Genomic DNA, 288358 nt, shown 5'->3' with positions numbered 1-288358 from the left:
TTCAGTCAGCAAAACTGAAAACATGAAAGTAAGGCATTGCTCTGGGGATGAGGAAGTACTTAAACATTTAAAGAAAGACGGCCTCTCATTCTTCCTTCCTATTTTAAGATGGTCTCCAAAAATACACACATTAACATTTATAGGGTTAACAAAATTACATACCCCCAACAAAAGTGGTAGGTAGCCTACTGTGAATTCTTAAAATGCAAGGGATTATTCTGCGTTGAAATGCAAATTGTTTTGTTAGTGAATTGCTAAGTTCAGTAGCACCACTGGTTTTTGCATTCTGTGGGGATAATATGGTGGTGGCAATGCAGCACAATCCTGCACAACTGAAACTATCAGGGGCAAGACATCAGTTGGCGCTATTATGGAACTAAATGCATCTGGTATCAAAGCTTCAACAAGCCTTTGAAATTAGGAGTTGTGATGGGAGGAAGTTTGCTTGGAAGAACAGACAGCCCTACTGGAATATGCCTGGACTCCAACACTTGTTAAGGCTGTAACTGATCCATATTTAGTTTCCATGAAATATTGTCACAGTAGTAAAACAAATGGAACAAGTCCCATTTTACAAGTTCTCCCCATAGCTACTTCGCTCCACAACTATAGTTGCGACTCCACACTAAAGCTATGTCTATACTATAGCCAGATTGATGCACTGGTGATCACTTTGCAATTCTATTGAGACTCACCAAATTGACTGCAGATAGCTCTCTAGTTGGCCCGTCTACTCCACCCCGAGAGAGACGAGTAAGGTCAATTGATGGGAGACTGTGTTCCATTGACCCAGCACAGTGTAGATCCCACAGTATTGGCTGCTACCTGTGGGCTGGTGAATTCAATGCATTTGAATAAAGTTGATTTAAATCATTGAGTACAGTAGAATTTCAGCATTATGAGCACCTCAGGAGTGGAGTTTGTTCCTAATGCTGAAATGTTCATAATGCTGAATATATTGGTTCTTTTAAAAGCTTAGAACATTGATTGAATACAACTTTGAAACATCACTGTGCAGAAGAAAAATGCTGCATTTGACCCTTTTAAGTAAATTGAAACAAACAAGCCAAGGGACAGTTTCCTTAGCTTGTCAAAATGGCCCCTTTATTTTTAAGAGTACTGTACAGGATTTTCTTATTTGACGCTGGAGCCTGTTTCTCTTTCCAAATGAGGTATTTGGCTGACCAGTGAGTTGCTAACTCTGAAGTTCTCCTGTATATCATTTTGCTATATGTTTTGTGTCAGCCCTATGGAGCAGGATCCCATTGTGGTAGCCACTATACAAACACAGGGAAGCAACACAATCTCGGGGGTTCCTCACCCCCCAAAATTGCTTACAATCTCAGTATAAAACAAGAGTCAATCAATGGAGACAAAAAGATCATTACATTATTTATCTGATATTTTGTATAGCTTGGTTATATGTGAGATACAACCCTTCTATTTTGAGTACTTAAAATGCACTTTGTCATTATGTAAAAGAGGGCCATGGTTAGAGCTAAAAGTGGGTATTATACCTTAAAAGCTGAACTTAGGGCATGTCTATACTACGTGGAAGATCAACACTGCCCCAGTCAATCTTCCCGCTACATCAAACTCAGAGGGTGCCCCCATCAGCGCCTGTATTCCTACTCCTCACGAGAAATAAGGGAAGCTAATGGGAGCATTTGCTCCTGCTGGCCTTCCAGTGTGTGGATGGCACAAAAACAATGTAAGATACATCAATTCCAGGTATGCAATTTACATAACTGGAGTTGCATAGCTTACTTTTGCCTTCCATTGTAGTGTAGACCAGGCCTTAGTATGGTAGCATGTGAAAAGGTGCACAAGAGATCAGCACGTATAGGATATTCCAGCTCTGAGGAAGAGCAGCTGCTAGAATAAGGCCCAGCTGTCTAAACAAAAGAAAGCTAAATGTATGAGTTTGTGCATATCTTTCTGCTACACCAGATATCCAAACTCAAAATCAAATACTTGGTGATAACTGGTTTTTTTACATTCCCAAAGTATTACATCACTAACATTGCTTCAGCAGCACCTGAATTTTCTTTGGAGATCTCCTATCAAGGCTTGCTGCTCATTAGTTTATAAATTCTCTCAAGACTACAGGTTGGGACAGTATCGCTGCAGACAGAATTCCTACACATCTGTCTACCAAAACTTCAGCACTGGGCCCTAAACAAATAGTGGGTTCCTCCAAAGCCTACTGTGGAAAGATGACCACTGATTTCAATGGATTTAGATAAGGCCAAACATTTTACAAATTAGGCATGACAATTATGTCTGATACTTTCCTGGGTTCCTTTGTAGAATATTGCTCATACTCTTTAGAAACATAAAAATAATAAAAAATACATTGCACTTACCTAGCACGGAACCAAAGATCTCAAAGCAATTTTAAAATACAAATTCAGCTTCAACTCTCATGTGAGGGAGCCATTAAGATGTCTTTTATACCATAGCTATTATTGGTAAATGCAGATTCATTGAGTCAGTGGCAAGATTCAAAAGTCCCTGAGTGCTGGCTGGCCTGTAAGTGAAAGGTCCATGCATGTTAAAAAGATGTATGTATATATTTCTATTATTGTATACTTAGTTTAGACCACTGTGGCCATACACAATTTGTATTTGGATAAACGGAAATTAATATACTGTTCCATAAATGCTGTTCATGTTCAGTTATTACATCCAACATGTGGTATCTGAATGCCTTCCAATAGTGCATTAAGCAATATAACTAACATAGTATGCTTGATTCTCTTTCTTCTATCTATAGGAAAAATTGCATGTGGATTTTAAAAATATGTAGTGCTACGTTTTTAAGGGCAGGCTGGATCAACGAAGTGTGCATTGTACTTGAAATGCGAAGTAGTGAGACTTGTGATGGTTGTTAGATCCTGCTGAAATTGGTTCTGCTCTTGAACTCCCTCCCTCAGCTTCATCCCTCATAAAGCACCTGAATAGACAAACATTACCTGCATAACAGACGGTTCCATTCTGCCACAGCTGTCAACCATGGTCCCCATCCCAGAGCTTTAGGACAGCTTTCAGTATGTCATGCAAAGACCATAAAGATTCATGAAAGACAAGAACTGGGATCTTGTCTGTGACAGTGTTCAGCAAGGGGGCAAATTCCAGTCTCCTTCCTGTTCAAGGCCTCTCTTGTTCCTCACCCCATTCCCTCACTGCTGCAGTAATCCTGAGTCTATCATGGCCAAAGGGTCTCCCCTCTCTCTTACCCACATATGCATGACCCAGTGCCACCAGAAGTCAAGTTCTTTGCAGTGAGAGGTAAAAAGGCATCCTTTAAACAGCGGACGTTAAATCCAATTGAGGAAAATAGAAAGGAGCAGAAGCTTTGGCTAGTACAGTGTAAAAATATTATTAGGATGTCCAAAAGAGAATTTGAAGAACAGCTAGCCAAAGACTCAAAAAATAATAGCAAAAAAAAAATGTTTCAAAAACAGGAAGCCATTGGACGATCGAGATTCTAAAGGAGCACTCAGGGATGATAAAGCCATTGCAGAGAAAAGAAATGATTTTTTTTTTGCATTGGTCTTAGCTGAGGATGTAAGGGGTCTTCCCAAACCTGAGCCATTCTTTGTAGGTGACAAATCTGAGGGACTATACCAGATCTAGGTGTTAGTAGAGGAGGTTTGGGAACAAATTGCTAAATTAAAAGTAATGTCACCAGGATCAGATGATAGCACCCAAAGTTCTGAAGGAACCCAAATGTGAAACTAGAACTACTAATGTGGCTTGTAACCGATCATTTAAATTAGCTTCTGTACAAATTATAGGAGGATAGATAATGTGATGCCAATTTTTTGAAAAGGGCTACAGGTAGGGTTGCCAGGTGTCCGGTATCGACCCAGACAGTCTGGTATTTTCTCCTCCTTTCTGGTAAAAAAAAATTCAGAAAATACCGGACACCTAAAATGTCTGGTATTTTCTGGGGGGGGGTTCCCCTGCCAGGAGGCGAAAATACCGGACACACTCAGCAACAGGGATCAAAAAAGAACTAGCTAAATTCATGACAGATAGGTCCATCAGTGGCTATTGGCAAGGATGGAAGGGATGATGTCTCTAGCTTCTGTCTGCCAGAAGCTGGGAATTGGCGACAAGTTCCCATGAGTGTTGCTCAGGGGAGGGGGATAGAGTGGAACCCCAGGAGAGGGACACAATGGGGGGCACCAGTCACATAACTGACCCCCATGTGACTCCTCACATCACCCAGAGAAGGGTCCTGCCCCTACTTCACCCCAGGCCTGCCTCTTCCCACCTTCACCCTACCCCTGCTCCGTCCCTTCCCCCAAACCGCCACCCTTTCTCTGTCCTCTTCCCGCCCCTTCTCTGCCCTGCCCTGTCCCTACTCCATGCCTTTCCCCCTACCTTCTCCCCCTAACGATTAGAGGAATCCTTGCCTTAAGATTTGATATAAAAGGCAAAATTCAGAGGTGATGTGTAAGGATAGGGAAACTATGCTCACTGAGGCTGGCTCATGCCTCAATTTACATGTCTGTATAGAAGCATAATGTGGTATAAGGTGCCCCTTTCTCCTCTCTGCAGACTGCACATAGTGCAGGTTACAATGTGGGTGTGGAAAGGTGCGTTTTTTTTCTCCCTTTGTCCATCCCAATTTGGCCAGCACAGCAGAACCAGCATGGCCACCAGTAAGTTCCACTGTTGGTGTTTGCAATTTACTACAAGTTTTCTCAAAGATTTGTTTCCAAACATGGCATTTTGCAGGATTGCGCCCTGTGTGCACATCCCACAAATGAAATCAGCCAAGACTGCAACCAGCTTCTGTTGTGAATTAGGGTACGGCTACTCAGTGATAAAAGAGCTGTGGCCTGGCGGCAGCTGTCGCCATCGGCTAAGTGAGGATTGTGGGGCTACAAATGACTGTGTAACTGTTTGGGCTCGGGCTGCAACCCATCACTGGGAACCAAACATAAGGTCCTGTAACACAACCTCCAACCTATGCTGAACACCTACGCAATGATTTTTCAGCCCCAGAGCCCTGAGTCAGCTGATACAGGCCAACCCTGTGTTATTTATTGTCATGTAAAGAAATGCTTAATGGCAACACTTCTGCAATGCCACTCAAAAGACGTCTCCTTTAATATTATTTATATATAGGGCGGAGGTGTTTATGAACCCAAGCCATGGAGCAGGGCCCCATTGTACTAGGTGCTGTACAAACACAGCAACAAGCTATTCCCTGCCCCATCATCTCTGACAAGCTAGCAGGATCTGCTGTAAGATAATTTCAGCCTCTGTGCCAGTCTTACACAAAGGCTATGTCTACACTGCGCATTGTTGCACAATAAGATATGCAAATGAGGCACTGGATTTAATATCCTTCTTGCGCAAAAAAACCTCTCTTGCACAGAGCCGTTCTGCCACTTATTTTCAGGACGAATGGCACTGCGCAAGAGGGGTTTTGTTGTGCTGTATAGACAGTTCCTTCTTGTGCAAAAGCCCGTGCCACAAAATGACAGCTCATTAGGTATGCAATGAGGCATGGCGATATTCATCCCCGTGCCTCATTTGCATATCTTATCGTGCAACAATGCACAGTGTAGACATAGCCAAGGTGAATTGGCGAATTTAAACAGAGCATTTACAGCCAGAGATCATTAGTGTTCAAACAGGAGACCAAACTCAAATGAATCCTGAGGCCTTGGTACTTGCATTCGTAATGGTTTCACAGAATGGCCCTGAGAAATTCACAACTTTTATTTCATGGACTTTTACACAAAACTTTAATACATATACCCATATCTCCCTTATTCCTCTCTCTCCCCCAAAAAGAACAATATTTCATATTATTCCAGTTGCAATACATTTTCTATTTTCACATCAGAAACATATGAAAATGGAATTTTTGCATTTCTGTGAGCTACTAACACACAAGGATATAGTCGCGGTTATGCTAAAAACTATGTGGAAATAGGTTAATTTTTGAGACTTTTTAATGCATTTTAATGAATAGTGTTACACACGTGTCAGAGTTCTGCTCCTCAATTTTCCAAGATCACCTGAAATTGTAAATAATATTTAAAAGCATTACGTGAGAAAAAAGATAGTGATTTCTTAATGTTAGTTCAGGAATTAGCCTGCTGATTCCAGCAGAACAGTCTACAGTGGGTACAGCTAGAAAACACACATCTGCTGAGCTACCGAAATAGTTATTGTATATTGCATATGATCAGGGCTTGACAAACTATGCAATCTACTCGCCCGTGATGAGTAGATTACAACCCGGAAGACCCGGGTTCGGGCGTTCTGTGCATGCACAGAACGATCCGCACATGCGCAGATTGCCGGACAGCGCGGTTTGGCGCGTCCTGCATATGATTATGAATAATAAGGCAGGTCCAAAGCAAATCTATTTGTGGTTTTATGAGATGCTTATCACCATGGTATTTAATTTGAAACCTACTGTATTGTAGCTATGTGTTGAGTCTATGTTAACATTGATTCTTATTATATTCACGTTTCATTTCATCATTGCTCCCCCAATAGAATAAATTTCTGGATCTATTACTTGCCTTTGGCAGCAATGGAGGCATGCATTTGTTAGCCATACCTGCCACAGTATGTTCTATAACAGCTAGCAAATAAATAGCTGTTGTGTTGCACCCCACAGTCTTTGTGGAATTATATTTATAAATATGCATAACTTGTGGATACTTTATGCAAAATACATCTTGTAGCATTTAGTTAGAAAAGTGATAATCCACTGAATGCATGAATTCCATTTGTGTGCATGTATCATTCTTGTATTTGAAGTTAGAAATATGAAATATAAACCAATTTACTAATCTAGACATGCTAAGTGTGGGGCCTTATTAGTAGTCAAGGAACCTCACGGCCCAGAACTCAGGACAATGATCAGTAATAGTCTTGCTTCTCCTGTAAGCCTGGACTATAGTTGGTCCTTCCAAGACCATTTGATAGGATAACGAGCCTTGTGGATAAGGGAGAAGAGGTGGATGTCATATACCTAGACTTTAGTAAGGCATTTGATACGGTCTCGCATGATATTCTTATTGATAAACTAGGCAAATATAACTTAGAGAGGGCCACAATAAAGTGGGTGCATAATTGGCTGGATAACCGTAGTCAGAGAGTTGTTGTTAATGGTGCTAAATCCTGCTGGAAAGGGATAACAAGTGGAGTTCCTCAAGGGTCTGTTTTGGGACCCGTACTGTTCAATATCTTCGTCAATGATGTAGATATTGGGATAGAGAGTACGCTTATTAAGTTTGCAGATGATACCAAACAGGGTGGGGTTGCAACTTCTTTGGAGGATAGGGACATAATTTAAAATGACCTTAGCAAGTTAGAGAAATGGTCAGAGGTAAACAGGATGAAGTTTAATAAAGAGAAATGAAAAGTGCTCCACTTAGGAAGGAACAATCAGTTCCATACATACAAGATGGAAAGCGACTGTCTAGGAAGGAGCATGGCGGAAAGGGATCTAGGGGTCATAGTGAATATGACCCCTAGAATATGAATATGAAGTTGAATATGAGTCAACAGTGTGATGCTGTTGCAAAAAAAGCAAATATGATTCTAGGTTGTATCAACAGGTGTGTTGTGAGCAAAACTCGTGAAGTCATTCTGCCGCTCTACTCTGCACTAGTTAGGCCTCAGCTGGAGTACTGTGTCCAGTTCTGGGTGCCACATTTCAAGAAAGATGTGGAGAAATTGGAAAGGGTACAGAGAAGAGTGACAAGAATGATTAAAGGTTTAGAGAACATGACCTATAAAGCCAGGCTTCATGAACTGGGCTTGTTTAGTTTGGAAAAAAGAAAATTAAGGAGGGACATGATAGGGGTTTTCAAATATCTAAAAGGGTGTCAGAAGGAGGAAGGAGAAAATTTGTTCCTCTTGGTTTCTGAGGACAGGACAAGGAGTAATGGGCTTAAAGTGCAGCAGGGGAGGTTTAGATTGGACATTAGGAAAAAATTCCTAACTGTCAGGGTGGTCAAACATTGGAATAAATTGCCCAGGGAGGTGGTGGAATCTCCCTCTCTGGAGATATTTAAGAACAGGTTAGATAGACATCTGTCAGGGATGGTGTAGACGGAGCTTGGTCCTGCCTTGAGGGCGGGGGGATGGACTCGATGACCTCTCGAGGTCCCTTCCAGTCCTATGATTCTATGATTCTAAGACACATGGCTAGGTCACCTGACATTGGAACCCATTTTGGATGCCATACTTTTCCATTGTAAGTGTGAAAAGTGTAAAGTGAACACAAATGATTCTCATCTTTGGCAACAAAGATATAAAGATGAGAAACCAAACAATAGAGCTGCTCCCAGACACCAGGACACCCCTGTTTACCTCTCAGATGTCCGCTGCAAACACCTGGAGCTGCACAGGGGAAGAACCAGGCCCAAATTGGGAAAATTCCCAGCTTGTGAGAAAGGATTATTAGAATTACTTTTAGGGTAAGTATCAAAGGGGTAGCCGTGTTAGTCTGAATCTGCAAGAACAATGAGAAGTCCTGTGGCACCTTATAGACTAAGGGTATGTCTACACTTGCAGCCTATTTCAGAATAGAGCTGCAAATGTAGGAATTCGGAACTGCAAATCAAGCCCGGGATTTAAATATCCCACACTTGATTTGCATCTTCCCAGCTGGGCGCCTTTTTCATTATTTATTTATTTTATTTATTGTTTGAAATTTACAAGCCCGGAATAACTGCCCACCTCTACATGCGGCAGTGAAAGAGGCATTCAAAATAAAGCCCTATTTCGAACTACCTGTTAAACCTCATTGCAGAAGGAATAACAGGTAGTTCGAAATAGGGCTTTATTTCGAACGCCCGTTTCACTGCCGCATGTAGAGGCGGGCAGTTATTCCGGGCTTGTAAATTTCAAAAAATGGCGCCCGGCTAAGAAGATACAAATCAAGCACGGGATATTTAAATCCCGGGCTTGATTTGCAATTCCGAATGCCTACATTTGCAGCCCTATTCTGAAATAGGCTATAAGTGTAGACATACCCTCACAGATTTATAGGAGCATACACTTATGCTCCTATAAATCTGTTAGTCTAGAACGTGCCACATGACTTCTCATTGTTAGGGAAAGAAATTGCATGTAACAAGTTTCTTAGAGTATTAGGCTTAGCTGGCATGTTTTATTTTATTTTTCATAGTAACTTATTTTGATCTGTCTGCTATTACTTGCAACCACTTAAATCATACATTTTATACTTAATAAAAATCTCTTTTTGTTTATTAATAAACCTAGTGTAAAAAACTCGATCAGGAAGCCATCTGTTCAGGAATGTGGTGTGGTATCTTTTCTATACAGGGTTATGCTACCCCTGAAAGAACAGGTATGCAGCTTGAGAGTCCTTGTGGACTCTTTTTTAACGTTTGAGAACCAAAGTTTTTTGGTGGCCAAGAGTGCTTTTGGGCAGTTTCGGCTGATCTGCCCTTCCTGAACAAGCATGACTTGGCCACAGTGATCTATGCTCTTGTTACAGCTTGATTGGTTTATTGCAATGTGCTTTATGTGGGGCTGCCTCTGAAGAGCCTTTGACAACTTCAACTGGTCTGGAATGCATCTGCTTGAGTTTTAACTAATACTCATTATACAGAATACATTATGCCGGTGCTCCGGCAGCTGCACAGGCTTCTGATATGTTTCCGGGCACAATTTAAGTTGGTTCTGACCTATAAAGCCCTAAATGGGTTGGGACTGGAGCATCTGAAGGACCGTCTTCTCCCATATGAACCTGCCCGGGGATTGAGGTCAGCTGGGGAGGCTTTGCTCCATGTTCCTTCACTTGTGGAGATAAGATTAACATCTACGTGGAGCAGGACCTTCTCAGCTTTTGCTCCCAAGCTGTGGAATTCTTTCCCCTGGGATATTTTCCTGGTGCCAACACTAGCATTGTTTTCAGTGCCAAGCCTCAGCTACCCTTTTTATTCATGCTTTTATTGGTATTTGAGTCTGTGTGCACGTGTGTGTGTGTGTGTCCCTCCTCTTGAGATGTCTTAGAAGATTTTATGTCCCCTAGAGTCTCATATTTTAATTGTTGAAATATATATTTATATTGTGTTTTAAAAACATTTGTAAGTCGCCTTGAATATTTTAAATAGAGAGATGGGGTAAAAATATTTTAAACAAACAAACAAACAAACTGTTCCCTGTGGGGGGAAAGAGCTGTGCTTACCTCTCCTTCATTGACAAAGGGGGTGAACTTTATGAGCTTGCTCTCTATAAAACTTTCTGCAGAGTAAGACAGATTTTTCTAGGATTCTGGTCCTACTGGGGCTGTGCACCTTGGTGCTGAGTCAGATCCCTTTAACTGAGGCTAGGTCTACATTACAAAGAAAAGTCGGAAAAAGCTACGCAAATTATGAACCACCACATTTTAGAAAAACCTTCTCTTTCGAGCCATCCCTTCCTTGTGAAACAAGGTTTACAGGGATGGCGAAAGAACACATCCGCTTTTCTGAAAGCATCTACGCATCTAGATGTAGCCTTAGCCTTCTCAGAGCTGAACTGAGCTCAGTGTCTGTATTGCTCTGCTGTGAGCCATGACCCCAACTCCATGCCAGTGCTGGGGCAGACTGGAGGGTCTGGCTCAGTAGGACAGCAAGGTGGGGCACCCCAGAGGGCTACTAGTTGGGCTCAGTAGTATTTCAGTACATCAAGTGACAGTCTCAAAGGGACTGCTGTGACTGAACCCATCACAATAGGTTATTTTCTATTAATGATACATTTTAGATGGACCAAAATACTTACAATTTGATGAAGAAAACTGCTGATCAAATGGGCTTGATTCATTTCCAGTTTTAGTTAACCCTTTACACAAAGCAAAAAACTACTTTTTGAAATGCTCATCTAGTGGTCCCCAACTCTTATTTCATGGGACCTGATTAAAAATACTAGTTGGCCCATTAGGGCCTGGGTTTTAACCACAGCTGTATTCCAAGACTGCTGTTCTTCCAGATGATCCTGTTACAGTATGTGCCATGCCTGCGGCAGGATGAGATTAGGAATCCAAACATATTTATGCGCCCCAGCCACAAAGATCATATTGCCTTTGCCATTTTGTAACAAAACCACAATTACCACAGGCTGATTTTGACAGAAATTCAAGACTGCTCAATAAAAACGATGGAAGAACGAGCTGAAAGCTTATATAGACTGGCTGCCAGATGCAACAGGACTATGAATAGCACAGGCTATTTCAGGAGAAATAGTCATTTTCAGATTAGGCTTGCTTGCCTATCTAATCAGATTTTCTGCTTTTTTGTTATCCATATTATTAGGTTCTTTTTTACCTGTTCATCTCAGGTTTTAGATGAATCTTAGGCTTTAGGTTTCAGCAGCTAACATTATCTAGCTACCTAGGTGACTACTTTGCATAGGAAACTGTTAGGCATCTTCTAAGTGATGGATCCCAGCTTTTTCAGAAAACTATGACACTTCATGAGAAAAAGATCACCACTGTACCAGCTACAACTGTCTGCTATGGCCTTATCCTTTCCCATCCCTGGCCTCTAGTGTCTGCTTCATACCTTTCCCAGTTAGTAATCAATTTGTCTCCCTTTTGTTGACCATTGACTCTTTGATCTCTCTTTCCATTTGGTCAGAATTGCTTCTCCCTTTCTCTCTGACTACCAGTCTCCTTTCTGACTCCATCCTCGTGATGATTTTGAAGTCCAGCTGCTTTTCTGGGCCTCATTGAGACACCTACCTGCCTCTTACACAAAATCTTTGCAGTTTTGCTTGTAAAAATACATCATGGAACGTGACTTGCTCCCTACGTGTTAATTATAACTACCATCAAATGGCAGCGTATTCAGAGGAAGCAGTGCTGTCGGGGGGGGGGGGGGGGGAGAAGGGCTCAGAGCAATAAGGAGATGCAAGATTATGTGAATATTTTAGACCTCACACTAGATTTCCCTGTGGCCCTTTAGGAACTTTGAGACTGGATGGCCTTTCCCCTTCTCCTCTGCTACGAGCAAACACCAGCTTTGAGGACAATGGCTAGAAAACACCATAAGTCAAGAAAGAAACAAATCACACTCTGGAAAGTCAATATCTAAATTGGAAGGTGCAAATCTACCTCTGTATATTAAAAAATGAAAAACATGTGTTAACCAGAGCTGGATGAGAAGCAGTTTTCCCTTCCTTTGAGAATCTTTGAGACATCAAAAATAATTCCCAACCCAAATCAGGACAAAAAAGCAAAGATGTCCAAAATGTTCATAAACTAAAAATCTGAAAAAATTCAGATTGAGTAACTCAAAATGTTTATTTTTCCGAATTTGTATGGATGTCCATCTTTTGTTTATATTTATTTTTTGATACATTAACTTATATTTCTAAATAAAACATCATTTGAAAAAAGGAAAAGGAAATTTTCATTTAAAAAACATTGGAGTGGAGCATTACACAAGTCTAAAAAACTTTTAAAAAATTGAAATGGCAAATACATTGCAAAATCAGCATTTTCCAAGAAAAACATTTCACAGAAAATTAGCTGTAGTATTACCAAAGTTCTTTTATTAATGAGTCAGGCCCTTCCCCTTGATAATCACAGAGGGGGCAGGAAATGCCCCAGTGGTGTCATTAACTCTGCAAGGTTTCTGTTTCAGAGGTTATGACATCACATGGAAGAAACCCTGGGTCTGACCTTCAGATCTCTGGCATGTAGGTATTGCAGGTTGCCTGGAACACATGGCCATGTTCAACAACAGTTGCAAGATGGTGGGGTCCATTAACTTCAAAGAATTGCTGCAGTTCCCTTAAAACAACGGTACTTCAGTTGCAAGTCTTTGCTTTTTTCAGTAAAACTTAAAATGTCATTTCAAGAGGTGCATGACTAGAATGGTCTAATCACAGCAAATTCTTACTATGACAATCTAACAGGATTATAAGACTGAAATTTCATGCGAAGAGATGTCACGCTTCACCAAGAAGGTAATCTCTCTCAACCTGCAGAGCCCAACAGGCAGGAAAAGCTTTTAGGAAAAGTAATATGTTTAACTTTGGAGAAAAGTATTTCAGAAAATAATGCCCTATTGTTTCATTTTATAAGGAAATTTGTACAAAGCTACAGAGAGAATTTACTATGTAAAGCTATGCAAGAAGGGCGACATCACCTTCTAGAGAATAGGACTAATTTTGGTCATGCTTTCAGAAAGATGTGAACTTGAAAAAGGCCCCAGCTCCCCAAGTTCATGTACAAGTAGTCATATTGACGCCAATGAGTTCAAAGTTAAGCATGTGCTGAATTGGAGTGCATAGCAAGAGCAAGTCCCTTTGTTATATTATTCTTCATATGAACACCCTCCAAATAATTAATATTTTAATTTCCAGTTCTTTTTCATGTCAACTGTTATTTGGTGGAGTTTCTGTTCGTTCTACGTATAATAATGCTTTAAATGAAAGTCTATATTTAGGATGTGACTAACACTGTATGTGAACACTAAAGGCTAGTAGGCGCACATACTACAACAAAGTATTAGCGATGAACAGTAAGTGGAAACTGGAGCTTCTATGGAACATGATGCAAAGAAGAATCTTCACAGGAAAGAGGGAATGCCATTGAAAGGAGATAATACTTTATCATTGTACTTGATTACCTAGAATTTCACAGCTTTTGGGGTGGAGATAATGAAAGATTCATCATGGGGCTCCCTACTTTAGATTTCACTTTACTAGGTTGAAACGCTATTTAATGTAGGTGTAAATATCATGTTAGAAATTAGGAAAGTGACCTGTTGCTCAGGAATTTGGCCCAATATTACTAACATGTTATAGCTCTGTAGAACTTTCCACTCAAAGATCTCAAATCTTGCCCAACAGACAGCTAAATCTCACAATAGACACCTTCTACAAAAATAGTCATGTAGTCAAAAACCCAATTTTCTGTTGGAAAAAAATAATGAACTATTTTGGACCACCCCTGAGCCCAATTGATGGCTACAACTGACAATAAAGAATTAGGTAAAGTTACAAATACCAACCCCACATGGTCTGTGGGTAGAATTTCTTTTCCCTAAAAGATAAACAGCAGAGCTTTAAAAGTTCCTAAAGCTGAGATTCTAGTTGAGAGGAACATTCTGAGGCATTTTCTGCTTTTCTATCTGCTGTAGCAAAATACAGGTCTGTTCTCGGGGGAGGGGGAAGGGTGTGAATGCACCCCCCCTCGCCCCCAATGAGCCTCCAAATAAGCGTGAAGCTCATTGTCCCAGCCTCCCTCCCCCATGCTCTGGCCTGCTGGGGGAAGGCTGGGGCTGATTTCCCCCCTCCAGGAGCGAGGCTAAGGGCAGGGCTGTGCTGTAGGGGTAGGGCAGCCGCCCCTCCTCCCCCCAGAAATTCTTGTGTACAGGCCTGGTATGTGATGCTTTATAGCAGTATCCATTTTAGGCAACTACAAGATTCAACAACTGACAACATTCACATGCACAGTGCAAGGATATTTGTTTTAAAGTCAAACCCCTAGAAGTATATGATTTAGAGATGAAGCTGCCCACTCAGAGTGGGAGACTCAACCCAATCCATATTACCTGCCCCAAACCTACAGGGCTAACCTCTCTGTTGTCATAAATCAGTATAGTTCCGAGTGTGCATGCAAAAAACGTTGCCTGCCTAGCTGAGACTGAACAGAAGCCTTTGACTGTTTTAATAAACAGATCTCTTTCTAAAATGCACAGTCATAACCTAATCCATTCAGCAGGGAAATTTCTGCTACTATTTATGGGTCTAAGGAACTATTCCTACAATATGGGAAAGGTCTCAGTCAAGACAATGATGGTGGAATTCTTATATCTCACTGTTCACAATTTTTAAATTACTATTGCACTGGTGAATTGTGCAGTGACAGGCTTCCCTCTGTTGTGCTTTATGAGGAAATGTATTGCAAATGTCTCCAGAGGTGAATGGGGTGAGGGAAATGTCTGGTGCCTCAAATCCCCCAAAAACAACAGGCTCACAACATACACATGGCCTATGTCTAGGTTATTTTGAAATCCCAAAATAGTTATTTTGAAGTAAGCTTATTCCTCCTCACAAGCAGAAGTTATTATTTCAAAATAGTAGCTTTGCTAGTGTGGGCACTCGCCTTGTTATTTCAAAATAAGGGGAGTTACTTGGAAATAACTCCCGGGTGTAGACATGCCCGTGGTGTGCTACTATGGTGTATTATGGATGGGATTGCCCGAAAGACAGGCATAGGTTTGTGGCGTATTCATTGGTTCTGTTAGTCTACATGACTTCTTGTTACCCCACTTGCTGTTCAGCTATGGACATGCCACAACGTGATTTTGCTTTGTATGTTTTGGCATCTCTAGCCACCTACCGCACTGTTCTGTGTGGGAGGATACCAAGCATCTTGTAAGACCAACAACCACCACACAAGAAAAAGTACTTGACTCACCATTGTTATGAGTTCTCCAAGTCATTGTTTCATGGAATAAGTTTTTAGTTTTTGAATAATAGTATGATAACAGCACTCCTCCAGCTGGTGTAGCTCTCCTGGCATACAGTAAATTCACCCCATATTTTACCCTTCTCCAACCCAGAACACAACAATCAGCCTAAATTAAACTGGTAAAAGTAGCTTGAATAAATGTGCTTATTTAACTTTGCTGTTTGCAAATTTTGTGTAACTCACAAAGCTAATCAATCAGATTTTAATTAGGCCCTTGTTTATTCTTCATGGGCCCAGGCCCACCAACACAGAAGGGGAGGAAGGGACAAAGGAGGGAATTGCCCTAGGGCCTAGCACTTTGAAAGTGCATAGAGCTCCCAGCTTCAGCTGCTGCTACTGCAGCAGCAGTAACAGTGGCTGGAGCCCTGGGCCCTGAAGAATCATTGCCGGAGTGGTGCGCTGTACACTCCAGAGTAAGGATGTTAAATTATGGTTAATTGACTAGTTGAGTAGTAGTCAATTGAATTTCCATCGACTACTCAACTAGTCGCTAGGCACTTCCGCATTCCTCCTTTGAAATGTACAAGAGCCGCTGCTGAGGCTCTGCGTGCTCCGCGTACAGCCCATGTATACCCCAGCGGGGGCTCTTGTGCATTTCAAAGCCATGGAGCCCAGGGTACGCAGGGCACTCAAAGTTCCCTGCTGAACCCAGGCTCCATGCTGTGCTGCATGCCATGTGGAGCCCGGGTCATCTGGGGACTACCCAGTTCTGGGGGAATACTGCACTGACCCTGGGTTCCACGGCTGCCCCTTTGAAATGTAGAGGCAGCATTTCAAAGGGAAAGCCACCGCACAGCTGATCCTGGGCTCAGCTGTGTGGTGCCACCCCTTTGAAACGTCTCCTCTGCATTTCAAAGGGGCAGCCGTAGAGCCTGGGGTCACCTGGGGAATCCCCAGCTGACACTGGGTTCTGCGCAGCATTTCCCCAGAACCCAGAAGTCCCCAGCTGACCCTGGGTTCTGAGGAAATGCCTCATGGAACTCAGGGTTAGCTGGGGAGTGCCCGGCTGACTCCGGGCTTCATGGGCTCTTTTGCATTTTAAAGGGGCAGCACTGCACAGCTGAGCCCTCATGGTCAAAGGCTCATTCATATTTCAACAGGTGCTTCCAGCAACATTCAGGGACAGATTAATTACACTAAACTAAGCCTGCACCAGGCTTCATGCTTACAGAATTTATTCTGGCCCCCGCCTCAAGAATCCCTTCTGGGTTCTTTGAAATGCCCCTTTGTGGCAGAAAGGGGGGGGGGATCAATTAGGCGACTAGTCGACAGACTATCCAATAAGCAAATGTTTATTGGCTAGTCGACTAGTCTTTAACATCCTTACTCCACCACATGCTCCACACCACATGCTCCAGCCATCTCTGAGGGCCAGGGGTAGGGGGAGGTGGCTGGCTGTGTCCCCCCACGCCCATTGCTCAGGGGCTCAGGAATCCTGTCAGTTCCCCTGTTTGGGCTACTTACTATCCTTAAGAAAGAAACCCATGGCTTTTACATTAAGGCCAAAGGTGGTGGTGGTGGTGGTGATTTTAAAAACAAAACAAAAAAATGAGTTATAAATTATATAGCTTGACTGGTAGGACTGTCAGTGAATGTAAACACCTTGCAGAAGTAAAACATTTGTGAACTTTAACATCTGCTCACAGACACTCTCCTGTGTTAGAGTATCTCTGCTTGAGGAGGGGGCCAGAATAAATTCTGTAAGCCTGAAGCCTGGTGCAGGTTTAGTTTAGTGTAATTAATCTGTCCCTGAGTGTTGCTGGAGGCACCTGTTGAAATATGAATGAGTCTTTGACCATGAGGCATAATTATAAACAGGAACACATAAAGGAGCTCTGAGAACTGAGCGCGGAGCATATTTTATAATTAAGGTGAGAGTGAGGAAATGTAGGTTAATGTGCTAGAAGGCAGGGACTGATATACAGAGTAGAAACGTGTGGTGAGCTTGGGAGCAATAATTCATGAGAGAGAGTCTGGTGGGGGGTTAGCTTCGAGGCAGGGAATGTGTTTTCCCTTGTGTTGGAACAGTGCCTAGCACATTGCAGACCCTGCTAGCATACAAATACATAAGAATTGAAGGAGCTGAACACTGATTTAAATGGCACCATCTCTGCTGATCTGGTAACTGGTACATTTTGAAACTATGCAGGGGATAAATCTATATGTGACTGCAAAGCATCATAGTCCTTGTAGATAAATATTTCACATTGATAGTGAATCCTATTCTTTCTTGCTATGCTTCATAGAATTGCAAACATCTAAAGAACTGTTCTGTCTATTCATTGTAAATTGCTGCTAAGCCTTGACCAATGCCATTATTCTCTCCCCGAAGCAAACAGCAATCTAATGAACAGTCCAGTAAAATTGGTTTATAAATTGTTAATGAACTCAGAAGTCAACTCCACAGAGAGAATGCTATCAATGTGAACACTCTGAAATGTTCTTCCTGATGCTTTAACCGTTTAGCATTAATTACACTTTACAATGGGATCTATTTTCATTTTTGCTCTCTGAGAATGTGTTATATCCTTCCTCTGTAAAGTTTGTTTAGTCTTTTTTTCTTTGCCTCAGCATCACCTTCTGCTGCCAGAAGACCCTCAGATCAGCCTTTCCCACCACTAAAGCAGTCAGTGATCTGTAATGACCTTTATTATAACTTTCTACAACAGACTTATGCAAGCTTCTTTCCATTTCTGACAGGTTCACTAACTCCCCTCCAGTCCAGTAGGGATAATGAATGCATGGAGAAGCACAGACACACACATAGCATTTGGAAACCATGCCAACAGCAACCTTGAACTCCTAGTGTCCTATTATTGTTGCAAGATATACTAGAAAAGAATGGGACTCTCCCTCTATCCCCCCCCCCCCCCCCCATTAAAACTACTTATAGGAAATGATATAGATAGATATAGATATATAGAGAGAGAGCTTGGTATTTGTCATATGATCACTCTCTGGAGGGGATTTCTGGAAACTCTTCATTTATATAATATGATTCCTAATTGACTCTCACTGCTCTGTTTCTTCAGGAATTTCACATTTAATCAGACTCACTGAATTGCAAACAGAACATTTATTTATTTGGATTTGGTAGTCAGTTTTGGGTAGGCTTAGTATTTCTTTCTCCAGGCCTTAAATACATGTTACACATGGAGACAATATGTTTAAGTGGGTAAGAGAGACCAGTAAAAAAATCCCTAATCTCAGATTGCTTTCAGCTACATAGACGAGGCAGTTTATTTTTTTAAGTGGTCTATGCATCTCCCTGGACACATCTAACGAATACCATTGCTGATAAGAACACTCATAAATGTCTGAGAGATTTTGTTTATATTTCATGTCCATGTTAAAGTAGTGCTTTCTCAAAGTAATTTCAGGATCCTATCAAGATATTTAACAGAGTTACTGAATGACTGGTCACTCCACAGCCTGAACAAAAATCTATTGAAATATCTTGTATTTCCAGTTTCCAAGACCAAAATGCTTCTTTTATGTTATACAAATGAGACTAGGAAAACCAGCTAAAATTACTTCTGTAAACTGAAACCTTTTTGAAAAAGCCCAGAATGTAAAAGTATATCAGTTTGCTCAGAAGATAACTGTCTAAAAATGGACTTCTATGAAACTGCATCATCTTCACGTGACATTTAAATCTGAATTAGCTCTTTAGTTGTCTGAAGTGTTTGCAACTGAATTATACCTCATCTACTATATATTTGAGAGAGTGTGTCTGTGAGGCTACGTCTAGACTGCAAGCTTCTTTTGAAAGAGGCTTTTTCGAAAGATACTTTCGAAAAAGCTTCTTTCGAAAAAAAGCATCTAGACTGCAATCTCTTCTTTCGAAAAAGTGAGCCGCTTTTTCGAAAAAGAGAAACCAGGCAGTCTGGATGCTCTCTTTTGAAAAAGCCCTGTTTGCATTCAAGAACACCTTTTTTCGAAAGAGCACTTTCGAGAAAAGGAGTTCTTCCTCGTGAAATGAGGAGTACTGCCGTTGAAAGAAAAGCCGCGTTCTTTCGATTTAATTTCGAAAGAACGCGGCTGTAGTCTAGACGCAGAAGAAGTTTTTTCAAAAAAAGGCTACTTTTTTCGAAAAAACCCTGCAGTCTAGACACAGCCTGAGTGAGTTTCTTGGTCTGTTCAAGAATTCCTCCTAAATAATAAGAGCTAGGACCACCAAATTTGGTATGCAGTTTTGTTTTATCATAACTTAAAGCAAGGTCAGGTTTTGGTTGTGCGATTGGGGGGGGGGGGGAGAAGGGGTCTGAAGTTTCTCTCCCTATCCCTCACCAATGAAACTAAAAATGCATAAAACCATACAGAAGAGGGACAGAATCACCAGGCAGGTGAAAGGCGCTGGCTGGGGGCTGCTCCCCAACACAGCCAGGACTGTCCCAGCCCTGAGCCTCTCACGCCCAAGGCACCCATTAGGGAGGGCAGGGGGAAGATGATGCTCCCCCCAATTCATACAGAAATATTGCTGGCTGTTCCCCTTTGTCAGGAAGCAAGGGGAAAGTGCACAGTTGGATCCATTCCTCACTCTGGTGGGGAATGCAGGGTACGGACAAACCTGTCCCTGGGGGACATGCAACCCTCCCCCAGCAGTACCCATTGGAGAAGCAGGGTCTCTGGAAGGCTGCTTTTTACCTGGCCCTAAGCTGCTGCAGTGAGAAAGGGCTGGGGTTGTTCTCGCTCCCTGGGGGAGCCTGCACACTGAACCCCCTCGTCTCCAGCCCCACCCCAGAGCAATGATTTAAATGGTGCATGTACATTTTCATATTATTATTCAAAACACAAAAATTAATTGCGTTAAGGACCCAAGCAACACTTGGGTAAATCTTCTTGTAACTGTATAAATCAGGAGTAAATATATGAAACCAACAGAAAGGTATAATAGTGAGTGAAGAATTAGGCCCTTTTGATTAGAAAATTAAATTTTTTTCAAGAAAGGAAACAGACACATGCCAATTACAGATTGGCCTAATCTTAGGCATGGAAGATTTCAATTTTTTAATAATTTCAAAAGATAGTATCAGTTTATTTTTAAGTATTTTCCCCTATTTATACAAATTTAAAATATTAATAGTTGTGTGAAATTGAAGGGAGTTCAGATATTGGGGAAATCCAACATTTATTTAATGGCAGAAGAGGAGAGGGGGGAACCTTTTTTTGGGTTGGGAGTAGGGTTACCAGATGGTTAAACCAAAAATACTGAACACCCCCCTCTCCCCCCCCCCCCCCCCCAAAAAAAGACTCCGGGGGAAAAAAATCTGTTGAGGAAAAAAAGGGGGGAGACCAAAGTTGAGGAAAAAAAGGCATGGTCCCTTTAAGAAATGCTTTTGAGGCTTTTTGGCCCTAACAGACTGCCAGCGGTTGTCTTCCATCTTGTCTTCCTCTGGGCCAGACAGCTCCCCTGCAGAACCAGGTAAGCACCCGGTATTTTCAGCTCCTGGCCGGAAAAAATCCGAAAATACTGGACTTTTCAGGTGTTCTGTATTTTCTGAATTTTTTTTACTGGACAGGAGCCGAAAATACTGGACTGTCCAGGTCAATAGCGGACACCTGGCAACCCTAGTTGGGAGCCTCTGATCCACAGAAAAATCAGTTAGTGGCCTGACTGAGGAGAAAGACAATCCCACATTCCCCTTGCACACCAGAGCCTAGAGCAGGCATGTCCAAAGTCCGGCCCGCGGGCCCATTGCGGCCCGTGTTCCGGTTTACTACGGCCCCACAGGTAATTTGGCAATATCTATCTTTTATGGCCCCCAACGAATCCATATGTATTGAGATGAATACATTGTAAAATCTCAGTTAATGTCAGTTGGTCTAAATCAGTTATAAATATATTTGGACACAACATGTATACTTGGTGTTATGTTCCTTTCATATTTTTTGAACTTAAAAGTTGACAGACAACCTTTATTACCAATAATATGTAATGTACTTTACAATGTTCCTGACATATATTTCAGCTTCCTGGATTTTTTTTTTCATCTGGCCTTCAGATATGAAAGGCAGAGTGATTTAACACCTGTTTAGATTTGTCGTCCATGTGACGAAATGAAAAGTATGCCGTTTGCAATAAACTTTGCATAAAATAGTTAATTTGTGTTTAATTTTAATGGTTCAAAGAATGTCAGGCAAAATGGTCGGCCCTCACGCATGTTCACTTCATAAAATCTGGCCCTCTTTGAAAAAAGTTTGGACACCCCTGGCCTAGAGGGTCCCTGGCTAGTAGATTTCGTGTGTTCCAGTGCCATAGGGAGAAGATGGGGAGAGGGGCTAGGGCCCTACTGCAGGCTCCCCAGTGCTGGGGGGGGGGAGGAGGTCCAAGCCTCAGGGGCCACATCCAGGCAAGCTAGGGACTGCATCCAGCCACTGGGCCTTAGGCTCCCCACCCCGACCGTAGCTGTGGAGATTTAAAAAGCTAAAGCTTTATAAAGGTTAAAATACAAACTGTCAATATTGCATGTCGAAATACACAAAGAAAACACCCTTAAAACAAGCTCTAATAAGATCTCATGCAGCATTTTTCTTAGTCTGTTATCTTCAATGGATATATTTTTCTAATGGTGTATAAGTACATGTGCACACGTGCAGAGAAATGGATGTTTACTGACATTTACTAATAGAAATCTAACTGTTTTAAATCACCTCAAATTCACTTTTGAGTATATGCTGAATTTTAATTAACGTCAACAGCATTAAGAAAACAAGCTGCCCACTGCTGTATTGTTGGAAAACTGGCATAGTTGCACATCCTCCTAAACCTACAAGTAACAAAAGTTACCTAGGACTGGGAGGAATAACTGAGAGGGTACATCCTGCCGCTATTTTCATGAGAAGGAAGATCAGTAAACCTGCTGACCTCAACTGAATATAAATATATACTGGAATACTTGTCCCAAGCCTGCAGGCACTCTGTTCATAGAATTACCATGAACTTCTCTTAACTCCTTAGTGTACACCAGAGTTATTTCGGAATAGCTCTCCCCACCTTATTTCAAAATAACAAGTGGAGCATCCACGCTACCAAGCCTGTTATTTTGAAATAACTGGCTGGTTATTTCGAAATCCGTACTCCTGCTATTCCTCAAGGAACAATGCTTATTTCAAAATTATGTCAAAATAGCATTAGTGTGGATGCTCTGCTGCTGCTGATTTTAAATAATTGGCCTCCAGAGGGCTCTCAGAGCTGTGCTTGCGATCAGTCTGGCCACACCTGCCAGCTCCATTGCTCCCCTTCTCTTGCAGAACTTTTAAAGTAGCAAGCTACAGGAAAAGGCTTGTGGCACAAGGAGAGCTTTGCCAGCCCTGTGTCACACCACACCATCTCAAGAGCCATGCCAGACCTCAGTGGTCCCTGAGCCCCGCACAGCTGCCAGAACTCTTGCAGCACCCTCAGCTGCCACTAGTCAAGAGAGCACCAGCCTGGACTGGTGCAGAGATCCTGGTTCTCACTGAGGTCTAAAGTAAGGAGACCAACCTCCAGGAACTCCACACCAGAAAAAGGAATGTTGAGGTCTATGAATGGAGGCCTCCAGCCTGGTCAAAAAAGGACACGCGTGGACCCTTGACCAGATGCGCATAAAAATAAAGGAGCTGGGACCATGTGCAGGACAGGCAGCACTCCGGGATCTGCATGCACCCGGGCCTGCCCCGCTCCCCGCCAGCCGGTTCCCTCCTCTGCTCCCCCCCACCAACCCTGCTCCCCTCCAGCCAGTTCCTCCCTATACTCCTCCCCCCCACCAGCCCTGCTCCCCCCCCACCAGCCCTGCTCCCCCCCGACCCCTTCTCAGTCAGCCCCACTCCCCGTCGGCCAGTTTCCCCGCAGCCAGCCCAGCTCACCTCAACCCCCTCCCAGCCAGCCTTGCTTCCTGCCAGCCGTTCCCGCCCGCCCCCATGTCCTCTGGACAGCCCCGCTCCCCCCAACCTCCTCCCGCTCAACCCCACTCCCCTCCCGGCCAGTCCCCCCTGACATCTGAGATCAAGTGTGTCCAGTATTTTTTTGAAATCATCTGGTAACCCTACCCTCACCTGCACTCACTGGTAGCACCGTGGCGGTGAAAGTGTAGCAAGGTGGCCCCAGTTTGCACTGCTTCGGGGGAGCACAACCGTGAAGAGGCTGCATTACTGCGCTTTCCCTGTTATAGTGCTGCTGGTGAGTACAGGGGCAGGTGCGGACCCCTGCTACCGGCTCTAGCCCTCCAGCCTCACTAGTCTTCCCACCGGCTGCTGGCCAGTGCTTCCTGCCTTGCGGGCATGTGACCCCTCATCCCTTACCCCTCCCTACCCCAGTTGCCACTGCAGCCAAGAACTCCCAATCCTAAAAGGGGCAGGGTGGCCACTGTGAAATTCTCTGTGGGAGCAATGAATGTCGTTCTGGTCTTCAGGAGGTTCTTCCTTTGCTAACAGGACCAAAAAGAAGCAAACGAAAGACAAAACAAAGTTTGCAATTATTTTCTAAGAGGATGAGGTGTGGTGAAAACCTAGTGAAAGAGCTAAAATAATCTAAACATTTTAAAATACATACATATCAGGCAAATAGAGCCCACTTTCATATTTAAAAACCTCATTTATTTACACAGTGTACAAAATTTACAACATTTAAAACTCAGATATTTAAAAAAGAATGCATGTTATCCAGAGCTCAAAAATAAATATGTTGAATCTCCATATTTATATGCTATTAAAATATCATATGCCACAGGCTGGCTGGTTCACTGGGAGTTTGGAGAAAGAAGAGAATTATGCAGATTCTCAGTAAACATTGTTTTCAGATAATTTAAACTTAAAATGCTATTATAAATACATGTATTGTCCACACTGCACATTTCCAGTAACACTGACTTGTGCTGGCCAACCCCACTCTTATCTATATATAAACAGAACTGGTGGCAACTTCATTTGACAGTTCCAGCTTCTCCTTGTAAGGACAAGACTGTGCTCCTTGCACACCTGCAAGTGCAGTGATGGGGATTGGGTTAGAGGAGCTGGAGCTACAAGACAGAAATAGCCTGACTCACGCTATCTAGGCAATAATGAAGCCATCAGAATAATATGGGTTAGTGTTGGAGAATATGATTAGCTGTATCTGTTACTCATCTTTCCAAAGCATGTACCTAACACAGCCTTGTAACTGCTCTGGCTGGAGAGCATTACGTGGTTCACAAGCCATGTCTCTCAGCCTAGCACTCCCTTGATATGAGATCTGCAAAGTGGCTGAGCTGCATGTGCCACTGGGAAGAGGCTCCCAGGGCCCACTTGCATATGCAGGTAGAAGTACCATGCCATCTTTACTTCTGCACTGGTGCTGGTGTTTGCAGAGTTGGAATCCCAGCCAGCAGCAGCTGCTCCCCAGCTGCCCAACTCTGAAGGCAGCACTGCCACCAGCAATGGTTCAGAAGTAAGGGTAGCAGTACCATCCCCCCCTATAACAGACCTGAGAAACCCCTCAATAACCTCTTTTTGAGTGAGTACCCCATCAATTATAGCACTGACTTTTCAAACTTAAATAGCTGAAATCATGAAATATAGGATTTTTAAAATAATACGACTGTGAAATTGACCAAAATGGACTATGAATTTGATAGGGTCATACTTATGTCTGTACCTGCACAGACACACTTGACTTTGACCATGTGTCATTTAACTGTACAAAAAGCAAATACAAAGCCTTTTATTCAATGCTATTACTAATAAAATAGAATCCTTCCCCAGTAAAAAAAGGTTAGCCACTATCACAGCATAGTCAAGGGGGCTCTATTTATCTAGCTTATCAAAAATGTTGATTATATTTAGTGAGGCTTCAGCAGTAACCTAAAAATATAACCCTGCTAATCAACCATCGAAAACAAAGTCTACAGAATAAAGTATTAAATATAGAGATACTCCCTACCTATAAAAACACTAACCTTGCAATCTCAGTAGCCAACCTATACAGCCCTAATTCCAATGAGAGTTGAGAATGCAAAGCAGTTTACAGGACTGGGCCTTAACAGCCTCAGAAAATCTACTCAAGAGGGGACCAATTTGTGTAAATGAGGGCCACACCATTAAATAGCCAGGAGCATGCCTCCACTGCATTAAAATAGCAGATTACAACCACCCTTGTAATTAATGCCAGGAATGGGAGAGATGGTCGCTGGAATTAGAGATCCACATATTTTACTCTACCATAAAAATGATGCAATTGGATGGAAACTCTGAAATTCCATGGCTTTTGATCAAAAACCATGACCATTTGTGAATGAAAATTGGCCAACTATGACTCAATTTTATTTGTAAGTAAAAATACATTTAAAAAAAATAAAGCTCAATTTTCACACTGAAAAATGTCTAAAAATATCTGAATTTTCACAAAAAAGTGTGGGGCCTAAAGAAGGAGAGTTCAGCAGAATAGTGAGGTTTGCAAATTTTCCCATAACAAAACTTCTCATATAATCCTAATAGTACAGATGTGTAGCGCAAAAGAATCTATTGGTCACTACAACTAAGACAAAAGCTTTGTTCACTGGGATCAGTAATGTTTAGCCATTACTGACATTTCAAAGAAAATCTACTGAGTTAGTGTTTGTTGACAATTTTATGCCCTCAGAAAGCACTTTCTTCTCAAATATTTCTTTTTTAAAGAGATCACTTGTATTCCAGCAATATTTCCTCCCTCTATAAAATACATTTTATCACATAATCCTTAGAGCATAAACCTGTATTATAATTTGATAAAGTGCAAATTATCAGTTGATTCTTGCTAACCCAAAATAATTCAAAATGTATCATTACATGGTTGTACAATCTATCAAAGTTCCACCCAGAGTTTGGTTTTTTTTATAAGTTTTAAGTAAAATTAGTGATGGAAACCTTAATTTACTATTGACCTTATAAAGCAAGTTAATCTTTTTTCAACACAGGTGCAAAATATTATAAATTATCATAGTATATATTACAGTATTTCCCAATCTTAAAACAACTACCCTATTAGGATGAATTGGTTTTAAGAATGTTTTTTTTTTTTTTTTTAAACAATACATTACACTCTAAACATACCATACAAAAATAAATATTGTATAAATGATTTACATGTGATATACACAACAATTGGTGCAAAAAATATAGCTAAGACTAGTAAAAGATTCACTCTATATTCTGGTAGTGAACAGAAATAAATGATGTTTTCTTAGCCTTTCAGCATATAATCATGCACTACGATGTGTTTTTTGTCATGTAGCTATTCAAATAGTATTTTTATTACCGTTTATACACTTTGACATATACTCCAATTTAAAGATCTCAGGTGTAGTCCAGCAGTTTTTTGGTATATATAATTGTCACTGAAGTCAACAGGAATTTGGAGAGTGGGAACATTGCTGCATCAGTCCTTAATTTTGTAGGATAGGTCGAACCTCTCTAAACTGGGACTCTGGTCCAGCAACAGCTTACAAGTCTAAGGGTATGTCTACACTAGCCCCCTAGTTTGAACTAGGGAGGCTAATGTAGGCATTTGAAGTTGCAAATCAAGCCCGGGATTTAAATATCCCACGCTTGATTTGCATCTTCCCGGCGGGGTGCCATTTTTGAAATTTAGAAGTCCGGACTAACTGCCCGCGTCTACATGCGGCATTAACCCGGTAGTTTGAAATAAAGCCCTAAATCAAACTACCTGTTAAACCTCATTCCAGGAGGAATAACAGATAGTTTGATTTAGGGCTTTATTTCAAACTACCGGGTCCCTGCCGCATGTAGACGCGGGCAGTTAGTCCGGACTTCTAAATTTCAAAAATGGCGACCGGCCGAGAAGATTGAAATCAAGCCCGGGATATTTAAATCCCGGGCTTGATTTGCAACTTCAAATGCCTAAATTAGCCTCCCTAGTTCGAACTAGGGGGCTAGTGTAGACATACCCTAAGGTCTTTAGAATATCTGAGGTTTGATTTACAAAATGGGGTATGATGTCATTCTCTACAGAATGGAGGAGTTTTGATAAATAGTAACAGCATGCTCAGCATCATATCCAAACATTTTCAAGTCAGATGTAGAGGTTTCTTCCCCCACCAAGGTTCTCATGCAGAAAAAAAATATTTTCACTATTGACGGACTGCTTCATAAAAGGTATCTGTGAACAGCTGAAACTTGTTCAATCTTGCATTGGACCAGTTCTCCTCCAATGATACTCTTTTATACTGGTAGAACGCCATTGACCTCATTTATATCATGTAAGTGAGAAAAGCAGCAAACCCACTGGAAGTTTGTAGTGTGTAAAAAAAAAATGGCAGGGCAGGCATCTAAAGTGGAAAGGTTAGATTAGCTATTGTGAGGTTTCCAAACCAATCAGGAAAGTGCTAATGAGTGATATGATAATCAAATTATTCTGTTTCACATCAGTAAATAAATACCCCTCATGAGAGAGCTTCAAATAAGCAAATTATATGATTCCATAGCTGCATTTTTTTAAAACAAATATTACCACTTCATAGAGGATGAATTTCAAGGATATTCCATGTAGTAGTATATATGGGTGACCCACTAGCTTTGAAGAGATTTCAGATGTATTTCTATTCAAAAGAAAAAGTGAAAACAACTGGGATTTTTCTTCCCTTCAGGAGACTACACTTCAACAATATTTAGGTGCAGTGACAACCAAAATCAGCAAAAAATAATTAAGAAGAAATGAAATTTTGGGAATGTAACTGAAATATCATGATTTTGAAAATACATTAAGATAACATCACATATTGACACTAAAGTTTTCATCCCATTATGCTTTTCCAATAACATGAATGGCATCACTATGAAGTGAATACCAACAGGAGACATGATGTTATTATAGATATATGTTGGGAAAGTCTTTTTGTCTGATTTATAGGGGACGTTGTTGCAAATATTGCATCAGTTGCATTTCTGGGTAATGGCAAGTTGCAGATATTTCCTTCACAGCAGGAAGTACAGATCTGAAAGAAAATTAAAAAATCTCGTTCCGTAACTAGGTTATTCCACTTTTGAAGATACTCAATATCTCAGTATAATTAATGAGTGGATTTATCATGGTATTGCCAAACCACCACATTGGTCATTCGGCTTGTATGTTATACCCCGCCCCCAACTCCTTGTCTGTCCATGTACATTGTGAGCTCTTAGGTTTGGGGTCTGCCTGGCACAATGATGTCGCAATCTCTGGAGGGGCTCCTAGGGATTACTAGTATACAAATAACAGTATGGTTACACAGTCACCCCTCCTTATTCTGAAAAGGCCTGGAGATGCTGAATTTGTCTGGGCTGGTATTAAGAATAGCAAATTTGGAGTCTGACACAAAATGGTGTGGTCATGAGAGCTATCTAGGACAGGTGCATGGACTGGACAGTGACGTCTGGCATTGGGAAGGCTGTAGCATTCAGTTTGAAACAAAATACGCTTTGCTCAGATCAGGTCATTTAATACTCCTGTTTTGACTATATACTTACAGAAGAGTCCATGCAATATGTAGCATAACTTTCAGAAAATAATCATGTATTTATCTAGGCCTTTCTAGGTGCCCATCACCTGTTATCTAGGGCTAATATAATACTGGAGAATTAAATACACCAAGGTACATGTTCTATGTAGACAGCTGATTGTGAACAAATACTATTCAAAGGCCTGAATTCTGAATTACATTAAGACCCCTTTACATTATTCTTACATCATTCACAAAGGAAGCAGAGAATTTCTTCCTGGGGCTACTGCCCGATGCATCAATATTTTATGTCATTTGGGAAAACGTATCCAGTCAATACTAACACGCTCATCTACCTCTCCCCCTGCCCTTTGGGCACTGGAGGGATGAGTTCTTAGTCACCAGCATGTCAGCATGGTTCCTGAAGAAACTGTAATGGTATGGACCAAAAGAAAGGCGGGAGGCCAGAAACAAGTCAGATGGAACATGGTTTCCACACTGGTGGCCCAAGCCCCTGTGAATAGTAGGAGAGCTGCTTGTTTGTCCCTGCTTCTTTTGTCCCTCACCATCACATAATAATGTACAGGAGAACTTCACAGAGCTTCATGTGACCTCAGGCAGGAAGCAACGCTATAGCTGTAAATGGGCTAGACTACCACAGGAAACAAGAATTTGAATAGGAATATACTACTGGGACCTAACTGTGTCAGGAGTTTGAAATCTGATTCCCCTGCCCCCAATAAGACAGCTTTTTAAAATAACCCATTACTGATCAAATTAGAGGATGCAGTTCAAGCATGGAATGTCTGTTCCAAATATTTTATCCAGTGTAGCATAAAGAAGTCACCACATGATTATAGATTGGTGGGTACCCTGACTATGCCTTACATTGGTGGAGTCACAAACAAACAAAAAAACAACCCATCACTTCACAAGAGTATGTCCCCACTCATTAAAAAGCACAGGGCTGGAAAAAGCATAATTGTATACTCAACATTGGTTTTGCGTTCATTAGAATGGTTCTCTTCCCTGTGGCACCAGTGGGTCTTTACCATATCATCAAAAATGTCTAGCCATCTCTGTCTTTCATCATGCAGATCCATGATTTTAAATCCTTCATAGGGTGAGAAGATGTTGCTTTTTCTTGTGTTCATTTTTTTTTTGCACCTTTCAATCTGTGTATTTACTTACTGCTCCAAATCTTTTCTCGGTTATTATCACTTTTTACTCAGGCTAAGTTTCTTTTGACTTTACAGGGAGTTTTGTCACAGAGTAAAACTGGATTAAGGACTTCAGGGCTTGCTCCTATATTTGTAAAGGCAATGTTTATAGATCTTGCCTAGCTCTGCAGAATTCATGCAAATTATATGCACTCATTATTTAACACAGACCAAAATTCACTCAAATCACTAACTTCAGTGGGAGCAGGAGTTAACCCATAATCCTCTTTACCTCATAGTTCAATGGACACTTTTGTTTTAAAGAACGAAGCAACACAAACATAGCAAAGGACATGAATGTTACAATCCTGGGAATATTGTTCCACCTGTTATAGGTGTCAGACTTCTGGCTGACAGCAAAAGATTTCTGTACAGGTTGTACCAAAGCAGATTGTTTGTGCTTCTAACCTTGTATCCTTCATATTTTGAATCTATGCATCCAGTAGACAAACAGTCCTCTAGTGGCACACAGCGCTTGGTGACAGATATACTTTCTCCATTGGCTGCCAGTGTGTGTTGAGTGTAGCAGTATCTTGTCCCTAGAGAGAGAAAAAGAATTTTGGGTTTTAGCCAAATTCCATTTATAACTCAGACTTCATGGAGCTGCTCTGATCACATTCTGAAAATATGGACACAATCACTGAGTAAAGAAAATCATGGCAAAGATTAAAAAAAAAAAAAAAAAAGGAAGAAATATATCAAATTCCTATCCCAAATCAAATGGTAAATATATGAACACTAGTGTTGTAAGCTCTTATAAAGAGCCTCAGATCTCAAATCTCTGAAATTTTTCTAAGTTTTGATTCCTATCATGGATGAACTAAAGAGACCTCCAGACTTTGAATACCCCAATATGTATCCAAGTTGGGAAAAAAAAATCAATAGTTCAGGACTATCCCTAGTTTATAGCCCTGCTAACTAACAAAACTTGTTAAATTCACACCAATTGCAGGAATTCACCACATACATTTTATCCCTGGTGATGATATTTTATACTCCTTAATCAAAGTGGATTATCTGCCAGTAACTTGGTATAGAGGCTTTTCTTCCTCAGAACTCAAGTCACTGCAAATAGGAGTCATCCTTCCCATAGTCCATATTCTAGACAAATAATTTGAATGCCTGCTTTCTGTTACTGGCTCTGCCACTGGTTAGCTGTATACCCTTGGGCAAGTTCCTATACCTCCATTTCCCTCACCTATGAATTGGCGATTAAAGCACTTCCCTAGTTGTGAAGATTAACTAGCTCAATGTTTCCCTAACTTTAGAAAGCTAAGCCCCCTTGCCAAGGACATGCTTCACTATTCCTACAGGTAGAGGACAGAGGGGAGGGTTAAACACCTTCACATCTTAAAGATGTATCCATCTGCAGCACCGTCCTTTCTCCTAGCCAGTCCTTTACACCCAGCTCCCCAAGGTTTATGCTACATAGCAAGGCAAAAGTTGAATTAAGCTATTCAACTTCAGCTAAGTCAAATGCATAGCTGAAGTTGAAATAGCCATATTTTCAAAATAATGTCAACATGGAGGACTTCTTACTCTGATTCCACTCTTCCTTCGACTTCCTATTGTGTAAACAGTGCCAAAAGCCAAATTAAGCTTTCTGTGCAGATGCACATTTTGTTATTCTGAAATAACGCTGTGTAGACATACCCCCAGGAAGTTGTGCCCCACACGTTAGTAAATGTTTCCTCAATTTTATGCTCTGCTTGGTAAGTGGAGATGGAGAAAAATGTCTAATTAAATTAAAGTGGATGCTCTTCTGCAACGGTTATCTTTAACTGGAAATGAGTCTTACAAACTTTTCACTTTTTAGGCATTCATCAACTACAAAAAAAAGCATTATTGAACTAACGTGTTATTAATTAACATGGGCAATAAAAACACCAGATGTTTGTCAAAAGTTTGGCCAGCTCTGAACATGAGTGGTGATACCCAGCCATGACAAACAGACTTGAACACTTCAGACATCTCATGGTGATGTACAGAATGCCTTTGCTTAAATTTACAGTCCCTACAAATGCAAGACTTTTAATACATTTTCCAGATCCTATCTTACTAAGAGGTCAGAGCTTAATTTTAACAGATGTGGAGAGCGCTCTACTCCAATTGAAAGTGACTGGACTGGAAAGAGACTCAGGCCCAGATCCTCATGCATTCACACCTAAATCTTATTGAAATCAATGGGAGTTCAATGCCATTTCGTACCTTTAAGGATCTTGGACTCAGCGCTTCACAGGATTGGACCACTAGAGTAGAATCCATCACCAATAAAGTGACAGAATAAGCCCTATCCATGTACAATTTAAGCTTCACATAAACCTTATCAGTTGCACAGAGCCTGTGCTGCCCCCCCTCTGCACAGGAGTGAAGTTCACCTTTCACATATATCAGCTGAAACCCCTTAATCTCATGTTTCTAGCAGATACCATATATAGTGCTCCCAATGGATCTCTTAATGGGGGTTTCATTGTGTTTCACAGAATTACTTGGGGCTGAAGAAGTTCGATAAGTGACAATATTTTACATTTTTTTGTTGGATAACATTCTAGGCAATAGCCAGTGAGTTACATGCATTTTTAGGTCATGTGAGACCTACCCTCCTCTCTTTCACAGGTCAGGAGCATCCCCTACAAGGCCTGATAGCCTGCTGAAAATCAGTTGGAGTTCAGGGGCTCTGTGGCTTGCAGAATTGGCTCCTTCGTAAGCAACAACTTGTGTTTCAGTATTTCAAGATACTGAAGATCAGATCCTTCAAAGCATTTAGGCACCTAACTCCCATTAAAATCAATGGAAGTTAGGTGCCTATGCCTTTGAGGATCTGGGCAAGAGTGACAGCTGAGAACACTTGGCACTTCCCAAGAGATGCTCAGAACCTTGCAAGACTTTCTTAGGGGGAAATCACTGCATTGCTTTCATTCACCAGCTTCCATCTGAACTTCCATTTCAAGGGGCGGCAGTAAAGTAATTTTCTTTTTGCATTCTAGCCCAGTGGTTCCCAACCTTTTCAAGCATACAAACCCCTTTTCAATCTATTAACATTTCATAGACCCCCCTCCCCAAACAATATAGCTGTTTTCAAACATTCCATTACTTGATAATCATTTGAAATGTATAGTAGTTCATGAAGTTCCAGGGCAGGAGGGTGGGGGGGGGGGGAAGGAAGAGGGGGAGGCGGAAGGCAGCAGCCATGCACACGCTGGGATGCAGCTTACTTTTGATCCCGTTCTCTGGATGCTAAGGGAGCACGGGGAAAGTACTTGCATGCCTCTCACACTTGGCTGATGTATAAGAGGCATGCACGGCATACAAGCACTTTCCCCTCGCTCCCTTACCATTCGGGGAATGAGATCAAAAGTAATTAAGCCATGTCCCAGAGCACAGGGGGACATCAGCCAGGTGTGAGGGGCATGCACAGCACTTGCATGTCATAGCAGGCACAGCTGAAGGGGTGGGGGAAAAGAAGAAAAGGAAAAGAAAGGATCCTATCCTTACTTTTACATTTCTGCAGACCCCCTGCAGTGCCCCCAGAGGTCCACAGACCACAGGTTGGGAACCATTGTTCTAGCTTTTTGTTATAGATTGCCTGCTTTCCCAAGCAGGATAAGTGCAGTCATCACAGCTGATACGATAAATGCATATCTTGGGTTTATATAGACAAGAGGCAACCCTTCTGATGAAGGTAAAAGTGGAATAGAAAAAAAAATCTACATTACAGTTAATTACATGGGGAGGAGAGAGCTTGGTATGCTGAAGCTGATAGTGTCACAAGTAAGCAAATGCGCTAATTGGCCTGTGTGATACATAAAGTTAAACCAAAGCATTGAAAAATACACAATGAAATTAATGTCCTTTATCTTTGCATCATCTCTTGATTGCAAAGGTATCCAAAATCATATGGAAATTGTTACATAACCAAGATCAAAACACACACCTCCTTTTCTTCAGATATGTGGCTTAGTTATAAGATCATCCCTAACCCCAGGAGGAAAGTATCAGATAAATTTATTACAAATTTTAAATTGTTCAACAATATTTTTTTTAAAAAATGTGATTTTTAAATTAAAATGGTCTCTTTACAATTTCAATTACTGAAGATGGAGATAGTAGAGCCACTTATAGTTATGGGTCCCAACCACTTTTCATGACAAGACCCCGTTTTCAGTGACTTATAATTTTGCCTACTTAAATAATTTAGGCTACAATTTCTGAACCTAAATGTTTGCCTCAGACAGGTGGTTTTGTTTGTTTGTTTTGTTTTTGATGTTTCACAAATGATGGTCCAGCCTCAATCATTTCCGAGAATTACGATTAGGGAAAGTATGTGTCTTTCTCCATGTTAAAAGAACGTCTTTCAATCATTCTGTCAGCAGGCTCTGGCACCTCTATGCTGTGCCATTTGCCATAGCCATGAAAATTCACCTAAATTTGATCAAGTTATCCTCTGGAAAATCTCAGTTTGCACATGCTCAGTAGATACTTGTTAGCATTTGATAGCAAGTTCTCCAAAGGCTCTATCTCCACTGAGAAGGCTCAGTCACTTTGCAGCTAGCTCTGCGCAACTAGAATGCACATGTCTATCCCCACGCAGAGACTGAGCACCCTGGAGTCTCGTGTGCTGTGCAAACATTTCCTTCCAATTGCTCCTCCCAACTGCTAAGAGCTGTGGTGGCGATGGCGATGGGGAAGTATCTTGGGAGAGAGGGAAAGGACCTAAGTGGGGATGGGCTAGGAGAAGAGAGGGGCAGAGGGACAAGAGCCAGAACAAATAGGAGTTGAACAGGCCTAGAAGAGAAGGGGTAGGGGAAACAGGTGGGGCATTGGAGGGGCATTGCATGGGAACAGAAGAAGGAGCAGGAACTGGGACTTTAGTGTGTTGGCCTCGGTCTACACTATTCCAGGCAGGTCAGGTTAATATATGCCATCCAGTGACAAAATGCATAGCTGGAATCAGCTTAACTTAAGCCGAGCCACCACAGCATCTACACTGAAGCTGATGGGAGCACATACTCCCATCAGCTTCCTTTATTCCTCACAGATTGAGGAGTACAGGATGCTGGGAGGGAGGGGCATTCAGTTTGGGCATCTACACTAGACCCACTAAAGGCAACACTAGAAGATCGACCTACGGAGGGTTGATCTTCTCCATAGTGTAAACAAGCCCTTGGACAGTAGCAGAAGAGGAGGGAAGTAGGAGCTTTAGAAGGTTGGATAGGAGCAGGGGACACCAAACTGCAAGTCAACCTTAATATGACATTTCTTAACTTTCCAGTGCATGACTTTCAATTTTACCATGCTTCCAATACACGTTTTTAACTGTAATATGTATATACAGTGTGACAGTCATACCCATGATGCTGCTTCAGAGGACACCTATCAACTTAACAATTTGATTCAGTTGTCAGGTTCTGCTCAGTATTCATTCAGGAACTGAAGTCAGGAATACTTCACGTGCAGGGTCATAACAGAACTGGATAACTAATGGACTGTGCTTGAGATGGGCCTTTCCCGAAAGGAGGACTGGTTAATGTACAATGGCAAATGCTGTCAGTCACTCATATTCATTCCAGGCGTTAGTTCATGTTTTAATAATCTACTGACTAAATTTTAATTTTGCACAAGTGTGCTAACTTCATTCTAACTCTTGAATTTTTGCTTCTATGAAGAAGTGACTTCATTTTTAAAATATCCATTTAACTAAAACAAAACTCTTATTTGTTTTTTAATGGAATACTGGGATTTTTCTTATCTTTCAATATAATTTAACACACACAATCCAGAAAAGGTTCAGATAAATGCGGAGCAGGAGATGATACAACTTTACTCCTTTAATTTCCAAAGATAAAAATTACTACCTGCAGAATGAGTCAATAACTTCAGGTCTTCACAACTACCCCAGGAGTTAATTTTCAGGTCTGTTTACTAGAACTATGACATGATTACTTTTTCTTCTTTCAGTTTGATTAAAAACCTGATACATTTACTTTAAAATGTATTTGACTGGAAAGTTGAAGATAAAAAACAGACATCGATTTTGCATCCAGAGGGAACAAATACAGATCACATCTGACTCTCCTTACAATATGAACTGATCAAGTTACCAGCCTGATTCTGCTATAATTCCAGGATAGCCCATTTAAGCCAATGGTGCTGATTCTTTTAGGTACACGATTAACTCGAATGACTGTAGTGGAGTTATCCCTAAATTATAACAATGTGAGAAGCGAATCAATAGATTTATACTGGTTTAAAATTAATATTAAGTGATAGCAGAATTAATACTTCTCTCTAAACAATGCAAGACAATCTACCTTTGTTTTTTCATTTATCAGCTGAGAATTGTCTCGTTTTGTTTCAAAATCCATGGTCAAATACAGAAAGTGACCATACAAATTATACTTGTCATTTCTGCTACCAACAGCCCAGGAATATTTTTTTCGGGGGGAGGGGAAGGAGGGAAAAAGAGAAACTCTGGTCCTGGTCCTTTAAAATTCTGCTTGTTCTGCAGAATAGGAAAGCCATTTCTTACAAGAATGCAGGGGGAAATCACCTACAACACCATGCTATGTTGTTATTTTGCATTCATTCTGAAGAATGCCACTACAGGGAGGTGGCACACAAGGACTTTGTTTCAGTCTGAGGATAAATAAAGCAGGGCACACAGTGAATCTAAGCTTGGTTCAGGTTAACATCCAGCTACAAAGTACACTGTTCCCAACGTACCTTGATAGCATGGAGCATTTAGTCCAAAAACAATGTGAGCAAAATGCTATCTGATAACTCCATTCTAAGGAGATTTTGGATTCTTTGTTCTAAACATGAAAAGATGGATTAGAATTTCCATCTGGTCGATTCCAGGTTCTTTAAAATCCCATATTTTGAAAATACACCGTGATGCTGCTGTGGTGAAGTGTAAAAGAAACCTAGCATTTTTACAGGTAGATAAAACAAACAAACTTAATACAAGGTAGAAGGCAATCATAGTTTACAGACATACCATCAAAACTTGTCTGCATAAGCCTTATTCATGAAAGAGAGTCACTGGAAACATGATTACAAAAAAGACAAAAAGAAAGCAATTGGCATTGCCTCACACTTGGCTTCCCTTTAATGTCTAAATCAGTAAGTCTTTGAAGCTAGGAAACATTTTTGTTAAAAGCTTTGCAGTCTCTCTTTTGTGTCTTATGGACTAGTCTGCAGACTGTTTTTAGCCACTGTCATCATTGTCAATTATTTAAAATAATGTTTATTCTTGCCAAAACAAGGCAGGAACTGCTACTATAACCATCATTTGACACAAGCTGTTCTGACCTTTCACTATTTTGAAACTACATTAATTTAAATTCTTAAGAAAACAAATTAAATTCAAAAGGATTTCCTGTAGCTCTTTGGCTTAGTCTAGAAATACAGGATGGCTGGTCTTTGCTATTGGGACTATTGTCTTTTGTTTTCTAGGCTGCATGAGCAGTACTGACTATGGAAGTCATTTGCAATAGGCCAATCACTACCATATCTAGGTACAAAGTTCAGAGAGGTGCTGGATGAAAACACTAAAGGTCATTATTAAATATATATTAAGCACCTATTGAAAAGAACTGGCTAGGTGAAAGCTGCTTTCCAAAAATATCACCTGCTTACATCCTGAGTTCTGTAGATTCAGTTGTAAAGGGTCAGTCAGCAATATTTCCTGAGCAGTGTCAACTTCTCTCTTCTGCTTCTTTATTTCAAACAGTTTTAGGAGTAACTCTGATAGAGCCAAATTTGGATCCCTTGTGACTGGTTCATGAAAATGTACTTTGTGAAGGGGCCTTAATCAGGTTTTCTAGGAAGATGTACACCAGTGTGGGTACCCAGTAGCAAAGGGGAGGATACTCATTCACCTTTCTGCTGTGGCTGGACTATTATAGTTTATACCCTTGAGCTTCCCCTATATATGGGCAGAATATACTTGGCCAATGGGGAGAGAGACAGGATGGAGTGTTGCTTATAGTACATGGTTCCCTTGAATCTTTTCACAGCCCACTCTCTGCTCCCAATTCTAAGCAGACTATCTGTGACTAGAGCAGGGGTGGTCAAAGGAGCCTCTGTGGGCCGGATCTGGCCCACAGCCACCCTGCTGCTCCCCCATCTTCCGACCAATCGAGGATGAGGCATCCTTCCCTCCAGGGGTGTGTGGCATCAAAGGGAACAGCTGGTGTTTTAACACAGCTGGCGGTTCTCTCTAGCTGCTGCACACCCCTGGCAGAGTGTGGGTAAGGGGTGAGAGACTTTGCACACTGCCTGGTGTCCCCAGGCACTGGTTGGCCTGGGAGCAGGAGGGCTGTGCACGGTCTCCTCCCGCTGCAGCACCTAAAGGGAACAACCAAGTGATTTAAAACAGCTGGTGATTCTCTCTAGGCGCCAGGGGTGGGAAAGACTTCACGTGCTCCCCTACCCCCAGGCCAATCAGGGTCTGTGAGAAGGGAAGCATGAGAAGTCTCCTAGTACTGTCTCTTTTGCCTGAGGCCCTGCTCCTTCCAGGGTGGCCCAGGACAACTTCAAATTTCTCAAGTGGACCCCTTTTAAAAATTATTGCCCACCTCTGGGCTAGAGGGATTTCTCCCAACACACAAAAAGGTAAAACAAAACGAGAAAGAGAGCAACAGAGAGAAATGGAGCATGAAGGCGACATTATATAAAGGATGTCAGGATGAGCAAGAAATGAAAAATGAAAGCAGGAAGCAATTGAGAAAATTAGGAGGTATATTCAGAGCATGGAAGAGAAAAATAAATTAAAAGAAGGTAAAAAGCAAAGAAGGATATCCACAGAATTTGGATCCCTGTCATGATTTCAAACACTTCAAAATTTCAGAGGTATTCAGATCTGAGATTCTGAGCTTTGCTCAGTGCTAAGTCAGTAGGGAAAGTTAGAAAAAGGAGAGAGATTTTTAAATAAATAGCTTTCCAAAAGGTGAAGTATATCTTTGATTCAAAGAGTCTCACAACTGTCTCTAAGAAATTTCTACTGCCTGGCCAAAACTGGTTTCCAGATTTGAACTGCTTTGTTTGAGTCAAATTTATATTAGTTGATTTTTAGATGGGAGTTTAGCCATTATGGGTAGAATTCTGCACAATGCTCTCTCATTCTATGCAATATAGTGAATGACAACAACCACCATCCCAAAAATTCAAGGATTGATTCTTTTTCCTTGTATAAAACCAATCTTTTCCTCCCAATGCTTTGTGGGTTTTTTAACGTTACTCCCAGGTGTTTTCTGTATTCTGCTGCATTCCTTTAAGTCGGATTTGCAAATTAATAAAATAGTTTCCATACTCTCCGAACAGAATTCTGTTACATTTTGTGCAATTCCAGAAAATCTTCTGGTCCAAGACCAGGTCCTGTGCCACTTCCCTGGCATTCAGGCCCACCCACTACTTCAGGTTTCTGCTTTGGTCTGCACAATCTCTAACAATGCTGCTCTTTCCCTGGGTTGCTTACTATTCTACCTCCCACAAGCTCTCTCATCCACCTTTGTAGGTGGACCCTTCACTCACAGCCAGGTTTCTAGGACTTCTCACCCAGAGGGCTTCATCTGCACTAGCACTTACACTGAAAAGCCAGTCAGGCAGGGGTGTGAAAAAAACTGAAGAAAGTACCCCTGGGCACAGTGCTATGTTGGTGAGAGATATTCTCTTGCCAACATAGCTGCTGCGGCTTGTTGGGGTAGTTTAATTACGCCAGCAGGAGAGCTCTCTCTCACTGGCATACAGCAGCTACACCAAAGACCTTACAGCAGCCAGATGCTGCAGTGGTAAGGTTCAGAGTATAGATATAGCTTCCTCCTTCCTCTCTCTTCCCAAGCCCAGAGAACAACTGGCAGCTTTCACATTGCAGCCCTTTTCTGCTAGGAATTTCCTGAATTTATAGCTGAACCAGCTTCACCCCAATCTGGGCTTTATCAGCCATTAGTCATTTCCACACATGCCAGACTCTCCACCAGGTGTGCCCTATAAGGTTAATTGTCCCCATCTGCTCCAACATACCTCCCTTCAGGTATGGTGAGGGGTGAACACCTCATCACAGTCTCATTTTTAAAATTGACTTACATACTTGGCAACCTGATGCTACAGCTATGAGTTTTCTCAGCAAAAAATATGCTAATGAGGGACTCATTTGCATGAGTCAATCTTATTTGCATATTTTCTACCGATCCGTTTTTGCAGTAGGGGGTTTTGTGCAAAAACAAGCAGTGTGGAAGTTTTCCTTTTGAACAAAAACCCCCTTTTCTGCAAGATTCTTATGCCCCGGAAAAAGGTATACCGATCTTGTGGAAAAAGGGTTTTTTGTGCAAAAAGAAAACGTCCACACTGCTTGTTTTTGCACAAAAACCCCTAGCACAAAAATGGATCGGCAGAAAATATGCAAATGAGATCGCGACTCATGCAAATGAGTCCTTTTTAAGCATATTTTTTGCCGAGAAAACTCGTAGTGCAGACGTAGCCTAAGTCCCATTGACACTTACTTTCTGTTTCAGCTGCGAGAGAATATGGGGATAGATAAAGCTCTAAACCTATCTACTGCAAAAGGGAAGTATGAGACTTAAATGAATAATTGTATCATCCACCACTCTTATGTACAGTAACTGAGGCTTAAGGTGTGATCACCTGAATTCAAATACTCTGTGAATAATGAAAATCATAGGAGCATTGAAATGTAAGGCTGGAAGGGACCTCAAGAGGTCATCTATACCTGACATGTATTTGTCCAACCTGTTTTTAAAAACCTCTAGTATCAGGTTTTGGATACCTGTGCAAGTTATCATTTAAATGGGAATACTGAGGTATTTTCGTAAGAGATTTAATTTAAACAGATAGCATAGAGCTAATTTACCTTGTGGACAATAGATATCTGGAGCCCAGCGATTGCATTCATAATTGTCTGCTGCCTTTTCACAGGTGAAACATTTAAATCCACCAGGATATGGTGTGGCTGAAAAATGTAAACAAAATTCATTAAAACTAATTGTCATTGAGCCAATCTGTACCAGGCTTTTAAAAGGCTTTGTGGTACAACTGTTTTTCAAAAATATACTTATTACTATGTAGATGCGTGTCAACCCCATCGTATTTTGTCCTGAATTTTAAAATTCTCTAATATAGGAAAAGCATTTACATAGAAGTACAAGTGTCCAGCAAAACAGTCATTACCAAGGAAAATTGTGTACACATGATTCAAAAGGCATTTCATCTGAAAAAGAGGTAAGGGATCCAGACACATAATTCTACTTGCTCATTCTTTGTAGCACATATTATTTAACTGCAACACCCAATACTTTTACTCCATCACCGCTGTTAACAAATGTCAGCTGGACTAAATACTTCTGAAATCTGTCTCATGGAGGAAATAAATTCACACTTTTGAATGCTGACTGAGATCCCAAATGGAAATAAAACATCAATTTGCTGAATCTCCAACTATCAATAACATGCTTGAGTACAACTTATTTAGCCAAATGTGAAACAAAGGTTTACAGTGATCTCTTGACAAGACTTCTGCAATACATTCTAAACAAATCAAACTAAATGGATTTTTCCAAATGGTGCCATCTTTTAGTACAAAGCCCAGAAACTAACCAACTAACAACAGGTGAAATTTACAACTGGCACAAATCCAAGGTATTGTGAGAGGGCAATAAAATGGGGATAGTAGAAATTATCTTCATTCTAGCTCATTTCCAGCAAACAGCACAAGATTCAGTACACCACCTCTACAATCAGTTCCAAGTCCAAAGTTCAGAGTACCAGCCATTGCACACCATACGCAAAGGTATTTGGTGCCTCTGAATCAACAATCTCAAAATGTCCTCTCAATACCAGCCTGCATGGAATTGGTATGCCTCTCTGAAGATTGGTCTCTCCCAAAGGTTATGTCTACACTACAGAGAAGACTAAAGCTGCCGCTGTCAATCTTCCAGGGTTTGAATTAGCCAACCTGTTGATTACTGTAATCCTGCTTCCACAAGGAGTAAGGAAAGTTGAAGGGAAAGCATGTTCTCTCTTCAACTTCCTGCAGTGTGGACAGTGCCAAAAGTTAAGGTACTTCAACGTCAGCTATGCAATTAACGTAGCTGAAGTTGCTTATGTTGATTTAACCTTATCCTGTAGTGTAGACATACCCAAAGTGTTTATGTGGTTTAGAAAGCCTTGTACTAGACCGGAGTGGGCAAAAATTTTTAAAAGGGGGCCACTTCAGAAATTTCCGAAGTAGCCCTAGACCATCCCAGAAGGGACAGGGTCTCAGGGACCAGGAGACTTCTTGTCCCCACCCCCTCCCCCCAATATCCTGATTGGCCTGGGATGGGGGGAGTGGGAGAAGTCTTCCCCTTCCCTCTCCTACCGCCTAGAGAAAAATGCCAGCTGTCTGAAAACAACTGGTGGTTCCCTCTAGGCACTCAGTGGGAGGGGACCTCACATGATCCTCCTGCCCCCAGGCCAATCAGGGCCTGGGGATAGGGGAGTGTGTGAAGTCTCCTTGTCTCTGTAAGAGCGCATGGCATCTAGAGAGATATGCCAGCTTCTTTCAAACAGCCAGCGTGTGTCTTTAGCCACTGCATGCCCCTGGCAGGGCAGAGACAGGACACAAGAGACTTTGCGCGCTCCCTGCCCCCAGACCCTGATTGGCCTGGGGGCAGGAAATGCACAAATCTTCCCCTCCCCGCTTCCCCTGCCAAAGGCATGCGGCAGCTAGAGATAAACACCAGCTATTTTAAAACAGCCAGTGTGTCTCTAGCCACTGCATACTCTTGCGGGGGCGAGGAGACTTCACACACTCCCCTGCCCCCAGAACCTAATTGGCCTGGGGAGTGGTAGGGCGGCTGCGGGCTGGATCCACCAGCTTGGCAGATTGGATCCAGCCCATGGAGGGCCCTTCGCCTACCTCTGTACTAGACCCTTTGCTACATGGGTGAATTTCACCAGCTATGCCAACCGTGCAAAATTTTATTTGCCTGCTCAAGAAGGGACACTTCTTATAGAGGGCGAATAAAACATTATTCTCTTCATCCTTAACTCTATAATCATTAGAAAAGCTGTTGAACAGATTTTGTCCGTGAACTGAAAAAAAATTGTTGGTAATTCTGTATGGCTCAGCTATACATATGTTGAAAGTAGAGTGTTAAGAACCATGTTTAAAAATCTGTATCTCACAGATTTGCAAAGATCTTGGTAAGGCCCGTGTTAAACTTCTATTTTGTTGGACACAAAACAATACAAAGCACCTGACCAGATGTAATCTGAAATTAAAACATAAGACAATTTCTAATAGCAAAGATGGTCACAAAACAGATTTTCCCCCCTCTATACACACACAAAAAATCTGCATATGAAATTATTATTAATTTCATATTGGCAAGCAACCTAAATTAGAGCACAAAAAATATGCAAAACTGTTCTTCATGGCTCTTCAGGCCAGGATCCTAAAATATATTCATCTCATAATAAGTGTCCAGGGATTAGGTGTTTTACTTTAAATAGTAAAAAGGAAATGGTTCTTTTGGATATCAAAAAGCAGGAAAGGCTCTCTGAAAATAGCTTCTGAACATGTGTGGCCAGATGAATGTGTGCGAACACTGCTTCTTGTAACAGACCATTAGCTAATACTATAGCTGATAAAAACAGGTGTACAAAAAGGAGAGATTGTGGAAGTTCCTGAGATGCATGGTATTTTCCTTTATCTTCAAAGTGCTACTGGAGTAAAATAAAGTTTCAAAACAGTTGTTGCCACAGCTGTGAATAAATTCATTTGGCTCTTGATCACAGAAGTTAATAAGCTCAGTAGACTGTGTTTCGAGACATAAGGCCTTAGTCCCTCAGGAAAGGGTGATTCTAAAGAAAAAAAATAACTTCACAGTGGCCTGTAACTGCTTGTAACATTATCTATCCATTAACTTCTTTGGTCAGCAATGGTTCACTTTGTACCAGCCTTCTTTGCTAGACTACTGTGGTGATTTAGTCTTTGTTCACCATACATTTTAAAAAAGGCTAAATTTCCCAAACAGAGACGTTTGTTTTAGGGATGTGCAAACACATTTTGCTTAATTTCAAACCCACTAGAACACAGGTGGGTTCAAAAGTTTGAGTCAAAGTTAAACATAGTCAGATTCTATTTAGCAGAGTGTGAAAAAAAACAAGGGCAGAGAGGTAGAAAGGCGAAAAAGAAACAGAGTAGGCAAAATGAAAATGATACAATGAGACTGTGATGCCAATGAAAAAAATACATGCAGCATTTTAGATTGGTAATTAAATTAATTGCCTTACGGACTTGGTTATGCAACCTTTGTTCATGTCAGTGAGCACTTAAATTAATAATCACAGTGATTAAATAATTGCTCATCATAATAAATAAGATCTGTACAACTCAGCCCTAAATGGGCAGCCTCTAGTGCCAGGCTAGCTCCCTTCTAGCCCTAAACAGACCTGCTTGAAAAAACTGTCAATAAAAATTTCTATTCAGAATTCAACTTTCGATTTAAAAAAAAAACCTGAAAATGTTCAACCACCTCTTGTTCCTAATAAAGGATTCCCTATAGCTAGATAGATATTGAAAGAGATCATTAGCTGGTGTAAATTAGGGTTGTAAAACCCTGTTTAATTGGTAATGGGTAAATGCAGTGATGACACTGTGTTTAACTGTTTTAAAGGGGTAGGTGGAGAGGCCACTCCAGCAGGTCACTGGGATCAGGCTAGAGCAGCCCTCGACATGGCTCCTGGCCCCCCCGAGGGGACTGCTGCCACTACCGCTATAACTCCTGGCGCCCATTCAGAGGCTGCTCCTACCACCTCTGCTGGCCCCCACATGGGAGCTTCAGGCTCCCAGCTCGCATGGGCTGAGCGCCACCAGTCCTGCTTGGGGGACCTGGCAGACTAGAGTAGCTCTCCACCTGCCGCTGGGCCAAGGGCAGGGGCCTGCTCCTGGGTAGTAGTAAACCATTACTAGGTAACCATTAAGGGTGATGGTAACTGTTTAACTGACGACTTGTCAACATCCCTAGTGTAAACTGGCCTAGCTCCACTGAATCTATGCCATTGACACGATCTGGCTCATTCTTTTTAATGACTGGTCCTTGGGAAAAATCGATTTAAATTATGTGGGCAGAAGAACAGCAGCTTCAAATTAGTGCCAGAACCCAAGAAAGAAGTTTGCAAAAATCTCAAGCCCTATGAGCTTCACCCCCTTTAATCAATCAAAACATCAGAAGCTCAGAAAATTACTGAATCATTGGCTGGGGATTTTGCAGGGGTAACAGCCTTTTAGCTCTAGCTGAATACTTTCAGGGTGTGGCTTGGCCAGTGGTAACAAAGTCATTGCCATCTGACAGCTCTTCTCTGCCCTTGTGAAATGAGAAGAGCTCTTAATAGACTACTCAGACTCAGGGCCTGATCCAAAGCCACTGAGTGTTTCCATTGATTTACATAAGAATTAAAGCAAGCCCTGATGAAGGCGGAGTCTTCATAAGGTTGAGGTGTATAGACAGGGCCACATTAACAGGAATCTACTGCTGCTGGATGGGTTATACTTCTTCTGTGATCAACAGTCAACTTCAGTTTTCTGTAAGAATTTAAATCTCCAAGACTGTCAATGTGGCACTTTTCCTGAGCACCCAGAGCTGTGTTTTTGTGTCAGCAAATCTATCACAAAGGACACAGTTGCTTATAAAAAAGTGAACTATGCTTACCTCTGCTCTGTGCCTTTTACATTAATCAAAGGAAACCATGGTCCTAACGGTCTGTAGAATTGAAACATGAGTGCATTGGCAGAGTGGAAAATGAGATATGCAGTAAGCATTGAGGATAGTTTCACATTAAAAGCAAACTTCCCCATTAATCCTCTTTCCAAATCCTGGGTACTTATGGCCTAGACCTTGCAGCCTGTTGAACACTGCTGAAAGAAATCTAGAGAAGCAAGGACTAGCACCTGACACTCACATTTACTCCACTTCTTGGTAGAGAGAAGCTTCCACATATCTCTGCATTATTATGAGGACTATGTTCAGTAACGTATGCAAACCTCCATTGCCATACTGAATGGAGACATGGTGAGCAGGAGATAAAATGGGTGTGTCCTGGCCAGAGAGAGTGTGGAACCGCAACTTGGACAGTGAAAGCCAGAGATGAGTGCAGCAGCTATTAGGGATGTGATTGGTTAACTGGTTAATCAGTTAACGGGCAAGTACCACCCTTATTGGTTGATGCTTACTGGTTATAAATAACTGGTGACCTCACTGGGCCCACTGTGTCATGGGTGGAGGATGCTCCAGCCAAGCCACCCTGACCAAAGTGTGGTGCTGTGGGCCCAGGCCAGCCAGAGCAGTCCCTGATCATGGACAGAGGGGCACTCCAGCCCAGCCTCCTGCCCACCCCCATTTAAATATTTAACCAGTTAAGCCAGGGGTTCTCAAACTTTGTGATACCGCAACCTCCCTCTAAGTTGCTCATGACCCCCTGGGGGGTCAGGACCCACGGTTTGAGAAACGTGGAGTTAACCGATTAAATGGGATTTTACATCCCTAGCAACCATTATTACTACTAAGAGTAGTGAGTTACTTGAATGTGCTAAAGAGCTGCCCTTAAATGTAACTGAGAGGTTACTAGAAAAAAAATGTCCCCCGGGTTTAGAGGAAAACAGTATCTCAAAGCCAACTGCTCAATGTCTCATGACATGTACTAGCCAACATGGTTTTGACATCCTATTAGCTAATCCCAGCAGCTCACTTCACTTTATTAGACCGTCAGTTAGAAAATACAAGGTTTACCCATACTTCCAGTTGTTCACTGCTGCTATTGCAGAACTTTCATCCAAACCCCAGAGCAGGATCAGGCTGTAAGATCTGGCTGACCTAGAAAATCTCTGAAGATATGTGGCAAGTCTGGTCAGCTTTATTATAGCATTTCAATAGCACAGATGGTTTGGCTTTTAATTATTTGTTGTTATATAAACAGATAAATATGCTTCTGACAAATATTCTTTGGCATGTATGTATGTAATATCAAGGCGGAATCAAACCTGAGACCTCTGGAGCTTACTACAGGTGACCGTACAGCTTGAGCTAAAAGCCAACTACTGCTTAGCTAAGGCTGTAGAGGAGATGCATTCTTTTTTTCTATAAGGGCATGGCTACACTGAGGACTAAAGTCGAGTTAAAATACACAACTTCATCTATGTTAATTGCGTAACTGAAGTCCAAGTACTTTAACTTGACTTTTGGTGCTGTCTACGCAGCAGGAAGTCAAAGGAAGAATATTCTTCCTTTTCTTCTCTTACTCCTCATCAAATGAGGGTTTCGGAAGTTGGAGTAAGAAGCACGTTATTTCGAAATTATTTTGAAATAACGGGCTTACTGTGTAGATGCACACTGTTATTTCAAAATAAGCGAGCAGTGTAGACATAGCCTAAGTGGTCTAAGCGCAACACCCAGTAGGTGTGTGGGTTACATATACATATAAAATACACTTCCATACTTTTTTAATAACTTCCTTTCCTTAGTACAGAGGCTAACTTTAGAAAAAGCTGCATACTTCTTAGACAGCAGAAACATTGGGTAGTTTGAGCTGATTCAGGTTTTTTTTTCCCTCCTCTCTCTCTCTCTCTCTGCACAGTAATATCCTGTTTTAAGCACATGAAATGACTTACTTGAAGGATGAAGGTAGATAATATCTTTCACTGTAAAGTCTCTAGGTTGAACTGCTTTCAGACAGTCAGCGATCAGACTAAGTAGCAAAACCCAGGCCAGGGTAGGCCAGGATTCCATTGCAGAGTGGGGCCTCACTCATGGGTTTCTAGGGAGCCTTCTCTTTATAACCAGAAGAAAAATGCGCCTATAAAACAAAGAAGAGAAAGAAAGAAAAGTGAGAATATTTCAATTGCTATCTTGATAAACCATCCAAGGGTGGATCCTCATCTCAGCACAGACCAAGTAACCAAGCTAGGCATAGGGTTGCCAGGTGGCTTAACCAAAAATACTGAACAATCCCTCCCTCCACCACCCCAAAAAAAGAAAAAAACAAAACAGGGAAAACATTCTGTTGAGGGGAAAAAAAGGGGGGGGGGGCAGACCAAAGTTGTTGGGGAAAAAAAAGGACCCCAAGAGTTAAGCAAAAACAAACAAACAAACAATAAATAAATTAATTAATAAAAAAAACCCAGCATGGCCCCTTTAAGAAATGCCTTTGAGGCTTTTTGCCAGTGGCCATCATGTTTTCCTGCTCCAAACCAGAAGACAGCTCCCCTGCGGAACCAGGTAAGGGGTGTAGACCTGGAGCGGCCTGGGGGTTGGGCCCGGTTGCTGAGTGTGTGTAGGGTTGCCAGGTGTCTGATATTTTCACCTCCTGGCAGGGAGAAAAAAAATCAGAAAATACTACACATTGTAGGTGTCCGGTATTTTCTGAATTTTTTTACCGGACATGAGATGAAAATACCAGACTGTCCTGGTCAATAGCGGACACCTGGCAACCCTAGCTAGACATGGGAATTCTGCAGGGCAGGAAGGAATTCTATTTGAACTCTAAGACCAGAGTTGCAGTAATCCTCCTCCCCTTCCTTCAATCTATCCTACCCTCTACACCCACCCTTCTCTCAGCTGAGGCACAGATATCTCTTCAGAGCTGTACTCTGCTACAGGCAGCTGTGGAGTTGAGTCCTGACTGCAACAGAACCTGTCTATCTGAAGTGCACAGATTTTTGAGCCGAGATCTGAGAATTTCAACTGCAATGATTCTAGTGGTGTCAGCAAACTTGAAAGATCAGATGGGAGAGAATTTTGCCTGAGTAAACAGGACAGCTGTCCAAGTCTCTGGCTTCTGCAATACTACAATAAGGTAAGTTTAGGTTTCTTGGTAAAATTCCATGTGGCCTTTATTTTTTGAACAGGATTACTACCATCTCATGAGAAGCAGTCGCCTGAAAAAATCCTAGTGTGATTTTTATCGCATCTGAGTTATAATGAAATCTAACTAGTTCTGTCTTGGAGACCATTGGAAAAGTGCCAGAGTTAGACAATAAGAAATCCAGTGAGGAAATTCAATACAAGATTCTTGTTAACAGTGTGTGGTCTAAGGCACATGGGAGCAGCTTCTCTTCATACACCTGTTCTTGGGAAACAGAAGTGCTTTAGGGCTCAGTGTAAAGAGACTGACTGTAGTCACCAATAATATATTATCAAATACAACACAGCTCTTCTCATATCCTATCCTCTCACTAAAAACGCAGACACGAGTCATTGGTTCTTCTCTCCCTATGGAGTCATGTTAAAAACTAAGCATCTTTGTCTCAAAAGTGGCTTCTCATGATTCTAGCCACAATTCAGCAGAGCAACTAAACAAGTGATCAAATCCTTTGGACATGCTTCAGTGCATTGTTGACTCAAAGCCTCCAGCCCCATCTTGCCTTTGCAGTGGCCTGGGACCACAGGCAGTCTCTGAAAATGACCTCCTTTTCAGGCAGGAAAACAGCTCGGTCTCTTTTGGCAATAGACTCACTTTCAGAATCTGCTAATAATCAACCACTGGAAAAGCTACACATATATTTCCAGGTTTGATAATACTACAAGTAGTACTGCTGTTCAAAACATAACAGACTAGATTCCCAGGTGTGCCCAGAAATGTCCTTGGTACATCTGTAGAAGGGACAGTGTTGATTTTACATCACTGTTGCACTACCTCCCATTCCCCAATCCTGAAGGTCTTGGGGGGACAAAAAAGCACAGTGCAAGTTAGAGCAGACTCAGGGTTATTCCAATTTGTACTAATGGATAGTGGCTCCCAATGGAATAAAAAAAAGTCACACTGCACACAGAATTCTGCTGGAGAGAGGTTGAGAGAGAGAATGAACTACGAGACAGATGTTAGTCCCATCATTTAATGCTCTCCTGGAAGCACTCAGATACCCCACAGTGATTTAAGAATCAGAACAGCAGAGGAGCCAAGATGTTGACCAGGACAAAAAGACACATATCATCATCTCTCCTTTTCCTGGCATGAACAGAGGTTGGAAGAGGGCAGAGGATGGCAGCGGGGTAGGCCAAGAAGGCCTGAGGGCTAAAAGGGAACTGGGCATGGACTAGACGCAGCCAGCATGACTGATGAGAATTCCCCTGTGACAGGAGAATCCTTAGCTAATGTTCATTCCTCTCTGCACTACTGACTTTTGGGCCTAAGATGGGAGCCAAAATTCCTTCTTGTTTTGAGAAGTTTCATATAGTGCAAGACACGGGTGTTTATTTTTATAATCACCCTTAATCCACTCAGAGCCCACAACACTTCTCAATTTTTAATTATCATAGGCCTGACCCTTCAACCTTTACTCTAGAAAAGTTCCAACTGCAGGGTTTGGACATTCTATATATATATCATGAAGCTCCTTCAGAAGGGTGGGGGGAAGTGCTCAGAGAACTCTGCGAGACAAAACACACCGTTTCTGAGTAATGATCTCCTCAAGCGAGGGATGTTTCATATCTCAGAGAGATGGCCTAGAAATCTCAGTTATACTGGCTGTGCAGAAAATGCAGGGCTTAATCCCATGGATTTTACAGCATCGGCTAGGAGAGAAGCACACTCCACGTTGTACTTTGGCAGCACAGCTATGTTAGAACCTATAGTACCATTAAATCCCTCTGCCAGGCCTGCACCTCCTCAGCCATGCCCTGGAGTGGGAAGTTATGAAAGAACTGCTGGGTGCACAGGGGAACATCTTAAGTAGACAGGCTGCTCCCTAGCTCCCCTCCTACTCCGTTTCTACACACCTCACCATAGGCCCCTAGCTGAGCGGTGCCCAAGTGGAAGTGTTCTCTGAGCATCAAGTGAGGAAACAGAAGGTGGGCAACATTAGTTGCCTTTTCACTCTTTAGTTCTTATCTGGGCAGTCTTACTCTTTTGCTCCTGTCCATGGTGCAGAAGGAAGGGGAGTATAGAGCCCATAGAGGTACCTACATACACTTTAGCACAGAGTCTGTATCCAGCACAGATCCTAATCAGAGAGGCAGGGGACAGCAAAACTTTGTGCTGAAGTAAATCCAAAGCCTGCTCTCATTTGGAGGTCACAAAGCAAGTCAGTGGTAAAGAGGGTATTAAAGCTCAGCCTCTCTGGCTTGTGGTCACACTGTGTTCACCTAAATTCCCTCTGTGTTGTGTCAATGTTAGCCAACTGAGAGGAGGAGTTTAGGTGGTTGGATTTTTTTAGGGCACCCCAGATGGTATCAACACTGGCCTCCTGAATAGGAGATCTATAGCTCTTCTCACAAGTGTCAGGATTTTGGCTTTAGATCTAAATTATACACATTTAATGGTCATCACAATATATTTGCTGCACCATATTTATAGTGAATTGTCTACTGCATGGCATTCCACTAACCACAATCCAAATACCTTCCATATGAATGACAAAACAGTTTTACCTTAATAGTGTCTTTGAACATTATGCCCATGTGATAAGCAATATCTCTAATAGAACACTGTATGAACATGACATGATTCTCATCTCGCCCCAGTTTTACTCCAGATTTATGCTAGGGTAAGCAAGAGATTCACTAGATTTATTTTCATGTCAATGATTCTGCATAAAATGGACTGAAAAATCTCACACCTTTCAACTCGATTGAGTTTTCCATTGCGTTATCTCTCCTAGCTAACTTTTTATGGAGGAAACAGGATGGGTGAAGCTGTTTGTTTATTCAGACTGCTGCACAGTTGACGGCATAATGCAATGATTTGGTATTTTGATCTAAGGGCATATCAGCAAATGCAGTGCATGTGTTAAGAGCAATGTGATAAGGATTAATGGGTGGTCTAAACTATGATCCCAAAAGACACATTTCAGTATTGAGATTCCTTCTCTACTGCCTCATTTTTCTTATTGTACACAGATCATGGAGCAGAGTGAAGCAATTTTAGATTCAAGTTTCTTCTCACTCCTCTATTTGGTTACCACATCTTTGGTGATGCTTAGATACTATGAAGTTGACTTAAAATACTCCTCTCCGGAGCATTCCGAGGCCTTATTACTGTTCTATAGTAATGAGTATATCTATATTTATATTACATTTAAAAGACAGTATAATTACCCTTTGGAGGGGAGGGGAAGTGTCCCTAAAGGAAGGACACTGATTTCTGCAGCTTCAAGAGCACTTGTTTCTGTTCTTTAGGAGGTAGCCCAATGCAGTAGTACTCTGGCATATTTAAACTAGCATGGGGCCAGAAAGGAGAGGTTCAGATGTGAGAAGGGGCTTGAGGCTGGGTTTGGAATGTAGGTGAGGGGGAGGGCTGGGGGTTAGATCTGGTTCAAAGTGCTAGGGCACAGGCTTACCTTGGGTAGCTCTCAGACAGCAGTGCTAAACCTGGCTCATACTATAGCACCACTTCTGGCTCATACTACAGCACCACTGACAGGACTTTTAATGGCCCAGTCAGCAGGGCTGACCGAAGCCACTAGGGTCCCTTTTCAAACAGGGGTTCCAGTTGAAAACTGGCCACTTGGCAACCCTTATGTGGCTATGGACGTTTCTCCTTGCTCAGGACCCTCCACTCCAGCAAAGTTCATTACCTGTATCTGTACAGCGTTTATTACCATTCATGACAAACCTAATGCTAGTGATAGGGTTGCCAGATGGTTTCAACAAAAATACCGGACACACTTGATATTACATCACAATCTACATTACATCTTATTTAGAAAATACCGGTCATTTACATTTTCCTCAATTTGTTTCCCGAACAGAAAGCACAAATACTGGACTGTCCAGTTCAAATCCAGACACCTAGAAACTCTAGCTAGTGAGGAGGGAAAACTTGTACTTAAACATTCAGAAGGACAAAGGAAACCTCTGTTTTAGTTTCACTTTGCTTGATATGTTTCCCTTACAGAGAGACTCAAAATACAATATAAAGGAGGAAGAAGAGAATCTTTTAAATAAAGTTAACCCTATTGTGTTAGTTTCACAGTTCCCTGCAATCAGATTGGTTTAAAGAGGGGGGTGGGAATCCGGGGTGTACAATAAGTAATTTCTGTTAGTGAAGGAAAGAGAACCTCTCTAAAAAAAGCAAAGGAAAGGCAATATTAAGATAGTGGGGGTGGCTGGGTGAGGAAGGGACAGAAGTTGAGGCTGCCATGTTTGCTATGGACAGACAGATGGACCCACCTAAGGCCTAGGCTGGCAAACCAAGAGCAGCATATTGATGTTTAACCACACTCATCAGCCCCAGAGTTAATAAGCAACAGAGATATTGTGAACATTGATTAAACAGAAGCACTCAACTTACCATTCACCACTGTTTTTTCTAAAAGGAAAAATAAATGTATCTATGAAACCCCTTTAAATATGTACAGGCAGTCCCCGGGCTACGTACAAGATAGGGACTGTAGGTTTGTTCTTAAGTTGAATTTGTATGTAAGTCGGAACTGGTACATATTGTAGGGGAAACTCTAGCCAAACATTTCTCCAGAGCTCAGTTTTATTCTCCCACACCTCACTTCTCTCAGGGTATGTCTACACTACCCCGCTAGTTCGAACTAGCGGGGTAATGTATGCATACCGCACTTGCTAATGAAGCCCGGGATTTGAATTTCCCGGGCTTCATTAGCATAAGCGGGGAGCCGCCATTTTTAAATCCCCGCTGCTTCGAACCCCGTGTAGCGCGGCTACACGGGGCTCGAACTAGGTAGTTCGGACTAGGGTCCTATTCCAAACTACCATTACTCCTCGTGAAACGAGGTGTACCGGTAGTTCGGAATAGGCACCCTAGTCCGAACTACCTAGTTCGAGCCCCGTGTAGCCGCGCTACATGGGGTTCGAAGCAGCGGGGATTTAAAAATGGCGGCTCCCCGCTTATGCTAATGAAGCCCGGGAAATTCAAATCCCAGGCTTCATTAGCAAGTGCGGTATGCATACATTACCCTCCTAATTCGAACTAGGAGGGTAGTGTAGACATACCCTCAGTCCTTTATTCTCAAGCTGAGGTGTCTGCTGAGAAAAGCCGCTCCGCGTCTCCCTGGTCTGCTGGGGGGGGGGGGGGGGGGGCGGCGCTAGCTTCGCGTCTCCCTGGTCTGCTGGGGGGAAGCAACTAGTGCGGGGTTGCCTCACCCCGTTTGTAAGTAGGGATCCGATGTAAGTCGGATCCATGTAACCCGGGGACTGCCTGTATTTCTCCAAAAGATACATTGTATACACTTCATATTGTATGCAGATATTTTCCCTAAACAATTTACAAATTTTGATAAAGATTTTTTTAATTGATTGAACATCCTTGTTTGCCATGATGATGTTCCAGAGGTCACTATATAACTTTCATGTCTTTCTCTTTAACTCACTGTGCGAGTCACCAGGGGTGTGCACAGGATAGGCATTCAGATGAATATCAGAGGGTTTGACGTTCAGTTATACTCAGATTTGGAAACGGCCTTTTCATTAAAATGGCATGAAAACCATAACAATGAGGAAAGCAGACAACAGGCCTATATGGTGCATTAAGCTTTGTTCCTGTAACCCTGAGAAGGAGGAAATGCCAATTTCCATTTATTTTAGTCCACAAATGCATATAATCCAAGTCACAACTAGTAAAAGAAAGGAAATAAAAATGAGCCCCCTTGATTACATGAAAGAGAAGAGGGGAAAAAAAAATCAAACAGTTATACTTGGTGTTGTTTGGGATAGTATAGCCTCTTGCCCTGCAAGCTAAGCCCTGATTCAGCAAGGTACTCAAGCACATGCATAACTTTCACATACTTAAGGTTACTCACATGCTTATGATTCATGTGGAATCAAGGCCTAACTGACTAGCTGCTGGCATTGATACACTGATCTGAGACAAAGGAAATCAAAGAAAAGAGAATGTGTAACTGCATAATAATATAAGCTGGGTAAGAAAAAGACAAAACAGCTTGACCATGCAAGATACATTAGGGGAAAGGAGAGGAAATAGGGTGAACGTATTCTGAGGCAGAGCTGTGCTAATGTATTCCCCAACATACCCCAAAGCCAGCACCCAGACAGACAAGCCAAACAAATACCAAGTACAAACAAAAGTATAATGGAAACTCAGAGGAATATTTATGTGCTTTTTGCAAGTGCACTGACAAACACACCCCAGTAGAGGTGCTAGCCACATATTTAAGCCACTTGACCTCACTCTACGCTCTGCTACACTTCTAATTGGCTGTCCATTATTTCCCACTTTCTCTCTCTTACACACCTTACTATAGTTTGGGCAAAGACATTCTTTTGCATCTCCAGATTGGTCTATTGCCTACCCCTAAAGCCATTGATCAAATTCTTCACTTTTTAAAAAAGGTGTATTTAAGGGTTAAGAAAAAAAAACACATTTGTTTTAAGAAACTGTGATACAATGAAATATAGTTGATTCATATGTACAAGCAGAAACTGGTTTTCCAGGACAAAAAGTAAAAACTCAAAAAAGAAATAGAAAAGGGCTATACATGTTCTAACTTGCCTCCCTAATAGCAGTTTATGTACATTTAATATCAGCTGTACAACAAAGATGCATAAGTAACAGTTTCTTTGTAGTTAAACGAATGTAGAAAAACAGAGGTATGGGGGATGTTCCTGGTATGTAAAAAGAAAAAAAATAGATACAGAGATGGAGTTTTTAGTATCTGAGATGCTTGCTGGTCTCTTTCAGCATAATCCAGAAAGGGCTTACCGCTTTTAGGCACTGATCAAAGTGTCTGGAGTTTAACATGCCAATCTTCCCCATAACAAGTATGTTCCAGATTTTTCTAGAACTGCTCATTTTAAGCCAATGCTTAGACATCCAGTTAGCTGCTAGTAACTAAGGCTACATCTAAACTACACCCCTCTGACGGCAGAGGGAGGTAAAAAAGGAGGAGTACAGGATCTTTCAAAACAGGGCATTTCTGTCGAAAATGCCTTGTCTAAACTGCCATTTTTTTCGAAAAGGGCCATTTCAAAAAAAAGTGGCAGTCGCCATTATGCAAATGGAGCATGAGATATTTAAATCCCCACTTCATTTGTGCTTTCAATACATCTAATTTACATCCCTCTGCCAACAGAGGGGTGTAGTTTAGACATAGCATAACTGATTGACAGTATCAAAAACTCAGTGACTGTCAAGACTTCATGATAATTTTCTACTGAATATCCAGGATACTCAAGTTCTGGAAACTATGCCAATTGTGTAGTTGTAATTCATTATTTATTTGTCAATGTTCCTTTTAATCTGTAGATGAGAAACAAAAATGATGTGTTGAAATGAATATGCAAATGGCAGTATCCACTTCTGTTTGAGAGGGATTTTGTTACAATAGAGGAGAGTTAGAAGGAAACTCCACGTTTCATAGTCAAATGCAAGAATTCCCAAACAGAACGGTGGGGAGGGGGACACTCAGTTATTATCAGTGTGTTGAATCAGGATATTTTCTGAATTAGTAAGTGCGTATAAATCAAAATATTATACACTTTATATAATTACTCCTATTTACAATGCGTATATTAAGAATACTCTTGTTACTCTCAGTTGACCTAATAATTAGAGTAAAATGCACAGTAATGCAATGCTTACTGCACTGGTTCTCAAACTTTCTTTTTTTGGCACAGATCCTTGTAATTGCTGAGGGTCTCAGCAGACACAGCATCCACAGAGCTGAGGCTGGGAAGGAGGAGCGTCTCTCCCTGGCAGCCAGGGCCCTGAATCTGGGGAGTCACCTCTTTCTGTGGCCACCTGAGCCCTGCACATCCCTAATTCCCCCCACCCAGGGCTGACCTTACCATGAGGAGAACTGAGGTGGCTGCTTCAGGTGCCAGACTGTGGGGGGGGCACCACTAGGACCCATTAGTGTAGAAAATTGTGTCTGCTGCTGGTGCATATGTATTCTCGCTGCTCTAGATGCACAGAGATGGTGGGCATGGGGGCGTCATTTGAGCTCCCCGCCTCAGGTGCCAAAATGTTGTGAGCCGGCCCTGCCCAACCCCTCTTTATACCCCACTGCCCACCTCAGTTACTTCCTATTCCAAGGCCACAGCCTCACCTTACATGTGCAGGTCCAGGCATCTAATCAGTAGAACCATGCTTCCTATCCATCAATTAGGCTGGCAGCCCTTCATTCTCTCGTTTGCGGCTGCCCAGGTGTGCACCATAGCGTGAATTATGCATGGACCACTTGAATGTTGCTCGTGGACTGCTCTTTGAGAATCCCTGGCCTACTGTAACAACTTAGGGAGTATGTGTACACACACATCCATAAGTAAAGATGCTCTTCTTATTTTCATGGCAAGGGATTTGTAAACCTATTGACTATTCCTAAATAAATAGTTTAAAAAATGTTCTCCCTTTCATATAGTTACAATATATGCACATAGATGTTTGATGTGAAATTTGTTGAAAGATATTTTAGCAAATACTTTTTTCTGCCAGAACAGTGAAATATTGCAAAAGTATTTTAAATAAATTATTGAGTTCAAGCTACAATTCATTAAATACGGGGTCCTTACTAGAATACCAAGATACATTCCAAAAAATGTGGACTTATAGCGAAACAACTTAAAGTAGGGATTTTTTTTCTTGCAGCTGACTTCTATTTAAGCAAATTGGGGGGAGTGTTTCGCACGACTTATAGTGGGGAACGAGAGGACTTTTAACACATCATTTCCTACAAACATCAACGACTTTAGTGTGGAACAGATGTATACCAGGGTGACATAGTGGGGACCCCCCTATATTTAAATACTATTCAACCTGCTCTCTGTTCTACCTTATATTATGTATAGATATAGATGAACATTTATGTAGAAAATGTATGAACTATACTGTATATTATACATTCTTAATAGTACTGGTTGAGAGTTTAACATCAAAACTACTTTTCATGGCTTTTCACTAAATTTTTGAAAAAAAAAAATTGCCCCTTTCCAGGGAAAAACATTTGACTTTTCAATGAAAAAACCCCAAAAAGCAAAAGTTCAGGCAAAGTTTTCAGTTTTTTGGCCAAAAACTTTTCAGGTTTATAATTTGTCAACAACAATCAAAATGTTTGGCAAAAGAGAAATGTTTTCCAAAATGACTTCTTCACTTAGAGGCCACGGTTGTTGTAGACTATTAAATACAACAGTCTTACTCTTTGGAACACAGCACTATATTTTTACTTTTAAATGAACACCCTTCCTTGAAAAGTTTCAGTAGCCTCTTGTGAGTAATAAAATTTGTGCATTTAACTGATGTAATAGAAAAAGGCACTGACCAGCCTGAATGTGTTATCTGATTGTAGTCAGAAGAGAGACAAGGGGGTGAGGTAATAACTTTTATTGGCCCAACTTCCGTTGGAGATAGGGAGAGAGAGAGAGAGAGACAAGCTTTCAAGTTTACAAAGAGCTCTTCTTCTGTTCAATAATTAGGGGAAACAGTTCTATGGTATTTAGATCATACAGTCTGTTCTGTTTATAAAAAGGCTTGGGACACTGACACAGAAATCCTAGCTAACTCTTAATCCTTCTAGCCTTAAACAGCAGCACCTTTCATAGAGAAATGTATCTTCACTAATGTTATATGGATTTCTCCACCCCCACAATCCTTTTGCCATGACACACAGCTGCTGAAATGCACCAAGCAGCAATCCAACTGCTCATTTGTCAGATTTGATTAAGGTGGTGTCATGTTGTCTTCACTGTCACCAGCTCTGGAGACAATAGAATGTAGATGTACTTAAAAGAAATAGTGTTACAGACATTTTTATGTAGAGCCGGTGCCAATAATTAAACATGTAATTTTCAGAAACTGCAAACCTCTTAGAGAAGAGGATTACTGCACTGACTCTCACCATTCAGTCTGTCCTGAGCCTGACTCTAATTGTCAGTCATATATACACTAGCCGGCCTTTGCTGGAAATTGTAAAACTGTTCAAATAGCAGTACTGAATGAATTACTGCTGGTAGAAAATCAATTATGTCACAGTTTTAACAGTTTCCCCAATAGCCTGAACAATTCAGAATTAAACAGATGACTGTTTTCCTACTCAATATGCTCTTTCAATTTCTAGCCTTTCTTCTAATCCAAATAGAAACTCTCAGTAGGAGAGTCCCAAAAATGTTCAAATCTTTATCCAACAGTGTCTGAAAAAAAAAAAATCTAAATTCTTCATCAGCACTACCATAAGCTAAATAAAATTAGGATTTCCCATTTAGGCTACCAGAAAACAAAGAATCTATTCATCAACATTAGAGCATTTTGAGAAGATACAGGCAGTCCCCGGGTTACGTACAAGATATGGACTGTAGGTTTGTTCTTAAGTTGAATTTGTATGTAAGTCGGAACTGGTACATATTGTAGGGGAAACTCTAGCCAAACATTTCTCCAGAGCTCAGTTTTATTCTCCCACACCTCACTTCCCTCAGTCCTTTATTCTCAAGCTGAGGTGTCTGCTGAGAAAAGCCGCTCCATGTCTCCTTGGTCTGCTGGGGGTGGGGGGTGGGGCGCTAGCTTCGCGTCTCCCTGGTCTGCTGGGGGGAAGCAGCTAGTGCGGGGTTGCCTCACCCCGTTTGTAAGTAGGGATCCGATATAAGTCGGATCCATGTAACCCTGGGACTGCCTGTATACACAAACACCAGTAATAATGACCTGGGGGAGTGTTGTATTCATGTAGATGGAATAAATGGGCCCAAAGATTCAAAGGTATTACTGTAATAAGCCCATTACTGTCCAACAGTAAACAGTGTTAAATAAGTTTTGGGTTTGGTATACAGAGATCTCAGACTTCTTTATACGATGGCAAACAATTAAAAATCTTCTTTACCTTTAATAAAAGGTTCAGAAAAAAGGGGGGAGGGATAGCTCAGAGTTTTGAGCATTGGCCTGCTAAATCCAGGGTTATGAGTTCAGTCCTTGAGGGGGCCATGTAGGGAGCTGGGGCAAATCTGTCAGAGATGGTACTTGGTCCTACCCTGAGGGCAGGGGACTGGACTCAATGACCTATCAAGGTCCCTTCCAGTTCTATGAGATAGGTACAAGAATTAAAAGCACTTAAAATACTAAAAGTTTTAACAATATCCTTTGTTTCCTTTCCATTAATCTATAGGAAGAAACATCCAGTATGGTAGTTTCTGAGATGGTAATAACTTTTCTTTGCAAGGAGGGAAAGTTAGTTGACATTGGTTGGACCGGTGGTAATTGTTCTTGTGGTGGTGGTCAAAATCGGATCCCATTTTTCAAAAAACATAAAAAAGGGGAAGAGAAAATAACAGCACAGAGAGAAAATGTTCTGATGTTGACTTTTGCTTGCAAACTTACTACTGAAAAACCCAAGCCAAGCACATGTCTTACCAGTCACTTTGAGATATGACAAACTTGTACCAGCATTGGCTTTTCAGAGCACTGAATTCAGCTGATTTTTCAGACAGAGCCTTTACAGCAAGGCTTCAAACCATGCAGTCTTGACCAGCTAATCCTCACCTTTATTAGAAGGCAAAAGTGGGTGGGAGAGACTGGAAAGAGAAGAAGTAAGGTGAGGAAGGAAAAGGACACACTTGGGGAGTGTGATTCAGGTCAGGTCTACACTGGGGGAGAAGTTGGACTTAGATACGCAACTCCAGCTATAAAAATTGTGTAGCTGGAGTCAACATCCCTTAAATAGAATTTCTGCACCAGCCCTACTGTGGGAAGTCTATGGGAGAAATTCTCCCTTTGACTTAGCTTGCTCTTTACAACCCCATGGAGTACATAAAAATATGACATAAGAATATAAGAACAGCCATACTGGGTCCGACCAAAGGTCCATCTAGCCCAGTTTCCTGTCTTCCGATACCGGCCAATGCTAGGTGCTCCCACAAGGAATAAACAGAACAGGTAATCATCACCCATTCCCAGCTTCTGACACTAGGGACCCTAGGGACACCATTCCTACCCATCCTGGCTAATAGCCATTGATAGCTATCCTCCATGACTTTAACAGGACTCAAAAAAGAACTAGATAAAGTCCTAGCCTTCACAACACCCTTTGGCAAGGAGTCCCATGGGTTAATTGTGTGTTGCTTGAAGAAATACGTTTTTTGGGCGGGGAGGGGGGTTAAACTTGCTACCTAATAAGAAGTCTGGTGCTCTACTGACTGAGCTAGCCAGGCTCTACCAACTGAGCTATCCGGATGACTCACCTGAGGTGAGTACTGGGGTTGAAGAGGTGCTATCAGCATTCCGTTTAGCTGGTTCTTGCTAGACCTGTTAAATCGAATCACAGAAGATTGATCTCCGAAGCATCTATCTCCAGGTAAGTACAGACAAGGCCTAAGTCTCAAATCCCAGGTAAATGTTTGGGATTTAGCTGCCACTGGTGGAAGTGGTGATGTCATTTGGGTCCCTCTCTCTGGCCAGTCTGGTGTCAGGACTTCTCTTAGGATCAATACAAAGGTCCAGGTGCCCAGGAAACCAAGGCCTTGTCAGCCAGGATATTGAACCTCATGCCTTCCTCTTCTTTTCATTAGCCACTGTAGTAGTAACATCCATCCGTATTTGCCTCTCAAAGGTGGTTTGTTTGGTTTTGGTAAAGACCCCCAAAAGGCCTCATTTCCAATACACCAAAGTTGATTAATTGATTTTTAGTCTCACAACTGGCATGATTTTAACACACTGCTTGAGATAGATTAGCAGGTTCTCTTTGTTTGGACTAATTCAGGTTTTTTCTTAAATCTTTTGCACCTTTCCCCAAGTATTTGTTATTGCAGGGTACTGGGACATATCATGAACTTTTAATTGTAGCATCACAGAATACTAGAACTGGAAGGGACCGCAAAAGGTCATCAAGTCTATTCCCTTGCCCTCCTGGCAAGACCAAGTACCATCTAGATCATCCCTGATAGATGTCTATCCAACCCACTCTTAAATATCTCCAGTGATGGAGATTTCACAACCTCCCTAGGCAATTTATTCCAGTGTTTAACCACCCTAACAGGAGATTTTCCCTAGGCTGTGTCCAGACTCAGGGGTTTTTTCGGGAAAAGTAGCCTTTTTCCGAAAAAACTTCACCTGCGTCTAGACTGCAGCCGCGTTCTTTCGAAATTAAAATCGAAAGAACGCGGTTTTTCTTTCGAAGGCGGTAAACCTCATTTCACGAGAAAGAACGCCTTCTTTTGAAAGTGCTTCTTTCGAAAGAAGGCGTTCTTGAATGTAAATAGGGCTTCTTCGAAAGAGAGCATCCAGACTCACTGGGTGCTTTCTTTCGAAAAAGCGGCTTGCTCTTTCGAAAGTTCCGCGTGCAGTCTAGACGCTCTCTTTCGAAAGAGGCTCTTTCGAAAGTATCTTTCGAAAGAGCCTCTTTCGAAAGAGGCTTGCAGTCTAGACATAGCCCTAATGTCCAACCTAAATCTCCCTTGCTGCAGTTTAAACCCATTGCTTCTTGTCCTGTCATCACTGGGCAAGGAGAACAATTTTTCCTCCCTCCTCCTTGTGACACCCTTTTAGATACTTGAACACTGTTATATCCTTTTAGTCTTCGCTTTTCTAAACTAAACAAGCCCAATACTTTCAGTCTTCCCTGTTAGGTCAAGTTTTCTAGACCTTTCATTATTTTTGTTAATTACAGTTTCTAATTTAGTTTACAATTTGAGTAAATTTGCAGGCCCCTGTTACTAAAGCAGTAAGTGTTGCCAACTTTCTAATTCCAAAAAAGTCCTTGCCCTTCGCCCCAACCCTTGCACACTGGTCTGCCCATTGCTGAGGCTTCACTCCTCCCAAAACCTAATCCCCCTCCCTTCATCCCCTCTCTATATCATTTGCTCTTCCACACTTTTGCTCACATGCTCATTTTCATTGCAAGACCCAAACAAAAATATTTATTGTTTGGACAGATGTATTAAGCTAAGTTCAGTTTTATTTGTTACAGGACAATAGAGCTGACATCAAAAAAAACCAAAAAGGATAATTTTTAAAATGTGAAATTTTACAAAAGATTTTCATGATTCTTTCCCTCCCCTCTTCCCATTTTTTGTAACCAGGTCTGTATTTGTTGTTCACTAAAGTTGTAATTTTGTGCGTGGAATCAGGACCACACAGTATCACAGCTCCAATAGATTCATTAAGTACCCATTACTGAAGCCCAAAACAAATCCATACAGCACAGCCACAACAATGCACCTGTTCAGATATCTATATAAACTATAAATCTATAAAAACTGACTCCCACACCTACATGCAGATACATACATGTATTTGTGCATACACATCTTGTGTGCACTAATACATATACTTGCACATTATTTATCATTACAATTGTTGTTTAGTGCCCAGACACTAAGCTCAGTAGTAGGAGCTGAACATGCACATTCTTCTGTGTGTAAGAAAGAGTTTATAATATAGCTAGACAATGGTGGCGATAAATGTATGCTACATTGGCTCTTCTATAATTATCAATCAATAACATTCACTTTTTAAGAAATAATTTATTTTAAGTTCCCTTTTCTTTTAAAAACCTATTATGAAATAAATACATATATTTTAGGTCAGAATTTTCATGCATAATCCAATAAAAGGAATAAAATGTCAGAGCTGGGCTGCAAATTTTATTCACGCGCACACAGAGCAAATGCATGCCTACACAAAGACACTTTTTCATACACTTTTTCAGGGGCTGCCTGAATCATCCAGCTGGGAGGAGGAAGGACTAGAGGGGAAAAGATGGGGGAGGTGGGAGTGGGAAGAAGATGGAGAGTGAAAGAGGCCAAGGACATGAGCAGGATGGGTGCAAGAGGCAGCAGTGAAAGAGAGAGGAGGGAGTGGGAGGAGTATGTGGGGCAGATGGGGATGAAGGGGAAGGCTGAAGGCTACAGGCGCAGAAAGACGTGGAGGGGGTACAGGAGTATATAGGGACATAACATGAGTGCAGCAGTGTTCAGAGGTGAATAGGATGCAATGGTGTGGAGGTGAGGGACATGGGGATGGTGGCTCTGGGAGGTGGAGGGGATGGATGGGAGAGAGCTGTAAGGGGTACAAGGTTGGGATGGGTAAGTGTGGGAGGCAGAGCAGGACATGGAAGGGATGTAGGATGAGGGTTGTGGGGGTGGGACAGGGAGGGATTAGTGTGGCTAGGTTTTGGACTAGAACACCCATTCAAAAGGAATCCCGGAGGCTCTGATCAGCACTGCTGACTGGGTTGTTCAATATCCATTTTCCTGAACTGCAGCAGGGCTAACAGGCTCCCTGTTATCTGCTGGGCAGCGCATGGGGAAGCTGGCAAACAATGTCACATTGCTAGCCTTAGGGGCTGATGGGAGAGAGAGAGGCACAGCTCCCATTGGCTGGCTCAGGGCAGAGGAGGAATTATTCTTGGGAAGAGCGGCGAGCAGGGGAAGCCAGTGATCTGACCACCCAGGGACTAGCTCTGATCCCTCTCCTTCTGCCCTCTCTCCCTCAGTCAGCTCCCACTTTGCCTTCCCATAGCAAACCCCCAATGCTCTGGATGGCGCAGTCAAAGGGCAGGGAGTGGGAGGGATTTGGGAATGGGGAACAGGGGGGTTGGTTAGGGGGTGAGGAGGCCCAGGAGGCTCAGGGGTGGTGGCAGGAACATGGGGGGAGACAGTTTCCCCCAGCCTTCCCTATCTAAATTTCAGAATACAATACAAATACAATTTCTGCACTCACTGTGGCCCTCGGGGGGGGGGGGGGAGGAGAAGTTTGCCCACCCCTGAATTGGTCAACCTTAAAGCAGCATGGTTCAGTTGGCATGGGCCTGAGACTCACGTAACCTGGATTCTCTCACAGAGCTTTTAAGTGATTTGGCCACTTCCTCCACCCTTTCTCGACTAGTTAGATTTAACATTCTTTGGGGAAGCAGACAGCCTCTGTACAGTGCCTAGCTCTGATCTTGTATTCCAGCAGCCTCAGAAGCTTTGTACAACAGTGCAGACGTATTGTATTTATTCGCACCAACTTCTCTCTTCTGTGTCCCGGACAGAATGCTGTGAATTCCTTTCTGACCTGACAATTCTTCACACTTTTCCACCTTCCAGAGACCACACCTAATTACAAACTGTTCTATAATCCACTTGAAATGCAAACTCATTAAAGCTTCATAACAGCTGTCACAAGGGCTTGACTCACAATGCTGGATTTCTCTTGTCACTGGAGTATTTGGAAAGGCCTTTTTTAAAAATTGTGACTGAAGTAAAAAGATACACAATACAATCCCAGGTGTAAGCTGTGTCAACATCCTCATAACCTCACACAGTGTGTTGTGCAGCTTCACAGTACTTCACCAGAATTGTGTGCACCCGGCTGCTAAATTGCTGTGGCCACATGTGCCCCAGTTTTTTTTTTTTTTAAACATCTCCATTACTCGCATTCTCTCATTCTTTTGTTTTTATCTCTTTGTGTTTCTGCTACTATTATGGTCTCCCATCCCCCATCCACTAGTAGACATCTTTTTACCCTGTCACTTATAGGACTCTCTCCTTTGAGCCACCTAAAAATCCTACTTTTTTGTTCCTTTTGTTCAGTCTCGGTCTTCCTGGATTTTCTTTCCTTCTTCCTATTTGTTTTTGTCATGTTTTCTGCTGATCATCCCCTTTCTTCTTTCCCTCCAACCTAGCACTGGTGGTAAAGGCTTCAATGGCAGCTTATATTCATTCCACTTCTCTTCCTCCTCAACTCAAGCTTCCTTTCTTCTTCTAGATTTCTTCTGCACTCCTAGCTTTGGGAAAAGGAAAACATTCTAGCCTCTTGAGAGTACGTACTGCATCACACCAATAGGGCATGCAGCAGCTATTGTAACAGGGTCACCATCCCGCCTCAATTACAGTAAGCAAGTGTAATTAAGCAGTCAAACACAATTAGCGTACAAATTATGCTCCTAAATGTGGAAAATCAAGTCTTCCTGCTACTAATTACAAAGCCGTTCATTGAGCTAAAAGCCTATATGTCTTTGAAAAAAACCTGTACAATAAACTTCTCTCCATTTCAATGTAATAATTACTTTAATAGACTGCATTATAAAGGACATTTTTAACTTAGGCCCTAAAACGTGAGTTTCTTAGATCTTCAGAATAAGTTCAACAATCTTTAATTTTTTTAAGATGTGTATAAAAGCATTTATAGGCCCTAGTTTTCCATATCTGCAAAAATGAGCGGCAGGTACCTGCATCCACACCTGTGGTTGCATATCCCCACGGCTGTGAAGAGGATAGCTGTGGATTTGCAGGGCTCTAGATACAGACACCAAAGAATGGGATTCACAAAAGCCTGCATGCTAGGCAAGGAGCTGCCTAAGCTAACCAGTGGCAGATACACCAAGGCCCTTGGCATCATAAGCCTGACCCCTCATCTAAAGTTTAAATACCAAGCAGAGTTGGTTGCTTAAACAAGGAACTCTGTCCTAGAATCAAACAACTAAACCATTTCTTTTGAGAACAGCAACAGCAAACATGTAACTGCATAGAAAATAGCTGGGAGGTGGACTCCCTTATAATCTTTAACCCATTGGTCAGTGCATTCATGTAGGAAATACGGGTCCACTTTCCTGCTCCTCCTGATGCAGAGAAGGAATTTGATCATAGGTTTCCCACCTCTTAGGTGAGAGCCATCGCCACTCAATTATAGTATCACACACCATCTTCTTTGGCTCAATGCACATTTAATCATTCAATAGGAGATGAACAGATTCAATAGGAGAGAGTGAGAGAAACCCACATGAGAACAGCCCAGAGGTTAGAGCAGCCACTTATCAGTCTCAAAGCTGGGATAAGAACTCCATTTTTAGAGCTAAAAGAAAATGTATACCTTTTCCTTAAAACGTTTATCTTTACTACTCCTTCTTTTGCCTCTCAAAGCATTAACAGATCCTGGGAAGAAGCCTGTTTTTAGTATTTTCCGTAATTAACCATGTTATCTTTCAAACCCGTGGTGGGGAACCTGCAGCTCATTGGGGTTCTGTGGGTGGCCCATGGGACTAGTTTACTGTTGCCCGGGCACAGGGTTGCCAGATTCTGCTGGTTTCCATCTGCATCAGGTTTTTCCCTTACCGGTATTGCTAAACTGACACCCATGTAAAGCAAAGGCACATGAAGTGAGGTGCATGCTGATCTGTCACACTATTGACTGTGAGCTGTGCACTCCTCCTGCATTCAGTCAAAGCATGCTGTGGTTCAATTGGCACATGCCACAAAATCTAGGTACACAAGCAAACAGTTAGCAAAACTACCCTATTCTGAGAAACTGTCTTGTTTACGACAATTTTGTGACCCACTGAAATGGAGGGTCACTCATGCAGCCCACTCACTCACTCACTATCTTAGGTTGCCCATCATGGTTCCAAATGGTAGAGGATTCATCCAATTCGATATAGCGTATCCATTATATGCTCTGGAAAGTTCAAATCCTAACAGTAATAGAGCTCTGCCCCTCCATCAGAGACAGCCCAAGTAATAACTGAGTAGTTGTTAGTGCTTTAGGTGTCCAGTTAATGGAACATGTAAACTTCACTAGTTAGTACATGTACAATTTCAACAACTTTTCTGCAAAAAGAAAATGTTACCCAGAATTTCAATTTTTGCCGAACAGAGCAATTTGAGGGTGTGCATACACTGCATTTGGGAGTCGGCCTGCCTGCCCGCCCAGGTGAAAAACTTGGGCTAGCACACTAAAAATATCTGTGTAGATGCTGCAGCTCAGGATGTAAACCCTGGGATGGGCGAGAGGAGGCTTGTGAACTCAAGCATCTACATAGTTATTTTGAGTGCTAGCATGAGCCCTGCCAGCAGAGACCTGTAGGAGGCTCACTGCCAGATATGGTATAGACATGCCCCAAGCGTAATTCATTTTCACTAATACAGCCCCGAGGAAAAGGATAATCTCCACAGTTATGCAAAGTTACGAAATAACCTCACAACTAGCCACCTTCAGCAAGTTTTGACTGAGCTGCTCTTCATTCTGGAAGCATAGGAAAATGTGCAGCAGCTGACATTTCTTTAAGCTAGATCACTCTGGTGAGTACACAGTGGCACCTCTCTGAACAAACTATTTAGTAAAACAGAATAGCTACATGTGTGTATCTTCCTAAAAAACCAGATTACCCTTATTGCACAACGCCTCTCGGCTACAGTCATCCCCTTAGTACTTTGCTGAGATGCCCATAGCTGATACTTTCTTTACTAGCATACACTACAGAAGCAGCTCTTGGAAATAGGGTTGCTAGGTGTCCGGTATTGGCCCGGACAGTCTGGTATTTGCAGCCTCTGTCTGATTAAAAACAATTTTTTTCCCCATGTCTGGTATTTTCTGTTTTTCCTCAGATGGAAGGGCACTTGGGACATTCTTCCCCTGCAGTGTCTGGCAGGAGGAGCGAGGGGATTTAAAGGTGCAGTGACTTTTTGGGGGGGGTACAAATGTTTTTGGGGGTTTTTTTGCTCAACAACTTTGGTCTCCCTTTTTTGTTTGTTTGTTCTTTTGCTCAACCAATTTTTTCCACCATGTTCGGTATTTTTTGTGAAAGTATCTAGCAACCCTAAATGGCACACTTGCTTTGAGACAGTAAAAAGATACATTTTGAAGACTGGGTCAAGCTATGAGCTTGCATATTAACAAAGGCCAGCATGCCCCCAAAGAACTTTTGGAAACCAAAGCAAACAGACAGAACCCAGACATGAAAGATGTAGCAGGTACCTCTTCTCATGGAACAGTTGGTGTCTTATGCTTCCATTTGCTGCCAGAATCCATGATGAAATAAAATATACAGGCAGTCCCCGAGTTACGCGGATCCGACTTACGTCGGATCTACAGTTACAAACGGGGCTTTTCTCGCCCCGGAGGACTGGAGCGGCGGGACGCCCAGATGCGCTGCAGTCCCACCACCCCCGTCCTCCAGGGCGAGAAAAGCTGCTCCACGTCTCCCTGGTCTGCTGGGGGGGGAAGCCCCCCCAGCAGACCAGGGAGACGCGGAGCAAAGCCTTGGAGCACGCCCGCAGCGGGACAGCCCGGGCACGCCTGGGCTGTCCCGCTGCGGGCGTCCTCCATTGCTTTGCTCCGTCTCCCTGGTCTGCTGACCAGGGAGACGGAGCAAAGCCGTGGAGGACGCGGGCGGTCCCGCCACCCGCGTCTCCCTGGTCTGCTGGGGGGGGGGGGGGTGCAGCTAGTGCTCCCCCTCCCCCCCAGCAGACCAGGCTTTTCGTGCCTACGCCTGGGATAGAGCAGCTGGGGCGCTGCCGGGTTGGTCCCGCAGCGCCGCTCCTCGGTACTCCTGTACCAACCCGGCAGCACCCCAGCTGCTCTGCCCCAGGCGTCTGAAACTGACCAGGGGCTGACTACAGGAAGCCCGAGGCAGAGTTGCTCTGCCCCAGACTTCCTGGAATCAGCCGTTGATCAGTTTCAGCAGCAGCTGACTTGGGGACGCCTGGGTTTCTTAAGTTGAATCCATATGTAAGTCAGAACTGGCGTCCAGATTCAGCCGCTGTTGAAACTGATCAGTTTCAGCAGCAGCTGACGCCAGTTCCGACTTACATATGGATTCAACTTAAGAACAAACCTACAGTCCCTATCTTGTACGTAACCCGGGGACTGCCTGTAATGAGAAATCTACAGAACTTGCCTCCAAGCCACCAACAGCTGGTTTGATGCTCAACAATATTTTAATCAATGCACTCCACAATCCAGGCTGCTGGACATGCTGTTGCCAGATACTGGAAAGTGATTGCTTTGGGGGATTATTCGGTTTATAATGCATGTGTGATGAATATTCATTAAGTGCAGTATGCACAGGCTGCTTATTGTGTAATACACCAAACAATCAAAACCAGAGTCAAATTCATCCTTGCTATAATTCCTCCCATACCCGAGTCTTTTGATTGTTCTGAATTCAGATTGTATGGAAGATAGCTGATTTACAGCAGTAATGAAATCAAAATATTAAACAGACTTGCTTCAAACTTCACGACTGATCTGGCTTCAGTTCAATTCTGCACACCCCCACTATCAATGAGCTCTGGGATCTCAACACAGCTCTAAGTGGCTGATCGAGACATGCTGTGGGCTTCTGGAGCAATGCTGCAACAGTGTCAATACAGGCAGTCCCCGGGTTAGGTCAACCTGACTTAAGTCGGACCCCTAGTTACAAACGGGGGTGGGGGGCACCCCTAGTACGGGGTGCCTTCCCCACTGTCGCCGCCTCTGGTGGTGTGGGGGGCACTTCCCCCCAGCAGACCAGGGAGACGCGGAGCTAGCACCCCCCCCCCCCAGCAGACCAGGGGAGACGCGGAACGGCTTTTCTCGCCGCGGAGGACGCTGGCGGCGGGACCGCCGAGACGCACCGCCATCCTGCCGCCCGCGTCCTCCGCGGCGAGAAAAGCCACTCCTCGTCTCCCTGGTCTGCTGGGGGGGGGGGGGGGGCGCTCAGCTAGTGCGCGCCCCCCCCCCCCCCAGCAGACCAGGCTTTTCTCACCGCGGAGGATGTGGGCGGCGGGACCGCCAAGACGTGCCACAGTCCCGCCGCCCGCATCCTCCGTGGCGAGAAAAGCCGCTCCGCGTCTCCCTGGTCTGCTGGGGGGGGGGGGGCACAGCTAGTGCGCCCTCCCCCCCCCCTCCCACCAGCAGACCAGGCTTTTCTCGCCGACACCTGGGGTAGAGCAGCTGGGGGGCTTCCGGGTTGGTCCCACAGCGCCAAGGTGCGGCGCTACTGGACCAACCCAGCAGCACCCCAGTTGCTCTGCCCCAGGCGTGTCCGATTCAGCCGCTGCTGGTCAGTTTCAACAGCAGCTGAATCTGGACGCCTGGGACAGAGCAGCTGGGACGTTGCCGGGTTGGTCCCCGCAGCCAGGACCAACCTGGGGTGCACCCCAACTGCTCTACCCCAGGTGTCCCCAAGTCAGCTGCTGCTGAAACTGATCAGCTGCTGATTCCAGGAAGCCCAGGGCAAAGCAGCTCTGCCTCGGGCTTCCTGTAGTCAGCCGCTGGTCAGTTTCAGCAGAGGCTGAATCGGGGACACCTGGGGTACAATATGTACCAGTTCCGACTTACCTACAAATTAAACTTAAGAACAAACCTACAGTCCCTATCTTGTACGTAACCCAGGGACTGCCTGTATATCTGAATCCAAGAGCAATTTTAATGAGGGGAACGTCAGGTCAACCTAACCCCAGAGCAGTGGGAGGTACACAGGTAAATAAGATAGGACAGTAACAGACATCCACAAAACAGAGTAGAACAGCATCTAGAGGACTGCCAAAGTAATGTATGGTAGCACTGCATGCACAATACTCTGCACTAGCTCAATCATAATACACTTTACAAGAGGACTCCAGAGTTGATAGCAAATGTGGAGTTCCTGTACTCTAATCACATTATGTCCCCCAAGGCGTTTTCACACCAAACTCAAGTTACTGTGGATTAAACCTCCCGGGCTGACAAGCCCTTGGCGTAATTTATTTTATTTACACTATATTCACCAGTCCTTGATCAGAGGTGGCTTCAAATGGCATGCACACAATCCCTTTTTTCAGAGATCTCACCCCAAACACTGCAAAGTTTCCAGAAAGCAATATTATGGAGATTAAGAGAGAAAGTAAACTCTTGATGTCTGGCAGTTTCCTCACAAGAAACTCCATCCCAAAACTAATAACATAGCGTTTCTTCAATGGCTATCCCTTGTTCACACTTGGGGTACCTCTATTCTGCAGTTGTGTGCGACTGTAGCTCACACACACAAGCTAGCTTTGTTCTAGTTAGCTGTGGTACTGCAGCTACATGGGTTTGCACTCAGAACCCTGTGTAATTTCGCACACTTCTGCAGCCTAACTCCTCTGGTAACTGAGCTACCTAGATTAAAGCTAACTCATATGTGCCTACATGAGTTGCAATCACACTCTGTGATTGCAGTGTAGACATAGTCCTATAATTTTTTTATAGGGTATGTGTGACAGAGCCTTCTAGTGACTCCTGTTATAACTATATATCCTCATTTGTACTAAAAACTAGGCATAATTGTTTCTCTCTCTCCTGCTTCCAATCCAAGAAAAGGTAAAAAGGAAAAAAAGAAGGTAACCAGACCTTGTCACTTCTTTCAGGGAGGCTGCTCCAGTGCCCTTGTCAAGAGCCTTAACAGTAGACCTGCCCTCCCCTCCCCTCCCCTCCCTTCTCCCTTCTGAGCAGTGTTGTTACCTTTTCAACCCTTTCTCCAGTTGTAACATTCTGTGCAGGGTGGAACTACCTGAGCCCAGCACTGGCATTTATCTCCATCAGACCCAACGTCAAATTTGTATACACCATCATGACCTTCCAACTCACACGCTGGGATGTGGCATCCAGGGGTCAATTTGTTTACCCATGCTCTTGTGAAAAATAAGTCTGCATTTTTATTTTCCAGGGTTACATGGTATGGCACTTGAAACCTTTATAGAGACAGATACCACTGCATAATGAAGGACCATAACCCACTCATTGAGTTCAGCCAGTAGAATAGTGCATGGTCAGTTACCAGGACAAACAGTTTCCCCCACAAGCAACTGCACAGTGCATCAACGTCTCACTTGAGCACCAGGACACTCTCTCAGTAACAGAGTTAATCTGGTGTGGAAACAATGTCCTACAGAGACAGGGGGAAAAAAAGTGTTCTCCTCCTCCAGATTCTTAAACCAGTAATACGCTGAGTTCAACATCAGACACATTTATTTGGAAAATAAAAGTGTTAAGTCTGGGTTTAATAGTACACCAGTTCCTAGGTCAACTGTTCTTGGAGTGTTCCCAATGTCTTCCTGTAGATTTTGGCTCAACAGTCCCTTTTGGATGTGGTATCTTTTACCAAATCAATTAAAGAGGCAGTGAGGGTAGCAAAGGGTGATGTTTGGGATGAACCTTTGATAATCTCTCTCTAATCCCAAAAATCTTTAGAAATGGGTTTTTTTTTTGTGAAATAGTCCACCAAGCATTGGACTTCAGGGGAGGGCAATTATGACCCCCCAGTGGACAACCATCAGCGGTATACCCTAGATAGGTGACTTCATAGGTGGCAAGTCAACAGTTGGTTGAGTTGTCCATCAGATTTGACTCCTTAAAAGCCTGTAAAATGACTTCCACATGCTTCATATTCTCCACCCAGCTCTCATTTATAGATTACAATATCATCAGTGTATATGTTCACGTACGCCCCATCTACCTCTAGGACTCTATCGATCAGCTGCTGGAAAGTAGTAATAGCCCCATGAAGTCCCAAGGGCATTGTTTTAAACTGGCATAGCCTCCATGGCATGCAGTGTCAAGGGGATCTGCCAATATCCCTCCATCAAGATGAGCGAGAAGTACATATGGTTCCAGCCCTTCCAATGGTGGAGGCAATGGTAGGCAAACCTGGCCAGCCTACTTCACTGGACTCCAAGACCCAGGACCCTAGGAGTGTCAACACCATCAGATGCCTCTGAATTACATTCCATGGGTAACTTCCTACTTTCCTCTCCCTGCTTTCAGTCCCAGATAAAGGTAAAAACAAAAAGGGAAAGAACTAAATTGCCAGCCCCAACTGGGCTCAGCATATAGTCTCACTTCCCTCAAGGAGGCTTCTCTGGTGCCCTTGTCAGGAGCCTTTAGAGTAGGTCTGTCCTCCTCCCCAGCTGTCTCCCTTCAGAGCTGGGCTCAGGCTCATTCCCTTTTCCAGCCGGAGCATCCTGTGCAGGGCTAGAGAGGCAGGCTACCGAGGCTCAGTATTGGCCTTTAACCCAATCCTGGGGCAGGTGGGCTAGTATTCCCCACCACAGATTCCCTGATCTAAAAGAAGCTTATTTATCAGCTTAGAACCTTCCTGCAGACCAGGAGCCAACCACCCATGATGACAAAACAGATGCAGGAACATGATGAGGATAGGGAGTCTGGGAGGGAGGGTGCAGGAACAGGTTGGGGGTGGGAGGTTGGGAGAGAAGGCGGATGCAGGAGTGCGATGGGTGGGTGGTGTATGTGAGGAGAATAGGGGTGCAAGGTCTAGCCATGAAAGGGATGGGAGGGCTTACCTGGTTTTGTGCCTCCCACTGCTCCCAGGCACCGCCCCTCACTGCTTTCATTGGCTGCGATTCCAACCAATGGGAGCAATGTGAAAAGCCTGCAGGTGAGTGGTTTGCTGTGCTGCCATTCCTCCAGCCAAGGGGACGGAGAGTGGCAACAAGCAGTCGCTTCCTTGCCCCCACAAGCTGGATCTGGCCCATGAGATTCACCCCCCAGCCCCAGCACTCCAACCTTGCAGAGGGGGGGAGCAGTGCTGAAGCTCCAGTACAGGCTCCCCAATGTAAGGCAGGGGGGCGGGAAGAGAGACCTGAGCCCACAACCCACCTTCAAGATGCACTTTGAGAACCATTGGCCTAGAAGAAAGTATTCTAAACTTACTAAAATTCAGCAAATTAGTACAATTTCTATACTACACAGTGAGTTGGACCTTGGCTATCAGATATTTTAATAACCACAGAAGGCCACTTCAGATCATATGTTAATATGAGAAACTTTTAATGGACTCCCAAAGAACTGTTCTGGATCTCATTCTAGATAATGAAATAGATAAATAATTTAATTTAATCTAAGATGACCTTATACACAATTAAATCATAACCAAGAAGATGAAGGCAGTTAAATCTCAGGGCTACTGCAGGCTTCCTGAGAATGAACATGTGTCCAAGACAATGAAATATAATAATGACATACTCAAGGAAATGAAAAAAAATCATTATTTTAACATTAACAAAAATACAGTATTTCAGAAAGATTTATTTGGGGCCTTGAATAGAAGCCAGACCACTTTTGGCCAACCTACACTATCAATTCCTATTAATAAAGATTAATTTAATTTCATAAACCTGAAATTCTATCACAATTCATTTACTCAATAAAGGCCACACATTTAATTATTACTTCATGTTTGGGACGAACTGAATCAAAATGCTAGAATGAATGTTTGATACCTCTTTCATTAACAAAAAGGGAAGCACTAATAATCTCTCATATCTCAAACATTGTACAATACTTTAGGTAGAAATTATTTTTAAAAGTTTAAAATTTAAGAGCTGTTTAAACCCTGGATGGGGAGAGACACACATTATGGATAAAACTAAAAATAGGTAGCAAAAAAAATTATTATTATTATTATTAGGTAATACTGGATACTACAACGTAGAACAAATAGATAATTTATATCAAGATGTAAACATTGGGCAGCATTTCAAGGAATTTACAATATAACGTGGGGACCGATTTCTGCAAAACACCCCAGACAAAGATCTCCCCCTGAAGTCAAAGTAATAAAAGCAGTAATAAAAACTTGGTATATTCAGAATTGAGGAATACCATTCAGACAACCAATTGGAAGAATGGCCTAGAACTATCATAAGTAACATTCTGTTCAGAAATTCTGACCCAAAAAAAGGCAATGCTACATTAATAGATGAATAAACTAGTTCCAGAGAATGAGGCACAATGTGTTACCAAGTTTAAGTTATCAGTTATCTCAATGAGGAATTCTGCTTAGAAACACTCAGCACAATATGAGCTATGGAAAATGAGAAATATTTCAAACAAATTGCTGAGACTACTATCATTTATTAGATGTAGGTGCAAAGTGACAGTACGATTATGGTGTCTGCTCTCTTTTTCCACCTTTTCTTGGTTACCTCCATTCATTATCTCCACCCATTGTTCTCATTTTAACAAGGTTCTGTTCTGTAATCTTCACTACTCTAGATCTTCATTACTCTTGGACTGGAAGCTCTTCTGGGCAAGGAATCCATCTTTACTCCTTCAGCAAAGCACATCATGCCATCTATGTTCTTTATTTATAACAATTTGTGAAGTTCCACTTCCTCTTCTTTCCATTTATCCTATCTCACCCTTCCCTCCTTCCCCTACTAAATACACATGCCAATGCACACTAGTTGCCAGAGTCATTTTTATTCGGTTACTTAAAAGCTGAAGTGATCAAGGAAAGTACGTGGCTCCCACCAACAAGCACTGAAAACTGAGAAGTAGGAAAATGGGAAACTTTTAAAAATATGCTTAATTAATTTTAAAAAGTTACTCTTTTTTTGCAGAAGGTCTTGAAGTTTGAGAGTTGTAAGGGCAGGAGCCAGAGATGAATGATTAGTAGTTAGATAAATAATCATACAACCATTATGCAAATGAGGCCTTTTCATTCAGGGTTCAGGGATTTTCATACTTGAGAAAGAACCATACAGCTTTGAGTCAGCACCAGCACAAGTATGCTGTGCTATGACTGACAGAAATAATTCAGTGTTGATGTAATTCACTTTATTAGGTTGAATTAAATAAACCAATAAAACCTTTTAAATACAAGATTTTCCTGTACAGCATAGTTTAGGTTCTGTACCAAATGTTTATAGAGGGTGCAAAGTGCTCTACTGAGGCCCAGTGGAAGAATTTGGGTCTGATTTATCTGTGTTTGTTATTCCAGTTTTACAGTGGTGCAAGTCAGGCTCTGTGCTCTAACGCTGACATGCATAAAACTAGTAAGTAGGCTAGAGACCTAGTGCACAACACAGCCAGATGTTATGCAGAGAGAGGTACAGTCTGGGCATGGACCAAGAGCCAAGTATTTTTTAATTCTAGTCCTGATTTAAACATTGATTCATAAAGGGCCTAGTTGCCAGAGTCAAAGTAAGTGAAGTTTAATGGCTCTAGGAGGAGGGGGATGAGCTCCCCACCCCCCGCCTCAGAAGGGGTGGTGGCAACAATGGCAGGAGGACCCGAACCCTTTCTATTCCATCAGGTCCCAGATTAGGGCCCTGTCAGCAAGGATCCTACTGAAACATGTTGATTTATTGCTTGGTTCTACAACTGGATCAATGCAGTCCCCAGGGCTACTTCCTACCCTGTCTCCCAACGTGGAGCTCCAGGCATCTCCATGGTCTCACCCTCAAAAATGAGCAGTAACCTCGCATTAAATCTATTTGTTACCAGTAGCCAAATAAGCTCCATGTGTGCCTATGAATAAAGAGTCACATGTGTTTAACCCTTGAGAAATCATCTACATACTTCTTATCTGACCATTGGATCCATCATCATTTCCCACGTATTGAAAAGAGCACTCAAATATAAAAACACTGCCGAGCAATTAATTCTGTGTTATAACGGGGGGAAATAAAATGAGAAAGTATTGCAACTGCCAGTAAAGTCGGTCAGAATCCTGCATGCTCAGTACTTCCTAGGAGTTGACCTGTAAGATTTTAGACTTTTCTATAGCTGGTGTGAGGAATGAGGGAATGCAAAACTGTCCCATCATAGAGCAGATGAAAGCAGCAGCAAATGACAAACAGAAGAGGAAGAGACTAGTTCTGGGGCAATACTGGCATGGGAAACATATAATGAAGTAAATAAAATGTATATCATGATTTACTATTTACAGAAAGACAGAACAGTCTGAAATAGACTGAGCGCAACTCTGCTCTGTATGGCTCAGTGCCACATCCCAGACTGTTGAGCACTGAAGGCATTCCCAGTGCACAGTGAAAAAGCATTATGTTCTGTATTTGAATCCCAGTGCTGTGTTTGTTCAGTGATGTTCACGCTCTGCAGTGCGGACATTAGCACTGATCCCAAGTATAACCCTTGGTTAAAGCACAGTGGAAGTTTTGTTGTGTCATTTTCTTTCAGTTGGCTTGAACATGGATTGCTCTCCTAAGAGCATTCCAACAGGCTTTTCAAAAAGATTTTCTTGTATAACTTAACTAAGAATATTGTCAGGGACCTTTTATTACCATGGGAACAGAATCTGTCCTTGCTTAGGCTGCTGTAATTCCAATTCCACTGACTTCTCTGGAGTTACTCCAAATTTAAAGTAGTATGAGGGCAGAAACTGTCCCTTTATTTCTAGGTTTTCCATGTGATTTGTGAGGTTCTCTTAATATTATTATTTATTTTTATTATTTTTCTTTTATTTTAGGGAACCTACCTCAGCAGTGCAAGCTTCAGTACTAAAAGAGATAATGAAGAAAATATTTAAACAATCCATTTGCAAACACCCAGACAATAACAGTCAATAAAGATATGTCAAGAACAAATCATGTCAAACCAATCTAATGGTTTTATTTGACAGTGTAACAAGTCTTGCGGATTGGGTAAAGTGGTAGATGCGGTATATCTTATCGTTAGTAAAGTTTCTGATATGGTCACACATGACCTTGTCATAAACAAACTAGGGAAATACAACCTAGACAGAGCTACCATAAAGTAAGTGCAAAACTAGTTGGGTATCCATTCGTAGAGAGTGATTACCAATGGTTCACAATCATGCTGGAAGGGCATAACAAGTGGGGTTTTCAGGGATCTGTTATGAGACATCTTCGGCAATGATTTAGAATAATGGCACAGAAAGTTCACTTATAGTTTGCAATGATACCAAGCTGGGAGGCATTGCAATTACTTTGGAGAACAGAATTAAAATTCCAAATGATCTGGACAAACTGGATAAATGGTCTAAGTAAATAGGATGAAATTCAGTAAAGGAGAAAAGCAAAGCACTCAGCTTAGGAAGGAGCAATCAGCTGCATACATAGAAAATGTGAAAGGATGGCTTAGGAAAGAAAACCACAGTAAGGGATCTGGAGATCATAGTGGATCACTGGCTAAATGATAGAATAGTGATAGAAATGTAGCCGTGTTAGTCTGGACATAGTCCTGTATTTTGTTTTGGCTAAATTACAGTCTTCTACAATGTAACACTGTTGCATTAAAAGCAAACATTTTTCTGGAATGTATTAGCACCAGTGTTGTAAGCAAGACAAGTAGTAATTCTGCTCTGCTCAATGCTACTTAGGGTCAACTACAGTATTGTGGAGGCAACACATTTCAGGAAAGATATAGACGACTTGGACAAAATCCAAAGAACAATAAAAATGATTAAAGGTCTAGAAAACATGATCTGTGAGGGAAAATTGAAAAAACTAGGTTTGTTTAGTCTGGGGAAAAGAAAATGGAGATGGGTCATGGTAACAGTTTTCAAGTATCTAAAATGCTTTTAAAAAAAGAAGGGAGAAAAAAATTCTCCTTAACCTCTGATGCAATAAAACTTAAACCGCAGCAAGGCCAGTTTAGGTTGGACGTGACGAAAAACTTCCTAGGGAGGCTGTAGAATCTCCATCATGGAAATATTTTTCAGGGTAAGTTAGACAACATACCTGTCAGGGAGAGTCTAAATCACTGGTCGTCAACCCACCCATTGCTGTCAGCTGGTTGACCCTGGGCAGTCTAGTGGTGGAAAGGAGCTGCTGCATAGGCAGGCTCCCTGCCTGCCTTGGCCCCATTCTGCCAGATTGTTCCCAGCAGTGGCTAGTGTAGCCCCACATGTGTGGAGGCAGGCAAAAGTCTCCATACACTGCTCCTGCCTGCAAGCCGGGACAGGCTGCAATTAAAGCCAGTGATGGGGTTTCTTGCTGTGGAACAGGGAACTGTGGCCAATGGGAGCTGAGGGGGCAGGGACAGCAGACAGGGGCAGCACATGGAACCACATGCCCCTCACCCCCAGAGCCACAGCAGTACACTGGCCCCTTCTGGGAGCAGCATGGAGCCAGGGCAGGCAGGAAGCTTGCCTCAGTCTTCCTGCACTGCTGCCTGGGAGATGCCTGTGGTAAGTGCCACCCAGTGAGAGGCCACACAGCAACTCTCATCTCCCTCCAATAGTCAGCACCCCATTACCTTCCCCCCCCCCAACATCTCAAGCCCCATCCTTGAATCCCCTCCCAAAGTCACCACCCCAAATTCCCTCCCGCACCTGACCCCCCTCCCAGAACCAGCACCTCAGATCCCTCCTGAGCCTGGGGTGCTGGAACCATTTGTATAGAGGGAGTGCTGAGCCATTTAACCAGAGCAGTGATTCCCAACCTTTTTCCCCATGGAGGAACCCCCTAAAATAATTTTTCATATCCCGAGGAACCCCTACCTATGAAAACATTTGCTTGGCCAGAAAAACTTGATGGCGGGGAGTGCAATTCAATTACTGTCAAGAACATTTATTTGTAAAGAGCTGTTTATATATGTCAGCTTACATTGTAAGAAAAAAAAAGGAGCATTTTTCCTGTTTTTTTTGTATTATCTAATCTTTCTTTTCAAATATCAAAATATCAAATCAAAATAAAGTTTACTTAAACATCAAAATACAGTTCACATCCAAAGTCAATATAAAGTTTACTTTCAGTGTGACACTTGGGCTTGTTTCTTTTTGCACAAATGTTGAATTCTTGGCTGAGTTTTTGACAAACACACTTGCAGTTCTTCCTCAACAGGCAGCAGACGATTTCTTTCTTTGCTTTTAATATTTGTAAGAGATGAGAAAGCTTGTTCACAGAGGTAAGAAGTTGAAAACTGGAGTAAGGTGTTCACTGTTTTTGCTGAGATCACAGGATACTCTCTTATTGAAATCCAAAACACATCAAGTGACACTTCATTGAATTTTATCTTTAAAGTTCGATCGCACTGTACTTCAGTCAGTTCTTCTTCTTGCAGACTGAGTAAATTTTATGAGAACTCAACAAAAGGGTTCCTAACCCAGTCTCATATTTCTGATGACAAAGAAGGAAAGTATTGGTCAAGCTTTTCTGTCAGTGATTCCAAATGACTGGTAATTAATGGGATGACTTCTTTATAATCTGTCTGACTCTGAAACTGAAGTAGGAGCGGAAACATTTCAATATTTCCACTTGAAAGGTGTCTTTTCCAAACCTTGAGTTTATTCTTGAATGCAAGAAGTTTGTCTGTGGAAGTTAGAATGTTTTCTTTTGGGCCCTGCATGGTGGTGTTCAAGGTATTTAAGTGCTGATAAATATCTGCTGAGTAGGCTAGTTTCAGCAGCCATTTTGTATCTTCAAGGAAGTCAGAAAAACTGACTATCATGTTTGAAGAAAAGCAGTAGTTCCTCTCGCAGCTCAAATACCCTTGTTAAAACTTTCCCTCTTGAAAGCCATCTAACATCGGTGTGTAGAAGCAAAGTCTTTTTGCATATTTTTACATAACTTTGCAAACATGCGTGACTTAGTAGGGCGCTGCTTTATAAAACTGACCATGTTCACAGCTACATCAAGGACTTGTTTTAAATCCTCCCCAATAGTTTTTTTAAAAAGAACTTCCCAGTGGGTTGTTATGACATCAGGGTTTTTTTCTTTGACGAGTGTAACAAAGCCTTTTATTGAGACGATCATTGAGGGGGCACCATCAGTGCAAATTAAAATACACTGGCTCCATAACAAACTACAGGATTCCAAATAAGAAGACAAGATGTTGAAAATGTCTTGACCTTTGGTAGTTTCTGGCAGCTCTTTACAACAACAAAAATTTTCCATTATTTCACCTTTGTTTTCAAATCATACGAATGCCAACAGCTGAGCTTTACTTGTTATGTCTGTTGACTCGTAGACTTGGAGAGCAAAGTTAGTATTTTGTAGTATTTCAGACAAGACATCTTCAGTGTCATATGACAGGTCATCCACAGGCCTACTAATAGACTCATAGACTTTAAGGTCAGGAGGGACCATTATGATCATCTAGTCTGACCCCCTGCACAGTGCAGGCCACAGAATCTCCCCCCCCTCCCCCCCGAATAATCCTCTCACCTGTATCTCAGATATTGAAGCCTTCAAATACTTTGAAGACCCCAAGATGCAGAGAATCCTATAGCTGTGATCTGTACCCCATGCTACAGAGGAAGGCGAAAAACCTCCAGGGCCTCTGCCAATCTACCCTGGAGGAAAATTCCTTCACGACCCCAAATATGGCGATCAGCTAAACCCTGAGCATGTGGGCAAGACTCATCAGCCAGACACCCAGAAAGTTCTCTAGTAATTCCTATCATCCCTCCATTGACCTATTTCCCACTGATAATGAAATTTCCCACTGATAATAGTATTAATAGAAACAGGAACTTTGTCAATTTCACTTTCAGCCTCTTTGCCTATCATTGTACTCTCTGTTATTTTACAAGCAGGCATTATTAGGCTTTCAGCAATAGTGGGACTTTTCATTTTTTGTGCAACTAGCTCAGCTACTAAATAGCTTGCTTCTTGAGCCTTTTCACTGATAGTTACCTTCTTCTCAAAAACTTTACGTTATTTTCCTTGTGAATCCAAAAGTAGTTGAAAGTAATCAACTATTTTATTTGACAAGTGGCCGTGATTAGTAGTGAAGTGTTGATTTAACTTGGCCGGGGCCATAGTTGTGTGTGATAGTTTTTTCCCTGCAAACAATGCACAATGGAACAGAGCAATTTTCGTCTCCAGTCCTTGTAAAACCCATGGCCAAGTAACTGTCATTGTAAAGGCAAATTTTTTTAATATCAGTCACGTCTCTTTCTGTTTCACTAGTACTTGGCTCTGATAATTTTGGTTCATTTTCACTGTCCTTTCCTTCACTGACGCGCCTTCTTTTCAGATACTTCCACATTTTTTTTTAAATTTTCGACGGTTGAATGAAAATACTGTTATGTAGGTGAGATTTTAGATACAGGAAAACAACCACAGTTTCAGTAACAACATTAGTTACAAAACTGCACAAAGACTACAAATCTACAAAATAGCAAACGATCATAACATGCACTAGAAAAGACTAGAAACGCAGAGAATTCTGGGAAGCAGAAGGACAGGCACAATACAACTAAATATAACCTTAGATACGAACTGCCCAAAACAAAACAAAGAGACAGTTGGTAGCATATGAAGATTACTTCAACATTGTCAATTGCTGGACAAAAATTCCTGTGATATTAGGAATTGTTCACGGTATTTCACATTATTTATTTATTTATTCCATGATTTCTCGTAGAACCCCTGACGATGGTCTGTGGAACCCCAGGGTTCTGCAGAACCCTGGTAGGGAAACAATGAACCAGAGAATCCTAGAAACCATTTCAAGCCAGGGAGTGCTACAGCACCCCCTACATTCCTAGCTCCAGTTCCTATGACCAGCACTCAAGCCCTGATCCCCCTCTCAGAGCCAGAAATGCCCCCAAAGTGAGGGTGGGGGAGAGTGAGTCACAGAGGGGGGGATAAGTGAATAAGATGAGGCAGAGTAGGGTACTTTTTGGGTTGCCCTTAAATTCAGAAAGTGATCTTGGATATAAAAAGGTTGGCAATCACTCGTCTAAATAATATATTTAGTCCTGCCGTGAGTGCAGGGAACAGGACTAGATGACGACCTCTTGAGGTCCCTTTCCAGTCCTGTGATTCTTTTCACTATATTTCTTCACCTTTCTCCACTGGTTGGCTTGAATTTACAAATAAAACTAGCATCACTGCTACTTATTGCCCAGTGCCAAAAGATGTATTTAAAAGATGTAGTTGTATACTTTCCTTTCTATGTGCTCCCATTCGCCTAGTCTTTATATCAAGATTGGCTTTCTTTCTAAAATATATGCTCTCCCCCACATCAGGCTCATATCCTCTGGTTGAGAATCTAGTGTCATGCAAGACCTCAGAGCAGACAATTATATGGTCTCTTATAGCTTCATTTAACCTTAGAATCCATGAATTACTTTGCAAAAATCACATGACTAGAGAATCCTTGAATGTATGGTAACTAATGAACTGCCTTCTTGAATATGCATTTGACACATAGCATTAAAAATAAAATATGCCATCTAAAGAAAATACAAAAGCCTTGAAACTATCAATCAATGCTCATTAATGGGAAGAGGAAAAAAATGTGGCAAAATTTCACAAGGACAGTTTTTTCAGTGTTTGGTTCCATGTAGTGTCTTATCTTTAAGACAGACAGACAGACATCCAGGACAACCCATGAGAAGATATTACTTAAAGATTCCACTCCGCCTGTTCTACCTTACATTTTGGTGCTTTTCAGGCCCTAATTGTGTTCTTCCACTGCAGAACATGCTGCATTTCTTCCCACAAAGACTAAGTAATGAAGTGCACCACAATATGATTTGCCTTAAAGGGATGCTAGAGTTTCCATATACTTAATGTAACAGATCAGAACACAGAACTCTTACTTCGATATTTAGGTTAGTTTTCAATGTAAATTTGCTTGTATTTAGATTCCTCTCAATTTACATGCAATTCCTAAATTGATTATGACCCTGTCTTGTCCTTAGCCACTTCAAAATTTCAACTTATTACTCTCTGGTCAAAAATGCTCTGGTGTCAAGCTTTTATACTAGAAAAGACCAAGGGTGAAATTCTGCACCCAGTAAATCAGTGGGAGTTCTCAATGGGCTTCAATAGGGCCAGGATTTCATCTCTAAACCTATGCCAATTGAAGAGCAAAACTCCCACCTGACTTCTGCAGAAAGTTAAAATGTCCTTCAGTCATCAGATATTGTAGAATCCAAACTTGGCTCATGCTGATGAGCTGTACTCACACAGGTGTAGTAAGTGAGGATCAGTAACAGAGTCCTGCTTTTATTAGTGTACGTGCCATATCTAGACTTGTGGGAAGATGGATAGTATGATGGTCAATCTTTCAGCTTTTGATTTAGTAGGTCTAGTAAAGACTTGCTAAGTCACACACTGAGGACAACCCTGTCAGTGCCAGTACACCTCACGACAGCAAAATGTAAGGGAAATCAACAGGAGTATTTCTCTCGTTGATTTCCCACTGTGGGAACATTGATTCCAGCTACATGAATAAGCATACCTTAAGCTGACCTTTCCCTGCAGTATAGTCCTGGCCACATGAATAAGCTTTTTAGGTTTGGGACCCAAGTTTGCCAAATGCATAATCAATTAAAAACAACAATAATGAATAAAAATGGAATATTATTGAGAAGAAGAAGAAGAAGAAGAAGAAGAGGAGACAAATAGAGCATGACAGTACTAGAAAACAACTCTAGGATCTAGCATGAGAGATTTCAAATATCTAAAAGGGTGTCACAAGGAGGAAGGAGAAAATTTGTTCCTCTTGGTTTCTGAGGACAGGACAAGGAGTAATGGGCTTAAAGTGCAGCAGGGGAGGTTTAGATTGGACATTAGGAAAAAATTCCTAACTGTCAGGGTGGTCAAATATTGGAATAAATTGCCAAGGGAGGTGGTGGAATCTCCCTCTCTGGAGATATTTAAGAACAGGTTAGATAGACATCTGTCAGGGATGGTGTAGATGGAGCTTGGTCCTGCCTTGAGGGCGGGGGGCTGGACTCGATGACCTCTTGAGGTCCCTTCCAGTCCTATGATTCTATGATTTGTTATTAATTTCCGCAGGAGCAGCCCACAAAAATGAGAGTTCTATTGTCTCATTTAGAAAGGATAAAGTCAGTTTTAGGATTCTGTTCTATAGATGGACACATTATCCTGAACAGAACTTGGCTTAGTCTGTCAGTGTTGGGTTGGCTGTGCAGTGCTAACAGGAGAGAGGAGGGAAATCACTTAAAAAAAAAGTGTAATTACTCAAAATCAAGCTATACATAGGGAGCAGATCTGTTGAAGGAAAAGGCCTTTTTTTATACAGACACTTTAAGAGCAGCTTACGCAATGCATAGGGCATTGTTCAGTCCCTCTACACCAGAGTAATTTCATGCACACAGTACACACACAGAATGCCTGAATCTAGAGTTCCCTTCAATCTAACCTAAAGAAAAATATAGATGCAAAGATGCAGTAGGTTAAACTATGCAGTTACAGTGTTTGCGGGGATGGGGGAACCTTATCTCTTTGAACTCCTTACTATGTTAGGCAGCAGTGTTAAAAGTATCAGGAATTAATCAGAGGGCAAATTTCAATGTAGTTGTTTAAATGACTGATTGCATGCCTGCTTTTCCTCCTATTGCACTGTTTACAAGAAAGAGGATGGAAAAAACATGCACCTAAACTGGTTTATCCAAACTAGACATTTACCAGAGACTCTCTCTTCAATGTCTTTTGCTTTAAAAAAGTGAAAACAAGAAATTAAGAATTTCAAACACTTACTCAGGATAAAAACAGATGTGTGAGAAATTAAACAGAATATTAAAAGGGCAGGAAAGGTCCCAGTGTGCCTGAGGATTGCATGCATCATCTCAAATGGAGCACGATTTAACACCCCTCTGCACCACTGGCATACAAATCTGAGCTTTCTTTTATTTTCTTCAGGTAATAAAAGGAATGACTAGATATGCAGAACAGGTCTGTCTGTATTCCTCTGAACTGTAGGTTTCTGTCCAGATAACCTGCTGTAAGAGTCAGAATTTGATATTCCCATTATTATTCAAGAAGGGTATGTCTACACTTGCACCCTCTTTAAAGAGAGGGATGCAAATGTAAACAGTCGAAATTGCAAATGAAGCCGGGATTTAAATATCCCACACTTCATTTGCATATTTGCAGACGGGCGCTATTTCAAAATACTTTATTTCAAAATAAAAATCGCTATTTAGATACGGTTATTTCGGGAGAAAACCCTTCTTCCGAAATAACCCTTATTCCTCATACAACAAGGTTTAAGGGTTATTTCGGAAGAAAGGTTTTCTCCCGAAATAACTGCATCTAAACAGCATTTTTTATTTTGAAAAGTATTCTGAAATAGCGCCAGTCTGTGAATATGCAAATGAAGCACGGGATATTTAAATCCCAGCTTCATTTGCAATTTCGAATGTCTACATTTGCATTCCTCTCTCGAAAGAGGGTGCAAATGTAGACACACCCAAAATGTCTTCATTTGAAAAAAAATCTCTCAGGGTCTCTAACCCCATTTCTTTATGATCCTGGAACAAAAAAGGGCAACTTCATGACAGACGAGCAGCAGTTATAACTTGAGCAAGTATTCTGACCTGACTAGTGCAACATTTTCCTGACCCTCATCCTACCATTTATTTATTTAAAAAAAATAAATAAATCACACACACCCTCTCCAGAGAAATGTGTAAGTTTCAGATTTATATTGTAATAAGTCTCACGATCCATGGCAGAGCATTGCCTGCTACAGAATATGCAGGCAAACAGAAGACCATCGAGAAGGAAACAGACATGAAGTAACATTTTCAAAAGTGCTGGAAGGAGAAAATTTTCAAAAGCAGCTAAGTACCTTAGCAGTCTGAGTCCCAATTTTCAAATATTACTTAAGTACATAGGAAACGCAGAACTAGATCACAAAGGCGACTTAGGTTCAGCACTGTAACAATCAATGCCCAATTTCAGGCACCTGGCCACCAATGGAATCCACAGCCCTGAATTAAGTGCCCAGTTTCTCTATAAAATGCACTTGAAGAGTTTGCTCTGAGACTCACTACTGCAGAGGAGGAGTTCTGCAGTGTAGATGAACCTACAAGTTCCTAAGAATGTGATTCCCCAAATCCAGTAGGCGGAGAGACATGCCATCTAAACAAGCTAGCAGGGAGTGCTTAGGAGTGTGGCCTGGCACACCTACCAGACAGGCCCCCACAAGTTGAGTGACAGGCAGAGATATGCCTACTTTGTAATCCTGGCTGGAATCCCAATATAGCTGCTTGCCACTGCTAGCATCAGAATTTACATAGCTTTATGCATGCACACTGTAAGAAACTTAGCCATCTATCGGGTTTAGCCGGTGACAGCTGAACAGGGTCTTTGTGGAATTAATTTTCGGTGCGTAAAGTCGCAGATGGGTACCCAAATCCCTTTGTGGACCCATGTCTAAGTGCCTAAGTCACAAAAGTTTTTGCAGCACAGCTATGTTAGTGAAGGTGATGATTTTTACCAATCCAGCTATGCCAGTAAGAGCCCTAATGCAATGCAATTACACTAGAATCAAAGAACAGGATGGACCTCCTTGGTCTGACACCCTTGGGACGGGAGCTGTCCTGAACTAGGGAGTTTGTCAGACCAGGGAAGGTCATTGCTCCCCGGTGGCTGCCCGTTCCCGGGATCCCCGCGCTGCTCTGGCTCGGCAGGGGCTACTCATGCTGCTGCCTACAGGCTACCTCAACACGCCCAGTGGTTCCCAGCCAGGGCTCCCTGGCAGCTGCGGCCCCGCTGCCGCAGGGAGTTCTCCAGCAGGGACCACCCAACTACCCCGCACCTTTCTAGGGATGGCCCTTCTGTGACCAGCAATTCCTTGGGGTTTCCCAGCTGCCTCCACCAGCTCCACTTCAGCCGGGACACTCTGGGCTGGTGCTGCCCAGTCACCCCAGCTCCGTTGCCACCGGGGATTTCCCAGGGTTACAGCAGAGGCTACCTGGCTGCTGCAGGTCCTGCTGCTGCTGGAGGTTCCCTGGCTGAGCCTCTCACCGCTGGCAGCCCCTCAGCAGCCAGCAGCCCCCTCGGCTGGGGCCGGGACTCCCCAGCCGCCTGGCCCAGCTGACACCGAGGATTCCCCTGGAGGTGTGGGGGCTCCCGAGCCACGCCTGGCCCGGCCCCGTTGATGTCAGGGGTCAGATCAGGCCAGGTCAGAGGCTCCCTAGCTGCTGTCAGGCTGTGCCAACAGCAGCTGTGCCAGACAGAGCTCCCCAGCTCTCACACTGTCTCCCACTGCCATCTCCACGGATGTCTCCTACTGCCCAACTATGGATGTTGCGGGACCAGAGTCCCAGATTTGGGAGATTCAACCTGTGCTTACCAGTATAGCTCAGACCAGCATAAACTATATAAATCTTTCAACACAGATATAACTGCATCTATACTAGGAGAGGTTTCCTGGTTTAACTACACTAATATAGTTAAACTGGCAAATCTTAAATGTAGATAAGGCCTTAAGCTCCTAAATCAGTTAGACACATTTGAAAATTTTACCCTTGATCTATAGACGGAAAAAAACAAGAAAAAATGTCATTGATTGACCATTTTGTAGTGACTCGTGATCTGATACTTTTACATCAATGTTAATATTCCCTGAAATTAAACAGATATTTACATTTAAATTTTAAATGAATTATTTGGAAGATTTGGTTTCTAGAAAGCATCAAGTCATTTTGCTATGCCAAATTTATGTCCTATCAACTGGAATTAAAATGTTGATACTCTGCCAGTTTGAGCATAATGATCTTCCTGCTCTAAATTTTGGGGGAAAAGAGCAGTTTATTTAAAAGTGGGCCCTCAAATTCAGTAGCAATTTACAAGTGTCTAAGTCAAGACAAAACTACTATCATATTAGCAACTTTCATACTGTGCTTGCATGGCACCCAAATTGAATTTAGGACACTTCATATCATTACACTATCATACTGGATGAAGACAGACACAAAGGGCACATCTACAAAGCAGGGCTAAACGCAAAATAAGCTACTCAACTTAAGCTACACAATTAGTGTAGCCCAAGTCGAAATAGATTAATTTCAATTTGTCACTGTCTACACAGCAGTTTTTTCGAAATAGAGCACTCTTCCCCCAACTTCCCTTACTCCTCATATAATGAGGGTTATAGGAGTCAGAGTAAGAAGCCCGTTATTTCAAATTTATTTTGAAATTACAGGCTTGCTGTGTAGATGTACACTACGTTATTTCGGAATATATGACGTCATTGCAAAATAACACTGCTTGGTAGATGTAGCCAGAGAGACCTCAGAATAATGAGACACTGTGAACCACCCAGTGGAATTTGTTTTTATATGGTTTGTTTTTTGTTTCGGGGGTTTGGTTTTTTTTGTTTGTGTTTTTGTTTTGTTTTGACTAATGGATCATTTTTCATCGTAGAACACATTACCTAGTCTTTGAATACATATTGTAAACTGCAATCCCAATTGAAACGAAAGCTAGCAAAATACAAATGTTATCCTTTTTACTGGAGGAGAAATCTTGTAGGTTACTGTCCATCCCCACTACCAGTCTGCCCAGATGTCCCCAGAGCTCAACATGGAAATATGCAAAGAACTCTCAAATTCCCTTGTCAACTTACAACATAGAGAAAGCAATAATGAACTTGCCACAGGCCACATACAACTAACTGATGGGTCAGAAAAAGTCTCAGATCTCTCGGCTCCCAGCCCCAGGCCTTATAAGAAGCCATCCTTCCCCCTGACAAAGGAGTGACACAATAAATCCCTGATTCAATAAACATTTAAGCATATGCTTAGCCACAGTGAGACAATGTACAATTGTTAATCACATGCCTAACTTTAAGTTTTTAGCCAGACTGAGGCCTATCAAATTAGTATGCTTGATTTTAGCAGAAGAGCCGCCCCTTGGGTAGGGCAAATTAGGGCAACCATCCCAGCCCTGCGCTTTGAGGGGCCATTGATAAAAAAAAATCTGTGCTGTCCCAATATTTAGCCCTTTGTCTTACACCCTGACCAATATATAGGGTTACCAGGTAGTCATAAAAAAAAAAATACCGGACACGCTTCATGGGGGGAGGGGGGAAGGGACCGGCCGGGAGGGGGGGGGGGGCGGGAAACAGAGCGGGGGGGCAGCAGGGTTGGCCGGGGGAGATTGGGAGGGGGCGACGGGAAGCAGGACTGGTCGTCGGGGGGAGAGGAGGGCGGGCGGAACAGGGCTGGCCATGGGCTATCGGGGGGAGGGGGGGTATGGCCGGGGTAGAACTGGTCGGGGAAGCTCAGGAGGAGGAGGGAGATCTGGCCACCAGAAGCAGGGCTGGTGGGGGGTGCAGCGGGGTTGGCCGGGAAAAATCCAGAGCAGGAACCGGCCAGCAGGAGGCAGAGCTGGCGGCGGGGCTGGAGGGGGGGGGGGAGGGGGAGAGGGACTGGCCAGGGAAGACAGGGAGGAGAAGTCGGGAAGAATCAACCAACCAGCCTGCTAGGAGGGGGCAGGGGAGCAAATCAGCCAGCAGGGAGCAGGACTGACCCAGGCTATGCAGAACTCAGGGCGTTCCCGTCCCGTGTGAGTCAGTCCGGCTGCGGCTCCACCATGCGCTTGACCAGCACGCAGGAGCATGGACCAGGCTGCCCCTCCTCCTCACACGCAACCAGGACTCCCAGTACTAATCGTGCCCCGCCTCCCAGTCACTCCCCCCACCCTCCGGCCAGCACCCAGCCAGAAAAACCAGGAAATACCGGAAATTGCACGTGTCCAGTATTTTCTGGATTTTTTTTACTGGACAGAGGGCCTGAAAACCAGACACCTGGCAACCCTACCAATATACAATCATGACGCCATTTGTCCTGATATTCAGGTGAAGAGGCAGGAGGCAGTTGGGTGAGACAGTGAGTGGGAGGGAGAGCAAGACAGTAAGTGCAGTGCAGGAGAGCAAGGAGACTAGAGGGGAGGTTGATTAGTCCCAGGCCTCACACTCCCCTAAGGGCAGCCTTGCTTAGCAGAAACAAATTGCATTGTAATTGGGAGTCAATGTGAACTGGTGGATAATTTGGACGTGGGACTTAAGAGCCCCCAGTATTATTCCTGCTTCTGCCTCAGACCCTGATGACTTCTGGGCCTCAGTTTCTCCATCTGTAAAACAGCGAATAATGATACTGACGTTCTTTGTAAAGACATTTGACCTCTACTGATTGTAGGCTGACCTTCTGGGGATGATGATCAATAATGTAAATATTTTAATTACACATACTGTATGTTTATTTGATAATGTTAAATGATATTTCTAGGCTACTCATGAAAAAAAAATGGAGTCTGTATACTAGGTGACCTCAGGACCGGGGGAGGGGGACTCTCAACCTCAGAATGGTAAACAAGAATCGGAACAGACAAAGAACAAAGATGATACAAATATTGGAACTACAACAACATAGTAGAAAGGTGCAATTCCACTTATAATAATTCCAATAATTACCTTTAAATTGAACTTAATTCTTTTAATTCGGGCAGTAAATCTGATATAATTTTAGAAAAGAAAAAATGTAATTGGATGAGTTAGAACTATTCAGTGTTCACAAATTTTCTGAGCTAAGTGTCAAAAACATGGATTTACACAAAAAACTCATTTTCAAGTGATTGAGAGCTTTGTGGATGCTATTATCCAGAGTTTTAGTGGCCAAATGCAAAGATACACAATTCCCAAATAAAGACCCTAATGTTGTAACTGGATCTATATTTAATGACCCCTTCACCTGCACTGAGTCTCACAGACTTCAATTTAGTCTCCATTGTACAAGATACAAACCACAGAGAGTTTGAGCCAGAATTACAATATGAACTATTTATTACCGGAAAATAAGATTCAAATTGTAGTATGTTAAACCAACAATTTCCAATGAAACCCTTTAAAGCTGTAAAAGTGTGATATTGAAGAGAAACATTAAAAAGTAATACCCCAGTAACCAAGAAAAAAAAACTCCACAAATATTTAAACATCACCAAAGAGCTTATTTTTTACAAGTTACACTTCAGAGACTAAACAACACGACAGGAGCATGCAAGTTCAGTTTAGAGAAAGAAATATCTGAACTGTCCTTACAGCATTACAAACATCAATAACTAAACCTAGGAAATGATAATGTAAGAAAGATCATGGGAATCCAGCCTTACTCTCCTTTGAATGCAAAAAGCCAGGACAACTCAGAGTTTAAATGGGCCTTAGATTTAAGAATCTTACTTTTCATTTCAAGTGCAATAGAGAACGTTTCCAGATGTGAAAGTTTGTAACCAATTCACATATTTCCTCTTCTTATGCACAATGATTAATTTCACATCTTAGTTCAGAAATGCCACTGTTGGAACAAAACACAAGTCATTTTATAAACTTTCTCTTTTGTAAATACTTAAGATTTATGCTGCCAGCAATTTCCCAACCTAATAAATTCAGACTAGGAGGGCACCATTCAACATCTATGGCTGCCAATCAGTAAAATGCATGCCCTACAACTGTTCCTTATGGCATTTTCCCTTTGTACTGCTGTTAGCTAAGCATACAAATAATAACAGTACAAGTTGTATCTCTAAACTGGAGCTCTCTGGACAGGCAATAGTTCCAGTATCAGAGACCCGGCACACTGCAGGGGCTGGGAGTGGGGTTGGGAGCCTGGCACTATGCAGGGTGGGGGCAAAACACAGTCCAGCTGGGTTGCGAGGGAAGCCAAGAAGCCTGTGTAGGAGCAGACAGGGAGGTTCAGAGGGTCCAGAAATGACCTTCTCTGTTCAGGAAGACTCCCTCATCCAGGATCAGTCAGGTCCCAAGAGTGCCAGAATAAGGAGCTCCAACCTGTAGTAGTAGACTGATTAAATGCTTGTCACTGAATTCTGACAAGACCTACATTTAATCTAAATCTATTCAAGACAGTAGGTTGGAAGTAAGGATATTAGTGTGTAGTCGTTCACATGATTAGCCAATAAGCCTGGACTCATTGAATTAATTCTCATGACGACACGTACCCACCCCTTTGCTGCCTCTGTATCAGAGGCAACAAGGGCGGGAAAGGGGGTTAGGAGCCAGCTTAAAAGCCTTTGATAGAAAGGCAGCGGCACAGAAGATGAGGGGTCAGGCAGGAGCCAATACACGCAGGAAGCCAGCTTTCAAGATGGCTCTCTGCACATACAGGCTCCTACAGAGCCGCCTACAGAGGCGGCAGCACAAGCTGAAGGAACTGGTGGGAGCCGATACGCATGCTGGCTCCCGGGTAGCTGTCTGCCCCACCCCCCCACCACCACCTCTGCCTCCCACAGAGGCAGTCGCATGGGGGGAGGCTGGCAGGAGACAGTACACACGTGAAACCAGCTTAAAAGCTGGCTCCCCATGAGCACTCGCTCCCGCCTGCCCCTGTGTGTGAAAACGTGTAACTGCTTAAAAATTCAGTGGTTACACATTTACAAAATAACATGTTTGCCAACATTCCTACACCCTCCAACTAGGAGAGAGCAGAATTTGACTCCTCAAATTTAAATGTAATGCAGAATGAGATCTGTGAAGCTTGGATACATATGAAAAAGGAAAAGTGAAAATATGAGATGTATTCATAATTGTCCTATATCCTTCCAATTTACTTCAATGCAGACTCCCATTCAATTTAATGGGATCATTTAAATGTAATGGAAATCGGCCTGTGTTTATTTTGAAATGCTGCTGATGGAGCAGTATGCTAGAAAGTTTATATACATACTATAGATAAATTCAGGACTACTGCTTAATATTCAAAGTGTTACAATTCAGCAGACTGCACACTTCAAGTGAGGAAGCTAACTGAGGCATCAGAGCTCTGTGGTAATAGAAGTAAATATTAATAAAAATGCTATTACAGTGAATTCAGATAAAGCAAAGCAACTCAGAGAAACAGAACGTTGAAACTATACAAGATTAAGGCCTAACAAAGCACAAATTGCAAAACCAGTTATAAGAAGTCTTTGCTTATTGCAAAGTTCTTCAGTGGGAAGTGGTGACTTCAGTACAAAAGAGATAGTTATTGTTTAGTTATTTGTATTACTGTAGTACCTAAGAGTCCTGATCACAGACAGTCGTCCATTGTGCTAAGCACCGTACAACCACTGAACAAAAAGACAGCTCACTGTATATTCCTTCAGCATGTAGACACAGCAAAATATTTAAAAGGCTCATAGTGCTATATGGTATTGTTTCATAGTGGACCATTTACTTATCTGTATATCTGAAGCATACAAGTGACAACCTCAGCACTTCCATGTGAACAACATGAAAACAGTGTATTAGATACAACAAAATAAACATGTAATAATGATGTGAATAAGGCTATTTACCTGGGACAACTGAAAACATCTCTTATGATGAAAAAAGTGTATTTAATGTTAAGAATCCAATTTTCTGCCATGTGAAAAGCACATCAAACATTCCATAGAGCAAAGTAAACGAGGCAGAGAAGAGAAGAAGGAAGAGTTCATATGAGCTCTATTTCTACTCTAAATGGAAAAGAAATCAGTAAATACTATCAGTATGAAAATGAGAGTTCTCCAACAAGTCATGTAGGAAAATGTCAAACTAGAAGAAAAGTGCTGAACTATGGAGATAAAAAACAAGTATGAAATAAATTTTTGTTAATACACTATTGTGTTGTTACTCTACTTTGATTACAATACAGTATAGGACAATATTGCCTAATAAGAAAATCTATCCACAATATAGTGATTTATAAATTACTTGTACACTCTTTGTGCTGTCTTCTTGACTCTCCGTTTTGTAAACATGTTTTCATAATGGGAAACAATCTGTCACTATTACAGATGGTCATTGTATAAAATAGTCTTGACCCATGTCAACCACCAAGGGGTTGTCAAAGAGGAGGTGGATTTCATGTTAATTAAATATGTCTTTCAGTATCCTAACATTGAATATCTTATTGAGTAATACAGAATCAAAATATAAGGAACAGGAATTCATTTGTAACTTCTCAGAGCAGTTCACTGTGGGCCAGGTCCTACTCTCACATCAGTTACTCATATAAATCATCCCACTGACTACTCAGATGAGCAAAAACCTGATAGTATCATGTTCAATAAATTGTGGTTACTTATACATGCTGTGTTGCTCTAACTAAACATGCAATTGTGGTAACCAAATGATTACGGTGACCATATTTCCCTATGCTAAACATGGGACACCCAGTAAAGTACAGGCAGTCCCCGGGTTACGTGGATCCGTCTTACGTCGGATCCCTACTTACGAACAGGGCTTTTCTCGCCAGCAGACCAGGGAGACGCGGAGCAAAGCCACGGAGGACGCGCTGCGGTCCAACCGCCCACGTCTCGGCGGTCCTGCCGCCCCGTCTCCCTGGTCTGCTGAGGGGGGTCCTCCGTGGCGAGAAAAGCCTGGTCTGCTGGGGGGGGAATGGGGGCACAGCTAGTGCGCCCCCCTCCCCCAGCAAGCCAGGCTTTTCTCGCCACTGGTCAGTTTCAGCAGCAGCTGAATCAGGACGCCTGGGGTAGAGCAGCTGGGGGGCTGCCGAGTTGGTCCCACAGCACCGAGGTGCGGTGCTGCGGGACCAACCCAGCAGCACCCCAGCTGCTCTGCCCCAGGCATCCCCAAGAGCAGCTGGGGTACTGCCAGGTTGGTCCCGCCACGCCAAGGGTTGGCGCTACCAGACCAACCCAGCAGCACTCCAGCTGCTCTGCCCCAGGCGTGTCCGATTCAGCCGCTGCTGGTCAGTTTCAACAGCGGCTGAATCTGGACGCCTGGGACAGAGCAGCTGGGGTGCTGCCGGGTTGGTCCCCGCAGCACCGCACCTCGGCACTGCGGGGACCAACCTGGCAGTGCCCCAGCTGCTCTGTCCCAGGCGTCCCCAAGTCAGCTGCTGCTGAAACTGATCAGCAGCTGATTCCAGGAAGCCCAGGGCAAAGCAGCTCTGCCTCGGGCTTCCTGTAGTCAGCCGCTGGTCAGTTTCAGCAGTGGCTGAATCGGGGACACCTGGGGTACAATATGTACCAGTTCCGACTTACATACAAATTCAACTTAAGAACAAACCTACAGTCCCTATCTTGTACGTAACCCGGGGACTGCCTGTACTTGTATTCAAGCGAGTACAACAGCAACCAACCAGAACCATGAAGTACAAACACTCAAATTAACATCAGGTTCACTGAGCCCCAGTTAAAAATAAACATTCCATAGTTGGAGGATTTTTTAAATTTACCTTCTTATTTTTAAGTCTTCAGGATTCTCATGGGGAGGGGAGACATACACACTCTCCCATATACCTCTCTCACATTGAGGGGGGTGATCGACCAGAACTACTTAGTGCACTCTGCCCTCCATGCTTCTGCCTGGCACTGTCTGTTTCAAAAAGAACACATGGATAGGGGGAATGCAGGGTCACAGCCCCCACCCCCTGATTTCTACCAAGATTCTCACCAGAACGTGGCTAGCAGCAGGAGGGAAAGGATGGGAGCCACACAGTGCAGGGAGGGGAGGAGGCAGATGACCTGACCTGTGACTTTGCAGAGCTCTCCCTCTCTTTCCCACTCCCCAAAATGGCAGGAAGCAGTTCATCCCTTCCTGCCTGCACAATGTAGAACAGCAGCTAATACCTCCAGGTTGCTGCTGGTCTCCAACATAACCCAGCTGTCTCCTATCCCCCAACAACAATGCTAGTAGGAAGGGGGTAAGCCCTAAGGATGCACTGTGCACCAGGGCCCAGGGAACCTGACTGCAGGGGCTTCAGTGATTCTAACCAGAGAGGTGGCTCAGCAGGACAGTGTGCTTAGGAGATGAAGCAGCCCTGCACTCTCTGGTGACAGGGCATAGAGTGGGCATGTGTGAAAAGGGTGCTAAGCCTCTGCCCTGGGGGCTGCAGTGGAGCCTGCAGCGTTGGAGCACAAACAGGCTGGAAATTGCTTTTCAGACCTCGCTCTTCCTCCCCCTTCCCCCTGCACGTGTGCGCACACACGCACAATTTCACTGAGGGACAGAGAGGCTTACCCATTGCAGTGCTATGAAGGGCTTTGGCATATGCAGTGCCCTAAGCTGGAGGGTCTTGGAACTTCCTGAGGAAGGAAGGAGCCTGGTGGCCAGTTTTTGGTTAACTGAGCGCTCCAGCCAAGCACTGGTTCTCCTCAGAGCACTGGGAACGAGATACTCCCTGCTAGGGGACAGATGGAGTAGCAACGGGGCTGGGGATGAAGGGGTAAAGCAGGGAAAGAGTGAAATTATGTAAAGGGCCAATGGGTGGACAGCAGAGGTGAAACATAACTGACCGCTGCCTGGTGTCTGCTCACATTCTCCAGACGCTGGAAACAGGATTCTAACCAAAATGTGGGTCTCTGCTGTCAGAGCTGGCACACAGTGGGAAGTGCACTGTTGGACCAGCGGAGGGAGCAGCTGGTCCTGCAAACTGCAGCACTGCTCCACCACTGGCCTTGCACAACCACCCCCATCCCATCAACACCAGTAGTAGGCAGCAGAAAGTGCTAGTACTGAGGAGGGTCAGAAGGGACACAAAATTCAAGACAATTTTGCCTATTTTAAATAAAATTGGGACACCTTCGGGAGGGTTTCAATATGGCACTGTCTCTTTAAAAAAAAACTGGACCTCTGGTTCAAAGCCCACCAAACAAGAGCTGGAAGTCAACACAGTTGTGGTTCTGACCCCATGCAGCATTTAATGGTAATAAAATGGGATTATATTTAAGGAAGTGAGGCAAATATTTTTCACTCATGAAATTTATTCTTAATTCACTTTTTGATCAAACCAATTTTCATTTTGTTAGGCTCAGTACAGAATATCTTTCTTGCCCATTCCAACTCACCTGTACTATTGACAACAAACAACATTGAAATACATCTATTTTATGGTCAAATTCCACTCTTGGAGCATCATGGCAGATTTCAGCTCCAATTTCTGCTCTCCCTGACTGCATGAAATGTTCTTTGAGATCAGTGGAGAATTCTGAACACATAGGAGGCGGACAATATTAGAATCAGGAACCAGCAAATGAACATTAGAAATCATCTTAATGACAGAATCTAAATTGATAACTAAAGTGTCATTTCATAGAAGAACAGGCCCTTTACTTCTACAGAGCAAAAAGGAGAGCGCTCTCCCTCATGCAGTCTGTTTAATATAGGTTAAAAAAAACCAACATAATCAAAGGGATAAATGCACCCCTAACATCCGCCTCTTAAAACCACGGTTAGGGTTTGATTGGATGATAGATCTGTGTAAAAATTATTTCAGGGTGTTTTAACACTCTATTTTATCTGAGACTTAATAAGATGTGCTGTTCCTCTGTTTATTAATAAGGTGATAGCCTTTTCACAAGTGATTTGCCACTGTATTATATTCATTTTGTTCAATACCTAATAAATATTAACCTACAGACATAAGAAACATACTTGTGCCATACTTCTTTCAATCCACAGTAGCAGCGTAAATTTATTAGGTACTTGTTAGTCATACATTTCACAGACTTGCACATAACTTACATACAAACTGACAAGAAATAGCACATGGTCAAATGATTTTTAAATCAGCTCATTTCCCTGTGGGGTTTTTTTTTTCTTTTTTTAATACTAATGTAGTGCTGTGTGCTGACTGATAAGCAGGAATACTGGCATGAATATTTCAGTTCTGTCTTAAATGTGCTTTTCAGATATTGGACATGGATAAATACCCTTACATTTCTATATTAGAAATCAAGAAAAATCAATGCATCTCAAGGGCCTGAAAACAATGCAGTTACACGGATATAAAACTGGAGTACACAGTGGTGAAGCATGCTTTATAGATACGTACTTATCCATATTTATTTCTAATGCAATCAAAGCAGTAGGATCTGTGTGCCAAATATAAATTCTACAGGAATAAAATTGAAAATGTATGAACAAAACACAGTTGGGAAAAAACTGTAGTAATAATTGATGAGACCCTTATGATATTCATTTTAAAATTTGCCTGGAATTCCACAAAGGCTTCAATTTTAATATGAGAGTTTGAAAGCCATAAATGCATACATCAGACTAATTTCTTTTTGCTAATTGTAAAGGACTTTATTTTCATATTTAGATGTCCAATTGCATGCATAATTATGTGAATTCAATAATAAATTGTCAGTTGAATGTGGAAATGTCCAGTTACACATTCAATTACCAATCTGCACACTTAATTGCAGTAAATGCGTAGACAAATCAGTTATGCATTTTTTAGCATAATTGCTTGTTTAATTTTGAATATCAGGCACCAAATTGCTGGGCTAACTCTTGCTCTCTTTGAAAGCAGTGGCAAAACTGCCACTGATTTAATCAGAAACAGAACTAAATCTTAAGCTGTCTTACTTTATATAAATAAGTTAATGTTCATTAAATCAAATGGAAAGGATTGTGAATGTTTTTAGAGATCTTTCAGTGCTTCACAAGTATGCACCTGCAAGAAGCTGATTCATAGTCTATTTAATGTATTGGATGAATGAGTTGCTAAATAAGTTTTGGCACAACACACCATTGACACCGAAATAAAACCATGGTGATATTTTCACTGTATTGTATCCACAATGACTGCACAGATCATAATAGATCAGAGGAACCATTATGGTCTTAAGCGCACATATTCAATGCCATTAACGCTGTATTCTTTCAGGATATTTCATAACCTAATACAAGTTTCCAATAACAGTTTTCTTTACTGAATGAGGTTCCATCACACTAATTAATTGCTTATACATGTCTAAATAGTTTTTGACACACATTCTACAAGAATTCAGTAGCACTATGTAGCAAATTAAATTTCAAAAGATCTGTAATTTCATATTTCTACTGCAACATGGATATGGAGTAAATTATTATTTCAGTTATAAAGCAGCTTAAACACATAGTACTACATGTCAGTGATTTTTAAAATTGTATTTACATAAAATATTCATTAGTACACATACCTGGAATATAATAAATACAAATAACTTCGTTAATTAATGTGATCTTAAAGTTGTATAATTAATATATATTAGAAAGTCAGGAAACAAACCATTAAGTTCTTTGAATAGACCCATTTCAATTTTTAACTGCATTCATTGTGCCAGATTAATGAAGTTTCCTTCATTTAATTTCCATGGTTGTTTTTTTTTTTTAAATAAAGAGGGAAAAGATGCCTCTTTGCTACCTTAAGATAATATAGGCCTTCTAAGGGACAGATCTTTAAAGACTTCGGGGAAACTAAAGATGCAAGCAGGCATGAAGAGGGATTTTCAAAAATCACCCAGGTACCTAATTCTCAAGTCTTTAAAAGGTGCATACATTTATCTCTTTAAAATATAAATTAACAAATGCACACTCCTGAAAGAACATTCACACAGCATCTCTTCTGAAGTGTAAATGCTCATGAGGGATAAATCCTGATTCCATTGAAGTCAATAACAATGGTAAGACTTTCATATAGATATCAACAAAGTCAGGATTTCACCTTCACACTACGTGAAATGTTACATCACATATGCACAATAGTTAATTTTCAATCATTCAGTTCAAATGTTATCAATAGCCAACCCATTTTTTCAAATTTGTTGTGGAGAAACTTTTCACAGAGGCCAATTTGCATTCAAAATTTAAGAGTTTAGCTTTTTTTAGTTGGCTGTATGGGGAAAAAAAAGGGTTTTTTTTCCCAAAGGAAGTGGGAAAATGTGTGGATTTGATATAGCCCAGTTTTTGCCAGTCATTTCATGCCTATTTATATGTGTGCGCATTTTCCATTTTCCTGGAAGGAGAGGGGGATTCAATGGCTGAAAAGCTTTATTCATATGTAAACAAACAAACCATCTTTGAACATAGACCAACATGAACAATTTGAATCCAAAAGATAATCTTTTTAAAGAGCTGATCATGTGAAAGGTTACATGTGAAACTATTTTTCCATCATCATAGCTTTCTCTACCAAATGCTCTACTAGAGTATCTACTTACAAAACACAAAGTGATAATAAAGCCAGACAGTTTCACTTTGAATTCATATTGCTATGCAAATTGAATATAGTAAATTAGGGAGGATTTTTACCTCATTCTTTGTAAATTCTCATTTAAGCACACACAGTTCTGTAGTTGACCAATACCACCACATTTGACTCGTGCATGTTTTCTGTTATCAGCAAAAAATATCCCTTCCTGACATCCTTGCAGCGCAATCCATACTCGGCCGGATTTATTTGCTTTGGCTCTGATATTCATAAGAAACTAATTTGTATTTTACCAGCTATCAGAGGCACTAAAGTTCCCAAGAGAAGAAAAGCTGCATTACTTCTAACCCCTTAAGCTTCCCAACACCTTGGACTATTCAGTGACAATGACATTACTTCCGTGTAATGTGAAAAGCAGACACACAATAAAAAAATACAGCTCCTGAGATAAACTTGAAATAAATTACCCAAGCATTTTATTTGCTGCTGCTTTAAAAAAAATATATCTGGGACGCAGCATGCCTCCAGGGCCCTCTCAGTCTGCATGTGCACCCGTTCTCTGCACTTGAACTTCCTTTTCTTTGTGTTCAATTAAACACAGGGCAGAAGCTTTACTCACCAGAGCAACGCACCAACTCCACCCTCCAGCCAGCCGCCCCATCCCACGAATGCACAACGCAACTACTCAGGCTGTACGCAATGCAACAGTCCTCCGGGCTTTGGAACGCAGAGCCTGCCAAGGCCCCAGCCTCTCAACACCTTCAACCAATCAGAAGGCCGAGGGCAAGGCTAAGTTGCAAGTGTGCTTTTTAATTGGCTAGTCAATTAGCGTGGCTGTCCGATCAGCTGTGAAACAGAGTCGCTCGGCGAGGCTTGCCGCAAAGCAGGTTGTCATTTGCCTGTGCGGCTAGGAGGGGCTCGGAGAGATAGCAAGTCTTGCGTGGAATCAATCAGTCCTGTTAGGAGGGACTTACCTACCTGTTGCCAAGCCGCTCCTTGGCTCCAGAGGCTGGCTGCACTCCTGGAGTAGGACAGCTCTTGGAACTGCGATGGCCCTCAAACCCACTTTCCGCGCCGCTAGGGGAGGGAGGCTGAATTTTCCCTCCACATACTGAAAAGGAAAATCCAACCAGCAACACCGTGCCCTCCCTAAGACAATCACTCCGAATACCCAAATCCTCCCAGATCCCGCCACAGGACACAAGCCTAATTTTCAGCTGTTAAAAACACACACACACACACCTTTCCAGGACCCCGCTAGCCCAGTGACAAGCGCCCCCAGCTGCCCAAGCCCCTTCACCTTCCACAAGAGAAGAGCTCTAAACTCTCCCCTCAAGCAGCCAAAAACCCTCCCGCGCCCACCATCACCTTCACTGGCTCACCTGAGTCAAGCGCTCTGAATGAGATCCGTCCACACCAGCCTGGGACAGGCGTCCGGAGCCCCCAACCTGCCACTACCCAAGAACCCCCCCTCCTCCTCCCCATGACCAAGCCCCACTCCCCCGCTAGCTGTGCCCCAGTGCCCCCAGGAACCACAGCTCTCTCTGATGCCCTGGGACAAGTGACCCAGCTTCTCCCCTGCCCCCACGCCCAGCCAGCCCACCCGCGCCCCTTTGCACCTGCTACCCCGCCGTGCTGCGCCCCAGCCTTGCCCACTGTCTCCTTTCGCACCTCCTGCTTCCTCAGCTTGTGCGCAGGCTTCTCACGCCCGCTCCGCCTGCTGCCACGCCGGGCTCCGTCACTTCATCCAGCTCCCCTGGTGTCTTCACGCCCCTCGTCGCCCTTACCTGCGCCAGGTGCGCCCAGGGCAGCACAGCCTGGCAGAGCCCTGCTCGCTCCAGGACACCACGGCATTCACAGCCGGACACCGCTACGTTCAGAGCCAGCCAGCGCCGGGTGCGCACAGCACCGGCTGCCCCCTACAGCAAAGCGTGGAGAGCGCTGCCGGATTGCTGTCCAGCCTGCGCCCCAACGGGGAAGGAGCCTGGGCTCCTAGTCTGACCCCGAACGGCAGGACCCACACAGAGGTCTCCCGGCTGCGGACTGCGCTGGCCGCAGTAGGATGGAAGCCTTAGGAACAGGGAAGGGAAGTGCCCAGGATGTTACTGAACACAACGAGCCGGGGCGTCTCGGATATGACCCCACCGAGACCCAGAACGTTTTCAAAATAATCGAGCCAAAATGTAGGGGGACGGAGAGTTTGGTCCGTTTCCCTTTTCTTCTCCCGTCCCCTATTCAATTAAAGCTGGCTGTCCTGTCATCTGAGTATGAACTAAAGGATACGTATTTCCCCATTAATTTTATAGCCCTTCCAGGAAGCATTTATTATATTGGGAAGTCTTCTGGGACTCATTACAGTACTTGAAAATTTCCAGGATGCTAATCAAATAAGCTGTAGTCTGGTGGCTAAAGTGTCTGGCACTTTTTCAAAAATTGTGTGGTTTAAATCCTGTGGAGGTGGTAACTCTATTAAAATGCCTATTACTCAACCTGCCCTCCTCCCATCAGCGTTATTCTAAATTAATTTTTACAACTAGTCGAATGGCAAAAAACAAAAGGGAAATTATACCAGACCCCTCCCCCAAAATCCCATGTACAAAAGTAAGGTAAAGAAACGAAAAAGAGTTGAGCCATATAAAGAAGAGATAACTGTCAATTCTAGTAGAATTCTGCTTTGTTTTGTATTCATACCTAACGGTGAACTGGGTTTTGTTTTATCACTTAAAATGTGTCTTAATTTATACATTTGCTGCTCAAAATATGAGTGTTAATTTTGAAAAAAAAGGCATGTTTTGCATTTCTAAAATTGTTTCATTTTAACAGATCCTTGCCCTCAAAAACAAACAGTTTTTGTACTACACAAAAGAGTTATTGTGTGTACTCCATATTTTCTTGTGCACAGTGTGTTATTATAAAGCATGTGCCTCAAATTTAGAAGATCTAACAGATTAGCATAACCCATATCCCATTAGTACATGGAATATTATGTCCCTTGAGTTCATCCACTCCCTCATTTGCAAAGATCTCTGTCCTATCACCTTACCTTTTGGGCTCTAATTTGTCAGTTTTAGCATGGAGAAACAAAATTAAACATAGTAAATTAATTTCTCCAACCCAGCAGAGGATGCTTTCACAGAACAAACACATCTACTGCCAGATTTTATGCCGAGTGTTCTTTGTAAACCAGCACAGGGATTAGAATCTTTCTTAAGTAAGCATAGAATTGTATCTAAATGCTTTTCTTTTATAGTTCATTTTGAAACCTAGATATTTGTGTGTCTCAAAGACAGAAGTATTAACATCTGCATTCTCATCCCAGGGCCAATTTTTCCTTATTTCCTGGGGAAAACGTGTATGGGATGATGAAGCACAAATGCAAAACCATGGAGAACACAACACATTATCCTACCTCAGAGTCAGAGATTTCTAGCTGAACTAGAAGAGGTGGAAGAATGGCTTCAATCTCATGTATTTTTAGAGGACCTTTGGGGAAATCAGGGCCCTACTAAATTTAAGGTCCATTTTGGTCAATTTCATGGTCATGGGATTTTTAAAATAGATTTAAATATCTGAAACTGTGAAATTAACTGAAATTTTATGGTGGAGTAATCATGAGGGCCCTTACACAAAGGGGATCCTGGTGGACCACAAAGCTATTGTAGGGGAGGGGTACTCCTTTCTGTGCTGTTGCCTTCAGAGTTGGGTGGCTGGATGGTCACATAGTATGTGGGAGGGGCTCTAACTTCTAGGGGGCAGAAAAGTTGGCCTTATGGGTGACCAATGTGTGTCACCACCCAGGGCCCCAGGGTCTCTCTGCTCCCCTCATTTCCCCTTCTGTACGTATCCACCATCCTCCCTTTTCTTTACATCTCCATCATCCTTTTCTTTTTCCCCATCAAGAATGTAAGTCAGTCAGAGTGTCATCATTTTTAAGTGTATTGGGAGTCTTAGCAGAGCTGAGATGGGCGTCATCCATTTCCTCTTTCTAGAACATTCCCTGAAATTTCGGAATCAATTGGATGGGATGCAGCATGCAAAAGCTATCATGAAGGAGACATAGGGTATGTCTAGACTACATGGCTCCGTCGACGGAGCCATGTAAACTAGTTTACCCAACATAGTCAATGAAACTGGGATTTAAATAATCCCCGCTTCATTACAATAAAAATGGCCGCCGCGCTGTGCCAACAATCAGCTGATCCGGCACAGTGCAGCAGTCTAGACGCAGATCGGTCGACAAGGGAAGCCTTTGTCGACCACTCCTTTATGCCTCGACGGAGCCATGTAGTCTAGACATACCCATAGAGACAAAGTGAGACAGAGACAAAAGCAAGGCTTTTTAAGTTCAACCAAAAATTAAACTGACATCTATATCATATTAAAATCAAGAAATAGGAAAAAGGCAGCTTTAAAGCAAACATGAATGAGAACATCCCCTTCAGTACTGTATGTAAAAGCTACAATCTGAAAAATAATTGCTAAGATTGGATATTAAGAATATTAATAACTAATTACAAGCGAAGATTGGGAATATTTGGTCAAAATAATTGTCTGTTGGAAAATTCATTTTTTATGTAATCAAAGTGGGTCCATAGGTTTGCCTGAAATTTTTCAGTTTTCCATCAGAAAACCAGCTCTGTGATTCCCCCACTCTAACTCAGTAGCTTTCCAGGTGATCTGGTGGGAAGCTCAGGCTTCCAGGTTCCCTAGCTCCTGAGTAAAATGCCTCAGAGCTCGCCAGGCCTCACAGACTGCGCCAAAGCCAAGGCCCACAGGGGTTTCTGGCTCTGGGCTCATCTGCTGCCCCAAAGCTGTGTCTCCTAGGGATCTTCTGCACCCCAGGAGCACTGTCTCCTAAGCTTCCTGAGCAGCCCCGCTCCTTTCCTGTTGGTGCTTTGGGAAGCTCAGGGAGCTGCAGAATCATTTAGAAAAGATCATAACAAAATGATGTTTTGGCTTTTCCTGAACTAACTTTAAGAATTTCCAGTCTGCCAGCAATTTCAGAGAGGAGGAGAAGAGTGGATAATTTTAGAATTTTCTGAAGAATAGGAATTCCATTTTCTGGCCATCTGTACTAACAGCTGCTGGCATTATTTTCTTTGAAACTCATTCATTGTTAAAAAAACAAGGATTTTGTTTTCCCAACTTTCTGCTAGAGATTCAGTATGTACTATAACTTTAGAAATCATTCCTTAGGGCAAAATTCTCTCCCCTCTGATCAATACTGCAGATCCATCTTGTATATTTCTCTCTTTTTCTATACGTGGCATTCTCGTTTTACCCTTAAAACTTCATGCACATAAAAATATTTCAAATATCCAAGAGGAATCTAAATGAAAAGCTAAGTTAGTTCATTAAACAAATATTGCAACTACAAGACAAAATACCCTGAAAAAATCCAAAATCATTATACTGACATTCAACAGGATGCATTCAAACAACATGGTTTGATTAAACAACATGAATCTTGGCCACAAACCAATTCTTTTTTTAGTCTTAATATTTAGGATATTACATTCCTTCCTCTGCTTTGGATATTTATTATTTTTAATTAATTTAATTCATGAGTTATAATTAATGGCTCAAAGCCATTGTATATTAAATTATTGTGGAAATAATTATAAAATTATAAAGCAGTAATTGTTATGTTCCAGCCACAGTTTGGGGGCTTACCAAACAGAGTATAACCACAAATGTATTATTGATCCATTCACTATTTAAGACAGTTAAATGGAATATTCCAGATAAATGTTGTATATGCTATCTATCTCCCTCAAAGTTAAAGTTTTACAGTGCTAAAGGGAAATTACTAATCAATAATAATAACTACCACAGATAGTGAGGTCAAATAAAGGAAGTAAGAGCACAGACAATATTTAATATTCCTTTTGTCTTAAAAAGTTCCCCAAATCACTAATATATTTGCTTATTAATTATCACCATCATTATTATGCTTTAAACTCATGTAAATGAAATGTTGAGAAAAGTGGTTTGTTCATTTGTGCTTGCACAAGAAAACTGAAATTTTGAAAAAGTTTAATTTAGATGGCACTAGAGAAGTGAAAAAAGATCAGAAGATGCTCCCATGATGAGGAAAAGAAATAGTTAAGCAAAAATCTTGTGTGGCTGGATTCTGCCCTGTGGGTGCAGGAGCACTGAAGGGAGGATGCAGGGAACAAAGAACAGCTGAAGAGGGGTTCCTAATAATGGTAAAATATCACACAGTAAAATAATCCAAGGTTTGAATCTGTGTTTTATGATTCAAAAAATAGTTCCCCTCTCTGCTCTATATAAAACCACAAATTTAATCTGAAGTCTCAATATGGCTTCACAGACATTTTCTGTTTCATTCTGTGCAATACATACTATCATTCAAAGTCCTTTCCAGCACTGGCCATTATTTCAATGCTCAACTTCAAAGCATTTTGTCCATCTCATTTGCTAATGACTTGTCCTTACTTCCTTCTTGCTCATGAATATTCACTTTCTAGTTGCAAAGTATGTAAGGGCATCCTCTCAAAATAGCCATTTTTTGTCTGGGTACAATTTATACAGATTGTATTGTTGTGTATATTTCTTTGCTCTTACCACAGCTGCATCTCATTCTCAGGATCTCCCAAGAATACCAGCTGTCACTGGGACCCCTTTCCTTTGTGTCATTTTAAGGTTTGTTGTGTCTACCACACATTGAAATGGTGAATAAAATGTTGTAAAAGCACATTTTACTCTAAAGGCTAATCTTTCCACTCTGCTCAGATCACAGACAAAGTAACTAGAGTAAAAATTACTGTTTTTACAGTTTGCAGCCTTCCAAAATCTGCCCTTCAACATCCACTATAATATATCTAATTAAATTAAACTATCTCTTCCTTACAAATATTCTCCTGCAAATGTTAAACAGCTGTGACTCAGTGGCATTTATGCAGTAACCTGAATGCCTGCCATGTTTTTCGTGGATCTGCAAAAATGACTAAACTGTTGCAAAACCAGGTTCTACTCAAAGGTTATATTGATATTATTCTGCCTCCCATACCACTATTTCTATAAAAATAATGAATGTATTGCCAGACAAAGGAGATAAACTCTACAAAAACTCCACTATTATCTTGGTTTGTTAAAGTGAACTGAAACCCTTTTATCCACGTTATAATTTGTTTCAAATACATTTGTGGCTTCTTATATTTCAATGCGAACAGGACATCCAATAGACATCTTCAGGGATGGGATTCCACTGAAATCATAAATGCTACACAAAAGTGCCTGCATAGCCCTTTTGGAGAGCATGCCCACTACAATAAAGATGTGCCAGAGCCTGAACATTCAGATCCAGATTTTGAGCAACAATATCTTTTGGGAAGAATTTGAACCTCAGGCTTGGCAGAGTTAGAGATAAGCCTCAAAATTCTCACTGTACAGTAGGAGCATGATTTGAGGCAAAGAGGTGGTGGAGAGATGAGAGTAGGTTTACAATGTTTGAGAATATCTTGACTTTGCATGTGCAATGACCATCATCTGGCTTGTCACCATGGATTGAACCTCAGGACTTCCAGAGCTAAGAGAATGAACTTCCGTGACTTGAGCTAAAGGACCAGGGTGAAATCCTAACCCATTTCAAGTTAATGGCAAAACTGCCATTGACTTCAGGAGCACCGGGATTTCATCTTGAGTTCTTTATCTAGAAGCTGTAGTAGACTCATCATATGTAGATCAGGCACAGAGAAGTTCATGTGACACACAGGAAATAACAGATAACATTTCCACACTTTCCATTGTTTGAAGGTGTTTCAAAAGTGCAAAGGCCAACAATTTTACATCCTTTGACAAAGGGACAAGTCTGAATATAGAGGTAAATGTCCTTCAGTCATCAGCTGCTGTGTTTCTGTGCAGGGCTGGCCTTACTATGAGGCAAACTGAGGCATCGCCTCAGGTGCCAGACTGTTGGGGGGAGGGAGCACCACCAGGACCGAGGGTACGTCTACACTACAGCGCTAGTTCGAACTAACTTAGTTCGAATTAGTTAATTCGAACTAAGCTAGTTCGAACTAACGCATCTAGAACTAAAAACTAGTTCGAACTAGCATTTTGCTAGTTCGAACTAGCAAGTCCACATTGAGTGGACTCTGAACAGGGCTTAAGGATGGCCGGAAGCAGTGCCGGCAGGGCATAAAAGGAGGACTTAGAGCATGGAGATGCTGTCTCAGGCTAGCCAAGGGCTGCGCTTAAAGGGTCCCGACCCCCACCCCGGACACACAGTTCTAAGGGGTGCCCCGCTTGCAAAGAAGTTCTGGCTTGGAGTGCCCTGAGTGCCCACACTGGGCACATCACACCACTCGGCCATCAGCCCGACTGCACTTGCCGCAGGCTGCCATCTGGGGAGAGGGAGTAATTGGGGGGCTGCAGGAGAGCTTCCACCCCCAGAAGACGGCAGAGCCAGCCCAGTCCTCCCCATCGGGGGCTCGTACCCCATTCCTCCCTCACCTCCTTCCACTTACCCTTCCTTAGCCCCCCTTCTTATTGATGTACAAAATAAAGATAACGTTTCTTCCAACATTGACTCTGTCTTTATTGAAAAAAAACTGGGGGAGACTGGGAAAAGGAGGTGGGAGAGGGGAAGAGAAAGGCTGGGAGAGGGGAGGGCAACTAACATGATCAGGGGTTGGGAACAGGTCCCAGATGAAGAAAGGCTACAGAGACTGGGACTGTTCAGCTTAGAAAAGAGGAGACGGAGGGGGGACAGGATAGAGGTCTCTAAAAGCAGGGGTTGGGTGGAGAGGGTGCATTCAGAAAAGTTCTTCCTGAGTTCCCATAAAGAAGGACTAGAGGACACCAAAGGAAAGGAATGGGTAGCAGGCTTGAAACTAGTAAGAGAAAGTTGTTCTTCTTGACAAAGCAAATAGTTAACCTGTGGAACTCCTTGCTGCAGGAGGCTGTGAAGGCTACAACTAGAACAGAGTTGAAAGGGAAGTGAGATCAAGTCATGGAGGTTGGGTCAATGGAGTCCTATTAGCCAGAGGGTAGGAGTGGTGTCCCTGCCCAAAGTTTGTGGAAGGCTGGAGAGGGATGGCACGAGACAAATGGCTTGGTCATTGTCTTCGGTCCATCCCCTCCAGGGTCCCTAGGGTTGGCCGCTGTCGGCAGACAGGCTACTGGGCTAGATGGACCTTTGGTCTGACCCAGGACGGCCATTGTAAGCTCAGGGCTCAGTGTCGGGGGTCTCAGTGGACCCCCTTGATTTTCATGCACACCTGGTCCTGGGTGGCCAGGCTGGCAGCTCTCCTGCCCTAGACGGCCACTTTCCTGTGCCTAGTGCGGAGATCGTGGATGAGGTCCACGATGTCCGCACTAGCCCAGGAAGGTGCCCGCCTCTTGCGGTCCAGGGCAAGCTCCCGGGAGCCGCCAGCCTGATCCCGGCAAGAGGGGGTGGGCTGGGGGGCATCGGGTGGGTGGCTCTGTGCCGTGCCAGGTGCAGGGTCTGCTAGCTGGGTGCTGGCAGGCTTGCACCTGGCACGGGCACCGTAGCCAGCCCGTGCCCCTTTAAGGGGTCCGGGGCTGGGAGGGGGGCATAGAGTTTCCCTGGTGTTGGCCAGAGTGGCCACCAGGGAAACCTGGGGAGGGCTAGCCTCCCACTAGTTCGAACTAAAGGGCTACACAGCCCTTAGTTCGAACTAGCTAGTTCGAACTAGGCGTTAGTCCTCGTAAAATGAGGTTTACCTAGTTCGAACTAAGCGCTCCGCTAGTTCGATTCAAATTCGAACTAGCGGAGCGCTAGTGTAGCACCTATTAAAGTTAGTTCGAACTAACGTCCGTTAGTTCGAACTAACTTTGTAGTGTAGACATACCCCAAGAGTGTAGCAAATTGTGTCTGCTGCTGGTGCACATGTATTCTCTCTGCTCTAGATGAACAGAGATGGTGGAGTGTTGTGCTGGAGGAGGGAGGGCACAAGAGACATAACAGGCAGGCAGGAGAAAAGGTGGCATTGGGGCATCATTTGAGCTCCCCGCCTCAGGTGCCAAAATGTTGTGGGCCGGCCATGCAAACAGGACAGAATATGTACTAAATTAAGAAATCTTTTCTTACTACTCTTGTTTTAAAAATAAGAGCAAGTATAACAGGAAGAAATTTAAGAATATCAGTGGGAAAGGCTATTACATTCCCCGATCAATCTTTCAGAGAAAAAGGATTGAAACTGTAACAGGTCAAAATTGACTTAAGATTTCAATAAAAGATACAGGGAAACTTGTTTGGAGGTGAATTAAAGGTGTGGAAGTATTAGTCATAATTTATAGTCATCTAAGTATAGAATCTAATCAGATATTCCTTGCACACCCCAAACACTCATTAACTTTAAATGGAGTTATTAACATAATAACTAATAATATTGGGAAACAATTAACACATTCCCAGACCTTCTTGGCTGGAAAATGGAGTAAGCTTTCCAGATAGTATTTCTCCATGATTTTCGCAAGATAGTCATTCTTTTTCAACCCTAGCTGGGAGTGGATAACAGCAGCACTGTCAAGCAATAGCATATCATTTTAAGGTGCTGAAGATCTACTGAGTGTACAGTGATAAAACTCAAGTGTCTTCCTGATGGCAGAGATAACATCTCACAAAGAACACATTAGTCAAACAAATGACATATTATTATGCTGAAAAATCATATAGCACAGTAGCAGCTCTCAGGGCTTTATAGACATAATAAGAAACACTGGGGGTCATACTCTTGACTCTCGCCAGATTTACAAGTGCTAATCCACTGACTTCATACAGTTCCCCAATTTACACTTTGGTGAGAGTTCAGAATCAGACTCCTTCCCTGATCCAAATGGCTTTATTTCTGAGTCCCCAATTCTGCAAAGGGATCTCCAGCTACTTACCAAAAATGAAAAATCATAACCATATAAACCCCTTAGTATATGTTATGCAGAAATAGTGTTCTTGGCACTGGATGAGACAAAAATAAAGTATCTGCCCTGAGGAGCATACTGGAAGACAAAGGAAAATTTATCTGCACTACATTACAGACCAATCTCATCCCATCACCCACCCAAATCACAAAAAGCAAACAAATCCATCTGAGAGACTAATTTCTCCCTTGTTTTAAGCTGAACTGAGACATTAAAGATAACAGCTAAAATTTTTGAAGCACTCAAATTCTTTACAGCCAGAATTACAAAGGCACCAAAAGATACTAGAAAGAGCCTTGTGGGATTTTCAAAAGCACCAAAGCATGTTAGTCATCGATCAACAGATTTTTGAAGGGTTTTGGATGCCTGATGAGGTAGGCAGATACCCAAATCCACTATGTAGGTGCCACCAACATTTTCAAAGTCACAGCTCAGGTGCCATCTAAATCCCCATCTACCTAATGATGCCTAAGTTTCCATCAGATGGCATTCCCAAAGCAGGCTAAGTGCTACTGCCACTCCACAGCTAGCTGCTCGAGACCTAGCTGAAGCCTAGGCTTTGGATGCCACCAGCTGGGATATTTGAAGTAGGGGGTAAAACTGGCCAAAACTCAAATTTCTATTGCAAGGGAAATTGTAAACTTTTGAAAAGGTTTTCTGTCTAATTCAGACAGGGCCACCAACAGAAGGGGAAAGAGGGCAGTTGCTTTGGGGCCTGTGATATAAAAGGGCCCAGGGCTCCAGGCTGCTACCTATGTTACTGCGACAGCAGCAGTGGGCATAGCCCCAGACCTTTCAAATCACCACCAGAGCCCTGCATGGCATGGTCCAGGCAGTGCTGAGGAGTGGCTGACGGAGGCACAGTGCAGTCCAGGCAGCTCTGAGAGCTGGCTGGCTGTAGCCCCACTCCTTCTATCCAAGGCCCTGCCCCTTCCAGAGTCCCTAGAGCCAAGCATCCCTGCCATTGTCCAGGGCTCAGCAAAGTCTGTTTCCAGCTCTGAATTCTGAACAATAATTATAAAAATGTTGACATTTCATGTGGAAATGCCAGAAAAAATATTTTTTTTAAAAGTGAACTCTTTTAGATTGACTTAGGAGACTAAGCCCTTATCTAAACTACAATACTAGTCAGGTAATGTCTTTATTCATACCTTTGTGATGGGTCTGAAACCTGTTAATTAAGTTAAGTTTGAAAGGCAACACACAGAAACCTGTTGGAGAACATTTTAACTTGCCTGAGCACTCATTAATGGATCTCAAAGTCACCCTGTTGTGTAAGGCCCATTCCACAAGCCAAATACACAGGGAAGCCTTGGAACTTAACTTCATTTATAGGTTTGGGACCATCACAAAGCTACGAACAAAAAGATCTTACCTGGCTAGCACACTACATTCCACTTCCTAATGATTTAAAAAACACCAAGCAATGGGTACTTAAGAACAATTTGCACTTTATCAGCTTCATGTGGCATGAACATTAGAACTATTTCCTCTCCCCCCCCACACACACATACACCCTATTTAATTTGGAACTGGACCTTTATTTACTCCATTCATCTGAAGAAGTGGGTTGTGCCCATGAAAGCTCATGATACCATCTACATGTTTTGTTAATCTTTAAGGTGCTGCTAGACTATTTGTTGTTTTTATGTTTTTCCAGTTACAGACTAACACGGCTACCCCCCTGAAACCTTTCTAGAGGTAAGTGTTTTCCTAATATTATGGGAGGGAGGTAAATTGTGGCACACAGACACTAAGTGGCATGGCCAAGGTCACATAACAGAGCCAGGAATAGAACAAAGGAATTCTAGCTCCCTGGCCCCTACTTTAGCCGGTAGATTGCATATACACATAGCTATAATTCCCCTTTTCTTTGTTGAGGGCATTTATCCCACTTCTATTTAAGACATGAAGATCAGTTGCCCCCAAAAATTCATCAGCATCCTGAGGTTGCTTCATGACAATATGACTGCCACAGTGAGGGTAGCAACAGATCCCAAAATAACCCCTTTGAGGTCAAAATAGAAGTCAAACAAGGCTGCATCCTTGCCCAGCACTGTTTTGCATCTTCTTTGCCATAACCCTCCATCTCATGGATGGCAAGTTTCCAGATGGCATGAAAATTGTCTACAGAACAAATGGAAGCTTTTCAACCTCAGGAGACTGAATACCAAAAGCAAGACCTCCACGACTTTGATCATGGAGTTCCAGTACGTGGATGACAATATGGTCGCTCCTCTTTCCCCCGTAGCTCTTCAAACCATCCTAAGTATCTTCGCTGAAGCATACAAGAATCTCAGCCTCAGGCTGAACATCAAAAAGACCAAGGTGCTCAATCAACCCTCGCCGATGGGACAATCTCATGTACCATCCATTAAAGTCAACAGAGAACTGCTGGAAAACATGAAGCATTTCCTGTACCTTGGAAGTCCTCTCCGCCAAAGTTGACATTGACATGGAAATCCAGCATCACCTGAGCTGCGCAATCTCTGCTTTTGCCCACCTGAAATGAAGGATCTTTGAGAATTGGGACATCAGTGCCAAAACAAAGCTCTTTGTGTACAGTGCAGTGGTTGTTCCAACGCTGCTGTATGCATGTGAAACCTGGACAACATATACGTGTCACATGAAGGCACTTGAACAATATCATCAATGCTGCCTCAGGAAAATTCTAAATATCCCTTGGGAGAACAGGTACACAAACACCAGCATCCTGAAAGAGTCAAACATGACTTGCATTGAAGCTATCATCATCGACCAACAACTTCTCTGGACTGGTCACATGGTCCAGATGCCTGATCAGCACCACCCAAAACAGATTCTGTTTTACAAGCTGAAGGAAGGATGGAGGATAATTGTGGGGGTCAGACGAAATGATTTAAGGACATGTTGAAGACAAACATGAAAAAGTGCGGTATCGGTGTTGACACTTGGGAGTACTTTACCCAGGACCGTCCCCAATGCAGAGCGGTAATCCATGAGGGAGTGGCATAATTTGAGAGGTCCTGCCACAATGCAGACAAGGAGAGGCAGAGAAGGAAAAAAGAGCAGCAAAAACTACCCTCCAATAGCCACCATCAACTGCTACTTCTGCAATAAGACTTGCCCCTCCAGAATCAGGCTGGTCAGCCATCAACAGAGCTACAAATAGGAGCAGGAGTGGCCCGAGGTGGGCTGTGGCAGCTGGCGCCCCAGGCGGAATGCGTGATCGGCGCCCCCGCCTGCACAGCCGTCAATGGACCGTCAATGGGGTGACGTCATCACCGTGCGCCCCGTGCGCCGTGTGATGTCATCATTGGGCGCCGTTGAAAGCGGCGCCCTAGGCGACAGCCAAGTGGGCCTATAGCCATGGGCCGCCCATGAATAGGAGGGGGACAGGAAGATCTCTTACTCATTATCGAGTGACTGCTGAGATTTAAGACATTTGCATATGGCATATTTTAGTAATATGCTGCTTGTTTTAGAGGATGTAACTTTCTACATGGAGAGGAGTTGGTTTAGTATGTGCGCTACACTCACAGAGGTGGTATGTTAGCAAACTATTTACAATGCATTTTTCTCAGCTGCCAGGTTTTGTCACTAGTCACCTCTATTTCAAAAGAACATGCTGCAGGCATATATAGGCTTTAAAAGAAAAAACAGGTCAGAGAACCTTTCTGCATGATGAAGTATGCTTCACAGAAAGTTCATTTCTGGATCAATGACAGCCATAAAAGCATTGTGACCATGAAGTAAAGGATTTAAAAGAAGATTTAGTGGGCTAAAAAGAAGGGTTTTTTTAACATTTTTTCCACACACTAGTTCCTTGCATAGAGCAGAGGGAAAAGTGAAAGCCATGAAAGAAACCCTGATTGCCTATTATTAACTGCTAGTAGCACCATTAGTTTGTTTACTAGAGTGAAAACTAATAAGATGACTAATGAGAGGTTTAGTTGGAATCATTGTGGCATTTCATTACAGTCTGGTAGAAAACTGGAAATGCACCTGATAGTTCTGTACTCTTATAGCACTTTCTCTAGAATCTGTGTACAAATGCAAATACACAGGACTGTATTCGCTTGTAATGATCAGAGAGTTCCTAATGATTTTTTGACAGCTTTAAGCCTGAAGACAGAAACCTTCCTCCCATCTTCGCTCTTTAAGTCTAGCGTTGTGCTGTTACAACATTAAAATTAGTTTGCAGACAATGTAATGATAATACTTGGCACTTCCATTGTGCCTTTGATTAGAGACTGTCAAACACTTTACAAACTGTAACCATAACCAATTAAGCCTCCCAACACCTCTGAGTGGTGGACATGGGATAGAGAGGGATCGTTTCACCTATGGGACACTTCAGTTGTTTGACAGTGTACAGAAATACTTCACAACAGCTGAAACTACAATGGGGATTTAGAAAGAAAACTGTCATCTGTTACAATTGGTTGAGAACATCAGCATTAACACCAGTGCCATATGATAAGTGTCATGGGAACAGTAACACCCTGATTGTACAGATGGACAGGCCCAAAGAATAGTACCAATAGAAACTGAAAATTCTCTAGCAAAAATTTCAAAACTATTGTTTTCTGCAAATTATGTAGCATAAACAGAATGCAGGTTGGTATGATATAGATTAAAAATTTCTATTGTTTGAGATAACCTGCATAACTCACTGATGGCTTTGCCCCTTTCGCATGGAGCTAAAACTTCCATTCCAGTGCACTAGGCTCTCTTTCTCTCACTCACACACATTTATATGCATGTGTGGTGCCTAGTGGCTCTGCAATTCTGATTGGTGTTTTAGGCCCCAAGTAAATAGAAGTGGGGAATCTAAAGATAAAGATTCAAACCTAATCATGTCAGTATTAAAACAGAAAAGCTACACTTTAATCTCCTCCACTCTAAAAAACTCACTGTGCATTGTTGCTGAGTATTCTATTGATGACATACCTAACACAACCTTGATTTAACTGGTGGTAAAGTGACATAATCTGGCATTTGTACAAGACAACTTCATCTCTTAAAATATGCTATGTTCCCCTGCGAAACAGACAGAAACCCTAAGTCTACATCTACACCACACGATTATTTCAGAATAAACTATTCCAGAAGAAATATTCCTAGATAACTTATTTCAAAATAGCATGTCTACACTACAGGGAAGTCTGGAAATTAATCCAAGGCAGGCTCCCCTAATGTGGACACACTACCTCTATTTAGAGCCCAGGAAGCACTGGGGAGTGATTAGTTTGAGTGGCCTGAAAGAGGAGCTATTTCAAAATAGCAGCACTGGAGCTATTTCGGAAGAGTTGTTATTCCTCGTGGAATGAGGTTTACAAATACCAAAATAAGCCACCTATTATTTTGAAATTATTTTGAAATAATGGGCTAGCTGTGTAGATGCTCACACAGTTATTTCAGAATAACAGACGTTATTCCAAAATAACGCTGCTGTGTAGACATACCTAACAAGGCTCTAGGTCTTGTGTTTCTGTAGTAGAAATTCAGTCATTGTTCATGCTAGTAAATGTAATGCACTAGCAATTTTGATGAGTTCTGATGTGATGTTGTCATACATTTAGCGTAAGGGATGAAAAGCTTTGAATTTAATAAAGTAAAAAGAAAAAACAAAGAACAAAACACTTTTCACCATTTTTAAAGTTTAGGAATGAAACACTCGAACATAACATCTCTGGAATACTTAGCTTCTTAAAAATTATTTGCTGATTGCATAGGTTTTCTTTGAAATCCCATAGAGGATTCATTATTTCCTCTGGAAAAATTGTACTTTGTCCTTCCTACAATATCTTCTCCCGCTGATTGTAGATTGCCAAAAGAAGCTGCTTTGGGAACATGCCAAAAAGAATGAGACAATGTTGTATACTCAAAGCAGAGACCATTATGGGCTATGAGAGAAAATCCTTTTGTAATTCTAAAATCTGCATTTGGTGCAAGTTAATGAGAAACTTTGGAAAGGCTCAGGAGGTCTCATTACAAGATGTCACTCCAAGATTGCATCTTTGTTTTCTTCATTTCTTCTTTAAATGGTTCTTAAAGTAGCTAAAGAGAATTTTAACTCCATGGGAGAAAAGAGGATAGTCTTCAGTTATTCATATTTTAAAGCCGAATAGTCCAGATTTAAGACAGTTATTATGCTAATATATTAGGTTGGGAAAATAGGCCTACCAGTCCATATCAAAGAGATACAGTAAGCATAGAGCTATATAAACAAATGTGCATCTTTCTCTCCCACTGCTGGAATCCTCCTGTGATATGACTGGTCCTAGAATAGAGCTGATGAGATTGTTTGTTGTGATTTTGAATACTATTTGTTATACATTGAATCCTTTTTTTTCCTAATTGAGAATCATCTGCTGACCACTCCTACTTTCTGCAAATATAATCATTATTTTAAACTATTCACCAGACATTTTAAAATAACAATTTTCAATGTGTCAGTGATTTGCAAAAAGTTCATAGTGATTATTTGCTGTTCAGAGTGCTTTATTGGTCAACAACATCACATGGTATTGCGGTTTCTGATTCTTAGCTAGATGATTGGAAATATTTAAATAGAAGAAGAATAAGCTACAAATCACTCTGAAAGAACATTCTTGTTCAGGCATGTTCTTGTGTAAATCTGGGTACCCCTATGAAAAAACAGCCATTCCCAAACAATAATATGAACAAAATACCCTTCACATGGATATTCGTGAACATAGAACAGCAAGGGGACATGAACATAGTCAAAATGAGCAAGAGTCAAGAGTGAATAGTGAAAGAAATTTTCAGGTGCTTGTTGAAATCTGCCGTATTCACTTTTCTGTGTGTAAATATTCCTTTGTAAATACTCCCAACTCTGTGTTTTCCACGGGTTTGGGTCAGTGTGGCCCTTTCATTGACTTCAGTGAGCACTGGATTTTGCCCTAATAACCAATCCCTTCTTAGAAGCATCACACCGTTTCATATTTACAGTAATGCTCCATAATCATATATTAATATATTACTATTCATCATTATTATGATTATTTATTGAGTACTGGCATTTTGCTTAGGCAGCCAAACAGGATGTGTCTTTACCTAGAGCCTATGAGTAGCTAGTTTTGTGGACCTACATTTGGCCCACAGACACAGGGCATCTCAGAAACCAAACTGTTCTCACTACATGTTTGCCATTTTGGGCATCTTGTGTCCTTATGAGATTTTGGCTATCTTTGAACCACAACAGGAAAATAGGTATATTCCAGTTCTGGAGCCACCTGAGCACTGAAAAATAGAGAGCTAAATTTTCCATTATGAACCTACTGAAAAATTCAAAGCAATGTTGCTTAACCAACACTTTTCTGAAAGGTAACAAAATGTAGTATTTTAATCGATTTGCCTGTGAACAGTTTGCATCAAAGGTATTGAATTGCTGTAAGAGTGGTTACTTCATATAGACTGAATAAAGTCCTATCAAGTCACTGAAATTAATCACAAGTTTTGGCTTTCAAGATGCATAAGAGTATGTGAAGGAAACATACGGAAGCAATCCTTTCCCCCTGATAGTCTCAGCATGAGTTTTATGGCAATAGGGACATGCCTGCAATGACTCATTGCTTCAGTTCAACAGAAACAAAACTTTGCACAGCATAGTGGACATATTCTGTTCTAAACTCCACACCCCTTTTTGAGAACATAAAATAGAAAGGTACAGGGAAAACACAAGCAAGTATCCTGCTTTTAATCAGAAAATAGCAGTCAGAGATGCTCCACTAACTTCATAGGAATCTATTTCCTACTTAACAGGGGGAACATAATTTGTCTTGAGAGGTTATAAATATATATACTGTATATTCATTATTCAGAAACTAATTCAATTGCCTGGTAAATATATAATGAGCCAGGATTTAAAAAAAAAATTATATAGCATACCTGACAAAATAGTAAGCCCACAACTCAGTCTGATAACTGGGATTACCAGCACTACTTTACAATGTGTGTAATGCTCTCAAATGACAGAAAAAGATCTTTGTTGCTATTGATATCCATCAAATATGACAATTAATAAAATAAGCAATACAATTTACATTTTTTTTTGATGCAGAGGACATGATCTTGTAGCTCCTCTTCCTTGGGAACTTTGGTTCTGCCAAGACTGTTGGATCAAACATTATGGCCCTGGTCATGGAGTACATCCATGCTACGCTTAGTGCAGCCTCATGTGGCAAAAGTGACTTTATACCCCAAACTGTGGGGCCAGCTAGAAACTGGTACAGTTCTTCTGACAAGTCAGAGAAACTTGATCTCCAGCTGCCTGTGTCCAACACAGCCAGTCCGGCAAGCAGAGAGTGCAAATGTGTGAAACATCTGGGCCATGTCATTTTCTTTCAGGCATGACTTCTAGGCTGAGATGTGGCATAAGAGCCATCCAGAGAACTGTTCTCCTCATTGGTGAATCTTCAGCCAGCTGGCTGAGCCAGTGGTACAAAGTAGCTGTGGGGGAATCTGGTCCATTACACATAGCTGTGCAAAAGTTTGGTAATTAATCCGCTAATTATTTTATGTGGAATGCTTTCAGCTCCATGAATGAATGGCATTATTAAAAGTGCTGCTAGGTAAGATTATGCTTCTCTTTGCCAGTGCTCCAGCAAGAAATTACTGGTAACCTTCTAGCAATTTGTGGTATAAGTCTCATCTGGCTTCAAAAATATTTGAAAAGATTTATTACTTCAGTGCAACAGAAACTAGTGCTTGAGCTCATTTCATATTCTTTGCCATATCCTGTAAAACTGTTAAGCTAACTTACTGCCACCAGAAATGGCTCTGCTTTCAGTATAATATATTGACAGCTGGCTGTATTAATTTTATTTTCAGTATCTTTTCAGTGTGAAACTTGAATTTGTTGTTTACATGCACACACACACACACACTAAGGGTATGTCTACACTACAAAGTTAGTTCGAACTAACGGAGCGCTTAGTTCGAACTAGGAAAACCTCATTTTACGAGGATTAAGCCTAGTTCGAACTAGCTAGTTCGAATTAAGGGGTGTGTAGCCCCTTAATTCGAACTAGTGGGAGGCTAGCCCTCCCCAGGTTTCCCTGGTGGCCACTCTGGCCAACACCAGGGAAACTCGTCTGCCCCCCTCCCAGCCCCAGACCCCTTCAAGGGGCACGGGCTGGCTACAGTGCCCGTGCCAGGTGCAAGCCTGCCAGCACCCAGCCAGCAGACCCTGCACATGGCACGGATCGAGCCACCCACCTGATGCCCCCCAGCCATCCCCATCTTCCCGGGACCAGGCTGGCGGCTCCCGGGAGCTTGCCCGGGACCGCAAGAGGCGGGCACCCGCCTGGGCTAGTGCGGACATCGTGGACCTCGTCCACGACCTCCGCACTAGGCACAGGAAAGTGGCCAACTAGGGCAGGAGAGCTGCCAACCTGGCCACCCAGGAGCAGGTGTGCATGAAAATCAAGGTGGTCCACTGAGACCCCCGACCCTGAGCCCTGAGCTTACAATGGCCGTCCTGGGTCAGACCAAAGGTCCATCTAGCCCAGTAGCCTGTCTGCCGACAGCGGCCAACCCTAGGGACCCTGGAGGGGATGGACCAAAGACAGTGACCAAGCCATTTGTCTCGTGCCATCCCTCTCCAGCCTTCCACAAACCTTGGGCAGGGACACCACTCCTACCCCCTGGCTAATACCACTCCATGGACCCAACCTCCATGACTTGATCTCACTTCCCTTTAAACTCTGTTCTAGTTGTAGCCTTCACAGCCTCCTGCAGCAAGGAGTTCCACAGGTTGACTATTTGCTTTGTGAAGAACAACTTTCTGTTACTAGTTTGAAGCCTGCTACCCATTCCTTTGGTGTCCTCTAGTCCTTCTTTATGGGAACTAATGAAGAACTTTTCTGTATGCACCCTCTCCACCCAACTCCTGCTTTTAGAGACCTCTATCCTGTCCCCCCTCCGTCTCCTCTTTTCTAAGCTGAAAAGTCCCAGTCTCTTTAGCCTCTCTTCATATGGGACCTGTTCCCAACCCCTGATCATTTTAGTTGCCCTCCCCTCTCCCACCCTCTCTTCCCCTCTCCCACCTCCTTTTCCCAGTCTCCTCCAGTTTTGTTCAATAAAGACAGATTCCATTTTTGAACACAATTGTCCTTTATTTTGTACATCAAGAAGAGGGGATAGGGAAGGGTAAGTGGAAGGAGGTGAGGGAGGAATTGGGTACGTGCCCCTGATGGGGAGGACTGGGCTGGCTCTGCGGGCTTCTGGGGGTGGAAGCTCTCCTGCAGCCTCCCAATTGCCCCCTCTCCCCAGATGGCAGCCTGCGGCAAGTACAGCCGGTCTGATGGCCGAGTGCTGTGATGTGCCCAGTGTAGGTACTCCAGGCAATCCAAGCCAGGACTGCTTTGCAAGCGGGACACCCCTGAGAACTGTCTGTCTGGGGTGGGGGTCGGGACCCTTTAAGCACAGCCCTCGGCTAGCCTGAGGCAGCATCTCCACGCTCTAAGTCCTCCTCTGATGCCCTGCCGGCACTGCTTCCGGCCATCCTTAAGCCTGGTTCTGGGTCCACTTAATGTGGACATGCTCGTTCGAATTAGCAAAACGCTAATTCAAACTAGTTTTTTAGTCTGGATCCGTTAGTTCGAATTAGCTTAGTTCGAATTAACTAATTCGAACTAAGTTAGTTTGAATTAACATTGTAGTGTAGACGTACCCAGAGAGATTAAATAAAAACTCTATATTTAAGAAATATAAATGCTAAATTCAGAATTGGCTCATGCCATTGGGAAAGGAAGATACATTACACTAGAGCACAGATTAACAAAGATAAACTCCACTCAGCCACACACCATTCCTAGTTCATTAACACAATGCTAAAAAGGTCTCTGTCCCTCTTTCCATGCTCACACTTGAAGAAATGGATCAAAAAGTTAATGGCACTAGTAGGGTTGCCAGGTGTCCAGTTTTCTACCAGACAGTCTGGTATTTGCATCGTCTGTCTGTCCGGTAGAAAAATTCAGAAAATATCAGACACGTGCAATGTCCGGTATTTTGTGAATTTCCAGCTGGGCCCCGGAGGGAAGCCTGGCAGGGGAGCGACTGGGAGGTGGAGCACGATTGGCTTTGGGAGCCCTGCCGTCGCATGCAAAATCTGGGTGGGGTGGGGCAGGGCGGGGGCCAAGACTCCCAGCCACCACCACCCTACGCCCGGCTTGTGCATGGAACCAGAGGCTCCCAGCACCAATCGCAGCCCCGCCTCCCAGCTGGGAGCCTCTGGTTGCGAGCAGAAGCCGGGGGTGGGGGTGGGGGAGTTGCTCCCAGCCCCACCCTCGCCCCCGCCCAGCTTCTGCTGGCAAGTAAAGGGAGTGCCTATTGGGGGCGCAGCCAGAAGAACTCCGGCTGTGGCCAGTGGCTGCACACCCCACACCCCGCGCACCAGGTCTGCTTCCTGCCCCCCTTACTCTGTCCCCCCATCCTCCTCTCCAGCCCCACAGCCCCCAATCTCCCCCCAGGTCTGCTTCCCACCCCCTCTTCCTGCTGGCCAGCCCTATGGCCCCGGACACTCCCCTGCCAGCCCTGCTTCCCGCCCCTCTTTCTTCGAGCCCCCCTTTCCTGCCAGCCAGCTCCCTGAGGCCCCCCGTCAGCTCTGCTTCCCACCCCCTCCCTCTGGACCCCTCCATCCTCCCCTCCAGCCTCACAGCCCCCGATCCTCCCTCCCCAGCTCTGCTTCCTGCTCCCTCTTCCTGCCAGCCAGCCCCCGCAACCCCTGGCTCCACCCCCCATACCCCGCCCTGCCCTGCCAGCTCTGCTTCCCGCCCCCCTCCCGGCCAGCCCCGACCCCCAGGACAAGCGCGTCTGGTTTTTTAGCGGGGTCTACCTGGCAACCCTTCTCGTGTGTTTAAATTTACACACTTGTTTAAGTACTTTTCTGGACTGGGAAACAGCCCTTAGGTGGCAGCTGCAACTGATTCATTAATAGGTTATATGGACTGGCAATTAGAGGGAGCCATGGACTCTTGTTTTGGAAATGTGGGTTACATAAGGAATGCAGGATTGTGGCCAAAAGTTGTGTACTCACCCTGAAAGGTCAGAAGGTCTGGAGTATCAGCAACAACAACTGAAATGGCAACAACCATATGCTAGCGAATAACAATGTGCACACCTTTTTTATGATAACACTTCCTACGGGAAATTTAAATATAAAACAAAAAACATAATTGCTAACAGAAGATACACAAGTACTGTGCTAAATACATGACATTAAACATATACAGTGATGAAAGAAACAAAATATACTGTAGCAGCAACACCAGGCAAGTGAGGTGCGTTGTGGGAGGGTGGTTAATATAGTACAGTTGCTTTCAGATACAATTAGTTATACGGCAACTTATCTAATATATTTGTTTCTAATAATTATATAGACTAGAAAAAATTATAAAACTATGCCTTAAAAAGTAACGGATCAGATCCTCAGCAGATGCACATGGATAGTTTCATTGAATCTGACTCTTGCCAAAAAAAATTAATAACATAAATATATAAGGAGGCAGAATTATCTAATGGTCAACGGGTCTCTATTCTTCGCTACCACTGACTTGCTGTTAGTTAAGCATGAGCCCAAGCCCCAAAGATTTGATCAAGATTCTAAATCTCCCATAGTTTTGGATATTTGGATCCAGGTTTTTGGCTTAGGCCCATCTCTATTCACTGTCTGACTGTCCAAAAATAATTTGAATGCCTATGCTCACCCAGTTGTAAAATGGGTATAATTGGGGTTTTGTGAGACTTAATTAATGTGTGTAAAGAACTTTGAAATCCTCAGATGAAAGATGCCATATACTTTAAAGCATCATGGTTGAAATGTTGCTGTATTACAGTGGATTTGATCACACTCCAATACATCCTGAGCTCCACAGAGTGCTGCATTTGCAAAAACTGCACCATAGCTTCAAATGGCACTCGTATGTGTTAAAGAAAACAAACATGTTTTCCAGGTTAAAGATACTGATCTACAAAACAAATAACCGAAATAAGCAGCCTTGCTTCTGTTGGCAGTACTGTGGGAACTGTTACTTTCTAACCCCCCCCTTATTGTCCAAAATCCTGTAAGGATTTTATACATCAAAACGCTGTAAACAAAATAAAAGGATGTAGAATTAATCTCACTGGGGTTTATTTTTGAAGAGTCTGGGAGTGTTTTGTGCTGGTGTTTTCTCTTCCCCAAGACCAAAGACGCCCTTCTGGGAGCAAGGAATTTCCAACTTTCCTCCCTAATTTCTGCTATAATGGCACCTCCTGCACTGCTAGCCTTATTGACTGTTTACCAGGCAGTAGAGGGCATATGTGTCACTCAAAACCCATTTGTAGACCCAGAGTGGACCAATCACCTCTTTTCTCCAAAGCCAAGTACTGCTGCTAAGCTCCCTAGCACCCTTGTTACTAGTGATCATTTCTACAGTGAAGTACATTTGAATAGCTCTTTGCATGTCCTTTTCCCCAACAAATATCACCTACAATAGGTGAGACAAACACAGGCAGGATGAGACCCAGGACAATAGTTCAAGTAAACAAGGCTGAGTGAGGAGCTCACTGCTGAAAACAAGGCAAAAAGTATACCTGGAATTATAGCTTCCCCCCTGCGTAGGCCCAGCTATGGGACACAAAAACCCAACACGATGGACACATAAGGGACTTGTGCAGGAAACATTCTGAAGGATTTGTCCCATTAGTGTAAACAATTCTTTCCATTATTTCAGCTTAACGAGTCTTTACTTTGAAGTAAAGCATTTTCAACAAGACAAATTTGTGTGGAAGATCAAGAACTTTGTGACTAGATGAGAAGCGACTGTTCAAAAGCTTATCAGAGTCTATTGAGAGATCCCCATTGACTTCAGTGGGGTTTGGGGCAGGCCATAGTAGACTATTCCAATTATGGAGGTCTAGCAAAGAGGAAGAAGAAAGGACAAAGGATTCAGAAAGAGAGCCTGAAGGAGAGGAGAGAATGTGTGTGAAGAGATAAAGTATGCCCACTTGCAACAGAGCAACTTATAGACATCAAGCCTTTTAGGACAGATTTACTAAAGGAAAGGCACACACCACTGTCTAGCTTCACACCTTCTCCAGGTACAATAGAAAAGATCTCAAAAACAGATGAGGAAAAGTATCAGTCCCGGGAAGATGAGCTCCTCATAAATGGGTAAGAACATTTGCTGTGTTTTTGTTTTAACCACAACATCAGCAAGCTATTTAAAAGTGACAATACTGGTTTTTCAGCTAAAACAGGTTGGGAAAATATCTGTTACAATCAAAATAATTCCAGGCAGCTGTGTGAGACCTTCAGCATCAAAGTCAAGTATTTTAGGTGCAAGGAAAAGTAAGAGATGGCTACATGAGATGGTTAGACTATAACTCTTTGATGACACCTCTTCCCCTGACCGAAAATATGAAAGGATGGACAACCTCTGAAAAATGCAATGCAACATCATTTTAAACATGAAATTCTCTCCACACATGAAATTCTCTCACCTCCTCCACAGCCAAGAGAGTTTAGGGCGAGAAAGCACTGGCGGATCATCTGCTCTGGCCTTCTGTGTATCACAAGCCACCTATCACCACACACTTGTCCTCTATATCCAAAAACTGAAATTACACTAATGTATTACATCCCACAAGAGGCTAGATTATGATGTGTCACAGGCAGACAATAGGACAAACCAAGGTGTCCCAGTGACCAAAGACCCCTGCAATGGCAGAGAAATGAATAAGTAACAGATGTCCAGATAATCCTTGCAAGATACCTGCACCTATGCCCTGCAGGGGAAGGTGAAAACCCTCACCCAATAATCACTTTCATTCTTCCTACATATTACCTCATGTCCCATTTAGACGTCTCCATGAAATTGTTTGATTTTCAAAAGGGCTCAGCTCCCATGGGAGTTCCTGGGTGCTATTGAGCTCTTTTCAAAATGTGAATGTGAGTCCACACCACCTTCAGCATATTTAGGTCAATATGAAATCATAACAACTGGAGAATCTCCAGACATGTTGGTTATCAAATTACAAAACTGCAGGGTAAGGAGGTAGAATGGATCAGCTTGTTCAGTAATAAATAGAACAGTCCTTTTGTCAGCAAGCTTTTCTCATCAGGGCTTCATTCTTGAGGCTTTGGAGTGGTGGTTTGCAAGAGAGGCAAAGTAAAATTATTTTACATAAGAAGAGCACACAGAAAAGTCCAGCCTAGGCTTAGGGTTGCCAGATGGTTTCAACAAAAATACCAGAAACACTTGACATTACATCACAATCTACATTACATCTTATACAGAAAATATCGGACATTTATATTTTCTTAATTTGTTTCCCAAACAGAAAGCTCAAATACTGGACTGTCTGGTTCAAAACCAGACATCTGGCAACCCTACCCAGGCTACCTGACCTAACCTGCATGAATTGAGTGAGGGTAAGGCCCTTTTCCTATCAGACTACTGCCGGGGTGGGCAAGAGGAGGCTAGTGGGCTGGATCTGGCCCACCAAGCCACCAGATCTAGCCCACAGCCACCTCACCAGCACCCTTATTATACAATAGCTGCGACTTTAAAGACTGGCTCTCCCCACTCTTCGTGTACTGTCCTCGCTCCCTAGCAAAATCTCTTAGCTCCCATTGGCCAGTTTCTAGTCAATAGGCATTGAGGAATTTTGCTGGAGGGAGAGGCAGCAAGTAAAGCCTCCTCCCTCCCTCACCCTCCCCATGCTGGAGCAGAGCCATGTGGAGCAGCCAGTCCAGCAGACAGGCTTGGAGCCTGTCTCGGATTCCTGCAAGGCTGGGCTGGGAGCTGCTTATGTAAGTGCCTCCCGCCCAGAACCTGCCTCTGGCATCTCACCTCCTTGCTTCCACCCATCTTTCTGCCCCAAGCCACCATCACCGCCCGCCCCGTCCCAAGGCTTCACCCAAGCCCTCTGTATCCCCTTTCCCACACCTCCTCCAGATCACAACTCCCTCCCAGACCCTGAACCCCCATCTACACTCCTCCCCCAGGCCAGAATACTCTCCTATACCCATACCCCTTCCCAGACCCTGCACCCCAAGCCTCTCCCCCAATCATAACCCCCTCCTTCACCCAAACTCCCTCGCAGACCCCACACCCTCTCCTATATCCCAATCCTCTAGCCCAACCTCCCTTCTACACTCCACCTGCCATCCCATGCCCTGCACCGCTCCACAGAAGTGTGGCCTTTGACCACTTACCAAAATCTTGGAGTGTCCCTCCCCTCCCCCCACTAAAAATAATTGCCCAGCTCTGGACTAGTGAGTGGCTCTTTTTATAAAGTTTTGTAACCCACATAGGAACATAATTGGGCTTTTAGATCCCAGCATCTAGATGAAGTCTAAAGCCTGTGTAATGGTGATAGGTAGAACTGAATCTGGGACCTTTGGAGTTTAGTGCATGAGCTCTACAGCTAGAGCTATGAAGTTAGCTTGCTCTCAGCTAATACTGTAGAGCACACTCATTCTTTTCTCTGTCAGTGGTCTAAATGCCACTACTAGAAGGGACAGTGAACCACACTCAGTAGGTTTGATCTATGCTAGAAAATCAGGTCAGTATAACAAAGTCACTAAGAGGTGTGAAAAATCCACATCTTGAGCAGAGAAGTTCAACTAATCTTTTAGACAATGCTAGGTTGATGGATGATTTTTTTCTGTCAACCTAGCTACCTCCTCTGGGGATGTGGATTGCCTAGGCTGATGGGAAAAACCTGTCCCATTGGCTAGGTAATGTCTACACTGAAGCACCACAGAGGGGCAACCCTACTGCTGTTGCATTTTAAGTGTAGATAGCCTCTAGAACTCCCAGCTTGTGGAAAACAGGTAGACTCTCTGGATTCTCGATCATATATTTTTCAAGAGTTTATTTTGCACATCCCCTCAGTTTGCCTTTCAGCAATAATTGCTGAGTCATTCTAAATATCTGAATGTTTCCATGATGGTCGTGCTTTACTGAAAGCTGACACCAGGCTGAGCAATAAATGTATAGGTTTGGTACATACAGAAATCATAAATACACGTAGCATGCATAATCTAAACAAAACTGGCTTAAAACCCTGTCTCTGCAACAGGCCCATGGAAGTTTTTAGGAACTGGTCAGACAAACATCTGTCAGGAATGGTCTAGTTATTACATAGTTGCGGTTTTTGTGCAAGGGATTGGATGCGATGACCAACCGAGGTCCCCTCAAGTCCTACACTTCTATAAAGTAACGGCTTGCATTTCTTTCTTATACAACTATTAAATGCACTTAGTGTCACCTTTCTTAAATCAGTAAAATGGGGATTTACATTTGTGGTTTGAATTCAGACCACATAACAGGATGAAAATCAAGGCTTTCCTGTGTATCTTCTTAAAAGTTTTGTGGTGACTATGTATTGTGAGATAATCGCATTAATTATATGATTTAACCTACCCCTCCACCAAGCCACATTGTATTTAAACCACAAACAGAAACTGGTCTTAAGTTCCACTTCCCACAAATGTATCCCTATCTAACTTCTGCCTGAAGAGAAGCATGGCAAGTGCAGCCTGTTGTGTTCAGCAACCACTCACTGCTCCAGGTGCTTGCAAGAGCTCTGACACCGTTCCAATGGCCTGTGTATAACAACACGCACTTCAGAGTGTCTGGCTCACATGCTCTGTCTGTGCAGCTCAGCCCTTAAAGGTACAAACACTAATGCCACACAATCAGCTTGAATCTATCAGGAAATCAGTGTAAGCTGAGCATGTGGTTCAGACTCAGAAGGAGCCAGTGCCAAGTAATATCTGCCACTAGAACTTTTCTGCCAAAAGACAGCCAAGATACAGTTGCTTATCTTGGATGATTTCCCAGGGACCTGCTACAGAGACATAACAACGGATAAGGATTTGTATTAATATGCACCCATCCTAGCACCACTGCTCCCACATCTGATTCAGACTGCTATTCTATTAACCATAGTACAGGTCCCCAGCCATAACTGGACAACAGTGGGTAGAAGGCTGTTTGAACTGGAAATCTTGTTCTTTGCATTTACATGAAGGATGAATGCAGAATGAAAGCCATCTTGCCTGCCAAAAATGTGTCAGTTCTTAGGGTAATTCCTGCTTATAACTTCGGTTATAACTTTGCTCTAGCAAATAAGTGGCAAGCATTGTAGGCTGTCAGGGCATGTCTACATTATAGAGTTATTTCAAAATAACAAGGTGAGCGTCCATACAGTAAGCTCGTTATTTCAAAATTATTTCAAAATAATGGGCTTCTTATTTTGAAATAACACTTGCTTCTCATCAGGAATAAAGCTTATTTCTAAATTGTTATTTCAAAATAGGATTAGTGTGGATGATCCGCTGTTATTTTGAAATAATTGGCCTCCGGGTCCTCTCATAGCTGCCCTGATGGCTTCTATGCCCACCCCCCTGAAACACTTCTCCTGCAGTGTTTAAAGTTGCAAGCAGAAGAGAAAGGGCTTATGGTACAAAACAAACCCTGCTAGCCCCAAGCTACACAGCAGCACCCTTCAGTGCAGCCATGAGTGATCCCAGCACTCCCTCTGAGCCCCCCATGGATGCAAGGACAGCTGCAGCCACCTCTGAAGTCCCTGGCCAGGGGCAAAAGAGGGCCCCAGACTGGACTGGTCCAGAGTTCCTGGATCTCACAAAGGTTTGGGAAGAGGAGTCAAACCTCCAAGCTCTCTGCATCAGACAATCCAATGCTGATGTCTATGGCTGCAATCCTGGCCCAGAAAAGGCACAGCTATACCCTGGACCAGGTGCACGTGAAGATAAAAGAACTTGGGTAGGTCAACACAAAGGTCAGGGAGGAAAGTTCCCACTCTGGGGCAGTACCCCAGACTGCTGCTTCCAAGTGCAGCTGGATGCCATCCTGGAAGGAAGGCTGGTCACCTCTGCCCTCTTTGGCATCGATTCTGGCCTAGACCTACCTGTTGTGAGTCTCCAGGAGGGTGGGGTTGTGGAGGAGAAGGAGGACAATGACAATGAGAGGAGGAGGAGCAGGCCAGCCAGGACATTCTACCATGTCGTCATCAGCTGGAGCCAGTCTCCACCCTCCCAGGATGTCTCCCAGGGCTTAGACGAAGCTGGGGAAGGCAGGTCAGGTGAGTTCCATCACTTTCTGTCTACACATGGGGGAAGGTGGCAGGCTGTGCCCTCCTCTCTCTGCCTGAGGCTCACACATGAAAATGGGTGCACATTGGGAGCCAGTCCAGAGCACTCATCCCCATGAGGTGGCTACACAGGACCTTGTCGCTCCTTCTCACAAGGTTCCTGCATAGGCCTGCCTTACTCCAGCCTCCATGGTGGGACACTTACCCTTGACAAGCCACTAAGGAGGCAGAGATCATGAAAACACACAACATGGCACAAGGTCACACCCACATTCTCAAGCCACCTCCACTCCCGACCAAGCGCTGTGAGACAGAGGACACTGATCCCCTGCATGGGAACCTGCTGGGGGGGAGGAAGAGTGAGGGGCCCCAGTAACACTGTGTCTGGAAAGTGGCCTCTGCTGCTTACACACACATCTGCCAATACCCTCCCCCTCTCTTCCAGTGGTCAGTTCTCTCTCTGCGGACACTGTTGGACCTGGCATGTGTGGGACTATCAAGGGGTGCCGCCCCTTGCTCAGGACCTCCCTCATCCTGGCCTAGTCTTGGAAAGTCGCCCCCTCCCCCCCTTGGGGTAAACACGGCCTTCTGGCTCAGTCTTTGAAAGTTCCCCCTCTTGGGGTGAATACAGCCTTCTGGCCTAGTCCTTAGGCCTGCAGGCCCTTCTGGACTCTGGGGCACTGCAGAGGGGGAGGATAGGAGGACCCAGGCCCTCCCACTCCACCAGGTCCCAGCCCAGGGCCCTATTGGCCGTGACTCGGTCCACTGCCTGCTCACCCCCGGTCCACTTCCTCCCCTCACCCCGCTGAGCACTCGGGGCTGTATTACTCCCTGCCCTGGGCTGCTTCCTACCTCCCCGCTGTTCCTCTGCAGTCATACCTCTCTACAGTCTCCAGGGCCGGCACGGCAGCTGTGGCTGTGGCATTGGTTCCGGCTGCGTGGACTCCTCTGGGTCAGGAGCTGGCCTTTTCAGTCCTTCCCCTTTGGCTATCAGCCCCACGTGAGCTGGCTCAGGGCCTTTTATAGTGTGGCTCACCAGTGAGCATGCCCTACAAGGCCATGGGGGAGGGGAACTCTCCACCAGCTGGACCCGCTCAGCCAGCTGGGCCCTGACCGCAGGTTCATTTATAGTGCGAGGCGGGGCTGCCCCGTCACAGGGACACATAAGGAAGCCAAGCTGCACAGTGCCCCCTGCTCTCCCGCACAGGCTCCTGGCCCAGCCAGTATCTTCTCATGCCTGCTTGTCCCCAGGACACAGGGATAGCAAGGCTCCCCTGGGATGTTTGTGCCCCTGCAGGGAAGTGCCCGCTGTGTAGGCAACAGATGGCCTTTCTCAAAGCACATCGCCATTGTCTGAACCAAAACCTTTGGTGTCAGCTCAGAGATTAGGGCCAGGCTTCACACACAGTGTCTTCTGGGATGACTGCCTTCTTCACTTTTTTTCGTAGCTGGACCAGTTGTGAGTGTGGCACATCCACCCCCTTCCATCCCCACGAGGGCGACAGGTGAAGGCAACCCTGAAAAGGCCTGCTGCGTGTGCATCTGGCATGCCTCCGGTCCCTCAACAGGAACGTTGAGGAGCTGCACTGGAGCAGGTCACTGACCTTGAGGAGTGCCAGGCTGACCGGGAACTGAGGCAGACCATCTGGCCCACCAGCATGAGACAATGTGCTCTGCTATCACCACTGCCATGGAGCACCTGGTCACAGCCATGGAGTGGTCCCTCAACCCTCCAGAACCCACTCCCCCCCCCCCCAACTCCTAGCACCTACTCCCCTGGATCCTTCTTGCTCTGTCTGGGGCTGCCAAGGCCCATGCACATGTGGCATGTTTGCTCTTCCACTAAAAAAGTGGAAGAACAAACACATCCCTGCATGCAGAAGAGTTTTTCTGGGATATCTCCGGAATCCTGAAAAACTCCTGCAGTCTAGCCGTACCCTCGCTAGGTTTAGACAGGATGTGTAGGTTCTGGGGTGGGAATGAGCGCTTTGGGTGTGGGAAGGGGTGAGAGGTGCAAGCTCTGGGAGGAAATCTGGATGCAGGAGGAGGTGGAGAAGGGAATGCTGGCTTGGGGAGAGGGCTTCAGGCTGGGTTGTGTTGGGGTCAGATGTAGGAGTACTAAGCAAGCCACAGGCTTGTGGATGTGAGGGTCCAGGAATTTGGGTTGGGGTATGTGAGGGGCTCAAGGCAGGGGGTTCCAGTGTATGATAGGCTCAGATCTAGGGTCTGGGGGAAAAGGGAGTACAGAGAGTGTTATGATGCTGTGGCCAGATGGGGGCTTGGCCCCAATTGGGGGTTTGTTGGCCAGGTTTCATTTTTAAATAAAATACTATGTCAAACACAAAAAGTGTCTGCATTGTCTTTATTTCTGAGAAGGACGGGGAACTTGTTTTGAGTTGGGGTCACTGACCCACAGAAAAGTCAGTTGGGGCCACACAAGTGAAATACAAAAAAATAATTCCCTCCTTCCCCCCCCCCCCAAGCCTCACTAATGTGGCCCCAACTGTGCTGGTGGGAGCAAGGGACATGGTACTGAGGAAAGGTGCTAGTGGGTGCTGGGGCAGGGGACAGGGTGCCAGTGGGGGCAAGGTTCTGCAGCTGGGGCAGGGAAGAGGGAACAGGATGCCAGGAGGGCAGGGGACAGGTTTCTGCAGCAGGGGACGGGGTGCCAGTGGGGACAGGGTTTTGAAGGAGGGAAGGCCTGTCGCACGCTTCCTCCGGGCTCGACTCCCCCCTCCCATGGAGCAGGGAAGCCCATGCATGCGCCTCCTTTGGGGCCGACCCCCCCCCCCCCCATGGAAGAAGAAAGCCCCATCACGTGCCTCCCGTAGGGACTCCTCCCTCATCCCCCACAGAGGAGGGATGCTCCGGCACATGCCTCCTCTGGGGACTCCTAACTCCTCTCTCCCCTGCCCCAAGGAGGGAAGCCCCAGTGCGCATGTCTTCCCCCAGGACTCCTACCTCCTCCCCCCACACAGCAAGTCCCCGGTCGCCACAGACCTGGAGGAGGGGATCAGGCAGCACACTTCTGGAAGTGGCACGCAGCTGCCGGACTTCTGTCCACCCCGCAGGAAACCAGCACTACCTCCATTGTTGCTGGAGGTAGGTAGGGGGGCTTCTTGGGGTTGGGGGAAATTGGGGAGGCCTCAAACACCTCACAATCGACTGGTCAAGCCCTCCTGATCGACCAGTCGATTGCGATCGATAGGTTGGTGACCATGGCTCTAGGAAGCCTTTCTGCATCTTGAAGCAGGGTGAATGAACATTGAATGAGATACTTCGTAAAGTTTTACTGGACTATAAAGGGAGGGGCAGGGCGCTTCTGATTTATCCTTTTACTGAGGAGAGAAGGAAAACCCATGCCATGGACTCTGTGGGGATCCTAAGAACCAGTCAGTTGGTGATGGACATGGAAGGCTGATGAGGAAACTACCTTGACCAAAGACTGTTGCTTGTGATGTTAGATCTTAGCCATCGGAAAGCATATTTTTTACTTTTGTCCCTTTGTAACTCTTTCTATCGTTATCCTTTAGACTTAAACTTGCTTACAACTCTCCGATTAAATAAACTCAGTTTACTTTTTATCTAAAACATCCCACTGTTTTCATTGAACTAAGTGATTGTTAACTACAATCCAGATCATTAGCTGCTGTATCTGTCTCTTTAAAGGTGCAGCAAAATTAGTAACTTCTGTAAGTGTTCCAGGAGAGGACTGGACACTGCAGGGAGACATTTTTTGGGGGGGTGATAGGAGAAATTCAGGACGGAAAGATGCTGAGATCATTCTGAAATCAGTAACTGGGTGGTGGAAGCCAGGTTCTGTCTCGCATCCTGCCTGCTTGCTGCTGGTGATTGTGTGTAAGCCACAGCAGTGTAACATTTAAGGTGTCTAGAGTTGCAGAGCAGGTGGTGACAAAACCCCTTATTGACTGAGTTGAATCCTCAACCTCAAAGGCATTTTGTGTAGAAGCAAATGAGGGTAGAGAGATCAGCCAAGGAAGAAACTGGAAAAACTAACTTACAATAGTGCTCTGGGGCAGCATCAGGCTTTATGACAATCAAGCTTTGAAAAGTCCCTAAGAAGGGTTAGATAATGCAAAGTACATAAACGTAGAAATAAAGGTTCGGAAGGGACCTCAAGAGATCACCTAGTATATCCTCCTGTGGTGAGGTAGCACCAAGTAAACATAGATGATCCCTGGGAGATTTTGTCCAACCTGCTCTAAAATATCTCCAATTCTGGAGGGTGGTCAATACTCCTCCAGCATTTAAGCTATAGTGGCAATTTTTTTTCCTAACATTTAACCTAAATTTCCATTGCTGCAGACTAAGCCAATTACTTCTTGTGGTACATGGAGAACAATTGCTTACTGCCCTCTTTATGTCTGAAAAGAGTGCTAAATTGATTTTCCAATTCACCCAAGAATATGTTATGTTAGTTTAAAAAGCTGCATACACTTTAACTGCCATTAAGATTAATGACAGAGATTGTTTTAAAAAGTGTGTGAAGCAAATTTCCTGCACTGTTGAAGCACATTTTACAAGCACAATATAATTATAAAATTTCCTGCACCTTGCAGCAATATTTGATGATAGTGAAGAAATTACACTAACTGTGAATTCATCTAAAAATAGCTTCAAATGTTCACAATTGAAGGGCCTGTTGCAGCGCATATTGGCATTCATGCACTTAAATGCCCCTTATCACTATAGCATCTGAGTGCCAAACAAGCAGTACTGTCACCATTACCTGGGCAAGATGCACTCTCTAGAGCCATCCTAAGCCACTGTGTTCTTCTAGCTTGATTCCTTACAACATACCGTTAATTAAACCAAACTTCATATATTAACATGCCAATAACCAAGTCAGCATACAGTATTCATATGTTATTACAGAGCAGCTCCACTTCTGTCTCACCAATCTCAACTTGTCATGCTGTGTTACATATGTTGGTCCGGATCTGACAGACACTGGAGAGTATGTGAGGAATGGCATCCCTTCCACCATATCTACAGGGAACATCCAGTGATTAGGAATTTGAGATTAATGTTATCAGACATACTTTAAAAATCTGGAGACAATTACAACTGAACATTGGACAATTAACAGCTGTCTATGTTTAACTGTGAAACAATCATTCAGCTTTTAACAGCCATTAGCAGCTGAACTCTGCTTCCTATGAATCAATTCCACTGGCATCCATCAGAGCGGGATTGGGTTGGTGGGAGATGCAGCAAGGTCTCCTGGAGTCAAGAGACCTGGGGTTAATTTTCAGCTCTGCCACTGACATGCTCTCACACCTCTTCTGTATTATCTATTTAAACTGTAAGCTCTTCAGGGCAGACAGTCTCTTACTATCTGCACAAAGGAGTCTCAAATCCAGTGGAGACCTTTGGGGATAATACTTAGCTATCACAGGTAATTATTTTAAAGATTAAAGATTGTAAAGTTCATTAGGCCCCTCACATGAGTCATAATACTATATTTTAATCCGTGTCTATAGCTGTCCATCTATAAAAGCACAAAGAACTAGTGTTAGCAGAAGCAGAGCTTTGTTAATAGGTGGTGATGCCTACAGTGGCATGTCACTATGGTAGTATTTTAATAACACCAAGAAGATGGAAAACGTGTATCTTACTGGAGAAATATCAAAATTATCATTGGATTGTTTTTTTAATCTATTCTGGGCTGTTATCTTCTTTTATTGAAAAACAGACAAAGTATAAGGGCACAATGAGCACAATGAAGGACAATGCCAAACTAAACAAAGACAAAACACTGTGGACTCACCACTCACTGAGGTGCACTGGAAAATTTGATCTAAATTTCAGATCCAAAATCAAATCTCTGAGGGTATGTCTACACTACAAAGTTAATTCGAACTAACAAACGTTAGTTCAAATTAACTTTGATAGGCGCTACACATGCAAACCGCTAGTTCGAACTTAATTCGAACTAGCAGTGTGCTTAATTCAAACTAGGCAAACCTCATTCCAAGAGGACTAACGCCTAGTTCGAATTAACTAGTTCGAATTAAGGGCTGTGTAGCCACTTAATTCGAACTAGTGGGAGGCTAGCCCTCCCCAGCTTTCCCTGGTGGCCACTCTAAGTCCCCAAAGTTGAATAATGCATACCCTAAGTCCCCAAAGTTGAATAATATTTGAATGCAGACCAAATATTCTAGCTATTATTAAGGCCCTTTGTTGGCTACCTTCTCTGCAAATTGTGGCAACCACTAGATTTTTCCTCTCCTGAAAAGTCAGCATTCTTGTACTCTGATAGTGATTTGGACTGATAATATCGTCCATGCCTGTTAATTCTTGGTAAATAGAGAGGAACTCATATAAAATTCAAATTTGGATCTGGATTTCAAAGATCCCCACTTTTTTTGTATATTTGAACGTTGTGATATCTCGGGGTATGTCTACATAACATTATTTTGAAATAACTACCGTTATTTAGAAATAACATAGTCTGCATCTACACAGCTGGCAGTTATTTCAACATAATGTTAAAATACCGTGAAACTGGAGAACTTCTTACTCCGACTCCTGTAACCCTCATTTTATGAGGAGTAAGGGAAGTTGGAGGAAGAGAGCTATATTTCAAAATAAATCCTGTGTAGACAGCACCAAAACTCGAAATAAGCTATTTTGAAATAAGCTATGCAACTGACAAAGTTCAATTTGCATAGCTCATTTCGAGTTAAGCTCTGCTGTGTAGATATGCCCTTGGAGTTTAGGCTCCGATCCTCCACAATTAATGTCAATGGCAAATTTACCATTGACTTTGAGAAGCATACAATCAAGCCTAGATAATATAGCAACATGCTACTTATAAATAAAATAGATTTGCCTGATACATAGGATGAATAAGATAGACAATATTTTAGTACAGCCCATTATTAGATATGTACTATTTGCAAAATTCAGCTGTAGATCCAGATTTTGAACATCCCAACATTCACAGTTTTGGTTTACACTCAGTAGTAGATGTGACTTATTTCTGTAGCTGAAAAATAATACTCCAGCAATTTTATTTTTGCAGTACCTCTTTCTATATACAGAAAATAATGACTTTCCTCTAACAGCAAAGGACAATCAATTTACTCACTAATTTTCAGACTTTCAAGGCCAGGATGAATAAGACCATTGTTACTTGTAAATGCTCAAAGGTAGGATTTAATTTATTTCTAGTAACAAATTACTGGAGGTACTACTACTCCAACCCAAATGTTTTATTTTTAAAATTTAGTCATATACCACATAAATACTATTTGCAGCTAATGTAGCACTCTTCAGCTTTTATTCATGAATCAAAATAATAGCTTTGGTCTAGCTGTCAAGATGTAAAACAATATCTTTCCTCCAGATAATGCAAATGGAAAGCTGGATTTTTTTTACTTATCTCTCTACATTTATCAAATTTAAAGTAACAAAGGGAATATTGACGACATCCAAAGAGGAAACACAAAGCTATTGAGCTGCTATAGTGTATCAAAGATTCTATCAATCTTAACGTCTAATGCTACCTTCTTCATCACTTTCATTTCAAAAGATACATGAAAGAGTCAAGTAAATTCATGTAATTGCTGTGCACTTAAAAGTTCCAGAGGAAACAGCACTTCAAGTTTAGTTACCTTGCAGAACATGAAATAAAAATGCTGTGCAACCCTGTGCAACTGGTCACCTGCAGTCAGTTGGCCTAGTAGCTAGCAAAATCTCAGTCCCTTCACATTAATTGCACAGCTTCTAAAATTTAAACAATGGTGTTCAGTAGCAATGTTTATCCATCATAGGTAAAATTTTAACATTTTTTAATTGTCTGAGACTAATGAGCAGCTCTTCAAAGGTATTTAGGAGCCTAACTTTCATTGAGTTCAGTGGGAATTAGGGGGCTTTAATATCTTTGAGGATCTTGCCTTAGTGACTAAGGAGCCTACATCCCATTTTCAGAAATGATTTAGTCGCATAGAGCCAGAATTTTTAAATTTATTGGCAAAACTTCATTGGCACGAGGCATAAGGGATCTGACGACAAAGGGATCTGGGGTCGGTTGATCCCCGTCTGGACTACCACGCTGTGCTGACAAACAGCTGATCGGCACAGTGCGGTGGCCATTTTGATGTAAATGAAGCGGCAATTATTTAAATCGCCGCTTCATTTTGCTATGTCTAGTAAACTCATCTAGATGGCTCCGTCGATGGAACCATGTAGTCTAGACACACCCAGAGATATGGAAGGAAGAGACATAGGAGCCACTTTTCCTTGCTTCCATGCCTTCTGCCCCACCGACACTCACTCCTGCTCTTCTCTGCCAGTGGAACTTGAGGGAAACATTAGGCCCTTAGCTTACATCTAATTGGCACCTCACAGAAAACCTTATAAAGCCCTGCATTTAAAAATAACTCTGATTCTCTCACCCTGGCCCAGCTGCCACATATGGTGCTTTCAAAGAGGTTGGAGGACACTCTGAACTGAGTGTGTTCTAAAAGCTGGAAGTGCGTTCCTTCCCCCATTGGTTGAATGTCAGTCAGCTGGGTAAGAATTGTAAAGAGGCATTGAGCTAAAGATACCTGAATTTCCTTATTAGACAGAGTGAAGGAAAGGGACCCACTAGGCACAGACTAATCCCATTCTTGAACATTAACAAGGTTAACGTTACATCATTAACGAGTGTTGTTCAGGAAAATTCCCCTAATTATATTTTATTTCTTGTGACATATATGCTGGATGGTTTTTCATTATCTGTAAGGAGAGTTTTTGTTGTGTTGGTTTGCAAAAATTGAGAATTTTAGTCCTTTTTTTATGGCTGAATGGCTTGTTAAACCTGAAAGCCAAGTGTGTCAGTTTTTTATCATTATCAGCATTCAGCTCCCATTGGAAACTCAAAGGTATGTACGCAGGGAGGCAGCCTATCCTTCTGCTCACACCACCACAACTACACGGGGGCTGCGTCTAGACTGGCAAGTTTTTCCACAAAAGCAGTCGCTTTTGCGCAAAAACTTGCCAGCTGTCTACATTGGCCGCTTGATTTTGCGCAAAAGCACTGACGTTCTACTGTCTGAAATCAGTGTTTCTTGCGCAAATGCTTTGACGTTCCCGTTCGGGCAAAAGCCCTTTTCCAGAAATGCTTTTGCGCAAAAGGACCAGTGTAGACAGATGAAAACTGTTTTGCGCAAAAAAGCCCTGATGGCGAAAATGGCGATCGGGGCTTTCTTGTGGAAAATCGCGTCTAGATTGGCACGGACGCTTTTCCACAAAAAGTGCTTTTGCGGAAAAGCGTCCGTGCCAATCTAGATGCTCTTTTCCGCAAATGCTTTTAACGGAAAAACTTTTCCATTAAAAGCATTTGCTGAAAATCATGCCAGTCTAGACGTAGCCTATCAGAACAGTTCTAGGAGACCTAACCTCAATCAGAGCTAGTGGAGGTAGGTCTCCCAGGACTGGACATTATCCCCTCCAGCTCCAGTACACATATACCCCAAAGAACAAAGAGATTTAACATCAGTGTTACAAGCTAGGGGTGCAATTCCAGCTCTTGTACATATACCTCCTAGAGGGAAAGCAAAGCTGCTGCAGTGCTTGCTCTGGTTGCCCTGCTTCCTCGGACACCACAGCAGTTTATTTTCTGGGTTTTTTTCTGCTTTTCACCTTTTATTTGGCCATGGAGCCTGAGCTTCCCCATGGCAGGTGGTGGCCCCTCGCTGCCATGCTGCAGCTTCTGCTGCATCTGCATGACTCTGTCATGAATTTCCTGACCCATATGGACCTGGACCACACCGAGGTGACCCTCCTCCGGGATGAAGGAGCTTTTTTGGGGACAGACAGATTTGAAGGCATGAGACGAGTTCGGACTGGTGGGACCAGCTCGTCATGAAGCTCTGGGACGACGACCACTGCCTCCGCAACTTCCAGATGAGAAAGGCCACATTCCAGGAGCTGTGTGCCTGGCTCGACCCTGCTCTGGAACACCAGGACACCCACCTGCAGCCCGCCATCCCCCCGCAGAAGCAGGTCGCAATCGCCCTTTGGAAGCTAGCCACCCCTGACAGCTGCCGCTCTGTGGGAGGCCAGTTTGGCGTGGGGAGTTCTACCGTCAGAGCCATCTTGATGGAGGTAAGTCACTGTTGGGGGACAGGCCCTGCTGAGTGGGGAGGTTGAGAAAGGGAGATTGCCAGCCAAGGGAAGAGGGAGTGGGGAATGTAGTGGCACTCAGAGGCCACTCCTCACCCACCCCTGCACTGATGCAGGGGAGGGGAGCATCCTGACAAGGAGATGAGTGGGTTGGGGGGGGAGGTTCTCCTCCCAAGCGCTTAGGTAACCCGTCTAACTCCCGGAGTCCACCACACACAATGGAATCTGGACTTTCCCACCACCCAGGATTTGTTCCAGCTCCTGGTAGTAAGGGCAGGTCTCGGGGGCTGCCCCGGAGCGGGAGCTCTGGTCCCAGGCCCTGACATATCCCTGCTGTATAGACGCGGATTAAGTTATTTCAAAATAACGCTAATTATTTTGAATTAATGTTGCTGTGTAGATGTACTCTATAGCTACGTCTATAGTGCATCATAGTTCAAAATAAGTTTCACAATTTGAGCTACGCAAATTGTGTATCTTATTTCAAAATAGCTTATTTCGTAATTTGGCGCTGTCTACACAGCACCAAATTTTGAAATAACCCACTATTCCAAAACATCCCTTACTCCTCGTGGAATGAGGTTTACAGGGAGGTTGGACTAGTGAGCCTGAAATAATGGGCTTGCTGTTAAGACGGGGGATAGCTATTTCAGGATACTCCAGTTTCCCAAAATAGCCATGCAGTGTGAACATACCGTCAGAGACCTGTTTTGTAATTGATCCAAATGACTTCATTTAGCAGCATAGTCCCCTGTCTCACCATGATGGAACATTAGTTTGGAACTGACTTGAGGGAGAAAATGTGTACGAGAGCTGGGTGACACTTTTCATTAAAAAACATTTTTGCAAAAAAAAGTGATAATTTGTGTTTAAAAAAAGAAACAGTCTCTTCTGGCATTTCTAATATTAAATGCTTTGGAAATAGGTTTCATTTTGGAATTTTTCTTAATTTGTAATGCAATAATCCTAGAAGTCCAAATGAAAAAACATTTTTGTTTTGGGTCAACCTGAATTTTTTTCCCATTTTTATCAGCCCTGCACCTGATGCAAATGATCAGTTATTCATGCAGCCCTACTACCCTTAGACGCTCACCAGCACTGGAAGCTTTTTTCATGTACTATCCATTCTCAAATCTGCTTACATTTGATATTATACTGAATTAGAACACAGGGTAATACTGTGGCAGGTAAAGACACTGCTTAAGTATTTTCTTAAATATCACAGGTGAATTTGACAATGGTCATATAGACATTCAGAGAGTTTTCATAATAATAGATGACATAACATTAATAGTAATATTGGCCAACATTTCACCTAATGGAGATGTATTTGACTAATGCTGAGTGGCTTAAGTGGTATATAACAAGGTGCTAAGTAGGGAAGAAATACAAAGTCTTCTCATTTTATGCAGAAGTTGTGGGGAACATACAGAGGCAGGAAGCCTGGGACTAGAGCATACAGCTCTCTGGACAATCCCGGACCAGCTTTACACTGCTCCACATTATCTTGAGAGCCATTTCAGCTGCTGGTAGCCCCAGGCTCAGGGGTGCTGAAAAGTGATTTAGAGCCTTCTCATTTTTTAATAGACTAACAAGGTTATATGTGATGACATTTAAAACAAAGTGAGAGTCTGTACATATCATGATCAATTCAGGATTTTTCAACAAGTCTTCTAGTCCTAGGAAAAAAACCATAAACAGGAGGAAATAAATAGCAAGTCAATTGTCAGTCATTAAATTCTGCAAAGATGCAGATTTATTATGAGTAGGCCAGGAATTGTATTTGATTTTTATAGCATTATTCTTTAAAAGACAAATTAATCAAAAGGTTTTTAAGTAGAAAATGATAGGAAAGAATGTCTAGTAGATAGAAAAATTTCTTAATGAAAGATAGAGCTCACTCAGGGTAGCTCGAAATAAGATACATAATTAGAGTTATGCAAATTGCGTGTCTTATTTCAATCTTATTTTGAAATAGTTTATTTCATAATTTGGCATTGTCTACACAGGGCCAAAATTCAAAATAACCTGATATTTTGAAATGTCCCTTATTTCTTGTGGAATGAGGTTTACATGCATATCGGAATAGCGAGCCTGTTATATATCAAAATAATAGGCTTCCTGTGAAGACGTGGGTTAGCTATTTTGGGCTACTTTGGTCTCCCGATACAGCATTGCAGTGTAGACTTAGCCTTAAAGGACTATGTAACAAAACAAAATCAACAGCTTAAAGGCTCAGACTACTACCAGCAGAAATCTCTGTTACAAACATACACAGCAGCCATACATAGCAGCTTTGATTTGCTATTAAAACCACTTTGGTATTCTCCATGCCCACAACAAAAAACAATAGATATACCACCCTCAACTTAAAACAACATAAAGAAAGGATTAGGGGTTTTTGTGTGGCTGTATTTAAAAGGTTCACATTAAGCTGGGTGCTCATCACTGTCACATAAAAAGTCCCGTGGGTATATAACATGAAAGACTGTCATTGCTCTTTTAAAGATAGAAATTGTAGACAAGACAAGAGAAATCCACTGGCATGCTACTACTTGAATGCCAGCAATCAGCAGCATACTCACTGGGATGTATACTTAGGAGCTCTCTTTTCCTCCTGCTTTCACAGACCATTCCTATGGATCAATCGACATTTGACAATGATAATTCTTTCTCTGATTGTCTGAAACATGGGAGGAAACTCAAAACAGACAAGTATCATTATTTACACTACACTTAGGAGAGGTCACCTAGTGTATATAAATGCTGATATACACATGCTAGCAGGATAAGCACTCATAGAAACTGTACACATCTGTTGACTATCTTCAGGTTTCTGACATGAATAGTTAGGGAATTCTTTCTAGCTGGACTTTGAAAACAGTTTTCATTCCACTCTTTGTAAGCTGTACAGAATGAGGTGTAAAGTACTACAAGGCAAGATATTAAAAAGTGATCAATGTATATCTATTATTCTAACTAACTTATAACCAGGAGATTGATACTGTTAGCTATTGCACAAAAGTGTCAGGGACTGATCATTTTCATCCAAGGACATTATCTCACATTTTGGAAAAAGCTGCCAGTAATTAATTTCAACATGCAAAATTATGTATGTGCACTGTTTTTGTTGTTGTTGTTTTGGGGTTTTGTGGTTTTTTTACTATACTCAAAAAGTTACATTTCTTTTAGAGATTAGCCAACTGCTCAGTGAAGTCAACTGAAGACTTTCCATGGACTTCAACAGAATTAGATCAGGTCCTTAGGCTATGTCTACACTGCATTGATTTTCAGGATACCGGAGGTATTCAAAAATTTCTATCCCGCATCTTAACAATAAGCTCATTATTTTAAAATATAATGGGCTCGCTATTCCAACATCCCTGTAAACCTCATTTCATGGGGGACATTTCAGAATAGCAGGTTATTTTGAAATTTGGTGCTGTATAGACGAAATAAGCTATTTTAAAATAACATCGAAATAAGATATGCCATTTGTGTAGAACAAATTGCAAATCTTATTTCGACTTACAGTGCAGTGTAAATGCACCCTTATAGAGCAGTTTCTATCTATTCTAATATATTATTCTCTGTTCTTAAGTCTTCCACTACGGTGGAAGCTGAAGGTAGAAAAAGCCACACTGGTGGAGTTTAAGCAAGATTTTAACTGGTGAAACAAAGAGAAGAAAATAATTTAGACTGTTATTAAATTAGACAAAATTATTTAGCATAACACCACTCAGAAAGAACCAAAACCTTGGAGCTGGCTTCCAAGGAGTTTCATAAAAAATGCATTTGTATTCCTTGCATTTGTATTACTTCCATTTTATAAATATTTATAGATTAATAAGTATTTTTAGGAAGGGTTGGGTTCCACCTCTAAAATGAAATCATTTGTGGTCACAAGGGATCATGAAGTTCATGCTCCCACATTTAAAAAATGTGGTTTGCTATTATCCCTAACTGATAAATAGTACCCTTATACGTCCATGATGGGTGCCTCATGCATGCAGCTAGAAATAATAATTACTAAATATGACATGCACATTAATTAGTGCTTGTATAAAAAATACATTTTAAAAGATATATCTGGATGAATCTGAAAATTAATTTTGGGTACTGCTCCCTCACCTGTCTTAGAAGGCAGCAGTGGCTTAGGCAAATGCTCCAGAGTAAGCAGAGAAGGACTTGAAAGCAGCTGATGGAAGTACTTCCCAAATGCTGATTGTCATCACCCTTCCAGTAAAAGGGACCATCTTTTGTCCAGTGGCCTCAAGTGTAACTCACTCATGTATCTTAAGTGCTGTCATCCAGAGGCAAAAACTACAATCCATCTCAGGTGTGCAAGGAAAAATCATTTTACATCACAGCAGCACTTTCCGTTTACTGATAGTAACTGGTTACCTCTCCTGTTACAGTATCATCTTCCTTCTAATTTACTATTCATTTCCTATTTTTAATTGCACATTATAAAAGACAAATTAATGGGTTTACAACTTCTTCCTTGTCTTTTGAATGTTAATATAGTCCCATCTCCTGGTTTATTTCATTTTACATGTACTTTGACAGCTTGAAAAGAGGCATCAGCTAAAGAAATCATTTTCTCTAATGAGCATCCCAGAGATATAAGACATTTGCACGTGGGGGTGAGATGTAAAGACATCAAGCAACAGAAGAGCTAACAAACATGAAGAGTGAAAGAACTTACAACACAATGAAAACAGAGGAGCCATGAACACCAGTAAAAAAAATTACTGAAGATTCAAACTTTTCATGGATTTCAGGAGCACTTGTTATTCCCCTTGATACTGAGGGGTGCAACCTGAGGCCTCTACTTACTACCGTCATAGAAGTGATTAATAATAACCGTGCACTGTAGTAACTCCAGATTGTAGTGGCTTTCTATTTCTGCTATTCCCATATACTGAACTGAATGGAGATATTGAAAACATTAGACCAAATTGATTTTAGTGTAACTTCATTTACTTCAGTGTATTTCATGGATGAATTAAGCTTAGATTTTTCTGTTGGAAAGAGCTAAGAGCTAATTAGGCAGTCTGGCAGTGGCAATAGAAAAAGCTTAAAAGAATGTTACATATAAGGTTTGGTTGAGGAGAAAAAAGAGAAAGCAGTATTTATTCACTTAGCTTCTTTCCCCCTCTTATTTTTCTTCTACCAGCCCCAAAGATGAAATATTCAAGCAACCTTACTCAGTTTTATAAAAACAATCAACATTTTTACACTGACTGGTTTGTTGGGAAAAAAAATCCCAGCAAGAGTTTCAGTTTTATATAAAATCAAAAGAATTGTAGTAATAAACACTGTAGTTTCACTTAGGTTTAAAATATTTTAGAACTGGTCTGTTCATTTCACATTAATAAAAATAAAAGGTTAATTGAATTATTTGTGGATCCCTGTCACAAAAAGTACCATGGCTCCAGGCACTAATTTCACTCTGGTAGAAGTCAAAAGAGAGGAGAAGGAATTAATAGGCATGGAAACTGAACCAACCTCTCCTGTCAAAGTGGTACTGTTGTCTTTCAGAGGCGAAGTCACATTGTTGAATAGTATGGGGGAAGGCTGCACTTTTTCTGCTGCTGATAAGCCTTTTGTATAGATAAAACAAGGACTTCAATTTACCAGGTTCTCACAAGAGCACCTTCGCTCAGCAATAAATTCATGGGGAATATTCTGCAGAGTTTAGCATTTCGTTGACCATGTGACGTCTCTTACATAACATTTTCCCCAACCAGAAATTTTGTTTTCTAATTAATGACAACGTGTCCGAGAACAACAATATGAAACTTTACAGTCTGTATTTGTGGATGTAATTCTCTTCTCCCTCCCTCCTTCCTCTCCTCCTCTGATGCTCTCTTGAGGAAGATTCCCTAATCTTGTCAGATAGCGAAGACAGAAAACTGGCTCCTGTTCTGCACATGATGAAATCATTTGTTCTGTGAAAGACAAAAACTGATGACCTTAGTAAGGCCTGGATCCAAACCTCCTTCAGACAGGCAGCTGCTGAAAGATCTTTTATCTCTTTTCTACAAGAAGGGGGAAAAAAGATAGAAGGATGCTGCATTCTATACATCCTACAAAACCTTAAAGGGAAATATCCCACAGATTTAATAATTTAATAACTGCCATGAAATAAGGGAAGGGATGCATCTGTGCTCAAAAAGCATTTATGACAGACATTATTTTACAAGACAGCTCTATTTAACATCACTTGGAACAATTTAAAAGGAACTAGTAAAATTTTTATTTTAATTACTACAGATATTTTTTAAATTTGCAATCCATGCAGGTCACATTCAGGGGCTGCCCAAATGTTTAAAAAGCGACTGTTTTTAAGACCTGTTGTTTAAAATAATTCTTATTATTGATCATTTTGTGGACTAAAGGTTTTTATGGGCTTAAAACACTATTGTCAATTTGAACCAAAAATTAAATTTTATAAAATTAAGCTTTTATATACACAAGGTATCACCAAGAAAGATGTTTCTACATTTTAAAAGATTTCAAATGAAAAATATCTGTAAATTAACAAAAATCTCTTCTGAAGAGTGTGAAATCTAAATACTGCAGCAGTAATAAAAGAAAATGAAAATATTGGTAACATTAGAGAGGAGAATTTGCATTTTTATTGAACTATGAAAATCATTTTAAAATGTATGACTTATCTTTTACAATAAAGAGTTAGGTATGTTTTGCTAAAATTCATAAAAACTTGTGGTTAGGTTTTAAACAAGACCAGATATTCCTGATTCATTTCAAATGCTGAGATCTTAAATCTCAGGCAAATATATGAACTCTAGCCTAGCTTGAAAAAATTGTTCAACTGCAACAGATATCCTTGTTATCTCCTCATTTCTAAAGTACAGGATGTTGTATATAGAGATCTCTGAAACATAGACAATAATGGGAAACTAATTGCTGGTGTAAAGTATCTGATTTTTTAAAAATCAAATGAAGCAATTTACTATCTTCTACATTGTTCTCTGCCAAAGTAAAGATGTTAAGAGAACACATGAGCCCCATTCACTCAGTTTTGTGGTCAAAGAGCTGCTGAATATCAAATGTATATTTCTGGGACTTTTTACCATTTCTTCCACTCTCTCTCAGCTCTTCTTTACTATTTCTTTCTCAAAAGTAAACTAGCTCCAATCATTAGTCTAAGCTCAAAAGAAACCAATAAAGTGTGGGAAGTTTTCAGCATGAGGCCTTTATTATCAATAGCAATTCAACTTTCATGACTCCCAACAGCCAAAAGTTCACTAGCTACCACAATAACAACATGACTGAGAAATCATGAAAATTTTTGTATCCTAGAAATGCAATTTGCAGCCATCAAAGAATGACAATATTTTGAAAAAAAAATGCCCCAAATTGGAATAGGGTCAACATTTTGATATTTTCCATTAAATGAACATTCCAAAGAGATTTAGATTTCAAAGCATCTAATTGATTCATTATAACATCAAAACATCTAAAACATCTAACATAAATGTAAAATATAATTTTAAAATATAATACATAAATATAACATTAATGTTCATAGTACGAGTCAATAAAGATGAAATTAAACATTTCAGCATTATCCAGATAAGAAAGTTGAAACAAATTGTTTGATGTTTTCAGGTAGAAAATGTCAACAAAATTGACATGTTTCTAAACTGGTATTCAGATTTTGATGGAATTTCACTTTTCAATGGAAAAATATTCTGGCAAAACATGTTAAACCAGCTTTAGTCACCTGATCCTTTTTCAAGAAGGACTAGACAGAACTCCATTTGAGGCCCTTTCTAATACTCTTTAACTGGCTTCTAAGTTCCCTTGTATGGCTGAAGAATGAAATAGCTCTTTTAATAAATTATATCTACCAAAGTGACATTATGTAACCTCATGAATTGTGGTCTAATTTTTTAAATAGGATTTGGATTAATTTGTTAGTAACCTGTTAAAATTGCCTTTGAGAATCTGTTGTAACTTTGTTTCTATATTGTAAATGAAACCCTATTTTAGCCATATTGTAACTGAGACCTCATTTTACGTTTTTTTTATTGCCTTAACTCTGTTTAAAATTAGGTGTGTCTATGTAAAAGTGTGAACATGGGTGTGTGTATAAAGGAATCAGTCCCTGAAGCCAGCCTGTCTAGAGACAAGCTGCCAATGCCAATGCCACCATGATGGCTGAAGAACAACATGAGTCAGCCCTGAAAAAGAACCCACCCCAGAAAGAGAAACAAAAGCCCCCACCAAGAAAAGATCGAAGTTCCATCTGCTGTTAACTGACAACTGATGGTCATCCAGTGCCCTGGGACAAGACAAGATTGATGGACTAAAATATATAAAAAGATGGGTGCAAAATATAGACGTGGGTCTTTCAGTTCTACAATCATCCTCCAAAAGAATCAGTACACACTAACACGACCCGGCTCCCTTCTTCATGTCTAGACCACTTGATCAGTGGAATAGCATCAGCAACTGAGGCTGGTAATTATATCCTATCTGTAGAACTGTCTGTATGAATGTATGTGTGGTGCACAATTTTAGTAGGTAGGGACAGTAAATGAATTCTGCCTTCACAATAAATGTGGCATATAGCTTTACCCCCTAAAAGATTCTGCTAGTTCTATTTCTACAAGTATAAAACCCTCTGGAATGCTGCAAAGGACTCTCTTTCCAAGGCTCTAAGAGCTGAAAACATGCAGACAGAACATAACAAATCAAGACCTAGGCTATGTCTACACTGGGAATGTTTGGCAACAAAAGTTCTGTCAATATGCAAAAGTCGCCAAAAGTGAAAACTGGACAAACCAGTTTTTCTGTCTTCAACTGTCAACATTTCATGGCCACATTGTTGACAGACAGAGCAAAGCAATGTAAGCATCCCACAGTGCAATGCTCTGGGAAGGCAACACTGTTTTCTGTGCTTTTTGGGATTCCCTCATAGCTCTGTGTACTTTCCATGCTAAGGAATGTCAAAGCACCACAGCAGTCTCTCCAGGCCACCCCCTACAGCAGCAGAAGTCTGTCTGCCGCTGTGTTCCTAATGCAGGGCAGAACAGAAGCACTCCAATGATTTGCTCTTTGTTTTCCAAGTGGAGCAATTAACAGCTGTCAGATACTTCACAGAGCTTTAAAAGGGAAAGAGTGCATGCCTGCAGGACAGCAGAGATAACAAAACACTGAGCACAGCCATCAGGGCAGGAATTGTGGGATACTGGCAGAACCCAGTTCTCTTGATAAAACAAACAGCAGAGTTCACACTGGCTCTTTGTCGACAATAAAGACAGGGGGAAAGACAAAAGTCTCTTGCAGGGCTTGAAGTGTGTTTTCTGACAGAAGTCACATTGCAGCATTAACACTTTCACTGGTTTGTTGCCAAAAGGCAGATTTTAGTGACAAACATGCCAGTGTTGACAAGGCTATAGAGTTAAAATCAAGTCTCCCATGGTAGTACAGACTGTTTACCATGAGATCAGCCTGGGAGCAGCAGTTGTAAAAGCCACACTATTTTCCATCCCGACTTACGTGAAGTAAGTGAACTACATGGCATGCTTTCTTTTCCTTTTGGTGCTGTGGAAATGGGCTTTGTTGATAGAGAGGAGGACAGACACTTAGAGTCATTAACTCCTCCCAATCTTGCAGGAATTCAATGCATAAATTAATAATGACCACATCAGAGCTCCTGAATCTAAATATATAAAATGTCCTGCCTCCTATAGGGACCAGGTTAATCTACAGCTATTGACCTGATTAGAGAAAAGTTTGAAGCTATTATTGTGGCAAGGAGGAATAAGAAGTCATTGTAGTCCTTCTCATTGCTCTAATGAGATATGTACTAGCCCAGAAAACCTGATGTGTTGGACAGATAAAACAAAATACAGCATATCCTAAATCCAAGAATCTACAGTATACAGTCAGATGCATAAACATTTTAAGGAAGAGATGTGACAGCTTAAAAATGGTCTATAAATATATGAATTAGATCAACACCATGGGAAAGCTTCTTAGTCCTGTCCATATTCAGACATATAAATCAGCAGATAGTATGATGGGTTTTAGAAACTGAGGTCACTGAATGCATATTTGCTTTATGCAGATTAATACTTACATCTCTACTGCCAAGATCTACAGCTCCATCCTGCTCACCTTACAGACTAATTATGTATGTCTAGTAGCATGCCAAAATAAACAAGCTCTTACAGCTCTGTGGAGACCTGGAGGGGGAAAAAAGTGAGTGAGAGAGAGAAAGAGAGAGAGAGAGAGATCTGGGGAGCACAAGCACAATGCAGCAGCTTCAAGGAAGCTATGATCAAACTCATACAAAAGTACTAATCAATAAATGAATGAGATAATTAAATTAACATTGAGCCACTAAAATTCCCTTTTGTGCTCAAATTGCAGAATTAAACAACAGTCTATCAAGGATTAATACAAAAGGAAAAGAAATCAATAAACTTCCCATAGTATAGTTATTGCCTGTGACAATTAGTTCATTGGCTAAACAACCCAGTGCAACATTTCCTAGCAGGCAGTGGTACAGAAAAAAAGGAAGGCTCCTTTTCATCAAAAAATATTGTATACATACTTAAAAAAATCTGTTATTCTTAGAAGTAACTCCGTAATCTAGACTCTGGATACTCCTGAAGTGAAATCCTGACAGGAATGTTTTGTGTGTGTGTCTGTCTTGATTCAGCTTACCATAGTGGGGTGGAAGCATCATGATAGTTAAAGATGGGAGGAGACTGACTTGAGCTGCAAATTTTGACATGAAGTAGGAGGATCTGGAGCCATGTTCATCCCATCCCTTTTTCCTTTGTGCTAATGCTGTTTTCAGGGGTCACTTATTTAGACCCAGAAATGACTCCAGAATGCTAAATACTTAGCAAGAACATTTCTATATATGGGTGTTTGTATTATTAATGGATATAGCTCCTGACATGCTGGATTCATTTTTAAGATTAAGGAAAGTTGATCAACAGATGAGACTGATGCCCAAATGGATGATTTGCATTAGTAAGTAGGTTTTCTATGAGAAGTATTTTTACAAACTTGACTTACTACCAATGAGAACACATTAACTAAGCATGATAACTGCCCTCTAAAATCAAACAATGATCTTCAGCAACTGGTTTTATGTGTTAGTATGCATATTGTCCTAGGAATACAGAAACAGTTTTTACCATTCATCTCTCAATTTCAGATCAGATTCAGGTGAAAATCATTCATGCACTGACAGGCAGAAAAAGGCCTAATGTACCAATTAAGACATGTTTAGATCCTATTTTGAGGGTCTGAATTTAGCACAGCATGGACTTCTGCCTGACCATCATGAAGGAAAGTCTTGTCACCATGACTTGACTCCTTCTACTTTACATTTTATTTAAAAATATTTTAAAACAGTTTGCGCACATCAATTTGCTTTAGCAAAAGACAGTTTGTATTCATCCCAATGCCAACTGTCCCTATGCAAATCTCAGCTCATTGTAGCAAAATAGAAAGAAATTAAGAACAGAAGCAGGCATTGCAGTAATTAGTTCAGTCTTCTACAATTCAGAGATATCAGGTTTCACATTTCGCCTTAAAGCAAGATATCTTTTTTCTAAAGTTCACACAAGGAAGACACCAGTCGTGCTCTACAGAAAGAACAGGGAGGGAGGAAAATGTAAGTGCAGCTGCAGTCTCTTGTTGACTAGTTTGCTGGATGATTTTTCACACAACAATAAAGAATGATGGCCCAATGGAAAAAGCTCATTAGTAAAATATGTTTTCCGTTAAAAGTACTTTTATGAGTTAGTGCCAATGTGAATAGATCAACTGAGCATGACAACTGCCCTCTCGAACCAAATTACTGTATTGTATTCAGCACAAGCCATCATTAATTATTGTGGCAAACAGCCTACTTCCCAGTGCCCAGCACTGAATTCTGGTTTTGCTAAATGTACAGGAGCTTTGCTTTCCACTTTCTGGATCCAGTGCTTAATTTGTGCCAGGGCTTGCCAAGACTGAGCCCTGGCACCTCTGGGTTTGCTGAATCAATCATGAAAGTAAAAAAATTGCTTGATCCCTAGGACCTCTATCCTTACAAATTAAGCACTGTCTGGATCAAATCTGAGATAGCAAAAGGGAAGTTTCTTGTTTATTGTAAGTCTGCTGGCACTCAGGAAGAAAAAAACTATGCAGAGTTTTAATAACTCTTCTATATTGTCTTCAGTGCTGAACTTAATAATGAAGGCTCCTGCAACGGCTATATTCTTCCCTCATCAGATGATATCATTAGGCAAGATGAATATTCAAAATTCAAAAATGGTTGAATAGCGCTAGTTATTCCACTGCTGAATATAAAACTCTACAAGTGGATGCCAGGTGCAATATTTCAAACTATCAAAAGATATTTGGGTCCAATATTTGGCCCAGTCTATTAAAGAGAAAAGAATTTTTCAGTTTCTGAATTTTTAACAAAATATAGGGACTTATGATTTCAGGTTTTCTTTTGGTTCATCTCTGTACAAAACAGAAATGTTAATAAAATGAATTGTCAAAAATCCGTACACTGAATTTTTACTGTGTGCTGTTCTGTCATTTTAACAACCACAGTCATAGAATATATAATAGTGAACTTTTACAGAAGAGTAAAAAATGTAGAGAGAAAGAGATCACATTCTTCTGCTCTTTATTATTTATTTAATTTATATTATTTTACAAATAAAATATTTTAATGAAAAAAATAATAAGAGTGTGATGCTAATTAGCTGCAAATTACAATAAAACATCCTTATGGCAACTCATTTTATAAATAGTTTTTTCCCTAAAATATACCACTGCAGGGAATGTATGCTTCTTTAGCTACATGGATATAATTTCCAATGGGGCTAACAGGCATTACCATATGTGAGCACCGTGAGGGGAAAAGAGGCAGCTAAGGAATCAAAATATAGTCTTAGCAGTCTCCCCCTCCACCCTCCATTTCAGATGTAAATAAAGAATGGCTTCCAGTTAGTTACAAGAAACTGTTATAATCAGTCAAAAGCACATACATCATTACATTGTCATCAAACCCATCTCTCTTCAAAATGCTAAAAATACCTGATGTGTTCCTAACACAGGAAGAAGGGAGGTTGCCAGGAAAGGGTGAAATGCGTTAGAAAAATAAAACGCGCACAAAACTCGAATTGCAAAAACAGAACCACAAAGACTTTGGACTCAGTCCTGCAAACCCTTACTCTGAATTCTACCTAACGAAACTGCTAACACCAGGAAGGGGTCTTCATGTTCTAGCCAATACTAAGTTTGATTGTTTTAGTTTATAAGCCCCATGCACAGGAACGATTAAACCACTCTTAGCAACTTGTAAGAAATGATCATTTTACATACAGGGACTTTCATCTTGGTGGATTTACACACTCGAAGCCTTTGGCCAATGGCTTTGACCCAAGTGAGTTACACTAAACAGGAACATTCTTATTCCAGAATAAGAGTGTCCACAGTAGAGTTACCCTTGAATAACTTCATTTGTAGACAAGACATTATACAACCCTTCTGAAATAACCAACTAGTCAAATCCATGGCCTATAAAAGAAATGTCACCTATTATTATAAAATCACCCCTTCCTGTAGGATGATAGCTTGAGGCATAGGCTCAGAAATTTGAGAACCCAAATACATTTTTCCAAAGCTTCTGGGACACTGTGGAGAAGACAAACCTAATGATGTTTCTTAGGAATTTATAGCATTTGTGGTGACTCGGTGCCATGCAGAATAATGTGTACACTCTGAAAACATAGTTATTTTACACCCTTCTCCTGACATTTGTGCCTTGCCCAACATCTGAATGTAAACTGTGAAATAGGAAGGGGACTTTTCCTCAAATCTTGTTTGCTTTTGATCTCAAATATCCATTAACACTTCATTCAAGAGCTCAGAATTTTTCATTCAGTGAACTGACCTGCTCGATAACATAACCTCAATTGATCTGCACAACACCTCCAAGCTCCAGATCAAGCCTTATTGAAAACATTTGTAAACCTAAAGCCCTTGCTTCAGGGTCTAGTCTATTCCTTTCCACAGAGACATTCTGTTTCCATTTCTTTCAACTACCTAGGCTGTTTACATTTACATTTGCCATTTTATCTCCCTAGTGGCTTAGACCTGCTGTGGCACCCGCTAATCAGCAGCTGCTGTTACCGAAAAGAAAATTGAAAAACAAACCACTCTTTTTCTAGATCTTCCTCTTTCTACACCACATTGAAAAAAGAAAGACTGGAAAGAGGACTTCAGGGCTTCTTACAATGTAGAAGTGAAATTCCAAAAGCTGCACGGTTCAAATAAATGTGGGGAAATTGAGGGGTATTGTCCCCACCTTCTCCAGGCTCTGTGGAAATGAAAATGCTCATTAAATTAATCAACTTCAACCTCCAGATGACTGATCTATGGTAGACCTCATTGATGTCACAATGGCAACAGAGCCAGTGAGAAATTAGCTTACTTCATAACTATAACTAATGCTCGTTACCTGGAAGAGGCCTCTTTCTATGGGTCAGAACCACAATGTGCATTGTCATGAAACGACAAGTGAGAGATGGTGAAGAGGAGCTTCAAATTAACCTGCAAGGGTAACTGGATGTACTTCTGGTCAGAGCATCTATCCGTCTCTGCTTTCACTTTAATTATTTTAAGTTACTCAGTCTTCTTTATTTCAGATGTCCACATTTTGCACACTTTTACAATGACTGTTTGTCCTAGCATTTTCTATGGCATCACCATAATTTTAGATACTTTTTTTGCCAGACACACAGACTATTTCTTAAAGTGACACCATCAAACATGACCTGTGATATGCAGAAAGTAGTCCCATTATTATTAGGAATGGCCTCACAGTTGAAGCTCCTTTTACCAAGCATCATATTATTACCACTGTGTTTTCTGTAAAAGTTCAATAACCTTAAATATGTGAGTAACTGATGGCCATAACATTGGTGAAGATACGGAATAGCACTGGGGAATGAGGTAAAGATGAGGACTTCAGATTCCCAAGTTTCTTGTGACCAGCAATGTAAATTTAGGGCAGATTGTGTCACTTTTTTGGGTAACATCTTTGTCAGCCTACAGCCTCATTCTCTTCACTGGGATGAGGTACTAACTCCTGTGACCAACACTACCACAAGATGGCCTTTAAAATCATGTTTCAGGTTCCAAAAAATTGGATACTGGTTGCCTTTTTTTAATGCACTTTGCCTTTATTTGATTTGGGAAAGAATAAAAATGAACAAAATACAATACATAGAGAACCTTTCGAGGAAGGTACAGATTAAGGAGCGGTTTTTCAAAGGCACATATAAATTAAGGTCTTAATTCCCACTGGATTTCAATGAGAGGTGAGTGCCATACAGACCTTTGTGCCATGGGAAATATCCCATGTCCTTTCACTAAAATATACTGTATTGACAATTATATCTCCTCATAAGTGTGATTCTTGCAACTCTCATAGAACATAAAGACCCATCTTCTTTATGTTTTTGAACTAAGATGATACACTATGTGTCTGCTGGCACCAAATTTTAAAGGTATAAATCAAAGGTTAACAATTAAAGTGAGATGTGGGTTCTATACCAGCCTACAAGGAGACCTTGGGCAAGGTATTTCACTTCCTTGTGCCTCAGTTTCTTCACTGGAAAATGAGGATGATGCACACCTCCATAATAAAGCACCTGGTGATGCCTTGGTGAAAAGTTCTATATAAGAGCTAAGTATAATTACTGTTCTTTCAGATGGCAACAGTAACATTCTATTTCTTTGATTATTTTTCCCAGTTAACATTGGTACTTTAATCAATTCTGTATTTCACAGTTCATTTAACAATCACAATAAGAAGGCAAGGTTCTGGATATTTATTGCCTCAGGCCATTATTGTTTTCCACTTTGACTGTCAACTCAAATAACTTTTATACACACAAATTTTTAATTGCTAGTAGAAACAATTCAGTATTTTTCATGTGATTCACGATGTACAAATCACTTTAGCCAGCTGTATCTAAATTAGCAGGATCTACACACAATAGCTTCATCACAGTAATTTATTCATATTATCAAAATAATGGTTTGATGGACTGCAGGCTAACAGATTTTAACTGCATTTGTACAACTCTCATTTTGTTATAAAATAAGAAATTGTGCATATAACCACCATATATAGTGGGTGAAATCCTTGCCCAACTGAAGTCAATGGAAACATTTTCCTTGATGTCAATGGAGCAAGCATTTCACCAATTGTATTCAAAACTTACCTTGATCATTTAAACATTACTTTCCACAATACAAGTTCTATGTTTCCTTTTGTGTATCACACTGTTCTTTAGCAGTATATTCTCTTTTCAAAGTTAAACAATGTAGAAAAAAGGCGAGCATATGAACCTTGTAAAGAGTTGGTTTAGGGACACAATCTCTCTGTCAAGGCATGAATGGAATTCCAGAAATATGTCTGATGATAGATTCAGCAGTGTTTTACATTCTAACTGTATTCAGCAAAGGGAAAGAAGCATATAAGTATCATTAAACATAGATTAAAGAAGTACCTTACTACAAGAAAATAGACATCATATAAGCCATATTCATTTGTATGTACCCAGGTGACAATGCAAGACAGAAAAAGAGAAAAGCCAAGAGATTGCAAAACACTGACACAATTATTGGAAACTGGAACATGAATCGAGAATTGGAGATTGAGAAGGATGGTTCTGTGGATAAGGCATCCCTAGGATTCAAGGAGTCTCTTGTATACCAATTCCTCTGTGCCCAGGTTACCCACCTGTAAAGTGAGGATAATATTTCTCCACCATACCCATGAACCTAAATTCATTAATAATGTCTGTGAAGCTCTCAGATATTTCTGGGATAGACACACCATTAATTCAAATGTGGAACAGAGGGTTGTTTGTTATTTTTGGTATATATGTTGTCTGATGGTGTTTACAATGTTCCTATAGTAGCTCTCTATATCTATACACTCTTTCCTTTATTTTGTGAGTAGTTCTTTTTCTTCCTAGAATCCAAAATCAATGTCATAGAAAGGCCAATTAGATACTCCTACTTACCAACTACCATACAAAAACAAAAGGAAACAAATAAGATGACAAACACGTTTAAAAGAGATACATAGAAATATAGTTAACCTGTGAAACTTTCAGCCACAGGATAGTATAAAGGACTAAACTTTCTAATAGTCTAAACTATTAGACTAAACTAGGCTAATAGTCTTGATTATAGTTAGCCTGAGAAAACATAAATTGTTGTTATTCCCTTTATTTTCCTTCCCCAATCTCTTCTGATTTTACATCCCATTTTAATACCTTATCACAAATTAGACTGCTAGCTCTTTGGGGCAGGGATCATACTTTATTCTGTGCACAAATAGCATTTGCTGAGGCTACCATCCTGAACAGGGCCTCTGGGTGCCACCACAGTACAAACAAACAATAATAAAACTCAATAGAAATGAAAATTAAAGGAAGAAAAATCATGCTAAACACAAATACAGGCAGTCCCCGAGTTACGCGGATCCGACTTATGTCGGATCCACACTTACGAACGGGGCCCTCTCCCTGGTCTCCAGCAGACCAGGGAGACGAAGCAAAGCGGCGGAACACGCGGGCAGCGGGCAGCCCAGACGCGTCTGGGCTGTCCGCCGCCTGCGTGCTCCGCAGCTTTGCTCTGCTTCGCTCCCCGTTCCCCTGCCAGGGGGACGGGGAGCAAAGCAGAGCAAAGCGGTGGAACACGCGGGTGGCGGACAGCCCAGATGCGTCTGGGCTGCCCGCGTGTTCCGCCACTTTGCTCCCCGTCCCCCTGGTCTGCAGACCAGGGGGACGGGGAGCAAAGCAGAGCAAAGCCGCGGAGCCCGAGGGCAGCAGGATAGCCAGGGCGCGTCTGGGCTGTCCCGCTGCCCCCATGCTCCGTGGCTTTGCTCCGGGCACCTGTGGTACAGCAGCTGGGGCGCTGCCGGTTGGTCCCGTAGCGCCGCTCTGGGCGCTATGGGACCAACCCAGCAGCACCCCAGCTGCTCTGCCCCAGGCGTCCTGATTCAGCCACGGCTGGTCAGTTTCAGCAGCGGCTGAATCAGGACGCCTGGGGCAGAGCAGCTTGGGTGCTGCTGGGTTGGTCCAGCGGCGGCGCTACTGGACCAACCCAGCAGCACCCCAGCTGCTCTGCCCCAGGCGTCCCCAAGTCAGCCGCTGCTGAAACTGACCAGTGGCTGACCGGGGCTTCCTGGAATCAGCCGCTGATCAGTTTCAGCAGCAGCTGACTTGGGGATGCCTGGGGTTCTTAAGTTGAATCTGTATGAAAGTCAGAACTGGCGTCCAGATTCAGCCACTGTTGAAACTGATCAGCTTCAGCAGCGGCTGAATCTGGACGCCAGTTCCAACTTACATACAGATTCAACTTAAGAACAAACCTATAGTCCCTATCTTGTACGTAACCCGGGGACTGCCTGTACTGGTAAGATGTAGTCAAGTGTAATACTTCTGTAGGAATTCAGTGGGAAAGGTCAGATGATATCTTCTGTACAGTTGAAACTAAAAAAGCAATATATGCAAAAACATTATGTTTACAAAAGCCAAAGTAGGAGACGTCTAGTCTCTTCTAGACAGAACTTCTGTTTAGCTCACATGGAAATTTCAGTACAACTGTTACACTGTACTAACCAAACACTATATTCATTTTGTTTTCTTATCACTGAAATGAGAGCTTCTCTCCCCACTTCCTAATTTATACATCATCCCAAAGTAAATATGTTCAAGTTTACCATAGGATTGATTGTCACTTCAGAATAGCATCACATCACTCTACATCTGTTTATAGTGGCACAACATAAGGGGAGGTGATTTGAAAACTAATAATAAGTGGTAACAGGTCAAAGCAAAGGAAAACAAAGGAACACTGTGACGTGACCTTTAAACCTCTTCCTGCAGTACCGTAGGTTTTATCCTTGCACAAATATATGCTATCATTCAAAACACTGAACATCTTCAGTTTTCCTACTTTTGATAATTGGAGCTTTCTAGCATAATATTTTCCACTGACAATGAATTTTAAAGCAACCATATCAAATTGTAATGGAAATTCAGCAGTCCAGCACAATAAGTATGTTCATTCCCCTTTCCATCTTCTACCCCAGTGTTTCCCAACCATGGTTCCATGGAACCCTGGGGTTCCGCAGACCATTGTCAAGGGTTCCACGAGAAATCGTGGAATAAATAAATAAATAAATAAATAAATTCTTACAATGTAAGCTGACATATATATATATGCACACACACACTAGCCAAGTAGCCCATCATAAGACGGGATTTTCAGGTCTCTCCTCCACGTCGGTCTTCTCTCCTGAGCCTCCGGTCTCTTGCTCCGTCTCTCTCTCTCGCTCTCTCCTCCTCCTCCTACTGCCTCTACTTCTCTCTCTCTCAGCTCTCCTCCGCCTCCTGCCTCTCTCTTTCTCTTCTTCTCCCCCTCCTGCCTCTCACTCGAGGGACCGCGGCGCCCAAACGGAGCAAGCAGCCATTTGGGCTCCCCCATGGCGACCCATCTGAGAAGCACAGAAGTCAGCCGAGTGCCACGGGGGGAGGTGAAAGGGGGTAGGGCGGTGACGTACATGGCCAGGCCCCACCCCCTGCCATGTACGTTACTGCCTCACCCCCCTTCCCCTCCCGCCGTGGCACTCTGCTGACTTCTGCGCCACTCAGCTGGCCCACTGTGGGGGAGCAAGCAGCACAAGCGGACGTTTGAGCCCCTCACTCCTCATGCAGCACGGGCCGCCCAGAGGGAACAGCCAGCATTTCAGGCAACAGAGCCGCCCAGAGGGAACAGCCAGCATTTTAGTGTTACAGACTCACAGACATTGGACTACTATATATATGATAACAGCTCTTTACAAATACATTTTCTTGACAATAATTTAGCAGTAATTGAATTGCTATCCCTGCTGACTTTTTCTGACCAAGTAAATGTTTTCATAGGCAGGGGTTCCTAGGGATATGAAAAATTATTTTCGGAGTTCCTCCATGGGAAAAAGGTTGGGAATCACTGTCCTACCCACATACTTACTAGGCCCAAACCTACATGCAAGGAATGAGAAGCACAGTGTGAGATTTTTAGTTATAGGACAGTGAACAGCATTAGAGATCCATGTGCTTGATACAGAAAATTAACCCTGAAAACAAAAGGTAAATTATCTTTGACTCAATTATGTATCTATTAATTAGAATACATGGTGCCTGCCTTGCTCCTATTGGCTACCAAGTTTTCAATCTGTACCCGTGTTTAATAATAAGCCTGGATTTAGGGTCAGATAGAGCTATGCTGATTTACACAGGCTGAAAATCTGCCCATAGGCTTGTTAGACTGTTGCATTGAACTTTTACTCCAAGGGTGGGGTTTCAGGAGAATGTGTGTGTTGGGGGGGGGGAGGTGGAGGGTGCCCTCCAGGACTCCGTTTGCTTTGCATCCCATTCCCTGGACTATCAGGAAGTGAGGAGGAAGTGTTTGCATTCCATGCATGTCTCTCAAACCTGGCTGGTGGAGGGAGCTCACCAGCCAGGTGTGAGAGGCATGGACAGAATGTAAGAACTTTCCCTTCACTCCCTGATAGTCCAAGGATGAAAAACATGCTGCACTCTGGAACGCAAGGCTGCAGCCTACCCTGCTCACCCAAAACTCTGCCCTTGTTTATTGCTACTTGTAACACCTTCAATGTGCACCTTTACATCTGCATTTTGTTAAGGCAATCTAAATGGGTGTTTAATTGTGACTTCCAGGCACATCATCATTTGTCTTCCATGTTCCTTGAGTCATCATTTTAATTGGGAGTGTCTGAGATAAATGAATGATGTCACGTGTAAGTACACAGTTGCCCAGGAAAATTCCTTTGCTAGACATCATGCTTCAGATTCACCTGCTTACTTCATAAGCAAGAAAGTGACTGCAGTATTTCCTACACCTGGGAGAGTAGGAAGAGTGGCCCATCTGCTTTCACAAGAGTTGGGGAGCTGTGCTTTCCCTTACTCTATCTCCTGCAAATAGCTAGCATGACAGGAGAAAGCCTTCTGCCTCTTGTCAAACTACCTCCTTTTTGAGTCCACTTGCATTAAGCACCAAACTAGGTGGTACCTTAGCAGCGTTACAGTTATGAGTGGTAGAATTCCACAGCTGCATATGCTATGGATTTAAAATCCCATTTAATTGGTTTATCAGTTAAATGCAATGTTTAACTAGTGAACCCATTAAAGAAGAGTCAGGTGGGGGCCTCCCCATGGCCGGACTGAACCAACCCCTCCGTGACTAGAAACAGGTACTGCTCCAGCTGAACTGGAGCACCCCCAGCCTGTGACAGGTGCCAGAGATCTGGAGCAGTCCCCTGCTTGCAGGAGCGGGGAGCTGCTCCAGCCCCCACTGGTTAACTGGAACCATGAAGGGTAAGGCTTACAGGTTAACCATTCATCTCCCGGTATGTTAGTCCATTTTTGAAGCAGACCATCACAAAGATCTGAAAACAGAAGCTATCCCCAAGGCATTTCAGTGGTCAAACCACATTGTAGCTTTTCCACTTTGTGCGTGAGTTTTAATAAAGGGAGTTATGTGCAAATACTCAGAACGTCTCCATGCTCGTATAGTGGAAATGCTTCTCTTGTTCTTGGCATCCATCATTATTTTACTTAAGCATCCAACATCTAATTTAGCTCACTTTTTGCATTGTAATACTGAAGTTAGTAAAACTGAATATAGCTTGTAGAATGATATCAGTTACACTAACTGTCCTGCCATCAGAGTATGAAAATATAGGCATGCTGTCAGAAATACCATTAAGATCTCCAGTTTTCCTTTAACATACCTTAGGGATCATGTTTCTCTCCCCAGACTGGATTGGACTGGGAAGAGGAAGGAGTGGCACTGGTGGAGTTGTGCCTGGAAGCAATCAGGGATGGCTCTAGGTTTTTTGCCACCCCAAGCAAAAAAATTTTTGCCGCCCCCCCCTCCTTTTTTTGTCTGCGGAGGGTGTGCGCGCAAATGCAGCTTGCAAAGTTTGCTGGGGGTGTGCACACAAATGCAGCTTGTGTGGCTTCCTGGAGGGTGGGGCGCATGCTCTGGGGGGGAGCCCAAACCCCGGGGCATTTTCATGTCTTAGGAGAGTGCCAGGTACTCCCCACGTGAGGACAATGGGAGGGCAGGTTCATCCACAGCAAGTCAGTTAAAGACTTCCAAAGCATGAAGCTGTTCACATCACCTAGTGCTGGAGTCCCAGTCCCACTCCTCACTCTGCAAAAGGATTTTATTATTAGAAGCCTTATAATCACTCAGACTCCAACCCCAACACATAAGCTGTCCAACTCTCGGTGTCCATGGACAAGAATCAGCCTCACTATACAATGAAACAGTTCAAAGGGATTAAGAGAACTATTGTTTCAACGCCCCAGCTCAACTGTCCAGAACAAGACAGGCACCAGACAACAAAACCCCACTAGCCTAAGACCTATTCCATGAGCGCAGCCCTGTGCTTTCTCCTTTAGGGACAGACCAAATAGCCTCTGAAGCAGGGTGGATTGATTTAAATAGCTTTGATTTAAATCTCTAATTTTAATCATGATTTAAACCGGCAAGCAGAAAACCTTGGTTTAAATGAGCAATTAATCATTTAAATTATACTTTTAAAATATTTCCCTAAATGATGGTTGAGTCTTATTGATTAGCAACCTTTAAAACATGTTGATTTACAACTAAATATAAACTTTATGCCAGATTTGGTGCTTCTATTTACTACCCAGGAGAACACACTCAGTAGAGCTACCAACTAAATAAATGCCCAAATAATTGTGTACCTTACATGTAATCAAATTCTTAATGTTTACATTTTTATTCTATTACAAAATGGTGTATAATAGAAACACTTAAGAGACGGGTTTTGCCCCCATTTATTATTTGCTAAGTGGTGGCTACTTTTTTTAAAACATACGATTTGCATCTACTTCTGTCTGGAGGGAAATTAAATATCCCCCGAGAGCAGGGGGAGGGGGGATTGTTTAGAGAGCCAGAAAAGAGATGCGGATCCAGGTGGGCAGCAGGGAGGCTGGGGGGGTGGGGAAGAGGACATGGAGTCCCAGCAGGGTTGCAGTGGGACAGGAGGTGGGCTGCGGGGTTGCTGGGCAGAGGCCAAGCTGGGGGAGAAGAGAGAGGGAAGGTAGCGGAGGGGTCATGGGATAGGTGCACACAGGTGGGGGAGGACAGCCAGACAAGGGGGTTCACAGGCAGGGGAGTTGTGGGGGAGAGAACACAGGCGGGGGGTGGCCAGCCAGGGGGTATGCAGGCGAGGGAGCCCCACAGGTGGGAGGTGAGGGAGGGGAAGTTTGGGGGGCACACGGGTGGGGGGATGGCCAGCTGGGAGGGGCACACCGGCAGGAGGGGGCCACACTCACTCGAAGGTGAAGAAGAGGCCGCCGGGCTCAGCATCACCAGCAGCAGCTGCAGCTGCCCCACACCACCCTCCAGGAAGCGCCCCAGCAGGGGCTGTGCCTTGGGGCTGCCCGCGCAGAGCTCCCAGTGCCCCAGGGCCAGGCTCAGGCTCCGGCTCCGAGCAGCTGGGCACGGGGATCCCAGCTCGGGGCGGCCTCTGTGAGGCTCCCCGCGTGGTCCTCTTGAGGGCTGGAATGCTGCCCCGGAAAAATGTGCGGCCCCAAGCACGTGCTTCCTTTGCCGGTGCCTAAAGCTGGCCCTGGAAGCAATGTATCTTTAAAAAGCACAGCATGTAAAATTCTGGCATCATTGGAGCCAATGTCAAAGCCCTCACTGACATCACTGAGACCAGGGTTTTACTGGGCTTTCACTGGGGTGTGGTAGTGTAGTAATCACCCGATAGACCATCTATTATGGTACCTGGAGGGGCAGGGACATAGACTTATTCTTATTTCCATGTGGAAAAGCAAGCCCACTCTCTGAAACAACTTCACCTGGGTCCTGGCCTGCCATTGCAAATCCAGGATTTGCAAGTAGGAGGGGCAATGGGGCATGCCTTCAGTTATGTCTATTGGTTGCTCATTTCACACGTTATCATGCCTGTGTAGTATGATTACTGAAACTAACAGAACTGGAGGTAGCCTCCCTATTTCATGGGTGCAATCAGAGCTTAAATCCAGTCATAGCTGTCTGGAATGGGGCTCTGGTAAATATTTTCCAAGCCCAGGGAAGAGTTTTCATAGCATGTTGAAAAGAGCGGGCCTATCAGGAATTACTCCATAAAATTTAAGATGGAGGTACAATCTTCATCCTCCTGCTGATCAGGGTGCATTGACCATCCATAGCAGTATCCCGTGCCCCAGCATCACAATCCTAATCCTAGCTGGATACAAAGGGAAAGCTCTGGACGGGATGGTGGAAAGTCAACTTACGCTGCAGTCTCGCCATAGCCATGACTCTTCTTCTGTGGGCTTGGGCCCAGCTCCCTTCTCCAGGTACTGAGACCTTGTGCATGGGGTTGCAGAGCCATCCAAGTTTTGCTTTGGTTGCCTCTCCATCATGGTGGAGGGGCAGCTGGACCAGTTCTGAATGGCACTGCAACATAGCCTGTAGGTCACAGGGCTACAAGGTGAGTGAAGGGCTGATCTGTTTCCATGTTCTCGGGGCCTTCTGTCTGCACCAGGCTGGTATTCAGATTGCAGTGTGGGGGCAGAAAATATGGTTGTTGGTGCCTCCAAGTCACACAACCAGAACATGTGAAAATTCGGGTCATAAACCACCTTTTGTCAGTTGCATAATATGTTTGAAAAGGCACCCCACCTACTCCTACAGGCTGCCTGGTGTGGAGAGATCAAATCCCTGACCCTTTGGCGCCACCACTGGCAGTTCATGTGAGCTGTAGGTGCTCAAAATATTACAAGCACTGCTCAGACCATATGAGCAAGCCCAGAACGCATGGAGATACTCGCCAGAAAATCTAAACATATACTGCTTTTCTGTTCATTATAGGCACCACTGCTTGGTAGGGGTCAGACCTGTAATTAAGGCCCAACTACAGCAAGCCAAGAAACAAAATCTCCAGCACAATGAAAATACACTAAGCTCTAGATGGTGGTGGGGCAGAGGGGAGTAAGCCTGAATTGTGATAAAAAAAAAATCAAGACCTTAACATTTTTCATGGGATTAAAATGTTCCTGCTGCCTGGGCTTGCTGGCTTTCCAGCTGTACTCCTGGCAAGGGGGTGGGGCTGCCCAGCTCACCAGCTGTCTGCAATTGCCAGCACCTTGGCTGCCTGTGCTTGCTGAGCACTAGTTGCCTGCTCGGGAGACAGGCAGGCACATCCTGGCTCTCTACCTCGGTAGGCTGCCAGCACACTGCAAATTGGCCAGGCAGGCAGCGACGTGGCAACTGGATAGACTAAGAAGCTCAACAGCCCAGGGAGCTTGTGAGCCAGATGTGGAGCTAGACAGACTAGAAGCCAGGCAACCCATCAGGCAGGATGCTGGGAAGCTAGGCAGCCTTGCAGATAGGCTGCCAGGGTGCAGGAGGTATGGCAGAAAACCAGATCAATGGGCTGACCAGCCTGCCTGGATTCTGTCAAAATTTGATGGAATAGACATGTTCACACAATGTTTAGATTTCATTGTATCAACATTTTCCATTAAAAAACCCTCATGTCATAAAAGTTTAACCTGCTGTAATTGCAGCTTTGCTGGCTGCTAACTGAGGAGTTAATATGGTTTCATATGATGAAACATCTGGGTTTTTTCAGTTTGCTTTAGTTTAAATAGCTAGTTATATTGTTAATAATAATTGCATTAAAAGAATATTAATATTGCCAAATCAAGCACTCAAGCATTAGGAAATACTCTTATTCAGTCTTCCCCTTAAGAGCAGACAGTCTTTAAATAAATGGCAACATACTATTCTCTCCACAGGATCCCTGACTCAGTGCACAGAACGGTTTGTGCCCAAAGAACCTGTGTTGTGAAGGAGGCTGCTCTCCCCCAGACCGCTTTCCCCCTATTAGCTACAGAAGCTGGAAGCTATGCAACTGAAAGAGGGGACTGCAGAAAAAGAAAGGACAATGTTGTGATTAAGACAAGTGAATGCTAGATTGGATTCTATCCCTGCCTCTGCCACAGATTTACTATGTGATCCTCAGACATTCAAACTTTTCACAGTTGATCACTAATGGCATGTCCCTCATTTTTCCTTTGTGCCTGACTAGAGACTTTTACTCCACTGAGATGCTGACCTTTGCACTCAAGAATTCTGTTACTCAGCAGATGGGCAATAATCTTATCAAAAACTGAACAATGGCCTTGGCAGAAGGGGTACTTGTAATAAATAAGGAGAGCATAAGCATCGCAATCTGACCTACAATTCTAGATCAGTAAATCCTATAATGCCAAAATCTGCCACTCTTACTTACAAAATGGAATAACACATTACTCCATAAGGGATCCATCAAAACCCATGAACTGGAATGATTCCCCCTGGAGTCAAACTGCTAAGAACAGTGATGGGACAGCCACACTATTTAATTTTTTTTTAAGTAGCAAAATTCAGATCTTACTTCTTGGCTATTTCAATATACAAATATTCTCCACCAAAAATTATTTTAATACCTTTAATTAAAAGTGCCAGTTTTTCAAGAGAGACTTAAAACAGGAACACAGAGATAAGAGACACTGATACAGACACAAACACTGAATTGTGAAGACATTTTCTTACATTAAAACTTTGGAAAAACAATTGACTCTAGACTCTTCCTGGTACAATGTAAAAATGCAATATTTAAGCAAAGCTGGTTACCATTTAATTATACAATTTGTTTTAAAGACAAGAACAATACTCTTTTTTATTCTATTTGTTACCACCTTGGAATAACCTTTTTGTAGTCTTGATATCTTAATCATCATGGCAGTCAAGTTCAACCTTAATATAATTCCATTGATTGGATTTCACACAGTATATTTAATTTTATTTCAAAGCCCAATACAAAGGGATCATTCTCTCCTTGGATGCACTTGAGTATGGCTCTGATTGGTTTTAATTATTGCTTTCTGTATTCAAAGACGTTTAGCCCATCACTGACAATGTTGTATCATTTAACACCAGTTTGACAGGAGCACATTCATGTATGTATAAATACATGCAATGCCTAGCTATTGAAAATTCTACTCAGAGTCAAATGGTGCCTCCTAATGCTCCCACTGAAATTAATAGGACTTGCACATCGATAACCAAAGGCAGCACGTAGCCCATATTTTAACCCAGCAATTCTCAAATTGTGGGCTGGGACCCTGTAACAGAGCACCCTGGCTCAGCACTCTCCCATGAGGGAAGGGGCAGGGCCGTGCCACGCCACAAGAAGGCGCCGCACTGGCCAGCAGTGGGGGAGCGGCCAGATGTGCAGTGGCACTGGAGGGTGATGTCACACACCGCGACCGACCGATGGGGCCAGGCGGGATGTGCGTGAGCGGGCAGGGTCTTGACGGCTGGTGCGGCAGCCACATCAGGTGGTGGTGCGCCTCCCAATTTAAGGGTCAGGCGGCCCAGCATGAAGGGGAAGGAGGAGGACCAGTGCAGAGCTAATTGGCCACGATCCCTATGGACCCGAGGGGAACAAGAGGCGGGTAGGAAGTGACCCAGGGCAGAGTGATAAGGTACCCATGGATCGGTATGTTTCAGGTGGTTGCCCTGTCGACCACAAAGGAAGGAACAGGAGTGTTCCCCTCCCTTTAGGGCCCTGGGTCGGGACCCGGTTCTGAGGGCAGGCCCAGGTCACGCTACCCCTTCTCCCTCTCCCCTCGGGCATGTCGGTTTGCGGGCGGGGAATAGGTCAGTACGGGAGGCTGATGGGAGGAAGAACCAGAGGCAGGGTAATGGTGGCACATATTAAAAGTAGTGTTGGCAGACTACAACCGGTGCAATGAACTTTGTGAGAGAGACTGGAAGTAGATGAACAAGCCAGGAGCGGGGGCGTGTTTCCCCACGGGACTCCCTAAAAACCCCAAAATGGTTTATGACCTCATTTTAACGGGGTTGTCAGGGCTGATGTTAAACTTGAAAGTGCCCAGAGTCAAAGTCCAAACTCCATTGCCTGGGGCTAAAGTCCAATAGTTCAGCCATTGATGGTGGGGCTCAGGTTATAGGTCCGATCCTGAGGCTGACACTGACATCCCTAGGCTTTGGCCCCCTATCCAAAAGGGGCTCAAGGAACCAGGTCTACTGACAGGGGAGAGCAGAGGAGGCAACTGCCCCAGGGCCCAGGACTCCCTGTTCCTTTAAATTGCTGCCAGAGTGCTGTGCTGGAAACTCTAGGCATTTGAAGGCTTGGAGAGGGGCATGCTGTGGTATAGGAGGCACTAAGGGCTGGTTGCCTCTGGCCCTGCCCCTTCCACCTGAGGCTCCGCCCCTTCTAGAAGCACATAACCACAACTCCATATACCTTGCCCAGGGGTCCAGCACGACTGTTGGCTCCTCTGCACGGAGCAATGAAGTCTGAGAAACCCTATTTTAACCTATTTCTTGACTGCAAAAATGCTACATTAATGTAACATGATTGCACATGCAAACCTTATAAAGGAAAAAAATGTGAAAGCTAAGGTTTAATATGAAACCTCTGTATCCCACCATGATTCAGTCTTAAATTATGAAATCACATCCTATTTCTCTAATACATAAGAACATAATGTTTTTCTATGAACTGAGATTCTCAAGTATATCTAAGATAAAATACAATCACAAATATAGAGATTCTATGTGTGTGCAAAATGGCAGAGGCAACATTGCACAGTCAATCTTAATTTTCACATGTCCAGATCTGAGCGCTTAATTGGTCAACCTTTGCGGTGAATTGGGAGTTTTTTTGCCTTTAATTTCCTAGAGCTTCTTAAAAGGAAAAAGTCCTCAGGTCTATAACTAAACAGCACCAATTAACTGAGGCCAACTAGAGCCTATCAACGTCAATAGCAGCCTGCACATTTGCAGTTTTAACAAGCACTTGTATGCAGGGGCGGCCCGTGAGCATAGGCAGACTTGGCGGTTGCCTAGGGCACCGCCGGCCCGGGGCGCCCAATGATGACATCACGGGGCACCCGGGTGCCTGATGATTACGTCACGGCCATTGACAGCCATACAGGTGAGGGTGCCGATCGCACCTTCCGCCTGGGGTGCCTGCTGCCGCAGCCGACCTCAGGCCACTCCTGCCTGTAAGCCACTGAGGAACTACTTCCTCTTATTATTGTCTGCTACATTCCTCATCTGGGCATGTATACTTATCGGTTCAAGAAAATATTAAAGCAGCATATTCGTGGCCAACCCTCTGGTCAGTACAGAGCTCTGCTCGATAAATTCATAGAGGATAGGTCCATCAATACTTATTAGCCAGGATGGATAGGAATGGTGTCCCTAGTCTCTATTTGTCAGGGTCTGGGAATGGATGACAGGTGATGGATCACTTGATTATTTCCTGTTCTGTTCACTCCCTCTGGGGCATCTGGTGTTGGCCCGTCAGAAGACAGGATACTAGGCTAGATGGACTTTTGATCTGATCCAGTATGGCTGTTATGCTTTTTTGCTCCCAAGTTGTGTAGTTTGGAATTTTATTTGCAGAATACACACATCTAAAGTTTTAGATGTTCTCAAACTATTTACAGTGAACTCATCTAAGGCTGCAAGCCCTGTTAAGCCTCATTGTTATTTTCAACTGCACATGCTATTCCAAAAATAGAAGTTGAGGGTGCACCTAAAGCCAGGAGGATTGGCTGCAGTTGAGATAGTGCAGGTTAAGAGGAAGAAGTGAGGAAAGTGTATTCTTACATGTTTTCTTAATTCAGAAAACCATTGAAAAGATTTTGCTTTAATTTTATTAAAGAATTCACTTGAGCAAAGAAGCAAGTCCCAAAAGTATCAGCCCAAAAGACACCATTTCAGAAGCTTAAATTATTATTTTATATTATTTTTCCTAATAATGGAAAAAGTGTTCTGGTGTTTCAACTACTGCTGTCATTACCTGGTAGACTGAAATAATTAAAGCAGCATTAGAATCATTACCTTTAAAGAAAAAAAAACATTTTGCAGAATACTAGAAAAAAATCCTTATAACTTGATCTACTAGACTTCAGAATAGTCAGTCTTCCATAAGAATATGTCAAAGTTCAATTACTTGAAATATGTATATTTAGATGGCAGGAAAGAATCCTGCACGGACATGTGAAAGGAGTGAATGACCTTCACCCTCTTCCGCTTTTTTACAACTCTAATTATTTTATAAGTGCCTCTTCATCAGATCGTAAAGATAGATATTTGTTGGCTTAGATTATCATCAATTTTGAAAACATCAGTGAAGGAGTTTTTCCAATTGACAGTTAAAATTAAAATAGTCAAGTGTACTTAAACAAGTGTAAGGGGACTGTTACCCCTTACTAAAACTCTGTGGGAGTTTTTTGGTTTGCCAGCTCCAAGTTTCAGAAGGGGAAGAGTTCATGAGACTGACAGACCCCAGAGACAATGGAAAGCAGCCAACACTCCAACTCAGCCTGATTGACAGGTTGGACAGGCCAGTGAGGAAGGGGAGAGGCCAGGCCCCGTCCTCCCTGTGAGCTGGGATTGTTCTGGCTCTCTCTGAACAAACAGAGAGCTGAGACACAGCCCAAGGAGTGCAAGCTGTGTGCTGAGGGGCAGTTTTTGCAGCAGCTGAGCCTGACACACACAGCTCAAGGAGCGCAGACCCTGTGTTGAGCAGCAGACTGGCAGTGCTCAGAGAGCCAAAAGGAACAGAGAAGCAACGCAAGAAGCTAGAGACTGGCCAAGCAGCACCCTGCAGCTGGATGTGGTGAGCAGCTGGGAACTGCAAAGTGTGGGGAGAAGCTCTGGACTGGGAGCGGGGTCTGGCCACTTAGAGCTTGAGGCTGTGTGGTCACTGCCAGAGCAAGCGGGTCCAGCCTGCAGCCCCCCCCCCGCAGCACATCCAAGGCCTCTAAGGGGCCTCTCAGGAAGAGACTGTGGACTGTCCTTACACGCTGCAGGCTGCTGTTTTGATGTCCCTGTGCTACAGAGCAGGGCTGTGTGTTCTCATTTAACCATTCTCATTTTTTCTTATTCTTTTCTCTTTAATCAGTTGATGTTTAATAAATTATATCTGCTTTGAACCTTATGAAGTGATCACTGGGCCAAGAAGGCCTGCAGTGTAAAGAGAGCACCTCGGAGTGGGGACACCCTAACTCCTGCCCCTAGTGACTACAAGGTCGGGGATTAAGCCCCAGGAAACCTGGGCCCAGCCTTGTTGGGGTTTCGAGGGCTCTGCTACTCAGGAGAGTGGAGGGGGAGCCCTCAGGATCAGGGAGGCCGTGGGGTAAAGGAAGTGGGAGCGGGGACTCAGATCCTTTCGCTGGTCCATTTCACCGGGGTGGTATAAAAGCCAGGAAAGTTCTCCACAATAGCGGGACCATTCCCCCACTTACACAAGTTACAGAGAAATACTAAAGATCTGACACACACAGGCTGTAACTACAGAGTTGATCAAAATTTTCAGAGATTCAATATTTGCTGAAATCTTTATGGTGCACTGAAAATTTCAATTACAATCCCACAAAGATATTTGGACAACATTTTCTTAACTTTTTCCGCTTCCATTTTAACCAATTCTGTTTACAGAGAAAGCTTTGTAGAACAACTATGATAATGAGAAATCAAAAAAAGTCTAACTTGTTAGTAATTACACCAGTGAATTCACAAATAAAGTACCAAAAGAAAAATTATGGAAAAAAGATAATACAGTGCTCTGTTCAAACCCTGTTGATCAGACTCATGGCCATGCTGCAGTGCAACGAGGATGGTGAATCCAGTAAGTGAAAGCATTGGGAGCAGGTGTGGGTGAAAAAGGAGGCATGGCTGAAATTTCCCTCCATCTGTAACCATCAGCTCAGGTCCCAAAGACTGCTGGGAACCTTGAGGTTGTGCTCAGGACAGGACTGACATGGCTGTGTCTAGACTGCATCCCTTTTCCGTAAAAGGGATGCAAATTAGACACATCGCAATAACCCTCTTATTTTAAGAGGAATAAGGGATCTTTCGGAACAGGGTTTATTTTCCGAAAGATCCGCGTCTAGACTGGCGCTTTTTTCTGGCAAAGCTCCGAGCTGAAAAAAAGCGGCAGCCATGTTTATGCAAATGAAGCGGGGGGGATTTAAATCCCCGCTTCATTTGCAATTGCGATGTGTCTAATTTGCATCCCTTTTATGGAAAAGGGATGAAGTCTAGATACAGCCACATATGTTTTTCCATAGGATTAGAGTGTTCACAATCACAGAGAATCTGAGCCAAAATATTAACAACAGTCAACATTGGCCTGTGTTATAAATCAGACCAAGTGCTGACTGAAAGTAAGTGAAATCAATCCCCATCAGTCTTCAAGATTGACTTTATGTGACAGAGAGAAATAGTGAATCTAAAAGTATCCAACCCTTGAACCAGTGAGATGAAAATACAGATAAATACAAAACATAAGGGCTGTATCTACACTGGCAAGTTATTCCGGAAAATCAGCTGCTTTTCTGGAAAAACTTGCCAGCTGTCTACACTGGCCGCTTGAATTTCCGGAAAAGCACTGACGATCTAATGTACAATCATCAGTGCTTGTCCGGAAAAACTATGCTGCTCCCGTTCGGGCAAAAATCTTTTTCCGGAAAACTGTTCCGGAAGAGGGCCAGTGTAGACAGTACAGTAGTGTTTTCCGCAAAAAAGCCCCGATTGCGAAAATCACGATCAGGGCTTTTTTGCAGAAAAGCGCATCTAGATTGGCCACGGACGCTTTTCCTGAAAAAGTGCTTTTGTGGAAAAGCATCCTGCCAATCTAGACACGCTTTTACGAAAATGCTTTTAACGGAAAACTTTTCCGTTAAAAGCATTTCCGGAAAATCATGCCAGTGTAGATGTAGCCACACAGTTTATTGCAAGGCCTACAATGGAAAACAAAGTTTTTTTGTAATATGCAATGGTAACCTAAATTCTACCATTTCTAATGTTTCCAAATGGTCAGTTATGTAATATAAAATCAAAATATGAAATAAAGCAGACTTTTATAAAAAATCTACTGTAGCTATGAAAACAAAGGGAAAAACTAGCAACATTAATTTTAGAAACTTAAGCCATACTTTTCAAAGCTGAGTGCCTAACACTAGTCTCCTAACAAATCCTATGAAAGACAACAAAAATACAGGTATTCGGTGTTCTTGAAAAATCAGAATTCTTTTAGTTATATTCCTAAACAGAAATTTATAGGAGCCTGTTTATCTTTTGTTAGGATTTTAACTTTTTCATGAATTCACACCATTTTATAATTGGACTACGTGATACAAGGTTGTAGCAGGAAAGAGAGAGAAAAAATTAAAATATTTTTCAGTTTTTCCATAGGAAATGGCAGTTCTGATGAAAACTAAATTCAAAAAAGCATTTTTCTCTATTTCTTAGATACTTTGTTGGAAAATGTATGTTTCTCTGTGAACATGATGCTTAAAGATGAGCTTAAACAAAATACTCTCTCATCAATAAGGCAGGCAAGTCAACACTACAAGTTAATACTCAGTTATGAAACAAGTGGCTTCTCTTGAGACAAGTTTGGCACAGCTTTTGTATCTAGAAGTATCCCTTTATCTCTATGGACAACCAATTTCCTTGTTCAAGTAATGGGCAGAATATACACATGCTTCCACATCCAATGAAGAATTCAGATAACTGGTTGAGTCTACTATAGAATCTGGTCACCAGTTTTTTTCTTTTAAATACTGCAGGCTGTTTGCAAGAATTTTCAATAAATGATGCACATCATGAAGTTTGTTGACGTTCATGTTTTCCTAACCATCTTCTATAATTTGAAGAGAGCCAGAAACATTTTTCAAATTGAAACATTCTTCTTTCTGCTTCATGTTAGAGCTCAGAAAGTTGATCCCCCTGAATCACACTGGCATGTGGAAAACTGCATCATAACAATGTGATTATGAGGAGTGATGCAAGCAATGGAATGCTAATTGTCTTACTGCTGCCACCTGATGTCCGCTGACCATGTTTTACAGCAAACACTGCATTTGTGTGATTGGTCGGTATTTCTACATTGCAGATCATCCCTTCACAGCAAGAAACACATTCCTGTTAATAAAAAAGGAGATTGTTAGGCAGCAATGCCAGCAACAGCAGTAGTTTATTATGTATATGCTTTCAATTGCAAGGGTTATTACTTTAAAAAAAGTGAAGCCAATTAATCACTGCTGAGCAGGAAACTATTTTCCTGTCCCACAAGAATTTAAGATAGTGATAGAAATGTAGCCGTGTTAGTCTGGTGTAGCTGAAACAAAATTCAGGACTATGTCGCACTTTAAAGACTAACAAGATGGTTTATTAGATGATGAGCTTTTCGTGGGCCGGACCCACTTCCTCAGATCAAAGAATTTAAGAGTTTGAAATGATTCCCCATCCTGACTCATGTCAAAAAGTCAAAATTTCAAACAAATTTATGAACCTAAAATCCTAAAACATTTTGGAATGTAATCAATCAAAATGTTTTATTTATTTTTGACCTTTAAAAACTCTTCTTTTTACAATAAAACTATAAATTAACTAATATTTTGAAATGAAAAGTCCCTTAAACAACTCCAATTTTCCCCAAAAAAATTAGGAAATCATATGTGTTAAAACCAACCTTTTCATGCAATTAGTTTTTGTTTTCACAAAATCAATGTTTAGCAAAACAAACCTACCAAGCAACCAACAAAATATTTTGCCAGAAAATTCCCAACCAGCAATATGAATTATTTCTATCTGGTAGCCTGTGATCTGAGTTGGCCTATCAGTTACAGCTGCAAAATCATGCTCGGCAGTGTTCTTGCAGCTTAGATTATCATGCATTGTAATGAATGGATTCCTGTTAACATGATATAATGAGAGTTAACCATGTTAGCTATGTCTGACAGCTTTCCCAACATATTAGAAAAATAGGGAAAGATTCCCATAATTATCACCTTTCTATATTAAGAACAAGCATGTTTTTAAATATTTTCTTGTCACACATTTTTAAACGAAAATAGCCATTATGATCAGTTCAATTCCCTCATAAGTTTTTATGCAGAATAATGTTATATTCTAATCTTAACATTTGCATCTCCTGACAAAATTTCCAGTGCTAGAGAATAACTATTAATGTTCTTGAATCTTCTTCACTAGTTGTTTCTTTGGGGAATCACTGAAACTGATGTTCCTTTTTTGGGCATGTGAAGATGTAGAGTGTGCCCATTTCCACACTGCAATTTGAGCTGTATACAAAGGAACAATAGTATGTTTTACAAGAAAAAATGTAGCAGAAGACAGGCTGGAGCGCCTAAAGGCCATATACTTCCCTCAATCCATCAACACTCATTAACATCAATGGGAGTCTGATCAAAAACAGCATATATATGTCCTTTCATATTTAACACATAGATTCTCTGCTATCTTCAAGATATCTTACATGACTAAGAGCATTCAAATCCTGCCAATAGATTTTATTGGCACTGATTTCTGAAATTATCCTTCCAGCTTTGTCTATGACATAAAGCATTCTAACTATGCAACCCAAAAATTGCTATATTTCCTTTTCAAATGCAAGAGTCATGGCAAAAGTTGCTTGTGTCAGTCAGGATGCATAATGCACTAGTACACATCTCTTCAACATTATACTGTACTCTTTATTTTTTTTTTAAATAAAGATATTCATGTTATAGTAGATTGAACTAGAAATCAATAGATTATGCCATCTACATAAAGTAATACTCTGTATTTTTAGCCATTTGTAATTTACCAGACACAAGAATTAGGTTATAACTGAAATGGAACATAAGCAATGTGATAATAAGAATGACTTGGTTTTAAAGTCTGATATTTTGTTCTTCAGACTTATCAACAAATTTGTAGTACATATTTGTCCATTTACAAAAGATCCTGACCAAAAACTCCTCTCTAGTCACACCCTACATATTATTGGATTAATCTTTGTGCAAAATAGACCTTGTAAGATAAAATATAAAAACTATCAAATACTGTGACCTATGTACAACATGCATATCATGAGCTGAGAACATAACTGAAATTATGATTACAGAGTGTATACCAGACAAATCTGGGGAGCTGGTAAAGGTTCCATGTCTCTGTTCTCACTGCTGGAATGAACTTTATCTAGGGGTAACCTTCAGGAAAGCATATTTCAAAGGGTGAATGGACTAGAAAAGCGAGGGGCAAAAATACCTCCAAACTATCTCTCTTTTACCTGAGATGACAAAGGAACCAGCTCCTTGACTTAGGGAGGGAAATCCTGACTTGAGAATGTGGTCAGGCCTATTGCTGAGAACACGTGGTAAGGATTTTACTTTAAACTAAGTCTAGCCTTCACTTTCACTACTAAAAAGCATTTTTTTTTGTTTCTCTTGTAACCATTTCTGACTAACAGATTATACTTGTACTCACTTAAAATCAACTTCTTACTATATATTTTAGAAATGAGCATCTCTGTCTGAGAGCCCATTTGTTCAAGAACTCCTCCTAAATGGTAAGAGATAGGGCCACCAAATTTGGTACTCAGCTTCCTCTTCTCCTAACTTACCACAAGGTTGTACCAGGACAATGGGGTGAGCATGGAATTCAATTGTTTCTCATAAAATGGAAAGGGAGGGGTCTGGTAGAAGGGAGTTATACTGCAGAGTTATACCACAGGGAGAGCAAGGGGCCAGAGATGGGGACTGGAAAAACTATAACTCTATTGGGCCAACAGGGGGCAAGCGACAGAGAAAAGGACAGCTATCTACTATATATTTGAGAGAGAGAGAGAGCGAGCGCACACGCGTGCGTGTGTCCATCTGTCCATCTACCCCCAGCAAGGGAACATGCACCTCTCCCTCGGCTGTGCCTGTTGCAGCTACAGTGGCCATGGACAGGAGCTTCTCACTTGGCCCCAAGCTGCTGTGATGAGAAAGGGCTGGGTTGTTCTATCTCCCCAGAGCAGCCTGCACACTGAACCCCACATCACCTGGCCCACCCCAGAGCAATGATTTAAATGAAGAAAAATAAGTTATTTGAATTAAAGACCCAAGCAATGCCAAGTCAATTTTCTAGTAGGTAAATAAACTTGTTTCATTTTTACCTAAACGAATACAGTGTTGTGTTTAAAACAAATTGGTAACTCCAGTTAATATAGCAAACTATTGGAAATTGATCCTTTACAGGAGCAATTGACTTTTGATAGCTGAACTATCTAGAAGAGAATTGGAGAGCACAGAACACATATATGGGAATTGTTGGGACTGTGAGCACATCAAGGTCACTCTGCAAATAGTAACAGAGGCCGGAGAAAACCAGAGTGTGATTGGAATGTTGTTCACAGGCCATGCTTCTGTCTTTCACTTGGAAGCCTGCTGACAAATGCTGTCCCATGAAACCCAACCGCAGCATGAGGCTTCATCTCGGACATGCCAGGATAGCCAAATGGAGTCCAACTGGCCTGCTGGTCTTACTTAAGTCACCAACAGGAACCTGTCCAAACTGGAATTCACCTTGCTCTGGACTGTGTACTTGTGCCTTCTGCTCACCTGGCTTTGACTTCTCAGTGCCTTGACCTGGCTTGGCTTATGGCATTTGACTTGTGGTTCTGACCTCCAGCTTGTCTTCTGCCTCTGATCTCCCAATATCTCAACCCAGCTGACCCTTGGCTCTTGATTGCAAGCCTCTGCTCTGACCACAAGGTCTAGCTGCCCAAGACCCAGCCCTGACAAACATCCATCAGTCTCCTCTGGCAAGTGTTACTCAAATGACTACTGCTGGAGAGAGTAACACGTGCTGAACAGGACCCTTCTTTAGAATGTCTTCAAACACACATTCTCCATTACAAAAACTGATGCTTACTGTATGGCCTGTGTCTCTGTGGGGGCGACAGCCAACCAATCGACATTCATTCCTGGTAGCGCATTTTTTGGTGACTGAGGTACTCCTTCCACGGCTTTTGAAATGATGAACTGTCAAACAGTACTTTGTATCTAAGAAATAAATCAAAATCAACATTTATTTTCATGCAATGAAAATTCTATCATATGGTTTGAAAGGTTTTACTAAATGACAAGTTATAATAGAGCAATAGCACTAAGAAAAGTTAGGGATTATGTGAGGTTTAAAGGATTATGACTGCATTATATTCCAAAATTATAGTACTTGTGTGTCAGCTAGATCTTAAATTAAATAGGCTATTTGGCTCCTATGCCGCAAAGAGATTTAAAAAGCCATTGAGATTTGACTTCTCTAGCACTTCATCTCTAGCTGTCTAACTAGTTTTAGCAACTCCTATCTTGGCTCTTCTTTTCCATCCTGCACTCCTTCTCATTCTCTTCCATCCTCCCTTCATACTGGTTTCCTTTTTTCATTTCACTCTTCCACCTCCATCCCTCCCCTAGCCAATGACTTTACTTCTTCCACTATTTTTCCTTTTCCCCCTCACTTTAGAGTATGTTCCCGTATCCAAATTTCAGGGACCCCACTATTCTCTCTTCCAAGTGTGATCTTCAGGCCTTACTGCCAAATGTTTCTGCATTACCAAGAGATGTACTAACATGACACTTGCCATTTTGAGAAGTCTCAGAGGGGTAGCTGTGTTGGTCTGTATCTGCAAAAACAATGAGGAGGTCTGTGGCACCTTAGAGACAGATTTATTAGGGCATAAGCTTCTGTGGGTAAAACCCACTTTATCAGATGAATTGGAGTGGAGTTTACAGTCCTATATATGCACCCATGATACAGCACCAGATACTTCCGAGGAAATGAACAGAACCAGGCAATTATTGAGTGAGCTATCCCATTGCCAATGGCAGCTTCTGGCACTCAGATATTTAGGGACACCCAGAGCATGTGGTTACATCCCTGATCCTCACTAATAACATAGATAGATCTAGGCTCCACAAACTCACCTAACCTTATTTTGAATATAGTTACACATTTGCCCTTCATAACATCCCATGGCAATGAATTCCATAGGTTGGCTATGGCTTGTATGAAGAAGTACTTCCTCGTGTTGGCATTAAACCTGCTGCCTGTTAATTTAGTTGGGTGACACTTGGTTCCTTATGTTAAGTGAAGGGTAGATAACATATCCCTATTTACTTTCTCTGCACCATTTATGATTTTATAAACATCTCTCATATCCCGTTAGTCATTTCTTTTCCAAGCTGAGCAGATCCTATCTTTTAAATCTCTCAGGTTGTGTCTACACTGGCATGAATTTCCGGAACTGCTTAAAACGGAATACTATTCCGTTTTCAGTTTTTCCGGAAAAGGAGTGTCTACATTGGCAGGCTGCTTTTCCGGAAAAGCCCTTTTTCCAGAAAAGCGTCTGTGGCCAATGTAGACGCGCTTTTCTGGAAAAGAGCCCCGATCGCTATTTTCACGATCGGGACTTTTTTCTGGAAAAGACTACTGGGCTGTCTACACTGCCCCTTTTCCGGAACAGTGTTCCAGAATAAGGATTTATGCCTGAGCAGGAGCAGAATAGTTTTTCCGGAATAGCGGCTGATTTTGTACAGTAGAGCGTCGTTGCTTTTCCGGAAATTCAAGGGCCAGTGTAGACAGCTCACAGCTTATTCCGGAAAAGCGGCTGATTTTCCGGAATAAGTGGCCCAGTGTAGACACAGCCTCATTGTATGGAAGCTGTTACATATGCCAAATCATTTATGTTGGTCTTCTTTGAACTTTTTCCAACTTTAATACATTTTTTTTTGAGATATGACGACCAGAAGCACGTGCAATATTCAAGGTGTGGGCATAACATAGATTCATATAGTGACATGTTATTTTCTGTCTTTGTATCTCTCCCTTTCCAGACAATTCCTAACATTCTGTTTTGGCTGCTGCAGCACATTGAGGCTACGTTTAGACAGCGGCGCTATTTTGGGATACTCGGAGCATCCCAAAATAGCTATTCCGAGTCTTTAAATGTGCCTGTTTTTTCAAAACAGATTTCAAAATAATGGGTGCACTATTCTGACATCCCTGAAACCCTCATTCCATGAGGGTTAAAGGATGTTTTGGAATAGTACCTTATTTCAAAATTTGTAAACAGTGCCAAATTTCAAAAATTTCAAAATTAGATCGAAATAAGATATGCAATTTGTGCACTCAAATGTGTATCTATTTCAAATTGTGTAGTGTAGATGCACCCTGAGTGAATATTTTCAGAGAAGTATGCATGTTGACTCCAAGACCTTTTTCTTGGTGACAGCTAATTTAGACCCCACTACTGCGTGTGTACAGTTGCAGAGACGCTGAACAATTCATATAGTGGGTGGTGTTGAGAGCCATTGAACTAAACTATAAACCCTATATAAGGAAAACCACTTCAAGCCAGGGCATGTGGCAGAACCCGGAGTTCCAGCACCTGTGCATAATTGGGGTTACTTTTTCCGGTCTGTATTGTTTTGAACTTATTAACATTGAAATTCATCTGCCACTGTGTTACCCACTTACCCAGTTTAGCGAGATCTGTTTGTAACTTTGCACTTAGCTTTGGACTTCCTATCTCAAGTAATTAAATGAACATCTAAGATAGGTCTCTAATCTTTGAATCTAGAATGTGCACAGGGCTGAATTAATCTATATATTTAATCTCAAATCCTATATTCTCCACTCAGTGCACACACTTTACTATAAGGCCTCCATCCATCCAGAAACGTAACTACGCTTTAAGATAACAGTGCTGAAAAATTCCTCTAAAATCCTTAGTACAAAACAGCTATCTACCAAAATGGTTAAGTTACATTAGTGAATTTCTAGTCAGACACTCTAGTGAGCAACTTCTTTATTCTATAAAAAAAAACACAGGACTCATTCAAATACATATTACAGTAGAACCCACAGTTGCGAACAACAAAGTTGCCAACTGATTGTTCAACCACACACAGCAGGAGAGAGGAAAAAACAAAGCAAAGCAAATAAATACAGTAATGTGCTAAACATACACTATGAAAAAAAGTGGAAAACAGCATTTTTCTTCATCATAGTGACATTTCAAAACTATCATATGCCAATGTTCAATTGTAAGACTTTTGAAAGCACAACCGGAAAGTTTTATTCAGAGTGATGATCATTTCAGAGTCACAAACAACTGCCATTGTCAAGATTTTTGGCAATCTGAGGTTCTACTGTAAGTCTAAACATACAAGGTCTTCAACATGATTTTGCGGGATTGCTTAGCATATTCAGCTGGAATATTCTGATCAAGAGAAACCATAAGACTCATTATTGCTTATTACATCCCCAGGGCATCGGTGTGATGGTATGTTAATCCTCTATAACTAGCTGCCTGTGAAATGGTTGAATCGTGAAAAACAAAATTAAATACCTTAAAGAATCTCCCTAAGACAGGCACACTTACTTTCAGGACACCATTTATCTTCAGCCCATCTGTTACAGTTGTAATTGTCGACTGCATTTGCACAGGTGAAACACTTAAAGCTGTTTGGAAATGGAGTGGCTTTAAAAATATTAAAAGTATGTTAAGTTTATAAATACCAAAAATTAAAATTTCACACAAAAAGTGCTTTTACGTATATTAGACAAAAATATGTAAACATTTGCACATATATACACATATTCACACACAAATATGTATAAGAATAGCATATGTAGTCCATGTCAATCTATTGGGTAAATAAGAAATATTTCATACCATACCGTAGAAGCTTTTACTTCTTGTACTAACATCACCATGCCTGAACTTTACAACATTTCACAGACTTTTTGTTTCTCTTACAATCAAAATACTATGTAACTGGAGAGAGAGAGTATCACTGCCCATTACATCTATTACAATAGATATATCTAATGCATCTTCTCTACATATGCACACATGTACAGTGTCACAATATACATTTATTCAGCCCTTTGCTTCCCTAGATGTTGCAGATACTTCTTTGAAACCAGCTCCAAATCACTTGCCCCCAACTCTGAGTAGGCAGGTGCCAATAAGGGATTAGTGAGACTGATTTCAAATTCTATTTTAATAATATTTTATACACATACATACAGGCGCTTTAATGCAGTTTGGCATCAAACATCTCATCTGCTAAACATAACTACTGCTATGCTTTAATCCTTTTTAGCACAGAGACTTTCATCCAATTGGGTGCAAAGGGAAAGTAATCCGAGTGTAAAGTAAGAAGACGACATGTGATGCTATTACTGACAGCTGATTTCACAGCTAATACAGTGGTTTTATTTTCATATTAACTTTCATATTTTCATTTAGTGCTCACTTTAAAAGTGTTCAATATGTCCTTATTATACCCATAAAAAAACCAGGAAAACAAATAGAAATAGATAGTCCAGTTCATACATTTATATTGTACAAAATGAAGTAATTTTGAAATGAAAGTTCAATAAAAGCATCCAAAATCCAAAACTGTTTTTCTAATCAAAGTACAAAGAAAAGAAAACACGTCTCTCCCTCTCTGTTCAACTTCATTAAGATTTCATCTCAAATTTAGGAATGATATGGTGCAGCTATTAGGAGGCTTTGTTTTAAACTTTAGTGGGGAGCCTAATTGTCTAACAGCCTTGTAAACAAGGGATAACAAGGGAAAAGCTAATAACTGAAGTATTAACCTATGATCTCAAATACAAGAAAGCCATAACTGGCTACTTACGGTCTAGTGGAAGCCTCACATTATAGAAGTTGATGTTCTTGGCTAGAACCCAATTTCCTGAGATGCTGAAGATCTGAAACAATGCTGCAGCCAACATGTGATAGACTAACAGCATGCTGACTATTACTCCACAGGGAAATCTAAAATACTTGTCCCTAGAAAAGAGGAAACATACATGACAGAGGAACCATAAAAAACTCAGACTATGGAGCATTGGACTTCCTATGAACTTGATTTGAAACCTTTACAATTCCATGCTTGAATCTGCCCTGCTAGTGCCAGTAAGCATACATCACTAACCACTAACCTAAAAAACAATGAATAGTCTAGCAGCAGAAGTGGGTTGTGCCCACAAAAGCTAGTGATACCATGTTTTGTTAGTCTTTGAGGTGCTGCTGGAGTACTCCTTGTTCTTTAAGTTTTTCCACTTACAGAATAACACGGCTACCTCTCTGAAGCTTTTTAACCATTATGAGCTAGTCAAAGATGAGCAGCTGCTGCCTTCTGCTGGTTAGCATTCTACATTTCTACAATTAGTACTGTAGTGATTTTGTAATGCTAGGTTATTCAGCTACATGATGAGTTCCCACAGACAATAACAGTCTTAAAGACAGCTTATAAGGATAAGTCTGTTCTATGGGTGGGGAACCTTTTTTGGGTCGGGGGCCGCTGACTCATAATAAAATCAGTCAGGGGCCGCACACCACACAAGTGAGAAGCAAAAACAAGAAAACCCCTCACTGATGTGGCCTCTGACTGAGAAGAAGAAAGACATTCCCCATATTTCCCTCCCACACCAGAGCTTGGGGGGCCTCAGGCTAGTGGATTTTGTGTCCTCCAGCCCCACAGTGGGACAGTAGGGGGCCTGGAGCAACAGCACAGACTCCCCAATGCTGGGGGAGGGGAGGCTGATCCTGCGGGGGCTAGGGCCAGGCAAGCCAGGGGCTGCATCCAGCCAGGCCTGAGGTTCCCCACCCCTGATCTATTTCATGATACAAAACCTGTGGCACTGACTCTCAGTGCCCAGGCTAGTTGACTTGGGCTCATAGGCATGAGGGCAGCAAGTCTAAAAAGAGCAATGAAGACATTCAGGCTTAGGGTGGACCCCAGGCTCCAAGGATATGTCTGCAAAGGGGTAAATGCCACGGGGCATGGCTGCAGTTGGCCTGGGTCAGCTGACTCAGGCTCATGGTGCTAAAAATTGCTAAATAGCATCTCAGCAGTTTTTCAGCCCCAGAGCCTGAGCCCCATGCGCCTGTGTCAGCTGAACCAGGCTAGACATGGGGTGTTTTACTCCTGTGTAGACAGACCTTGATGGCCTCCAGGCTCCAGCCCAAGCCTAAACTGCTATTTCATAATCCCACACTGCTATTTCATAACCCCACAGCCCAAAAACAAGTCTGCTGACCTACTGTGCCACAGGGTTTTTTATTGAAATACACTTTGTGACGGACCGCTGCAGGTCCACACTAGAGCGGTGGCCGCCGACGTCCCCTGGAGGCCGCCGGACGGCCCGGCAGGCAGCCCTGAAAGCAGGGGAGAGCAGGCCAGGGAGGAAACCCTGCAGGGGGAGGGGCGGCTAACTCCCCGGCGTGGAAGGAGGGGCCAGAGACAGCCCCAGCTGAGGGGCAAGGAGCCCGAACGGCGTTCCGCTCGGCCAGACGTCAGCGGGCGCCAGGACGCCCGGGGGGCGGAACGGGCGCCCCTGACGTCATCACCCGGGCCATTTGAAAAGCGGCCCGGTGGAGCAGGACGGGGCGGCACTCAGGGGAGCTGCCGCCACCACCACCGCCCCAGACGCCAAGGGGAACCCCCCCCCGCGTTGGAGGAGAAGAGGGAACGACCCCGAACCCTCACGACGGCCGCGGGACGAGACCGGCGCCTCGGGCGGGGTAAGTGACTGCGGGACCCCCCCCGCCAGGGAAGAGGGTAGCGGGGAGTGGAAGCAGCCCGGGGCGGGGGCCTTCTGGCGCCCGTGGACAGGCGCGTTACGGGGATAAACCCCGCCTGTCGTGGGAGGAACGCATACTTTGTTCCCCCCCCCACTTAGGGCCCCGGGCTGGGACCCGGTGGAGAGGGCGGGCCCGGGTCCCCCACATCCCCCCTCCCTACCACGAGACCCCAACCCACAGAACCCCGCTGGGGTGACTAGATAAAAGGGCGAGGACCCTGGCACTTTGACTGTCCCGACGGGGACCCGACTTACGGGCAGGCCGCCAGAGGCGACCCCGTCTCCTCGCCGGGACCCCGGGCAGACTGGAACCCCGGGCCAGCCCCGAGGAAAAGGAACCCCGAGTTCGCTGATCCCCGGTCCGGACTCGCGGCCGGGTGATTGCACTCCAACAACCAGACGGCGGGTCCGCTGAACCCCCCTTCCCCCGCCGGAAGGGGGCGCTCGCACCCACACGAGCCGTCACACACTTAGTTTTCGTGGTATTTTGCTTATAACATTGGCTTGAAAAAAATTAAATATTTGCAAACCAGGCAAGACTAGGCAAGATGCAGTCTCAGATACCTTTTTTATTTTGGCAATGTAGAATTTCTACTCACAGGGCCAGAGACAAGCTGGCATAAATTAGTGTACCAATGCCCACATAAATGAAGCTATGCTAATCTGGTCTAAATTATTGGTGTCTGTTTTTACAAGCACACTTCTATCTGGCATGGTATTTAAATACATTCATTTTTACAGTTTAATTTATCCTTAAAAAAATTGTTCTTCAAAGAAAAACTGAAGCAAGCTGTTGTCAACCACAAATTAGAGGGAGAACTGTTTCTAGTATTCTATCATTTCTTTATCCTGATGCACTTAAACTTGGCCTCTTGCAGTAAAAGGTCCAATCTTCATACCAGCTCCACCAAATCGCCTTCTATTCATGTTCAGATTTGTGTTAAAGCTTTTCAAGCAACTGCATGCACAGGTGCTACATCTTCAGTGTTTAATTCTACCTGTCTCTTGGGCTTGTCCACTTAATTCCTAGCACTGGCTGAAATAATTTCACAACTCAACGTTTTTCTTTGAAAAAACAGGGACACATTTTTTGCAGACATTTTCATAAACAATATATGACACTTTTGTCTTTTTAGCTAGCTCAAATGCATTCCATCTCCTGCATGCATGGGCATTAAATCCTCTCCCCTGTGGATGCTAGTGCTGGGGAAATACTTGTGCAAACATTTACATGGGCATTATGGATCAAATTGCATTCCCCTCTTCATGGATATAGAGGACCCCAGATTCAGTGGAACAGTGACATTTTGCATGGAGAAGGGCAGTATTGGGATGGACATCAGTCAGCCCTTATGGGCCCACTGCACTCATGAGCTCATTCATTAATCCTCCAATCAACCCCAGTCCACGAGGTATGGGAGTCAAAGCGCCATCAAGTCAACGCCAGGCCAGAAGCTGCACAGATTGCACCTGTAGCAGATGGAGGGGAAGGGAAAAAGCTGAGACTTTTACTTACAAGACTTTTTTCCTGCTCCTAAGCTACAGGAAAGTACTCCATACAGCAATTAGTGGCAGATGCTTTTGTTTTGTGCACTAGGACCTATGGTCTTGTGATCATGTTTTGTTTTGTTTTTTAATTTATGTTTATTTTTAGGATATGTTAACAGATATTTGAGAAACTCTTTTTGTGCCTCACTTACCGTGTATCTGCAGGACTGTTTCCGGAGGATGCCCTACGTCTTCCTTATATCAGAGCCCAAACAGTTCACAATCAGGTCAAGAAAAGCATCTGAAAAATTCAATTAGTCGTTTTGTGGTCATCATTATTCTATATGCCAGGAAAGAGTCAGCTCAGACATAATATGTCTTTAATGTTATTGGTAATAAAAGAAAAGAACATATGTATCTAAGATTATAGTATATGTGCCATAACAGATTTGAACTATATAACCCTACTTATTCACTACTGAGTGCTGTGCTAATACAGATATACAGATTTCCTTCTTCTCATTATGCTCTAATCTCAGGAGAAGGCATACTCTGTGAAAACAAAGAGAATGAAAAAAGTTTAGATAATGGTATTCCACCAGGACGATATATTTCCTTCTTTAGCAAGGGAGGAGAGCTGTATAATAATTTCTCCATGCGTTCTAGTTGATCAAAACCCAAGTAAAGACTTAGGGCCAGTTCATGTAGTAAGCAAGCTTATTTCAGATGAGTATCTTGCTTTTAATCTGTGATTGTGTTCCTCAAAACTATCAATTGTCCCTGTGATTCAAAATGAAGGAAATGATCTGCAGCAAGATAACCCCAAGAGAAAAAGGAAATGAATTCCAGTTTCCAAGACAGAGGTTAATAATGAGGTTTGAGCTAAACAGTTTCCCAACAATTCCCTATACATGAAACAGGAAGAAAGATGTGTTCTCAGCCAGATCCCAACAAATCTAGGATATGATAAGAAATATTTTAAAAGATAAGCATGTGTGCTCATATTGCATTATTACAAGACTGCTACTTTTGAAGACATAATGCAACCTGACAACATATGCAATACATTCAATAATAGCCCTTTTATACATGTAACCCCCAAGGAGATTGCTTGGATTCCCGGGGCCTTGTCTGTTGGCAACTCAGGGAGAGGCACTCTGAGTTTGCCTTGGCTCCCCCTCCCTACCAGGGCCAGAGTCTGCCCGGCAACCCACAGGGAGTGAGATGACCTCCCAGGGGGAAGGAGAGACCATTGTTGAGGGGAGTCTGGAGCCAGCCAGGGAAAGGGGAAGACTGACTGTGTGGCAGCTAGTAAGCCCCAGGCCTGCATGCAGGGTTCCCCCTGGGAACTAGCCTCTAGGGACCTGAAGGCAGGATCCCTCAGCTGGGTTTATGTCTCCACTGTTGATTCCCAGTTGTGGAGTTTGCTGGGAGGCTTCCCCAGCCAGGCTGAGTTGGCTCCAGCTCCCTGGGTGAGAGGAGTCACCGCATGGTCAGCTCTGCTCTAGCAGCAAGTTCAGGGCTGCTGCCTGCTGTGTGGGTCTGAATGCTGGGCTGGGAGGCTGTAGTTTTGAATTTTGGTGCAGTTGTGTGGTCTGCATCTTGAGCCCTGCACCCCTTCGCGGTGAGGGGAAATTCTGGGACCGAAGCAGCCTGGTTCCTGCTTAAAGAGGACCCCCTGTGAGAAGAGAGCAGCCCTTTGCAGAGACTGAGTCATCTCTCAACCTGAGGCTCATTCATGGAGTGTGTGAGTGCACCAATTTTTAGTTAGTCAGGCAGGGAATTTGTTTGGGGATTTTATTACCTGCAGCATATTAAACTGTGGAGGGATGTACTGCCTTCTCCCATCTGTGAGTCCTTTGGGCTGTACTGGACCTAGTCAGCTCCACTGCTAAACCACTGCAGAGAAGGATTGTGTGGTCAACAGTCATCAAGGGCCCCAACAAAGTACGCGTACCAACGGGACACTAACCTCACAGTTGCTGGGCACCGGTGACCCTAAAAATAGTGTTTTACCCTGTTCTGTTATAGTCGTCTCCTGTTTAATATAATTGTGTTTATTATAGTGTATGTGTTTGTGTTATTTTCTGGGAGTCTCCAACTATCTGGCAAATACGTGGGGATTATCCTGGGCTAGAATTTTCCTCCCAAGCTGCCCTGGCGACCCTGCTAGGAAGGAGTGAGGGGGGTGGAGGCACCGCCAAGTACATCAATCAGAAAGAATAAAATTGAGTAGGTGGCGGGATCCAGAAGAACCCAGACCTATCCATCCGAACCTGAAAGGAGATTGGCTTTAAAAGAAGGTAACCAGGTGGAGAGGGGGCGCTACATACATTTTATATGCAATCATGGTTTTGAGAACTCTGAACAGTTAATGGATGGGACAAGTGTGCCATGAGTGACACCTTCCTGTGAGCAAGGTATAAATCAGCACCATATTGTATCATAACGTTGGGAATTAATGTCATGATACAGTGATGTTCCATGAGTGCTGAAGTCTATTTAAGGACAATTAAATATTCTGCAAGCTAGATCTGCAAAAGATAGGATTATCCCATAGAAATCAGAACCAGCAATGGAATAAACAGGAGGATGACCATGACACAGAGGTAGTCAATAGGTGGACCAGGGGCCAAACCCAAACCACCAGATGTTTTTGAATAGACCTGAAAGGCTTTTTATCTACTACTTATTATTGTGGGTGGTAATTTTTCTCTCTGAAATCTGGACTTTGACTATATGTTGACCAAGAAATTTGGACTTTGACAAAAAAGTAATTGTCTACCCCTGGAACTCACCAATGTCCCATTAGATCATGCAGTTTATTTTGTCCTCATTTAATCATTCCTAGAATGAATGGCTTGCACCAACACCTGTTGAGAGAGAGCAATGATCCACCAATGATCCACTGTGGGACTGTTCTGTACTATTTGCTTTTATTTTAAATCAGTACCTGATGAAAGTCACATGGCAGAAACACTACTTGTGTTCTTTTCCCAACATTACATTATAAATCATGTGGCTGATGTCTCGGTGACAGTTTTTGCCACTAGGTTAACATACTATCTATTTGAGAGATGGAAGTTTTTAAGTTCCTTCCCTCAGAGAGTCATTGAGAATAATGACGAGTTCCTTCTTTGCTTCACTGATGAAGCTAAAAAAAAATTCTCAAGCTACATTAAACTTGAAGTTTTCTGCTCAGGTTTCAATGCACCACACAGAGGAAGAAATCAAACATTGCCATGCAGTAATTCATTAATAGAGCCATACGTCCGCCCCAGGACAAATTAAAAATCACAAGTGTATTAAAAGGTGTTGGAAGTAAATTCCTGTTTAAAGATGCAGTTCCCCTAAAACTAGCTACTTTAGAAAACGTTTAAATGACCAAATGACATGGTCAGGACAACATTGAGGCTAAAACTTGGATTTCTTCTCTGGCTCTCAAATAAGAGCTCCAGTGTGTGCATTTAGAACACCTAGGAGGGAAAATGAATTAATTCTAATTATGATCCAATTAAATAGCTAGTTCTTTTTCATAATGCAGATAGGGAGCCCAGTCCTCAATCACACAATACGCGATGTGCATCGCTTAGGTTGCACAAAGGGAACTAAGCTGCCCTATAAATGGACAGAGTAGGATTTTGCAGCACTAGAGATCATTTACATACAGCATCCCCTTCACACTCCCTGCTGCACATACCCCAGTGTCCCAGGGACATGTAAGGAATAAGGACATGGATGGACACTCTTATACCAGGGCAACTGGCCCACAACAGGTCTGAGGGCAGGGAATGACAGAAAGTGGTCTTTATTCCTCCACCTCAATCCCTACACCCCTTCAACAGGCAGTATTGTCATATGTTTAAACTCAAATCAATTTTGAATGTTTGCATCAAACCCATAAGGGCAAAACACTTAATTAGTCCTTGAATCCCTGCATGATGTTCAGAATGTTTTGATGGCACAGCAACAGCTCACTTGTTGTGGGGGGTTATCCCCCTGAATGCAAACAACTTTCCTTCCATTCTTTCATTACATAGCTCATGCTCTTTAGCTGTCACAGGTTAATCACTTTAACCTGATCAGGCCAACTTTAATCAAACCACCTTGACTTTAAAAGTTGCTCCAAGAACTGGGCTAGCAAGCCTATTGTTTTATGCTTGTTCTATGGAGGCGGAGTCCTGTACCATTTCAACACACAGCAGCTGGGAGATTTATCTTCCTCATATACATTTATTTTAGTTTGTACTGACAAATTGGGAAACATTTGCCTTTATATAAAGATCTATAAAACCAGTGAACTTTATCGATGCACCTGACAGCACATAGAAGCACAATTTACACCTGTGCTGGCTTTCTAACAAATTCAAGATTCCTCCACTATAGCCAGTGTGGTAAATGGAAAATTTTAGGGACTTTTAATACAGAAGGGCAGATTCTCATCCATGGATAGGAGGGGTCTTCTTCCCACACAGGAGTTCAGGATCTCTCTCTTTCACCCAAAATTCTTCTCTTCCTTTCCGCAGCACTCCCATTCTTCCCTCTTCTTCCCCCAGGACTCACTCACTCTCTGCAGGGAACTGTCTTGAGAAGCACTGATTAGGGGCTAGCATCCAATGCTGGGACTGAGTATTCTAATTCCATAAATCAGGAATCCAGCACACAGGCACAGTCTTCTCTGTACAACATCCATCACGGGCCAAGATGGACAGGCCAAGGGCAGCAGAATGGCTTAGAAAGCAGATTGGGAGGTGGAGGGAGAAAAGGGCTTCCACACACATCTTAGTAACCTACAACAAAGGGCGACAGATACACACGGACACTGATATACTGGCAACCTGGTGCATACACTATGGCACACTGTGGCAAAAACCTATGAATGTGAATAATATTAGCAATGGGAGTATTCCCATTAAAGCATTTCCAAGATTGAGGCCTACTTTTCTATACACACATACCCCATATGAGCAGGGTTGCCAACCCTCCAGGATTGTCTAGGAGTCTCCAGAAATTAAAAATTAATCCTTAATTAAAGATTATGTCATGCAATGAAGCCTCCAGGAATATGTCCAACTAAAACTGGCAACCCTACCCATGAGAAAAAGTGATATCCATTTAATGTGATGATTTATCATGTACCTTTCACTGCCTAACATGCTCTCTGTCCACTGATCTGTGTCCATGAATATTATTCTTCAATTGCACCTTTGAATAGCCTTTTCCCTTCTTCCTTCCTTCTCTCCCTCTCCCTTTTAAACACAGAACCTGCCACAGGAACGTTTCCTCCTCCACTCTGCTAATGCTGAACTTCATCAAAGAATTACACCTGCCCAAAGCTATGGATAGGCAAACAATTCAATCCTTGACCTACAAATAGCTATGATGTAGAACTATGCCATGACTTTAAAGTCTGCATTTCCCAATACTATAGAATTGAAAATGCGAGCTAATACCAGTCAGGAAGAGGAGTTTATAAATCTGTAAGTAGGTAAAAATTACTATACTCCTTTTGCATATGAATAAACTGAGGCACAAACAGAGTAAGTGACTTGGGTAAAGCATCATTCAACAAGCTGTGAATACAATCCAGGACTCCTGACTTGTGGTGTTCTGCTCTAGCTACATCTCCCTTCTTTTACATTATAAAGTTCTACATTATTATCAATATAGTTTGCATTTATTATTATTCTCGCTCTCTTTATTTTCACAAATAATTGCTCTATCATAAGGTAAATTATAGTGGTGACAATTGTTACCATAAACTATTTGTTCCAATGGGCTGAGATAAAATCATTTCTAACCAATGTAATTCATGTATTGATATAGTTTAACACTGTTTAACATGTTGTACAAATGGCAAATTAGACTTATGGATCTCCAAGTCACTGTGTTGTTACAGGCCAATTCCACAAGCCAAATACACAGGGAAGGACTGGAACTTAACTTAATTTACAAGTTTAATTCTTATGAAAATGATATGAACAGAGGCATGGGCTGGCTCACACACTACCTTCCACATCCTAATGACTTCACCAACCAACCAAACAATGGAGATGCTAATTGTTCTCGTCAGCCTCTTGTAACTACTTGAGCCATCTACTGACTGTCTCTCTCTTTTTCTCCCCTCCTTTTTTCTCCTCCTCCCCACCCTTCCCTTATTTATTCTTGGATCTGGACTTCTAGTACTCCAATCATCTGAAGAAGTGGGTTGTGCCCATGAAAGCTCATGATATGAGCTACATGTTTTGTTAGTCTTTAAGGTGCTACTAGACTACTTGTTAGTTTTTAAGTTTTTTCTGTTATAGACTAACTCAGCTACCCCTCTGAAGCTATTTATAAACAGTATTTCTCACAAGCTTTATTCTCAGTTGCATCTCTCAACTAAGATTTCAGTAAATTCACATCTTGATTTCAGAGCTGAAGAGACTGCTTCTCTCACTCTGGTAACCCAGCATGACTGACACATAGGGAAACCCCTTGATATTAGCCTCCAGTCATTTATACCTGCTAACTGTGTCTTCTCTAAAAGTTGATGACAGTCACACACACCAAAAATGTGGGTTCTCTGTACCAGACCCTACCTATTCCCCCACCCCGTTTCAGCTAACATATTCCAAATCAAAACCAGTTCAGAGCAGTGTACATGTAATATAAACTTTCAGTGATGCCGACTTCTGTTTAGAGTGAAACTCAAATTTTGAAGCAGTTTTTGAAGGGAGTTTTTTCTTGCCAGAACCTTTCTGTGAAAGCACAAGAGGTTCCACACTAAAAACTGTGTGGCACAATAATAGCCCCACTTTTGCAACATGTAAGACTGCTTTCTTTCATGTGTTTTATGCTGCAAACTTGAACAGCCACATTCCTAAACCTAGAATCCTCTTTTTTCCCTCCACTCCTGCACCTTTTAGCTCAATAACAGAACTTTGGTTTCTGATCACCTATTTCTCCAAAGGTCAATTTTAGTAGTACACTAGCTATGTTATCGATTATGTTATCCTTCTAACAGAGGACACAGAATATAGCACTCCAGATGGAACTAACCAGTACCTGGTTCCTAACCGCAAAACAAACATGCAAGATCATCTTTCAAAATATTCCCCCCCCCCCAAGTTTACTTTATAATCTCTGAACAAAGGCTAGGCAGGAAAGAGCTAATTGCCATTTTCCATGTGAAAGATGAGGGCGGAAAACAATGTCTCATATTTTACTGCAATTTGTGACAGTCCCTGGAGCTCATAGTGGAATGTTCTTTTGTAACTTCCTACCTTAGCACACCTCAATGAAACACAACAGACACCATCGAGTCTTCTGCAACAACAGAACACTAGAGGGACTATTTCTCCACTTCTCCAGCAGTAAAGCAAACAATTCTATTAACAGTGCTGTACTGAGTGGGTGAAACAAAATACAGGACTATGTAGCACTTTAAAGACTAACAAGATGGTTTATTAGATGATAAACCATCTTGTTAGTCTTTAAAGTGCTACATAGTCCTGTATTTTGTTTCAGCTACACCAGACTAACACAGCTACATTTCTATCACTATTGTACTGAGTAGGATTATCATCCATTCCAAGGCCAGTGGAGGTCTGACCTCCTGTGTAACACAGGTCATAAAGCTGCCTCACAATAATTCCTACAGCCTGTTTTTTTAGAATTTCTCCATGACGGGGAATCCACCATGACACATGGTAAATTGTTATGATTAATGACACTGTTAAAAGCTTATGCTTTTAACAGTCTGAATTTGTCTTGTCTCAACTTCTAGCCATGGGATCGTATTATACCTTTCTCTGATTTACTGAAGAGTCCATCAACAAATATTTGCTCCCCATGTAGGTATGTACAGAATGTAGTCAAATCACTCCTCTCTGTTCGGCTAAAATCGAGTTCTTTAAGTCTATCATGGTAAGGCATATTCCTTTATCCTTTGATGATTTTTGTGGCTCTTCTTTGAACCCTCACCAATTTATCAACATCCATGTTGAATTGTGGACATCAAGACTGGAAACAGTGTTCCAGCAAATGATGCACCAGTGCCAAATACAGAGGTAAAGTAAACCCTCAGCTCCTTCTCAACATTACCTTGTTTCTGCATCAAAGGATCACATTAAACTTATTGGACATGGCGTAGTACAAGAGTTCACATTCAACTGATTATCCACCACTCCTCCAATTTTTTCTCAGAATCATTGCTACCAGGATAGCAACTCTTATCTTGTAAGTCTGGCCTATATTCTTTGTTCCTAGAAGTGTATATTTGCATTTGGCCACAAGCATTATTTGCCTACATCCACCTTATCTAGTAAGCCAAATCGCTTTGTATTAGTGCCTTGTCCTCTTTATTACTTAACCATTCCCCCAATCTTGTAACGTCAGCATACTTGATCAGCAACGGTTTTATGTTTTCCTCCAGTTTGTCAATTAACGTGTTAAAAATATAGGGCCAAGAACTAATCCCTGCAGGTTGTCTCTAGAAATAGACCATTTCAATGATGATTCCCTGTTTACAGTTATATTTTGAGACCTCTCAATATTAACATTTCTCCAGGATGAGCTCTGCCTCATGTTTGATGAAATAGAGTATGTGTATGTTTTATTATTCTAGATTTTGTAGTCTCTCTAATGTACTGGGACTGATCACAAGAACAGTTTATGGATGCTTGTAAGTAGGGGTTGCCAGGTGTCCAGTTTTCTACTGGACAGTCTGGTATTTGCACCATCTGTCCCGTAGAAAAATTCAGAAAATACCAGACATGTGCAATATCCGGTATTTTCTGAATTCCCAGCTGGGCGCCAGACGAAACCCTGGCAAGGGTGGGAAAGTGACTGGAAGGCAGGGCTACGATTGGTGCTAGGAGCCTCTGGTCACGTGCAAAAGCGGGGGGGGGGGGGAAGGGGCTGGGACTCCCAGCCACTCCCCCCGCCCAGCTTCTGCACACGACCAGAGGCTCCCAGCACCAATTGCAGCCCCGCCTCTCAGCTGGGACTTCCAGCCCCACTCTCCCCCCCGCCCAGCTTCTACGAGCAACTCAAGGGAGTGCCTGCTGGGGGCGTGGCCTTTTGGACTCCGGCTGTGGCCAGTGGCTGCACCCCCGCCACCAGCTCCACTTCCCGCCCCCCTTCCTCCGGGTCCCCCCCCATTCCTCCTGGCCAGCCCTGTGGCCCCCCAGCTCTGCCTCCCATTCCCCCACCTCCCGGCTAGCCCCGTGGCACCTGGACCCCCCCTCCCCGCCCATGAGCAAGTGTGTCCGGTTTTTTGGCAGGGTCTACCTGGTAACCCTACTTGTAGGCCCATGCTCTGTAATTCTCTATCCAGCAAATCACAACTGCATTGTACTAGCCATAAAAAACTGGTGATGATCCACCTAATTTGTTTCAAGTTTATAGAACCTGACATTAACTTATCTCCAGCAAGTTATGTTACAAAGAAATGCTTCCCTATACACAATAATGATATCACAGCCCTGGACACTGAAACTAAAGCCTATATTGGCTTTCTGTCCAGGACAATGTTTTTGCTTAGGACTGGAATGAGATTGTCTCTCTCATCCTTGACCCTGGCCACCAGCGGCTCCATGCCCCTGGCTCCAAGGGCTTTCCAAGTGGTTCTGCTCCAGGGGTCAGCCAGGCCAGGTTCCCTGCCTCCGGGCCACTAGCTCTCTAGGCTGCCTGCCAGTGGTTTGTATATAGCTGCTCACTGTAGCAACATCCCTGATGGACCAGGGATGTTGCTGGACCGGACAGTCCCAGACCACAGAAGTTCAACCATATATAAAAAGTTGTTACAAGCAAGAGGGAGAAAATTATTCTCCTCTGTCTCAGAATAGGACAAAATGCAATGGACTTAAAAGATGCTTGTGTTTTTGAGAGGTTTGCAAAAAGCAGCAACTAGCTTATTCACATGAAAATGCTTCACATAGAATTGTGGCCCCTAGATGGTTACATATCATTACAACTTAGCATAACATATCACATTAATATTGCAGTGACACTATGTAGCACAACTAATTTTAAACACAAAATTATATACAGTACCACGTTATACCTACAAGATAACAGATTTTATCGTACCAATCTGAACTCTTCTAGATTTTTCATATTCACACAGATTTTAGCAGCGGACTGAAAAATATTCCTGCCACGATCGACATCCATCATGCACTCAACTGACTGCCCCAACTCTCTTCTCTGTTATCTGAGAAATTCCCCTTTCTTCTACAATTCTCTTAAATGTCTCTGCCCTTGAGATGTCTTCACTGAACAGCCTGCAGATCACTTTTTTTCAGATAAATCAGAGCAACTTGATGCATTTTGCTATGATTTTCCTCTCCAGGCCACTTTGCATCTATAGATCAGTCTGGATAGATGAATACTCCAACTAATTTTTTTAAAGATGTAATAATAGGCCGCCTACTGCAGAGATGAGAAATAAATGTTAACCACATTCCACCATGAAGTTTTCAGTTTACAGTATCCACTGGGGACTCTTTCGACTTGAACCATTTCACTCTCAGTATTTGCCAACAGGTAAAAGAAGAAAGACTGGAAATGATGAAAGTTACCAGTGCTTTTCTTCATTCCTCCTAAATGTATTTGACAGCATACATGACAGCATTTGCTTTTTAATTAGAGGCTTGCAAACAAGGTACAAATCCCCTCCACTTCACAATAAAGACAGAAGATGGGGAAAGGAGAAGCGATATATGTTTGTTTTTATAATGTCTAGCATGTGTTAAAGGTTTCCCATGAGTATTAGTAGACAGATGTAAAGTCAGTTTTAATTCTTTAAATGCTCATTGTGATTCATAAAGAACTTCTTGGATTTGCAAACTATCACTTTAAGAGCATTGTTTGGGTTTTCGTGGCGTTTACTTGCAAGCTAGAAGGCAGCCTCTGCTCTGTGAGATCAGCAATCAGTTCTGCTGAAAGCCGACTTACAATAAGATGGGGCAAGTTGTTTGTGTGTTTCTATCTTAGGGAGCAGCCTGTTTTCAGTTTCAGGGTTCTTCCGTGGGTTAATTCGGAATTCTCAGAAATCAAGTAGATTATCTTACAACTTTATGTATCTAATTTCTTTGCATACATGTTGTGAACATAAACACTAACAAACTCAAAATAACAGTTCCTTTTTCAAAAACATTGCTCTATATCTGGACCTTATTGCACAGGACTCCTGTCCAGAAGGAACTGTTCCGATCACCTAGTCTAACTTCCTGTATAACACAAATCTTGTTTCACACCATCCAACAGTACAACCCAGAAAGTGGACTGTAACAAATGGCAGATCATGCTGCTTGGTTTTCAGGCTTGCTAGCTCTCAACTATTTCAGTGAAGTATTGTTTGGCACAATTTACCTTTCCAACCCAATATATTACTTTCGACAAGAGCAAAATGAATTGCCTATACTGCTGAATGGTGTATGAACATAAATATTTCCTATTCTGAAGGGTCCAGATATTTTGTTGACCTTTATGCCATAACTGCAACTAGAAACAAATATTTCTTTGTTCCATTCCACTTTAAGGCTCAAATCTTCTACACAGGTGTGAGCTTACACCTCTACTCACAAAATTCCCTGGGACAATCCAGAAGGTTCGAAAACAGAACTTAAAAGAAAGGTGACACTGACTGAAAACAGGCAATGGGACCCCTAAAGAAATGATCCACCTGCCATTGGTCCCAGCAGGATGATGAGTCTGTCTCTTCTTCCCTCTATCAGTTGAAGATCAACCCCCCCTCCCCTCCACCAGGCACCAAGGATACTCCATGCACCACAGGAAACTCCGCTGTTCTATTGGGCCAGGGATGCAACTCAATGAGAATGGAAAAATTCAGCCACCAGAACCAGAGAAATCTGCCAAAGAGAAATTGCTAAGGAGCAGCTGTCCTAGGGAGACAGAAGGAATGGAGGCAGGAGCTCCTCCTACAAAGTGGTGGGGTGTGTCTGGCACAGGAGGTCACTAGAGAAGAAGAGTCCATCCCAGGGTCCCAGTTGCCATTAATCCTCTCAGATTCCTGGGGGCTTCCAAGACTCTGACAGGAGGACATCATGGCTCTAATCCATCTCACCCTTCCACCAGGTTCCCAACTCTCCTCAGGACTGCGCTTTTTAGGGTGCATCTCATGGGGTGTAGAACCCAACACTGGACCAAGAAGGGTTAAAAATCAGGCCTGGGCTGCTGGGATCACACCCAACTGGCTCTGCAAAACGCGCTGCAGCTGAAGGAGGAGTTTCAAAGGGAGCTTGTTGTGAGGAGTATGTTCCCACACTTTAGCTCAGAAACTACAGGCAGTCCCCGGGTTACGTACAAGATAGGGACTGTAGGTTTGTTCTTAAGTTGAATCTGTATGTAAGTCGGAACTGGCATCCAGATTCAGCCGCTGCTGAAACTGATCAGCTTCAACAGCGGCTGAATCTGGACACCAGTTCCGACTTACATACAGATTCAACTTAAGAACCCCAGGAGTCCCCAAGACAGCTGCTGCTGAAACTGATCAGCAGCTGATTCCAGGAAGCCCGGGGCAGAGCAACTCTGCCTTGGGCTTCCTGTAGTCAGCCGCTGGTCAGTTTCAGCAGCGGCTGACTTGGGGACGCCTGGGGCAGAGCAGCTCGGGTGCTGCTGGGTTGGTCCAGTGGCACGGCCACTCCTCGGCGCTACTGGACCAACCCAGCAGCACCCCAGCTGCTCTGCCCCAGGCGTCCTGATTCAGCCGCTGCTGAAACTGATCAGCAGCAGCTGAATCAGGACGCCTGGGGTAGAGCAGCTGGGGTGCTGCCGGGTTGGTCCAGTAGTGCCAAGGAGCGGTGCCGTGGGACCAACCGGCAGCGCCCCACCTGCTCTACCACAGGCCCCGGGCTTTGCTCCACGTCTCCCTGGTCTGCTGGGGGGGGGCACTAGCTGCGTCCCCCCCCAGCAGACCAGGGAGACGCGGAGCAAAGCAGCGGAAGCGCCGCGGATCAGGCCCAGGGTCCTCCGCCGCTTTGCTCAGCGTCTCCCTGGTCTGCAGACCAGGGAGATGCTGAGCAATGCGGCGGAAGACCCGGGCCGGACCCGCGGCGCTTCCAGATCAGCGCCGCGGGTCTGGCCCGGGTCCTCCACCGCTTTGCTCCCCGTCTCCCTGGTCTGCTGGCTCCCCCAGCGAACCAGGGAGACGGGGAGCAGCTTTTCTCGCCCCGGAGGAGGCGGGCGGCGGGACCAGGTGTCCCACCGCTCCAGTCCTCCAGGGCGAGAAAATCCCCCTTCGTAACTGTGGATCCAACATAAGTCGGATCCGCGTAACTCGGGGACTGCCTGTAATGGGTTAATCTAGGCATTGCTAGCCACTGCAGTCTGGCAGGCTAACAGCAGCTGGGAGGATCAAAAAGGCTTGGGAAGCAGACTGTCAGGGTGGCTAAAGAGGAGTGAGCAAGCAGGAGAAAGGAATTCCAGTCAGCAGATTTTCAGAGAGCCATTTAGGGACGCCTCAGAAAGGGGCAAAGAAGAGGCCAACAGAACAAATCCCATGATGCATCTGAGAACAGAGCGGATTTCCAGATTCCTGGACACAAGGTGTGGACTGACAGCCCCACTGAGATCATGGAATCATAGACTACTAGAACTGGAAGGGACCTCAAGGCGCCATCAAGTCCATTCCCCTGCTCTCACAGCAGGGCCAAGCACCACCATTCTAGATTATCCCTGACAGATTCCTGTCTAACCTGCTCTTACGTATCTCCAGAGATAGAGATTCCACTACCTCTAGGCAATTTATCCCAGTGTCTTATCACCCTGACAGTTAGGAAGCTAGTTAGTAACACAGAACCTTTTCTGTAAAGAATCTCATCACCAGCCATTGGGGATTTTTGCCATTAGTGGATGCAGATTGGGCCATTGTAGGAAACCTCATCAAACCAGCCCCTCCATAAATTTAGTAAGCTAGGTATTAAACTAAGTTAGTGGATCTCAAACTTCTTAGCTCATGTCCCACTTGGCTCAATGCAAACCTTTCCGTAGACCACCAGTTGCTAACGGAAAGTCACCATTAATTACATAATTACACCTGAGTCATTTTGCTAGAGCTGCAGCTATGGAGAATGGTTTAATCTAACCGGTAAGAAAGGAAATATTAATTTAAATTATTAAACAGATTAAGCGCTTTAATTTTCTTGTGTTAGTTTATCAAGCTTCATTTTAAATAAAGTAAATTATTAATTTATGTCCAACTCAAAAGGTTTCAATGTTTTCTTTCTTTATGGCAGGGGTGGGCAACCTCTTTTGGGTCCGGGGCCACTGACCCACAGAAAAATCAGTCGGGGACCACACAATTGAGAAGCAAAAACACCCCTCCAAAAACCTCCAACCCTTACTGATGTGGCCCCCAACTGAGACACCTCACTTCTCTGGCACTCGAGTGCCACGGGGGGAGGGGAAGGGACAGGAAGGACTGAGATTCAGGGCCAGATTTACGCATAGGCCAAATTTACTCTTTTGGGGTTCAGGGTTTAGTGAATGTTGTGGACACCCTGGGCTCCTGGGTAGGAACAAAAATGAGGGTTTCAGTGTGCGGGACAGGGCTGCCAGTGATTGGGATAGGAATTGGGGTGCAAAATCTGGGTGGAAGGTGGGTGTAGGAGGAGATGAGCGTGAGAGGTCTGGGCAGGAGCAGGCTGGGAGTAGAGTGTCTGGCCAGGGGAAGAGCAAGGGAAGGTGCAGTGTCTTGACAGAAGAGAGAGTGCAGGAGTGGGCTGAGAGCGCAGGAGCGGGCTGGAGGTAGGGTGTCTGGCCGGGGGAGGGTTCAAGATCTTGGTGAGGGGTGTGTGTGTGAGGGATGGAGGTCCGGGGTCTGGGCATGAGGGGGTGGAGGAGCACTTTCTTGTCTGCTCTGTAACCCTGGATCCCCCTGCACTGTGATGTGAGATTCTCACTGACTCTCCCAAATGTGTATTAACCCAGACACCTAGGCTCAGCCTCCCAGGAAGAAAATCAAAGGGAGGAAGGCGGAGACCAGCACCTGGCTGGGGAGACAGACCTGGGAGGGCGGCAGTGGCCATCTGGGAAGCATGGAGAGAAGAGGCTAAGCGGGGGGGCCTAGGGGCGATGGGCCCTAACCCTAGGGTCGGAGGCATCCTTGCCTTGGCCCTTGTAGCAACATCACATATGTGCTGTATCCTGGAGTAACGCCTCTCTATTCTACGACTGGCGGAGTCTGTTCTTGCTGCTACGGGGGTGCAGCAATGGGAGAACCCCGACTGCGTCGTCACGCTTGCCTTCACACTAGTGCCACTTACAGGCACCGTGTCCAAGGCACAACCCCAGGGCTCCCATTGGCTGGATTCCAGCCAACAGGAGCAACAGGAAAAGCCTCCAGTCAGCACGTCTGTGCACTGCTGTTCCCCCATCTGGGAGAGGTGGAGTGCCGTCACACACTTCTTTCCCAGATCCAGCAGGGAGGCTCGGGGCTACCACCCCATGTTGCTGTTTCTGTCAGGAGCACATGGCAACAGCACAGGGCAGCAGCTGGGTGTGCACTGGGAGTCAGTTTTTAAGCCAGCTCCCGCCAAGTACCAGCTCCTGCCACGCTCCTGGAGAGCAGGTTGCTGCCCTACATTTAACTGTGAAATTGCTGAAATTTTCAGTGGTTACCTAGTTAGCCAATTGCATGCATTTTAACATCCCTACTAGGAATAAATGTTCAGTTTTCACAATGGAGAGAGAGCTGTTCAACATATTCATAAAAGATCTAGAGAACAGGATGAACAGTGAAGTAGCAAAATTTTCAAATGATACAAAATTACTTAAAATAGGTAAATCTAAAGCTGACTGCAAATAATTGCAAAGGGATCTCACAAAACTGGGTGACTGGACAACAACATGGCAGGTGACATTTATTCATAAATGCAAAGTGATGCATACTGGAAAACAAACTTCCAACTACATGTACAAAGCTACGGAGAAAGTTAGGAACTATTAGGAAAGAGACAGATAATAAGAACAAATATACTGCCACTATACTAATGATGGTATGTCCCCACTCTGAATATGCATGAAATTCTGGTTGTCCCATCTCAAAAATGATATATATGAATTAGAAAAGGTGCCAAGAAGGGTAACAAAAATAAATAGAGGAATGGAATAGCTTATATATTAGGAGGTATTAAAAAGATGGGGTTGGTTCTTCTTAGAAAAGAGACAACTAAGGGGGAATATGATTCAGATCTATAAAATCATGAATGGTGCGGAGAAAGTGAATTAGGAAGTGCTATTTTCTCATTCACATAACACAGGAATCCTGGAAAACAATCCCTCACTCTCACAGACCTTGTGAGGCAGGCTAGACCTACAGACAGCTCCCCAACCTGGAGCAAATGCTTATCACACCACAGAAACACTAACCAAGAAACCTATCCCTACAACAAACCCCATTGCCCACTCTATCTACAAGCAACACCATCATAGGACCTAACCACATAAGCCACACCATCCACATGCACAGCTACTAATGTGATGTTTGCCATCATGTGTAGGGTTGCCAAATGATAGAAACAAAAATACTGAACACCCCTCCCCCCCAAAAAAAAACGGGAAAAAATTCTGTTGAAGGGAAAAAAAAGGGGGGGGGAGACCAAAGTTGTTGAGCAAAAAAAAAAAATTAAAATAAAACAGCATTAAAACAGCATGTCCCCTTTAAGAGTGAGTGCAGGGACAGGAACAGGGGAGCAGTTGAGCATTAAGACCCAGGGGAACCATTGCCTCCCCTGGATCGGCAGCCATTTTGTGCCGGCAGCCTTGCAGAAATAAGTAAGCATGGAGGCTGGGGTCAGGGTGTTGGGGGTGAGGAGTTCGGGAGGGCGGGGAGGCCGGGCGCTGAGTGTTTGTAGGGTTGCCAGGTGCCCGGCATTTTTGCCTCCTGGCAGGGGGGAAAAAAAATCAGAAAATACCAGACATTTTAAGTGTCCCATATTCTCTGAATTTTTTTTACCAGACAGGAGGCAAAAATACCGGACTGTCCGAGTGAATACCGGACACCTGGCAACCCTAATCACGTGCCAGCAATGCCCCTTTGCCATGTCTATTGGCCAAACCAGACAATCTCTGCACCAAAGGATAAATGGTCACAAATCAGACATCAAGAAAGGTAACATAAAAAACAGTAGGTTTTTACCCATGAAAGCTTATGCCCAAATAAATCTGTTAATCTTTGAAGTGCCACAGGACTCCTTGCTGTTTTTGGAGATACAGACTAACATGGCTATTACCTCTCTGAGAATTAGATCTCTGTTCCTTTGGGTGATTTTGAACTGACTGCTTGAAAGCTACTGTTTTACTTTAAGATAGGATATTGGCTCCTGCTTGTGAAATTTCATACTTTCGGATTAATGATGAATTTCTGATGTAAGATCACAGACTTACAAACTGGTTATCAGGAATTCATGAAAGGATTGGGAGCAAAGTCAGGACGCAGATGCTCAAATTACCCGTTTTATCTATCATAAAAGCCCCCCATTAGAACATGGCATCACAACCTCACCTCTCCATGGCACAACATCATTTATCAAAAGATAAAGTTTACCTGCAAGTTCAGACACAACTTCATATGTAATTTATTCACAAAGATACTTACACACTGTGTGTTTCAAAATGGGTACACAATTCAGTATAAAAATGAATAAATGCTTTATTCCTGCTGCTCCTCCTTCTTCTATTCATAATCAGCATGTACATCAGGTCCAAAATCTATAAGATGCCATTTCAAAATGCTACCTCTCTACATGAACTCAGATGAAAACTTCTATTCCATTCTAAACAGGAGGTAATTCGCTAGGGGAAAAAAGAAATCCTATTCCTTTTGTGTGTGGAAGCTTTCATTCAAACTATTCACAATCAAAGCTATCGTGTGTTTTTCATAATGATACCCAAAACTTTGCACAAATTCTTTGTACGACCTTGGATGTATTTTAGGAAGATATGGTACTATCAAATTAGCAATAGAATAAATGGGACAAAGGAAAAAGAAAACATTGGTAAGCAATATACTGGGATCTCTGAATGCAAGAGCTACCCCTTGTACTAGGAGTCTTTGTGATACTCCCACATCAAGAAAGGTTTACAGCATCAAAAAAACAGTCTATACAGATTCTCTTCGTTGTATTCTATAGTAGTTTGAGAATACATGAAGAGAGGGACTGCAAGGAAACGAGAGTAAGACTATTTCATCAATTAAAAGACTGCATTCAGATTCATTTATATCTAAGAAAATAAGACTTTAAAAGACAGGCTTCCACTTTCCTTTAAGTCTGCAAATCAATATTATGAGGTATTAAAATCAATTTTCATTAGAACAAATAGTTAGGGGCCTGATTTATAGGGATTTAACACTGCATGCAATATTCTTGGACAATTTTAAAGCATTAAAAAGGGTAACTACTTAGCTTAAGGGATTGTTGACGAGAACGATTCTTTTACTGCTAGGTCACCAATTCAAAACTACACGAGTCACTTACTGGAAGGCAGACTGGTCACATCAAATGCCAGGGTATTGCCTAAACATATTGTGAATCTTGAGAGATTTGGCATATTTTTTCCAAGAGCATGAAAAAAAAAAAGGCTGAAAAAACATTAATCTGAAAGGCTCAGGAATCAAGAGACAAATAAAAAGACACCACACAGATTTAAATCCCATTAATTGCAAGTACAGGCAGTCCCCGGGTTACATACAAGATAGGGACTGTAGGTTTGTTCTTAAGTTGAATCTGTATGTAAGTCGGAACTGGCGTCCAGATTCAGCCGCTGCTGAAACTGACCGCCAGTTCTGACTTACATACAGATTCAACTTAAGAACCCCAAGTCCCCAAGTCAGCTGCTGCTGAAACTGATCAGCGGCTGATTCCAGGAAGCCCCGGGCAGAGCAACTGTGCCTCGGGCTTCCTATAGTCAGCGCTGGTCAGTTTCAGCAGCGGCTGACTTGGGGACGCCTGGGGCAGAGCAGCTGGGGTGCTGCCGGGTTGGTCCAGTAGTGCCCAGAGCGGCGCTGCGGGACCAACCGGCAGCGCCCCAGCTGCTCTGCCCCAGGGTCCACAACAAAAGCCTGGTCTGCTGGGGGGGGGGGGAGGCACACTAGCTGCGCACCCCCCCCCCCCGCCAGCAGACCAGGGACACGGGGAGCAAAGCCACAGCGGCAGGGTGCTGAGCCTCTGAGGCTTTGCTTTGGCGCGGGACCCGCCGCCACTGCGGCTTTGCTCCCGGTGCCCCTGGTCTGCTGGAGACGGTCCCCAGCAGACCAGGGGCACCAGGAGCAGCTTTTCTCACCCCGGAGGTCGAGGTGGCGGACCGCTGCCTGCGAACTCCGGGGCGAGAAAGCCCCGTTCGTAAGTGCGGATCCGACATAAGTCGGATCCGCGTAAGTCAGGAACTGCCTGTACATCTCATGATTTTGTGGACCAGACTACATTTTTGAGCCCTTTGGGTTTTCAATATTGCTATACATCTTTCAGAACAATATTTTAGTAAATGTTTAACATCTTCAATTTATTTTCCATTGAATGAGGAACAGCCCTGACATGATGGCAGGGGTGGGATCATTTTAAACCAGGAACATAGACTGTCAGGGCTGTTCCCTACTCTGGCACTCCGAGGGCAGAAGGTGAGAGCCTGCGCAAAACCTTAATACACCTTGCTTCTATAGGCTCTGCTTAAAAAAAAAATCTCCAGAGTCACAGATTCACTGTGTTCAACTCCTTTTAAAACCCAGAAAGAATCATTTGAATTTCTTCCAGAGGAGTACTCCAAGCTCTTTTACCACAGGAGAGCTTGAAGAAAAGAAAAAAAAACAAAAACAAAAAACAGAAAGCAAACTCCAGTTTCTAGTAGCTGACCTCTCAACCTAGGCAGACACGTCTACACAGCAGGCTTCTTGCGGAAGAAGTCTATTGTGCAAGAGTTTTTGCACAAAAACTTCTTGCACAAGAGCGCGTCTGCACCTCAAAGTGCATCACAAAAGCGATGTGCTTTTGAGCAAGAGAGCGTCCACCTATGCTTTTTCCCATAGGGGTTTCTCTGGAGCATCCACACTTGCCTTTTAGCACAATAGCTGTAGCGCAAAAGGGAGTTATGACTCGTAGAAGGAGGTTTACCTACGCCAGCAAAAGCCCACTCTTCTGCCATTTTCCTGGTGATTTACTTGCACAGAAGAACATTTGAGCTGTGGATACTCTGCAGGTTTTTGCACAAAAACAGCCATTTTTGCACAAAAACCTTGCAGTGTAGACGTAGCCACAGAGACCTGTTACCCTTCCAGGACACAAGAATCAAATCATCGCCCTACAAAAGGTGATTTTATTAACAAAACAATAAGATACACTTAATAAAGCATACTTGTTTGGTAGGTGTTACAGTGCAATCGAGAAAAGAACAGATTAAAACACAGAAAAAAATGGTGTATCTGGCACAACTTAGGTATAATGAATGTGGGGGAGGGAGGCACATGGATTTCACACAAAGAAGTTTAACCAAACAAGAAAAAAATAAAACACCCTACCAACCCCCTTAGCTACCTGAGTTTAACCCTTTAGTTACCAAGGGCTGGCTAGCACTCTTCCTGTCCATCACAATTGGTCCTACAATTGGAAACAATTACTAAAAATTAAGCTTCAGAGAGGTAGCCGTGTTGATCTGTAACAGGAAAATTTAAAACACAATAAATAGTCGGGTAGCACTTTGAAGACTAACAAAAAATGCAGATGGTATCATGAGCTTTTGTGGGCACAGTCCATTTCTTTAGATGTCCTGAGTGTCGGATGTCCAGAACTAAGATAAATAAGGGAAGGAGGAGGGACGGGAAGGAGGAAAAAATAGGAGTTGGGGAAAGAAAAAGAGGCAGTTGGTAGATAAATTTCAAAGGGAAAGCCAAGCCAGTATGTAACAAGAAAAACTGAAAATCAACAAATAGTCTATTAGCACCTAAAGACTAGGTAGTTAAAAGAGGAAGATATGAACCACTAGTTTGCAATGTAAAGGAAGAGTATTAACACTAGATTCTACACAGACAAAGAACCATAGGCATCTTCATTGTTTGTTTGGTTGATAATATCCCAGCCGTCCAATATTATGATTTAAACCATTTGCATGAGAATTAAACTTGTGAATGAAGTGGAGTTCCAAACTTTCTCTGTGCATTTGGCTTGTGGAATTGGTCTGTACCAAAACAGCAACTTGGAGATCCCTTAATGAGTGTCCACAGAGATTAAAGTATTCACCTCAGGTTTCTGTATGTTCTCTTTTCGGCTATCTGATTTGTGTCCATTAATTCTTTCCTATAGGGACTGTACATTTTGTGCAATATATATTGTAGTGGGGCATGGCTGGCATTTGACAGCATAGACCACATTACTGGATGTGCAGTTAAATGAGCCTCTGATTTGGTGGCTGATGTGGTTGGGTCCAGTGATAAATTTGCTTGTATAGCTATGTGAGCAGAGTTGGCACCAGGTCTGATTGCAGGGCTGGGTTCCTAGATGCTTATGATGTAGTTGTGTAGCATAGTTACCGGAAATAATTGGTTTTGGGTTGGGAGGTTGTCTGTAAGTGAGAATAGGCCTTTCTCCCAAGGCTCTGACTATTTGGCCTCCACTTTTACTCAGCTGTTGATGCTTTATCTCACTTCTGCTAATGATATTCCCAATTTCCATTTCTTAGCATATGCATTTCCTATTAGGCTCCTGAAGAAAACATGTATTAGAACCTGAAAGGTGGCTCTCCAAACAGAGGATTAGTGTACTTATCGTATGAGCTGCACTAAAACATGCTGAATGTGGAAATGAATGTTAATGTTGTATTGTAGTGTTGGTACCTTGCTGGTTGCTATGCTGGGCGGTGGGCTGTGGTTGACCCCCACTGGAGGCTATTTGTAACATGGCCAAGCAGGACAGGGGATGAGTCATTATACAGTTGGCTCCCAGGGAGAGAGACAAAGGACGGAGGAGGGTGAGGTCCAGCCCTGGTTGGGGGACAGGGCTGGAAGAAGGTTTTAGTTTCTGGCTGGAATCATGGAGGAGGCAGCCTAAGCAAGGGGCCTGGAATTTAAGGGCCCAGTCTTCCCCATCTCAAGGGGGGGCTGAGGCATCCTAGGCCTGGCCCTGTAACCGGATTGCATCTATGCTGTGCTGTATCCTGGAGAAGCAATAAACTCCCTCTATTCTACTGGCTGGTGGAGTCTGTTCGTGCTATTACGGGGGTGCAGGAGGTGGGGGAATCCCGATGCACCGCCACACGTGGACTTGGTCCTCCCTCATCTGGACAACTAGCACATTCACCCAGCATTGCACAGATCCTTAAGGAGGCACTCAGAACAGGGGACGGGGGTGTGTGCAGGAGTCAGAATTGGGGGGGTGGATGAGGAGGGGCTTTAGACAGGGGACTCTGTGTGGGGGGGGGGCTTGCTTTTTCCCTTCCCTGTCAAGGAGTGAGAGCAAAGTGTACAGCTCATCTGCCCTCTGCACCCTCCAGCCAGAGTGAGGAATGCAGCAAACTCTGTGTTTCCCCCTTACTCTTTGAAGAAGGAGAACGGGCAGCAATGTCCATGTACGAGTCTGGGGAAGGAGCTTCAGCCTCCCCCCCCCCCCGACACAGAAATCCTCTCTAAAGGGCCCCTGTGGGGTGGGAGACTTAGGGCTGGGGCAGTCCCAGCCAGCCTCTTTAACCTACCTAATGATTGTCTCTTTTCTGTATGGTTTTATGAGAAGCAATCCCATTCTAGACACATTCTATTTTCTGGCACAACCAAACCCTTACGTTGCTTTAAGTTATGATTAGAGGAAGGTGTACACCAAATTTAGTGGTCCTAGCTCAGCTATGTCTACACTGGCCACAATTTCCAGAAAAGGGATGCAAATCAGGTAAGTCAGGATAGGGAAATCCGCGGGGGATTTAAATATCCCCCGCGGATTTAAATAAACATGTCCGCCGCTTTTTTTCCGGCTTGGGGAAAAGCCGGAAAAAAAGCGTCTAGACTGGCGCTACTTCGAAGTAGGAATAAGAGATCCTCCGGAAAAAGGCTTTATTCTGGAGGATCGCGCCAGTCTAGATGCTTTTCCGGCTTTTCCCCAAGCCGGAAAAAAAGCGGCGGACATGTTTATTTAAATCCCCCCAGGATTTCCCTATCCTGACTTACCTGATTTGCATCCCTTTTCCGGAAATTGTGGCCAGTGTTGGCGTAGCCTTACTGTTTAGGGAGAGTTCTTGAAGAAACAGACAGAAAAATATATAGCAGAACATGCCAACATCAGCAAAGTTACTCATGCAGCAAGAGGAGCAGAATCATAGTTATTTCGAGTGGATTATCTAAAAATTGCATACGTTTATAGCTGTGTGTAAGTATGTAGTAAAATCTTTCACAAAGTATTCCTAAATTCATATCTTCTAACCAAAAGGTAAGCCTTGGGCAAATTTTTATGGTTGAGCTACAGCATTCATTCTTGAAAACAGGGAGGGTACATAAATGATATATTGACAGTCCCTTAATTATTACTGTCCTGAAAAATATAGCTTAACAAAAAAGCCGGGGGAAATCCCTCTCCAATATAAAACCCAATATGGACTGAATCCGTAAATAATTAAACAATAAAAATCATAGGCAGTAGGTCTAGGACTTATTTCATAGTGTGAAAAAATGCACTCAATTAGTAAATATCTTTGATTTTTAAAACAACCAGGAGTCCAGTGGCACCGTAGAGTAGTGGGCTTTTCCCACAAAAACTTATGCCCTAATTCATCCGCTAGGGCACGTCTAAACTACATTTCTCTTCTGAAAGAGGAATGTAAATGAGCCCGATAGAAAATGCAAATGAAGAGCAGATTTACAAACTAAAAATGAGGTGTATGGCCCTTTCGAAAAAAGTTTTTTTTTTCTGAAAGAACCCTGTCTAGACTGCAATTTCTTTTTTGAAAAAACCCTTTTTGAAAAAGTGCTCTCCCACAATTATGCAAATGAAGTGCAAGATTTGTAAATCTGTGCTTCATTTGCATTTTCTATCGGGCTCATTTACATTCCTCTTTCGGAAGAGGAATTAGTTTAGATGTTCCCTTAGTCTCCATGGTACCACAGTACTGCTTTTGTTCTTGAAGACACAGACTAACACAGCTACTCTCAGAGTTTGATTTTTAAGCGTAAATTGACAAAATCTGTGGCATTAATTTACACAGGAGGTGGCAGGTAACTGTCTTCTATATCACCATGCAAATGCATAGAAAGCAATTCAGTTTCATTACAGGAGAAAAGAAGCTCAGCAGCTTTTTGAAAGAAGAGAGCCTTCCTGCTGGAATTCGCTGATCTCCAATTATTTGTCATGAGTGGACTTGATTCAGGTATCTAAAAGGGTGTCACAAGGAGGAGGGAGAAAACTTGTTCTTCCTGGCCTCTGAGGATAGAACAAGAGGCAATGGACTTAAACTGCAGCAAGGGAGGGTTAGGTTGGACATTAGGAAAAAGTTCCTAACTGTCAGGGTGGTTAAACACTGGAATAAATTACCTAGGGTGGTTGTGGACTATCCATCTCTGGAGATATTTAAGAGTAGGCTAGATAAATGTCTATCAGGGAAGGTCTAGACATGAGGGCAGGGGACTAGACTTGATGACCTCTGGAGGTCCCTTCCAGTCCAAATAGTCTATGATTCTATGAAATGTAACAGAAAAAAAAACATCAGCACCACACTTAAAATCTTGAACATGCTTTACTGAACCTAACAATCTGCTGAATTGAATGCCATGGAACAGGGTTGACCTATGATATAAAATGAGTTAACATACAAAAGCACATGCATAGTGTTGTGACATAATTATCAGACCAAGTATGTTCACAATATATATGCATCCTAATACAATTTCTGTAATAACTGTTTGAATAAAGACATTGGACAGCTGATTTATTTGTAAGCAGGGTCAGGATAAGCTCTACCCTGATATCTGTTGGTGAACTATGGCAAGTGATGCAAAAAGACTTCAGGGGCTGATTCATTTGCATAGGCACACCCACCCTGGCTAGTATGTGCTCTCAGCAGCCAAATGGTCACTTTGGCCACTGTGGGATCTCAAGTTTCTCTGTTATTGAGGCGGGGGGATAAAGTGTTGTTACCCTGATTATGTGAATCAAATAGTGGAACTGTTTCGCCATAAACTAAGTAGCACTCGCTAGACAAGGGGCATGGGTTCCAAACCCAGTCAGATGGAGAGAGGCTGGGGAATAAGTTTTTGTACCTGGTGGTGGGGGCCCTGTCTGAGGGCCCAAAACACACCAATTGCACTACTTCTTTTCTTGCTGGCTTTGCTGTGGGCCAATGGTGCACTTGCACTGAGGTTCTTCTACTGTGAGCTAAACTTACTGAAGAACTGAAATCACTGTGTACTGAGAAGAGCCTGGTGCCATACTGCTGAAGAGCTAAAAACTACTGTGAGCTGAAATCACTGTTGCTGAGCTACTAGCAGAGCAGTTTGCGGGGGCGACCGGTGGATGCAGGTGAGCGGCTGGCGGGGACGACCAATGAGGGGCCGGTGGAGCAGCTACGGGACCTACCAGCTGGTGGCCGGGGAGTGTGGACCAAGGCGGGCTGGCGGAGCAGACACTGCTCTGTGGAACAGCTGGAGCGGCTCACAGGACAGCAGGTGGAGTGTGGCGGAGTGATTTGCGTCAATGGCGGCAGCAGAAACCTACAGAGAGGCAGAGCTGCCAGTGGACCGCGAAAGGTGTATCAACCCCTGCCTCCTCCATTGCACCCAGGTTGGGATGGTAAAACCCTGCCAGGTGAACTTTTGAACCCTGGGGCGGCACTGACCCGGGGCAGAGACTTTGGGGTGTCGGACTTTGGGTGATTTTTGGGTTGCTGGACTCAAAAGATTTTTGGGGTGTTGGACTTTTGGGAACCTTGGGTGATTTGTGGCTGGGGGATGGGTCTCTGTTCATGTCTGATTTATTAATCTGAGTTGTGGTGTTTTCCCACTTCAATGTGGATGTCGGTTACCTTGTGTTATTAAAGATTTGCTGCTATACCAATGCTCTGTGCTTGCGAGAGGGGAAGAATTGCCTCTTTGAGGCACCCAGGGGTGTGTGTAAGATTTCCCAGGTCACTGGGTGGGGGCTCGAGCCGGCGTTGTATTTTGTTGTTTGGAGGAGACCCCTAGATATTGAACCCAGCCCTTACTGCAATAACTTGTCCTGGCAAAAGGGTTACATATTGATAACTGATATCATAGTCTATGCAAAGAAAAAGCAGCAGCAAGTTCAATAGCACACCGCAAGATGAATCAATGAGAGATGGTCCAAGTTGTTAGAACAGTGTCTCTATCAATTGCAAAGGAAACAGCAATCCTGCAAGTTAGATTGAGTGAAAAAATTACAAAGCATGCAGCAGTTGTTTGGATGGTCATAACTTAAAATCAAAGTGATGCCTAATGGTGAAGGCCTTTGCCTAGCAGTGGTCTGAAAAAAGGAGGATACTAGAGAACTAGAGGTTCTTTGAGATATGTGGCCCACCAGTGCTGTCAAAAGTGCCCCATAAGAGAGGTCATCAGTGCAGAAGACAGAACCCCTGCTTTCAAAAAGTAGTTCAGCATGTCAACAGATTGATCACAGAATACATGGAATATATAGAATGTGTCAGACAGAAGGAATCCTCTGTTCATCACACATGGTAACCTGACTACCTGGAAGAGAAAACCTCACAAAACACATCTGGTCAACTGGTCCATACCACACACTGGCTACGTCTACACTGGCTTGATTTTCTGAAAATGCTTTTAACAGAAAAGTTTTCAGTTAAAAGCATTTTTGGAAAAGCACGTCTAGACTGGCAGGATGCCATGTGTTGTAATATTAAGTGCAAAACAATGTTAAAGTCTAGAAAAATAATGTGAAAACATTCCCACCATCAGTGAGACTTAAATCATTCAATCCTACCAGCCCCAACCACACAGAAACCCTGCTGACACACAGAAAAGGCTATAGAAGAGCAGCTAGCACTTAAATGCCTAAGAGCTCTATTAGTATGTGTATGTCACTTCCTACACTTTACACACGGATAGGAAGTAACTCTTTGATGTTTCATACGTTTAAGGCTTAGAAAGGACCACCTGGGTCGGTCAGTCAGTCTTGTAATTCCACCACAAATAGTGTGCCTGTCTGATCTTTGATGTGCACTGTTTGTTTGCAGCACTTAAAGAAAGAAACCCCTATGCCTAGATTTTACAGTTATAACAAAACCTGTTATAACAAATCTGTGGCCACACACTATACCGCAACCCCCAGCCATCAGCTATTCAACAATACATATCATGTGGCAACAGAGTATAGCATAGTTTCCTCTAACACATAAGCCTCTATGGCTTGTGCTAGTAAGAATATCTGGTAGCTGCCACCCGTGTGTTACTACCACCACTAAGCTGTGAAATAGTCACATTTGTTTAGGATTTATTTTTAAGTTATTTGTAAATTGCACCCAATTATCTGTCCTAAGGGTTAAAATGCTCTAAATCTCTCAGGTAAGCAAGGGAAACAATTTCCTAAATCAAGAGCACCCCAGCTCAGGACACCTACAGTCTATTTCTAAATGGCCCCATCAAAATGGGGCAGCCAGCTGAGTCACACCAATCAATACCATCACAAAAGCAAGATAGATAGGATTTTCACAAGAGAAAAGTGTCTTCAGTGGGAGGTAACAGAGCCTTCTAAACTATCAATATATCTATCCTGTGTCTGTAACTATGGCCTCTGCATGTAGGCTTTGCTCTTTCCAATCTTGGTTTTCATGTACAAGTTATCTTGTATCAATACTGCAAACTTAGTATCCTTATATTCTGATAAAGCAACTTCTGACTGAATACAAGAGACTGAGGAATTCTGTTCCTAATGCTGTAGATACTGTGTAAACATAACAGTCATGGGAAGATAAGCGTCTTGGTCCATTACAGTTGCTACCGTTAACCCAGAACAGGGTCAGACGTTAATGCACCCCAATTAAGCAAGGCAAGCTGAGGACATAGTGCTGCTTTATTACTGCTTAAACCCTGGATTTAAAGAATGAAGCTGTAAAACTGCTCAGCTGAAGAATGAAGATATTTTCTTGCAAGTCAAGCTGATCAATCCACCCACGGTAAGAAGAGATAAGATAAAGTTAAGGACCTGCTAACTTGTTCTGAGAACAGCTTACTTGAAGCAATTTGAATACAAACTATGACAGGAAAATCAATGTGATAAAGTTGCAGGATCGAAAGAAGAATAACACTCTAATCTCACTCCAGAGAATTAACTGTTGTACTATTCTTTGCATAATGTACTCGGAAGACAAAAAACAGAGACACTATACAAGATATATCACTGCCCATTTAACTAGGAATGAAGGCCAGTCCAGTATTTAGGGTACTAGTTAAAGGGGCTGTCTACACTTTGAGTTGGTCATGTGATTGCCAGCTGGAGGCAACATACGCAGAGTGTAACCACAGTAGCACAGAGGCAGGACAAGCCATCCTACATACCTGTCAGATGATAGACACAAATTCAGGGTGGCTAGCCTCTCACACCACTGCGGCTATGCTCTTTTAGTGAACTAACTTAATCTGAACTAGCATGGACATGTCTCCTTTTGCTACCAATCACATCTCCAACTCAAAAGTGTAGCCATATCCTAAGACTGGAAGGCCCTCTGCAACTATGGTGATGGGGACTACATAAGTACTTAAAATGGACATGCATAGATTTCAAATTAAACACTAAGTCACAAGTGAAATACGGGTAGTGGAGTACCCCTAATCCACAGTAAACAATACATATCTGTAGCGGCTTCCCGCTTGTCACAGCGCCACCTGCCGTCGAGTTGGGGAATTAATACGGCTGGCAGGTGGCCAGATCCCTTTCAGGACACTGCCCTCCAGCAATATCCACTACAGCCTGAGCTTTTCCCCCCTTCCGGGGGAAGTTTGTGAGAGGCCGGTAGGCCTTCAGGAGGCAGTCCCTCCACCTCCAGCACAGTGGGAGATGTGCCTGCCTCCCTGCGTTACCACGCCTTAAAACAGTCCAGGCGGGCGAGTCTCTTCCCGGCCTTCCTTCAGATCGGGCCAAGAGGTAATTGTTCGCGCGCCCGGCCTTACTTCAGGTCCGGGCCGCAGAGAAATAAGCCCACCACTTGTCAGTCTATTATCATACAGTTCGGGGCGGGGCAACCGTTCTAGTCCTGTCCCTTTAAGAGTTCCCACCCAATGCACGGACGGTCCCAAACGCACCGTAGGTAAGCCCGGGCTCCTGAGCAGGGCGGTCAACAAATACCGCCAGCCAAACCCAGGCCCTAACTCCAGGCGGGGCGGCAAATGGCGGGCAGGCTCTGACGCCAGGCGTGGCCGAACCCGAACACCAGTTTGTAGAAGCTCCTCCTTCAGGAGCGGGCCCGGGAGGGCACCGGCAGCAGCAGTGGTGAGGGGGAGACTGCCACCCGGTTAGGAGGTGGCAGGGGGGGTGCAGGCCCACCCACCTCACTGCGCCCCGGCCCAGGGGCCCTGATGGCAGCAGTGCAGCTGTGACTGGCTCAGCAGGGCTCCAGTCCATAACTTGCTGGCCGCGGACACCTCTCCGCCCAGACTACCCCCTGGGCCACTCTCGTCTCCCCCTTCCCAGGTACCTGTAGTTCCAACAGGTTCGTCGGGGAGTCGAGGCCGGTGTCGTCCCATCGGGTCCGGGCGACCCAATCCAGGAGTCAAGGGGTTGGAGCTCGGCAGCGTCCCGTGGGCTTGTCCATCCCCGGCGTTCCAGTACCCATCGGGGTTCCAGCCAGTCCCCCGGCTCAGACCAGTCCTCTGGGTCCCTGGGAGGTTCTGCTGGCTGGCTTGGCCCAGCCTCCGTAGCCCTGGCAGGGACGCCTTGGCTGGCCCCTGGGGAGGCCGCTGAGAGCAGCCTAGCCCCGGTCCTAGTCTCCCCAGGCAGGAGCTCTGGACAGGCCTCCATCTCCTTCAGAGGCTAGGCCTTGACTGAGCTTCCTGGCAGACTTCTTATAGTCCTAGCCCTGCCCTTTGACTTCCGGTCAGGTGAGGGGGCGGGGCTAGGCTGGGCCCAAAATGGCTCCCGGAGGGGTTCCTCCGGCTCAGTGGGGGACCACTCTACCCCACTACAATATCACAAAACCCAACACAGTTTAACACCCCTGTTTCTATTCTTGAAAGATAAGGAAGGAAATGGGGATCTTAAAAGCCAGGACTGAAGTGCATTGCAGTATTGCCAAATCTTCCTGTTTTACCATGAGTTTTGCAATATTTAATTGTTCTTAAATCCTCTGTTCCTAGATTTATGTAAGTGCTCAGAATCTAAGGGCACATCTTAGGGAGTGTTTTAATTTTTTATTTTGTTTAAAGTTTCTAGCCCTCCTGTTGGTAGAGATAAGCTTAAAGGCTAAAAGGTGAATACAAAGATTTTTATAAACCATAAAAATCTTTTGTGGTTTTTAAGCCAGTCATGATTTTTTTAGGCCAGCCTTGTGATTTCTGATTGTGGTTGATAACATTGTTCTGACAGAGGTCTGAAGAGAAGCCTACACAGCATCCTCCCTTGTGGAGGCTTGGCTTTACATATCTATGAAGAAGGAACAGGAGAAGGAAGGGAAGGAGGGAACCACATTTTAAACCTGCAAAAATAAAACAGTGTTGTCTCCTACCAAAACAGCAGATGTGAGATGTAGCTGTCCAACTTGTGATCTGCAGGACACATTCATATCTAGAGCTTGGTCTCTAGCTAGCAAGGATTGAAAGCGTTGCATGTATAGTCACTAGGAAGCCCAGAGATGATGTCAAAGAAGTAGTAGGCATTCTTTCACTCCAAGTAAGTCTATCTGCAGAAGAGTACAGTGCACGATACCCCACTGGAGACTTGGACTATGGGCTGGCATTGTGTCCCCCACACATACACTCTTTCCTGATGCATGGACTTGGACAGGAACAAGAAGTGGGGAAACTAAGCCTGGACTAGTCCAAACCAGCTAACCTGCAGAAAGGCCTGACGACCTGGGTTTCCACCTTGGAGACCTCTCCAGTTTCAGAATGCAAGTAGCTAAAAACCTTCAAAAATGTCAAAATCATTGACAATTTCAAAACTTTTCATCAAACAAAATGCATCAAAGAAAAGCAAGTGCACCAACACAATTTATCCTCAATTTCAAAAACAGACCTAATTTAGGAAAAAAAAATCCTAAATTTGGGTGAGTTCTCTACCAATATTACCTCTGAACTCTGTACCTTAGGTACAGAGAAAAGAAGATTGTATTTTAGAACTTTAAAAGCAGATCATTCGATATCAAGTTCTTGATCAGATGAAGAAGTAGTGAAAGGAAACAACTGAGCAGTATGGTACTGTAAACAGAAAGTGGAAGAGATCCTATCTGGTAATAAGGTAAGCCTAGGAGAAAAGATTCCACCAGGGTGAAGTGGTATTGTGCAGACTGTACCAAAACAACCAATGTTCAAAACACAATACAAAAATGTGAGGAGAAGTTTCTAAAGATAATGGTTTGGTTTGTATCCATGGGTCGAATACAGCGAAACAATGAATTTAGCCTACTGATTTCAACATCCTTTGCCGTACAAAAATATGTGTTGATAGCTAATGGCTTCAACAACTGTACAAAAAGAGAAAAGTATGTGGGTGTGTGAGAACTGTATATTATATATATATATATATAAAAAAGCTGTGGCAGATATCCTGCAACTCGCTGCAGATGGGGAATGGTTCAAAGAGGAAAAGAAGAAAGGGAAAGAGTTAATGACAAAGATAATTTCCTGGAGCTCCTAACACTAACAGCCACATATAAGTTTATTTCTTACTACATCATTTTAATTGGAGCACACAATGCAAAACATACCATTCATCAACACAAAATGAAATTTTTCACGTGATGTCAGAAATGATACTTTCATGCAAAAGTCAAGAAGTGAAAGAAGCTAATGTTTTCTCTATAATGGCTGGTGAAACTAATGGCAATACCAAAGCATAACTGTCAGTTGTTCTGAGACATTATTTAAACAGTATTCCATATGACAGATTTTTTGGTTTCCCCTGCCAAGTCTCCTGATGCAAAGTGTCTGTTTCAGTACACGAAAAGCACATTGTCACAGTGTAATATTGATATACACAACTGGACTGCCCAGACATATGACTCTGTTAATGTCATGTGTGAAAATCTTAATGCATGGAAGCTCACTTACAGGTAGAAGTGCCTCAAGCATTGTACATATACTGTTTCCATTACAGCCTCAATTTAGGTACTGTTGATATATGCAAAGAAAACAAGCAAGCACAGATTTTTTTTCACTATTCTGGGGAAATTGTACGCTTTTGTCTCTGGATCCACTATCCACACTGAATTCATGGCCATTCAAAAAGAATATATAACCCAAAAATAAAGTTATAGAATTTAAGCTCTGTGACACTCAATGAACATGACAAGTTTCTGCTTGTAATGCTGCGAAAGACTGTTTTATTTATTCTTGGGACACTCGCTATACTAATTTGAGTATCAGACAGGTAGCCGTGTTAGTCTGGATCTGCAAAAGTGACAAGGAGTGCTGTGGCAACTTATAGACTAACAGATATATTGGAGAATAAGCTTTCATTAGCAAAGACCCACTTCATCTGATGCATGTCATCTGACAAAGTGGGTCTTTGCCCACAAAAGCTTATGCTCCAGTACATCTGTTAGTCTATAAGGTGCCACAGGACTCCTTGTCGCTTATACTAATTTCAGGTATTTAATTCACTATTTAACTTTTATTGTTCTCCTTTTGGAAGTTAACAAAAAATCTTGAACTGGTGAAAGTTACTTGCAACAATTTAGTGAAACTTGTCGCATGCATGCTTATCTGTGGCTGCCCTGGCTATTGGCAAAAGTGGTTCACGTTTCTTGAGCTGAAGCAAATTGTCACAGATTTGCTGTTGCACACCAGATTCAATAAGGTGAATAAATTGTCACAGACATGATTTATCTCCATTCTATAAAGTGTGTGCAGAAAAATCCTTGCCATTCCTTACAATTATCAATGTTATAAAGCTGTACTGAGAACATTTTCTACCTTGCTCTCCTTCCTCTTTTCCACCTGAGGCAGCAGTTTTAAAACCCCAGTCAATGGCTTCTGCTCTTCTTGCTCATTTTTAACCCTCTTTCCACACTCAAATATGAGTGTTATCGCTAAGGCGGAGGTGGGGGATACACGTGACAGTCTCAGTGAGCCCAGTGTACCCTAGTTAGAATGCAGAGCACACATGTTCCAATACATGCCCATATATAGGAGTGTGCTGATCCTAGCAATCTCCACTCCTCTCTCCCAATACGAGGTTTTAAGGGTATTGATCTCTTTTTGCTTTAATTGAAGGCAACAGGGAAAGGGCAGAGAAGAATGAAGCAGCATTGTTTGTATCACTCTACTCCTCCTCATTCTGACATGGTTTTTAACCTATCACAGATCTCCTTGTCACAAATGCATGCTGGAAGCACTCCGGGAATAAGGGAACCATGATTCATCTGCCATACAGTTAACCTCCCATTAGAAGAGCTGACCAACAGAGGGAAAACAGTTATAAAAAGTAATCCAAGTTTAATTATAAATAGCTTTGGGTTCCCACCCACATCAAACCTCTCTTCGCTTATACCAGGCATGGCTGCAATACTCAAAAGCAACTTTGAACAGGAAGCCCTTAGAACATGCTTCTTGCACGTGGCATTTAAGTGGTTTTTCATGTTAAGAGGGAAAAGGAGATATTTCTAAATAAATGTTTATTCACCAAACACATAGGGCCATGAGTTGCTTTGCTCAGAGAATAGACTTGACATCACCATTGCCATCACATATGGTCTCCATGAATATTTGCTGACCATCCCTAAACCCCACTGGCAATTTCAACAGATCAAGGGGGTTGAATAGGCAGCAATGAGGTGCCCCTTCCACTTGCTAGTCTGATCTCATGCCTCCTGTGTTTTGTGCTAAAACTCCTTGGTTCTTCCCAGAAGGAATTTCCTTGTGAATACATGTGGAACACACCTCTGTTATTAAAAGGTAAGTCACCTTCAGGTACTCCAAGGTCTGCAAACAGCAACTTTTTTCAGTATGTCCTGGGTTTCTGATTTATCTTTGTGCAAACAGCAGAGGAATGTGAATCATTGCAGGTTTTTTTCTCTGAGAAAATCAGAATTCTATAATCACCCAGCAAAGGGAAATTTGTCAAACTGGGGCAGAGAGAAAGTGTTTGAATTTACACTTCAGCCAGTGTATGCAGTTTCAGAAACATTCATCCATCAGCTTAAAAGTGAAATAAAAGAAAAACATCCTGGCTGCGTCTAGAGTGGCATGATTTTCCGCAAATGCTTTTAACGGAAAAGTTTAGATTGGCACGGACGCTTTCGTGCAAAAGCACTTTTTGCGGAAAAGCGTCCGTGCCAATCTAGACACGGTTTTGCACAAGAAAGCCCCAATCGCCATTTTCGCCATCGGGGCTTTTTTGCGCAAAACGGTTCTCAATTGTCTACACTGGCCCTCTTGCGCAAAAGCAATTGCGCAAGAGGGCTTTTTCTCGAACAGGAGAGTCATTGTATTTGCAGAAGAACACTGACAATCTTACATTAGATCGTCAGTGTTCTTGCGCAAATTCAAAGCGGCTAGTGTAGACAGCTGGCAAGTTTTTCCGCAAAAGCACTTGCTTTTGCAGAAAAACTTGCCAGTCTAGATGCAGCCGCTAAGTGATGCATGGAGCGTAATAGCTCCACTGCCGGAGTCTGATATTAATTGGAAACAGATACACGAAGTTGATAGTCACAGATAAAGCGAGGAAGAAATTAGCATCAATTTTCCTGGGGCTGCCTCTAGAGCAGTGTTTCCCAAAGTAGTATACAAAACCACTTTGAGAAACCTGTTAACTGCCCATGGACAATTTGTTTACTTACCTGCACTGCAGACATGGAGCCTCAGGGCTCCTATTGGCTCCATTTCACCTTTTGCAGCCAAGAGGAGCCACGGGAAGCAGTGGCCCAGCCCACACCAGTGAACAGATTTCTCAAAGCAATTTTGTGGATCACTTTGAGGGACAGTGCTCTAGAGCAAGAGATGGGGCAAGGGAACGGCATGGAGCAGTCCACTGTCAGCGTCTCTCCCCAGTCCCCAAATTCATTACTGCTAGGCAGAAGGAAGAATATATAGGAGGTTTCCAATCTGACTTTATACTCAAAGTTGCTGTTGGAGAAAATTCTTCAGCCCAGCTCAAATTACATAGCCACAGAACCATGAAGTCCAAGCATACACACCACAATATGCATAACGCCCTTCTGAAGGATCAGTGAAGTCAGCTCTGTGCCCTGGAAGGGGTGGGGCCTTGAATGAAAGGGGCAGCCCAGGGTCTGTGTGGCACTGCTGCTTTGAAACAGCATGGTGGCATTTCAAAGCGTTAGTGTCGCATGGAGCCCAGGATCAGCCGCAGCATTTCAAAGTGGCAGCACCACATGGAGCCTGGGGTCAGCAGGGGATGGCTACATATTATAGTCAACCAGCAACTCCAATAAGGTGAAGGTAATACTCCCATTAGCTTTGCTGACTTTGCTGGGTGTAAAAAGCTCACTCGATTTTCCAATACACTGCACACTTAAAAGCAAAGCTAACAAAATACATCTTTCATGTTACATATTGTACTGATCATGGCTATATTCCTCTCATTTCACTTCACTGAGATATTGCACAGCTAATTCTAATCTAATTCCTTTAAAACCAAATCCAATAGCATTGAAGCTTTCCTGAACATTTATGATGCTACATGTCACATATGTATTGTTTTTTGTTGTTGTTGCATCTTCTTTATGTTTCTATTTGCTCTAGGACTGAAACACATCTCATTTATCCTTCACATTGAAAACTGCCCAGAGCTTATCATTAGACATGGAGTGCAAGAATTTCTATGATTTATTTATCTCACTTTATTCAGGTTTGGCAGTTAGTATAAAACTAGCAGTATCTCTGATTGCTTACATTTCACAATATACTATTTACAAAAGCATGACTGTTGGAAGAGCTGTCCACCTAAAGTATAGTAATTTGCTTCTAAACATGCTGAACAAGAGTTTTAAGGGTTTACCTATCTTGATAAGTGTCACAGCTGCTAGGAAACAAGTACATGGTGCTATATGCATTGTGCAACTGTAGCAGAATTTTCTATTAGATTGCTGACAGTCCCATGTCTTTTCTTCTCCAAGCAACAAATTCCAGCACTAATATTCTTTCGTACGTCACAGGACATTTTTTTAAAAAAATTCTCTCTAACAAAATTGTAATTGCAGTCAAGGATTTTCTAAAATCTGTATTTTAATATATATTAATTAGGCCTCGTTTTTTAGACCTAGCAAAAAAAGAATTAAAACAGAATAAAAAAGGCAAAGCTTAAAATTCTTGAGTTTTAGTCCCAGCACTCACACCACTTCCTTCTGTGATGTTGGATAAGTCTTTTGACTGCTCTGCTCAGTTTGCAGACACATAAAATAGGGATACACACATATCTGGGAAATTGCACACACGTTCTAGGAGGTCAGAGACCCAGGTGGTGTCCACCAATATGGGCTTGGGATTGCATCTGTTTGCAATCCAGAGATTCCATCCTGTTAAGGACAGAAGCAATGAAATCAGGGACTTTTGATCCTTTTGAGAATTTTCTAGTTTCCACTGGACTGTCTCTGCCCTGTGCTGATTGGTTTTCTCTTTTAACCATCCCATGCCTTCTCCTTCACAGTCACTTCACCTCAATGTCACTCTCTTATCCTATTCACCCCTTCCTTGTCCCCTGCACCGCCTCCTCCCATTCCTGTAATCTCCCCTCTCCCTTCCCTGGAGTTTATCCCTTCCTAAATAAATCCATCAAAAAAAAAAAAAAAAGTCATGAAACTAAGAATCCCAGTATAGGAAAAATAAAAAACTCAACAAAGCACCTGAGGCTTCTTACCATCCAGCACCTTATCTTGCTCTTGATGTTGGTGATTGAGTAGTATGTTTTGATTGCTTATGTGCTTTCACTCACAGCAGGTACATGCTTGCCTGTGCTCAGACTCCTGTACAGTAGAAACACTACAAATAGATGGGGTTCCCATAAAAAAAAATCAACGGAAAGCCTCCCATTGAAGCCATTGAAGTTTCCTCAGACAGAGTTGGATTCTTCTCTAAGGGCCCAGTACAGGCAGTCCCCGACTTACGTGGATCCGACTTACGTCGGATCCCTACATACGAACGGGGCTTTTCTCGCCCCGGGAGGACAGGGGCTGCAGGACTGCCCAGACGTGCAGATGTCCGCCGCCCGCATTTTCCGCGGCGAGAAAAGCCACTCCGCGTCTCCCTGGTCTGCTGGGGGGGGAGGGGGCCCAGCAGACCAGGGAGATGCGGAGCAAAGCCGCGGAGGATGCAAGCGGCGGGACCACGGCGCATCTCGGCGGTCCCGCCACTCGCGTCCTCCATGGCTTTGCTCCGCATCTCCCTGGTCTGCTGAAGTGGCCCCCCCCCATCAGACCAGGGAGACGCAGAGTGGCTTTTCTCACCGACACCTGGGGTAGAGCAGCTGGGGCGCTGCCGGGTTTGTCCCACAATGCCGCTCCTGGGCACTACTGGACCAACCCGGCAGCACCCCAGCTGCTCTGCCCCAGGCGTCCACAAGTCAGCCGCTGCTGAAACTGACCAGCGGCTGACTACTGGAAGCTCGAGGCAGAGCTGCTCTGTCTCGGGCTTCCTGTAGTCAGCCGCTGATCAGTTTCAGAAGTGCTGACTTGGGAATGCCTGAGGTAGAGCAGCTGGGGTGCTGCCGGGTTGGTCTCCGCAGCGCTGAGCTGCAGCGCTGTGGGGACCTTCCCGGCAGCGCCCCAGCTGCTCTGTCCCAGGCGTCCAGATTCAGTCGCTGTTGAAACTGATCAGCGGCTGATTCCAGAAAGCTGGGGCAGAGCAGCTCTGCCTTGGGCTTCCTGTAGTCAGCCGCTGGTCAGTTTCAACAGCGGCTGAATCTGGACGCCAGTTCCAACTTACATACAAATTCAACTTAAGAACAAACCTACAGTCCCTATCTTGTACGTAACCCGGGGACTGCCTGTACTGAAGATCTGATGCACAAAATCAATTCCACAGATTCCAGTGTCAAAGTAACATATATAAGAGCTGCAAGATTAGGCCTTATTCTCTTTCTTACTTGTCTTCCTCTCAATGTCTCCTAAGGGCTGTTGTCTACAAATCAAACAGGTATAATGAAATCTCAGATCAAGATAATTAAGCCTGAACTGTCCCTTGGTCCAAGCTACTTTTAATAGACCCTCCCCCTAAATACTGCAGTGAGCACTGAAGCCCCACTCCATCATTGTACCCTGGTGAATTCTTAGCACTTAAATTAAAATCATTTTCCCTTCACAAACTCTTACCATTTCTACTTATCCAGTTTAAGACAAAACAGCTACTTGCGGATATCTGCTATAGCACCTATCACTTACCCTGAAATTCTCTTGAACCAGCACTTACGGTGTTTGCATAAAATGTCTAGGTACTCCTGTAACATTATTACAAGAAAAGGTTGAAATGGGGTCACCTTAATGAGATGTCAGATTCCCTCTTCTGGTCTCCCTCTGAAAATGTGTACAGCTAAGCAGCATAAAGTCACTGTGTCTTACTTTACTGTCTAACAGCAACACTCTTTGTGCACACCTGACACAAAATGAGATGCCTTCATTCTAGTGCTAATAGCCCTAACAGAAACTGCAAAGATATCAGTGCTTGCATTCCATGAGAAAATCTGCACTGTGTTAATCCACAATGGGCAATCATCCAAACACAAGGAAAATGCATTGCTACTGGTATACCATTTTTAGTACTCAAAAGATGCAGGCAGATTCTATTATATGGACACCAAGAAATTATGTTTTGATCATGATTCAATTACAATAATTAGAACTTTTTAAAAATTGGGCAAGAAGGAGAAAATCAAGGGGTGGGAGTAGGAATCAGAAGCCATTTTGCTTGTTCAAGTTTCAAGAAAGAATGAGTTTTCACTTACGCCAAACTTGTAGAGAATTTTAATAGAAACTTTTAAGTTTTCATTCTCCCCCTTTCTTTGCCATTGAAATGGGGAAAGAAGACAGGAAAAAGTGGAGGGAAAAGAACGTAGTACATCCAAAAGAGCTTAAATGAAAAAAAATAGGAAATTTTGGAAAAAGGTCATTTATCCCAACCTCCCTCTCCCAAAAAAGATTTTTCATTTGAAAACTTTTGGACAAGTTCTATAAATAATGCTAGATTAAGAGGACAGAAATGTCCAAAGTTCAGGAGAGAGTTGGTTGATTTGGGGAAGGCATTTTTTCAGTGTGGCGGAAATACTGACCATTGAAGTCAATGGCAAAACTCCCATGAACTTCAGTAGAGCCAGGACCTAATCCTATATTTTCACAAAGGATTTTCATGTAACTGTTTCCATGAACCAAAAAGAAAACTGTAGAACATGATTATATTTAGAGAGAAGTTTGTTATAATGAACATCCAGAAGCTAAGGCTGAAATGATGTTTTCAGTCTCTCCTTTTCTCAGTTAAAAAAAAGTAAGATGAAGTTTCTCATGCTACATATCACCTGAGAGGTGGATTTCTTTAACATGTTGAAATAATTGACTACAGAAAGCATGCAAAAGGCCTCCTAGTGGAAGAGGTAACGGTGGCTGCCAAGTCTCCATGAAAGTTGAATGTCAGAGTAGAAGGGTAGCAAGGCTCATACACGAACTGATGACAGTATGAAGAAAGTTAACTGCTCAAATAACTCAAAGGATTTGAAACATCTGAGAACCACAGAACCTGTTGAACAAGCCTCATGTCTCTCAGCAAGGAAAAGTGAAAAAACAGTGAGAACAGAACAGATTAGCAAGGCTTCTAGATGCAAGAGACCACCCTTTTAGCTAAGGAGGACTGGATGAGATTCCCTCTGGAGTGTATCAGGACCCCTCTTTAATCTAGGGATCCAAATGGAGAAGAAACTAGTACAACTGTGCTTATGCCCCACTTCAAATTGAATACAGTTAAATCATCAGGAACAACCCACACACGCTGAAAACTGTGTAACAGAACATTCTTATTAAGGTTTAATCATAAATAGCCCCATTGAGCTCTTTGTAGGTTAAGCCATTTTTCACATCTCCCAGCAAAACACACCAGCAAATCCCAAAGCCTGACACCTCTCAAAGGACATAACTGCAATTGTTTGAAACTAACTATGGTTTTTCTGGTTTAGGGGTTTTAAGACATTTTTTGACAGAACTTCTTTTACATATTTAACATTCTAAAAAACATTTTAAAAAATTATGGTTTTCTCTTCTCCCCCACTGAAGGAGCAAACAGTGTTGCCTTCAAGTCAACATTGTCAAGTCCAAGTTGAGTCTCAAGTCACTACAGTTCAAGTCTCAAGTCGAGTCTCAAGTCCCTAAAGTCACTTTCAAGTCAAGTCCCAAGTTGAGTCTCAAGTCTTAATTTTAAAACTGTCAAGTCACTTTTGTACAAGCCATCAATATCAGCATTTTCGGACAATTTTTTCACCAAGTCAATTTAACAAAATTAGCAAGTCTCAAGTCGAGTCTCAAGTCACAAACAATGAACCCGAATGGAGTCTCAAGTCGAGTCACCTAGGCGACTTCAGTCGGACTTGAGTTCAAGTCGTGGGACTCGAGTCAACAACTCTGGGAGCAAAGATATCAGATGTTTGTGATGGTGGGAGGTACTGGGCATGGGGGGGGGAGGGAGGAAGAGGGCAAGGTGCAGGATGAGACGCAACTCTCTGAATGATGTGGGGGGTGGAATGCACAGGTATCTGGGTGATGGGCAGTGGGAAACAGGCGAGATGTGGGGCTGGGCACAGGTCTCTGGGCTGTGGTGCTTGGCATATATACTGGTGGCATATGGGGGCCAGACTGCAAGGCTGGGCACAACTACAGGTTATGTGGGAGTGGGGGTTAGGCAGTTAGCCACGCCTATTCAGGTACCACCTGGCTGTGTGGGGTTCTGATGGGGACACTGGCAGTGTGGTATGCACAGTGTGTATTGGGAGCAAGAGCCTGCAAGCTGGGTGGTTGTCAGGGTGGGTGAGTGCAGGGTCATGCACCTTGTTAATTATCTGTTGTTTTAGTAATTTTTCTTACATATCAATTTAAATGATATATTTGTAATTTTGTTAGTAACTGGCAGGTGCCACAGTGGCACACATCCAAACAAGCGCACATAATAGCAGTATTGGTGCACAAGACAAAACTCATTCCACTTACAGATGGAAAATCTTAGCGGGAACACTGGTCCACAGATACACAGGAAGTATCAGAACCAGGATTAGACAGCATGTCTAATCTGGACCCGTAACAGATTGAGGCTGCTTCGGACAAGAGCAGCCCCTGTCCATGGTGGGCCCCCTGCGGTGCTGGAGCAGCCCCCTAACTGCAGCAGGTGGGGAGCTACTCCTGCCCCCACTAGTTACCAGTTAACCAACACAGATTCAAATTACTTGTTTAGATTGATGTTTACCAGTTAACCTTTCATGTCCCTAGTTTTATGTCTGCTTTAGGTAAATAAAATTTTTTACAAAATCATTTTACAGTTCCCAATTATACACAGAAATACTGAGATTATTTCAAGACCTGGTTCACTATTTGGTGAATTATTGCTTTAAAGGAAAGAAGACATCACTGAAAAATAAAATCTCACCACCACATAGATGGAAATACACCACAAATGTGACAAAAAAGCTTGGCAGGTGAATTCCTGAGAAAACACACTGTCAGTGCACTAATGCTGCAAGTAGCTACAGCCCATTTAACAAGTATCCCAAACACGCCTGAGCAACCTTTCACAATTATTCTTTTGTTCTGGAACAAAATCACGTGAAGAGAGTTGGAAACAAAATAGGCTTTTATCCTTCAGAGTGATTACTATTAAATGAAGATCAATAATTACTATCAGTTCTCCTATAGTCCTGGAGCTTACCTAAATGAAAGAGCTTCATTACACACAACATCTGATAAGTTCTTGGTAGATTTTAATTATAAACAACAGGAGTCTGTCTTGAAACCCACTAGGAATCAGTGTCTTTCTAAACTTCTAACTGCCAAGGAGTCATTTGCAATTTTCTCAACTAGCTAAAGAAAGCCATAGGACTAATTTAAGGGGGGAGGGGGTAAGGCCAAGTTCAATAGTGTACATTCTACACCTGTAGGTCACATACCTTGCTTTTAAGGAGCCTCAAATATACTTACCCTCTCATCTTACCTAACCCCCATAATCTGTTCCAAGTACAGAACATCCCTCTCAGTTAAAATACACTGTCTTACTAGCCACTGATTTAAAACCAAATCCATCCTTGCACATTTTCAAATAGCTTTTAGGAAATAAAAAATAGGTAATGAGAATTCAAGATAAAAGGGACATTTTGTTAAAAGACACAAAGGCAAAAACCGCTAATTTTATGTACATCTTAAACAGATTCTCTATTATTCGTAAAGATCAACAGGAAAGATGGTTACTCACCTCGAGATATATTGTTGACATCTATTCCAATCAGGTGTGCACACACCATATGCACAGTCACTGGAAACTTTTTCCCTTAGCAACCTACATCAGGGAGCTCTCTGGAGTGGCACCTTCATGGTGCTCAATGTAGGACATTGCCAACCTGACTCCCTTTCCGTTCCTTCTTGCCAGCTACTCGAATAGGAGAGGAAGAAAGGCCTAGTTATTGGCATCAACGTGAACAACCCATCTTGAAGAACAACCGTGACATGAAGGTGAGGAACCGTCATTTCTTCTTCGAGTGCTTGCTCACGCCGATTCCAACAGGTGACTCCCAAGCTCTCTCCCAGAGGTAGGGTCAGAGGTAAGGAATATTTGACTGGAGAACCGCTCCGCCAAAAGCTGCATTGTCTCTGGCATGCTGGGTGACGGTGTAATGAGTGGTAAATGTGTGCACTGAAGACCAGGTTGCTGCTCTGCAGATTTCTTGAAGGGCCAGAAAGGCAGTTAACAAGGCTTGGGCTCTTGTAGAGTGAGCTGTGATTGCCAAGGCCAGTAGCTTGGCCAGCTCATAGTCTGTATTCCAGGACAAGATGCACTGTGACTAGACTGGGAGCTCTTTTATCTGGTCTGCCATCACTACGACTGTTGGTTCGATTTCCTAAAAGGTTTTGTGTGCTCAGTGTAAAATGCTAGCACTCTCCGGACAACTAGACCACGTAGCCTCTGCTCTTGTGCACTTGCATGTAGTTTGGGATAAAAGACTGGTAAGAAAATGTCTTGACCATTGTGAAACTGAACTGCCACCTTGGGTAGAAAAGCTGGGTGGGGTCAGAGTTACACTTTGTCCTTATACGGTGGGGGTGTGGACAGACTTAATGGGAGTACTATGAACTGATAATGGCTGTGGTTCCCTACGAAACTCAGGAAACATCTGGGTACTGGTCAAAAGTATATATGAAAGTATGCATCTTTCACATCAACCTCATCTCCCACATCCAGGGAAGGGATAACTATGCTTAGGGAGACCACATAGAATTTTAACTTTACACATTAAAAAATATTATAATCATCTGTTTTACTCCCTCCAATTCATAATAAACATTTTAAGCTTCAGGCAGTGAGAAAGTGTAGATTTGCAAATAACATGGCATGCATAAAAATACTTGCAAAGTTGGCCTTGTATGAGGCCTGTAAAGGTCTTAAAGAACTGGTAACAAGAGGCACCTCTCATCGACACAACAATTTTGCAGTAGGTAGCATATGGACTATGCAAAACATTATTCAGAAATCAAGTTACAAAGAAAAACAACAAAAAGCTATTGAGATTTCTTCCAGAGGGGGAAAAACGGATATTAGGAACATGCAATGAAAACTGAACACAGAAAATGCCATGTCCTGAAGAAAAATTTACATAAGAAATAAGATCTCAAACTCATACCCATAAACAGTCTGTGCATACATGATACCTTACTACTATCACAAATGCTTTATAAACAAAAGATAGTAGTTCATATAGTCCAGCCTCGTCTCCAACAGGGGGTAAACCCAAATGCTTTAGCGGAGGCGCAAAAAACACCACAGTGAAATACCTTGCCCATAAAGGGAGTTTCTTCCTAGCCCATATCAGTTAAGGTGCCTCTACACTACACTCACAGGTCAAAATAAGATACACAATTTGCGTAGCTCAAATTGTGTATCTTATTTCGATCTAATCTAATATATAAAGGAGAATGTTTGTAAATTTGTGCTCTAATAACTTGGACACTATAATACCTACTGCAACCAAACCTTCCATGGGATAACCTTTCCTCCACGAGAAGGTTTTAAGGTACTTTTGGACCCGATCAGGCCCGCTCTCAACCTGTAAAAATAATAAATAACCTGCTGTGCTGCAGGGGCAGCCCTACCCACCCTAGGTAGATCAGGGAGGGGAGGCCGGCAGGAAGCAGAGCTGGTACAGGGGTGTGGGAGGGGGTCGGGGGCAGAAGGGTTGGCCAGGGAAGATCAGGGGAGGGGCGGCCGGTAGGAAGCAGGGCTGGCGGGGGGAGGAGTCAGGGACAGCGGGGCTGGCCGGGGGAGATCAGTGGAGGGGCGGCTGGCGGGAAGCAGAGGCAGTGGGGCTGGTCGGGGGAGAAGCAGCCAATGAGAAGCAGAGCTGGTCGGTGGGGGGAAGGCCGGGGGCAGCGGGGGGGCGGCTGGCGGGAAGCAGAGCTGGTCGGGGGAGATCGGGGGGGGGCGGCCGACACAGATTGGGAGGAGGAGAACCAGCCAGCAGGAAGCAGGGCTGGCGGGAGGGTGGGGGGAGCAAATCAGCTGGCGGGGAACGGGACCGAGCAATGCCGGGTAACTCCATATAGTCTAATATATAAAGGAGAATGTTTGTAAGTTTGTGCACTAATAACTTGGACAGTATAAGAGCTACCGCAACCAAACTTTGCATGGGATAACCTTTCATCCAGGAGACAGTTTTAAGGCACTTTTGGGCCCAATCTGGCCCGAGCTCAAGCTGTAAAAATCAAAAGTAACCTGCCGCACTGCGCTGCAGGGGCCGCCCCACCCACCCTAGGTCCCATGCCCGCCACCCCCAACGCCGTCCAGGACTCGCCCCCTCCCACCCGCGAGGTTACATAAGCAACCCTCTTCCCCTACTCCCCCTCCACGCCACCACACAGTGCCCCAAATCTCACGCGCACAACAGCTCAGGCACTCGAAGCCCCGGGCGCAAGCTAGGGCACCCCTCCCGCATGTAACCTCCCTCCCCCGCCCCAGGATGACGCAGATCTATATTTTAATCCCTATAGAAATCAGTGCAACTTTTTTACCATTCAAAAAAAGGTAATGGACTACTATTTTTCTACATTTTGTTCCTCCAGTTTCTCAAGCAACGCCGGGTAACGCCAGCTAGTTTCTAAATAAACCACTATTCCAAAATATCCCTTAACCCTCATAGAAAGATGGTTACAGGGATGTTGGAATAGTGAGCCTATTATTTCAAAATCTGTTTTGAAATAATGGGCTGGTTCAAAAGATGAGGAATAGCTATTTCAGGGTACCTCCAGTATCTGAAAATAGCGCTGCAGTCTAGACGTACCCTTAGTGATTTGATTGATCAGCAGGTTCATAGGTTCCAAGGCCACAAGGAACCTGAGACATACGGGTTCTCATTCTTGATAACTTTGTCCTATAAGAAATAATTGTGGATTCTTGTCAGTGTGGATCATTTCATTATTTACATTAGATCTTATGATACATGATGGCAAGGAATTTCATACTAATTATATATGGTGTAAAAAAATTCCTTTTATCTTTAAATATATCAGCTTTCAGGTTTTTCTCCTGTTCCTTATTTTTGTTTTATGAGGAAAAGTAAACAGGAGTACCTGATTTATCTCTTCTCCACCATATTTTGTGTTCTGCTATCATTTCTCTTCCTAACTAAACTACCTTAATCTTCTCAATTTCTCCTCGTGCAGAAGTCTCTTCACAGCTCTAGTCATTCTTGTCATTCAGCTCTGGACATTTTGTTTATTTTACATATCTAATTTTAAGAAGGGGTCGGGACTCAGGTTCCAGAAAAGAGTGAACTATCAATTCGTATAACAAGATTATATTATTTTCAATGAAAGGATTAAAAACAAGGTGGTATGCTTAGAATGAAATGTTCGCAACATTTGATTTCTATTCTAACTTTGTTTTTGTCAATATTTTTCTGACCAGCTCTAATTTTCAGTATGATTTTCTATCCCATTCTTGAGACAATCTAATCAGTTTGATTTTTGAACAATGGTATGCATTGATCTAGACACAATGCTATGGAGCTATTATTTAAGGCTACATCTACACTGCACTGCTATTTCAGGATACCAGAAATGGCTATTCCATGTCTTTTAAGTGCACCCATTATTTCAAAATATAACAGGCTTGCTATTCTGATGTCCCTGTAAACCTCATTCTACAAGGCATAAGGGATATTTCAGAATAGTGATTTATTTCTAAATAAGCTATTTTGAAATTAAGCTACGCCATTTGTGTAGCTCGAATTGCATAGCTTATTTCAACCTCCAGGTGCAGTGTAGATGCACCCTGAGAGATACTGCAGTTAATTTACTAAAAGTTAGACTATTCGGTGTCCTAGAAAACTATGAAAGCAGCCTTCTATTTTAAATTATCCTGAGGCTAACTGAAGTTTTGTATTTCAAAGGGATGAGCAACATGTTAAAAAATAAAATCTCATGAGTGACAGTTCTTCAAGTAGGAAAATATCATCATATGTAAAGTATGTGCATTACCAAAGTTAAATCAAGATCTAGCAATATATAGTAGTGCTTAACCTTTTCAAAATAGTTTGCACATCTGATGCTTTGTTGATTCCATTACAGAAACTTAAACAAAAAGCTTTAATGCTTGTCAAAAATCTCCTACGATGATCTATCTCATTCAGCAATTTTCCTTCCTTATAGTTTATTTTTGAGCACTGCATATGTCCTTAAGAAAACTGTGATAACAGATTGATGGTTATAACCCTAACATTTTTCAAACTTTTGCTTTTAATGAAATGAAGGTGGTGCTAGTTTTTTTTTTTTTCTGTGGGCTGAGAGCCAAAACCCATGTAATAAAGTCTATGCTTCTCCCATCCTTCTGAAGTTCAAAGTTAATGTGTAAAGTCCAGAAACGAAAAACATGTGTCATGATTAAAAGAACATTCCAAATGAAAGACATTCCCCCCAAGGGCTTGAAGCAAATTGTGTCAGTGTAATACTGCCCTTATGTCATTGATAGCTATAACATGACACTTAACCACACAGCAACTCTTATTCATCAGATTAAATTCAGGCATTCAAAAAGTTCTCCAGTTATAGAAACTCCATAATGTGCATTGTTCCAGAGCATAATTCAATACATTAGTCCAGAGCATAATTCTTGCAACAGATTTAATCATATTACATCATAAAAGCTGATCAGCTTCCTTGAAACATATAATAATATTTTAAAAGATACAGGCAGCCCCTTTACTTTTGAAAAAAGGACAACTCCAAAGCAGGGAATGCAGTGCTGGCACATGGTTAGGGCAGGGCACTGGTAGCCAAAACTCTTAGAGTCTATTCCCAGGTCTGTCACTGTCACTGTGTGTGACTTAGGACAAATCATTTATCTGGATCTGTGGCTCTGACTCTACTCTTCTGCAAAAAGCTTACTTTCTCCAGACGATTGGTGTGGATACTAGGTCAACCCAGTGAATTCAGTTATAACAAAAATCACTTCACACAATGTTTAAACTTCCAACTCTGTTCCACTGTAACCTACCATGTTTCACTGTTGAACTAGACATCACATAGCTCTCAAGGCTGAAGTCTCTGGTTCTCAATTACACAACTGAAAACTCAGAGTACCTAGACTGACTTCAGTAGTCATCGCACATACGCAATGAAGTGAATAAGAGAAGAATCTGACCCTCTGTATATACATTTAATAAACTCCAATTTTAAAAAACCATTTAAGCATTCCACTGACTGCAGTGGAACATAACCACATATGTACTTGCAGTGCTGAATCCGGGCCATGAAGCTATGTACTCTCTCCTCAGAGCCCTAGATTTAGTTCAGCAATGCAGAACCCTACCTTCCAGATCCCAGGGGCCTTTTGCTACCTTCCCTCCGTGGCCACTGACACACTGAATCCAGTTGTCTGTATGAAACATGGTATTGGAGGCTGCCCAAAACACCATATACATTTTAGTGAAAGCTCTAAGGCCTAGATTCCTAATGATTTAGAGTAACAGACTGTAGAATGTCTCATTGTACAGCACAGCACCATTAGAAGCATTAGCCCCAAAAGTCAGAAAACCCCACTGAAGCATTTGTTACTGGCCACTTTTGGAAATAGGATATTGGAGTAAATAGACCTTGTCCATGCCAATATGGCAGCTGCTATGTTCAGGAAATATCTGTAAGTTAAGAGTGAAAAAAAATAGAAGGCAAGACAGGTGGAAGGGTTTTGGATTTCTGATCTACGGTGTACAACCACTCTCTCAGTTTGTGTCTGTCATTACAGATTAACCCTCTAAGCAGCCCCCTGTATGAACCTGCATGTGGTGATAAAAGTGAGCTTCTTAAGTTTTCATCATTCCCAAAAGCTTCATTTGGGTCCTGCTGACAGTCAATAAGGCTGACTTTTTTAGGTCTTCTGCATTTATAAAGCAATTTCTCTTTTCAAGAATGCAGTGTGTGGGAAGGCACAGGTCATACAACACTTTTATTCCTGATACTTCATCAGTGTGTGTGTGTGCGCGCGCATGCGTGAGCGAGCTATACTCTGTTTATTTTGGGTTTCATTTTTCTTGCTTTTCAAGCACAAAATATAATGGTATATACCATCATTGACCTCACTGCAATGGTGTCTTGCACTCTTCCATTGTCTTGATACCATCTTTTAAGGCTACAACAAACATTTCTTTTTCTAGAATAAGGCCAAGATATTAAAGTTCAAACAGACAATGGAGAAAAATATCAATTGTATTCTCAGTACCCTAAAACTAAGATTACAATGACACTGTCCGCCCTATGTCCAGAGTGAATACACAAAGTATTATTCTGAAATCTCATAAACTATAGAAAAGTGCCAAATGTTCATATTTGAAACCAATAGTAATGTTTCATTCCAGTATATACCGAAGGATAAAATATCTTAATAGTTTTCTCTCAAACTTCATGTTTCTCCTGTAACTTCCTTGAAAACCATGAATGGAAAAAAGGCCATCAAACTCACTTTTTGGAAATATTTTGTTTTGTTTATTTAACGATAACTACAATTGATTTCTTAAAAAAAAAAAAAAACCCTAAATATTTTCCATAGCCCATGGGTATTAAAGGGTTGAGCCTTGTGAGAAACTTTGCTTGTGGGTAGGCTGTTTTTTTTTGGGGGGGGGGAGATTGGGGAGGGATTTGGTGAGGTAGTTGGCAGGGTTTGGGAATAAAAGTAGTATTTTAATTGTGCACATCTCTGAAGGGTAGAAATTTCTTTTAACAGAGGAAATTTTTCCAGTGTTACCTAAAGATAATCAGACTCTTGATTTGCTTGGTCTCCTGTGGTAGACTGCTCCATAGCTGGATGTCCTCCACAGAGTATGTTTTGATCCCAGATCTCAGATGTTTTGTCCTGGGCTTTGAAATATGCATTGTCCTATAGAAGGTTGGTCCATAAATCAAAACTTAGTCTTTGATGCAACTGGGGTTTGATCCATTAACTGCTTTAAAAATTAGAATCAAGGTCTTAAACTGGCTTTGGGAGGAGATCTGGAAAGACTTGAGCACAAGTCTGATATGCTTACAGGGACCTGAGCCATAACTTCAGTCTTGTCTTGATTCACATTGAGATAGCTGTTCTTCACCCAAAAGCTAATGTCTTAAAGCAATTCTGACATTTTAGCAGTAGCAGTGGTTACAGAAGCAGAGAATGAAATACCAAGCTGAATGTCATTAACATGGTGCTGGCAGTCAAGTCCATGGCATCTCATTATCTCTCCCAATGGTAGATAGCAAAGAGAAGCAGTGATCATATGATCCCCCTGAGACCTAAGAAGTGAGGGTCTTGTGAGAAAAGACCCAATTACCATTCATGGAGTTCCACTGGAGAAAAACAATTGGAGCCATTATAGTGCTTCATCATTTATTCCTGCTAGGTCATGTAAGCAATTGACTATAAATAGTACTAAGTACATGGAAAGCATGGATTCGGGACTTTTCTATTGCACTTTCTTACAGTATGAACAACTGGTGCTTTATTGAACCAAAACTATTCTGTCCTAGAAAAGACATTACAGCTCAGTGAGATCTTACAATCATTTCCAAATCATACTCTGATGGGACAACATTTTCTTTGCACAAAGTATCTTTCAAATTGGTCAACAGATGCTTTTTCTGAAATATACATTTTGCAGACTATTCAGGCTTCTGTGGCACTACATAGAATCATAGGGCTGGAAGAGACCTCAGGAGGCCATTGAGTCCAACCTCCTGCTCAAAGCAGGACCAACCCCAACTAAATCATCCCATCCAGGGCTTTGTCAAGCCAAGACTTAAAAACTTCTAGGGATGGAGATTCCACCACCTCCCTAGGTAACCCATTCCAGTGCTTTACCACCTTCCTAGTAAAATAGTTTTCCCTGATATCCAACCTAGATCTTTCCCACTGCAACTTGAGACCATTGCTCCTCATTCTTTCATCTGTCACTACTGTCAATTCTCTTTGGAATCTCCCTTCTGGAAGTTGAAGGCTACTATCAAATCCTCCCTTGCTCTTCTCTTCTGTAGACTAAACAAGCCCAAATCCTTCAGCCTTTTCTTGTAAGTCATGTGCTCTAGCCCCCTAATCATTTTTGTTGCCCTCCTTTGGACTTTCTCCAATGTGTCTACATCCTTTCTGTAATGGGGGCCCAGAATTGGATGCAATAGTCCAGATGTGGCCTCACCAGTGCTGAATAAAGGCGAATAATCACTTCTCTAGATCTGCTGGCAATGCTCCTCCTAATGCACCCTAATATGCTATTAGCCCTCTTGGCTACAAGGGCACACTGTTGACTCATATCCAGCTTCTCATCCACTGAAATCACCAGGTCTTTTTCTGCCAAATTGCTACTTAGCCAATCAGTCCCCAGCCTGTAGCAGTGCTTGGGATTCTTCTGTCCCAAGTGCAGGACTCTGCACTTGTCCTTGTTGAACCTCATCAGATTTCTTTTGACCCAATCCTCTAATTTGTCTAGGTCACTCTGTACCCTATCTCTACCCTCCAACATATCTACCTCTCCCCCTAGTTTAGTGTTATCTGTGAACTTGCTGAGGGTGAAATCCATCCCCTCATCCAGGTCATTAATAAAGATGTTGAACAAAACCAGCCATTTGGGGCACTCAGCCTGATACTGGACACAACCAGACATTGAGCCATTGATCACTACACATTGAGCCTGACAATCTAGCCAGTTTTCTATCCACCTTACAATCTATTTATCCAATCCATGCTTCTTTAACTCACTGGCAAGAATACTGTGGGAGATGTATCAAAAGCTTTGCTAAATTCCAGGTACATCATGACCATTGCCTTCCCTGTGTTCACAGAGCCAGTTACCCTATGACAGAAGGCAATCAGGTTCATCAGGCATGACTTGCACTTGGTAAATCCATGTTGACTGTTCCTGATCACTTTCTTCTCTTCCATGTGCTTCAAAATGGATTCCTTTAGGATTCCCTCCATGATTTCGGTGGGTGGGAGAAGACTGAGGTGAGGCTGACTGGTCTGTAGTTCTTTGGGTTGTCCTGACCTGTTTTAAACATGGGAGCTACATTTGCCTTTTTCCAATCGTCTGTGACCTCCCCCGATCGCCATGAGTTTTCAAAGATAATGGCCAGTGACTCTGCTATGATGTGTGCCAACTCCCTCAGCATCCTCACATACATTAGATCTGGCCCCATGGATCTGTGTATGGTCAACTTTTCTAAATAGTCCTTAAACTATTCTTTTTCCACTGAGTGCTGCCCACCTCCTTCCCATACTGTGTTCTCTAGTGTCATAGGCATGCGCAGAGGGTGTGCCAGGTGTGCCCAGGCACCCCCTAATGTCTCAAAAAACAGGTGGCTTTCTATTTTAATTTAATTGCATGATACGCTCTTTTAGTTTTAAAGTATGGATTGTTGTATTATGCAATAAGCGCCAAATGTAGAAATGTATAGAAAGCCCACATTGGCTCGCAGCATGTCCTTTCTGATTGAATATTCAATAAATGTTCGTCAATAAAAAATAAAATTCCCTGGGTGCACACCCTAATGAAATGTGCTGTGCACGCCTATGCCTAGTGTAGTAGTCTGGGAACTGACCTGGTTGTGAAAACTGAGGCAAAAAGGGATTGAGCACTTCAGCTTTTCCCACATCATCTGTCATTAGTTTACCTTCCTCATTCAGTAAGGGTCCCACACCTTCCTTGACTACCCTCTTATTGCTAACATGCCTGTAGAAACCTTTCTTGTTACTCTTCACATCTCTTGCTAGCTGGAATTCCAGTTGTGCTTTGGCCTTCCTAATTATACTTATATTTATATATATTATACTTCCTAATTACTGCATACTCGAGCAGTATATTTATACCCTTCCCTAGACATGTGTCCAAGTTTCCACTTCTTGTAAACTTCTTTTTTGTGTTTAAGCTCACGAAGGATTAGCCTGGTAAGCCAATCTAGTCGCCTACCATATTTGCTTTTCTTACTGCACATCAGAATGGTTTGTTCCTGTGCTTTCAATACTGCCAGCTTTCCTAGATTTCTTTTACCTTCACCTTAGAGACTCAGGGGATCCTGCCCATCAGTTCTCCGAGTAAGTCAAAGTCTGTTTTTCTGAATCCAAGGTGTGTATTTTGCTACTCTCTTTTCTCTTTGGTTAGGATCCCGAAATTGACCATCTCATGATCTCTGCTGCCCAGATTGCCACCCCCGTCTACTTCCTCTACTAATTCCTCCCTGTTTGTGAGCAGCAGCTCTAGCTGCACATGGCCCCTGGTTGGTTCCTTCAGCACTTGTATCAGGAAGTTGTCCCCAACGTTCTCCAAAAACTTCCTGGATTATCTGTGTACTGTTGTTTTGGTCTCCCAACAGATGTCAAGGTGATAAAAGTCCCTCATGAGAACCAGGGCCTGAGACACAATCTGGAACCAAATCCAATATAGAGAATTATAAATGCTCATGTTATATGCAGCTATTGTCAGGCCAAGAGAGAAGGCAACAGAAATTAGTTGTGTTAGCAGTTTAATTTAATCCAAATTAAAGTTTGAATAGATTTCCTTAGGAATGTATAATGCCTCTACTCTATAAATATCATTCCCAATGTATGGAATTCTACTGAAGATTTAAACTAAAATATGGACCTCAGAGAAAAATGAATTGTATTTCAAAATTGAACTTGGTTTTCTGAAGGTTTATCATCAGCCAGAATCAGATCCAAACTGTTTTGGATGATATACACATATATTTACTTATGTACATACACACACAGAAAAAAAACCAGACAGAAGCAAGCAAGCAATACTGTAAAGACCATGAAAGTAAAATTAATTTGTAATTTTGACATGGTAGTAATTACTCAAGGCCCCCAAGTCATGCTCTTAAGCTTTACTTTTTCTTGAATTGTTGCATGGTGACAAGATCAAAATGTAGAAAAACCACATTAATAGGTGTTGGTGACACATATTTCTGAGGTGAAGAAAAAGATTGATATGCTTTTTATTAAGTATTTAGCATACCATTATAAGTGTCGCCTCCAGGAACTACCCTTGCACATCAGATATATTATCAGCCATTATGCAGCAGGAAACACATAAGCAGCAAAAGCCTCTTATGTTAAAACTTAGGTTAAAAATTCAGAAAGTTTTCTGAACCACTGATCATTACAAAGGCAGGTCAACATGTCCAGCAAAGAGAGAGAGATTTGGGTGGTTTGTCAACATTCAGGATGTGAAAGAGCATCCATGCACAACCTACTTCTAAAGTCATTACTAAGCCTTTCATGGCAGAGGCATCTAGACTGGGAAAGAGTTACAACAATGTTCTTTATGTGAGCCATTTCTATTGTAAAGTTGATGACATCAGCTCCAGATTTCAGGGGAGATTTAAATATATTTACCACCTCACTAAAACTGCCACCAATCCTGAAATTTACTGAGTAACTAGGATGGAGGTACAAAAAAACCTGAATATTTTTTGTTCCATGAGACAAAAAGATGGCAACCTGTGTCCAAAACAGAACTGTAATTAGGCCAGAATTATAGCAGCTTATCAAAAAATGTGTGGCACTCTTTGTGGCTGGAAAAATCCCCAAATGAGTACAAAGGGTTTAATGTAGTTAATTTCATCCAATCCAAATCAGATACTATTAAAAGCCAACAATATTTTATTAAGATTAATGCTTGAACTCAGTACCAAAGTAGGTTTGGAAAAAGTTGTTTAACAACTGCATCCATGGTACAGAAAAAACAAGCTTTACTGATGAATTTTAATTCAACTGTACCAAAAGGATTTTGTTAGGCAAGAATTACCACTTGACAGGGATTATAGCTATTACCTGAGCCTCTCAAAGGATTGCCATAAGTCTTAACTACCTCTTCAAAGGACACTAACTGTATTTACAAGTAGAACAACGCTGTTTACATTGTGAATATTACACTTCTTTCCAGCAGTAACATCAATAAAGTAAACATGAAGGTTTCCATGCAATTTTATTGCTCAGTTGATGTTTTTACCTAGCCCTAAAATGAGGTGCCACTGAGACAATTTCAGCTTCACACCTTTATTGTCACTACTAATGCATCCATTTCCAGGCTGCCTAAGGGATTCCTATGTAACCCACACACCTGGTTCACCTGGATCAGGTTCACTGTCCCACGTAGCAGCACTTAAACCAGCGTTTCCCACTGGCGGCAGGCCACGAACCCCAGTTTTTTATTAGCCCTGCCCACTGGGGATCCCTAAAAGGGAATTTCCTTCTGCTCACTTTACCGTGCAGCAGCAGGGTGAGTGGAACTGCGGGCAGGGATGGAGCTGGAGCCAGGGCCGCAGTGAGGCTGTCCCGCTACACTGCCCAGCTGGCAGGGCTATGTGGAAAGTGAATGTGGTGCTGGGGGGAGAGGGGGAGGGCACGGTCATGTGGTGGGGCCTGTTCCAGCAGCTAGGGGGTGGGGCCTATGTCGCAGGTGCATGGTGGGGAGCTGGGGCCTGCTGCGGCCCTGTGGGAGAGGATTGGGTCTGCCTGGGAGAGAGGAGTGGGGCTGGGGCCTGCCGTGACTGTGTGGTGGGGGAGGTGAAGCCTGCTGCGGGGGTCGGGGAGGGAGCTGGGACCTGCTGTGAGGAATAGGGGGCCAGAATCTGCTGCATGGCAGGGTGCTGGGATCTGTTCCGTCCAGTGGCTGGCTGCTCTGGTTGCTGGGGCTGAATGAAATAATATGGGGGGAGTGGGGGAAACTGCAGGCGTCAGGGTTGGAGTGTATAAGGGGGAGGGTACTTTTTTTTGGCAAATAGGATTTTTGTATTTGTATATTTGTTATTTGCATAATGAATATGCAAATATACAAATGTTGTTGGTCCACTGTTAGCTTGTAAACGGATTTGGCAGTCACTCGTGTAAAAAAATTGGGGGACCACTGACTTATACCACTCACAGAGAGAAAGAATGAGTTTGCTCTACAGACTTAGCTGAGAGCCAGCTGGCTTTTAGCTCAAGTGGTCGAGACTCACATACCAAGCTCCAGAAGTCCCAGGTATGGTTCCACCTGTCAGCATTATAAGTGGGGGCTTGTCTGGGATTTCAGGTGAGTGTCTAAAGCTACGGGTGCATTTCCTAAGCAAGGAGAAATATTTTACCCACAACCTACTGGGTGTGGTTCACTGTTCCATGTAGTAGCACTTAGATGACTTACAGAGAGAAAGAATGAGTTTGTTCTACAGCCTTAGCTGAGAGTCATGGGCTTTTAGCTCAAGTGTAGAGATTCGTGAACTAACCTTCAGAAGTCCCAGGTTCAGGTTCAGTTCTGCCTGTCAGTATTATACCTACACAGAGGAATCTGGCTGGCTGGCTGGCTCTCACCAGGGCTGTGTCTTCACTGGCATGAATTTCCGGAAATGCTTAAAACAGAATAGTTTTCGTTATAAGTATTTCTGGAAAAAGAGTGTCTACATCGGAAAGCCCTTTTTCCGGAAAAGCATCTGTGGCCAATGTAGACGCGTTTTTCCGGAAAAGAGCCCCGATCGTCATTTTCGCAATCGGGGCTTTTTTCCGGAAAAGACTACTGGGCTGTCTACACTGGCCCTTTTCCGGAACAGTGTTCCGGAATAAGGACTTATGCCCGAGCGGGAGCAGCGTAGCTTTTCCGGAATAGCGGCTGATTTTGTACAGTAGAGCTGCTTTTCCGAAAATTCAAGGGCCAGTGTAGACAGCTCGCAGCTTATTCCGGAAAAGCGGCTGATTTTCCGGAATAAGTGGCCTAGTGTAGACACAGCCCAACAGTATTGGTAGCAGAATTCTAAAACTCCACTTGGAAATTTTCCTTGGCATGTCAATTCTGGCACAAAATATGGTAGGTTAATGCAGAGTTTCCTAGATTCTATTCCCCAAACCCACCTGTGCAACTGCAGTAGATATTGTGTCTCACTATTAATGCTTCTTGAGGAAAATATTAACTTGAATTATTACATACCCACAAATGTCACTAAGTAAACAATGTACATTTCCTTTTCGTGTTAATCTAAAAAACTAAGGATAAAAATCCCCAACAATATACACTCAAGGAAATCTTTGAACCCAGTTTTAGTAAAACTACAGTTTAAAAAAATGTTGAGAGAAAAATCTGGTGTTCAAACAGTGAAAATACAATTTTGTATAAAACAGAAGACTAAGCAACACAACATTAAAACTGTTTTAAAAAATCACTTTTTATTCATTTTAAAACAAAAGCTCTAAAAATGATATTCTTCCCTGGAAGAAAAGGTGTTATCTTAATAGTTCAGATTTCAAACAAGGCAGCAGTAGCTAAATAAAGATGCAGTAGAATCAATCAATCCATTACTACTATTATATACGTAGCACTCAAAAATGTATTAGTCATTTTCTTAAGTTGCTTTATTTTTAAATGCAAAAGATAACGGACTTTAAAAATAACTTGCTTCCTTTGCTGAAAGTTTACTCACATTTTACAGCCAATGGCTCCTTTATGGCTGTCATTCCACAGTGGTTACTTTTATTTGCTTTGCTTTTCCCAGGTGGGCCCCCCTATGTAAAGTAAAATGGAGAGGGGATAAGAGTTGACAGATTGTTTACACTGGTGCAGGTGCTATCACATGAAGGTTTGGCTGCTTTATACTGGTTGGATAGTCCTTGGATTCATTCCTTGCCAGGTATTTAGTTGTCCAGGGTAACATGAAGTTTAGATTTTATGGAGACCTCTGACCTTCCTTTCCCCCAGAGCTGCTGTAAAGATGTCAACATGTAAATGGCTTGTTTCCACCACAACTCAATAATGACAGAAATCTAGGTGAAACAACTTGTAGCCATTCAATTTTATTTTAAACGTGTTATGTCTTATAACTAATACATACTATGCAAAGCATTAAAAGGGACTTTAGTATTAGTTTATCACTCCCTAGCTCAGAACTGATGAAAGATTAAGAGAACGCCATACAAAAAATATAGCAACCCTACTATTTCAAGCTTACTCCCACAAGACCAGTCAATCAATTAAGTCACTTCTGGCTTTGAAACCAGTGTGTAAATAAAGTATGCTAGCTAGAAGTTTCTCTTCTTCTCCTATTTATTCTTTCAGAGCTACACCTCTGTGCGTGCTGCATCTGGCTTTGTTTGGACTGCTACAAACAAGGCTTTCCTTCCAAACGGTGCCTTTGCCATATCACGTGGGTGATACAGTCTATGTTGGCCTGTTGATGATGGGAAATCTACTCTATCATTTAGCTATATGTCTGCCCTGTGATAGTCATGAGTTGACAGAGAAGGTCAAAATTGCAGACCGTTGTGAAGAGGTGGCACCCACAAATCTTGTGTGTTACAGAACATCAATACAGATTTCACCAGCTGATTCTCGTCAACCCATTGGGACATGTAAATCCTAAACTGACTGTTGTCCAGTGTAATTGTATCTAGCAACATCACTTGGGAGTCAGGTTTGAAGGGACTGGGGGCGAACAACTCATTACAAATGGCAAGTATCACTGAGGATGGATATTTTTTGGCTAAACCGATACAACTTGATTTATAACTTAAAATGACAATTAAACCAACATCTAAAGACCTCAAGCCAACATCCATTTGCCCCCCTCATTTCAGTACTTAAAACTAGAGCATATTAATTATTCAAGACCTACCCCAAGTTCCTGACTGACCCATTGAATTCCAAGCCTGTGGGATTTGTGTAAACTACTGTATGGGGAATACCTGACTTCACAAGGGCTAAGATCTTTACACCAATCTAATTTACATCAGTATAGAAATAGGGGTAATGCAGGAAAGGGCAATTATCCTATTTCCCAAACTCCAGTGGGTACGGCCCCAACCATTACTCCTTAAAGATTTTAACCCGACTAATATGGGATTGATTCATGCTATGGGAGTAACCTACAGATGAATGTGTGTTATAAGTCTCTGCTATGCCTGATGTGTGGAGGACAAGAAATTGTTAGAGGTATGGTCGGGGATCTTTAACTGATGCTGTAGTAGCTCATGGGGAGAGGGGCTAGCTCTGGAGGGTCCCCAGTTCAATTTCCAGTGTGTTGGCCAAGATGGCAGCCATCACACTAAGAAAAATCATTTCTGTTGTAATCCTATGAAAAACATATCAGTAAATTAAACCACAAATACCCATGCCATATCTTGTGATCATTCAACATAATCTGCACAATTCCTTTAAAATCCAAAAGTAGCCACACAATCTGATAGCCCAAAACTCTACAATCAGCACAAAGCATGATAAAAGGCAAGAAGCAACATTTTTAATTGGCTCAGATCCAATGAGCTCTGCAGGAAGAAGGACCTTTGTGACAGTAGAGATGGTGCCCGGAAGGAATAAACAGAACACTTAAAAGGCCAGTGCCCTTATATTTATGTCTGTGATGCAAACTATTTGTAGTGCTTGAAAAGGGGTAGCAAGAAAGCTGTAGTGAACCCAAATGCTAAAAATTAAAGTTGGAATTCAGTTTATTTTAGAGTGGACAAAAGCAAGCAAGTTTTATTTTAACAACTCACCCTGCAATCTTCCAAACTCGCATAGTGATAATTACCCATAATTTTCAAATGGCTAATAGTTTCTAAAGAAGGATCAGATGTGTTAAATTAACGGGGTACTGAATATGTATAAATTAGGCTCAAGCCTATACTTCAGAGATTCAAAAGTGCTCAAAGTGTTATATAGCATCTGTGCATAAGAACATAATGGCCATAGTGGGTCATACCAAAGGTCTATCTAGCCCAGTATCCTGTCTTCTGACAGTGGTCAATGTCAGGTGCCCAGAAAGAATAAACAGAGCACATAATTGTCAAGTGATCCATCCCCTATCACCCATTTCCAGATTCTGACACCTCTGGTACCTGGGACACCTTTTCTGCCCACCCTGGCTAACAGCCATTGATGGACCTAGCCTCCATGAATTTATCTAGCTTTTCTTTGAACCTTGTTAAAGTCCTGCCCTTCATAATGTCCTCTGACAAGGAGTTCCACAAGTTGAGTCAGGGTAATTAAAATCTTCTGGCAAGGCATTCCACAGGTTCACTAAGCTTTGTGAGACCAAATAGTTCCTTTTGTTGTTTTAAACCTGCTCCCTATTAATTTCATTCTTGTGTTATGAGAACAAGTAATAACTTTTCTTTATTTACTTTCTCCACACCAGTCATGATTTTACAGACCTCTGTCATATCCCTCCTTAGTTGTCTCTTTTTACAAGATAAAAAGTCCCAGTCTTATTGTTCTCTTGTCATAGGGCAGCCATTCCATGCCCATAATCATTATTGTTGCCCTTTTCTGAAATTTTTTCAGTGCCAACATAACTTTTTGAGATAAGGTGAGCAGATCGGCATGCAGTATTCAAAATGTGGGTGTATCATGAATTTATACAGCCAACTTAGGTAACCCCAATTCCAGTAGAGGTAAGTAATTGCTTTCAGGCTCTCTGCACAGGCACTATGGTGGAGAATGCTTTGGCAGAGACCTCTCAGGGAAGGATCAGAAGACGACCCCATCGACCAGAAGCATGGGTTGTGTAGTCCTAGGGATAGGGGTTCCATGACCACCACCCCCAGGAGAAGAAGACAGGAGGTGGCGGTTGAGGACTCACTCCTAAGAGGGACAGAGTCATCCATCTGCCATCCAGACCTGGAATCTCGAGAGGCGTGCTGCTTACCAGGAGCTAGAATTCAAGATGCGACCGAGAGTCTTCCAAAACTGATCAAACCTTCAAATAGCTACCCCTTTCTGCTTCGCCATGTAGGAAATAACAATATGGCCTAGAATGACCTTGAGCAGGTCACTGCAGATTATGTAATACTGGGAAGAAGAATCAAAGAATTTGAAGTGCAAGTGGTGTTCTCGCCCATTCTCCCTGTTGAAGGAAAAGGTCCAGGTAGAGATCGTTGAATCGTGGAAGTAAATGCGTGGTTGCACAGGTGGTGTTGGAGAGAGGGCTTTGGTTTCTTCGACCATGGGACTCTGTTCCGGGCACAAGGATTGCTAGGAAGAGATTAGATCCATCTCACCAAGAGAGGAAAGAGCATCTTCAAGGGCAGGCTTGCAAATCTAGTGAAGAGGGCTTTAAACTAGGTTCACTGGGGGATTATGACCAAAGCCCTGAGGTAAGTGGAGAAGTGGGATACCGGGAAGAAACACAAGGACGAAAGAGCAACAAAGGAGGACCCCTGATTCAAACAGAGAAGGTAGGGCAAACAACTAATTATCTAAGGTGTTTGTACATGAATGCAAGAAGCCTGGGAAACAAACAGGAAGAATTAGAAGCCCTGGCACAGTCAAAGAACTATGATTGGACAGGAATAATGAAGACTTGGTGGGATGACTCACATGACAGGAGCACTGTCATGGAAAGGTATAAACTGTTCAGGAAGAACAGGCAGGGGAGAAAAGGAGGAGGAGTTGCACTGTATGTAAGAGAGCAGTGTGACTGCTCAGCGCTCCCAGTATACAGAGGGAGAAAAACCTGTTGAGTGTCTTTGGGTTAAATTTAGAGGTGAGAGCAACAGAGGTGATGTTATGGTTGGTGTCTACTATAGACCACCGGATCAGGTGGATGAGATAGACAAGGATATCTTTAGACAACTAAGAGATGCTTCCAGATCGCAGGCCCTGGTTCTCATGGGGGACTTTCATCACCCTGACATCTGTTGGGAGACCAATACAGCAGTACACAGATAATCCAGGAAGATTTGGAGAATGTTGGGGATAACTTCCTGGTACAAGTGCTGAAGGAACCGACCACGGGCCATGCGCAGCTTGACCTGCTGCTAACAGGGATGAACTAGTAGGGGAAGTAGATGTGGGTGGCAACCTGGGAAGCAGTGATCATGGGATGGTAGATTTCAGGATCCTGACAAAAGGAAGAAAGGAGAGCAGCAAAATACACCATGGATTCAGAAAAGCAGACTTTGACTTCCTCAGAGAACTGATGGCCAGGATCCCCTGGGAAGCTAACATGAAGGGGAAAGGAGTCCAGGAGATATGGTAGTATTTTAAAGAAGCCTTATTGAAGGCACAGGAACAAATCATCCTGATGCACAGTAAGGAAAGCAAATATGGTAGGCAACCAGACTGGCATACCAGGAAAATACTGGGACAAGGATCTTGCGCAAAACGGACACATCCACATTGCCTGTTTTTGCGCAAAAATCTCTTGCGCAAAAGGCATCGGAGGAGATTATGCAAATGAAGCGTGACAAAATTCTAATCAGCACTTCATTTGCATTGCCTCTTTTGGCAGAAAACCGTAGTGTAGACATAGCCCTGGAGTATTGAATCCAGTTCTGCCTCCTCCCCCCCACTATAGAAAGCATGTGGACGCATTGGAGAGGGTCCAGCAGAAGGCTACAAAAATGATTAGGGGGTGGAGCACATGACCTACGAGGAGAGACTGAGGGATTTGGGTTTGTTTAGTCTCCAGAAGAGATGAGTGAGGGGGGAACTGATAGCAGCCTTCAACTTCCTGAAGGGAGGTTCCAAAGAGGAAGGAGAGAGGTCATTCTCAGTAGTGACGGATGGCAGAACAAGGAGCAATGGTCTCAAGTTACAGTGGGAGAGGTATAGGTTGAATATTAGGAAAAACTATTTCACTAGGAGGGTGATGAAGCACTGGAATGTGTTACCTAGGGAGGTGGTGGAATCTCCATCCCTAGAGGTTTATAAATCCCAGCTTGACAAAGCCCTTGCTGGGATGATTTAGTTAGGGTTGATCCTGCTTTAGGCAGGGGCCTGGACTTATGAGGTTTCTTCCAGCTGGAGGATTCTATGATTCTATGAATATTCTGGGTTTTATTTCATATCCCTTTCTTAATAATTCCTAACATTCTGTTGGGCAGCTTTTTTGCTGCTACACATTGAGTGGATATTTTCAGAGAACTATCCACAATGACTCCAAGATCTTTCTCTTGAGTGGTAATAGCTAATTTAGTTCCCATAATTTTGTACATATAGTTGAATTGTGTTTTCCCACATGTATTACTTTGCATTAAACATTAAAATGCTTCTGCCATTTTGTTGCTCGGTCACTTACTATTGTGAGATCCTTTGAAACTCTTCATGGGCTGCTTTGGACTTATCTATCTTGAGCAGTTTTATCATTTGCAAATTTTTCCACCTACAGTTTACTCCTTTCTCCAGATCATTTATAAATATGTTAAATAGGATTAATCCCCATATAGACCATCTGAGGGGCACCACTAGTTACCTCTCTTCATTCTGAAAACTGACCATTTATTCCTACCTTTTGTTTCCTATCCTTTAACCAGGTATCAGTCTATGAGAGGACCTTTCCTCTTATCCCATGACAGCTTACTTTGCTTCTGAGTCTTTGATGAGGGATCTTGTAAAAGGCTTTCTGGAAATCTAAGTCTGTTTTATTCACTGGATCCCCATTGTCCACATGCTTGTTGACCCCTCCCCCCACAAATAATTCTAGTAGATTGAGGAGGCATCATTTCCCTTTACAAAAACCACGTTGACTTTTCCTCCAATAAATTATGTTCTTCTATGAGTCTGACAAGTCTGTTCTTTACCATAGTTTAAGCCAATTTGCCCAGTACTCACGTTAGACTTACCAGCTTACACTTTCCAGTATTACCTCTGGAGCCCTTTTTAAAAAAATGGTGTCACATTAGCTATCCTCCAGTCATTTGGTACAAAAGATGATTTTCACATTTAAGTTCCTTCAAAATTCTTGAGAAAGTGCCATCTGGTTCTGGTGACTTATTGCTGTTTAGTTTATCAGTTTGTTCCAAAACCGCCTCTAATGATACCTCAACCAGGGACAGTTCCTCAGATTTGTCACCTACATAGAATGACACAGGTTTGGGAATCTCCCTAATATTCTCAGTCATGAAGACTGATGCAAAGAATTCATTTCTGCTGTACTTTAAAAAAAAAACTCTAATACTTTGAGGTTTTCACTAGCTGTTCTTCAAATTCCTTTTTGGTGTCCCTAAATACATTTTTACACTTCATTTGAATTTATACTTCTTTCTATTTCCCTCACTAGCATTTAACTTCCACTTTTTAAATTATGCCTTTTTATCTCTCATTGCTTCTTTTACTTGGTTCTTAAACCATGGCATATTTTTTAATTTTGGGTATATATTTAAGTTGAGCCTCTATTATAGTGTCTTTGAAAAGTTTCCATGCAGCTTTGCAAGGATTTCATTTTTGGCACTGCATCTTTTAATTTCTGTTTAACTAACCTCCTCATTTGTGTGCACACAGCCAACTCAGATTTCCTACTCAACCCTACATCTAATTTCTCTCAAGCAGTTAGCCAACTGTTCCACACACTGACTCTCTTATTTCCTATAACTAATGAAGTAGAAAGCCAGGCTCATTTGTCACATCTTTCTGGTTGTTTGATTAAAGAGTGATTATTAACCACCTAACCAGATTCCATCACAGGGAAATTGTGAGGGGCTTGCCTTCAATGTTACATGGTTTAACTTCCAATGCTCTTCAGATGGCTGGTCATCTGAAGAACTGGGTTTTACTCACGAAAGCTCATGATACCATCTACATGATTTGTTAGTCTTTAAAGTGCTACTAGACTATTTGTTGTTCTTTAAGTTTTTCCTGTTACAGACTAACTTGGCTAACCTTCTGAAGCTTCCAATGCTCTGTAATTCTAAACCCCCTTATTTTCTTTAAGTAAAGGTTATGAAAACATTCTTGGTATTTGATATAAGAGAAAAATGTATATGTAATACAAATTCTTCTTAGTCTTGAATCTTTTTAAATCTCAAAATCCCCTGAAACGTGAGATTTGCTTGGAAACTGCACTAGATGTATGGGGGTGTGACGGGCCGGCCCCGTCACTCGCGCCGGGTCCAGGCGTGTGGACAGCTCACGCAGCGAGCGGAGAGCCGGGGGAATGCCGGCTGTATTGCCGCGCATGCGCGGCAAGCCTGCAGCCGCTTTTAAGCGCGGCACCGGCACACCTGCGGGGGGGGGGGCACACCCGCAGGCTGGAGGCGGCAGCGGAAGACGCCGAGGGAGTGGGGCAGAGGCCACAGGAGGGGCCGACGGACTGCACCGGGGGACTTGCGGCGGGGGAACTGGGGAACACCTCCCTACATCCCCAGGGCAAAATTCCCCAGGGCAAGAGGGGGCGAGCCGAAAGCCGCGGCGAAGAGCCCGAGCCCGGACTGGCCGGACCACAGGCTGCAGAGGAGCAACCAGGTGATGCGGGGCCCCGGGGGGGCGTTCCGACGGAGGCTGGGGCAACGGACTGGTGAGAGCTGGACCTGGGGAAACACAGGGACTGGGAACTTGGGAGGCCCCAGGGTCTAAGTAGGAGGGTTCTGGCCATAGCGGGGCTCAATCCCGCTATAAGAGACCCTACTACGCCCTATAGGCCAAGAGTAAAAGGGCAGTGGATAGCGGAGAGCCCCTCCGTGAACCGAACGCTGGCTCCCCTACCCCACAATCCTTTGGGGCTAAGCGGGAGGGGGGTAGTCCCCCCGTGACAGGGGGCAATATGAAGCATAAAAGTTATTATATACATGCTACTGGGAGTGAAACACCACTACATCTATTCAAATATTCCCTACATTTATAGTTAGAGTCCCTAGCGTAAAAGTGTGTCAGATCTAAGGATCTACCAAAATGAAAATCACTTCTTATAAAGTCCTTTGTTTTATGATCCTCATAAAAGAAGACTCCCTCAGAGCACTTTCACAATTCAGCTTGGCTATTATTCCCTGCTTAGGAGAGTATCATAACTGGAATTGTTGGCTGATGAAAGGCACAAACAGAAGTGCCCTATATGTTGGGACTGAAGATGCTACACAAAAAACTTTTAACAATACAGGACCTCCATTAGTCAGTTTTATTACATTATCCTCTGTGATTGCTTCAGTGATCTTCCAATCTGAAAGTTAAGACTCTATTTGTGCTTTAATGTGATGACCACATTGTTGGTTAATTTCAATGGGTCTGCACATGAGTCAAGATTTACAGGATAAGGCCCTTAATTATGTGTTCTGCTCTAAAGCACCCAGCATTTGCCAAAATAGCTTTACGTTCCAGCAAAGCAATAATTAAGTAAAACATGTTAATGTGGTAATTACATAATCTTACAGAGTCTCTTGGGTGGAGATGTGCTAGGATACTAACTTGTGCTGGCAGAACCACCTGTCAGCCATGTGCTTTTAATAGAAGAGATGCACAGGTTTTTTCATGCAGGTTATTACGAAGCATGAATGACATTCACCTGCAGGTTCTCTGTGTGCTGTAATCCTAATCTCAGTCTCTCTGTCTCTTTATAGAGTTGAAAAGGATTTCCTGGGAGTAAAAGTAAATGAGACGGTTTGAAAAAGAATTTTGGGAATCAACTTCACACGTCTCAGACTACATCAGTTTCTTGCTCCTAAAGTAAATACAGTTGAATAAAACATAGACAATGGAATATTTAGTATTTGAACAACTAGCTTCAGTCATTTTGTACTTGAGACATAAACTTTGCTAGCTCTGTAGCTCCACTTCAGCGAACTGCTCTCCCACCAACCACCTTCCCTCAACTCCCAAGCCCTGCTTGCCTTCCATTGCTTCCTTTTATTTCATGTGTGTACATAGATAATCCTTTGGAAAAGCTGCTCCAGGACCTTCCTTTTCTCTCTTTCACCTGTTATGTATCTAGCAGGAAGGATAACGGTTGCTCAGTGGTTATCCATTTCCACAATACATATTCCTTTGCTATTTGGGAGATGAACTCTTCATTGGGAATTGATGGTTTAGGACGGAGAGGATCCTCTGCCACCCAAGTATGCAGAAGCCAGGGTTACAGGGAAAAAGAAAGAAACAGTTGCACGTGCATCCTCCTTTACAGGTTCAGCTGGTTCTCCTAAGTTGTTCTCCTCTGTTATGGGAATGCTATGTAGATGCTAACTAGTTAATAGAAAGTGTGTAAATGTCTCAACATCTTCATCAGTTACTTGTGTAATAGAGGGGACTGTATGCTTATAAAATGTGTGGATCAGGGCTGGATTAAGACCTTTAGAGGCCCTAAGCACTGAAAAGATTATGGTGTCCCCCGCCCCATATGTAATTCAAAATAAAAACAATACTATACCGTAAAATCTTTTTTTTTTTTTTTGTGCCCCTGCTTCGCTGGTTCCCTAAGCACGTGCTTAGTCTGCCTAGTGGGTAATCCAGCCCCAGTGTGGATGACACCAAGATGAGATGGGGTTGCTAGTACTTTGTCAAAGTTGTTTTAAATTCTAATCCTGTCCTCCAAATTAGAGAATTGCTGTGCAATCAATAAAATGAAATTAAATTTAAAAAAAAAAGCAAGTGCACAATAGCTACCTTAAGAAGGAAAAAATCAAATACACATCTACAAAATGGGGAATAAGTGGCTAGGCAGTAGTACTGCTGAAAAGGAACTGGGAGTTAAAATGATTCACAAATTGAATACAAACCAACAATGTGATACAGTTGCAAAAAAGGCTAATATTCTGGGGTATATTAGCAGAAGTCTGAAATGTAAGACATGGGAAATAATTGTCCTGATCTACTTGGCTTACAACAGCCTCAGTTGGCGTATTGTGCCCAGGTCTGGGCTCTACATGTTAGGGAAGATATGGAAACTCTGGAAAGAGTCCAGAAAAGAACAGTAAACATGACGCAAGCTTTAGAAAAATCTGGTCTATAAGGGAATGTTAACAAACTGGGCATGTTTAGTCTTGAGAAGATGGAGGGAAGCCCTGATACTTTAAGGACTGTTATAAAGAAAATGATGGTCAATTTGGTTTCCATGTCCACTCAACGACAGGATAAGAAATAATCAAATTAATCTGCAAGGGTGATCTGGGTTAGATAGTTAGATTTTCTTAATATCAGAGGGGTAGCTGTGTTGGTCTGTAACTTTAAAAACAATGAGCAGTCCTGTGGCATCTCTGACCAGGTCTACACTAGACCTGGCAGGTCGGCTTATCTTAAGGCATGCTTTGGCAGCGTCCAAACTAAGGGAGCAAATGCTCCCATCTGCTTCCCCTTACTCCTTGCAAAAGGAGGAGTACCACTGTCCTCGGTGTTTGATTTAAAGTTCTATACTAGACCTGGTAAATCAAACGCCAGAAGATCGACCTCTGGAGTGTCAAACTTCTGGTAAGTATAGATGTGTCCTCAGAGACTAACAAATATATCATGAGCTTTTACCCACAAAAGCTTGTGATATAATATATTTGTTAGCCTCCAAGGTGCCACAGGACTCCTCGTTGTTTCTAACTATCAGGACAGTTATGTTCTGGAACAGGCTTCCAGATTGTGGAATCTACATTACTGGAAGTTTTTAAGAACAGGTTGGATAAACACCTGTCAGTGTTGGTCTAAGTTTACTTGGACATGCCTCAACATGGGGGCTGAACAAGATGACTTCTTGGGGCGTTTCCAACCCTACATTCCTATGATTCTATAAACTAAAATGTATATACATTTATCTACTGGTGTGTAACATGCAGCATTGTGCATACATCAGTAGGTTCAATAAAGTTGTTATGCTCTGCCAATGATTTCCTGATTAAGTTATTAATTAGTAAGTTTTTGCACTTTGGTTTCAGGTCAGTCTTTTCTCTTTTCTCAGTGGCAATGGCCCCCTCTATGTATGGACACAATGATTTTCAATTCTACTTGTAGTGCCACAATATACATTGTTATCAACAAAGTAGACTGCTTCCTGTGAAGAAGGTGAGAACATATTGTCAATCTCATTGTATTCTGAACAAAGTGAGCCATAGTGATGTTAAATGATTTGTCTAAGGCCACACAGCCAGTCAGTGGCAACATTGGAATAAAACTCAGCTTTCCCAGTTTCCCCTCAACTGCCTTGCAGATGAAAAACAACAAGAGGCCTGCTGCTCATAATTGGCTGCCTGGTGATCTTCCTTGACCCCCTCTTCCCCGCCCCTCTTCCCCTCAAAACTTTTCCCCCTTACCTTCACAGATATTATGCAACACACAGCAAATTGCAACAATGGGAATATTGCTTTTGCTGAGGTCTAATCTAGCCAATAAACTTTATCAGAATCTACTACCACCATTCTGCACTTGCTCAGCCTAAAGTTTAACTGCTCCTTACTGCTATTCACGCTGCCTGTGCACAGCTTAAGGAGTCAAGGGAGTAAGGTGTAGGCTGAGCCTCCAAAAGATAACTGTTGGCATTTCAATGTCCCCAGTGGTAATTTGCCACTCTGGGAAAAAACTTGTCTTGCAGCTTTCAGAAGAGACCAGAGTTCTTAATTTTGTGTGTGTCATGCATCTTTTCTGACCATCTCACAATGATGTTGGTGCAACAGCCCTTGTGATCCACCAGCACCTGCAACATCACTGATAATTACCCCGATAAGTTTGTGTGTCCTTTGGCAAGGTGGTCAGATGCCAAGATAGGGATATGTGTTCCATCAAGCGCCTGACAAGTTAGAGAATCCCACTGCAGCAAAGCCATCTACTGTGTCCTACAGAGTCACTATACTTTAAATGCTTAAAATATTGTAAACCTACATGTGCTTTGTCATATTCAGATAAACTGACATTTAAATATTTTTTATAGTGAAACAGAGTCACCATAGTTCCCCAGAGTCACTATACTTCCTAGCAGAAGGGTATTGATTGTTCTGGCTACTTGGATCACAGCAGCCCCCACTGTAGATTTACCTACTCCAAATATTCCCAATTACTCACTAGCACTCTGGTATTACAAACTTGTACAGAGTTATTGCCACTCGCTTCTCAGCTGTCCTATCGGGTCTCTTTCTGTTATAGCTGCACTTCAGGGTGGGGGAAAGCAATTCACAATGTTCCATGGAAGTGGCCTTACACATGTAAAAATATTGTGGCCACTAGTGGTCATCCCATAGCTGCATAACTATTTGGTCCCACCAGTCTCTGCTTATTTCCCAGGACCAGAATCGGCATTCCATTGCGTCAGCTGCTACCAGCACATGCCAATTGCTGCATTCAGTATGATCCTGCATGTCTGTGTGTGTAGCCTCCTTGCATTTTTCCTGGCACAGGCTGTTCTAGCTATGCAGCAGTTTGTCCAGAGCCTCATGGGCAAGGTGTTTGCAATGTTTGCCACAGCAGTTTGAAGTGGAGCGGGTCCATGCTTCCCATGCTATGGCATCTTCCCATGCTATGGCATCTGCACCCTTAGCCAAGGAAAAAAAGGGTATAAAATGATTGTTTGAGTTGCTTTCAAGCAGAGAGGGAGGGAAGAGAAGTGCATCATGGGAAGCTGACATACCCAGAATCACCTGCTGCAATGTTTTTGTCCCATCAAGCATTGGGAGTCTAACCCAGAATTCAAATGGGAGGCAGGAAAAATCAGATTGCTACCCACAGTGCATCAATGTTAGAGTCAATATTAGCAGTGGTAGTGGAGACGCCCTCTGTGGACCAGATATATTTAGTGAGGACAGGCGTCTTCAACTTTATAAAATTGGATGCAAAAAATCCACCTCAAATTTGACTTAATTTCATAGTATAGATATACCCTGAGTTATAATGGGTGGGTATAGTAAGGTACTTACATTGGGGGGAGGAAGGCTGTAGTATGTACATTGACATAAATTAGGTTGACTTAAGCTGCTTTACCTAGACCTAACTTTGTAGCATAGAAAGCCTAAGCTGTACTCCCTTACCCATCCACCATTACACTAGACTTCAAGGAGGATTGTTCATATGAATAAAGTTAGACATTTTTTAAGTATCAGAATCACAGCTTAGTACTTTAGGGCCCAATTCTGAGAGATTCTGAGCACACTCAAATCCCACTGAAATTAATGGATATTGATCCAAATAGCCCTGTAAAATGGTATGCATCAATACCTTAATTTAACATTTCTGTTTGTGTAAGATCCAAAATAGAATCCAGCTCATTCACCCTTATCTATACTGGCTATGAAATGCTGATGTGCAAAGTATAATAAAAAACTATTTTATTTAGGAAAATAAGCAGACATGATAATGAATATATAGAGACAATTGGAATTTTTAGCATCACTTTTCTGAGCATAGCCCAACTTTTAACTGCTAAACTTTATACAGTAAGCTTCACTGTTACAAATAAAATCATACTGATGTATGAAGGAAAATTATATAGCTCAGTCCTGAGCCAAATCTTAAACGACAAATGTCAGTGCTCAACAAATTTTGTGACTGATCTCTAGATAAACCCCAGAAATATTTAAAATGGCACCTCCAGAATGCTGCATAAAAGCATTATTCAGAAAAAACACATATTGACTCAGAAACAATCTTTCTGGAAGCAACTATTTTCATCTCATCTTCAGTAAAGTGTTTGCACAGTTACTGAGGGATTGCCATTAACTTAGGAGATGTACATGTCAACATCTCTTGAATTTTCCTGTGTACCATTGTTTCTTGTCAGGTACATTCGCCAAAAAAAAGATAGGCCCAATTTATCAAACATTTAACTGAGAGCACTTTGAAACTTCAAAACGATGTACAAATATTAACTACTTAATCATCACAACACCTTCAGATAAGCAAATATAATGAGCACTATAATCTGGAGAGAAAGGATGATGCACTAACCTAGGAGGTTGGCAGTCTGTGTTACAGTCCCTATTCTGCTGCAGACTTCCTGTGTGATCCTAGGTAAATCAATTAGCCACAGTATACCTCAGGTCCCCATCCATAAAATGGACCTAAATGTAAGATGGCTTGTGATCCAAGTATTTATCTAAATCAAGAAACAGACAGAAGTCACCTTCACCCAATATTGGCCTAGGACAAAGTAGATGAATGGTGAGAAGTTTCTTAAAGAGAAACAGATTAGCTCATGACACTTGGCTAAAGTAACAGTAAGTCAAATGAACCAGTACTAGAACCCAGAATAGATCTGGTTTTAAGTCCTATGCCTACAGTCCTTTCGACCCCAGTCTATCAGGATCTACCATTAACTTGCTGTATTAATGCCACTTGAGTGACTAAGTCTCATGGGTCACACACACACAAAAAAAGACATGAGTTTAGATGGTGATTGTTATACTTTGGTATGACTCTGAATTGCAAGTTTTCAAGGACTTCAGTAAGAGTTACAGGTTCAGATATAATGCAAAATGTAAGCCTTTTAGTCCATAAACTGATATTTACTTTCTTATATATTCATAAAAGACAAATAAGTGGCTCCCTGTGTAAAGTATTTGTGTTTCAGAAGTACATGAATAACTATTTAAAGAAAATAATTCTTGTCTGCAAGGTTCATGTTGAAACATAAAAATACGTGTAAACTTTCCTAAAACCATCAAGTTAAGTCTGTCAGAAGTACAGTAATGTGTACAATCCTTTAAAATCACATAATATGCTCCAACATGTTCACTTAGTTACATCTAGGCTATAATGAAAACAGCTAAACTCTTACTTGAGTAAAAACACAGAATCGGTTGATTTTACATGGGCCCAAGTTGAAAATGCAAAGTACTTCTGAAAGTTCATAAAAGCATCCATGTCACTACAGGGCTTATAAAACTGGCAACTGCTATCTTAAACTATTGTATTAATTTAAATGGATGAGCCCAGAGTAGTAAAAGTAAAAGTTATCATAATCCAGACAGTTCAACATTCAACAATTTTAAACAAGGTTCCAGGCTTGGGATACAAAAACTTCATCCTGTTGGTACCATGGCAAATACACCATTAAATATCTTTTTTATCTTTTAATAAAGAAATGGAAAAGAAAGAAAAACAGTTTCAGCATTTGAAATATAAAGTATTAAATATGGCTTTTTTTAACTACACCCCTTGTTTCCTTTCCATTTAGCTAGAGAGTTCTTAAGACAGAAAGAAATTGCTTAACAGTCTTTTAGATTATATTAAATGTGATAATAGATGTCCACTTTGTGGAAGCAAAGAAAAAGTTAGTTGAAATGGGGTGAAGCTGTTATGGCTGTTATTGTTAATGTCTGATCATGTTTTCTGAGACAACAAAACAAGACAAACCCACACAAAAAGGAAGATAAAAGAATAGCAAAAAGAAAACACAGCTTCTGTCTCTAGCACTGACTTCCCCTTGTAACTTCCCTGCTACAAGGTAGGAGACTCACCATATCATCTAATCAGATGTTCAGGCATAGTCTACATTAGTGCAGTAAGTTAACTTAAGTTTTACTATTCCAGCTACCTAAATAATTCATCTGGAGTTGATGTAGCTAAGACTTACCATGGCGTCTATTGATGGGAGACACTCTCCCATTAACTTACCTTATGCTTTTAATCCTGGTGGAGTACTAGAGTTGACTGGAGAGCACTTTGCCATCAATTTAGTGGATCTTCTCTAGACACACTAAATCGACCCCCCCACATACTACATCGATCACAGTAGTGTGAAATCCCAGTAACTGGGGACATGGTCTCAGATATGGCAAACTTATACAGTACCAGCTTCTCAAGACATTGTGTATAGCTGCCTCTCTGGTCACAGGTTCAAGTGTTGCAAATTATGGAGTCTTTGCGGAGTAAAGCAGAGTCTTATTAAACAGAAGACTAAAAGGTAAGAGATAGGAAAGAAAAGGAATAAGGTGGGGGAGGTGGGGATTCTTGTTTACCATGCATGGTCTTAACACAGTTCTTCAATTTTATCAGGAGGCATATGTACTGTTCATACTTCTGCATCTTTTCCTATCATCATTTGTTGTTATAAAGTGTCACAATAACCTATTAACTTACACTCACTTTTTACACTTGAGCTTACAATTTAGGCATACAAGTTAACCCTGTTATCACAACACAACTAAACATTCTGATTTTATACAGTAGGATAATATCCACCCTAAATAGTCAACACCGGTATCTGATTTGGAGAACTAAGTGACATTTTTGTTCCAGTTGATGCAGATTGAGGTCGACAGATGGGAAGACTATACCGACATGTAAAAGGGCTCTTTAAGGCTAACATGGCTCCAAGTAGAATAGGAAATGTCTATTGTACCTGGGAATCATTTACTTCTCCCAGTAGTAAAACTTTATAAGAAATGACACTATTATGGAAAACTTCAGCATATTAGAAGCAACCACAAGTGACAAACCATTTTAATGGATTTTTCATTGTTCCCAATTCTTGTGATTTTTATGATAAGTCTTACAATATTTGGGTTTTTCTTAAAGCCTGGTCTTCTATACTCATCTATTTAGGTGAGAATCTCAGCTTTTTTTAAAAAATGAAGTTTCTAGCTTTTGTATTTATAGAGAAAAGTTTGAAAATGTGATGACTCAAAGTGAAGCCAAGAGGCAAATGAAAACACCAACAATTTCTCCTCCTCCTCCCTCAAAATAAAAGAATGGTTACTTTTAAACCAGTCTCATGACTGTTTGGGGGAATGATTTTTGATTCCTGAACATCTGAACTTAGCCACACCACCTAGAATGAATCAGAACCGAGTACCTAACTACAACCAAGACTGACAGTGTTTTATGTTTGAAAGGGTTCTCATTACAAATCTTGCTACAATTCTATCTGTTCTAGATACTTATTGAACCCACTTTTACTGTAGTATCTCATTGTCTTTCAAGTTATCAATCTTCACAACAGACCTCTGATGCACAGAAGTGCTATTAGCCTCATTTTACAGATGGGAAACCAAGGCAGACAGACTTAATGACTTGCTTAAGATCACTCGGGAAGTCTGGCAGAGCAGGGAACTAAGGTCACATCTCCCAAGTCCCAGGTGAGAGATTGAAGCACTGGACCATCTTTTACCATCTGTTGCCTTTCACGTTTCCTTCTTTCCATAAAAGTAGACTTCTCCCATGAGACAGATATTTCCAAGGCTTTGATTCATCAAGGTAATTGAGACCCTAATATAGGGATGTAAGCGACTAGTCAACTATCCAATAAGCAAAAGCTTATTGGATAGTCAACTAGTCCTTCGACTAGTTGCTTCCCTCCCCCTTTGCAGCTCACACCAGCAACATTTCCATGGGGAGCAGGGAAGGCAGGTGGGGCCAGGTGTGTTCCGGGAATCAGCTGATTCCCAGCTCGGGCCCAGTTCCATATGCTGCACCTCTGCTTTTTAAATGGTTTAAGAGCCAGCAGGCTCTTAATAAGTTTAAAAATCAGAAGCTCAGCAGGAGAGATCCTAAACGAGCTGGGAATCAGCTGTCCTGGCTCACACTGGGTCCCTCCCTGCTGTACTTTAGCTTTTTAAATGTAGTAAGAGCCAGCAAGTTCTTACTACATTTAAAAGGCAGAGTCACAGCAGGGTTAGCTCCCAGGCTAGGAGTTAACCCCACTGTGGCTCCCCTACTTATTGACTAATTGACTAGTCAATGGAAAAACCCGTCAATTAGTTGATTAAACTAAATTTAACATCCCTACCCTAACAGTCCTGTTGATGTCAGTGGGGCTATTTAAATGCTTAAGAGCATGGGTGGGCAATAATTTTTGATGGAAGAGGGAACTCCAGGATTTTGGAAAGTGGTCAAGGGCTAGACTCTTCCATGATATTAAAGGAAGAGGTGTGGGGTCTGGGATAGAGTTTTGGCGAAGGAGGCAGTTGTGACCGGGGGCACACAACTGGGGTGCAGGGATTTAGGTCGTGACCTGGGCAGAAAGGGATTGTGACTAGGGCAGAGGACTGCAGTGCAGAAGGGAGTGCCGGGATATAAGGCAGGAGGGGATTGTGATCTGGGGCAGGGGACTGGGTTGCAAAGGTTTGAGCTATGACCAGTGTTCCAAGATTTTCCATCCGCGAACAGAGTGAGTTTTGTCTTGTGCACCAATACTGCTGTCATGTGCGCTTGTTTGGATGTGCGCCACTGTGGCACCCACCAGTTACTAACAAAATTACATATATATAATTTAAATTATGTAAGAAAAAATACTAAAACAAACAGTTAATTAACAAGGTGCATGACCCTGCACCCACCCACCCTGACAACTACCCAGCTTGCTGGCCCCTACCCCCAACACACTCTGTACATTCCCCATTGCCAATGTACTCATCAGGACCACATAAAGCCATGAATAAACCTAACTGCCTATCCCTCACACACATACCCTGTAGTTGTGCCTAGCCTTTCAATCTGCCCCCCCATGTGCCACCAGTATATATGCCAGGGCCATGCTATCTGCCCCCCAACCATAGCCAATATCTGGGCGTAGTGCCCATAGCCCAAGCACCACTGCCCAGAGACCTGTGCCCAGCCCCACGACCTGTGCCCAGCCCCACATCTCACCTATTTCCCATCACCCATAGACCTGTATGCAACCCCAAACCTTGTCTGTTCCCCTCCCCCCCATCGCCCAAAGACCTCTGCCCAGCTTCGCACCTTGGCTGTCCTCCCCTCCCCCATCACCCAGAGATCTGTGCCGGCTCTGCACCTTACCTGTTCCCCTCCCCCTAATCGCCCAGAGACCTGTGTTCAGCCCTGCTCCTCACCCTCTCCCCCCAACCCGGAAGTTACCTGCACCTAGTACCTCCCACCGCCACAGATGGTTGGTGCCTTTGCCCCACATCCACCTGGCTTCTGTGCTGGCCCCTGCTGTCCATGGCCCCATTGCCTCCCCCAATAGTACCAACCTCAATACCTGCCCCTGATGTCTCCCACTCAGGCTCCCATATGGCAACTCCGACCCCAACCCTGGCCACCAGAGCAGCCTCTTGGCACCTGCCACGCAGCTCACAGCTTCTCTGGCCCTGGCCACCAGAGCAGCTGCCTGCTGCCTGCAACATGGCTGCATGATTCTGCATAGGAGATGGGTGGGGTGGAAATTTTTCTGCACACCGGCACAAGTGCACAACTTAGAGCGTATCTAGACTACATGGGACGGTCAAAAGAGGATTTCAGCCTGCGGAATTTGCATATCTTCTTTCAATCGCACTTTTGAAAGCAGACCTTTTGAAAGTGAAAGTAATTAAGACGCAGCTTTTTTCGGAGAACCACCCCCTTCGTTGAAAAGCCGCTTTTCCTCAAAAAAGGAGGAAACCCTGGTTTTGACCAAGGGCAGGAAGGGATTGTGATCTGGGGCAGAGAATTGGGGTGCAGAGTCTGGAAAGTGGTATGGGTTCAGGAGGAGGCAGAGGGTCTGACATATAGGGTAGAGGCAGGAGTGGGGGGTAGAGAAGTGGGGGGGAAGAAGAGGCTGGGGTGCTAGAGGCAGGCTTTGGCTGGGAGACTTATCTGGGTAATTCCCGGCCAGCAGCTTAGCAGGTTTCTCATGCAGGCTCCCTGCCTGCCCCACCCCCACACAAGCTGCAGGGGCCATGTGCATCTGTGAATAAGAGCCTGAGAGGAGGAAAGAGGGGTGCTATGCCTGCTCCCTGATCTTCAACAGTTGTCATTGGCTAGAAATTGGCCAATAGGATTGCACTAGGGGCAGGGCAGCACATGAAGCCTCTCCCTCCCCTTCTCCACATTTCTGAAACACAAATGGCCCGGCAGCCGCTTTTCTGAGCAGCGTGCAGAGGCAGGCAGGGAGTCTGCCTGAGGCTCCCCGCTGTGTCCGTGGGCTGGGTCTGGTGGCCTGGCAAGCTGGATTCCGCCTGCAAGCTATATTTTGTCTGCACTAGCGGACATTTAAAAATGGCGGCGCGCGGCAAGATGCAAATGAAGCCCGAGAAATTTAAATCCCGGGCTTCATTTGCAACTCCGGTTGCCCACATTACCACCCTAGTTCGAACTAGGGTGGTAGAGTAGACATACCCTAACGTATTGTAGACATGCCCTAAGATATCCTTGAATAGTTGCATTCCTTTATGTCTTTTGTAAGTCTTTAGTGAGCTTCTAATATTCCCCACTGCTAAATAAATAAATAATATCTGGAAGAAATTTTTTTTTAAAAGGGAGTCCCCCCCCCCACCACCCATTTTTTTTTTTTTTTTTTGGCCTTTAAACTGCAAGGGGCATGACCCTATGAAAAATGATAACAGGCAATTTCCCCTGGTTAGTGAGCTTAATTCCCAAGATAACTAGCAGAGTAAATCTTTCAAGCCCTGTCCCTAAAGCCTTTCATTAATTAAATAATCCTGTGTCTCAAAGAAGCTAATTGTGACCATGGGGAACAGGGAGATGTAGATCACATTTTTCTTAGCCACTAAGTAATCTGAGATAGCAAATTCTTCTGCTTTATTTGTATACTAAAATAGTTGGATTATATATAAGGTATGATTGCTATTAAGGGACAGAAAAGGATTGTATGGGACAGAAAGAGGCACAATGCGAGATAGTAAGAGAAAGAATGAATGACAAGAACAGATTAAATCTGACGTCCAATGAACAACTAGCCGTTAAAGTGAGGTTATCGTAATGTATCTGCCAACTGACAGGCACTTATTACCTTAACCTCAGTGATGTGCTATTAGATGTTCACTATTCAAAGAGCTGTTAACAAGTACATGCTTGAATACCAGGAATCATCTGTCAGAAAGAACAATCAGGTGAAGTTGTCAATAAGATAACAGGCTGGGATCTGAACTAGTTGTAAAGGTGCTCTTAGTAAAAATTCCATAGGGAAAGAGGCAGCATGAAAAATTGCTAAGAAATGTAAGGGCTCATAGACTGCATGTAAGCAAGCTATAATGGCCTTCCTCTTCCTCACTTTGAGTTATATCATCATTGCCTGAGATCAAGCAGGGTGCAATAATAATCATCTTTAAACCTTTTTTTTTTTTTTAATCAAAAAGGTAATTTACATCCTGGTAGCCTTTAAGTTTTGCACATATAGGGGAGTTCCTCTGAAACTTACAATCGCATGGTATTTTAATACAAGGTACATCCCCTAGTGGCTGTGCATTCTGCACAAGACCTGAAATGAAACCCAATGCCTAACTAGGCTAGCCATGTTACACAATATCTATCTCACCTCTTGTGTGCTTGGAACACGTTGTTGCTCGACTTTTGATTTTTAAGATAATTTTTAGACAATTAAGATAATTTACACTAAATTGGAACAGGTGTAGGAATTCATCATTAGCTTGGATTTACATTCCATAAGAGGAATAAATTGACATGTACCAGCAAGGTACTCCTAAAGGAAGGATAGGGCTTCAGGTGTCCGTTTGCAAAATACAATCCACCTGATCATTTACTAAAGCAAGTAGATGCAACTAGTTGGAATAGCCTCCAGACAGTGCCAGAATCAAGGACAGTAAGCCACCTTTTTGTCCCAGCTACAGTTCAGATAGATTGGAGGATCTGGGCCAACATGCAGGCTTATTGTTGATTATTTTTTAAACTGAGATGAAGGTGGGATTTGAATGTGTGTTTTTAATTAGTTTGCTGTTTAACACAATTTTTCTGTTTGAGAAAACAGGTTTTTTGAAAAAACAAATTCAGCATGTGCCTATCCAATTCATGACAATAGATTTGTACAAAGCAGATAAAGGACTTGTCCTGTGGGAAATGTCAGATTTTTGAGTAGTTTGAAACATTCCTGTCTAGCTCAGATGCCAGCTGATAATCTTCCCTCCTTCCATCATTGTGTAATAAACATCAGGCAGAAGACAATACCATGCAGTCTTACAACCATGAGGGGCTAAGAACAGAGCACAAATAATGGCAATGACAAGTGGGAGTCAGGTGGTGTGTTACCAGAGTCAGACAGTGGTCTTTTGGGAAGAAAGCAGATTCCAACCTAGCGTACAACGTTACTGTGACAACACTTATCATGACTCTACAAGTTGTAGGGAATCTGACTAGAAGGAGCAATGGCCAAATTTGTTTTCCAAACTAGCCTTCAGGAGAGAAGAACAGGAGACACATCAGCACCTTGAGCCAGCCCTCTGAGCGATGCAAGTTACACGGACCTAAGCGCAGCTGCACTCATTGCTACTTTGGCAGGGGAAGTTCTCCCACCGATATAGCTCTCACCACTTTGTCCGTCTGGCATAGAGCATCTTTACTAGCAGTACTACAGAGGCATAGCTACCTTGGTACAGCTAGGGATGAATGTAAGCGAGTAGCCGACTACTCGTTTCCCTGCCCCCTTGCTACCTCTGTATCCGAGGGGAACAGGAGCTGGCACTGGGGGAGCCAGCTTAAAAGCTGATTTCCCCCTAGCACTGTCTCTGCGATACTGCCTATTCCCCCCAGTGCCTCAGTAGCAGAGGGGATGGTGGATGGAGAGGCTGCTGCAAAGCAGCCCCTATCCACGGCAGCCCGGGCTGGCTGTGGGCAGAGGCTGCTCTGGCAGCAGGCCCTAACTGCCACGAACAGAGGCTGCTCCGGCAGCAGCCCGTTTGCAGCCAGCCCAGGCTGCCATGAACAGGGGCTACTGCTGAAGCAGCCTCTGCTTTGCAGCAGCAGTCCAGGGCCAGGGCCCAGCTCCCTGCTGGGATCCCCCCATGAACAGGGGCTGCTGAACCTGGCATGAACCGCAACTGAGCAAGCCTGGTTCAGATCCCACTAGTGCTGGCCCGGGACTGCCGTAGCTGTGCATTTTAAATGTAGTACCTAACCCTGCTGCAGCTCCACAGTTTAAATGTCATTGGAGCCGGGACTGCTCCTGGACTGGCACGAGCCGGGACAGAGTGCCTTCCCTTAGTGGCTAATCATGCAGTTGATACCAATTGTATTGACTACACAATTAGTCAATTACCTGACTCTTAATATCCTTAGGTACAGCTACGCTGCTGTAGTGATTCTAGTGTACACCAGTCCAAGTGAAGTTCATCCATGGTGGAGGAAAAATCAATGCTAGTAGGACAGACTTTGGAGCCAAGGTGACAAGCACAGTGTATGCCACGTTACTAAGGTTCTGAGATGCTAGATGCCCTTTGCTTTCCATTGATTTCAGAAACTTCTAATCCTAGCTCTATATATTCAAACAAGCTTTGAGTTTTGATGCCACTTTGTTATAACAGAACTAGTGCAATCATCGAGACAAGTATTGCGGCATTTTTTTAATTGAAGGACTAGATGCCTGCATAATTAACAACATCTGCAGTTATGCAAATGTAAACCACAGTAAAGGTAATCACCACATTTCAGAGCATAATCTGTGAGGGTTGAAGAGGAATTCTTATCTACGCCCTCTCGATAATGGACAGATTTTAATCTTCCTCTGAAACAGATGTTGGGTACTGCCTGAGGCAGATTACTGATCTAAAAATGTATATCCTCGTCTAGTGTCAACTTGTGTGTTCAAATATTCAAACAATTTTTATTCTACAGTCTGAAGATTAAGCTGCAGTTATTTGCTCCACTAGCTATTAAAGGAGACATACCAACAACCCACCAAATACCACAGAAGGATTTTCAGAATTGTAATACTGTAGCCACCAAGGGTTTATAACCCATGACAAAAAAGTGGACACTGTTCTATATAAGCTTGCTATTTAAATAAGTGACTAAATAAGTAAAAATCATAGTACTTTACATTTAACCTAGAATAAACCAAATAAAATAAACTGAAGCTCTGCTCCTACCACTGGTATCAATCTTTAATCCTAACTAATCACCTAATCCAGGGTAGGGCTAAATATTTCAGGTTCATCTTCTCTATCACTTGTATCTACAAGTACAATTTTATTAGGTTGTAAGAAAAATATTCCTAGAAAATCCATCAGCTAATTTGTCTGAAAGCTCTCATACACAAAGAGGTATTCTTAACAGACAAAAATTTAGGTATGAACAAAAAAATCCCCAGACCTCCTGCCTCCTTGTATTGTGCCTTAACCACATCATCCTCCAATCATTAGGAAAGATAACAGTCAGCTTGAGTGAAGTACCTATTGTCATAATATCAACATGCTGCACTGATCTGTTTAAATTATGCCAGATTACCCCTCCAGTTTAAAATTCCTGATTTATAGGCAATGGGTTCATTTGCCTTAACAAAAACACCACACTAGGCTGAACTGTTTGTGCTATAACTGATTTAATTTAGATAGGGTGCCATATTCTGCCCTTCATACCCATGCACAACTTTAAACAATGTAAATGAGGGCAAAACTTGACCTGGTACGTTCTCAAATCAAATCACTTTTTTTCCCCAATACTTTGATTCTTTCTATGTTTGTCTCAAAATTGTTTTTTAAAGTTTCATAATCAAATAACTTCTTAGCAGACTTCAGATTTTTATGGCCCTTCTACACTGCACACACAAACAATAGTGTTGAGAGATGCAGTTACAACACAATTGGCCTTAATTAGCATCCAGTTCTGAGTACCATCCAGTGGTGTATCCATATTTGGAAATGAGCGAAGCAACATTCAGACAGGTGTTCTATCAAATCCAGCGTGGCTAACAGAGATGGAATGGGATCAGAGGACAGGCCAAAGATGAGAGCCACACTTAGCGAGGGAAACCATACTTGAGAAATTCTCAGATGGGTGGACAAAATCAGTGTTCCGTTCCATATGTGGATGGTGGTACCATTGCCAAATCCACCTAGGGGCCCAGTGCAGTGCTCAGAAAGCCAGCTACACCCCAAATGCACAGAATTAACTGTGATTGGCTCCCCTTCCTCCCCCCGCCCATTTCATTCTGCCAATGGCATATAATGTTTGTGCTGAGATATTGACACCCATGTCATTCTACACCCTCACAGGTACAAATCTCTCTGCCCATCAGTGGGAGAGGAAGGAGCCAGTTAATGGGGAAAGGTGATAGAGCTCCAAGTCCTGTGCTCAGTATCTGAAGCACCAAAGGCTTGCAGGATCTCTTGGACCACATCATTCCAGGAGCGACGCCAGAGAGGCCCACTAGAGTGGGCCCTGACTTCAGGTGGGTGGGCAATGGTGGGGGCAGTAAGTCCCTGTGACTCAATTCCCCTCCCCAGCTGGAGGGCAGGCGACATGGTTGCAATTCAGCCCTTGCAATTCAACCCTGCTCCTTGGCTGGAACACCAGGTACAGCGGAGTCAGCCCCTGCACCTGGCTAGCCGTGGGTGGGCCTGAGTGGACCATGGCACACTTTTCTCAGGAGAAAAATGGGGGGGGGGCATGGCCCACTCAGGCCCACCCACAGCTATGCCACTTCATCTCACATCCTCTTCCTTCTCCTCATCCAGTTGAGCCCTTCTGGGGATGTGGATGGAGAGTCCCTCAAGGCCACATTTCCACCTGCAAAAGATACAATGCACAGAGGTACTCTAGTGAGTGTGTTCACAAGATAAATGGAAACTGGGAACACTGAACAAACTCCCCTTGAGCCACACAAGTTGCGAGTACTTCATTCTCACTTCTCCTTGGGATCCATAGAGCATGGTGCCAGTCCCACAGTGCATATGGCTCAAGTAGCGACGTTAATTCCCATTTAAAAAGTGAACTGGGTAAACACTACTTTTAACTGGTTAGCCCTGGAGAAGCCCCTGTTCATGATGTGGCAGGTCCGGCCAGGTTGGAGCAGCTCCCCACCCATGCTGTGATGCAGTGGGCCTGGCCAGGTAGGGCCTGCTGCAGTGCAGCCTGGGCAGAGGGCTGCTCCAGCTGGGCCTCTTGTTAACAGGTTACCCAGTAAGCATGCCAGTAACATCCTTTACATCCCTAGCTTGGTGGGGAGTGGGTAAATTGGAACTCTGGAGGAGGGTAGCTCACAGGCATGAGTATACGCAGATAGGACCACTGAACTGAAAGCTGGCATTTTCTTGGTGATTTTAGCTGATATCACACTTCTGAAGGTAACAGAGACTATAAGACAGGGCTGCTCAACACTCGGCCCACAGGTGGGAATCTTTGAACACTGAGAAAACACTCGAAAATGGCAAGGCCGCTCCCAGGCGGGGTGAGCACTGAAAGACGCAAGCAGAGAGGCTGGTTGGAACAGACGGCGTTTGTTCCAGGGTGTCAGAGTTTCTAGCCCCCAGATAGGAGGTGCCAGGAGCACCAGGGCATTGTGGGAAGTGCTTTATACTCATGCCCATCAGTGTAAAATAAGCTATTTGTATATATTTTCATATATATTTGCACGTACATGCAACCACACTTAGGTTGTGGCCTTTGGCATGTGCTGTGAGTATCATTGTGGCCCCCGGGGCTTCCAAAGTTGAGTAGCCCTGCTGTAAGGGAACAGTTCCTATGCGCATTTGGCTACAGACCAGGTCTGCATGCTGCTAGCTTGTGTGCATCAATGGTGCCTGCTGAAGTAATTGCTTAGCGGTGTGGGGAAAAGTCCTACCATGGCAAAATAAATCAGACAGCACTCCCCAGAGACTCCCCAGATTGTATTCACTCTGTTGACTTGTCATGTTGTATGTGATTCCTACTGTCCTGTGCTGCTCTGTTGTAACCCTGTGTGTGCCTCGGTTTCCCAGTTTTAGGTTGGACATTAGGAAAAACTTCCTGTCAGGGTGGTTAAACACTGGAATAAGTTGCCCAGGGAGGTAGTGGAATTGCCATCTCTGGTAATATTTAAGAGCAGGTTAGATAGACATCTATCAGGGATGGTCTAGATGGTACTGGGTCCTGCCATGAGGGCAGGGGACTGGACTCAATGACCTCTCAAGGTCCCTTCCAGTTCTAGTGTTCTATGATTCCCTGGGCACTGCACTCATGCCTGGTTGGGGATGGGAGTTTTGGGTGTGACTCTTTCTGAGGAGGAGGCTGCCCCCATCTTAGCATGTACACAACAATAGCTCAAGCTCTCTTTTAACCTGAGCCTCAGGGGGAAGGGGAGAATCTAGGTGACACCTTGCTGAGACATCTGAACAAAGGAGGAGGTAGGGATGCCTGCAGGGCTGGGACCAATTGGGGAGTGGATGAGGGCTCTTGGCTGGTTCTCCTCTCCCCAGGATGGATTGTACTGCCTGCTTCTGGTTCCTGTGTTAATAACAAGTCTGTGCTACGCTGCATCCCTGTCAATGAATATACCTTCTGTTCTACTTGCTGCCTAAGAGTCACATCTGTCTGCAGATAGGGGTGCAGGACTCAGACACCCCACTCCTCTGTGACAAGAGTACCCTCAGGAAATGTTTGGGATTTCTAAGAAGGATTCACAGAACAGTCTGGTGCACATACACTGTTCTGCAGGACCTCCTTCGCCTAATCATGGGAAAGAGAATCGGATAGCAAATCTGCCTCTCTTGGTTATTTCACTAACTCATCCTAATTTAAAAAATATTAAATGAACAAATGTGTCCCTGCAATATCAAAGTAAACTGCATACTTACCAGAGGTTCCTTCCTATGCAACAGGCTCTCCCATGCTGGACTGTAGGGACTGGCTCTTCTGCTCTAGAGTCAAGAATAGATCCTGGCTCACTGTGCCACTGGATCTCCTCATTGCCTGTTCCTCATACTTGTTTTCCTCCTTCTCTCCAATACCTTGTCTTTGCTGTTACTCTAGCTCCCCAGAACAGGGTTGATTGTGGTGGTGTTTCCACCAGGGAAGACACGTAGCTATTTATAAAAGCACTATGTCTGCAGCTCCCCAGCAACACAACTACTAGCCTCGCTTGCCTTCTGATATGCCTGCCACAGCTCCTTGGCTTTCACGTGGCACTTCCACATGTCCCTTTTGTAGCCTCTCTCCACCATGCCACGAGCGATATGCTTGCAGATATCTACCTTTCTATGGCTGGATCAAAGCTATGCCTGCATAACCTCTTCTTCCCACAGACCCAGGAGATCCATCTGCACCTGCGTACTCCAGGCAGATGTGCATCTGCAGCATGAAGTCAGTATGGTCAGCTGGGCAATTGCTAAGTGAGCTCTCCACACCAAGCAAACAGGAAATTGAATTTCAAACATTTGCAAGGCTTTACAAGTGGGAGGGCATAAGCATGTGTATCTGGCCATCAGGAAGCAGAGTTCAAAACAGTGACCAAAGCAGTCACTCACGGGCACTATGGCACACACTCCTGGAAGCCACTAACATCACTGTACAATGCTGTGTCTACACCGATACCGTGATGCCCTAAGTGCTACACCTCTCACATTGGCAGGAGCAACATTTTGATGTAGACATTGATAGACTTAAGTTAACAAACTGACTTGGGTCAGCCTAACTCCATAGTGTAGACCAAGCCTAATACCCACACACACACACACTTGGGTTTAAATCCAAACTGAAAAGTGAAACTCAGACGAAACCACCAACTTGACTTAGTTTTAAGTAATAATAATACAAAAACCACGCCACAATATTCCACCTTCTTCCTTCCAAAGGCTCAACCCAAGTTCATCAGAAAGCCCACAAACTCGGGGAATTAAAACCTGAACCTAGCTCGGTTCCAAATTTTAGGCATAGCTTTAGTGTCAGCATTTCCATACCGAAGCAGAACAATGCCCATTATGATATGCAATGTTTTCAAGAGAAAAGAGTAACTAGTAAAAGGCATTTCAACTAGAAATATTCACAGCTATTTGTAATTTATATAGCTATGGGTATGTTCTAGCAAATTAAAGTTTTACCTTCTTAACTAATTTATTGCTATAGGACTGACTGATTTCCCCCCACCCCACCCATTATAGCTGGTTCCCACATATTAGAATACATTTCCACACACTGAAGTGTAAATCCTGCTATCCTTATTGCAAGAATGTAAAATGGATTACAAGGAACTTGGTTACACTTAGGCTGTGTCTACATTGGCCAGATTTTGTGCAAAAGCAACCACTTTTGCGCAAAATCTTGCTGCCCATCTACACTGGCCGCGAGTTCTTGCGCAAGAACTATGACGCTCCCGCTCGGGAAAAAGCCCTCTTGTGCAAGTGTTCTGTGCACTTGCGCAATAAACTGTGTTGGTTGTTTATTGGGAAGTACGGGGAGGAGAGGAGGGAAGGGATGGGAGGGAGATGTCAAGGGAGACTGAGGCGACCCTACTCTGGGGCCTGTGAGAACAGTTCCATGAAGGACTCCCGGATGCGCACCCCATTGTGGTGCACCTGGAGGATGGCAGCTGTGCGGGGCTGCTCGAAGGCCTGGCCCTCGCCTGCCATCCATGCTGGGAGGAATGCCTTCCGCCTCCTCTCCACAAGGTTGTGGAGCACACAGCATGCGGCCACTACCTCAGGGACATTCCGCTCACCCATCTCCAGACTGGTAAGCAAACACCGGAACAGGGCTTTCAGATGCCCGAAGACACACTCCACGTGTAGGGCCTTGGCACGTCCCCGACAGTAAAGTCCCACCGGGGGAAGAAAGTGCCTGTCTCCAGCCTTGCAAACATGCCGGAGTTCAGAATGCAGGCGTCATGTGCCCTGCCGGACCAGCCCGCATAAATTTCCAGGAAGCGGCCACGGTGGTCCACGAGGGCCTGGAGTACGATTGAGAAGTACCCCTTTCTGTTGATGAAATGGGCCACTTGATGGTCCGGGGCACGGACGGGGATGTGGGTTACATCCAGGGCTCCCCTGCAGTTGGGGAACCCGAGGGCAGTGAAGCCGGCCACCATAGCCTCCACATCACGCAGGCAGATGACTCTCGGGAGCAGGACATCATTGATGGCATGGACGACCTGCAGAAGGGTGCAGAGAAACACAGGGGAACACATCAGATAAGGCAGGGTGAGTGCGTGCTCCCTTGGCCCTCCCCCTCCGTGATGCCCTCCACACACACACACACACACACACACACACACACACACACACACACACACACACACACACACACACACACACACCAGCCCCCTCCCCCCAGCAGGCCTGTGCAAGGGAGGGATGGTCCAAACCCCTGGGTGACCCAGCCTAGAGTCTTGCCTGCCCCTGGGCATGGAGTGCAACACCCTCCCCCCCCCCCCCACTCCCCTTGGGACTTACCTGCGTAACGACGACACCGATGGTGGATCTGCCCACCCCAAACTGGTGTGCCACCGATCAGTAGCTGTCCCGGGTGGCCAGCTTCCATAACACGATGGTGACCCTCTTGTTGATGGGGATGGTGCCTACAGCCGGATGGTGGTTCTCTGGAGCGCAGGGGCGAGCCAGGCACACAGCTCCAGGAACATCCGCTTTCGCATGCGAAAGTTCCGGAGCCAATTGCCGGTCGTCCCATTGCCCCAGGACCAGGCGGTCCCACCTGTCGGTACTGGTGTCCAGTCTCCAGAAGGCCCTCTCCACGGTGGGGTGGGGATGGCACAGGGACACCATAGCCTCCCTGGTGAGGGAGTCCAGAGCGACCTCTGCTTCGAGGTCCTTGAGGAGGAGTGCAGCAGCCTGAAGCAGCTGCTGCAGCCACTCCAACGTGGCCGGAAGGGGCAAGAGCATGCACAAGGCCACCCCTGGCTCCATGGCGCAAGAAAGGAGCGTAGGATGAAAAAAAAAATCAGCCAAAGGCACTAAGGCACAAAGCAGTGGTGTCCAATAAGGCAAAGGGCACCCACCAATAGAACTGCTGCAGCTGTCAGTCCCTACAAGAGGTCCTAAAGCACGCAGCAGGAGAGAAACGGCTGTCCGGGGAGATCCCTTTAAGCATGTGTCTCAAAGGAGCTCCAGCCCCCACCCCCGGAATGGGCTGGTGCCCTTTTGCCCTTTTCAAAATGGTTCTGGGCTTCTGCTTTTGCGCACGAGCATCCCGCCAATGTAAACGTTCTTTTGCGCAAAAGCGCATCGCTCTGACGATGTTTCCCGGACCAATATAGATGCGCTTTTGCGCAAATACTTTAACACAAAAACTCTTGCGTTAAAAGTATTTGCGCAAGAGAGCGCCAGTGTAGACGTAGTCTTACTGTAAGAACTGCAGGAGTGGACCTTGAGTGGGACACTCCACAAATATTCCTAAATAAGTCAACAAATTGACATCAAAATTTAACATATATCATGTGTCCTGATTTTGAAACACACTTTGAAGACTGAGCAAGAAAAGAGCACAGGTATGGATAAAATTGAACTCTACTTTGGTTTCATTCAGGCATTCTGGACTTAGAATAAAGAACACTCTGATAAGCAATCATCTGCAAGCAAATACAAAGCCCAAAAGATTTTTACCTATTATGTAGATTGAATGGATCATTTATCAAGTAATAATAGAAAAAATGCAATCACACCTGCTGTACACAGCACAAGACCAGAGCTCAATCTTTGAGTAAAAGGATTGTTGGAAGTTTTTCCCATGAAAATGTTTATCTTCAGAACTGTAACTTTTAATATAAATAGCTTGGTTCTCTAAGTGTTGATGAAAATTTGGCCCTGCTGAGTTGGAAGTTTACAAATGCTGCCACTCAGATGTAGGTGTGTTCTGCCTGTCATACATACTCTTCAGCTACTCCAAACTGTCAAACATGCAACTAATCCCAAACCTAGAAGTAATTAACTTTAACTCACTTTACAAATACTGTAAAAGTGTTTTTTTTAATCAACAGAATCTAAGGTGTGAGTGTGGCATAAGGATAAAACATATTCCACAAGTGAGATTTAATAAGCCATCAGCCAGGTACTATTTTATTTTTCTCATTTTACATGTGGTAGAAATGTAACCTTATTTCTGTATGTTGGAAGAGGGGATTTTCCCAAAAATATTTGTAAGGATATAATGGATTAGGGGTCAAGGCCCAAAGTTTTGGTCAAGATATAGTAATGGTTCAGATTCCAGAGAAAATAACAAAAATAACAGCAATAATAAGTAAATAAAAGGATTTTGGTGTCCATTCAAATCATCTGGCTGTCAGGATTTGGCCCATAGTCTGCCTATTGACAACCCCAGACCCAGAGACTTGAGCCCCAAGCATGGAGCCTGACCCTATGGTCCTAGATGCTATACAGTCATAAAACAAAAGGAAAGTCCCTGCCCCCAAAGAGACTACAATTATCTGTCTCTGTCTGTCTTTTCCCTCTTCTCTTTATACAGCATTTGCCTTTTCTTGCATAGCATCTACACTGGAGGACCAGTATTGTGTTGCTCCATGCAGAAAGGGGGGCAAAGCGTATTATTGTTTATACTACAGCAGTCTTAAATGTAAGACTGTAATCAAGGCCCCATCATTGTAGGCACCCTGCAAGCACGGGGGACGGAGGGAGCAACACATAGCCCCTGTCCCCAAGCAAACTGGCAGAATTAAGCTGATGTGAACTGCAGGATGTGTATCATTTCCACTCTGCTGTGCCAGATAAAATGTCATCCTCTAGAATCACTGAGAGGACAGCACTGCCCTTCATTTGCCCCAGAGCAAAGCAATGAAAGAGGGAGAAGATGATAAATCAGAAATGAAATATTGCATGCCCTCACACAAAACTTACCACATTCAACAGAGGTATTACAGGCAAAGAGATGTGCTCTTCTACTGGCCCACACAGGAAAACAGCTGCCCAGACTGCTGCAACTCATGTGAAATTGATTAGGCAGCTCTGCCACACACCCATAGCAGAGAATTCTCTGCCCCCTCCTTGCCACCTGGAGCCACAACTTTTCCCCATTTCCTTGCACTCTTCCCCCAATTGGATCTTAAGTGGGGACAGCTGTCACACAGTCAATGGGGGACAGAAGTTAAGGGAAGCCCAGTACTATCCAGCACCCTCCCACCTATTCTAGATGTAGCTGCTAAGTTCTACCTCCTATGCTTACACTGCTTGAGAGCAGGGAGAGATGATGAAGCCAAAATTTATGGCAGGTATGAAAATATGCTTATTAAATAATTTGCACAAAATGTCTGAAGCTACAGAAAGTCCATCTGCCTCTTGGTATTCCAGTCACATAATCTTGCCAAGTTCAAAGGTCCTACAGTCAGCGGTAAGGTGCACAGTGCGCCGGGGGCAGGGTTGCACATGCGTCGCGCGCCCGCTGCCCGGGGCGCAGGAATGGCTCAAGCCGGCAAAGTCCTGGGAAAATAGATCCACTGGGTGGAGAAGATCACATTGCCACTAAAAGAGGTGACACTCTCTCCTGCAAAATCCCCAATGGTGCTGCTGGAGAAGTCTCATCTCCTACAATGCCTGTATCTAACAGCTGAAGCAGTTTACACCCCACATAATCCACAACTCATGGACTCTTTCCTCTCACCTCTCTTGCATCATCCAGCAGAGAACGGAGGGACAAAACACACACCATCTGATGCCAACAGGGGGGTGGAAATCATCTGATATGCTCCAGCAAAAAACATACTGGATCCATCCCATATAAGCTGATCACAATATTTACTGGACTCCTCACAGTTAACATCTCATGCCGGGTTTCAAGCATGAGGGAGACAGCTCTGATAAAGCTGAGCTAATGCTAAGTGCCCTTTCATTCTCTGGTTTGGGAAGGATGTCATTAAAGAACTGGCTGCCAAAGAGAACACTGAAATTGTGGTTCTGGGAAATCTAACTCACTTCAAGTGACCAAATAATGAGGCGGGGGAGAGGGAATGACTCCTGTGAATACAACTGGTAGCAAAGCTAACTGGGATAATAAACTAATTGGGATAATAAACTGGAAGAGCAAACAGACCCCAAACATGAAGCAATGGCCTCTTCACCATGGCCAAATGGGACAACTCACTTACCAGACTGTAAAATGAACATCTACAATTACATCTGGATGCCTTTACTTGAACTGCATTTGAAATAACTTTGTGCTGCCTGTCAGATGCCCAAAGTGGCTTGACTGTTTGGATAGGGTGACTAGCCAGAGATCAGGCATCCTCAGTTTTCTGGTCTAAACAGTGTTTTCATATACATTCAAAGGCTTTCTTTACCTGCTGGCAGGATTTTAATAACAAGTTTTATTCTTGGGTGTTTTTCTTTGTTTGCTTTTCTTTATTTTAAAATATAATGCGTTTTTTATAAAGCCCAGGAAATCAGTTAATGATATACTATCACATTGCTAACATTACTATGACCAAGTAAAGCACTATCAAGTTGAAAGGATTTATAAATGTAACAATAGGTACAAATGTCTAGAAAATAGGAGAGCTGGTTTACACTTTTAATTTAAAGCATTTAATAATGAACACCTGATGCTCTTCAAATTTTCATTCTCAATCTTGTTTCTGTCTCTTTTTTCCAGGAGATTTAGATCTGATCTCTCTCTCTCTCTCTCTCTGAAATGAGTGCCCTCTTCCTTTCCATGTATTATATGATACTACCCTGGCTATAAAAAGAATGGTATACTGTACATAGCAGACAAATAGAGCTAGTCTGTTAGTAACGGAGTGTACGGTTATACTTGATGCCCATATAGGTCAATGGAGTTACTATATGTCAATGGAGTTACTATAGAGAACTTTCTGGGTGTCTGGCTGTTGAGTCTTGCCCACATGCTCAGGGTTTAGCTGATCGCCATATTTGGGGTCAGGAAGGAATTTTCCTCCAGGGTAGATTGGCAGAGACCCTGGAGGTTTTTTGCCTTCCTCTGTAGCATGGGGCACAGATCACAGCTGGAGGATTCTCTGCATCTTGGGGCTTTCAAAGTATTTGAAGGCTTCAATATCTGAGACATAGGTGAGAGGATTATTCTAAGAGGGGTGGGTGAGATTCTGTGGCCTGCACTGTGCAGGGGGTCAGACTAGATGATCATAATGGTCCCTTCTGACCTTAAAGTCTATGAGTCATATGGCTTGAATCCACTGAAAAGCATTAGGTCAAAGGCCAAGTGATTTCAACAATCCCAGAAGTAAAGGGACCATCCACAACTGAACTGTTTGACACAGTACATCTTCTGGGAATTACTTTGTTACAGTATTACAACAACCTGTCAACCAGAGAGGCACAGTGTGATTGTTAAATCACAAGTGTTAAAAGCAAAGGTCTATGTACTTCTATTTCCTGATCTGACATTCATTCACTCTGACCATGGGGAAACCACTGCACTCGTACCTCAGTTTACCAAGCTATAAAACAGAAATAAATGCACACTCCACCCGAAGGGAGGAGGCAGGAGATGAGAAAGGTGGTGAGCTTTAAATAGACGTTACAGAGCATTTGGCAATCCTAGACTGAAAGGGGCGACAGTGCTCAGACACAAAGGCATGAGTGAAAAGGGCTGTTCTGCTTCATGGAAAGCTTCCCTGGCGAGTCAGACTGCTCCTGTCATAAGTCCACGTGAAACACAAATACAGTGACGACCGACTCGCAGGGTGTGAAGTTCTTTGACTGCAGCGATTGGCTGAGCTCACAACCCGCAAGCCCGGGGCATCTCGCCGCTGTTGCTAGGCCAGCCGAGAGTCCCAGCTCGCACCCAGCGCTGCGCCTGGGTCAGCAGAAAGCTCCGGCGCCTTCCCCGGGCGCCTGCCGGGAGAGGCGCTGAGGGGGCCCAGCGGGGCGCGCACGTGGACCCCTGCCCGCTCGGGACCAAAAGCCTCGGCAGCGGCAGGGCAGAGCCGTGTGGGCTCGTACCCAGCTCCCGCCGCCGGGCGATGCGAGACCGTCTGTCCCATCCAGGCACCAGCTCTCCGCGCCCCTCCCCACAGCGGCGCCGCGTCCCAGCCCCGAGCACTCACCCGTCAGCTGCAGGGAGCCTCCCCGGCTTTCCAAGCCCCTTTCCCCGGGGGCCTGGGAGCGAGTCCGGCAGCTGGGCAGAGCGCACTCCAAGCCGGCCAGGCAGCGTCCCTAGCGCCGCGCGCGCCCCGGACCCCAGCGCCTGCAGCCGCGCCCCGCAAAGCGCCTCACCTGCGCGGCGGCTCAGGCGGGCGGGGCCGGCTCCCAGCGAGGGGCGGAGCAGGGAGGGCTCCAGACCAGGCGCGCCTGCCGCTAAATCCCGGCCGACTGAGACTCGGCGCTCAGCGAATTGGGCAGCGCAGCCCAGCCCAGCCCAGCGCAGCGCAGCCTTCTCCTCCCAGCTCGGGCAGCGGCCGTGAACCGCTTGGGCGGTTGGCGGGGCCGCGGCAGACGCATGGCCCAGAGACCAGGTGCCTGCGGGGCGCTTCGCTCCGCACCGAGCTGCCGTGACAGTGCAGGGCCCCGGGGGACGCGAACGAGGGCCGAAGGCGCCCTGCACTGCTGCCTGCAGAACGAGCCAGCCAGCTGCTGCCCGGGTCTCAGTGCCTAGGGGCGGGCAGCACTCCGAGCTGGTGGGACAGGGGCGAGCGCTACATGCTTCATTGGCATTAATGGAGAAGGTGCAAGGGCCGGGCTGGAGGTTGGGTGCAGAACAGAGCTGGGGTAAGAGACTGGGGTTCAGGAAGGAACCATGGGTGCGGGACAAGGGTGTTAAATACCCGTTAATTTACTAGTGGAATAATCAAGAGAATCTTTGACTCCAGGAGGAGGCGATAGGCACTTCCCCATTACTCCTTTGAAACGCACAAAAGCCTCTGGGGGGCTTTTGTATATTTCAAAGAAGGAATGCCAAACTCAAGGTGTAGCCTGGGACCAGCAGGAAGTCTCAGTGATTCTGAGCTCCAGGTAGGCACTTCTGCTTTGAAACACGGGTAGTCTAGACTGGCATGACTTTCCGCAAATGCTTTTCATGGAAAAGTTTTCCATGAAAAGCATTTGCTTCTAGATTGGTAGGAGACGTTTCCACAAAAGCACTTTTTGCGGAAAAGCGTCCATGCCAATCTAGACGCGCTTTTGCGCAAAAAAGCCCCGATCGCCATTTTCGCGATCGGGGCTTTTTTGCGCAAAACAAATCTGAGCTGTCTACACTGGCCCTTTTGCGCAGAAGTTTTGCGCAAAAGGACTTTTGGCCGACTGGGAGCAGCATAATATTTCCGCAAGAAGCACTGATTTCTTACAGTAGGAAGTCAGTGTTCTTGCGGAAATTCAAGCGGCCAGTATAGACAGCTGGCGAGTTTTTCCACAAAAGCAAACTTGCCAGTCTAGACACAGCCAGGGGCTCTTATGCATTTCAAAATGGAAGTGTCCACATGGGGCCTGGAGTCAGTGAGAGATTGTCTGTTGCTGACCCCCATGCTCTATGCGGTGCTGCTGCTCTGAAATGCTGGGAAGAGCCAGGATCAGCTTGGGACTCTCCACTTGATCCCGGGCTCCATGTGGCATTTCCAAGGAACCCGAGATCAGCTGGAGACTCCCCAGCTGACTCTGGGTTCTGCAGAAATGCCACATGGAGCCTAGGGTCACCTAGGGAGTCCCAGCTGACCCCAGGCTCCACGTGGCACTGCCACTTTGAAATGCTGCCACAGCGTTTCAAAGGGGCAACTCCACACAGAGCCCGGGGTCAGCTCTAGGTGGCACTGCTGCTATGAAACACCACAGTGGCACAGAACTTCGGATCAGCTGTGCGGCGCTGCCCCTTTGAAAGGCTGTCACCACATTTAGAAGCAGCATCCCTTACTGGGCTCAGTGCAGCATCACTGTTTTGAAGTGCTCCCTCACCCCCCCCCCCCCCTTTGCTGTGTTTGTCTGGTCTGTCTGATAGAGACTGCAAAGGGGGGGGGGGGAAGCAACTAGTCAACTAGATTATCCGATAAGCATTTGCTTATCAGATAGTTACTAGTCCTTAACATCCTTAGTGTGGGAGGGACTTTCTGTGAAGGAAGCAGTTGGAATTGGGGGCACCAGACTCAGTTGCAGGGGTTTGGGTTGGGACCTAGGGCAGGAGGGGGTTGTGACCTGGGGGGCAGGCTCTGGGAAGAGGGATGGGTGCAGGATGGGGACAGAGGCTTTGGGTTATGTGAGGTGGAGAGGCTGGAGTGCAGAGACATGCTCTGGCAGGGAGCCTTACATGACTCCTGGCCAGCAGCCCAGCACTTTGAGGCAGCCTCTCTGCCTGCCCAGAATGCACCACCTATGTGCTTGTGTGAGTATGTAGGAGCCTGAGGGAAGTGATGCTTAGGGTACTGCTTGTTATTTGAACAAGTAGCTCCTATTAGCCAGAAACAGGACAGTCGGGTTGTGCTGGGGACAGGGGCAGCTCATGAAGCTTCCCCCCTCCCGTCTGGGCTCACAGATGAGAAACAAACATGGCCCAGTTGCTGCTTTTCTGAGCAGTGTGTGGGTGGGGCAAGGCAAGCAGGGAGCCTGCCTGGGGCTTCCCACTGCATCCATGAGCTGGATCCGGTGGCTTGGCAGGCCAGATCTTGCCCAGGCTTGTCCTAATGGAAGGAGGTTCTGAAAAGGAGAGCTGGGAAAGGGGCAAGCCTAAGATCTAGGCACAGCCCCCTAGTTATGGCACCCCTGTGAAGGCTTCCTCTTGTTTCACAGCCAAGACCTAGTACAAGAGCCCTGAAAGCCTCACTGAACTAACTGAAGGACCATTATGGGAGACTGAAGCAAAGATACAAGCAAGTCAGGGTACACAAAAGGGAATATAGAATACAAGAACTGGAAGGGACTTATAGAGATCATCAAGTCTAGTCCCCTGCCCTCACAGCCAGACCAAGCATTGTCTAGATAAGGGATGGGTAATGATTTTTGATGGGGGGGACCACTCCAAGATTTTGGAAAGTGGTTGAGGGCCACACTCTTCCATGGTATTAGAGGAGGTGCAGGGTCAGGGATGGAGGTTGGGTGCAGAGGAAGCTTGGGGTAAGCGATTGGGGTGCATGAAGGAGAATAGAGTCTGGGAGGGAATTGGGTGAAGGAGGCAGTTGTGACGTAGGGCAGGAGACTGGGGTGCAGTGTTTGGGGATGTGACATACGGTTGAAGGGGATTGTGATCCTGGGCAGGTGATTAAGGTGCCAGATGTGGGAGGGGCTCTGGGTGCATGTGTAATAGCGGGGCAGAATTGGGAGGCAAAAGGTTGGGGAAGGAAGGGTTCGAGGAGCAGAGGCAGGTTCTAGCCAGGAGACCTACCACCCAGCAGCCAAATCTGCCTTCCGGCCAAGCTAAAAGCTTGCAGAGCTTAAAATGTTTCTGCCTGCTCAGCTATGTGTTTGAGTGAGTAGGAGAGTTTGCTTCATGGTTGCCTGTTGTTCAAACAGGCAGCTCGCAGTGGCTGGTTCCCATCCAGAAACTGGCCAATGAGATTGTGCAGGGGGGGGGGCAGGAGTAGCATCTCAATCTTCCTCCCTCCCCTCCTGACTCAAAGAGAAAGTGCCCCACAACTGCATGTTTGAGCGGCATGTGGGGCAAGCAGGGGAGCCTGCCTGGCAATCCGGTGGCTTAGCAGGCAAGATGGTATGTTGCCAAGGCCTGGTCTAGATCATCCCTGATCGATGTCTATTCAGCCTGCTCTTAAATATCTCCAGTGATGGAAATTCCACAACCTCCCTATGCAATTTATTCTAGTGTTTAACCACCCTGACAGGAAGTTTTTCCTAGTGTTGCTGGCACACAGTGCCCGAGCGGGGCAACAGCTGGGTTCATTGCCCAGTGTGCCCGCTCAAATAGGTGCCAGGAGACTAGACATCTCAGATCAAGCACACCAACGTAAGCAGTTTTCCCTCCTTATATACCCAGGTTGTTTACTTGCAGGAAAATAGTGAACTGTAGCAAGTTTCCCACGCTGGGACATGCTGCCTCCTCCTCCCCTCTACAGAGACATCTGAATTCTTCTTCTATACCATCTACTTCTAAACCATCTACTTCAAGACAGACTCAAGAAAACCAAAAAGAGAACACCACTTGTCATCACCTACAACCCCCAACTTAAACCTGTCCAACACATTATCAATAAACTACAGCCTATACTGGAATAGGATACCATACTCCAAGAGGCTCTGGGAGACAGACCCATAGTCTCCTATAGACAACCACCTAACCTCAAGCTGATTCTTACCAACAACCACAGGACATACCACACTAATACCAACCCTGGTACCTTCCCTTGCAACAAACCCCGTTGCCAGCTTTGTCCACATATTCATTCTGCTGATACCATTATTGGACCTAACCAAGTGAGTTATAAGATCAAGAACACATATTCCTGCGCATCCAGAAATATAATTTGCTATTATGTGCCGAAAGTGTCCGTCTGCTATGTACATTGGACAAACATCTCAGACACTTCGCCAAAGGATTAATGCCCACAAAACAGATATCAGACAAGATCACAAAGAAAAAACAGTTTCTTGCCTTTTTAACCAGAAAGGACACTCTCTGAATGACTTAACCACCTGCATTCTGCTACAAAGACCTTTTACATCTGCACTTGAAAGGGAATCCTCTGAACTGTCATTCATGTTAAAATTCGACACTCTCCGAGAAGGAATGAACAAACACTCAAACTATCTTACCCATTACCAAGATAGCTTCCCCAATTATCACCTCTAATACCATTAGCTCACAAACATCCCACTCTCCCCACCTCTAATATCAATTCACAGACACTTACCTTCCTTCCTTCCCCCCCTCCCCCGCATCTCCCTCCTGTTCTGAAATGTGATTTGTCCTTTTCATATGTGTTCATTTTTTTTTAATTGTATCCTTTGGTATACATGGTTGTGACTATTTTCTTCCACTATTTGATCTGAGGAAGTGGGTCTGGCCCACAAAAGCTCATCATCTAATAAACCATCTTGTTAGTCTTTAAAGTGCTACATTGTCCTGCATTTTGCTTCTTCTATACCACTGATAGTAACTAGGCAACTTCAAGGTCTGTCTTGGCGTTCCCAGCTATTAGCGAGCCAGAGAAAAGTTATGCCTGGGGGGGAAGGGGCGGAAGGGGGGGGAAGAGGGGTGCTTTTAGGGTGCTTGGGCCTAGAGCGGGGGCGCTTCATCGGTACTTGTGACCTTTCACTCCCCCGAGTTACCTAGGATCATGCCTAGTGACCCCAAAACTAGTGTCCAATCTAAACTTCCTTTGTTGCAATTTACGCCCATCGCTTCTTGTCTTATCCTCAGAAGCCAAGGAGAACTTTAGCCTGTCCAAAGACTCAGCAAAAACCACACCACTAGTTTACACCAGGGCTGGGGAACCTTTTTGGGGGGTTGGGAGCCACTAACCCCTGGAAAAATCAGTTTTTCACACACAAGTGAGAAGCCACACCTAAAAAAAAAATCAACCCTCTCTGAGGCCCCTGACTGAGGAGGAGAAAGAGAGACAATCCCCACATTTCTATAGAGGCCTGGCTTAGTGGATTTTGTGTTCTCTAGCCCTGTGGCAGGCAGCAGGAGGGGGCTGTGTGAAGTGCCAGCGTGGGCTCTCCAATGCCGAGGAGGACCTTGAGCCTTGGGAACTACATCCAAGGAAGCCAGGGGCTACATCCAGCCCCCAGGCCTAAGGTTCCTCACTCCTCGTTTACACTTTGTGGTGCTAGAATAATTTTTTTCAAATAATGCAGTTGTATGCCTTTGAACCAAACTATAAACCACTTCAAGCCAGAGAATGGGGGCAGCACTCCCAACATCTGTAGTTCCAGCACCTATGCACTTACTGCTCATCTTTAATATTATCTTCACAGACACAGGAGAGACATTCATGTTTTAAATAAACATTCAGATCTCCGGCATTTGGTTTCTTTTAATTCCAACCGACACCAATTCACCTGTCCACTATAAATCAAACACGAGGGGTTGAATTGGACTATGAATTAGCTTTTATTGCATCACAATTCAAGGCTGAACAACAGCTAGTAATTTCTTCATTACTCCTAAACCTGAATATGAATCTTTAATTTGGTAAGTTACCTTGCTTTACTGACCATATATTGTTAATTTGAGCTGGATGAACGCCCCTCCCCTCCCGAAAAAGAAACATGTTTTAGTATTCCCAGGATCTAGTCAATAATACATTTGCATCTAAATTGCTAGTTTTAGATGGAAACAACATTTTAGTAGTTGATTTCTTTGTGACACAAAAATCTCATCCTTACTGTGCTTCTTACTGTACATATTTTGACAAACTGAATTTTGAAGCACTAGAGAAATAGGGTAATTAACGGAAGAAGTCCAGCCCTCAATAGAAAACCATCAGTATTCTCCTGCAAGGCTTTTGCTCTGTTATTGAACTTATCCTCCAGGCACAAATTTTGGGGTGGAGGAAGGGACTTTTTTGGTGTTTGAGGTTTTTTGGCCTCAGGGGAAAACATATTTTCTCCTAATCTAGTAAAGGCAATTCACAATATCTGCCCTTGCTTGTTGTAAGCCTGGAAAAAAATGCCCAGTATCCTGATGTACTTTAACTTCCTAAAATGGGGAAAAGGGGAAACTTCCTCATGCTGTTGAAGGTGTTTGTTCTGTATACACAACTTCTGAGACAGTGTATAGAAATTACCATACTTTGAAAACTAAGAAAAATTGTTTAATATTAATCAAAATAACATTAACTCCTGGATTTAATGGCAGAATAACATCCATTCTCACAACACTGATCAGCATAGAAACAGAATGGAAAATACAAAAGGAGTCTATGCAAGTACAGGGATGATACACATACATGGTGTAAATTATACATACACCATTACTTCACTAGTCAGTAGCATAGCAGTCAGCAATCAGAAGGCCAGCAGCTGGAATTTGCAATGCCCATTGTGAAGTAAGAGGCCTTCATCTAGCACTGAGGAGCTAACACTAATATGAGCTGCCTATAGCCAACAGGAGAGCCCCCCACTTCCCTCCCACAAATGCTATGTTCAGTGTTTAAAGGTTGTTGTGGATGCCAAGTGAAGTAATGCATTGGAACTTACAGTGAAGATGCAAGTCATGATGAATGTCAGCTCCTGCACTTTTTCCATAGATACTACTATATATTAGAGAGTGTGTGCGTGTCTGTCAGAGTCCTTTTGTTCAAGAAAGCTCCTAAACAATAACAGCTAGGGCCACCAAATTTGGCATGCAGCTTCCTCTTATCATAACTTAAAAGTCAGGGTTTGGTTGTGCCAGGACAATGGGATGTGCATGGAATGTATCTCATCAAATGGAAAAAAAGGAATGTGATAACAGGGACAGTTACATCTCAGAATGACAAGGGGCAGCAAGCACCCCAGCTCAAGGCAGCAGCTGCCAGCCACCTCCACCCCACACAGAATGGATATTTACACTGCTATTTTTAGCTTGCATGAGAGCGTGCTTTGAATCCATCCATTGACCTAGGCTCTGAGGCTATGTCTACACTGCACAGTTCTTTCAGAATAAGCTATCCCGGAATATTTATTCTGAAATAGCTTATTTTGAAATAGAACATCCACACTACAGAGAAGCTTCAAAATTAGTCTGAGGCAGGCTTCCTTAATGTTAGATGTGCTATCTCAATTTAGAGTCTGAGGAGGAATAACTTAGCTCCTCACCAGGGCCATTCTATTTCGAAATAGCAGAAGTGGAGCTTCTACACACACCTTATTTCAAAATAGGTGTTATTCTTCATAGAATGAATTTTACAGAAGTCAGAATAAGTTGTCCATTATTTTGACCTAACAGAATTGCTGTGTAGATGC

General features: G+C 43.1%; 2 protein-coding genes and 1 long non-coding RNA gene across 4 annotated transcripts; all 3 read right to left on the bottom strand.

The window, feature by feature from the left end:
* Window positions 1–27304: 27304 nt before the first annotated feature.
* Window positions 27305–101974, bottom strand: LYPD6 (LY6/PLAUR domain containing 6). The gene is made up of 5 exons (XM_006125633.5): window positions 101819–101974; window positions 47800–47984; window positions 41002–41100; window positions 30540–30670; window positions 27305–28428 (listed from the first exon to the last, which is right to left on the bottom strand). Exons 2-5 carry the CDS (start codon window positions 47915–47917, stop codon window positions 28267–28269), a joined length of 510 nt encoding a protein of 169 aa, XP_006125695.1. The 5' UTR covers window positions 47918–47984; window positions 101819–101974; the 3' UTR covers window positions 27305–28266.
* Window positions 101975–145402: 43428 nt separating this feature from the next.
* Window positions 145403–155823, bottom strand: LOC149524046 (uncharacterized). The gene is made up of 3 exons (XR_016350008.1): window positions 155657–155823; window positions 151481–151586; window positions 145403–147314 (listed from the first exon to the last, which is right to left on the bottom strand). It is a non-coding gene; the product is annotated as an uncharacterized LOC149524046 (long non-coding RNA).
* Window positions 155824–165015: 9192 nt separating this feature from the next.
* On the bottom strand, window positions 165016–281177 carry LYPD6B (LY6/PLAUR domain containing 6B). 2 transcript variants are annotated; one of them, XM_075933354.2, is made up of 7 exons: window positions 280582–281177; window positions 244759–244840; window positions 187725–187813; window positions 184074–184228; window positions 182804–182902; window positions 179293–179423; window positions 165016–175515 (listed from the first exon to the last, which is right to left on the bottom strand). In XM_075933354.2, exons 4-7 carry the CDS (start codon window positions 184186–184188, stop codon window positions 175351–175353), a joined length of 510 nt encoding a protein of 169 aa, XP_075789469.1. In that variant the 5' UTR covers window positions 184189–184228; window positions 187725–187813; window positions 244759–244840; window positions 280582–281177; the 3' UTR covers window positions 165016–175350. The 2 variants fall into 2 exon arrangements, with proteins under 2 accessions (XP_075789469.1, XP_089635847.1); XM_089779721.1 differs by lacking the exon at window positions 244759–244840.
* Window positions 281178–288358: the final 7181 nt, after the last annotated feature.

This window comes from Pelodiscus sinensis, chromosome 7, assembly GCF_052426305.1.
Source record: "Pelodiscus sinensis isolate ZL-2025 chromosome 7, ASM5242630v1, whole genome shotgun sequence".
Lineage (NCBI taxonomy): Eukaryota > Metazoa > Chordata > Testudines > Trionychidae > Pelodiscus > Pelodiscus sinensis.
Note: the sequence above shows the minus strand (reverse complement) of the source record. Positions and strands in the feature narration are given on the sequence as shown.

Bases quoted from the DNA above. Each gene is read 5' to 3' on its own strand.
- LYPD6 (XM_006125633.5), bottom strand. From the start codon at position 47,917: ATGGAATCCTGGCCTACCCTGGCCTGGGTTTTGCTACTTAGTCTGATC. The intron at 41,101-47,799 runs GTAAGTCATTTC...TACATTTTTCAG, and splicing joins TATCTACCTTCATCCTTCAA to CCACACCATATCCTGGTGGA. The intron at 30,671-41,001 runs GTAAATTAGCTC...TTCTCTCTCTAG, and splicing joins AGATATCTATTGTCCACAAG to GGACAAGATACTGCTACACT.
- LYPD6B (XM_075933354.2), bottom strand. From the start codon at position 184,188: ATGCTGTTAGTCTATCACATGTTGGCTGCAGCATTGTTTCAGATCTTC. The intron at 179,424-182,803 runs GTAAGTGTGCCT...TTTATTTCTTAG, and splicing joins AGATAAATGGTGTCCTGAAA to ATACAAAGTACTGTTTGACA. The intron at 175,516-179,292 runs GTAAGCATCAGT...TTTTATTAACAG, and splicing joins ACAGAGACACAGGCCATACA to GAATGTGTTTCTTGCTGTGA.